The sequence below is a fragment of the Anolis sagrei genome, chromosome 6 (assembly GCF_037176765.1).
Source record: "Anolis sagrei isolate rAnoSag1 chromosome 6, rAnoSag1.mat, whole genome shotgun sequence".
NCBI classification, from domain to species: domain Eukaryota; kingdom Metazoa; phylum Chordata; class Lepidosauria; order Squamata; family Dactyloidae; genus Anolis; species Anolis sagrei.
Window position 1 is genome coordinate 109,153,487 of NC_090026.1, and position 232,389 is coordinate 109,385,875.

The window sequence follows — 232,389 nt, forward strand, 5'->3', positions numbered from 1 at the left end:
ATCTTGTAATGCTCCGTTGTGGCCATGCTGTTCCGAACCATTAAAAAGGGATCAAGTAGGCCATCCCTTTGTCAGTCCTCATCAGTTAAAGTATGCCAGGCCTTCCTTATATTGCAGCCTGAGTTTGGCTTAAAGGTAGTTATTTGCCATCTTTATTTAAATAGCTGTTTTGCTCTTCTGATACCTAATTTGTTTCAGGATCTTGTATTTCAAATCATTATCTTGCGTATTTCCTTTCCAGTTTCATAGCAATAGCTACCCTTTTTTACTTCAATAAAACATAACGTCAATTATTATTTGCCTAATTTTTGAGTCTGAGCGTTCTGGGATTATTCATACATTGGGAGGATTACTACAATAAACCCTATAAGACTCTTATGTATAGCTGTGCATCCTTCAAAAAGCCTTTATCATTTGGCAGCATGCATTTATTCCACTTGGGAAGTATGGGGCATCTTTCCCCCCAATTTTTTAAAATGTATTTTCATATTCAGTAAACTTCAGGCAAAAGTTTCTGAAGCAGATTGGGTTCCAAAAGAACAGCAAAACAAAAACCTCTGATGGATCCAAAGGAATACTGTGCCGTTAAACTGTAAGAATAAAAATGAAAGTGAAGAGCGTGCGAATATTAAATGACTCACCACCCTGACAAATAATATTTGCAAAGAAGTTCTGTAAAAAGCAGTTCACTTATTATTTTCCTATCATCTTCAGGAACATTTTCAACATCTTTTCATTATCTGATTTTGGCCGATACTGATTTAGATGAAACATACACAGTATTGTGAACACTCTAACACAGTGGTTCCCAACCTTTTTTTTGACCAGGGACCACTTGACCAGGGACCACTCTCCAATATTAACCCCAAAAGGATTACGAATCAGTTTTTGGTCCACTTTAGATCTGGTTTGGTTATTTGGGGTGCAGATTCAGAAAACTGCATTGGATAGACAACATCAGCTCTAGTTTCTGATACAGAACACATGCCATCCAGTAGTCGCCATCTGCTTGCCCTCATAAAAACATATTTAATCATCTAGAGCTAATTTGGTAGTAGCAATCTTTCATGGGTAGTCAGCCTCTCTTCTCTTGACATCCCTGTTGCCTTGGCACTATAAGAGGGTTTCGTGAGACCAGTCGCTCTTGTTGCCACATGGTTTTGAGGCACTGGTGTAGTAATGGTGAGGCCGTGGGCCATATTTTCATTCTTGTGGACCACTGGTTGTCCATGGACCACACATTGGGAACCAATGGTCTAACCTCTGATTTGAGGAGAAACCAGACGCATAATTCATTATTAGATCTTCCATTAAACTTTATACTAACTACATCAGGTTGGGAACTACTAGTCTAATGCAAGTCAGTCCACAAAATGAACCATCAAAACGATTTTATTTCCAGTGTTTTAAGCGGGTATGCACACAGGCATTACAGATTTGGATTCATTAAAGTCTTCATGCAGAATTATATTCTCAATAAAAGAAACCAGTTTCATCCAGGATCCACTATCTACATATCTATGTTACAACATTCATATCAAATCTGGTATCTGAGGAAAAGATACACATAGAGTATGTACATTTAAGTTACTTATTTTACAGAAAGATTAAAAATTCAAGTCACATAAAACTCAAAAAACTGTATTAAAACTGGAATATAAAACTCAAAAATCCAACTGGAATGCATAAGGAATGGAAGCTCTGTACCCACTCATGTTAAAATTTGTAAAATGTAATGAAATTTCTTACCAGTAAAATGCATTTTATATTAACATCTTCTAATTTAATAAGTATGGCACCCTAACAAACCAAATGACCTTTTTTTGATGAGGCACTTGTTAGTGACTAAACCCAAACGAACTTTTTTTCCTGCATACTAATACCAAACATCAGTCATAAAAACCCATGTATGTATTACACAGCATGTTGCATTAGATGCTTTGTTCAACATGTGTATGCAGCAATCAAATATACTTTTATTTAAAATAAATTTATTTATATATATTTATATTTTTTAAAATTTTTATATATCTCTATATATTTTAAACTCTGCCCTCCCACCCCACTATTCTGGCTGTATTAATGCACTTTAAGACCATCTTTTCAGTGCACACAGATGATTGAAAAAAACCTTTTCCAATAGCTGCAAAGTAACATGGTACAGGAAATCAAATATTGAACTGGGGACAGGTTAAATGAGAAGCTGCTTTTGAATTGTTATAGTGGACATTTATACCTCTGTTTCAAAGAAACTGGTAGAATCGAGATCTAACCACCTGGTTCCCAGATAATTTATGAGGATGGGCATCAATGGTTGGACTGAAGTTATTTCTGTTCATACTCTGGTAGCTTTCTCCATTGACATGGTCTAGCGGCTGGAGCTGCCCCGACACTGGGGCTCTAGAAACCAGAGTCAAACTACTACTAGAAGAAGAACCCCCTTCTTCTGCCCACATTTCTGCAGATGAAGACGGCTCTGACAAATCTGCTATTCTGTTAGTTTTCCCCCTTTTGGGATCTCCACTTTCACCCGTCTTAAGCTCAGTTGTGCTTGTCTGTAGACGCTCTTGTGCAAGCCAGCCTGAAATTGAAAGATCCTGTACTGGACATTTGGGCTTCAATCGGTCCACTGCGGAAATGTCTTTCTCCCTACTTGGGTTTTTCTCTTGAGCTTTCCAGGCATTCAGAACACTTATTTCAGCAAAATCTCTCTGGCCTCCTAGCGTATGCCTTCGCCTGATGTTCTTTCTTTTGGAAATCTCTGTAGAGTTCGATTTCTGATGACCTACTCCAAACATATCATCTGCAGATGACTTGAGACGCAGTTTTAACCTGTCTGTAATTTTGAGCCTCCACGTAGGTTCCTGCTTTTCAGGCTCACTTTTGGAGACAGCAGCTAAGCTGCCTGTTGATTTTCCTTTCTTCATTATGTCAAACATCTTTGTCACAGCCAAGGACTCCTTCTCACTCTTGGCATCTCCTGATCCCTCACTATCTGTCTTCTGCCTGGCTGACTTTCTCCGGGATAAAGTATCACATTCAATAAGTTTGTGTGAACTGAACAATCTGCGGCTGTCCAACTTTGGCGTCAAACTACCTTCCGTACAACTTACTTCGCTCTCTTCAGAGTTCCTCCGGCTGCCCTTGGACACATCTTGCCTCTTTCCCCTGAAGAGCCTCTCCACAGCAGAACTTGCAGCAAAAACAGAGAAGTCGCTCTCGCTATCGGTTTCCACAGGACGACCTTCACTGATCAATTCACTCCGCTCATCATCAGCTTCCTCTCCTTTACTCCCTGTCACCGACTCTGGTGTTAGCATGGTAGAATCTAAGCCTGTTAGGTATGTTGCAGAAGATATTGTTGAGTAATCTGAAGTGATGGAGTTGACATCAGCTTCTAAAAACTCACTGGCCAATTTCTTACAGGGAAATTTCTGAAGAGAAGCCTGTGAAGAACTGCTAAGAATTGTGCCAGAATCAGAAATAGTTTCTTCCATCTGGGAAGAGATATGTAAGACAGGTGACTTAATGCAGCCTTTTGGCGTACTGAGCCGAAAGCTGAGATTGGGAGATCTCACATATTTCTGGAGATAAGGTGTTGAAGGCTCCTCCGAGATCTGGCCCTCTTTCGCTGGCAATATTTCCTCCTTGGTTCCTGTGGGCGTTTTTTTATTGTTGTTCTCTTTTTCTTTCGGAACGGCTGCTCTCGGTTTTCTCCTTGCCGTCTCCTTCTCTGGGTCCTCTTTCTGTGCCTCCTCTTTTGCTGAACTGTCATGACAGTGCTCTGCCGACTCCTTCTTGTAAAACACACTATCCAACTCATCTTCAGAGCTACTGGGCTGAGGTTTCTCTTTTGGTTTCTTCCGCTTGCGACTGGCTGCCGCAAAGATGGAGGATTTGAGCAGTTCCTTACTATACTGATCCTTTCCAGATCCCCAAGAACCCTATTTGAAAGCAGAAAACAGAAGAAATACATCACGATCAGAAAATAAAAGAGTATGTTGTACATAATATTTTAAACAAGAGTTTTTTGACAAATCATTTGATGGACTTCTAGCAATAAAAATGGATTACAATCCCTGCCCCACAGCTATATATATGTCCTAGCACACTGATTCCTTAGTAGATCGATCAGTTCATCAATTGCAGTTTTATTCCCCTGCGTTTCCTGTATAAGCTTCCTAAACCAAACTTTAGGCCAATAGAGAATTAACTGAGGGGTCATAAGATTTTTTTTCTTTGGCAGTTCCTTTCCATATAATTTGATAAATCCAAGGTAAATCTGAAGAACCGAGACAATCATGATGATGCCTGATGCAAAGACCCACTAGACTATAGTAAATTTGGGGGCTTGGTCAAACATTGCCAGGATAGAAAGAAATTATCAGATAGAAATGACCAATCAAAGTTATTTCAGAAAGAGATATTTTATACAGGAATACAAGCTGTTTTTAATTAAAGTTCTGGTGCACAATATATTACACTAGTTCACTATTTGGGCCCCTTGGTGGTGCAGCAGGTTAAGCTGCTGAGCTGCTAAACTTGCTGACCTAAAGGTTGGCAGTTTGAATCTGGGGAGCAAGGTGGGCTCCTGCTATTAGCATCAGCTTCTACCAACCTAGCAGTTTAAAAACATGCAAATGTGAGTAGATCAATAGGTACCACTTCTGCGGGAAGATAACGGCGCTCCATGCAGTCCATGCTAACCACATGACCTTGGAAGTGTCTACTGACAACGCTGGCTCTTCAGCTTAGAAATGGAGATGAGCACCAATCCCCAGAGTCGGACATGTCTAGACTTAATGTCATTGGAAACCTTTACTTTCCAATGTCATTGGAAACCTTTACTTTTTTACCTTTACACTATTTATAGACTGCTCCTTCCCTTGTTATTTTAAACACTTCCTTGTTTTCCATTGTGTTTTAGTTAAATGCTGCTTTATAACCTTGTATATTTTGATTACATGTATTGGCCAGCTTGTTCTATATGATATAGTACTTTTTTGATGTTTCTATCCAAGGTCATAACAATACTCTGAATTCTGCCCTCACACTAAAAGCTAAGACAGATCTAGCCTCTAACATTACAGTTTTTAAAGTTGGGAGCTGCTTTGAGTCTCAATCCTGAGGAAAAAAGCCAAGTACAAATATAGAAATGAAAAAATAAAATAAAAATGGAACTAGCCTTCATTCGCTAAAATCATTTAAATAAAATAAAATAAAATCTACCAATATCTATAAGATTTATGCAAAGGATGCTTTTTCCGTCCTGAAAACCACTGTCTCCAGAACTACAGTTTAAAATACACAGACAAAACCAACTTTGTTCTAAACCTCAAAGAAACGCCAATCTGCTCCATTGACTTGAACATCTTAGACAATTATGATCTGGAAATAAATACACGTACCAAATACACATCTGACAACTTACTTTAGATTTTGCAGAGTCACTCGTAGTCGAATCTGTACAGAAGAAGGGAAATCAAAACACAGCACTTTAGACAACACTGCACTTTAGTCAACACTGCACTAAGTCTGCTTTTGCGCTTGACAATGCTGGACGCATGAAAGAGGACAAGCACAGAACAAAACGTGAGAGCAAACTAAGTAACAAAAAATTCAAATAATCAGAACAAAGTGGAGAGTAAGAAAGAGCTCACAAAGATGCAAGCTGCACCACAGAAAGCCACCGCCATGAAAGGATGTCGTGAGTTGTAGGCAGAATCAGCTCAATGACAGAAATGGCAAAGTAGCCATGTTCTTCTAAATAAAACAGAACAGAAACACTAATAATTATTCAATGTTCTAAGTACACAGCCCTGCAAAACCGCAGCTGAGAGACCTTTTCAGGAGTGTACTTTGTACACTCCTGCAAATAAAATGCACAATTTCATTTCTTTCATTTTTTTCAGAGCCTTTGGCTACCTTCTGAAACATTTTTAAAGTATTTTTTGTTTGTTTTGAGAACCACATTTGTAGGCTGTCAAACCGTTTGCATTGGGGTTGACATCTGAATGCCCCAGGTCAGCATTCAGACGCTCATCTGAGCTACATGTTTATGAAATTTTCATTTGTTACTAGCTAGATTTCCACAGCTATCAGTTTTGTACTTCATTCAAAAAGAAGCGCTATTATGAAATGAAAAATGGACACCATAGTTTTACTGTCTGGCAAAAAAAAGAACGACGACGGAGGTTATACAGTTATAAAGGGGATACGAGGGGGCTAAGCACAGTGACCAAAAGATGTTTTGCTTTGCCATTCTCCAACTCTCAGGGGGTTGCCCCCGCCTAAGAATTAATGAGCTGAGCCCCATGCCATGCCCCTTTTGACACATGGCTAATGACTAGGAAAAACTCGTGGACCATACCATGTTATTTCTCCTCAGGGTCTGCTTCAGAAATAACAAGAAACAGCAGAAACACTTTTAAAAAGTAGCACTGGTCTGTTCAAATACTCGTTAAAGGAAAAAAATGTACAGTACAGATCGTCTTAAGTCCTTTGTGCATTTACAAGAAACGGGGATTTCTGCAGACAAGGCAGCTACAATGTGGGCAACAGTCCTCTTTCTTCCTACAGTTCCAGCTGTCCATCAGTGACACCACAGAGTCCATTAGTGACATCACCGTGTGATAGACTCCTCCCACTTCTCCTGTTTCAACATCAGGATAGAGGGACTGTTTCAGTAAAATGCTGAAAAAGTCTTCAATGGACTAAAACACAAACTAGAGACAAAGGGATAACATCTGTGATAAACAACATGGTTGGTTAGTGGAACAGTACAACGATTGTGAGGAGGGAAAGTTGCCAAGAAACCTTTCGACAGTAGTGCTTTGCCAAATAATAATAAAGGGGGCAGTTATCAAACAGAAGAAAGTAAAATATATGCATAAATATACACAACATAACTTATTAAAACTTACTTGGGAAAAATATTGGTTAGTTGTCAAGTGAAGTGAATGTTAATAGCTTAATTTACTTTCTCAAGTTTGGGAAATATTGCATTCAAAACAGGTTTAGGTATTAAAGCTTTCCACCCTCCCATCAACCATTTACATGGAAGCAAGGATCCTGTCCACCCAATAGTATGAATTATTTGGATAATTATGGTTATTGATAACGACAGTCATACTCATGGGCTACACAATACATATTAGTTGGTTAAGAGAGCAACCCAACCTATATCATGGAAAATACCCAACCACTGTCATCCTTTGGACAAAACACCCAAGATCAGATAGCCATGGGAGGGAGAAAAGCATGTTAATAGCAAAGAAAAAGGAAACGAAAAGAAGATTATAATAAATTATTAGAAGAGAATTTTCTAGCCTACAGACTAACACCGCCCAGGCAAGTTACCTGATACGTCTCCAGGAGATACTCCCGTCCTTCCAATGTTGGTGAGTAAATGATCTATGTTTGGCACTGGCTGAGATTGTACTGTGTTTTCCTCCTGAACTGCTGTCTACAGTTAATAAACAAAGATCTCTTCATCATCGTGTCACAGATAGTGGCTTCATTATGATTAAACAGTACTTAGAAATCCACAGTTACCCATCAGAGAACCAGTTTCTCCATCTAATTTTTCCATATCACATTTAAGAATGAAAAGAATGTGTACAATGCAGAATACACTATTCTAGTGGAGAAACACACAACTAACTACATTTCAATTGCTATTTTGCCAATTATGTGGAGCAAAAAGTAACAAATAACCCTTGTGATGAACACTTAAAGAATACACACATTAGGAAAATGTGTGCTCGTCATAGAGAAAATTACTGCATTCCTAAACTATGTGGGTTGATAGAATCCAAATACTTAAGGATCAGTACTTACAAGGGGCTCTTCAGCATCATCTTCTGCGAAAAACCAGTCATGCTACAATTTAAAATAAAAAAAGTGAAAAATCCCAAGGAAATTAATTTTTTACAAGGTGGACACATCAAAGAAACAAAAGGAAGCAAGGAGTGAGCAGCTCAAGGAAGAAGGAGGAAAAGCTGGAAAAAGCTGGTCTAGCTGAAGCAAAAGGTCTGCTTGCGTAATTAACCTGGGAGGGTGAAATGAACTCACTTACTTTTTGGATAAGTGTTTCTACAATTTTGTATTGATCTGGCATATGTGTAACCATGTGCGTCATGTTATCTTCAGATGTTCTCACAAGAGTTGGACCAAATACGATTGCCAGGTTTCTTGGTTCCATCTGAGAAGCAAAGAAAACAAATGCGACTTCTTCATCTGAAGTTAGGTTACAGTGTTACTTACTTATACTTACCTACAGGGCCGTAGCCAGAAAAAAATTTCGGGGAGGGTTGACAATTTGGGGGGGGGGGGTGAAAATTTCGGGGAGGGTTGAAAATTGTGGGGGTGGGTGGGGTTGAAACCTGCCTCCTAGCTCACGCTGAAGCAAAGAGCACAGCAGGGGGCAGAGCAACCTTCAATAGCCCGCAGCTCCACCCCTGTCAACCACCTCCACCAAGTCTGGCCTCCTTAATGAGAGCATTCAACACACACCCCCAATTTGGTTGCTTCATTACATCGGCTATTGCTGCAAGTAATGACAGTGTGAATAAATTGTCAATATTTGCTTGAGATAGTGCTTACAGTACTGGAGGGACTCTTAATTTTTTGCATCTTATAGACTTAGCATGGGGATTTGGTTAACCAGTTAAAATTCATGAGTAAACCAGGTTTTTAAAAAAAATCTGAAACATTTCGGGGGGGGGGGTTGAACCCCTAAAACCACCCCCTCGTTACAGGCCTGCTTACCTACCCTCTCTAAAGTGCTCCTGACTGTGGCACAGCTTTCTCCGTGATTTACAGGAGACTATGCTGTCAAAGTTACATCACAACAATTTTCAGAACAACCTCTTCTACAGCTGACATGTGCATTAAGCTGAATCTTATAGACACAAATCATCAAGACAGAGATTGCCTTCTCCTGCTGACATTAACTCAGGCAAAACTATAGCAATGACAAATCTTGAACTTTCCCTCCAGCCTCCTCCCTCCCCCAAACAAAGTAGAGAGATTTAAATTACTGTATGTTTAAGTATAAGCTTAGTTTTTCAGCCCTTTTTTTAGGCTGGAAAAGCCCCCGTCAGCATATACTTGAGTCAAGGTGATCTATTATTTTACTTATTATTATTATTATTATTATTATTAAACTGTATTATTGTTGTTGTTATTACATTTATTTTTTTACTCTATCTATTATTGTTATTATTACATTTATTATTTTACTCTCATTATTACTGGAAGGATGCGTAAGCACATTTACACTGAAGGAGATTAGAATAATGGTTTAATCAGAGTTGGACAGTCTTATCTGAAATTACAGTTTTATGTAAATATTCATAAACATTTAACCTACTGATGCCTCAATTAATGTAATTTTATTGGTATCTATTTTTATTTTGAAATTTACCAGTAGCTGCTGCATTTCCTACCCACGGCTTATACTCGTCAATACATTTTCCCAGTTTTTGTGGCAAAATTGGGTGCCTCGGCTTATGTTTAGGTCGACTTATACTCGAGTATATACGGTAATTCCACAACGGATCTGAGGCACGCGGCTCCTTATTAGTGATTCTGGGAATTGTAGTCCAAATAACTTCTGGAAGCTCTACTTTCAAGGGATTATTCTACAACCCAAATCCTAAATTCACCACAAAAGTGTACAAGAACAGGGGTTTTTTTTTTTAAAAAAGGAAAGTACCCAAGTGCTCTCGGCTGTGCTTTATATTGAGAGCTACGTCGGTATCATCATGGCTCCAAAAGCAAAATCAAGCAAACAAACCTCCAAATCCAGTTACATAAATTATCTACCTTGTTCTTTTCTGAATTTTCTGCTACAGTCTTCAGGTGTGCAGAGAGAAATTTGAGTGTTTCATAATGATGTTCTGGTAAATCACGGATCTGAAACATAATTTTAGCACAGAGTTTAAAAATAGTCGGTACACATAAAAACTTGCATTAGATCAGGTATATATCCAAAATCAGCATACCAGCCTTTTCAGTGTTTTTAGTCGCTCCACGGGATCTTCTCTTCTATTGGCATCTATGAAATCTCCATATTTTTCTGATAAGAAAGATGATTTTATTGCAAAACATCAAAAAACAATAACAATAAATAGAGCAGCTAATACAGAACTAAGCATGAGCACTAGCACAAAAAGAGTAACATAATATTTATTTGTTTGTTTGTTTGTTTGCAATATTTATGTACCACTTTTCTCGCCCCTAGAGGGAAACAAAGCGGTTTACACAGAATACATATGCATATTAAAAGTGCTTCCCTATTCATTAAGGAACCAATGTTATCATATGATTGAGTCTATTTGTGCCTCTGCACGCTGACTATTAGAGAATGTTTCTATACCAAACAAAAAGCTACAAGCCAATGCAGCAATAACACAACATGATTTTTATGATGAAGTAGTATCATTTGAGTAACATTTGAAAACAGATAAAACTGTGTATTGTTGAAGGCTTTCATGGCTGGAATCACTGAGATGCTATTTCCCGGCTCTATAGGCATGTTCCAGAAGCATTCTCTCCTAATGTTTTGCCCACATCTATGGCAGGTATCCATCCTCAGAGGTTGTGATGGCTGTTGGAAACTACACAAGTGGGGTTTATATATCTGTGGACAATTTCAACATTAAGGAAGAAACCATGAATATGAACAAAATCTGGCTACCAGTATTAAAAAAAACTCTAAAATTATAACAGTAAATAAAGAGCAACATTCAAAAACAGGGGAACTCTTGACAATGAACAATCAGGGACAGCTAATCACCTTCTCTACAAAGGATTCCCTCAGGCAGTAAGAAGCTACATCTTGAAAACTGCAAGACTATTAAATGCTAATCAAGGTGGCCAATTGAAACATTCACACCTACTTCCAATAGACAAGAGTTCTTTCTCCCACCCTGGACATTCCACAAATATATAAATGTCGCAAATAAATAAATAATATATAAAACCTATTTTCCTAGTTTCCATCAGACCTCACAACCTCTAAGGATGCCTGCCATAGATGGAGGCAAAACGTCAGGAAAGAATGCTTCTGGACCGTGGCCATACAGCCTGGAAAACTTATAACAACCCAATTCTCAAGAGTGCATTTCAAAAGGGTGGAAACCCAAGCTGCTCTATTTATTGTTATTCCTTAAAACTGAGTGGGGTTTTAAGGAAGTATTGTACTCTTTTAGGGAAATGATGGCATTATGGATCACAGTTTGTGGTCAGCTGACGAAACCCTGCAGTATCTGTTTGGGACCCCAGAAGGCTTGGATTTATTCCCAGTGTTTGAGGTTCCCCATCCCTGAGCCTTCAACATAGCCTCCCCAAAACAACTGCTCTCCAGAATCACTTAGAGCAGGCATGGACAAACTTCAGACCTCTGAAGGTTTTGGTCTTCAACTCCCACAATTCCTAACAGCCTCAGGCCCTTTCTTTCCCCTCTCAGCCGCTTAAGCGCTTAAACAGCGGAAAAGGAAAGGGCCTGAGGTACTAAGTTTGCCCATGCCTGAGTTAGACTGTGATTTAGACATTCAACAGCATAACAGATAGAAGAAGTGGGACTATACTACAAATGTTTTTAAGAAATCAGCACAGATCTTATTTTAATGTAACTAACCACAGGCTATTTATTTATTTATTTTTATTTACTTCATTTCTACCCTGCCTTTCTCTACCCCAGAAGGGACTCAAGGTGGCTTACAAATCCGGCAAAATTCAATGCCACAATGCTATTTAAAAGGGGGGTGGGATGAGAATAAAACAACTCACCATTAGTGAAAAGAGGTTCTGGAAGTTTTCTGAAAAAGGATTTCAGCAAACTACTTATGACGTTTAAGTCTCGCCATTTCTAAGACATAAGAAAAGGAAATGCTTATTATCTCCCAGGTAGCAAGTCAATACTGTGAAACTAGAAATACAAAGGAAATCACTCACATCATCTTGAACATCGATATCAACCATTCCTTTGTTGAGTTCTTCTTGCATGTTTGAGATAGCAGCATTATTCCCAGGCACTCTATAAATACCTGTATATTCGAGGCCTCTTTCTTCAACTATTTTGCAGCAGATATCAACTATGAGTGGAATATACTGAAAAATCAAAGAAACAGGGACCATGCTAATTGCGCCTTGCAAAGAAGAATTCACCAAGCAAAACATTAACTGTGAGGTTTTTGGCTAATACCTTATTACTCTGAGCTGGAGGGCAATCATCTAGTCTAACTCCAAAGGTCCCAGCAGCAGATGGCTTCTTTTCAAAGGTTTTTCTCATGATATTGGGAATAGTTTTTCGCCAGGTACCTTTGTCTTTTGGTGGACTTGTCTCATCTTTTTCTGAAGGGAAATAAAAGAATTTGAATCAGTATTAGCACATTAGAAGCTTATCAAAGCAAGTCATTTTTAAAAGACATTTTAATTGAGGTTTGTAACAAACAATTCAATGAAAAAACCTACAACAACCCAATTCAATGAGTGATTTATGAAACAAATCATGCCTGAAATAAAAGGAAACATCAATATATTTGAGAGCAAAGACTAGGATTCAGTGACCATGTCTGAGCAGATAAGACGTGCCCATTTCCCACTATCAAAAACAAGAGGAGCTTCCCCATACCTGACTGTAGATAAAAAGGATTCCATTTGATCTAAGAACCATTGAAGTTCTAAGGTGAATCAAAATATTTGACCATATCTTTCTTTATTAATTGTCCAGATTGACTTTGGGGTAGATCTGAAGGGGTTAGTACTAGACTTGGGCCCAAATCATTGTTAAGGAAAAGATTTGTAGTTTTTGGAGGGCAATTATCGTTAAATTTCTGAAAGCAGAAAGGGGAAGACACAGACGAAAAGACCAGTGAAATGGATTCAAAGGGCCGATATTTTTCGAAAGGGTTAAGTCCACAAAATATCTGAGGCAGGGGGATTCGTAGCATCTTTTTCCCCCAGCAGAAGAAGCCTCCTCCGTTTTTCTTCTTGAAAAGTTACCTTCTCCTCCAGACACTGCCTCCCAGTGGCACTTGCATAGAGTGGTCATAGGGAGCATAAAGGAATTGAAGTTTTTCTCTCTATGTGTGTCTCAGCCAATAAAAGCCTGGCAGTGTCCATGCTCTGATTAGCCGAGAATGGACTACAATTATTGCAGTATGTCTTATTTTAAAAAATAATTCTAAAAAATCAGTAGTTTGGTGAATTGTTTTGAAACTTGGGAGTCTACAGCTGAGGTAGATTTCATGCAGATAGGTCTTAAAATGGCTGAGAATTGAGCCTTTAAAGTTTCCCATTAATGTCATATGTTCTGCTGTTGACGGTGGTTGGTGATGGAAAGGTTAATGTGAGTATTAGTTCTAGAGCAGTGGTTCTCAACCTGGGGTCCCCAGATGTTTTTTGCCTACAACTACCAGAAATCCCAGTCAGTTTACCAGCTGTTAGGATTTCTGGGAGTTGAAGGCCAAAAACATCTGGGAACCCCAGGTTGAGAACCACTGTTCTAGAGGATTTGGTAATCTGTAAGTGGGAGTTCATGGGTGAAAGCAATTAGGGGTGGAGGTGTGCAGGAGATGGGTTGCAACTGGGTGTTACTGGATTTAAGGAGCTAACCCTGAGACTGATCTTTGGGAGAAAAGTATTTGTTGTATTTTGGTGGTGGATGCTGCTGGTTTTTCCTCCAGGTCTGTTGGATTTTTGGTGTCCTGACCTGTCTCCTGTAATCTTGGAACCCTGGAACCTTCGGACTGGCTTTTGGCTACGGTATAGATTCCTGATCCCTGGACTTTGTTTATTGGACTCTTGGCATTTGACCACTGGACTGGACCCTTTGACTACGATTTAGCTTTTGCTATTAGTTTTTGTTTATTCTGTGGCAGAGTGCTATCTTTGTTTTATATTTTGTCTATTAAAACAGCCAGCAAGTAAGTGCTGTTTTAATTAAACTGTTTGATAAAACTCTGAGTTTGGTTAATCTCTACCTAAATAAGGCAGAGCCCTGGCAACGTGACAATTGTAGCCAATGGGCCAAATCTCTGCCAAATGAAAATGGAAACGCCCCTACCTTTTTGAGTACCTTTCTGGTAAATGAAATAAGCAGTCAGAGGAAAATTGACCCAAAAATTGAATACCTTTTGGGCTGAATGCACATGCTTAGTTAGTACTACTAATTATATGTTTACGTATAGGACAAATACCTTTACCAAGAAATTTTCTCTCAGATTCTTCCTTGGGAGAATGTGGACTCTGGGTTCGTGATTCCGTTTTATTGCCGAGTAAAGTCTGCCTTATACTGAGGCCCTGACGTGGCGGTTTGGGTGATGGTTCTGTTTTCCCACTTGAAGTGCTGTGTACAAAAAATCTTGTATTACCCAGAAGCAAGCGTTCCATTCATCAGGCTGAATTTAGTGTCACATGGTACTAAGGCTGCTTACCTCATCATGGTGCTATATTCTTTAATCCTCCGACTAATGAGGTCCCTGCTTGTGACACCTGTGTTCTGCAAAATAAATGGAGAACTATTTTGCAAACTTAGGAGAGAGTGAAATTGTATGGCAAACAATAGTTGTATTATGGTTTGTGCTAACATGTAAAATGATAAAATTAAGGAGAACAGAATTAGGTGTGTAAGTGAAATTCGGAAAGTACCATCAATTTTATTTCTTAAAAACACAATTTTGCCATCTGGACTGCCAATACGGCTTGGACACAGTTATAGGAAAACATACATTTATATATTTAACAGTATACAAAGTAACTCTCAACTGCCCTGGTTTTAGATTACAAGCTATTGAGGCACAGTTCTTACAAGCAACTGCCCTGTGAACTGCAGTGCTTCTTTGTCACGTTCTTACAACGTATCTTCCCTGGGAACAATAATAGTATTCCTACAGATAGAATAACTCCAAAACTAAATGAAGGAAATACTGTGACTAATGTCTGTCTCAAACCCTCCCACTACGCATGCTTACATAATGCCCACGATTTAATTCAGGGACATAGACATTTTCCAGGTTAATGTCAGAGAATGATAGCATCAGAAGAAGGCTTTAAAATAATCCATTAGGCACTGAAGCTAAGGAGTGCTAATCCTACGCAGATCCCAGATTGTTGTATACCATATACGATTACAATTTAAGACTGGAAAGATATTAGGATCCTGCCCTCTGCTCTTTTCGCAGGCAGACTGCAAGATTTCTACATTTTTAAATATTCAAATATCAACAATCAAGGCATTGTAAGATATGCTTAACGGTTCAAATTTATGGTTTTGGGCACTTTAGGTCCAATAAAACAGGATGCTTTAAACAAAACAAATTACCACATCTATAATTTAACAATCCAAGTAGCAAGATCCTTACATAGTGCAGCTCAAAGAAAGAGAAAACTGAAGAGCTAACTAAGGCTCCAAAGTGTTTGTTAAATAACTTAAAGCAATTCAAGAACTATTTAGTGCAATCCTATACCTGTTTCCTCCAAAATAAATCTCATGTTTAGTGGGACTTATACCCAAGGGAATGTATACAGGATTGCTTCACCAAACATAATAATAGCAGAAGCAAAAACAACAACAACAACATGGGACAAAGTGCAGGATGTGCGACTACTACATAGGACAACTAGTGGCTAAATATTCTCAAAGGCTTGACTGAAGAGCCATGTCTTCAAGTCCCTGCGAAAGGAGGACAGTGTGGGGGGCTGCCTAATTTCCCTGGGGAGCGAGTTCCAAAGCCAAGGGGCCACCACCAAGAAAGCTCTTTCCCTTGTCCCCACCAATCGCACTTGTGATGGTGGCAGAATTGAGAGGAGGACCTTCTCAGCAGATCTTAGTCTGTGCCGGTTCATACGGGGAGATGCAGTGACAAAGATAGGCAGGACCCAAGCTGTTTAGGGCTTTATAGGTGATAACTAGCACTTTGAAACTTATCGGCAGCCAATGGAGCTGCTTTAGTAGGGGCATTGTGTGCTCCCTATAGCTGACTGCAGGACTTTAGACCAATTGCAGTTTCCGAGCCATCTTTAAAGGCAGCCCCACATAGAGTGCATTACAGTAATCCAATCTTGATGTAACTAAGGCATGGGACATTGATTTTGTTCATATCTGAAAAAACCCTACTAGAAAAAAATTAAATTAAAACCTGTCAACTTCGGACTCATCTACATTGATCCTTTTCCCCGCAACAACCCCAGGATAAATTTTCCATACGGAACCGTTGTCAGCTCAGGCCTTCTCAACTCCCTGGTACTGCTGTGATTGGACAAGGATGAAGTACTAGAATATTTTAAGTGCAGCTAGTCTGCATAAAATGATATATACTAATACTACCAACTCCTAAGAAATAGAAGTAAGAACTGGTGGAATGAAAACTGCCATACCTTCTACCTATTACTTGTAGACATAGCTATATTCTTCCTAATAACTGATATAGTGTTCTCTTAGTGTTTATATAGAATTGCCAGTATGATGGGAAATTATATAGCTAAAAGTTGTGTCCCTCCAAAAGAATTAAAAAAATAAGTAGTAATTTAATTGTATCAAGTAACTCTCAATAAAATAAATTGAACTTCTTATACTGAATAAATTTATTATAATTAACAACAAAGAAAGTAGTTCAAGTAGTGGCTCAACTGCTGAACACCAATGAAGACAATGATTATAATGAATAATGATTGTTCTTAACAATGGCAGTATTAACAATGATGATGAAAGTATTATTTATGCTAATTTTCATGATTCTACACCTCCTTTTAGATTGAATGCTAGCATGGGAATTTAGATAACTCTGGGTCCAAATACAGCAAAAGTATAGAAAACACCATAGAATTAAAATTGAACAAGCACACAACCTCAGTGTTTAAATTGCTGTTTTCTTGTATAGCCCTAATCCAGGCCAGCATGTCATCTCTATCTTCAGCTTGAAACAGGCATTCGCAATCTGACGTGGTGAGCCGAAATACATGTTTCCTCTTTGTGTCGCTATATGAAATGTCTATTAAGCAAGCATTGATGCTGATGGGTTGCTCCTCCTCAGATGGTACCAATTGTTCTTTTTTATCTTTGTATAAGAACATGGAGCAACCTTTCAAAACAACATACATCTGTTTCCATGGCCGGATGCTCCCGCCAACTCTCTGGAAAATACAAATCTAGTATTACTATTTAGGAAAAGCAATGCTTTACATTTTAATGTACTTTACATTACATATGTTACAGAGAAAAGAGGAGGCAGGAAAGAAATTGTAACATGCTACTAGTCTTCTCATCAATACCTTCTGAAAAAGTTGAACAAAAATGGAGAGGGCCAGGAACATAAAGAATGCAGGGACAACAGTTCTCTCACACCAGGAGCGACTTGCAGTTTCTCAAGTCACTCCTGAGACAAAAAAGTGGAAATAAATCCAGGTGCTAAAACAACATAACCCTTAAATGGTAGTTTTTGCTTAAATATTGTTCTAACGAAATGTGGTATTTCTTTGTAGGTCTATGAAAGGGCCTATATTACTTTCACTTACATCATTTTTGTAGGTCTATGAAAGAGCCTATATTACTTTCACTTATACCATTTTTTCACTTATATCATTTTCAATCCCAAACATACAAGGTCTTTCCTACTAAATCACCATTGCTGGAAGACTGAATCTATCATGCAAAATGATCTGTATTTTATTAACTTCTGAAGGCATTCTGATTGCTAAGGATCAGAACATGGCAGCATATGTATGAAATCTGCAATCAAGTTTCAACTACGCCAGGAAATCTAGGCTCTAAATCAGGCATGGGCAAACTTTGGCCCTCCAGGCATTTTGGACTTCCACAAATCCTAACAACCTATCGACTGTTAGGAATTGTGAGAGTTGAAGTCCAAAATGCCTGGAGAGCCAATCTAGTAGTTGCTTTGGAAATATGAAAACGTTTTTTTCAAAAATTAAGTAAACATGGTGCTTTGCATCGTAATTCAAGTTAAAATCATCTGGAAAGGTTATTTCTCAAATTCAACATTGGAAGAGATAGGGATGGGCAGGAAGAGAAGGCTTAGGAAAAGTGTTTACTAGTCTCCTTGTCAATTAAAATCCACTACTTGAGTATTTTCTACTTAAAGGCTTCTGAGCCATAACAACAACAACCACAACCACAACAACTTTATTCTTGCACCCTGCCTCCATCTTCCTGAAGGGATTCGGGGTGGCTTACATGGGGACCAAGCCCAATATAAACAAAAGTTACAAGTAAAACAATTAGAAACATATAACAATAAAATATATATATAAAAAACAGTAAAACCAATAAAATGTAAGACATCATGAAACAAGTACCATTTGCATTTACTCTCAACTGCATGTTAGGAAGAGCAGTACCTTTCCCTTGTCTGTTACAAGCTGTCGAAAATGGAGCCATCCTACTTTGGAAGCATCACCAAAGATCTCTGAAGAAGAAGCTTTTCTGGACCCTGAGTTTTCCGAAGATGTTTGGCTATCTGGGGCCTAAAGAAAAAACCACACCAAGGCATTCTTAGCTTTAAAGAAGCAAAACATGTTCAACAACACTTCTATTTAAGTTCACCCTCTTTTTTCCCTGCACAGGTATAATGTAAGGGGCAAACATATACAGCTAACACCAGCTAAAAATACAACTGTAAGGTATCTTAAAGGTTCCTAGGGCCCTTCTACACAGTTCTATATCCCAGAATTTCAAGGCAGAAAATCCCACATTATCTGAGTGTGGATTCAGATAACCCAGTTCAAAGCAGATATTGTGGGATTTTCTGCCTTGATATTCTGGGATATAGGGCTATGTTGAAGGGCCCCTAGTCTCAGTATCCAGTCCCAAGTATTCACTCTACTCAAAGGGAAAAGAGGGATGACAGAAAACTGAGACTGCCACTGGAAGACTTGTCATATTTCTGTCTGGCCTTCCACAGCCACACATACTGAAGTTAGGCACGTTATTTTTCTGCATGGGAAATCCCTGAGCCCCACAGCTAGAATAATTTATGACCAAAAAGGCTAGGAGTACTGCTAATAGTAATCCAAGTCAATAATCTTTCCAAGCTTTGGCTATATCAGGCATGGACAAACTAAGGCCCAGGGGCCAGATGCAGCCCCTTGGGCCCTTACCTCAAGCCCTCCTTATTTATCTTGTCCTCTTGGCATAAGGACATGGTGGCCCACCGCATCCTTAGGCCAAAAAGAAGAGGGAGGAAGGCACACAGCAGCTGAGACCCTCTGGAGCACTCTCAGCCACTACCTGTCTCACCTTGGCATAATGCCAAGAGGACAGCCCAAGAATCGGGGCAGTTGCCACAAGTCTTGCCTTTCCCCCAGCATAAGGGTGGGGTAAGCAGTCCCGTCCTTATGACGGGAGAACAACCTGAGGATGACTCTTGCCCTGCCCTTTCCTGGCCTTCCCACCCAGCGTGTGGCCCCAAGACAAAAAAGTTTGCCAATGCCTGGGCTATATATGGTAACAGTGGTGGCAACACTAGTGACTCTAGTTGTATGCTACCTTACCATAAATCTCTATGGTATTTAGGAATAGAAGAATTTATTATTCATTTACTGCATTTATATACTGCTTTTTTCACCTTTCTGGGGACTCAAAGCAGTGTACATCAGGTAATGGCAAGATTAAATGTCAACATACATACAAAACAAAGCATAACAACTAAAACGATGACATATAACTGAAGCATTAAAATCATATTAAGCATAGAACATAAGCAAACATTGAGACAATTAAAACACAGAAATAAATACATCTTAATATTAACAAAATCACATGATCCAAAATTGTAATCCAAAGCCATTCCAATTGTCAATTGCACTTATTTCCTATTCATTTCTTGTACTGCATTACATACTGCCCGAAGGCTTAGCCTCATAGCCATGTCTTTACGTTCTTTCTAAAGGCCAGGAGGGAGGGTGCTGATCTAATTTCACTGGGGTGGGAGTTCCAGAGCTGAGGGGCCACTGCTGAGAAGGCCCTGTCTCTCGTCCTCACCAACCGCAACCTGCCAAGGAGGTGGGACTGAGAGAAGGACCTCTCCAGAAGATTAACGTCACTTGCAAAAGACTCTTAGGTTTTTTAAGGTTTTTCTCATCGACTGCTGATTTTTTAAAAATGCTATGCTTGTACCACAGGTTGTCTCTGTTTCTTTATCCTTTCTACTAAGCCATCGTTTCTGCTTCCCACAAACAGCATAAAGCAATTGCAGGAGTGAATGCCATAATCTCACATGCATTCCTTTCACTGAATTTCTGAAGGCAAAACACTTACTACCTAGTTTTTGATAAATATTGATGAATACATGGTTACTGACCTTGATTCCCTTTAAGCTGGATACATGTTTTATGGCCCTGTTGACACAAATAGATACTGCAGTTAACGTCTCCGAAGGCATCCTTGAATAAAGTGGGTGTTTGTGTATAGATATATATTTATATTTAAAATCTAACTTACACTTTTCCTTCTCTATAGTCATCCAATCCTTCATCATAAGACTTAGACCTTTCACTTTTTGTAGGAAATTGACCATCTACGATACTAGCCCTTATAGTCTCTGCAGTCAAAACAAATGTATATCCTTGTTAATCAATCAATTAATCAATCTATCCATCCATTGATAATAAGCTAAAGGTATTTGGAACTGTAAACGTACCATGGTCGTGTGACAGTTGACGTCGAATTAAAGGTACAAGAGAGGTAGGGCTAGGAGGAACTGTTGTAATGGTGGGCGCTCGTGAGGAAGATGCTGATATGACAGCAGAAGCTGGAATGTGGGCGATGTCATGGTCAGTACTCGGACTAGCTGGTTCATCTACAAGGAAACAATACAGCCAGTAGTAACACCTTAGTAAAACTACCACCACCACCATCAGTTGGCTACGAGTCAGGATAGTTGGGACTGATATAATGCCAAGACAGTACCAGAGATCGTTATGCTAATATGCGACAGACATCCCAGGACAGATGAGAAAACTCGTATTAAGATTATTTGCTCCATTTTTTAAAAAATAACCCTCATCCATTTGAAAGACACAGACTGTCAAACTCACTTTATTAGTGATATTACATTATAATAGCTAAAGCCTAATATTACTAGATGAATATTGAAGGGAATAGGAGATTACAAACTAGACACTGTGCTGAAACAAGAACATTGCAAGGTCTAAATTCTTCATGAAATATGCTTCTCAGAAGCCACTCTATATTTAAATAAAAAGCTGCCAGTAAATATAATCAACATTTAAACAAATCTCACATGGTTGAACTGTTGTCATGCATTCAAGCCTTGATTGAAATAAAATAAAATAAACTATGTACTTCAAGTTATATAGAAATGTCTAGACCAATAAATAATACAATATATATCAACACAATAAAATATATTTTCATAGAAGGTCAAGATCTATGCCAGGAGCACAAAATTAAAAATGTAGTAGTAGTAGTAGTAGTAGTACTAATACTATTACTACTACTACTACTAATAATAATAATAATGAATCTGCCTCTTCTTGCGGCTCAGTGCGGGGTACATAATTAAAACAAAGAGATAAAACATGCTTAAAATACAAATATATAGTACAAGTCAACAATACAGTTTATGCTACATCAACGTTTGCTGCTGCTACATACCAAGCATAGATTCCAGTAACAGCTGATAGAAATTATCACAGTCTGCACAGATCCAGCACCTATCTACTGCCATGAGGATCATCTTGCAGCACATGAAGAAGCCTAACGGTTTGGTAGAAATTGCCAGGATGCCAGGAAATAACATACAGCTTGAGCAAACTCTAGAACATTGAAACTTAACAGGGTAAATCTAACTCATCTTTCAATGTACAGGAGAAAACTGTACAGAAATCCAGACCATAATCATGCTGCACTGCGATAATTAATATGTATAGATCCTAGGTGCTAAGCATTTTAATATGCTGTGCTTCTGAAAGGCCCATTGATATATTCCAGCCTGCACAAACAGAGGTTTATTCTTTCCTTTGAATGAACGCATCTGCACGTACTGCATTGTGTTTTCAAAGAGTAATTGATGGCTTTGGTTTAAGGAGGCATGGCCTGCAGATTCAAGAATTGGTTTTACATGCCTTCTCACACACACACTTTTGGAACGAAGAGAAACATTTCCAAGATTAGACAAATGTAGAAATTCTATGATTACTTCTCTTTATGTTAAGGGTTACCAGTATAATCCGAGATGGTAGAATGTCTTATTTAGTAACACATACAATATGAGCTTTGCCAGATATTTTTTTAAATGAAAGTTCTTCCTAATATTTTAAAAGATAAATGATATAAAATATGCCAAAGGGACTATTTTATATTTATCTAACATTATTTTATAAATTCTGATTTTTTCATCTTTTTTTAGGTGGGGAAAAAAACAAAACACCACACAACTGAAAGCTTGTGTGTGTGTGTCTCATTCACACACACACACACACACACACACACACACACACGCTCTGTTCGTTTTGAGTGACATAATAACTCAAAAACCACTGGACTAATTGCCACCAAATTTGGCCACAAGACACTTACTAACCCAAGGAGTAACCATCACACAAAAAATTGATTTTGTCATTTGGGAGTTGTAGTTGTTGGGATTTATAGTTAACTTACAATCAAAGGGCATTCTGCACTCTACCAACAATGGAATTGAACATGGGCCTCCCATAACCAACAGAAAACACTAGAATGGTTTGGTGGGCATTGAGTTTTGGAGTTGTAGTTCACGTACATCCAGAGAGCACTGTGGACTCAAACAATGAAGGATCTAGACCAAGCTTGGTAAAAATACTCCATATGTCCAAACATGAACACAGATGGGGTTTGGGGAAAATAGACATTTGGGAGTTGTAGTTATTGGGATTTATAGTTTACCTACAATCAAAAAGCATTCTCAACCCCACCAACTATAGAATTATGCCGAATTTCCCACACAGAACCATGACCAAAAGAAAATACTGTGTTTTCTGGTGGCCTCTGGTGACACTTCTGACACCTCCTTTTATTCAAATTTGCTGAAGACTTTTGTCTATTGGCTATAGCTTTTTCTTTCCTTGAAATTTCCCATATTGAGCAGCCAGGATTAGCTCACAGAGAACCACTTTGAGCACTACTACTCTGGTTTATGTTCTCCATTTGCAGTAACAACTTTGCCTGCAGTTGTTTCCATGCCCTAAATTCTAACCAGGAAACAAAAATCTCTCCTCTCGTAACTGTGAATTGCAGTCATTTGGAGCAAATGCAATAGGTTGATATAGCATTTGCCTATGATACAACAAGATTTCCCAGAATAACTAACATTTACTCTCCAGAAAGAATAAGAACCAGCATCTATCAAGTAGGCTTGAATTAATTTCATACGAATAAAATATTAAAACAACCACTTTATACTGAGACATCTTCCTAAATGCTCCCTTCAATTATCCCTCGAAAGTCTGGCAATATATGCTCACACATGCATTCATGAACACTGCTCTCTTTTTTTAAACAGGAAGGCAAAGAGTAACAATCCTCACAAAATCAATGCGCTTGTACTGTCTGGCTGGCTGGTGGATGGTTCTGTCAGCTGATAGAGCCTTGAAAGAAAACACTGTCCATTTGTTCAAGACTCCAGCAATGAGCTTCACTGTGGCCGGTCTGTAAGGTGGTAAGTGAAGAACGGAAATGGAAGGAAGATACAGCAGCACGACTGAAATTAGAGTAAGGCCAGATAACAATGTATGCTGCAATGGAAAGCTGTGTTATTTGCACAGCATCCTCAAAGCCCACTAATAATAACAATGGCAAGCTTGCATCAACTCTCCAGTTTTTATTACATAATCAAATTGATTCAGCCTTACTTTTGCTCTAGTAATCCCGTTTCAATGGCACAGTAACATTCCAGTAAGCTGCATCCCAAAAGCAATAAAAACACAATTTCACATAGAAGAGTGTGTCAAATATTATATGAAGCACGAGGCAAACACAACAGACTGTTATTGTGTGGCTGAGTAAACGTACATATTAGGAGCCTCAGATGTCCATTCATAGCCAAGCTCTATAGTAGCATTAAATCCCAAAGTGAATTTATGGCTAATTATAGCCAGAATCCAATGAGCTATGCCTCAAAGACCTAAGGGGCCTTTGGTATTAAGTTTAAAATTTTGGAATGCACAAACCGGCAGATAGATAGATAGGTGGATAGAGAGAGAGAGAGAGAGAGAGAGAGAGAGAGAGAGAGAGAGAGAGAGAGATCTAAACTCCAATGAGGAAATTTGGGCTCAAAATGCCTTCCTCCCTCAGATTATACATGAATGAGGCCAACAGACAGTTAGTTTATAACATGATGTATTGAGATAAGCCAGAACAAACTGTGACTTTTCTTTGTGTGTTGCTTCAAGCACTGGCCCTTGAGCACTCTGATTTATTTATTTACTTACTTACTTCGGTATACCACTTTTCTCACACACTGTGTTTTCTCACACATATTTAACACAACGACATTTAAACATTAAAATGTGAAGTTAAAAACATATTAATGTTAAAATCACACAATCCAACAATCCTAGTCCAGGGCCGTTCCAAATATCAGTATCTATTGCACATAATCCTCTAATTGGTGGTCAGCCATGGACAACCAGTGCTGCAGAATTCAAAGAGGTACGAAAGGAGGGCAAAAGGGAGAAGCATGCCAAGAGGAAGGCATGTCAAGCCAACCCTGACCAAGACCGCTTTCCACTTGGAACCAATGCCCTCACTGTGGAAGAACATATGGATCAAGAATAGGGCTCCACAGTCACCTATGTATCTACCACCAAGATACTTGGAGGGCCATCATACTCAGACAACGAGGGATCACCTAAGTAAGTAAGCTTCAAAAAGCAATGTCCAGTTCAGAGGCAGCAATGAGCAGGTTGGTTCCTGAATCCATCAAATGAGATGAGAAATCGAAACATTCATGCCAAATCTCAAACAGGTTCATTCCCATAATGGAACACTGTGAGTTAGCATCACCTCCAGTAAGGGCTATTATGTCATATCTTTTGTCATTTATAAAACTGAAATATATCATATTTGGTGCTCATACAGCCCAACACTAAAGATGCTGAATCTAGAAACTAGAAACTGTGGTTTACAAAATAATGGGCCTAAATGCATTATCTTCCATGTTAACTTCCTCTCCTTGGCTTAGTGTTGTATCAGTATCAAAACAGAACATACTTTGGGAAGGGGGGGGGGTTCCTTCTAGCACCTTCTAACAGTCATAAATATATCCTTTGCCTATTGTAAAGTGAGATGTTCCAAGTGTGGATTAGAAAGCTCTAAGATACAATGAACTATTTGAAAGACTCTCTATATACATTTCCTGATTCCATGCAAATTTCCCTTTATAATCCTCAAATGATACCTCTATTGAAATCAAATATCTAATTCCAATATAGGATCATAGCCCCTCAACAGAAATATTACTATAGATAGAAAAAATATTTTTTCGATCTCAATTCCAATCTTAAATGCAAAAACATTGTTTTAGTAAAGATCTGACAGGTAAAAAAAACAACCAATTTCCTGTCCAACAGTAGCCTTGATACCACAACTGATACATGCCTGTTACGTAAGAGCCAAAGATGGATTTATGCTAAATGTGAAGGACGAGACGACATACAGCCCAGCTACTGAAGACCTTCTATGGAACTAAAGTTTTAGTGTCATATAGACTGTAATTCTTCCCTCATCATCATCACTTCAATATTTAGCTCAATGAACTGGCTAGATTGAAGTGTTAAATCATCCTGATTGACTAAATAAAAGGTCCCAACTAATTGGACTTCAGAGAAAATATTTTGAAGTACAGCATAATCTCCATGTTTTGGAGGGGAGGGGATTAATATCACCACCACCCCATGTTCAGCTGAATGTGAATTGTATCAAGCTTTATATTTTGACTGTACTGTACTTGGGCCAGAAGCATGCCATATAGTCACACTGGAAGATTCAGGTCCTATCTACACTGCCATATAATGAAGTTTCAGAATGCAGATAAACTGCATTGAACTAGATTGTATGACAGTGTAGACTCCTATAATCCGGTTCAATGCAGTTAATCTACATTCTGAAACTGCTTTAGATAGCAGTGTAGATTCAGCCCCAGAGAGGCCCACAAACATATTTGGGGTATATGGCAAGTTACGATATTATATTGCAAATGATTATACTGTCTCTGCCATTCTGACAGATGATGGGAATGACTTTTATGGTGCTTGTTACAACATACGTGTCGAAAAGGAGAGACTTGTCCCTTTTCCTTAAGTATTTTTTCTTTATATGCAGATTTATAATAAATCAACTGGCCCATTTAGTAAGAACTGACCATGGAACAACAGACTGGTTCAAGATTGGGAAAGGCATACGGCAAGGCTACATACCCAACCTTTTTAACTTGTATGCAGAACACATCATGCGATGTGCGGGGCTTGATGAATGCAAAGCTGGGATGAAAATTGCTGGAAGAAACATTAACAACCTCAGATATGCACATGACACCACTCTGATGGCCGAAAGCGAAGAGGAGCGGAGGAGCCTTCTAATCAAGGTGAAAGAAGAAAGCGCAAAAGGTGAATTGCAGCTAAACATAAAAAAAAACAAGATTATGGCAACAAGAATAGTTGACAACTGGAAAATAGAGGGAGAAAATGTGGAGGCCATGACAGACTTTGTATTTCTAGGTGCAAAGATTACTGCAGGTGCAGACTGTGGCCAGGAAATCAGAAGACACTTACTTCTTGGGAGGAGAGCAATGTCCAATCTCAAAAAAATAGTAAAGAGTAGAGACATCACACTGGCAACAAAGATCCGCATAGTCAAAGCCATGGTATTCCCTGTAGTAACCTACGGATTTGAGACCTGGACCTTAGGGAAGGCTGAGCGAAGGAAGATAGATGCTTTTGAAATGTGGTGTTGGAGGAAAGTTCTGAGAGTGCCTTGGACTGCGAAAAGATCTAACCAGTCCATCCTCCAGGAAATAAAGCCCGACTGCTCATTGGAGGGAAGGATACTAGAGACAAAGTTGAAGTACTTTGGCCACATCATGAGGAGACAGCAAAGCCTAGAGAAGACAATTACGCTGGGGAAAGTGGAAGGTAAAAGGAAGAGGGGCCGACCAAGGGCAAGATGGATGGATGGCATCCTTGACTGGATCTTGAAGGAGCTGGGGGTGGTGACGGCCGACAGAGAGCTCTGGCGTGGGCTGGTTTTGAGGTCACGAAGAGTCGGAGACGACTGAACGAATGAACAACAACAACAAATAAATCAACTAACTAAATATGTATGATTAAATTACTAATATTTCTTCAAACCAGATCACTTTTCCAATTAATAATGAACTCAACATAAGAATGAAAGTACACATACAGGTAGCCCCCAAGTTACAAACATCAGGCTTACAAACAACTCATAACAAGCCTATCTTTTCAAAATCCAATTCTCACAGGGACAGAAAGTGAGGTGAAATCTTGGGGACTGCTATAGATTCAACAATGGTTTCAAAAAAGCCATCATTTGAAGTATTTCTGCTTGAAAATAGGGAACCAATCTTCATGAACTTTGTACTAAGACTACGTTTTACGTTCAAAAATCACTTTTAATTTGGTGCTGTGCTGCTGAATTTTGGAAATCTCCCACCACACAGCAGATCTTCAGAGGGGGAAATTTCCTCTGAACCCTCATCCTTTGACTGAATGGTTGAGGTTCAAAGAACAATATTTTCATTCAGTGGGTTCACAGAGTATTTCTGCATCTCTTTTGCAAGCATCTTCCTCACCAATGTCACAAGGCAAATCACCACTAAAGCTGTCCAAAAGACAACAATATAAAAACAAAACGCACTGGGCATGCTCGCATGCTTGGATACACCTGGACCTAAACCAAAATAAATAGGCCAGGTCACACTGGGGCACATGAAATGCCATTAACATTCCTTCAATGGTGTGTTGAAAATGTCATTTGGGCCTCTTAGAAACAAAAACAAATTCTGTTTCAAACAATGTTAGACATTAGATTAAAATTAGTTTGAGATGACAACTGTAACGAAACCAACAATTAGCAATGACTCTGTGTCTTTCCTGTCTATTTAGATCTGACACAGATTTAGGATTTAGTGCTGACACACAATTTAGCTGGGGAAGGGAAAAGGAGAGCACCAAAAAGCTATTGTTACTGATGATAAGAGGCACCTGCCAGAAGTAGCTAATCATTTTGGAACTACACACAGGCATGTCACTGTTCCAGCTATGTACTACCCTTGAGAAATAAACACCTTTAAATACTTGGACACCACTAACTTATGTCTGTAACTGCCTCCACCTTGTGATAAATGTGTGACAGCAGATTTTTTCCCCACACACACATATATAGATTAACAGGGCAAAGGGAAATTAAAACATGTTGACTTATAAACCTTGCACTTCTGTACACTGAATATCAAATGATGACAGGAATGATGATCGGTCCCCAATCTGTTGAAAATACTGCAAATGGGCTACTGCCTCCCATTACACTGCAATAAGGGTCATGGGGGGGGGGGGGATGAGGAGGCATAGGGAAAACTAAAGTTGCTAGAAAGTGGCAATCATGGCTACAGGAGTTGCACTGCTGCAACTCCCCCTTCCAGTACCAAACCTGAAATGTGCAGAAGTTGAGTGTGAGTGTGTATACATGTGCAAGTGCACATGTGATGGCCACTGTCCTGATACATTTGTAGCATTTCTCTCTCTCTCTCTCTCTCTCTCTCTCTCTCACACACACACACACACACACACACACACATATATATATATACTAATTCATTCACTAGCACTGTAACAATGATATTAATGTATCTTTGGCCCATTACACTGCTTCTTCTTGCATCTCTCCAACAATTACATGACTTCACAAACCTATCACCAGCCACTGTCAGTTCTCTATACAAACAGGCTGCAGCACACCTCTATAGAGGATATATTCTTTGGAGACCAAATTACAACTGGAATTCGAGAGAAAGCTTTTATTACAACCATAGAAACACAGTACGTATGCCTAAGAATATTGGTGCCTCGATAAAAAATAATATTGCATCAATGCATTGAGGAAAAATGCATTCTGGTTCATTAAACACATTTCCTTGTCATTGCACCACCACTCTCACTTTTTAATTTATTCAGCATATTGCTATGACCTTCATTTCCTCCACAGAAGTCCATTTCTTATGTAACAAGCACTATCTCCTTTGCCTTACTTCTGAAGATGCAAGCTGACAAGCATTCTACTTCTACCCTATATTCCTTTAATCCCTATCTTCTTTATATCCTACCTGGTTTTCCTCTTTCTTTTTTCTCTTCTTACAAGCCATTATTCATATTCAGTTCCTTGGAGTTTAAAACAGCTTTACAAAAGACTGGTAACTAAAAAGCCAAATTAATGACAGTGGTGCATGCATGTATATCTTTAGTACATATACAGTTTGGGTATGCTTTATCTGAAATGTTTGGTACCAGAAGTGCTTTCGTTTGGAAAGCAAGATACCCTGCAAAAATAGGTATCTTGGAGATGGGACTAAAATTTAAATGTAAAACGCATGTATGTTCTATATGCATATATATAGCCTGAAGGTGATTTTATATAGTATTTCAATATTTTTGTACATGCAACAAAGTTTGTGTACCCTGGATCATCAGAAAGCAAAAGTGTCACTATCTCATCATCCATGTAGACATTTTGGAGCATTCCAGAATTCTGAATAAGGGCTGCTCAACCTACTCAATGTCTGCACATAAGCAAGGAGACTTCAACTGCACTTATTCACAGGTAAGAATGGATGAATGGTAACCAGGAGTACTCATAGAACCAATGGGAATTTTAGTAAACCGTTTCCAATAAATCTTTTCTCTTTAAGATTTATCACACTATAACACATACCTACTGTTTATCTAGAGAGAAATATGCAGTGAAAATAATACACAGAATATGAAACATATTTAATTAATTTCTAGCAAAAGTGACAGAAATAAGACTTTAATATACTTAATCACTAACAACTACATAAAGACATACTGAGGACATACAGAGTGAGCAATTTTAGCCCTAAAGATGTTTTGGAGCCTACAACTTCCATCAGCCTTCATAAGCAAGCAAAGGTTATAGGAAATCTAAGTGATTATGGGAATTGCAGTCCAAAGACATATAGAGGGTCAAAGAAATCCTAACCCCATTTTAAATTTTGTTAAATTTATGAGGTCCATTGCATGATTTAAAAAAAAAAACCTGAAATTTAGTATTATAGTAATATTTTGAGGCCTTAAACTATACCTAAATTATGCATATAAAACCTGAAATTTAGTATTATAGTAATATTTATGCACATAAATCTGACACAGTTACATGGGTGACAAATGATTCCTATAACCACTGAAGTGGAGCAGATGGCCCACATTTTCCCCATCTAATTGGCATCCCATAAAAAGGCAGTACTAGTTAGAATAACATGATCTGCAACCTGTTAGCCATCCACTTTTGCAATGGTCACTGCTGCAAGAAACAATGTTAGAAGGAAACAATCTCCACAAAACTGGTAGAGTATGCACAGCTTCTTTTATACAGTGGAGCTGAAATGGAAATTATGTTTTAAAATTGTACCTTCTTATATTATGTACACTAACTAGAATGTAATAGGTTAGTTACAAAATTATAAGCAAAAGTAGATCAAAACATATACTACGGAGGCACAGGCATAGAGACTACTGATTTAACTCACCTATGAATGGAATAGATGCCAAGGAATCACCAGGTGGGCTGGAACTAGAAGCTTTCCTTTCTTCTATTCTTTTTATATGGACTTCTCGACGTGCATCATTGGGTAGCCAACAAGTTGTTTCTGAGACAGGCTCCGGATCATTTACAGCTAAGATGTAGGACTGATGTCGCAAAAGTTGTGGTGTCTGATGGCCAGAAGGAGACTTTTCTCGCAAAACAACTGTTTCTGTCTCTTCATCTACAACATGTGATGGTCGAATTTCATCTTCTTTTTCAAAGTCTCGAACTTTTTGTCTGACAGAGACATCTAAACTAACCGAGGTAGTTAAGTGCTCACTCATCTGTGGGACAAATTTGGCAGAAGCTATGCAGGAAGCAGGAGAAAGAGTACTCTTGCTTAGGTCTACTTTGCGGTCTGGTACACTTTCTGCATGTATCCTGGATTGCTGATTGAACAAACTACTGTGGTGTACATCATTTACTGCTCTTTGGTTTCTGGTAGTAACACTATCCAGGCTCTGATTGAGGGGAAGAGACGGTTTTGCTGCATAGGGAATAGAAGTCTTCAGGGAGTTGCTTCTTGTGCTTCTAGCTGTTGAGTGAGATAATCTTTCCTGAACAATGGTTGCAGGCTTTGAAGTTCCACCAGCAGCTGGGAAATTTCTGACAGGTTGCAATGTTTTTCCATCTGGTGAAACCTTCTGGAAATGAGGGGCAGACCCTAAGGCCCTGTTACTTGTGAGTCTACCATCCGCATTATAAGCACCTGGAGCCCCAAAAAATTTTGAACCCCGAAAGGATAAATGAAATGCATGTAGCCGGTTTCTCTCATGAAAACCTCGTCGATCGTCTTGTTCAGTAAACCCTGTCCATTGGTAAGTCTTCTTTCTGTCTCTATTTGGATCGCCAACAAAGTTATCAGCATGAAGATTTTCTATTGTATCACCCTGTTTGCCTAAATAGTCCCAGGACCGTGTCCTATAATTTCGAGGACTGAGAGGTGGTGAAGTCAGAGCATCTTGTGAGGCACTCCTTGGCCACTCATTCAGCACTACATTGGGATCCTCAAGTCTTTCCTGGGATGCACTTTTCTGTCGGACCTGAATGTTCGGTGGAACCCTATCATGAGAAGTGCTTCTACGTCGTACCTGTGAACCAGTGCGATTTGGTACCATTTGATTATAATCAGTTGTATTCTGAGATGCCGCTCTTAAGCTATCTAACCTTTCTTGGATGGTCCTGCAGCCATACATTTGCAAACGTTTATTATCGACGTATTCCTTGTAGGTTTTGTAATTTTTCCAGTCTATATGTTGATGAGCATTTGGAGAACTGTAGTGATTAGTAGTAATAGAGGGAGAACCTACACTTCTAGTAGGGGATCTAGTAGTTGTGATCTCTTCTGGGTGCCTTCCAAAGCTTCCAGATTTGTTAGTTATTCCACTTGGATCTACTGGCCTTGTAAGTGGCGTCTGCGGAAGTACAATGGCAGTGGACATAGAAGAGGACGGTGAAGTGGTTCGTGCTTTTGTTTTTGGTGTGGCTTGTTCCTTGAAACCATAACTCACTTCCTCCATCCTGTGTGATGGACTAGTGTGATTTGTCCTACACAAAGAGAAGTCTACAGCCTTCTCAGAAGGCACAACAACAGTTTTTACAGTTTCATTGCAAACACAGACAGCTGTGTTAGATTTTGCAATATCTGTTGGAGATGGAGGCACTTGTATTTCCATTCTGTAGGCCTTTTCTGGTTGTGCTGATGTCCATACAGGCTTACTAGTTGTCTGTTTTCTCTGTGCAGAATCAGGAGATGCTTTCTCAATAGGTTGTGCCATGACAGTAGCTGGAGATGTTAACCGAGGATAACATATTGGTGGTGGTTCAGGTATGTTGCCAGCATTACCACTGTAGGCTTCATTGCCTTTCAGGTAGGCATCCTGGGAATATGCCTGTGAACAGAACATTTTAAAATAAATTAAATCACGAAAAATGTGAATGGTGCACCATGATGCAGTGAGATAATTCAGTGGACAGTACATTCTTTAAAGGATAAGTACCTTTCATATGAAACATATACAACAGACACTTTTTCCCCTAAGCATTCATGTTCAAGGAACAAGAAATAACAAATGCCTTCTATTATTACTCCTGGTGTATGAAAACATGCCATGGAAATCCTCCCCTGAGGATTAAGCATATTACTATAAATAAAATCAACAACAAATTCTATCAATTGCTGCAGATGATTAGGAAAGGGAGAGAGATTTGTGAGTGTAAATCACAAATCTTTCTTTCCCTACATATCTTCATGGCCAGTTTCAAATATTTCTTCTATCTGTGATTTTCTAATGCTGGAGGCTATGATTCTGCAGAAATCGACAGGTTAAATATGGTATCCTTTTAGTTACAGAAAAATGTAGTTCTTTTCCACATAAGGAAACAGATAGTGTATGTCGAAATGGCTGCATTCAATATGGATTGCTTTCCTGAAAGGCACAATTGCTGTATCTAAGATGAACAGACAGTGGCAATGTCTTTGTTGCCAGCCAACGCCCACCCTCCTTCCAAATAATCTTACATATTACTTATTCCATAAATTCTATACTATTGATGGTAGTACAGTTTTTTAAAATGCAAAGATACCATTGACATACATGGCTGGGCAGCTATTTATAGGTACCTTCATTAAACTGGAACACAGACAGTCATAAGCACAGTATCACTTCCCTGCTTTACAATTTCCATCCTATCTTGCTTTTTAAGGATCTTATTCCAAAGTAAAAAAAAATCTGTCTTAAAACCTCAATGCTTTTTTCTGCAGCAAGGCATGTCTCTAACCATCAGTAACTAACAGCATATTTGCAAGGTCTATCTAGAACATAATAAACATTTATATTATTTTATACTTTACCATTACTTCCTCTAGTTGTAATATTAACTTTTAAAAGCTGAGAACACACAGCTTAGTAATGCAGAAACCTTTCAATTATTGCACAAAAACACAGCTTAGGTGTGGTATCATATTACAGCATTTCCTGCTCAAATCATAACATGCTCCATTCAGACAAATCAACATGCCCTGCCTTAGCATTAGACGGGTTGTAAAAGCCCAAATGCAGCCATGAACATTACACTGAGAGCAAAGTATTGAAGATTAGGGCGAGGCACTAAAAACACACGGCTGCGATAAATATTACTGCGAGCATTGGTTATGTGCAAATAAAATATCAAAGCCAAACTGGAAAGAAATAAACCAAGTAACTAACAAAACACAGGCACACATTGAACAGGTAACAGGATCAATATTATGACTGAAATTCAGCTAACCAGCAGCTCTAGCTTGCTTCCAGCAACTTGCAGGCTTTTACAGTCCAGCATCTTGCAGATCTACCGAGAAACACATGCCTTACAAAATTGGAGAAATGGCTACAGTTCGTTTCTTACCAGGGCTGTAACATCCTTTGAAAACTGCAGCTGGCAGAAAACAGGAAAACATAGTAAAAGCTGCTTATGGATGTAAAGATAGCATTATGTTGTCATATTGATGCTGGATTCACAGGAAGCCAAAAATAAATCTACACCGATTCCTCTGGAAGGTACCAAGAGAGGTAAAGGGCAGTGGAGCATAAACAATAACTTCAGCCTCCTTGTGAGCATGTCTTTCTCCCGACTTTTACCTGCTTCTTGCATTTATTCCCTAGCCTTCCAGAAAAAGAAAATACTGTTGTGCTGTATTCCTTCAGAGCATCTTTCCTGCTGCAAACGGAGCCCTCTGGTTGTGCGACAAGGCGTCCCTTCTACTAGAGCAACATAACAGTCTTTCATCTCCCCTGAGCTGCTACCATCCCTGCTTCCAGATGACGAAACAAGGGTTTCATTATGCATTTAAAATCCGTGCACCCCTTCCCCACATGCATCGGAAGAGAGCCACAAGCTGTCAGCTGACTGCAGCTGCTTTCATACTCTACGACTGACATTAGAAGATGATTTCAGAATAATCTTCAGAGAAAAGCCGTCTTCCCATGTGATCATTTTCATTTGATGTATCCTTCCTTGTTTCTTCAGCACACTCAGGCTGTGCTTCAATTGCAAGGTGTATACTATACAGCTGCCTCATTTTTGCAGCCTCTCATGTTAGAAAATGGGAACCCTGCGTTTGTGTACTTTCCAGATTAGGAGGAGGTGAAGAGAAAAGGAGAAACACACACACACACTGAGATATGCCTATGAAAAAGCAAGCTGTAGCACACACTGAGGAAACAACATATTGGCTCTCATCCTGGAATATGCCAATACTGCCTCCTAGGTTCAACGAAAGCATATTCATAAATCTGCAGGCTTGCTTAAGGCAGCTTAAAAAGAGAAACCAAATTTCTGTCTAAAAAAGCACCCAAAGGTGACTATGAATAAGAGGAAACAAACCTATTATATATTAACAAAAAGTATAAACAATGAAAACTATCAAAATATTTTTATGACCAATATATGAAGGAATGTCCAATATTACTTCTGTTTATTTTATACCTATGTCAGTATGATCATCTGCCAACATATTTTTTTTTAAAAAAAGGGGGGGGGGGAGGTCTCTTCTAATCTTAAAAAAATCAAAGAGGCCCGAAAACATGGGGAAAATGCCCATCACATTTTTAGTTTTAATTTTATATTGCTGTCAAGGGACGGGGGCCTTCTAAAAACCTTCAGAACATTTCCTATCGTTCATGCACAGAATAAAAACTATACACAGTGCATTATTGTCTCTCAATAAGTCAACTCAATTCGCACTCAGTTGGTTGTGCCTGCTCTTACTGTAATCATGTGAGCCACCTTGGGTCCCACTTCAAGAGAAAGGTGGCATATACATCTAATAAAGAAATACATTTCATGGCGAACTAAGTACAGCCTGCTCCATATGGAACAAATCCATTGTTTGTATAAACCAGTGGTTCCCAACCCATGGGCCGCAAGACCTAAAATAAGGTCCGCAGCCGAGGGTGTGTACTATCGTTGCAGGAGAGCGAGAGAGAGAGAAAGAAAGGGAGAGAAGGAAAGAAGCCAGCACCAGTACCCTCGCTCACCCGTGGCTTCCCTGGTGTCATTGGAAGAGAGCGAGAGAGGAGCGGGAGAAAAGGAAGGAAGGAGGCCAGCGCCGTTCTCACGGCGGCTTTCCCAACGCCGCTGGGAGAGAGTGAGAGAGAGAAGAGAGTCCCCAAAGTTATTGTTGTTGTTATTGTTGTTAGCTCTTATTGCCATACATCAGTTGTAATTGGAAGCAGCCCTTTGTAAGACCCTGTTTAATCTCCCGTTGTTGTTTATACCCGTTAGGGAGTTTCTTGGGTCTCGCACTCTGCTTTTTGTATTTTTTTTCAACCTTAGCCTCCTCCCCTTCTTTTTTTTTTTTTACATAAGACTTAACAAAATCCACAGATAATAACACAGCCCAACAAAATTGCATTGGATAGACCACATCAGATCTATATTATTAAATATGGTTGTCTGTGGGCGAGCAGATGGCGACTACTGGATGGCATACATTCTATATCAGAAACTAGAACTGATATGGTCTATCCAATGCAATTTTATGAATAAGCACCCCAAGTAACCAAACTAAATCTAAAGTTGACCAAAAACTGATTCGTAACCCTTTTGGTATTAATGCTGGAGAATGATCCCTAGTCAAAGTGGTCCCTAGTCAAGTGGTCCCTGGTAAAAAAAGAAAAAAAGTTGGGAACCACTGATATAACCTAAAGATACAATCCAGTCATGTCCATACTGTCCCATGTACCCTACTATTATACGCTGTAGCTTCCTTCCCCTACCATCAACCTTCGTGCAAGCAGAAGAAAAGCATCCAAATAAACTTGAATGGGGACAAATTTTAAAATAAATCAATTCCCCCAAGCCAGAAGATTCACAAGATAATAAATGATCATGAACAAGTATAAATATTATATACCATGTTAAATAAGACCAGGTTCTTCATTACAGTGGGCAACAGAAACAATATCAGTTATTCTCTTTTCTTTTCAATTGTGAACTAAAGTCCTTAGCTATAATGGTTCTGTTCTATACTGAAGTTTTGACCCTCTCCCAATCAATTCCCAGAACTTACATTTCTGCCTATGAGCTAACGTTTTTTTTCAAAATGGAAAAAACTATCAGAGTTGACTATGAGGAGACATGTTTATTAAACAGCTCCAGGGCAATGAGCTACATCCTATATCTGGACCTGCCATGCTGTGTACATGTGGACAATTCAATTAATGTCCTGCTGCAATTATGTACACTTGCTTCAGGATGCAAAAGAAACGGAAGAGTGCAAACAGGCAACAAATACCCTAGTGATAACTTCCTCTGTTGTACAAAAATAACAGCCATATTTCTAGCTTTTTTCCAATTAGTTATAATATAGAGACTACTAATAGAAGTAGTATCTGAACAGAACCCAGTTAGAACTACCCTGAGGAATACGTTCTAAAGATGTAGTGCCTCAACTTAAGTCAACTGCATTCTTCTATCGTATTATCAGACAACATGCCTTATCAGTTGTCTGGCTGCTAGGATATGCCATTCTTTTCAGTCTACCCAAAGCATTCACAGAAAACTTCAGAGGAGAATGAGATGCAAATCTATGTCGTAATATAGGAAGCTACTTCTTTATACCACGGCCTCAATCAAACATAACTCTATCCAGAGGTTGGCATGATGACTAGATGGGAAATTTGACATGTTCCCCACCTCTGCTTCAGGTAGCACTAAACAATTTATATTACTTGTGAAAGCAGCACCAAAATAAAGTAGTTGGCTTTCACTATGGTTTACTAAAACAAGACAATTCCAAACTAGGCTTCACAAAATTGACTTGTTTTCAGTATAAAGAAAGAACATTACAAAAAGCAGTTTTTGTTTTACTCCTTTTATCTAAAACCGTTTGTACAGTCTGGCACAAAAAAAGTCAAAATTCTCCTATTGATCTAGAAGCTACAACCTTGTTGAGACATTAGTTCTCAGAACAACTTCAGAAAGACATCTACATTTCCACAGGAGGTGGTACTAATGCCACTGCATAAAATTGCATATAGGAACCAGGATTTAGTTCAATACAATTGCTGATGCTATCAAGAGAATCAAGGAATTTGCAAGCACTTCTATGCCACACACACTCCCTAACCTCACATGGCCTCAAATCTACTGTGGAGGGATCTGGAATCCTCAATCAGAGAATTTTATGTGATATCAAAGACTGGAGAAGAAGAGGAAACAGAAGGCATCTTGTTGAAAGGCATGCAAGTGCTGTTTGAGGAGAGAAATCTTTGATTGGGATCATGCAACAGTGCTTTTGTGCATCACATTCCCCTCCCATCCATACAGAATACCCCCAAAAGCCAGTCTTTAGAGATACCAACATACTATTATTCTGAATACCCAGTTATACACAATGTGAGCATGCATGAGCACTTATTATTATTATTATTATTATTATTATTATTATTATTATTAATAATAATAATAATAATAATAATAATAATAATAATTTGTTTCTATACTGCCCTATCTCCCCAAAGGGACTGAGGGAGGTTAACAACATGTAACAACAAAATGGATTTTGATATGATCCATGAATAAATTGAGAGTCCATTCTGTAGAGCAGTGGTTCCCAACCAGTGGTTTGTAAGAACTAAAATATGATCAGCAAAACATTTAAATTTTTTAAACTTTATTAATTTTAACAAATCCATTACTACATGGGCAGTGCCGGTGAGCAGGACGCCAGGTTGAGTGTGGTGTCATGTGTCAATGTACACACACGACCCAGCAACAGTCAGTCGCACACATTCTTTTGTATCACTTGCCTGTGCCAGTGATTCTGTTTTGCTGTTTAGTGATTCGACAGCTTGTTTTACTGATCATGAGTCCTCAATATTCAAGGTACAAAAAAGACAAAAAAATTGGCTTCAACCAAGAAAAGAATTTCTGGGATAAGATCTTGGACACTAAAAACAAATTAGTTACAAAGATTTACAGAAAATTGTTGGAATGGAAATTAGAAAATAAAGGAGAAAAGAATTATAAAAGAAGATGGAATGAAAATATTAGGAGAAACATCAGGCAGGAGGAATGGGAGAAAGTCTGGAGAGAAAAGTTAAAATACTGCTACGCCTCCGATTTAAAAGAGAATTGGTTGAAAACGGCACATCGCTGGTATATAACCCCCAAAAAAATTGGAAAAGGGAATAAAAACATCAGCACAGATTGCTGGAAATGCAAAGAAGAAGAAGGGACATACTTCCATACCTGGTGGACTTGTAAGAGGGCCAAAGAATATTGGAAAAAGGTACAAAAAGAACTGCAAGAAATCCTAAAAATCAATATACCATGGAAGGCAGAATTATTCTTACTGGGTATACATGAGTTAAAAATAGAGAAAAATACTGACAAAATTCTATTTCTGATGACAACTGCTGCAAGAATCTGCTATGCCAGGAGGTGGAAGCAAAGTGAGATACCGGATGACAACGAAAGATTAACAAAAATTCTGGAAATAAAAAACATGGATAGACTCACTTTCCTAATAGCAAGAAGCAAAGGGATCAATATGAAAGAAACACATTGGGAAGAAGTGACGGATTACTTCAGACAAAAAAATAAGAAGATTCTGACCTAGAGGAAGGAAAGGGAAACAGAGAAGGAAGATAAAGATAAAAGAAGTTGGGGAGAAGAGAACTAGAAATAAAAGCAAGAAAGAAGACTAGACCTCAAGAAAACCCTGGGAAGTCAACAATACTTTCTACTCTACATTTTAAATGGTGGTGGGATTTTATTCTATCCTCTATACTCTCAACTATCTCTTCGGTCTCCCTTGACCTACTTCTACTTTCCTTCTCAACTTTATCACCCATCACACTTTGTCGGGAGTCTTTGTATACTATCAAATTCTAAATTCACCCTTTTTATACTTCACACATTGTTTTTAAATGTAAATCAAAATTTAATAAAGATTATATAAAAAAAATGAGTCCTCAATATTCATATAATTTTGACTTATTTAATGATGATTGAAATGAATTTCAATTGTTATGAAAAAGACAATATAACTTTGCGCTTTCTTATGCTCTTTCTACAACTTATTTATGCGAACAAGGGTTTTCTACTTTGCTGGTAATTAAAAACAAGATCAGGAATCAATTGAAAGTAATTGATGATATGCGTGTAGCTTTGAGCAATATTCGCTCCAGGATTACCCAAATTATAAAGAAGACTGTAAGCTCAAAAATCACACTGATGTAAACCGAATGTAATTTTCAATTTAAAATGTTCTTTATATAATATACTAGTACTCTTAATTCATGTTACTAATAAGTTTAATGAATATGTTTATTTTTAGATTAACACGAGTTTATTATTCTTGAACCTTATAGTCCCTGCTAACAACAAAAAAATCAAAGTGGTCCCTGGTCAAAAAAGGACATCACTTTGGGAGCCAGATGCTGCTGGTAGCCAACATAAACACAATCTTCCCATGGAGGCATTCCAAGAGGTAGTAAGTGGTGCCACAACTAAGGGAGTAGAGGGGCCAAAGCTTCTTTTAGGTTCCTTCTGGACAGACTAAGCTCTTGTCTCTCACTACCCTACTCACAGAATGGGTTGGTTCCTTTTTTGTAAAAAAGGTTAAGGTACAGTGCTTTCATCAGCCCATGGATTTTTTGACATGCATTTCTACTAGTATATACAATATTTATTTCCTATGGAAGAGTAAGTATTTCCGTACATATCATGGTCACCTTCTCTCTGCTTGCTATGTCTTGCACATTCTTATACTGTAAAAACAAGAAGGTGCACACAGAAGCAGGGCACCTACTCCCAACATATGTAGGAGAGCTTCTCCTGCTTTGCCCATAAAATACAGTGCAACTTTTTAACAATGTCATTCTTGATTTATAAATTGTTGCAAAGAACTAAATCATCTCCTTAATTCCAGCAAGATGCAGATTAGAGTACCAATGTACACTGTGTTTGGTGGGAATAATTGACGTATTTTATTAGTTAAAACGAGCAAAGAGAAATCCGCTTCCCCAAACAACATAAAAGATACACAACAGGAGCCTCAGCCAAATCATATCAACACTAATTTTTGTTAACATTTAATAGAAAGATGATATAATGGTTTTAACAAGCCTAAAAATATATCAAACTAATGCCCCCAAAATTGATTTATTATGTCAATGCATTATGCTCCCTGCATTTCAATTTAGCCTTCTTCAAAGGTGACACATATTGAATTGCTAATAGTAAGCAATACGGTCGTTCCCTTAAAATATATATGATAATGTTTGCAGAAGGCTCTTCATATGCCTTTAGTTATTTTACCTGCTCAACAAAATCTCATAAAGCGAAAACAAATGCAGAATGACCAATTTGTTCAGAACAATTCTTGCACTATTAAGCATTTTAAAGTGTTGAATTTGTAGAGAAAAATTACCATGAGGACCATATGAAACATTCTCAGGCTGGCAAGAGGAGCAATTCACCATGACTGGATTCTATCCTGTGTGCCAGCTGACAAGGCAGGAATTCAAATTCATTTCAGTTGTGACCATTAGGACCCCTTCTCTGTCCCTAATGATTGGATCATCTGACCATTTTCTAACAACCTTTTCCTCACTAACCGGTTTTCTTTAACTCACTTTGACTGGGACTTATCCAAGCCTTCCTGCAGCACCATTCTCCAAGAATGAGAGTGCCCTCACTTATATAAAGCTATAATACAAGTCTGACCACCCTACAGCATCACATATATCTTACAGAGATTATAAGACCACATAACCGACACTTTACAATCTGTTGGACTTTCTGAATGCAAGCATACATTCCCTGGCCTTGGCTTCATCGTAACATTGAAAGATTAGTTCTTTTAACCACCTAGAAATCACCATCTTTGAATTTCTTTGAATCAAAGTTCTAAGACTGTAAGAAACAAATAATGTCACTGTATGTCTAATAAGTCTTAATAAGTAAAGGTGGCTGCATGGAGCGCTGTAACCTTCCCGCCGAAGCGGTACCTATTGATCTACTCACATTTGCATGTTTTCAAACCGCTACGTTGGCAGAAGCGGGGTTAAGAGCGGGAGCTCACCCCACTCCTCAGATTCAAACCACCAACCTTTTGGTCAGCAAGTTCAGCAGCTCAGCGGTTTAACCCGCTGCACCTCTGGGAGTCTTAATAGCCCTCCTTAAATCCAGAGAGTGCTCTCTGTGCTTCTCAGGGAAGGGAAAAGAAGGAGTCCTAGCAATCAAAGCAGAAAAGAACACAGACTCCTGCCTTGTCCAATTGGCATGCCGGATGCAACCCGGTTGTAATGGATAGTTATTCTGTGACATCTCAAGAATAATTCATATATTCTGCCTGTCAGAACAATTGTACTGTAAGTGATTATGCCTGAAACACTACTTCATTAAAAAGACTGCACACCAAGCTAACACTTTCTGCCCTAAATCTGAGAAAAAGTTCTCTTTTCTTATGGAACACCATTAAGTAACAGTTATATTAGCTTCCTATCATAATGCATAATGCATTGTCTATAATTTTACCAAACTCTAGTTTTTTTGTACAGTGTTACATTTTATGATGCTACTACCTGCACACCAGACTACAAAAAAAAGGTGTCGGTCTCTGATTTTCTTTTTTCCATATCATATTTACCTCCTTTTACAGCCTCATTACTACAGATCAAAAGCAACAATCACCTAAAACCCAAAAAACAGAAATAAGAACACCAGTAGCAGTACTATCCAAATTCTTATCCTGTTCGAGGGAGAGGCATGGAGCATTTTACTTTAGTGCATTCAGAAATAAAACTTACCAGTTGAAGAATGTCTTCATCTTTTGGCATAACACTAAGCTCCAACATGCTATCACTGTAAGGAAGGAAGACACATATTACTGTATTACTGTATTATCAGTTTGAAAAATGATTTTATTTCTGATTATTGCTTTTGACGGTCCTCTTGACCACACAACACTGAATACAGACAATTATTCCATACAGTTTGTATACATATACTTCTTCACTACAGCTAGATTTGCACTGCTCCTCTGTCAAAGTATGACATCTAAATTTTAGGGTGTTTTGTTTTTGTTTTTAAAAAAATAGTTGCATAGAGAGAAATTTCTTGTGTATAAAAAACTCTGTAGTTCAGTGTGATGTTTTAACATTTTGAAATGGGGTATCTTTGTCAATCCTTCTTTGCAAAATTGCTTCAAGCTCTGGACTAGATAGGGACCAATGGTGAAAGCATCTTGAAGACTCGGTATAGATCCACAATCAGATTTATGGCTAAGCTTCCACTGCAGCAGACTAATGACATTCAGGTCTTTGTTTCTAAATCTTGGATACAGATACTGAGTTATTATCTTTCTAGAAGCAAGGCCCCCTGAAAAGGAAAACATGCTCTTCTTAAAATTGTCCTGAATTTGGCTCTTTCCATCTTTCCCTTAATCTTTTCAGTTTCCTAGCCTGAATTTCATTGCACCAGCCTTTCATTTTTAAACCATTCACAGAGTAATATCAACAAATGCTAAATCCTTCTGCTACCTTTTTAATAACATTTTCTTAATACTAATAAAATGCAATGATTCACGGCATAAAATATGATTATATGGAAATGGCAGATTAAATATAATGAGATGCAGTCTCATGAATTGTTAGAGTTTGCAATATACAGCACTGATCAAACACACAACATGATTTTAATTTCACATCTGCTGCTCACTCAAAGTTGGCTGTGAGTCAAATGAGGCTGCAAAAAAAGATATTGGTAGAAAAAATATAGAGCAGGGCACTATTGATACTTTTGTTGGAAATGGGACAGTTCTGAAGGAAGAAGGGAAAGGACTATTTTTATAGCTTTACGTTAAAAACAGTGGATATGGCTCTTAATGAGACATGCCGCATAATCATAGGATGTCTACGCCCTACACCACTAGAGAAATTATACTGTTTAGCCGGTATTGCACCACCTGACATCTGTCGGGAAGTAGCAGCCTGTAATGAAAGGACCAAGGCATTGATATCGCCGGCCCACCCCCTGTTCAGACATCAGCCAGCAAGACAACCCCTTAAATCGAGAAATAGTTTTCTAAGATCTACAGAAATACTTGCAGGAACACCTCAGCAAGCGAGAGTCTAAAAGTGGCAGGTTAAAACCCAGAACCTCAATCAGTGGTTGATACCAAATGAGAAACTCCTCCGGGCACACAGAAGATTAGGCGACTTGGAAGCCACTACGAGATGCAGAGCTAACCTTAGGAAATGCAGTTACAAAGTGGAATCCACGACATGTGAGTGTTGAAAAGAGCAAACCGCATACAACTTACTATCCTGTAGTCTGTGCCCTGCCACATGCACATGGAGGACATCAGAGGCACTCCAAGTGGCCAGCTTCTGGCCGAAGGAAATTTAGTATAATGCAAAGTTTTCAACTTTGTTTGTGGTTTTTCTATACATTATAAATGTATTCTCAGTTCACTTCTGACACGATAAATAAATTAAAAAGTTATGGCTTATTGTTAAAAAATAAACACATTTTGCATCGGATTTCCCAACTATGGGGGTACTTAAAAATGATTCATCATTTTATATCAAGTGTTTTATAAAGTCCTGTATTTGTGAAAGTTTTTTTAAAAACATCTTGATTCTGTGATGTCAGATATGAACACTTCATCTACCCTCAACTATGGGGGTACTTAAAAATGATTCATCAAATGATTTATATCAAATGTTTTATAAAGTCCTGTATTTGTGAAAGTTTTTTTAAAAAACATCTTGACTCTGTGATGTCAGATATTAACACTTCATCTCTCTTGTGCAAAATTTAAAGTTATAGACTTATAAATCTTACCTGTTCTGAATTAAAGCAATTACTTGAGAATATGTCTTCCCTATAACACTTTCCCCATTCACTTTTATTATTCTGTCACCTACAAAAAGAAAAAGAGAGAGAAAAGGGTGGAATATTCAGACCACTGCTGTCTTGAATTGGGGAAGCTTCCACCTAGTTTAAACGTTTCCAAGAAAAAGAAAACAATGAATTCTTTCCCCATGATGACTACCGTGCTAGAGGTGAGATACAAGAGGATACACAAGAGACACCACCATGGATGAGATCCATAGCTTTGGGAGTCATTTAGTGCTCCAGATATCAGTATAATCTACAAACCCCACAATGAAAGAGAAAGAAACATTATTTTCTTGTATTTACCAAACAATATACAAAACTAGTTGCAAATTTAAAATTCCATAACATTTTCTTTTCAAAATACCCACCATTAAAAAATCTTAGCTAAACAAAACATATTCCTGTCACTCACAGAAAAAAAAAAAACCACTTTGATAGTTTTGCTCCACAAGCAGTTGGATCACTTAACATATAAAATAAGTAAAATTACCTGTGCTTAATCCAGCTTCAAAAGCAGGTCCTCCTTCTTTAACCTGTTTAACAAATATGGTATCCATTGGCTCCAATTTGTTTCTTGGCTTTCCTAAAAAGAAAGGTTATACATAAATCTTGTCAGTCATTCTAATCACTAAAAGGAAATGGTAATTTTGTACAATTAATTATGCATTAATCTCTGCATTAAATTCCAGAATCCAAATAATTTGAGTTCACCTGGAAATCAGCATTTAAATCTGTACTTTTTAGATGTTTTATGGATATATTGAAATGATTGAAATAGTTTCTATAAAAATGTGTTCTTACAGCTAAAGTACAAGAAACAGATGCTTGCTTATTGTGCTATTTTTCATAAAATATGTATTTTTCCTACATGCTTTTCTGAATCATTCAATAATCACCATATTTTGATAGCTGCTCCATAAAGAGTAGCATCACCTTGGCAATTCTTTAAAAGAAACTTTGCATATTTCATCCTACAGAACTAGTAGAAGAATATTCACCAGTATATGGTTTTAAAAGCCAGATTCTTTGGCAATATGAATGTACATCCAATGGTGTAGATTAACTATCAAAAGGATCTTTGATCCAAGCTAAGTCAGATTGATACCTTCTCAGCTTCGTCACCTCAAAGAAATGTTCATGACATCATTATTTCTCCCCTAAATCTGTTGTGAATCAATTTTACTGGGTGATCCCATGTTTTCTATTTTCTGATAAGATCTCTTCTATAGTACAAAACAAGGAAACAAAAACCACCACACTGAGTTTATCAATCTTTACAGGAAAAATGTGACTGATCAGCAACAGGATCCCCTTATCTGTGGGTTCATTTTCTGCATTGCTGTGTTTGTGGGCATCTCTCTGTCCTCCAGTGCAATTTCATAGTATGTTTGGGCCAGAAGATGATCATGCACCTTATTCTTATTGTAGAAGTGTCTGCTGGGGAAGCAATGGGAGGAAAGATAGGACCAGACTGATTTCCCTGCCCTCCTAAAGGGAGCATCTGAGGAGGATAGCTCAGGACTCCTCAGTCATGGGAAGTGGAAAGATAGGTCTTTGTAATATCTGCAGTTTCAGGAATGCATGGGAGAGGAATATCTTAGAACATATCCCCCACAGATACGCAGGTCTTACATTATTTTTATCTCATCTTTCTCCCTATACAAGATTCAAGATGATTTATAGAAATAATCGAAACAAAGGACAGTACAAACTAAATATAATTATAAACAAATGGCCACATAAAAACTGCACTAAATTATTATTATTAACAATATATTTATTTATATCCCGGTTTATCTCCCCAAAGGGGGCTCAAATTAAAAATAGTTTGAATGTATTTTAAATGTAATAAATCAGGTGAATGTGAAACACCTTCAATTTAACAACAACACCCTTTACGAGGGGCAAAAGCCTGCTTTTTAAAAATTTATTTATGCCAGCCAATGGAAGGAAATGAGAATGGGCTTTGGTGGGAAGTGAGAATCATGGTCTAGAACAGACATGAGCAAACTTCGACCCACCAGGTATTCTGGACTTCGGCTCCCAGAAATTCGATAGACTTTACCAACTGTTCGGAATTGTGGGAGTTGAATTCTTAACAGATGAATTCCTCAAAATTCCTGAGCTGTGTTGAATTTCTGGGAGCCAAAGTCCAGAATATCTGGTGAGCCCATGTTTTGCCCATGTCTGTTCTAGACTATGGTCTCCCTCCCACCCACCGATGGCCACTCCCATTTCCTTCCATTGGCTGGAGGGCCGAAATTTGCCCATACCTGGTCTAGAAGAAGCCACCAATAAGGCTCTCCTCTTCTCAATGAATACAAACATCATTATTTAGTTTCACAAAGTTACTCTATATTTATTTCAAAGATGGCAATGAGAAACAGGTGTAACTGAAGGAATTAATATACAAGATCAAAGAGATCCAAAATCTGTAATTTAGTCTTGCATTTTATAACAGTGTGTTATGATGATGATGATGATAATGATTTAAACCTCGATTTTTCTCTCCACAAAGGAGACTCTTACCAGCTTACATTAAAAGCATTTCAAAACAATTTAAAATCCAAAAATATACAAACATTAAAATAGAATAAAACATCAATTGGATTAATTAAACAGTTCAAACCCATAAAACCGATTACAAGGTATTCAAAGTAAAAGCAACATCTAGTATCTACAAATGTTGAAAACGTCAACTTTTCCTCCAAGGACCATAAAATAATGCACAGTTAATAGATTGCTCTGGCTTAACATTCTTATGGCTTTTTCTTTAAAATCCCATTGACAAAAGCTGACATTTTCTTCTTTCAGTACACATCTTTAACATCGCAAACATGCAATTCAATCCCCAACAACCAATGCTCATATATTGTATCTGGGTGTATTTCTATAGTTCTCAGTGGGAAGAAAGAAAATTAAAATCTGTATAAAAGAACTGTTGTATTGGCATTGCCAAGATGTGCCAGAAAACCTGCAGGGCTTCTTAACCCAAAGCTCTATACTAGAGTGAGGCACTAGCTAAATGGGTAGAGGAGACATGAAGTGATCTCAGTAATAAGTTATGAGTGGGGGAAGGGACATGCTGAGATCCACAAGACACACATAAAGATTACAGTTTGACAGCAAAGTCAAACCTGAAATTGTATAGGTTAAGGATGCCTTTTAAAATGATGTGTGTGTGCATGCATTCAAGTTCCTTGTCGATTTATGGCAATGATTAGTTCCTAGGCCCAGTCCCTAGGTTGCTAGATAGTACTATGTTCTGAACTTCATCCACTTCCCTGGCTCTATGATATGCTGTTTGCACTATCCCTTGTTCAGTCCTTTTATAGTTGGACACATCCATTTTGTAATCCTGGCCATTGGTATGTTGAATCCTTGCCTGATGGAGATACAATGCAGTTGGTTTTTTTTAAAAAAAATGTTTGTTTTAGCAGGATTTTTGTATATTATGATGCTTTTCTTTTTTGTTATTTTGTTTATTAAGTTAAATTAGGTAGTTTTCTATTGTCTAATGTGCTTGTTTTGATGTAATTTGTCTGTATGGTTTTCTTTTTGGCAACTGAATGTTTGCCTTATAAGTTGGAAACCGCCCTGAGTCCCTTCAGAAGATAGGGCAGTATACAAATAAAGATGATGGTGGTGGTGATGATGATGATGACTGAATCTGTGGATGTGAAGTGCTAAGTATACTGGCCAGTTTCTCCTGTCTTGATAAACTTTACATTTGAAACAGATGATCATACACCTGAAGCTAATTATCACACTGTTAAGACTCTTCACATCGGTAATCCTGTTCAAAAGTGCATCAATTTTTATTCTATCATGCATGCAAAATAACTTCTGAAGTATATCATTTTCTACAACACACTGAATTTTAGGCCTGAGAGAACTTTAATCTCTTCTTGACCCACCTTATGAAAAGTTAATCTGTATTTTATCCAGATGGTATAATCTCGACAATATAATCTCCAAATATGAAGTATCTTAAACACACACACACAAACCTGAATACAACTAAATGGACACAACTACAAAGAGACAAGAATGAAACTGTAGGGTGATTTTCATAAAATTAAGTATAGCAAATTTTTATTTCATTTTCTAATTTCTTTTTTAAGAAAACATCTGTCAAATTTGGAAATGCATTTTTCATACTGTGAAACTGCTTCTTCTTTCATGATGGCCCAGAGTCCAACATTCATCTCTATGCCTTTTGTTGCAAAGGTGATGTTCAAAAGGGTATGAACAGAAAAATGTATCTCCCCTCTCCAATATTTTTAATATATGAGAACTCAATCTACAGGCTACCAATGGAGGAATTACCAAAATATACTGAAAACTGTAAATAGGAAAAAAAGAGAGAAAAAGGGAAAAGCTCACTTAATTCTAGCCAGGGAAGAAAAAAGTTCCATAAGAGACTTATTAGGATATCCAGAAAGCTGTCCTGATACTTCACAATAAGCACAAAAATCTATCGTTAGGCATTTAACTTAATGAATTCATTGTGAAGAGAAGCAGGAAAAATGCATTCTGTAAAGAACTATTGGACTGGCGCATCAGGAAAGATGAGGCATCGCAGCTCCCATGGCATGAAAAGTGTTCGCCAAAAGAGGAGAAAAGAGGAAATTGAAATGATGGCGGTTGCTATGGACACCACTACACAAAATCAGAAGGCAAATGGGAAGGAACAGCGTAGCAGAATACCAAGCGGGAAGCGCCAAAAATATCTTGCAGGGATTAGATTCCCCACTACAGTCAACATGCTACTGGAGGAAGAAAGGATTTTCTCTTCCTACTTCAATGGAAAACTATATATTTCTCAAGTCATTAAACCAGCATTGATAATTATTCAGATGCATATAAGTGGCACCTGAAAAAATGCATCAAGGACTGAATAAATGTGTACGTCTGTATCACGCACACATATAAAATGACTTTTATTATAATTTCAGCTGAACATGACTATGAAAAATAATTATCCCTTGTCATTCTTCAAATGAGCAATCTAATAGATAATCCTTCTAAACTTGTAAACAAACAAAATCTTAGACAACCAACCCATTTTTAAGTGTCATAAAAGAAGATGCTTTGTCAATAATATGCAAATAGCTGAACATGATACAAACAAAAGCAGTCTCCTAAAAACACTTACTTCCAGGAAGTGTTCAAAACGCAAACACTAAAGGAAATTCAGATAACAATTTAGAATGCAACCATACTTTGATTAATTTTATGAAATATATACATATGTTAAACTTGGAAACAATATTTTTCAGTGTGTGAAGGGTTGTGGACAAATACTATGAGCATTTGTTCACTCACTGGTTTATGTATCAAACAGGGAAAGCAGAGTTCTCAATTATTCCAGTTATAGCTTGAATTCACAAGACTTTTATTTGCATGGCATTGCATTAGTTAAACTACAGAATAGATCATCAGAGCCTCAACTCTATTTGCTTCCCACACATGTCCTTTCCGCTAGTCATATTAAAATGTAATTAGGGTTATTCTGTCAGAAAGATACCCTGTTTAAAATAGAAAGCCTACCTGCCTTAAGCTAGTGACAGTATCTTTGGAGACAAGCAGGAAATTAAACATCAGAAGCTATGCTTCCAAAACACCAATTCCACGTTATTACATTTCTTTTTTAATACCAACAGCTAAGACAGTGACATCAAGTCCAATAGATTAAACCTCTTTAACTGATTTTAGCTATAGAGAGCTTTCAGATCAACACACCAATGAAACTAATAATTCAGAATAATACTATGTGGACAAAGCCAGTCAGGAAACTGGCCTGAAATAACTTCAATAAGGCTGAGGGCGTCTTTGTTTTTCAGTTTACCCCTGAGCCATGGGCCAACATATGCCAACTTAATGTCTCCTTTCACACTGAATGCACGGAAGGTGGTAGAATCACTGTACCAATGCCTATGATGTGTAATACACTGGATGAAGCTTAATAACTGAAATTTGGGGGGGGGGGGGGGGACAAGGATCCCTACTGGTGCTTATACCATTTGGGGTTAATTGGGGAAAGGTGTTACGAGAGATATATATATTCTTGGCAAAAAAATAATAATGAATTCAGGGTCCTAAAAACAATAATGGGTTATAAGTTCCAAAAGGATCCTTGCATACTCCAGGAATCAACAATAAACTCCAAATAAACTACTAAATCAGCTTTTGGAAATTTTAGATGCAACTGCCATCTCTTCTGGCATTATTGGTAATTTTAATCTATATTTTACCTATGTATATTTGTTATACATGTTTTAATAGTGTTCTGTTCCATTGTATTGTATCCCGCCTCGAGCCACAAGGAAACACAGGCAATAAATACATTATTATTATTATTATTATTTACATGTACACAACATCACAGCACACCTACACAGTAGGTTGTTGTTGTTGTTGTTAGGAAATACAAAGAGCAAGTGGCAAGTAAGTAAATGTAATTCATAATGCAACAAAATTAAACAAAACCTCTTAGTTTTACATATAAGTTGATGGAATCTGAGTTGGTGCTACCTATTAACGCATATTGAACAACTTAATGAAAATTTCAATTTAGCATGAAGCAGTTGTCGAAAGGGTGAAGATCATGCTAAGAATAATAAGGAAGAGATCAAAGGCAAAACTGTATTTCATTTTTTCAATGATTAAAATCTGCAGAATGACCACATTTGGAAAACTGGGTACAGCTCGGGATATTGTAACTAGCAAATGATAACGTAAGGAGGAAAGAGCAACCGATATAAACAAGTGTTATAAACACTCTTCTACATGGAAACTTACAAATTGGGCTGTTGGTTTGGGGGGGGGGGGGGATGAGTAAGAGGGGAACATAAAGGTCTCCAGCTCCAGTACGTCTTGGATGACACACAGTTCCTTGACTCATTTCAAAGCGGCTTCAGAGCAGGATACGGAGCCTTCATGGATGATCTCCATCTTAACACTGACAAGAGGTGTGTATCCCTGTTCGTGCTCAAAGACCTCTCACTCGCTTTTGATACCATTGATCATGGTATCCTTCTGGAACACCTCGAGAGTTAGGGAATTAGAAGCACTGTGTTGCAGTGATGCCAGTCATTAACTCTCTAAGGCAGGTTCCAAATGGTGGTGCTTGGGGCTAGCTTCTTCTCATGGAAGCCACTAGCTGTCAGCTCTGTATTATGTTAACTTTTGTTAAATCTGCTATTTGAGATTCACTTTGTATTGCCACTAGATGGCTCCTTTGCACATAATTTAAACCATAATACACTAGCAATTTCTCAGTAAGAAAATGGTGTGATGGCAATTATGGCTGATACATTAAATATATTAACTATACCTCACACCTATGTATAGACAGCCAAAATACCCTATAAGCACCAGATGTTTAGATCATGGGAACTAAGCAGGGTCAGCATTTAGTACTTGGATGGCCGGTTGCCAATGAATACCATTACTGTAGGCTTCATTTCAGGAGGATGAAACCGGCAAAAATACCCCTGAGTATTCCTTGCCAAAGAAAACCCTAGGAAATTAATGAGGTCACCATAGGTTGACAGGCAACTTGAAGGCACTTACATATGAGATCCAACAAAGTGAAGTAGACACTAAGGAACTCTGTATACTAGGTCTGTGCACGGATTCGCTATGGGTGTTTGTCTTCGGCTTGTTCAGTTGCTTTGGAAGCCTATAACGGCATGGGCTCCGCCACCATTTCAGGCCGCAACAAAACAGTGGCTGTCAAAAACCAGCTGCTCCCTGGAGTGCAGGGAGGGAGGCAGCCGCTAGAAGGAAAAGCGCAAGGGCAGGGAGGCACTACTCCAACACCTCCAAATCAAGAGAGAAGAAAGGGCTTTTTAAAGGAAGCCCACGATAGGATACCTATAGTTCGATCCCTCTTCCTTTGCTGGAAAATGGGATGCCTCCTTAAAATGCTTTAGAACATAAAACGACAGAAAGGGGAGCCTATGGAAAGCTTCCCCCCATTGCTACCGATGGGTCGGATAGAAAACAAATCTTTTTTTTCTTCCCACATTGAAAACAAATTTCTCTCCTCCAGAATTCATGTGGAAAAATGGATCGGGACCCCCAGTGAAATCTGGGACACTGAAACAGATCACTGTTTACCTGAATTGCACAAGTCTAGTGTATACAACTGTTCCTTGTCACTTTATTCTGCAGCAGTGTATCCCATTGCCACAAATTCATATATTCAAAAGTCTTCCTGCACTGGAAACAACAGCACCAGAAAAAGGGTGCATGTAATTATCTTCTGGGAATAGATCAAGTAATGATAACCAAATTGAGACTACTTTCCCTGATCTCCACTTAGCTCACTAAGTTCCCAAAATCACAGTACAAAAGTGTTGCTTTATTATTTGTAGCTAGGAACTTATTATTATTTCTACTTTGCATTCCAACCCCTTTGTTACTTTGTTCATCCTTTTCATTTCAACCTAAATTTAACAATACAGTAGAGTCTTGCTTATCCAACATAAACGAGCTGGCAGAACGTTGGATAAGCAAAAATGTTGGATAATAAGGAGGGATTAAGGAAAAGCCTATTAAACGTCAAATTACATTATGATTTTACAAATTTATTTATTTATTTATTTACTGTATTTGTATACCGCCTTTCTCAGCCTATCAGCGACTCACCAAAAACATAATATTTTACAACAAATCAACACAAAAAGCAGTTCAATACAGGGTAACGTTATGTAGTAATTGCTGTATTTATGAATTTAGCATCAAAACATCACAATGTATTGAAACAGCTGTGAATGTATTGAGGCAGAGTGCATTGGATAATACAGAACGTTGGATGAGCGAAGGTTGGATAAGCAAGACTCTACTGTACTTAAATTGTGATGAACCAACAACATTAATTTCCTCCTTTCTTGTCCTTCTAACTTTCTAATCTTTTGAATACACTGAATTTAGCCATTATTTGTTGTAAACCATTTTGAGTCCCCCCGGAGTGAGAAAAGCAAAAATATATAGAATATATATAGAAAATATATAGAAAAGTAAAAATATATAGAAAATAAAATAAAATAAAATAAATCCTGAGCACATAGGTTTTTCTCCCTTTCACCTGTCAATAATTTCTAGTCCTAATCCACAACCCTCTAATACAATACTTAGATATGGAAAGTGATCCTTCCTAAGAAATGCTTAGGCATAGCTTATATTTTACTATTATTTTTTCCAGCAAACTGCTAATGACAGGGGTATTTGAAACATAAGCTCAACCATCCCAGCATTTTAACCCATTTTTTAATTGTATCAGAAGTGGCTTGAGAAACAGCAAGTTGCTTCTGATGTGAGAGACCAGGTGAGAAAGACAAACAGTGAACATATCATATTGGCTTTATTCACAGCTCTCAGGTGCCATCCTCCTAACATCATGCCTTGTGTTGTTGTTAAACACTGTAATTTCCTGGTTTGAAATATAAACCTCACTAGCTCATGATGCTTGTAAGTAGCCAGAGGCAGGCAATGTGGAATTCTGCTCAGCTTCTGATTGTAATCTGATCCTCAAAAGAACTCCTTCTCTCTCTGGAAGTGGCAGGAATGCAGCTAGTCTGCCAGAGAATTGGGGAGTGTAATTTTCCCATGGCACCTGAGAATCCATGCAAGCAAATCAGGAAACCTGGAAGGGCCTTGATTCCCAGGGTTTGTGGCACATGAACCATAGCAGTGTTCGGTGAGGACGCAGGAAAGAGGGAAGACCTCCCTCCCACTTTTGCCATGTAAGCGGGAAAGGGGCAACAGAGAAGACGACTGGGTCAGACACTCACAGGACTTTCTGTGCTCCCAGGAATGTACTCGGGACCATGATGGGGTCTGAATTGTGCTTAAATTAAAGTACTCGACACAAGTACTGAAGTATAAGCCTAGAACTTTTAGTCAAAACATCTAACGAAAAAGTCTCAGTTGACTTATCCATGGGTAAATGTGAGTACTATGCCACAATTCTCAACAAAAAAAGAACCACCCCCTTAGAGTGGTGAAAGAAGGCAGTTTGTTCCATCACAAGAGAACTCTTTAAAAAGTGCCATCACTCCCTACTTTCCACTACGGCGTTGCTTCTGGCCTTTTGGAATGCCTTGTGGCTGGCAGCCTTAAAGTGCATAGCTGCTTTTATTTATTTACTTACTTACTTACTAACTTACGACATTTATATGCCACTCTTCTCACCCCGAAGGGGACTCAAAGCGGCTTAAAAGTAATAAGTAAATATAATATATTATTACCACAGTACAATATTAATATTATATATTACATTGTACTATAACATTATACTGTAATTATACATATAATATATGTAATATTATCCCTCTCTGAGGAATGAACCCCAATTAATTTTTTATTCAAAACCTTCCATCAACTTATACATGAAATTGACTTAGATACGAGTATATACAATAAGCTATTTACAGTATGGCAGGGATGTGGTGAAAACAATGATCTTCACATCTGTGTTGCCAAAGCACATGGGGTAGTCGTAGCAGTAAAACATAATAATCTTTTAATTATTACGTTTTACTTTTATTATATATATTTTTAGAATGTCCAAATTATTGTTCTTTCTTTAATTTTAAAATTCATTAAACAGATTTTCTTGTGTGCAAACCAGAGATTTTATGATATAGGGCAGGATATACATTTATTTTCATAAAGAACGTTTTGTGTGTCATATATGCCTTCAAAGTATCTGTCAACTTATGACAGCCCCGTGCATTTCAGGCAAGGAATATTCAGAGAGGATTTTACCGATTCCTTTGTCTGAGTTATAGATAATTCTGTTAAACTACAAAAAATATGGTACAGCTTAACTACGTTTAAAATATAACAGGGTATATTCTCCATCATATTTGCAATTTAGGAATGTTCAGCTACCCAGAGCCTTTAACTTGAATCTAAAGTGAGGGAGAGGGGATACTTTCTACATATTTTATTTGATTAAAAAAAAATAAAGAAATGACAAAGGTGCTTCATGAAACATGCTGAGAGAATCTGTCAGTTTTGGCTGTTGCCAAGGCAACAAGATGAATAGGATACCTAAAGGTCCTCCTTTGCATCTGTCACTGAACTTTGAAGTCCTGATACTTGAGCTAAAACACATTTCAGTCAAACGTTTGGACTTCATACCTCAAGTGACCCTAACATCATAATTTGCTCCTAGCCTACTTGATCACAACATGCAATTATGAGGGCTTTAGTAAGAATATTCACATTGTTTCTCCCTCTTATGGCCTTTTACATTGTTTTTAACTTCTGATGATATATTATGTGATCAACATACTTTTAATAGCTATGACTGGACTTACTACATACCTGAAATTTTTAAGACACTATGTGTAGAGTGGAAAGGTATGAAGTATTCTGAAGTTAGATCATAACAAGGTGGAGATCACAAGAAATCTTGAAGAAAATACAGTTGTCACTTTGCAGACATGTTTGCAGGTCTCCTTTTTGCAGATTTATTCATTTATGAATTTGTGGCTGCTGATTAACTAGCTGTACCTCAGAGAATTATAGAATCATTAAGTTGGAGGAGACCAAAAGGGCCATCCAACCTTCTGCCATTCCTTCTGCTGCTTCTCTGCATATCTATTACAGTCCTTGAAACAGTGCTAGTCCCATACTCTCTTGCCCAGCTTTCCACCAGAATTAAAAGGACACACATATCTGTGGGGGTAAGACTCTAAGTTCACAAAGTTCACATATAAGTCCATTTTGATGTGTGTACCATTGTTATGGCCCTTCAAAGAGTCTCCAACTTATAACAACCCTAAGGCAAACCTATCACAGGCTTTTCTTCTCAAGAGCAGGCTTGCCTTCCTCAGAAGCCAAAACACACTATTAAGTTAATCCAAGGTCACCCAGTGGGTTTCCATGAGCAGAGATTCAAACTTTGGCCTCCAAAGTTGTGGTTCAATGCTCAAGCCACTACATAACACTGCTTCCCATGTGAATATAAAAATAAATGGTTTGGATCAAGAGTGGTATTTCATAAAATTCTTCCATTTTGATGTCCTTCTTATCCCACATTGCCCATCTCATTTCACTCATTGTTTGAGCCTCAAGAGCAACAATTACTGGGAATAAGAAGTGGGGGGACAGAAGGCTAGGAGAAGAATTAGGAAAACCAGTTCCTCCTATCTAATTCCAGATTCAACAAATTATATGTTCAGATATTCTACACAACTGAATCTACCAATAAAAATCCTTGAAATTTAAAACATGTTCTAATATATCCATAAAACAGCAAAAGAACAGAGATTTTAGTGGTAGGAATGTGTCATTTTGGTTAGATTAATTAGTACAGTAGTCATTATGGTGTTTGTACTACTCAAAAGATAAAAGAACGAAAGAAAACACGTACCACTCTTATTTCCATTCTCTTCATCCTGTAAAAGAAAATCATAAACGTCCTAAGTCTTTGTTTAAAAATCAACCTCTTCAAAACATTCATGACCAAGCTTTTTAAAGCTTTTTACTACAAACTGTACAACTCAGCAACAAAGGGACTACATTCACAGGTAGTATTTGTTTCATTTTTTTTAAAGGCAAGCCTTTCTAGGAAATATCTCCAAGTAAATGTTACCAAAAAAAGAAATAAAGATCTTCTATTACTATAATTCTTCATTTTTCAGTATGTAGTATATAGCAGAGGAAAGCTTTTAAAAGCTGCCTTTTGGGGGGTTACAATTTTCTGAACCTCATTGCCCTCAAACCAAAAGGTCTACTGATAAAGCATGGTCAAAACAGACAATTTTTCCAAGAAGGGACACAAGAAGCTACCTTTTACTAAGCCAAGTCCACATAGAGTCTGTGTAGCTTACTAAGACGCATGAATTCTTTTTGTATGACTCCTTCGACTTTGGCACATATTGCTGGTTGGTTTTGAATCTGCATCTATTTATTCCCTATAAGTAATCCTATCAGTTAATCACCCCTCCCCCTAGCCTCCCTGTTCTGTTGAAGATACTAGTAGTTGATAGACATGCAATTTCTTGAATTTTCACTAGGAGACTTTTCTATAAAAAAAAAAAAACTGAGGGTGTGGTCCTATGTCTTGAAATGGTCAGTTTACAAACCCTTTTTGCATGTGCCCGGCCCCCCTTTTCTTCCCTTTCCTTTATTGGTAAGTTGGGCTTGTTGGACAAGGAGGCTGCAAAAAGGCTGAGCTTATGTTACTAGATAAATATTCTTCATTAAACTCAAGTGCATCTATATAATAAATGAGGTACTTTCTGAAGTTTAGTTCACTATGCACTCACCTTAAAAGAAAACTGAACAGCTGACTCTGGGGGATATACAATGAAATGCCGTAACGTGAAACCAAAGCCCTGTGATGTTCGTTGCAAAACTACCGTTTTGGGTCCAGGCCAAGAGAACGGTTCTTCATCCTCTGACAGGGATACAGCTTCACTTTGTTCTTTTCCATCTTTATTTTTGGACACCTAGTGAAAAGAAAAAGCTAGCTGAACCATGTTTTCCACATTATGTTTTCCACAATGCTATTGAAAATAATTTCATAAAAGCACAATGATCTGTGCAAAGGATTGTTTCAAATTCCCCGTCTCTGTTTCTACCAATCAATGAAACATTTATTGACTACAGACAAACGGATACATAATGAACCTAGTGAGCTGTTTTACTGTTCATCTAGTCCAGTAGTCCAACACTGGATTATGTCTGCTGTTTTCAACCTTTTCCCAGGCCTGCAGCTAGGGGTGGTGGGGGTGTTAATGCATTCAAATCCCCTCCCAAAAAAATTCAGGTTAAAAAAAACTGATTAACCAAATCCTCATGTTAAGTCTATGAGAAGCAAAAATAAGAGTTCCTCCAAAACTGCAAGCACTACAACCAAATTTTGATAATGTATTTATACTATCATTACCTACCTTTCCACCAGTTTACATTACAGTAGCAGCAATTGCTACCATAATGGAAACGACCACGTATTGATATCACAGATGTTTAATCAACAATTCAGACGTAAAGATGACGTAATAAACCAAAACTGACATCAAAATTGGACTCCCCAGGTTAAAGTCCATAAGAAAAACTTAAGTTTAAATACGATTTAAGATGTTTCCAGGTACATAACAACTGTTTATTTATTATTTATTTACTATATTTATATCCCGCCTTTCTCGGTCCCAAAGAGGACTCAAGGTGGCTTACAACACGGGTAATAATTCAATGCCTTAAATAATATACAATTAAATAAACATTTACATTAAAAATTTAAATTTAAATTTATATTTAATTTGTGATTGCTTTAGAACTTTAATATTTCCACAATTCTCACCTATTTTTGAATGACTAGATACCAAATTAAAGGTATTTTTGTGTAGTTTCTAAAAATGTAATAATATGTGTGGGCCATACATCTCGATTTTAGATATTCCAATTTAAAATGAAAAATATATGTATAAGGAATTTTTCAAAATGCTGTATCCCAGATTCTAGTTCATATTTTTACATTTTGTTGAACTGTTCAGTGTCATGACGAGAACACTTGAAGAACTAAAAGAATGTCCTCTATACAGCAGTGGGACTTCTTCCCAAGCTTGACATCTTCTATTAGCTGTTCTGAATGCTGAATTTGTAATAACCATACACATCCTAAGAAAGCTTCTGTCATCATCATTTAAGCTTAACAAAACATTACAAAAGAGTGGATATGGTCATTTTTGATAGTCTGCAACATGTTGACAGGGAGATGCATACAGAATCTGTGAAAGAATTTCAGAAGATCTTTGACACTTCAAGATCACTAGTGGAGTGTAGGGGTGTAGAAGTTAGGATTCCTCGCATCTGTTCAATACAGGCTTATAAAAACATCATCTAGCCCAGGCATGGACAAACATAGGCCCACGGGCCAGATGCAGCCCCTTGCGCTCTTGCCTATGGCCCCAGCCGACTGGCACAGCCTCGGCCGCAGCTGTCCCAGTCTCATGTGGCTGCACAGAGATCCCCTGACAGCTCTGAACAGCCATATGTCAAGCCCTCATCACAGGAGAACATGGCAGACCGGATATGCGAGGCTAAAGAGCCTCGCACCGTTGCATGTAAGCCCGCCTCTTCCTTGGAGATCATGGTGGGGTGCCATGTCCTCCTGTGAAGAGGAGCAACCTACAGGCACACATGGCTGCGCAGCCGAATGTCAGCCCTCCTCTTTGTGGGAGGATATGAATTCTCATGACAACCCCACACAGCTGCATGGACTCATCTTTCCAAACATTCCTAGCTTTCTATCCACTTTAAAAATGAAAAGGTGATTGAGAGCACCACACAACTGCTTAGGCCATCTCACCCACTAGTCAATCATTAGATTCACTCATAAAGGCATGTGCACTGGTATGGTTTTTCATACTCTACAACTATTGTGTACATTGGTAAGTGAAGGCATTTGTTTTGTATACTTTCCCTTTTGTTGCATCTTCTACTGGTATTTTGCTGTACTTTCAATGATGGGAACTCTGGCATTCCAAATCTTTTTTTTACCACAACCAGTAGAACACCCCTTATAGTACTTTTGGAATAACTTGTCAAGATTTTGTATCATCAAATATACATTTCCCGCATCCACAAGTATGCTCTCTCTGAGATTTTGATTCATTTTGTTCTATAAGTAACTGTCCTTTGGAGAAAAGGTACGCTATCAAATGTAAAAAAAAAACACACACACACAACCATCTTCTATCCTCATAACCTTTTTGCCTTTCTACTCCTGCCAATTCATTTCCCTTCAGGAATCTGGCAAAAATGCAAAAAAAAAAAATTGAAATGAAATGTAATGAAAGGCCTATTCGAAAGTGGCTTACAAACACCATATTCTATTACTAAAATAATACAAAATGAAAATAGAAAGGAAACCTGAATGCTAAATCAGAATGCTAAGGTTTTTTTTAATAAATAAAAAGCAGATAATGAAAATCCATTTCACTTGCCCAACTTCTAGTTTTGTAGAACTAATCCTTTGCTGTTAAAACCAACTTTCAAGTGACTTCTGTTGTTCATTCTTAGAGAGATATCCTCTCACACCCTGCAATTTTAGCACATCAATACAGCTCCTTCTGAACACTGAAGCAATCATTGAGCTACATGGGTAATACCCTATTCCTTTCCCAGATTTTTAAAGGTGAACTATCATCACATAGAAATATTCTCTGGACTCATGGGCTACAAATGATGTGAGGTGTTGATCTAGAAGACATCAGGTCTGCCATCCACTAGGCTGAAGATAATTATGGAAACAGAGAGGAATGGATCTATGTTGCTGGTCTGTGCTAGTTTCATACACAGATGCATTCTCTCATATTTCTACATATCTTTAATGAGCAAAATAACAAGACTGCATATTGCTCCCATAAAACATGTGTTACCATAAAATACACATGTGTGTATATTTTTTTCCAGCTGAGAGTTGCATCACAATGTCCTGTATATAAAAGTATACAATCCAAAGAATGCCTACTTTCTTATAAAACAATCTGTGAAGTTGGAAATCGGCTAGTTTCTTTGGCCATTAAAATCAAACATTTTTTCAACATTCGTAATGAAAAAGATGGCATTACTCTAAATGTCATTAAATCTGCATCCAAACCCATGCACCCATTCCTTGTATGAGTGTATAGATTTACAGCTTTATCCACTGTCTTGTTTTCATGACTTCTTCACCCTTTCTCCTTAAAGGTTCTAGTTCTTCTTCAAATATCTCTAGATAATTAAATATTCCTATATATTTATATTATCAGTACAAATATTAGCAGGCTCAAATGTTGTTTTTTACTGTTTTAAAATTCTATGCCTGTGTTTTATTTTTATAAATCAACATTTTAAATGTTCAAAAGACATGCTATGAATGGACCATGTAGATATTTTGTAAAGTATGAACAGTATTTATTTCATCTTGAATAGTTCTGCAGAAGAGCACCCTTCGTATTACCCTTCTAGCATGTACTTATGATCCTACCTTCCTTCTTTCACTTCCCATCCAAAAAGGAAAAGAAAAAGCATTCTATTTGAAGGAGCCTTTTAGATGCCTTTTCAAATATCTCTTATGATTCTATGAATTACATCATGACTGACAATACCTAACCATACAATTTAGCCTGGATTTATTCAGACACCTAACTACCCAAGATGTCTAGCAATCAAAAACTATTTAAGTCAAAAACAAAAAAGGGAACAGTCTTTTGGAATAAATGTTTCCACATGAATTATTTTGCTCAAGAGGCCTGAATGATCACATTCATGTTACAGTTTACCCAAGGCTGAATCTATTGAAAGGAACTGAATGTGAATTTTTTGCTGACTGTGGGCCCAATCCAACAACTATTCATATCACCTGAAAATTTACAATGCCCAAAAAATGGCAGTACAGTGGGATCTAGGCAAACACATTGAAACTGCTGTTTTAAAGACTCTATTTATTAAAATTGTGTAATATTCTAAAATATTCTTAAACTACTAGGATAAAATTATTATATCCACAGTTCCAAGGTCTACTGTCTCTACAACTTTTCAAAACATGTTAACTGGAGTGGTTCAGGACAAAGGTATACTTTTCTATACCGACACCGATGGGGACTCCAGAATTTATATTCTTTCCAACGGCACACCAATTACATGTGGCATGTTGTGCTAAGACACTTGCATTTAAATAGTAGAGAAATGTAGCGATGAAAAAGCAAGTCTGGAGTACACATCTGAAAAGAATACAAATTATTGCTAGCAGAATGGAAACAGCAGTGAGATCTGTAGGATCAGCACTATAATGCCAAAGGGCCAAAGGACTGTGAAAACATCACTGTTCAGTGATTCTACCTTGCCACTACTAGCCCAAGGCCAGAGAATGTTGGCTGGAGTCCCCCTCTCGCCTCTTCATCTGTTTGGGAAGTTTGGGAAAATGGATATTCAGGCACGAATCTTTTGTGAGGCCTTTCTTGAACACAATCGCCTCTTTGTGGTTCTGTACTAGGTATAGTAAAGAGTGACTGACTTCTGTGGAGATGCACTGCTTTCTTTTGTGTTTTCTAGCAGAAGAATTTAGTTTTCCTATACTGGAACCTCAAGTGAAGCAATATCCTTCTGGGATGTGTCATATCATTTGGTTAATTCTGTAATAATCTGATATATGTCTGGACTTTGAACTACTGTAGATGATGTGGGCACCTGGGAGAAATGGAAAAAAAAACCCGCCTTTTGATGATCCAGGTAAAGGAAAGAAAGTCTAGATATTTGAGGACCTATACCCTATTAGATCTTTACATATTTCTTTTTAATGCCAAACCAGCAAAAAGGATCTGATCTGGGATAATTATGTTGAACTGGTCTATATCACTGAAATTTGAGCAAATAAGATGGAGGGGGCTAAATGTTTCACAGTCATGATGGTAACCTGGATGATGAAGTGGGATTGCCATTGCCAGCTGTGATTTCATTACATTCACCAGGCATTCTTGTATAACAATCTACTGGATTAAAGTATCTGCATTTAGTGCTGGGATAGGATAGCAAATCTGTAGTTGAGCGAATCATATGCCTCCCTATGTCTCTACCTAAAGTGGCACACATAGTCTCTGATATGATGCTGAGAGTCCACAAATTTTATCTTCTTTGAACCCCACTCTTCTCCCTCCAGCAAATGCAACATATTGTCCAACTGCAGTGAGCTCCCAATATACACATATAGACATACAATGAGATTTAGAGGCATTCGTAACAGCTTGAGACTTATCTGTAGCTTCAAGTTCATTTATGACCCATTTATTTCTTGAAGGCGCTCAATCCTATCAGAATCAGGAACCTCACACAGAGCAGGAGCCTAGGTTTACACTTCCAGTTGACATCCATTGTCCCACTGACACCAAAAAGCACTGGAAGAAAATTCAGTTCTCAACTTTAAGATCAGATTTGAATCTAAGCCTAAAATAGGACTGAGAGTCCTTAACTTTGGGACTCCTAAACTGGAACAAGTCCACATAATCAGAGACTGATCAATTCTAAGCCAAACAACAGGGCCAACATCATACCATCAATGCTGACAGCAGACCTAAATGAGAATCCACAAAGAAATAAAACACTAGAGACTTTTATGTAAAAAAGAAGAACAAAAGTAGAAAGTAATAGAATTTGTAATCACCACCAAACTTGTCTTCACCATCAGAATCCACAGTACTCAAAAGCCCTTTGAATTAGCGGTTTCTCAACTCAAAATTGGTAAAGCCAGGAAAGTGTCCCTAGGATGGCAGTAAAAAGTGAAAGGACTACAACAAAGAAGACCTATTTGTATTACCCATTTCTGGGATATAATAGGAACTTCAATGTTCACCTGAGTATGTTTGAGAAAAGGCCACTCTCAGGGTATCTACTTACTTACAGCTTTAATCTTACAAATCAGCACCTTGAATTGGTCCTAAAGGGACCTAAAGGCAAAACTAGAACTTCAACGTCCAGTTCAGCCCCAATAGCATTTCAAGGACCAACTGAAACTTCCAAGAACTTTTCAGAGATATCTCAACATAAAGCACAAATCAACTATTAAATCTATGACAGATCACATGCATCTCTCCAAGAAAAAAGAGGTGATGAAATAATGACCTAATTTAGTGAAATGAACACCTATCTGATTTACTTCCTGGCATCCAGGAGCAGTATTGGATCACTATGTATCCTACACTGCAAACCATTACACTCCATAAAAACAGAGTGTACACTTAACTCCAAATGCACTTCTCCAGCCAACATTACTTTTGATTTATTTGAATTAAGTTGCAACTGGACATACAATGAAAGTAGTAACTCCCAATGAACACTGTGGAATGTTCTTCTGTTCAAGAATACATATAAGAGTGCTAACAATGAATAAACTACAGAAGACCCCATAGGGAACCAAATACAAGAGACAAGATAGAGGGAACCGTTCACAATCACAATTCTCTCTTGTGATCCTTGAAAAAAATGTGATTGTGATTTATATGTATTTTGTTTAGATTTTCATAAGCTATTTCAAACCTGATGGGGTTGCAGGGAGATACTTAAAATATCTTCTATATTTTGTATCAGAATAATTTTAGCAAAACTATTATCAGAGAAATTTATAGAAATATAAAAGCTCATCTATTCAAGCCTGAACAAAAAGGTAAATAAAACTTCTTTTAATCAGATCTTATGAGTTCACCACACACAAGGTGATTCTATTTATAAAAGTAAAAGCAAAAGCTAAACAATAACACAAGATGCATAACACGTTTAACCTACAGTACTTCTTTTTCAGTTTACGAGCAATTCCATTACACATTACCTTTCACATGCAGCACCTATTTAATTTGCACCTTTTTGCATTTACAGGTGCATAAATGAAAATGAAAGACACAGGATGCACTACTTGAGTTTCACATGCTGTTTCCCCAACAAACACAACATATAAAGCTTAAACAAATATTCCATACCAATTGGGATTCATCCCACAGTGTCTGCGTCTGTACTGCCATTAGTGGTGTGCAAACCAGCTGCAATGACAACAGCATTATACATAACCTCAAAACAAAAACGCCAGTCTCTTGCTTTCCTATGAATGAGAATCAAAAGAAACCTTAACCCCGAATAAGGTCTGATACTTCAATAAATAACTGTTTACTGCATCTTGTTTGTTCTATGGTCCAAGTGGCTTTATTCAAGATCCCTTCTAGTACAGCAATTTGAGAAAGGAAAAATGAGGAGTAGCCCAGTTCATACTCAAATTGTATGTAACACAAAGGTGGAGGAGGGTGCAAAAGTCAGCAAACGACTGAGAAGATTTTGATTTGTACAGACAAGAATGACTTGCTGGGAACACAGTTCTTGCATGCTTTCACTTGTGAACCGAACAGAAAATGATAGCCATGTCAAAACTATTTATGAATCAATGTGTAATTTCCTAAAGGTGTTCTCCTTTAGGAGTAGACTGTCATTTGCCTCACTTCTGGGCAAATCAATTTAGTTACACAATGAAACAACTCACAAAACTGTTTCACTATTCAAGATATTGTTTAAACTATAACCCACCCACCAAATTCTAGAAATATCACTGTTGAAGTTAATTTGCATTTTACACTAGTGAAGTAAAAAAAAAAAACAAGCAACTCATGCTTCTGCTTCTAATGTCCTGAAAGTAATTATTATAAAATTTGTACTAAGCCAATACAGTCTGGTCAAAGTGTAATATTCCCCTGTACTGTCAAGTTCATCAGTCCCCAAAAATAGGATTAGTTAGTCTAGAGAATTCTTAGTCTAGGTAGGTAAATCAAAGAAACTCCTCCAATGAAAAATGCCAGGTAGAAAGTGATATTATTTCAGTTATACAAAATGTACAAATAAAACTAAGAGAGAAATGGAGAATGGAGGACCACTTCCTTGTGAAGTACTCCCTGACTCTGGAAGTTCCTAGAAACAGGACGCTAGAACAGTTCACTCCCTGATGTCCTGCCATAGACCTTTTTATTGAAGGGGGCCTTTATGCAAGGGACTTCTGTTCCCATCTAATCAATGGGTTTTAACCCATGTTTTCTAATTTAGTTGTATTTGTTTGGGGTTTTAATTACATTTTATTCAATCTTATTTTGAGCTTGCTTGAATTCCAATTTTGAAAGAAAGTTTGGATGTATATGCAACAAATAAAGAAAGGATGACCACGATCCTGTTGGTTAATTCCAACTAAAGCCAATACATCCAATCAATTACTGAATGGCAACTCAATACACATATAAATCTAATTGATTCATAGTATATTCTAGTAATGACTAAAATAGCATCTAAGTCAATTAGCCTAACACGTATGTTTGTGTTTTGCTACTGTTTGAGTTATTATACTAATGTATACCCTCCTCCCCCCTCTCACCAGTACTGGTTTACAAAACATTAAAGCCAATACAGATTTAAATACATACCAAAACTGGGGGGGGGGGGGGGGGGGAGGGAGAATAAGAACTTAAAGAATATATAGAATTAAAACCATTTTTTAAAAAAGTGAAAGTCAAATGTATAAATCAACAACACAAAGCAACACTAAAAGCCCATAAAAGCCCAAAAGATTATTCCTTTCCTAGAACAGCCAAGTAGTTTTGGGGAAAAGGTGGGGTGCAGATAAAGTTACTGATTGATATCAGAATGTACTAATCTCCAAGTTGCCAAAGGAATTATTATGCCACGCAATATATAACCTCATGAGAAAAGCAGTTCAATACAATGCAATGCTCCACCCAGGTTCAAGTGAGAATCTGGCTCAGTTCTGCTATTAATCCTGACCACAGGGAAACAGAATTAAATGCAACTGGCGTATAAATCTAAGCTAAAAATGAGAGTAAAAAGACATCAGTTAGTGTTGTGATAAGTAAGCTGTCCAGAGATATACACAGTCTTGACTCTTTTCTCTAGCTGGGTACATACAGAGTCAAAGAAGGAAGTTGGAGAGAAAATGGAATGAATATGGCACATTTCCAAGCCTCTCAGGTATTTTGCACTTGGCAGGAAATACCCTGAACTGAAATGGAAAATATGCCAAAGTGTACTGTAATATAGCACAAAACTGCTATCCATATTTCCACATATGTAAAGAAGTAGCGGCTTCAAACCAAGTCTAACAAGAACTTATTCTGATCAAGGCAAGGTAAACTCTACTGATATCATATAAACTTTGGATAGAAGTTAACAGCTTAAATGTTAGGGATCAGAGTTTGAAATGTTCCTTATTTATTTATTTATTTGGGGCATTTGTATCCTCCTTCCTTCTCGACCTCTGAAGAGGGACTCAGGACAGCTACCAACCAGCACTATTCAGTGCCAACATAGAATAAAACATAGCATAAAATACAATTAGCATTAATTTGCCGGTTCAAATCGTCATCCTAAACAATCCATTGTAGTCCATTAAAAGCATTGTATTTCCCAGCAAGTCAATCTATTCTGCAAATGCTTGATCCCACATCCAAGGCGAATCTGATCTCATTGGGGAAGGAGTTACACAGCCAAGGAGCCACCACGGAGAAGGCCTTGTCTCGCATCCCCACCAAATGTGATGGTAGTGGAACCGAGAGCAAGGCCTCCCCAGATGATCTTAAGGTCCTTAGTGGTTCATAGAGGGAACAAACCACCAATGCCATAAATCCCCCATCATGAACCCTGTCCAAGAGGGTTGGTAGGGTTTCTATATGACACTTCCTTATTAAACAGCTGACCCTGCAAAGGTTTGGGAGGGTCCTCCAGTCCCTGTTTTTTTTTGGAAGGAAAAAAAGAATACTGAGTAGGACCCCAAAAATATCTGAAGTTGGGGAACTAGCTCCATCATCTTTATTTGGTATAGATAGCCTATAACATACTCTATTATAGTTCTATGCAGACCTGGACATTTGAGGGCATACCAAAAAATCCAACCGGGAGCTTCCTCAAGGCCTAGTTTACTCTAATACTCTGTTTCCTGGTAGAAAAGGCTGCACCCTTGCTAAAACCTTCTGCTTCTGTCCAGCCTGGGCCCTGGAGGAATACCAGGTTGATCTAAGAGTCCTGAAGTCTTATTGCCTAAACTGGGGCTGGAAGGGATGAATGGACCTAGTGTCAAACTGAAACAACTTTCTGTTGTCTCTTTTTTTTATTCATGGATGTCAACACCTTCTTTTTTATCTATGGCAGTGGTTCTCAACCTACCTAATGCCGTGACCCCTTAATACAGTCCCTCATGTTGTGGTGACCCCCAAACATAACATTGTTTTTGTTGCTACTTCATAACAGTCATTTTACTACTATTATAAATCATAATGTAAATATCAGATATGCAAGATGTGTTTTCATTCACTGAACCAAACTGGGCACAAATACCCAATGAACCCACATGTAAATGCTAGTGGGGTTGGGGGAGGATTGATTTTGTAATTTGGGAGTTGTAGTTCCTGGGATTTATAGTTCACCTCTAATCAAAGAGCATTCTGAACTTCACCAGTGATGGATTTGAACCTAATTTGCCACACAGAACTCCCATGACCAACGGAAAACACTGGAAGGGTTTGGTGGGTATTGACTTTGAGTTGGGGGATTATAGTTCACCTATATCCAAAGAGCACTGTGGACTCATGCAATGGTGGATCTGGACCAAACTTGGCATAAATACTCAATATGCGCAAATGTGAACACTGGTGGAGCCTGGGGATAATAGACCTTGACTTTTGGGACTTGTAGTTGCTGGGATTTATAGTTCATTACAATCAAAGGACATTCTGAACTTCACCAATGATAGAATTGGCTCAAACTTCCCACATGGAATCCCCATGACCATCAGAAAATACTGTGTTTTCTGATGGTCTTTGGCGACCCCTCTGACACCCCTTCGTGACCCCCTCAGGGGTCCCGACCCCCAGGTTGAGAAACACTGATCTATGGTCTGCACCAAAATCTCTGAACTCACAACACAACATAAACATCTTTAAAAGCGACATAGCTAAACTTCCTAGTGATGGTTATACAATTGTCTATATAAAATGATTCCTACAATTTTATAATTATGTCATGTTCAATGTAAAACAACTTCTTCAATCATCATCATAGGCTATCACTCGTAGCCACATATGATTGGCTTCCAAGGGTTGAATCTTGGCAGTGGGTCCATAAGTGACTGTAGAGATCCGAATGTTTTTTCACAATCCATTTCCAGATGCAAGGCGATCCTGACAAGGGTTTGCTTGATGCGCCTTTCTCTTGGCACATTTCTCCCTTTCACCTTCTATTCATGCCTGTGCACCAAAACCTCACCACACAACATAAAATCCTTAAAAAGGCACATAGCTAAACTTCTTAATTATGGTTACACATTTTTTCTATATAAAATAACTTCTCCAATTATATGAGACACTTCTTCAATTTAACCGAACAATTAAACCTACAATTAGCTCATTAACCTTATTTTAAGCAATAAGGCAAATCAAAGGTTCTCAGTTCTTTGAAAATGTGGCCAATGACTTTTCTCTAATCAACGTTGATGATTTATCCATTTCAGGACCTATTACCTGTTCCACTATCCTGTAAAGTCTGGCTAGTGGATATAACTGACAGGCTTTCTGAGATTTTGATGGGCACTAAAGACTAGGCTATTTCATTTGGCCTTTTTCAAAAATTAAAGGTGCCTACTCTGGCTGTTTTAAAGCCATTTTAATTGGCTGTTTTTAGAACTACTTGAAAAAGAGTTTTGAATGTTCTAAGTTACGTTTTAACTGGATTTATCCATTATGTGTTGCTTCAGTAGTGGATCAAGAGGTAATAAACAAGCACCTTAAGTGCATACATTAATATAAAATATAGCAATGCATAAATTGCTGCTGTTTGCATACAGGTTGGAAAAGGAGCTCTGTGTAGCTTCTGTTACCATATGAGAGAAGACGACTGGAAAGTCCTTTTCACTGGCTAGAGGTCACTTAAAGCAGAAGGGTCCCATAGTCTTGTCCTCAGAATCCACAGCCAGAAGTAACCCATAGGGGATAAAGATGGCAGCACTCAGTCAATAACTAAGTGTGGTAAACTAAGCATAATGAACCATAACATAATATGGTTGATAAAGTTAAGAAAATCTGTGATTTCTTTATTCTAAAACCAGGCCTGTCAGTAAGGGGATGTTTAACTGAAGTGGGAGGGGCACACGGTCAATGTTTTCAAACAGATGGTCTAGTATTTGACAAAAATGAAGTGTATCCTAGTCCATCTCACATGGGATACTGATGTCCTGTTGTTTAACAGAGATAAGAGATCAGAAGATCTACAAGTGGAAGAATGCACCAAAATGGATTCAGTGACATTCAGATTATAGCATGGTAGTGGCTACGCATAGAAACGTAACACAAGGATTGAAACCTTTTCAAAACAACCCAGAAAAAGCCAGAGATTTAGATTCTTCTCACAGATGTTGCTCCCCAAAAGCTGCATTGATGTTAATACTTTGATAATATGTCCATATAGACACACACCTCACTAATTTTTTAAAGGGGGAATACTACTTTAACTACATCTCATTTGGAAGTCTAGCCTAATACAGGTAACCTAGAAGCACACACGATAAAATAAATACTCAAAGGCTATAACCAACCATTCCAGACAATTATATTACATTACATTAGCCAGCATATGCTTATGGATAAATTGAGGACTTCAATACACCTTAGAGACTACAAGTACAAAAGGGGGAAAATCTAAAACATGGGTTAGCTTATTAAGAAGATGAAACAAAAATATCTAGTAAGGGGTCGGTCCAATCAGAAAAGGGACAAGGTGCCAGAAGGAAAAACTAGTGTTCAGGAAAGAAAATCAGCTGGATACCAAAACAGGAAAAATAAATAAGGTTGCATTTTGAAGTTATGTAGTGAGAATAAACGCCACTTTGGTAACAAAGAGGCAGTGTCCAGTAAGTTTGCGGGCCCCAATCCAAAAAGCATTTTTTTACCAAGGCTGATGTGTTTACATGGTTACTATATTCAAAGTGCCAAAAAAATCACAAACTTTACGAACTGAGAAGCTGCTAAATTCCCCAGTCATTTCTAATGCAAGACAAATGGGTTATTGGGGGGTATGGGGTAAATGACACAATAACAATAGCTGTGGAAGAAAAATGTGTATTTGAAATCCGGAGGGAATGCCGTATTATTTTAATATGCTAAACCGCAAAAATTATTATGAAAGCCTAATAAAAATACGGGTGTTTTCAAAAAGTTTAAAAATAAAGGTTGAGCATCCTTTATCAGGATACGTTTGTTTTCTGATAGTTCAACATACACAACCTTCATTTCATGTGAAAAATTATTAAAATATATAGCATAAAATTATGTCTAGGCTGCTCACATAAAAAACAATGATATTCCAAAAGCCCCCCAAAATCCAAAACACTTCATGTCCTAAGTATTTAAGGTAAGAGATATTCAGAGATATTCAGCCTGGCAGATTAATCTGCTAGGCAGATTAAATTAATAACACTATGTAACAAAATTTGGGGGGGGGGGGAATTGTTTCTGGTTTGAAAGTGTTATTTCCTGTTTAATTGTGAGTTACTTACTTTGGAAGTAATTGCTATACTCCAGAAACTTCGTTTTTGGGGGCTGCCACAAACTTTGTTGAATTGGCTGAGACTATATGAGATTTTCATTGAAAAACTATAGCAAAATGTGCTGCAGGATATCCCACAAAAACAAAGTTTTTGCAATTTAATAAATTGCAAATTCCATGTTTTTATGACAGAACCAATTAGGAAATGGTATTTATAACCTAGGAACAAAAATCGTGTTGCAGAGTACAAATATGCTTCAATACAAGCATTATCAGGTGCATTCAAACTACTCTGCTATTTATCTTAACAGTACTAAAAGTTGCAAAGACTATAAAACCAGTGGAGATTTTCCTCACTTCCTTTTTGTATTGTAGTGCAAGCAATTCCCATCCTTTTTGTAACACATTTGTTCTGAAATAGGATGGATCTCAATGAATTCAGCAAAATAATAATAATAATAATAATAATAATGTTTCTTACCCACCTCCCCACAGCACAAGGAGAGTCACATCTCTTAAAATAGCTGACAGTTTGCAACCTGAATAGACTTTTTCTGAATACAGACCCAAGTCATTCAAAATCATACTGTTTCAAAGTATCTAGGGAAAGAGCAAGCAATTCAATAGACCAACACAAACTAACAAATGAAACTGTATTCCTTATATCAACTCCAAATAACAGCACCTCGGTTAAAAGCTTTTGACCATAAAGCTCCTTTTTGCAAAATGTTTTATGCACTGCAATGCCCCCTCTCCTTTCTTTCTTAGCCTCTGTCTAGCTAGAATCTTTCATCATCCAGATGATGAAGCTGGGCTAAAGAAACACATACTTCTGATTTTGGACTGCAGTAGTATGTTTTCCAATCCAATAAAGATTTAGATGGTAAAGAATGGGATTCTACTTTATCAAATCCTAAAGTAGCCACATGTGTCTGCCTGCAACAGGCAAGATAAAAGGCAGCTGCCTCCAGAATTCCTTCCTGAACATTGTAAAGAGCAAAGCAGACAGAAAAGGTGAAAGCAGAGAGACATGTCTCACCAGCTTACATTTCCCAACTAATCTTTAACAACCCACATACAAAGCATAAACAGATCCTCATTACTGATTTGGGGGCAGTAATCATATCTTACAACAGACTCAAAAGACTACTACCCCTCTTAATCAGCAATAATAATGTTAGATGTACCAAAGGTACAATCCACTGTATTCAGAGTACTGAAGTGTGCTCATCCATTAATGCAGCATGCTGAATATTGTATATTAAGTGTCCTCTGGTGAAATATATCAGACAAATGAGATCAACTTATACATCCATGATAGAACAGCACTGATCAGATATGAAGGTCAAAACATTAAGCAGCACAAGTATTACTTTCCTTTTCCTCTGGTATTTAAAGATTTAAAATATGCCAACTCTGTATCATTACAAGAAAAGATTCCTCCACTTAAAACATTCTGCTTTATTTTTTTTCTCTGCTTCTCATGCCAGTGAGGCAGACCACATAAATACTGAATCACACAACAGTCCAAATTCAAATTAAGAGGGAGAATGGAAAGGAGAATAGTTCACTTCTTCACTGTGCAAGAATAGTGCCAACTCATTACCATACATGCTGAACCAAAATAATTAAAAATTGGTTATCCCTGTGTTTACCATCTTAAATTTATTGAAGAAAGAACAAGAAGAAACACTCAGAAGTTAATACATTTTGGTTTCTTTTGTTATAGGAATTTTGCGCAGAATGTTACAAAATTTTACAACATTAAGTAATGTTTTCTTTGGGAAAAGAGTATCACCAAACACCTATACTCTGAAACTTTGCTAAAGCAGTATTTCTGTCTTCAGACTACCAGACAGAAAAGTGTGCAGGAAAAGGCTGTACAGTTGGATTATAACATAATCTCAATTTGAGTCTGTCTTTTATAAAGTCACACCTGTTTTCAATGTTTACTTTTGTTAGTTGCTCAACCATATAACCCACAAACAAAGTTTATACATAGCAAGATCCACCCAAGTTTTACTCAGAATGTTCCATATAATCCAATGCACTCTTTTTTCCTGGGCGTATTATTCCCCCCCCCCCCTTTGGTTTCTGTTATCTCTGCATTGACCCAAGCATGTTATGTGACTGAATATACAAACTCAGAAAATGTGCAAATATAAAACTGCTAGAGGTCTAAACTAGGTCTACACAAAGTAGTGGTATATAGACTACTGCTCCACAAAACATTTCCAGGAGAGAAACACACAGTTGTAGCCAATGGATGGAAATGTGGTGCTGGTTCCTGGAAATTTGGAAGGAATATCCTGTTCGTCTTCACGCAAATAACACTTTTTGATCTTTCAATGGCCACAGTCCTTAAAATCACTCATTTCAGGAAGTCACCTGGCTTATTCAGTGTTCTGAAGATGTTCTTGTTGTTGTTAGTATCGACAGAGGATTCAAGCTTGAGTTGCTCTAGAACCCCTTTACTGATCTTTTTAACAGTCCATATTCCAGATAAATTATTCCTATCAATGGGTTGATATCAATGGGTTTTTCGGGCTATATGGCCATGTTCTAGAGGCATTCTCTCCTGACGTTTCAGTAAGGATGCTTGCCATAGATGCAGGTGAAACGTCAGGAGGGAATGCCTCTAGAACATGGCCATATAGCCCAAAAGAAACCTACAACAACCCAGTGATTCCGGCCATGAAAGCCTTCGACAATACGTTATTCCTATCAACTTTCCTCACTGTCCAGCCTTCATAACCATACAAAGAAAATGGAATTGCAACAGTATGGACAACTCTAGCATTAGTATTATTCACTGATCTATCTTGACACTTGAGAATCTTGTCTAGTTTCTCCATAACTGCCCTTCCAAGTTCGAGTCTTCTGATTTCATGACTGCAATCGCCATTTTGATGAATAAATGAGCCAATGTATGGAAAAGTTTGAACTATATATTGAAATGTCTTCATAATCTACTTTAAAGTTATGTAGATCATCTGTGGGCATTACTTTTGTTTTCTTGATGTTTAACTATAAACCTGTCTTTGTACTTTCTTCCTTAAATTTCTTCAATAATCATTCCAGGTCTTTTCTATTTTCTGTAAAACTGTATTTATTCCAAAATCACTGTAAAGAAAAAACTCTTTTGTTTTAGTTTTCCTTCCATATTGTCTGTAAATATACTAAATGCGGATATTAACATTCACCACACAATTAAATAATTTGCTGTGATCATTTAGGCACCTAGGAAGTCTGATTTATACCATATTAGAACCTAGAAATATATCAGATACTTATTTGCTTAGTTGCTTCAGCCTAGTTTAGGTTATTTCAATACTGGCATCAACAGGACAATTTTGCTTGAAGTTGGTGAAGCCCAGCTACCCACAACTGCAAATCTTTGGTTACCAATTGGTTCTTGGTAAGCTCCAATGCACTTCAGCAAACTCACCATGAACAATGTGATTTCTTGTCCCCTGTCCATAATAATTGATAGAATCATAGAATCAAAGAGTTGGAAGAGACCTCATGGGCCATCCAGTCCAACCCCCTGCCAAGAAGCAGGAATATTGCATTCAAATCACCCCTGACAGATGGCCATCCAGCCTCTGCTTAAAAGCTTCCAAAGAAGGAGCCTCCACCACACTCCGGGGCAAAGAGTTCCACTGCTGAACGGCTCTCACAGTCAGGAAGTTCTTCCTAATGTTCAGATGGAATCTCCTCTCTTGTAGTTTGAAGCCATTGTTCCGCGTCCTAGTCTCCAAGGAAGCAGAAAACAAGCTTGCTCCCTCCTCCCTGTGGCTTCCTCTCACATATTTATACATGGCTATCATATCTCCTCTCAGCCTTCTCTTCTTCAGGCTAAACATGCCCAGTTCCCGAAGCCGCTCCTCATAGGGCTTGTTCTCCAGACCCTTGATCATTTTAGTCGCCCTCCTCTGGACACATTCCAGCTTTTCAATATCTCTCTTGAACTGTGGCGCCCAGAATTGGACACAATATTCCAGATGTGGTCTAACCAAAGCAGAATAGAGGGGTAGCATTACTTCCTTAGATCTAGACACTATGCTCCTATTGATGCAGGCCAAAATCCCATTGGCTTTTTTTGCCGCCACATCACATTGTTGGCTCATGTTTAACTTGTTGTCCATGAGGACTCCAAGATCTTTTTCACACGTACTGCTCTCGAGCCAGGCGTCCCCCATTCTGTATCTTTGCATTTCATTTTTTCTGCCAAAGTGGAGTATCTTGCATTTGTCACTGTTGAACTTCATTTTGATCCTACTATTGTTATTCAGTATTTCCATGCCCTTCTTTAGGGTCCTATCTTTGACTTTCAAAGTGCAGAGTCACCTCAAAGCAAACCACATATACTCTGGGTCAGAATCAACGTCAACTTTAGCAATGTCAAGTTTGGGAACTATTTTTTTTTTAAAAAAAAAAAACAAGCTAGTAACTTTATCAAACTCAAAATATACTAATCTGGTTATCTCCTATCCTCATCTTGCCTATATGTTAACTTGTCTACATTTTTAATTCAATATATTTGAAAGCCAAATAGTTTCCATGCAATGTCAAACCCCTGCACCCAAACATGTATTTTGTTTATACAGTACATAAAATAGGTACAAACACAAGTATTTTGAAACATAGCTAAATAACATATATACTTTTAAGAATAAACATGCTTTTAAAGCAGACTGTTCCTTCTGCATCCTCTATTATTCTTGAACTGAACTGCCTCTTACTTTGCTGCATACTCTACTGCAGTCTATCATGTTATAGGTTTACAAAGGCATTTATTTAATTCAATCCATTTAACAGTTAAAGTACAATAACTACTGCAGAAAAGCAGTGTTAATACACAGCTTATTACAGTTTACTAAATTTTACAGCATAGAAGATGCAGTGGGAGAAGGGGAAAGGACAAGGGGTCAAGTTTGTGCATTTTGCATATTTCCCCCCTCTTTATAAACATCTAAATATAATGGACAAACCTGGCCACTCCAAGCACAATACAGGTTACATATAAAATTCCAGTTGTGGTTGATCATGCAGTCTAAAATCTTGAACTGGGCCATGACTGCCTATAGCGCAGGCTGCATCTCTCTTCTGACTCAGCTTTTGTTCCTGTAGTACTCGGTGAGCACCGTCAGCTATGCAGTGCCCAGATCCAGGAAAGCAGTCCTCTCCTCCCTCCCTCCCTCATCTGCCAAGTCAGCAAGACAGCAAACTGCGGAGTGGAGTGCACTTAGGCATAGGCCAGGAGTGCCAAATTCTTTTTTCACAAGAAAGGGAGAGGGGGAAATCCCCAAACATCCTGGGATCACTCACTATAGCAAGGCAGAGACTTCCTTGCTGTGTCTTTCCCTGGAAAATGTATTAAGTATACATGTAAGTAAGACAATTCCAAATAAACTTACTTGGTGCATATATGCATATATCAGGCATCCTCAAACTGTTTGAACCACCAACTTCCAGAAACCCTAGCCAGCTTGTTCGACCGTCAGGAATTCTGGGAGTTGGAGGCCCAAATAGCTGGAGGGCAGCATTTTGATGACGTCTGGCATATATGAAATCATACAAAGAATGCTTTTAAAGTTTTGGGTATTCAAATTTTCAGTACTGCCTAATTTAAAGGCATGAAATGCTTAAGCAGGTTTATTAATGAACTAGCTTGGGGACCTGGTGTTGCCTGGGTTATTAGAAAAAGTCATTTTTGTAATTGTACGAAATGCATAAAGTTGTGGGTGAACTGCAACTCACATCATGCCAGGTTAGCCCCGAGACTCCATCAGTGGTCAAAGTTGTTATGTTGGACAAGTTTGCTCTCTAGGTGCATCATCAGTGGGGTCTGTGCTGGTCATGGTGTTTCCAGATGTAGGTGAACTACAATGCCCAGAAATGAAGGTCAGTTCCCCTCAAACCCCACCAGTAGGTTAAGTTGGGCATGGTAGTTCTGTGTGCCGAGTCTGGTCCAAGTCTATTGTTGGTGGTGATCACAGTGTCTCCGGATGTAGGTGAACTAAAACTCCCAAACATGAAGGTCACCCCCCCCCCCCAAAAAAAAACAACCCTCCAGTATGTTCACTTTGTCATGGTGGTTATGTGTGCCAAAGTCGATCCAGGTCCAGTTCTGATCCAGTTCTGCTCTGTTTGTTATGCAGACAGAGTTGAAAAGAGTAGGAAAGGGTTAAGAAAGAGGCAGTGGGTGGGATCATGCAAATTCCAAACCAATGAAGATAGTAAGAAACCCTGGGGTGCCTGTTGTGAAGGAAAAACAGGAAATCTAAGAGGAAATTGTTCCCATATGAAAGTATTCACTTGGATGGGGGAAGTATGGAGGTCATTGCCAGGGTTTGGGCTACATGTTCATGGTGCTCACTATAATTTGAAATGTCATTGGAGTTGGTACATTTGGTGGCTCCTCAGCACTGTGGGTTATAGCGGTTTGTGGACACGGGAGCCTGTCTAAGTGACACCTCTGTCACATACACACATACAGATTTCCATTTTTATTATGTGTGTAGATGAGTGTTTCATCATTCTGGGGGCACAAAAAGTTAAAAGAGAGCTTTAATTTCAAATGGGACAGCTTCACTTTCTCATCACAACCCCCAGCTACAAATTGACTGTACTGACTATCTTGCAGAGTGGTTGTAATCATGACAACACAACGTATGGAAACCATTTGAACACACCAAAATACTGCATCACTCTCACTCACACACATTACATCACTCTGCTCTATTTCTGGTCATAGCTGTATGCAAAAGCTGGTGGGTAACTATTATAAGACTTTGTCACTGGTTATAGTCAAAAAGCTAAATCTGTAAGAGAACAAACATTGGGAACATTGTGGGATGTGAGAAAACTAAAGGTATTTCAACTGGTACAATTTTTCAGTGTAAGACAACTTTTAATAAACCTCTCATCACACTGACTATTTTTCGACAATCATGGACTAGAAATGCCTGCAGATATTGTTTAATAGTAAATACTGCCTCCAGAATTATAGGGACAGCAGTGGATTCAATTGCTATCCACATTTATATCTCCAAGCTCAACCACAAAGTTATGCATCAATATAAATAAAAATTCAGAAATCAAATTATAGTTTGAATTTAGAAAATAAAAAACTACCTGCAGCCAAAGTTATTGGTACCAACCATATTGATTAAAATGCATCATTACAATTGTTATATATGTTTAGAAAGTGATACTCAAAAGCACAAATTATCGTGTTCTTTTGAAGGAAAAGTATCCAATGGACATACTTATTTATTTACGCTATTTCTACCCTGCCCATATCAGGGTGGCGAACAAGTCGGCACAATTCGATGCCATATATAAAATTCATACATTAACAATAGTAAAAACATCTCAAAACATTTAAAAGCATAAAAACAGCGAACAAAAAAGTTTTAAAAACTATGTCTTTGTGTTCAATCCTCATCTGTCCCATCGTCTTAGCTCATTTTCCGATTCAAGTTTGTCTAAGTTATACTGAGGTTCCAAAGGCTTGCTCAAAAAGCCAAATTTTCAGTTTTTTTTAAAAGTCTTTGTAAAAAGAGTTTCTGCTACAGGGAAGAAAGGTTCTTAACAGTTATTAAATATGAATGCATGTGTGTAACTGGCCCAGAGTCTCCCAGAAAGGGTGCTAAATTTCTGAAAACTGGAGTTTAGACTGCACTGTGTTAATGTAGTAACTTCCCAAGCTTTCTTCCAGACAAACTGTGCTGCTCCTCCTTACCTTCAAACAGATATCCAACTGTATTTGTTATTGCCACAAAGTACACTTAATTCCTCCTTTCCTCTTAGAAAGAGAACGCCTATTTTTCACATAACTGCACAGCACATCAATGGTTTTACAGCAAGGTCACTGCCAGACATGGCCACTGCAGAAACCAAAAGGGAGGTGGAGGAGAGGGAAGATAGACAGATGCCTGCCAAACTCTTTCTAGGTAATTTTGTTTTGCTGAGATGCAGCATAAGCACTTTTAAGATGATTATGTGCCAATGAAATCAAGGAGAAAAGGCACAATTGACAATACTACTGTACCATTGTGAACTTCACTATATTCAAACCATCAATCTGCAACCCAAGGTAATGCAAGTCTTTGGCACTGGCTGCCAATCCATTCCTGGGCACAAATCAACGTGTTGGTTTTAGACCTACAAAGTCCTATAAGACTATCTGAAAACCTGTATCTCCCTATATAGGTCTGCTCAAGTTTTACGATCTTTGAGGAATGGCTTTCTCTTTATCAGACTCATGGGAAAATATCTTCTTAGTGGTTGCTTCTAGGTTTTGATACTTGCTCCCAAAGAATATGATTCATCTCTATTGTCTTGTCTTCAATGAGCAACGACCTTTTTTAAACAGGTCTTCAGCTTTGGTAGACCAGAGTGGAGCGATATGCAATTGGACAAGGGACTTTATCATGTAGTGCAGGCATGGGCAAACTTTGGCCCTCCAATTTTGCACTCAAACTCCCACAATTCCTAACAGCCTAACAGGTGTTAGGAATTGTGAGAGTTAAAGTTCAAAACACCTGGAGGACCGGTTTGCCCATACCTGATGTAGTGCATATTTTAAGTGTTCTGATTGTTGTAATTTTTAATATTTTTAGGGTAGTCATTTAATTGAATGTGCAGGTTTTTTTAAAAAAAATAGTACTTGATATTGTTTTAGGTGCTCTACTTCAATCTATGTTGTAAGCCACTTTGAGTCTCATTCAGAAGGAAAGAGGAATATAAATAAAAAGAAATTAATCAACATTGTTCCCACAAAAATACACCATTGTTGTAAAAGAAGAAACATATTTTCTCCCATTATTAGTGAGTGCCTAATTATGAAATCTGCAAAGGCTTTTATTGATACTGGATTGTTTTGTGTGATTCAGGCTGCAAGGATCAACACAGCACCATTCCAAAGTATATAAAATACAATTGGATACTTCAGTAAAACAACTACCCTGATTTTCCTAAGTTGTGTGGAACAGCAGCTCAGGAGTATTATTACTTCTCTCTGTTCTTTGTTATTATTATTAATAACATCTATTGTACTTTTGAATGTACAAAGTTCAAAAGTAGAAAAAATATCTTGCTGGAGCAGTATCGAGAGACAAAACAGAAAAAATAGCACAGCAATGGGACAAAGTGTGCTAGATGCAATGGTTAGCTAGAGGGTCTTAAAGTTGTAAGGAAGGTACGCACTATATATGTCTAGAGCAGTGTTTCTCAACCTTCCTAATGGTGCAACCCCTTCATACATTTCCTCACGTCGTGGTGACCCCCAACTATAACATTTTTGTTGCTACTTCATAACTGTCATTTTGCTACTGTTATGAATTGTAATATAAATATCTGATATGCAGGATGTATTTTCATTCACTTGACCAAATTTGGCACAAACACTCAATACACCCAAATTTGAATATTGGTGAGATTTGGAGAATTTTGTCAGTTGGGAGTTGTAGTTGCTGGGATTTATAGTTCTCCACAATCAGAGAGCATTCTGAACTCCACCAATGATGGAATTGAACCACAGAACTCCCATGACCAACAGAAAATACTGGAAGGATGTGGTGCGCATTGAGCTTGAGTTTTGGAGTTGTAGTTCTCCTACATCCAGGGAGTACTGTGGACTCAAACAATGATGGATCTGGATCAAACTTGGCACGAATATTCAATGTGCCCAAATGTGAACACTGGTGCAGTTTGAAGAAAATAGACCTTAACATTTGGGAATTGTAGTTGCTTCGATTAATAGTTCACCTATAATCAAAGAGCATTTTGAACCTCATCAATGATAGAATTGGTCCTAACATCTCACACAGAATCCTCATGATCAACAGAAAATACTGTGTTTTCTGATGGTCTTTGGAGACCCCTCTGACATCCTTTCACGACCCTCATGGGTCTAGAGAAACACTGGTCTAGAGAATATGTGTCTCCTATTCAAGGAATGGGAAGTCAGGAGGGAAGGCAAAGGGGAAGGGAAGAGAAGTGATAATCTCTTGTAGGCATCAAACTGTGGGTATCAGTCCCATGGATGTGAGGGTCAAATTGTAAGTTTAAAATAAATTTTCCTATCAACAACACTAATTTAAAAAAGTTTAAAACATTAAGATGGGAATTAAATATCACATTCCACATTAAAATATCCTTCTACAGCACATAATTAGTAGCCAAGATAAGAAGTTTCTAAATAAATGAGAACTCACAACTGCCCTACATTCACTTGGTTCTTCTAGATGAACTTTGTAAACACAATAAGAGGAAATGGCAGCTGTCTTCGCTTACTATTGATAAGTGGAATTGTTGCACCACTGTACTTGTGTCCAAATTGCCTGTCAACCTATGCCATTTCATACGATTTTCTTCAGCAAAGAACACTAACAAGTGGTTTTCGCAGCTCCTTTCTCTGAAATAGAACTTGATAGCAGTAGGTAATCATTGATGATCTCCTGTCCAAGTACTAACCAGAACTGACCCTGCTTAGCTTCTAGGATCAAACAGAATCTGGTGCCTTTAGGTTATGTAGGCTAACTTCCATTCTTCCCACCTTTTGATTAAGCAGACTTCAGACTTGGAGGATTTCCCTTGCTTTTTAGTAAAATCCTGATGTGCAGCAATTAAAGACAATTGCAACATAGCAAGTGAAGATGGGAAGATACTTGCTTCAAACTAAGAAACAAATGTGCCTCTGAAACATATTCGGTTTTTAAAAATGCTTTACAAGTAACAGAACTGAAACAACAAGCCATGTCACACAAAAATCAATTACTGTTCTCCCTGTTCTTCCTTCTCTCCCTACCTGCTAAGTTTTCTTCCATCTCACCAGCTAAATTCAGAAGGGGGTGTGTGGGAAAGAAGTCTTGGTACTTCCTGCTGTTAAACAGGGAGGAGTCAGTAACCCAAAGGACAAATCGCAGGTCTGCCATAGTTCCTGATCGACCTTGCACACACCCCTGTACTAAGTACCTTTGTAATGTTTACTGTGCTGACTACTCCAGCCTCAAGAGGAATGCAAATGTTGCCACAAGCTATCACTGCCAGTTATCTATAGCGCAGTCTGCAACACTATCCCAGAATAATAGATTAACTCCTTTTAAAGACCTCTGGATGCTGTAATGAAGTCAGGGATTGTTTGCTGCACTGGAAGTGCTTACAGGTTTCATCTGATCACCAGTATGCAAGAAAACAAATACACACAGCAGCCACTTGTTTTTCCTCTCCTTTTGTTTATTTTTACTTGCTTTCTGTGATTCAAGCCAATATGACAAAATACTAATAAAAATATAGCATTTTTAATCTACACATGCAGCTACTTCTAAAATTCTGAAAATGGAGTTAAAACTGTTTTTAACTACTATGCCATTGATCATTACTATTTCATGAATTTTGCCATGGCTGCAGAAGTGCAATCTGGATGCTTGGTTTACTTTTTACTCAGAATAATACCAACTAGCAGTGGACATGAGAATTCAAATCCTGGGTCACCAAAGATTCCCGTCCAAAGTCCAGTTAGTTCAATCAACTTCTAGGCATTATATATTATATAGCAATATCACCCAGTCTGCCACACCTTGTTAACAGTGGCATCTGATTCTAACTGCTGAATTTCCTATAGATGGCATTTTCTAGGAATAAGACGTTGCACAAGCATGGGTATACACAATTAAGGAAAAATTGCACCCCAAACTGAAGCAAGCAGCAAGTATACTAGGTAGATAATCATTCTGGATTATGGTCAGGTTTCAACTAACTAAAAATCCAAACCAGTCATGGCATTTCTTAGTTGGGTATCCAATGGTTTGTTCACAGGCTGTAATGATTGCCTTTGACATTTTCAATCGTAATGCTCTCTAGACCATCCTCTTGAAAATTGGATGCCCTGATAAATTTGTGAACATCCTGCAGCTCCTCCATGTCTTGAACAGTAATGGCTCCCAAAGCTGCCCATATAAGGTGGGATCAAGTATCAAACAGGGATGTGTTATTGCCCCAACCTTATTTTCCATCTTTATAGCTATGTTTCTACACCTTGTTGATGGGAAACTTCCCACAAGTGTGGAAATCATCTATTATGTCCTTTCGAAAAGGCCTTAAGACATGGCTGTTCGAGAAGGCATTTAATTAGTGCTATAATAGTGTGGTAAAGCTGACTGGAATGGAACAAGGAATATGAGATTGGTTATGATTCCACTATGAGACGAAGCGGATTTTTAGTGTAACTTTATAATTGTCGTATTGTTAATATGTTGTTCTGCGACTGCCTTTTTGTAATTTGCCTTTTTATGTATGTTGTACACCGCCATGAGTCGCCCTAAAGGGCTGAGAATGGCGGTTAACAAGTGCACCAAATAAATAAATAAATAAATTATAAATAAATTAGACAGATGGCAAGCTCTTTAACCTCAGCAGGCTGAAAGTCAAAGTCACAACAATGTCTGTTACAGAACTCTAATATTCTGATGACAATGCAGTTTGTGCTCATTCAGAGAAAGACCTACAGACCACTTTAAACACCTTTGCAGAAGTATATGCTTGGCCGTTCACTGAACATTGAGGAAACTAAAGTTCTCTACCAGGAGCACCAATCAAGGCCTCTGCAATGCCAGAAATAAAGCTTAATGGTTTAATGCTAGAAAATGTTAACCATTTCCACTATCTAGGTAATCACCTCTCCACAAAAGTCGACATCGACACAAAAATATAACACTGTCTGAGCTCTGCGAGTGCAGCATTTTTTTGAATGAAACAAAGAGTGTTTGAGAATTGAGACATTAACAGGGATAACAAGATGCTTGTTGATAAAGCTATTGTCCTTCCAACTCTGTTGTATGTCTGCAAAACATGGACCTTCTGCAAACATCACTCTCAACTTCAGAAAAGAATCCATCAGCATTGCCTCCAAAAAATCCTGCAAATTTCTTGGGAAGACAGGCAGACAAAATCTGTGTTCTGGAAGAAGCAAAGACCACCAGCAATGAAGCAATGATTCTCCACCACCAACTTTGCTGGACTGGCCTTGTTGTCATAATGCCCAATCACTGTTTCCCAAAGCAATTGTTTTATTCTAAGCTCAACATGGAAAACAGAATGATGGTAGACACGGATAGATTTTGAATTATGACAACGGACTTGGACTTGCATCTTTTAAATTGTCTTTTTAAACTTATGATCATGTTTTAATTAATGTTTAACTGTGTTTTTATTATTGCTGTTGGCATCTAATGGTTGCCGGTTGTGAGTCCCCTGCCGGGGATGAGAAGGACAGGATATACATGTCTGAAATAAAAAGACAACAAAAGAGATGGACTTACAGCTAACCTTAAAAATGTGGCATAGGTACAAAGAACTAGGAAGCCCTGCCCATCAAGTGCTCTAACTGGGGGTCAGCTGTTACTAACAGTGCTGTGGATTTTGAAGAGGCTTGAATGGAGGACGAAAGGGAGAAATGAGCCGAAGGGAAGATATGTTAAGCAAACTCTTATTGGGACTGCCTTCCATCTGGAAATTCATATCTGCCTTGCAAAAGACAATGCGGATCCAGAATAAGTCTCGATAGTTACTTAAAGACCTATTGCCAAGACTCTACCCTTGAAAGACAATCATACCTGCCCGTGAGTGATAGCCTATGATGATGATTTTGTACTGACAGATCCTGACAGTGCAACTTCTTTGCCCTAGTAATTGTGAAGGGACAAGTGAAGCGTGTCTAGCGCTGCTTTGACACCGAGCATTCATTTTGACATCTACAGGTGCTTAACTGTCAGCATCAAGTGGCACTACAAAATAATGACCTGCTTAACAGTCTGCCTTTCTCTGCTTCAAGCTGACACAATGGGTAAATTTCAATACAAAGTGTTTCCTTAGACGATATCTTGAAATTATTCCTATATAGCAAGACAAACAAATAGTTAGCATAAGTATTCTTGCTTGCATAGCTGTAGGTACATGAATGGGAATGAAATGGTATAACAATGTTGAATCCAAAAGAAACATTTTGCCAAAAGGTGACTATATCATCTTCATTGGAGAGAAAAACTGCATGGATTTTCAACCCTGATTCAATTTTATTACGTTCGTTCTTTCAGAGTTCATTCTTCAGAGAAAATGTTGCCCTGCATCTCAACAAAAGGAAAGTTGAGCAAATGCCTACAGTATGCTTTCATTCTCACACCATACCCTCTCAAAAGAAGACAAATTATAAAGAGGGCAAAGTATGTCTTCATGACATTATCAAAATACAAAGACTACATTCAACATCAGTGGTCCCAGGCAAACTAAGAGAAACCTACTCATGCCCTGTTGCTTTCCTTTGTGTATGCGTTCGAGTATTTTCTGAAGATTTCACAGAGTTTTCTTGGCAAAATTTGTCTGATGTGGCAGAGGGAAATTGTCATGGCCTTCTTCTGAGGCCGAGAGAGTATAACTTGTTCAACATCACCCAGTGGCTCTCGTGGCCAAGAAAAGACTCCAACTGTGGTCTCCCAAACTCCTAGTACAACACCCAAACCACAATAACATTCTGGCTCTCGAAGGTAATGGTTTTAATCTGTCTTGCCATTAACTGCAGTTTTACAGGTACACAAGATTTCCAGGAATGCAGACATTCTCCTGGAGTCATTCTGTCAACAAACCGAAAGACATCAAAAAGCCAATGCCTCATTAAAATGCCTGAATGGCATTTTCCATTCCAAACCTGGATTGTTTTGCATTAAATGTTGATAAGAACTTCAAGGTTTTGTTATTTACTTTCTGAACAACAAAAAATAGCCTTGAATACTACAGACAGTTCTATACAACAGGTTTCCATATCCTATTGTCCCTCAAATATATTTAGTTACAAAATATGGAGGATGGCAGACTTAGGGAAGACTACATTACATTACATTTGCAATTGAGAAATTTTCCAGTTACAGTTAGTCTTCCACATTTGTGGGTTGAAATTTTATGAGCTTTGATTATTCACAGATTTGGTTAATATGTTCTCTTTAACAATCTCTAGGCCTTCCAATGTGACTCTGTGAGCAACTTCTGTTGGACTACACAGCTGCGTGTGAGGATCTAAAATTTTGTTAAAAGGTGTTCTCTCATTTTAAAAATGTATTTCTTAAATTTGCGGTGGCGATCCATTTACGGATTCCCCCACCCCACGCAAACCACCATAAAAGTGGAAGATCTACTGTCTTTTCAACTGTAAGAAGGTGCCAAACATATAGTTCATTCATGGCATTATAGATTTTCCTTCCCCAAATTCTCTGGAAATAAGACTACTTTACAAAATGCTCCATATAATGTAGGACAAATTTATTTATCCATGTATTCATATCACTGTACAGTAGCTAAGCACTGCCACCCACCCAGAACAATGTCCAGGATGGGAGAAAGAAAGAATCCTTGTCTGCTAAATTCATAAATACAGTAATTACTACATAACATTACTGTGTATTGAACTGCTTTTTCTGTCAATTTGTTGTAAAGCATGATGTTTTAGGACTTAATTTGTAAAATAATAATATAATTTGATGCTTAATAGGCTTTTCCTTAATCCCTTCTTATTATCCAACATTCTGGCAGCCCATTTATGTTGGATAAGCGAGACTCTACTGTAAATATTACATACTCAATCATAAATTATGAACATACATTTAAAACCACTTTATGCCACAAATGAGCAAAAGTGAACTCGACTGTACCAACTAATATTCCAAAACTATTTCTTCAGTATAGCTTTGGTATTGTTTCCAGTCCTTACTTTCCAGTCCATACTAAACTTGGCACTAAGCAACTAAGCTCTAAAGCAAACATAAACCCTCTCCCTACAGTCTGTTTGCACCCAGGGAATGTGAATGTTACACCCAGGTCTGGAAAACCATGGCAAGAAATGCAGCAGGTAATAAGCAGTTGAGGGAGAGTGAACTCCAAACAACCAAGTGGAATACATAATTTACAAATCATGAGAGAGAAAGAGGGAGAGAGATCTAAAGTGCATCTGCATGAGCCTTTTATTGAAAGAGACATCAGATGACTAGTCCACAAATTGATGGCAATCATGTCAATTAACTACCAAATTGCTCTGCCACTGTTTGAACAGGAAGCCATCTTTGCTTTTTCTCCTGGCCCTCTCAAATTCAAATGTGCCCCAAGATCAAAGGGAAGCTGCTTTGCTTCTGTGACCTCTGAAACCAGGCAGATTCCGTTTTTCAAAATCATTCGCATATTCACAGCTGAGCAGCTTCAGAATTGTGGGTTAGCAGAAATCCCAGAAGAACAAAGCATTACAAAAATTCAGAGACAGTTTGTTACAGCTGCAAATCCTGCTTGCACAGGCAAGTAGGTCTCAACTGCATTTTTATTTAGAAACAATTGGAGTCGGACGATTACACACCAGGTTTTAAATAGTTCCAAAAGCAAAGTCTCTAATCTTACCCATTTCCAAACAGTAGTGGTGTCGATCTATTCTAGGTGATAGTCTGCAAAAGCTTAAGCTATAATAAATATGTTGGTCTTCAGTTGCACTCACATAGCTTACTTATATGATGCATTTGAACTTGTTATGAAGCAATGTTGTTCTTTAAAGCTCCTAGACTACAGAGCTGGCATACCTCTGATTCTGGATAGAGTTGTGTAGCTATATCTCTAGTATTGAGATTTTTTAAAAGAGTAACTACAACAACCTTTCTTAAAACAAACTCCTTGCATCTAAATCTTGAATATTATCAAGAATAGCCCTTTGAATTTTGTATCACCTTACTAAAACTGGTAATAGTGGTACACCGCACCTCAGCAATCTTTTTTTTCCCTAAATGAGCTTACAAATCATTCAGATTTGCTGAGGAGGAACAGCTCATTTATTTAAAATATTTTATCTCTCTCTTCAGCTGAGAAGGCTCCACAGAACATTACAGATTACAAAATAAGATATAGTCTCTATCTTTAGGTTTATTGTGGACAAAACAAAGATGGAGTTGAGAAACAGACAAGAGGAGAATGAAAAAAGAGCAAAACGTGGCAACCAGCTTTTCATAACAAAGATTTTACCACTACCCCTTATTAAATTGTGCTATTGCTGCATGGCAAAGGATTGGACTGGATGGACCGTGTGGTCTCTTCCAACTCTATGATTCCATGAAATTCAAATATGACATTTTCTCAAAAGTAGGAAACGTGGCCACACTAGGCCCCATCACCAACAATGTTTGATAAATCCCACTGACTGTAGTGTATATGAAAACCTCCACATGCAGAATAAAAGAATGCATGTTGTATGTAATAGGTTTTCAGTAGAAACAAAGTAGATCAAAGATTTTTGAAAAGTGAAAAAGATTAGAATTTGGGACAGTTAATTTTTATTACAATTCCCGAAATACCTCTATTTCTAAACATTTCTGAGCCCTATTGCTCCAATCACTTTCTAGCAAAGTGACATTAGTGTTCTAAACACCAATGTGTGTTTTTATTAGATCATTTTTAATCTGAGCATGGCTAGAGTTTTGTTGGTTTTTTTTTTCCTTTTTTGTTCCTGATTTAGAAAATCAGTCAAAAGCAGTCGCAGTCTCTCCCTTCTTTCTATTTCTCAACAAATCTGTCTCATCCAAACAGCTAGATGAACACCAGTTGGGAGAAATCCAATTAGGACTTCCTGCCTTCATCAGTGGAATGTGGGGGTTGTAAATCCATTTCCTCTTTTTAGCCCCCACCCCCCTCATGCCCTTAAAATACTCACTCTAGAGCACATTTTCAGGGACTGAAGGAGGAAAGGAAATGAGAGTCCTGCTTCAGAATCAGGGCCCCTGGAAACGTTTTTAAAGTTGGGAGCTCAATATTTCTCAGACAGATTATTAAGTTTTCCTACACACACATCCATTACAAAGCAAAGAAAACACTGAATGTATTGTGTTAAAATAAAAATGAATGGAAGCAGCGAACACTCTACCATCAATACAATGGCAAGATAATGAATGTTATAACACTGAATGAATTTTAAAAACACACACACACAATTGATATATCAAGCAAGAAAAACTATGTAAGATTATTAAGAGAATGCATTTATAAGGTGCCCTGTGACATCCACCCTTCCACTTGGCTACTTTAAAGGCAAAAGCTTTGGTGATACCTTAGAGCAAAATATAGGGCAGCATGCATAATACTCTCAAAAAATTGCAAAAACATGTATACCTACCAAGCTTGAAGTGTAGAGAATCAGATAAAAGGCACAATCAGAAAGAGGGAAAATTGCTTCTCCCAACCATTATCATTCAATCATCTTTAGACATGAAGACTCTTGCTAACACAATGTGTAGTTAGAAATCCCCTCTGTCAGTTTAATGTAGCTTAATCTGAAAGGCGTGCATAGGACAAACTGCAGGTAGTCTTTCTTTTATTTCTGTGTGGAGTCAATGACAATATCTGTCTCAATGTTACTTAGTGTTTGATCATTAAATACCCTTTAGATAAGAATTACTCAGGAGATACTCAACTAAATGACCATTTTGTGGGGAGATTCAGCCTAATCTGAGTGGGGGCCTTGAGTTTGGGTTCCAGAGTCTATGTGCAAAAGCTGAAATCCACTCATGAAACATTAGTTCCCATCCACTCTTTATGCTATGTTTTAACACAAAACCAGGACCCATCTCTGGTCAGACTACAATCAGCTCCCCATGCAGGTACATGAGGGAAGCCTCCCACAAGAATGGTAAAATGTCAAACATCTGAGCGTGCCCTGGACAACGTCCTTGCAGATGGTCAATTCTCTCACACAAGAAGCGACTTGCGGTTTCTAACATCACTCCTGATATGAAAAAAATGAATAAAGCTATAATGTTAAACATATTTACTAAACTGTAAGCCACACTGAGCTCAATTAAAATACAAACCTATACCCAACTGACAGAAATCTAGAGCTAGGGCAAAGCGGTCAATTTCCAGCCAACCACTTTTTAAATTCTTTGCATGTGTATTTTGTTAAGTGCCTGTATTTTTAAACAGACCCAAGAATCCAAACCACTAATTATGCATCACAAGTGAAGATCTTCAGATTCTTTACAAACCTTTCCAGTCTAATCATCAACACAATGTTGTTTTAGTTTAAATGTGGCTGGCTACAGTCTTTTTGGTTTGTGTTTTCTGAAAAAAGATTTCATTCATACTACTAACAAATACAGTACTAAAGTAAATACAGCTTAAAAGTTGCGAGTACAGGGAAGTCTTGGCTGCCATCGCAATATCCTCTGAGAGTATACTGCACCACAACTTTCTGTCCTATTTGGATTTGTGCTTTAGTCTCAAATTTTATAGAATTTTTTCAGACATGCATTTATAGTATTTGTGGTTGTTTGAATTATACCACATGCAAGATTTTTACCCTCATCAAGTTTCTCACATTACTCTCCTTGACTTCTGTCTTAAAGTCCATGTATGAAAATGCCTGTATGGCCCTACCAACGCTGCCACAAATAACAGTTTCAAACTTAGTGATTAGAAACAGATAAGCATCAGGTAAAACTCCCTGAAGGTGACCCTTCAACTTTCTATCTAGTCTCTAGTAACACACAAATACCTGGGAGTTACCCTGGACCGTTCTCTGACCTACAATATCAAGCAAAAAGTGGGTACCAGAAAGAACATCATACGAAAACCGACTGTCACAACCTGGGGATCACAACCAGATAGTGAATAATTTGCCCTTGCGCTTTGTTACTCTGCTGCTGAGTATGCATGCCCAGTGTGGAACACATCTCACCAACAGTGGATGTGGCTCTTAATGAGACATACTGCATTATCAAGAAGTGTCTGCACCCCACACCATTGAAGAAAGAACACTGTTTAGCTGGTATTGCACCACCTGACATCCTCCGGGAATAGCAACCAATAGTGAAAGGACCACAGTTACATCTCCGGCCCATCCCCTGTTCAGATATCAGCCAGCACGCTAATGACTTTAGTCAAGAAATAATTTTCTAAGATCTACAGAGACACTCAGCAAGCAAGAGTCCAAAAGTACCAGGCTAAAACCCAGAACCTCAACCAATGGCTCATACAAAATGAGAGACTCTCTCCTGGGCACACAGAAAACTGGGCAATTTGGAAGGCGCTGAACAGACTGCACTCTGACACCACAAGATGCAGAGCCAACCTTAAGAAATGAGGCTACAAAGTGGAGTCCACAACATGTGAGTGTGGAGAAGACCAAACCACAGACCATCTATTACAATGCAACCTGAGCCCTGCCACATGCACAATGGAGGACCTTCTTATAGCAACACCAGAGGCACTCCAAGTAGCCAGCTACTGGTCAAAGGGCATTTCATAGAATGACATGTTTGCAAACTTGGGCGGGGGGGGGGGGGGGTTATAACTGTTTGGTTCGCTCCTGATCCGATAAATAACCAAACTTCCTATATAACAGTCATGTGACCTGCCAATGGATTCCATCTAGCAAATGCATGTATGGAGTACAGACTCCTGCAAGTGCAATGGCTATAGGCACCAGATTTATAAATAGCTCAGTCTAGCAGAACAAATAAGCACTATCTCCAAGCAGTTCACCTTATTTGAACTGGACGGGCGTTGGTTCTTCCAGGCAAGTGGTTGGGACACTGTGGCCCTCGACTCCCATCAGCTGGTGACCAGCCAACTATGCGTGGCAGTGGGAACTGCAGCCCAATATCCCAAGCAATAGTTTCCTTCACCAATTATGCTGTCAATATTTCCACATGAGTCACGGATAAATGTGCTGGTGGTGGTAATAATAATAATAATAATAACAACAACAACTATATTTGTATACTGTAACTGCACCAAAGGGACTCTGGGCAGTGTTTTTGTGGAATCATTCGCAACACTGTTATAGATAAGGGAAATCTCTAGAACCTCAGTTGTTGTTAGACTACCAATTCCAATTAGCTTCAGCCAGTATTGCTGGTGGTCAGGAATGACAGTAATGTAATGATAATAATATTTATTTATTTGACCAGTCATATGACCATTTCAAAATAGAACACAAGTAAAAAAACAAGGCAAAAAGGTGAAGACAGCAGCTGACCTTCTATTTATAATCAGAATCTTATTTTCCTGGTTCTTCTTTCAGGAAATCTGCTCTTTTCTTAATAGCTTCCAGAATAAAAAGGCTTACTCTGATTATGTTGGATCTTTCCTGGCCTTGCAAGAGGGTAATGACAGAAAGGTATAAACTTAAAATCACAAATTCCTCCAATGACTAAGTGCAAGACACTGGCTTCTGTTTAGGAATCCTATAACATGTGAGCCAAACCTCCTTTCAATGACATATCCATTATGTTTCTGCTGTACTTCCATCCCGTAAAGAAAACAGGAAAGGGGGCTATACTGGAAACATCCTTTTTCTGCTAGTGGAGAAAAGGACAGAACAGGATATTTTTCTTGCCAGAACATTGGGGCTGATCATCTGCTATATTTGAGTAACATATTTTCTCGATTCTGTTTTCACATTCTTGTGAGATGTTGCTTTTTTTGTAAATGTGACTAATGATAGGTACTTTCAGAACACATCAAAACATATTTCTCATGAAGTGCATCTAGGGACAAGCCCAGCTATGCAAGCTAAGCAAGAGCTGCCCAGTTTTATTTCCATCACTTGCCTCACTGAATCTAAAGGAACATGCAAACTGAATAACAGCTATCCACGTTTGTATACCTTTTTGGAATCTTCTTTCAGGTGTCTTGTTTATCATCACAAACAGTTTTTTATGCTTATAATTGGAAAGGTAATTCCAATTTTGGAATTAAAAAACAACAGTGTGTTCCAGCAATATCTTTAACACCACTTAAGCCCTACACCTTCTACATGGTTTGGCAAAAACTTGATCAGAACAAGCTTACAAATACAAGGATTATTTTCTCATTTTTGATGTTTGTACACTGTAGAATTGATTTCTGATGCCATCCTCTACCCTATGATGTGAAGATAGGTTAAAACCCACTTAATATTCTGAAGTGTTACCAACGTTCCCATTACAAAAGCAAGAGTACCCTTGCATACTGGATGTAAATTAAAAGTGAAGATTTACAAAAACAAATATGCTGGATTTTTTGAAATGTTAATTTTGGAAGAAATGGGAAGCAATAAAATCCAGTTAAGTTCATCAAATGTTTATTTCACTTGATTTTGCTCCCGCAAGTGCAAACAGGAGGTATCTGCCAGCCAGAAGAGGTGAGGAATGGTGGGAGCTGAAGTCCAATATCTGGAGGGCCACATCAATCCTGCTCTCTGCCTTAATGAATAGGAGAGCACATTGGTTCCTGGATTGATTGCCCCGAATCTATTAGCTAATCTACAGAGAGGAGGAAGAGAGGAAAGGCTCAAACTGACAACAAATCAGCCACAAAGTTAGCCATCAAAGACAAAGGATTCATCACCCAGCCTCATACTATAAATCATGTGAAATGAACACCTACCACTTAATAGCTGCTGCCCTGAGTCCTATTCTCCCTTTCTCTTTAAATGTTTAGAACAACATACTCATGCTAGGAGCCCCCAGTGGCACAGCGAGTTAAACCACTGAGCTGTTGAACTTGCTGACCGAAAGGTTGGTGGTTTGAATCTGGGGAATGAGGTGAGCTCCAACTATTAGGCCCAGCTTTTGCCAATCTAGCAGTTTGAAACATGCAAATGTGAGTAGATCAATAGATACCGCTTCAGCAGGAAGGTAACGGGGCTCCATGCAGTCATGATGGCCACATGACCTAGGAGGTGTCTATGGACAATGCCGGCTCTTCGGCTTAGAAATGAAGATGAGCACCCCCCCCCCCCCTTCACCTACCCATGCTACATTGCATGTTATAAAAACAAGCACACAGATGGGTTTTAAACTTAGCTAAATGAACGAAACATAGAAAACATGAAGCAAACTCCCTTTACCTTATTTCCATGACTCGCCAATAGTGCTTTAGTAGTATATTGTAAACATTTATGAAGATAACTGGGTTAGTTAAGAGTATACAATTTACAGACAAAAAGCTGAGCACAGGTAGTATTTTGCAGTATTTGCTTACAGCCTTGTATAAAGGATAAGAGGTTAATTCTGGAAAACCACATCACTTAAGCTTCTATACAACTCGTCTGAGGGCTGATTGTTGAAGTTAGTTGAGCCTGTCAGCAAATTCAGCAAGATCTCCAATTACAACAATAGGCAGGTTAAGGCAGAAGGGCCTGCAGATCTGTAAGGGTTTTGATGGTTTGTTACTCATTGCTACATGTTTTGGTGGTAAAACTACAGACTTCGTTAATGTGGCCAAAGCACTGCCAAGTCTGGACTTAGGGAATAAATTTCAGTTGTTGTGTTCAGTATCTAATTTTTTTTAGTGAGTTGGTCATTTTATCCACACTTAAGTTGGCACAATGGTATATTTTTTGATAAATGTACATAAAATCCTGTTTCAAAGTGTAAAAAGTCAAACAAAATGGAAGGTATATGTGCTTATTACAGCAGCAACAAATGCAGCAAGCATTTTGCAAAGTAATGTAACAAACAGAAGATCAACCTCAGGACACCTGGAACCAAGTCAGGAATTCTGATTAATTTTCTGCTGTTGGCAAATGAATTAGTGCCATAGCTGTCATGAATCAGCAGGGTAAGAACATTTGGGTATTGATTTCTCTCACACACACAGGAAGTTATTAACTCCCACAATGCAAAGCCAAATCAAACTTTCTGAAAGGCATATGATATAGTCTCTTAGCATTTGAAGGCTTTCTCATAGAAGAAACACAACAGTATCTGAGGAGAATTATTGTAGTTTGGTTTTTCTTGTATCAGATTTTCAAATCCAAGGAACAATAAATGCTTCCATACCTCAATTCCAGAAAATATTGAAGTTCTAAACCACACGCTTTGCTCAATTAAATGGGCTAAAATTGGAACATCAGAGAGCACTGTCAAAGAAATTTACAGATCAGTTAAATCCCAAATTTTGAATCACTGTTCTGACATGAACTGATTTAACACCTTCATGCAAGACATTTTTCCTCAGTATTGACTCTAAAGTGTAGGAATAACACTAACCTACTTCACAGACTTTTAAGGCTTGTGCATATACAACATGTCAGTCTAAAATGTCAAGCAGCATGATTACAAAAAGACACGCAGATATTACGTTTGCCGTGTTCCCTTGTCATTATGTCATAACATGGTGACAAAAATCACTACGTACAACACTGTGACTTGACACCCACATACTTTTTGGTAGCAATAGATTTTGCATCTCCTACTGAACACGAGAGCATGGAACCATCAGACCACAGATTACTATTCTGAGTAGTATTGATACCACACCTTTTCTCTTACAAAAAGACTCAAAGCAGCCAACGTTAAAAACCATAACAATGTAAGAATCGCTTATACTCTAAACTAGCCGTCCCCTGCCACGTGTTTCTGTGGTCCAGTATGGGTTTATGTAAATATGTGTGTGTATATATTTGTGTATATGTGTATATATGTGGTTTTGTGTATGCACTGTAATGTATTTCTTTATTTTTTTGGCTTTTTAACTCTCTTCTGCTGTGTTTTTCAATGTTTTTATGAGTGATGGTCACTCGTTGGCCTGACAAGTGTATTGGGTCCAAATTTGGTGTCAATCTGCCCAGTGGTTTTTGAGTTCTGTTAATCCCACAAACGAACATTACATTTTTATTTATAGAGATGAAAAAAATGATTCTACAATCTTAGAACTATTATGATAAAGACTCTATGCCAAAGACTCTCTCATCCCACATGATACTGGCATGTAGAACCACTGGCATTTTATAGTAGAAATAGTTTCTGAGATGTTTGGTCCCAGGACATAAAGATATTCCCCTGTACTTTGCATCTCGAAGCAACCAGTGAAAATACAGTATGGCCCTCAAATTCATGGCAGATATGTCCCTGAACTTACTGTGGAAATATGAAACCACGGATAATAGTAAAACCTATTTAAAGGAACTACTTCCGGTGGAAGTTGACCATACAGTTACAGTAAGTGAAATCGTTGGTACTGGTTCCCATGGTTAGAGTGGTTGTACTGTATCATATGCCTTTGATTCCCAAAATGTAAGAGGCAGGCATTCTTTGTTAAATGATGTCTCGAAATTATCTGCAAGTGCTATAGGATACACTACAGTACAGCAGTAGTCCTCAAACTTTTTAAGCAGAGGGCCAATTCACAGTCCCTTGGACTGTTGGGGGGACCGAACTACAATTTAAAAAAAACATGAATTCCTATATACACTGCACATATCTTGTCTGTAGCGCAAAGAAACATGGAAGAACAACACAATATTTAGGATGAAGAACACTTTTAACCAACATAAACTCAGCAGTATTCATGGAAAGTGTGGGCTGCTTTTTGGCTGATGAGATAATCAAGTTGATCAGGACTGTTGTTATTGTGTGCTTTCAAGCTGGTTCAAATTTAGGGCGATCCTAAGTCTAAAGTTTAAGGCAGGGACCAGGTAAATGGCTTTGGAGGGCTGCATCCAGCCCACAGGCCTTAGTTTAAGAATCCCTGTGTACTGTATTGTCCTATATGTGTCTGGTTAAGGGTTTGAGATCTTCAGGGAAGATCCTTCCATCATCCTCACAGTCATGTTTAGTGGGTCATGATGGCAACAGAATTCCCTTCCGAAGAAAACTAAACTCCTTGTTTTTCCACTGTCAAGCAAAGATATTTCTTATTGAGAGGGTCTTTGACTGACGGGTATTGCATTTTGTTATTGAAAGTGCTTTTAAATTTATCTAAAGTCAATTGCATTTCAATAATGCAATGTATCAAACTGTTTTAAATTGTAACTTTGTAGCTTTTACTTGGATAGTTTTCATTAACCCTTTGAGAGCCAGTTTTGGAAGGAATATATTGAGCAAAACACAGTATAAACAGTCTTAATAGCATGGACTAGAATGGAAATTTGTTTTTCTAACAAAAAATGTGCAGTCATAACAAGTAAAGTTTCATGATCAACATTTGTCCGCTCAGGCACTCAGCAAAGTCTAAGAACATATACAGGTACTAACCTAGCCAGGGGAAAAATACAGCTCATATACAATATAATGGCTCACCACTAATCTCGACTCATAAAAGTTAAAACTAAATCCAGTATAAGATAAAGATAAAAGTCAAGTAGCATTGGAATAAGACCAGCCAGAAATGATACTGCAAACAACTTTCAAGGATGATTAAGAAAAGAGTCCCTTCACCTGATTCTAAAAAGACCAGAAAGAAGACCCAAGTGGCCCTCTCTGAGGATATATATAGTATTTCTATTCCGCCTTTCTCCGTGGCCAGACCCAAAGCTGTTTACAGCATATAAAACACACAGTATCAACAATAAAACATAAAATGCAAAAGTAAGAACATAATAACACATATACAATAAAAAACAACTTCCAACTTAATAGTCAACCTTCATTCCTCACTTACTGAGGACGCTTAAAAGAGAACCTATGAAAATGGCTGGCATCTAGGAAGTCATATGAGTGAGAAAATTAATCCTTTTAGGACTTTACAAGTCAAACACAGCATTTTAACAGTAGCTAGAAGAAGTTGGGGAACCTGTGCAGAGACTGTCAAGGCAGCAGCCAAAAGTGACTGCACCTACTGATGTATTTGGGTTCAGTTGAAATTTCTGAACAATTTTCCAAGGCACACAGAATCATAGAATCACAGAACACTTTATCTAGGATTTTCACATTGATCATTGTGAACATTGATCATTAAGGAGCACCCGGTGGCACAGTGGGTTAAACCCCTGTGCCAGCAGGACTGAAGACCGACAGGTCGCAGGTTCAAATCTGGGGAGAGGCGGATGAGCTCCCTCTATCAACTTCAGCTCCTCATGCGGGGACATGAGAGAAGCCTCCCACAAGGATGATAAAAACATCAAATCATCCGGGTGTCCCCTGGGCAATGTCCTTGCAGATGGCCAATTCTCTCACACCAGAAGCGACTTGCAGTTTCTCAAGTCGCTCCTGACAAAAACAAAAAACAAAAAAAAATGATCATTCGACCACACCCTTCAGACACTGGTTTAGAGCAAAGTCAGGCTAGTTGGTTCATTAAGAGAATGTAGAGGTAACACCCAACTGTAAAGCAACACTTCATCTCACCCTGTGGATTCACAAAGATATAAAATGGACTTGGCCTCTCCCACTAAACACATTCTGGCCGACCAAAGGCACGTCTAGACTGATGGGAAAGTCCCAGATTTTGTTATTATACTTTCTGATTATATGTGTATGTTTGTGTGGATGTATGTGATTCTAAGTCACATGTCGATTTGTGGCAACCCCATAATTTTCTTAGGTTTTTCTTATGCAAGAAATGCTCAGAGGTGGTTTTGCCAGTTCTTCTAAAACATGGCCTACTATCCCCGGGATTTGTTGGCAGATTCCCACCCAAATAGTCTAACCAGGGTTAACCCTACTTAGCTTTCAAGATCAAATGGGATGTGGCGCCTTTAGGGTATGTAGGCCTGCCTCTGATTTTATATTGGGTTAAAATAAACTGGCCTGGAAAACACTAGTGTACATTTACTTGAGGAAATGTCCCATTGAACTCAGTGGAATGGGATTCTAAATTAACACAGAGAGAGAGACCAGAGACTTGGTCCAAAAGCCTTGATTTGTTGAGATACTTAAAACAAGCCATCAAGGAAATATAATTAGCTTCACAAATCCAAGTAAAGAATGTACTTTGGCCTCTTCCATCAGCTAATGCAGAAGTAGCGTCAGGGCTCTTATTTGGTTTTAGTAAAATGTATTGCAGAAACTATGAGTCATTAGACAATTACTCAGTTTTAAAATAGCATTAAGATCACATGCGTATTGTCATAATTACAAATGGAAGTATTCATTTTTAATTTTTTTATTATGATATATCCAATCATTTAACAGGCTTTGCAATACATTGTTTCAAGTATCACTTTGCAATATTAATGCTTAATATATTCCTTGGATATGTATACCTTCCCACGCTTCCCCCCTTCCACCTGGACCAGCAATTCTGAAGGATGTCATTGATTTAACTGAGTGGAAAACCTGGTTCAAAGTTCTATACCTATCATTTCCATCTGTTTTGTCAATTAAAATAGACCATTTCCTATTCCAGTCTTGTTTTGTGCAAATATCCAGATACTTGTTTTTCCTTTGATTAATAAAATCATGTATTATGTATTCTGAGAGGTAAGACCACCAAGTTTCCACTCCAAATGTCGACTGACATATTCCATATTTGCTTCTTGACTGCGTTACTTTACTAATCAAAAGCTTGGTTCCATAATCATGTCTTTGTTCTCTTTCTAAAGGTCAGGAGGGAGGGTGCTGATGTAATCTCACTGGAGAGACAGTGCCAGAGCCAAGGCACCACCACTGAGAAGGCCCTGTCTCTCGTCCTCACCAACCACACTTGCAAAGCAGGTGGGACCAAGAGCAGGGCCTTCCCAGAAGATCTTAACCTCCTTGATGGTTCATTGAGGGAGATAAGTTCAAACAGGTAAGCTGGTCCAGAACCATTCATGGCTTTATAGGCTAAAGCCGGCAATTGTGCTCAGTAGCAGACTGGCAGTCAGTGGAGCTGGCGTAACAGGGGAGTTTTGCACTCCTTTTATGCCTCTCGGGTGACAAATCTGGCTGCTGCCCATTGGGCCATTTGAAGCTTCCAAACAGTCTTCAAAGCAACCCCACGTAGAGCATGGCCCAAAGGCAGTCAATGATAGCTTTCCACCAAAAAAACTGGCCCTCCTGCCCACTCTTTCCCCTCCCCCACCCTGCAAACTTCAGACCCCTCCAGTCCTCCCAATCCCTCCAAATTAACAAAGTGCAAATGCAGATCTTTAAATTGCACAATGCATGGGGGTTGAGGGGCTGCATGGATGTGCAAATCTAAAAGAGGTCCATAAAGTGCAAGGCAGGTCTTGGGTGAATTGTAACCTATGAGGAAAAGCCAGTTAACGTGCTAGCAAGTGACCAAGTCCTCTATTATCTTCTTGATTTTTCTGTAATAATTCTGAATTGTTTTGCAATCCTACCACATATGAGAGAATAAACCTATCTCCCCACATTTATACCAACATTTGTTGGAAGTGTTTCCCATTATATGTGCCAATTGCAGGGGGGTTCTATACCACTGGAGATTATTTTCTATTGGATTTCTTTGATCCTAATTTGTTTAATTTGCTGGATATTATTGATATAGGACCTTATTAATTTATCACTAAAATTTATTTCTTGTTTCCAACTCTCTATTAGGGTGGTATTTAGGTTGTAAGATAGGGTGGTTAGTTCCTTATACATTGTCCTGATAACTCCTTTCTCTTTCTCTACTTTCCTTTTAATTATTCTATCTAGTGGGGCATCTGTCACCTCTCTTCTTTTCATAGCCTAAGCTCTATTGGAAAGATCTAACCACACTATCTAGTTCCCATATCTGCATTTATCTTTTCCCAGTTTATTATTTCTCCATTAGGTTCCACAAGATCCCCTACCTTTTTATTCCCATTTTCTTTCAGGGCCCTTATTAGGTTCCTGAATGTCTTATCCTTGTTTACTTAAGTTTCTAATGGGAAAGGGTCTTTTTTTTTTTTTACTTGTAGTGTGTTTTGCCATTTCTTCCAAATCAGCAACATTGAAAAGCAGGGGCCAAACTTTAATTTTTGGGCATCTTTTTTGTCTATTCTCTCTCCCATATACGTCCCCCTTTAAATGGAAGTATTAGTTTACCTCGTTGCAGCTTCTAAAAGCTGTCACAGATCCTTGAGTTTACAGTATATTTTCCACAATCAATACAGAATGTACATTCCCATCTTAAAGATCCTACATATTGTACAAACTGTAGAATGCATTCAAAAGACCATTTCAAGATTCACTTCCAGCAATCTTACATTTTACAATTTACTAATGAGTTCCCAGCCATACAATCTAATTTGACATGGGAGAAAAAAGTCCACATCTTGGTCAATTTCTTGCTTGCCTGAGGTATTGTGTTTAATCAACCGGTCCAATACAGTGAGTCATCTCACTACTGTTATGTTGGAGGTGAAAGGGCCTCCTTTCTGTCCGATTGAGTGCAGGTGTGGTCCTGTTAATCCCTGGGTGTTCCATTACTAACAATAGGTAGAATCAAACCACTCATTCATCCATGAAAATATGTTAAGAGAATCTCCATAGTTGGATTACAGCACAGAATTATATGCAGATATAATTGTCATCACCTCTTACAGAAACATTTATAGCTCTGGAATACTTAGGATGCATTACTAATAAATGCAAAAGGATGTATGCTTTGATTCGGTGTGAAAGTTTTTCTAGTAGGCTTCAAAATAAAATGGAGGCCAAAAATAGACGGGGATAATTTCTTGATTTTTATATTCCCCATCTTTTTTTTTCTTTTTTCTTTTTTTTTTTTTTTGCTTTGCCACATTTTAGCTGCTACACAGGATGTTCCCCCAGGTTGACTGTTCACTTACACACATCTGATAGGGAAATGGTTCCTATAGGAATTTGCCAGATCCTCCAGGTGATTCTGTGGTATATGTACCCTAGAGCAGTGGTTCTCAACCTGGGGTTCCCAGATGTTTTTGGCCTACAACTCCCAGAAATCTCAGCCAGTTTGCCAGCTGTTAGGTCTTCTGGGAGTTGAAGGCCAAAAACATCTGGGGACCCCAGGTTGAGAACCACTGCCCTAGAGGTTAAGACAGAGTTGCACTGGAGGATCCAGCAAATTTCTAGAGAATACCTCTCAAGGACTCTCTAAGTCAGGATTCCTCAAACTTTTTAAACAAAGGGCCAGGTCATAGTCCCCAAAATTGTTGGAGGGTCGGATTATAATTTGAAAAAACCATGAATGATTTCCTATGCACACTGCACATATCTTATCTGTAGTGCAAAAAACACTTTAAAACAATACACTAATTAAAATGAAGAACAATTTTAACAAATATAAACTTATTAGTATTTCAGTGGGATGTGTGGGCCTGCTTTTGGCTGATGAGATAGGATTGTTGTTGTTGTATGCTTTCAAGTAGTTTCAGACTTAGGTTGACCCTGAACGAGGACCGGGTAAATGACCTTGGAGGGCTGCATCCGGCCCCCGAGCCTTAGTTTGAGGACCCCTGCTCTAAGTTGTACAATGCAACTTTTGGTATGCAACTCTTTGCAAAATGAGGTACTGTAACTGAATGGTGTGAATCACACTCCAGCCAAGAACATGTTCCCCACAGAAACAGGGGTTTTACTGTGTGACATACCTAAAGTTCAACTGTAACTCTAAAGAAGAGATGGATGAGAAATCTATTCTGGTTATTTTTAATGCTACTTTGCACCCAGAAAGCCAATTCAAGTGCCAAAAAAAATTATGTCAAAATATACAATTCTCTAAACCAGTAATTCCCAAACTTTGGCCCTCCAGATGTTTTGGACTTCAACTCCCAGAAATCCCAGCCATATTACCAGCTGTTAGGCATTATGGGAGATGGTCCAAAACACCTGGAGGACCAAAGGTTGGGTAAGCCAAATACACACCTCTCTGGAAAAGCAAGGCACATAAATTATATATTTGAGAAAAAGTATACCTAATACAACAGTTAATAGAAAGTACTTGGAGAGGGGAAATGTACACCAAATACTTCTGATGAAGAGATTTTCAAAAACTAAAAAGTATGGGGAAATAGGACGGAAGTGGAGATTTGACCATTTCTGAGAACACATTATTGGCACAAGTATATACTTACATTAAAGTGATAACAGCAGCAAGGTAGGCAAGATGTTGTTTTTTACAGTAAAAACCACATCTGGACACAGAATGCAAGCTACTTTCATTATACAAAAATCACAACCAAATAATTAAACTCTTTTGTGTCACATAATTGCTAAAATCAATGGGATCTTGCTTTGTGCATCCTTCAAATTATTATTCAAGACCAGGGCTGTGCAACTGTTAAGAGGCTGCACTGAAACACATACACCAGAGATCAAAAAAATAATAATCCTGAGTTCTCTCCTGCCTGGCCCTGCCCTAATCTACCCAGTCCAACAGGATGCATGTGGACATGGATCCCACATTCTATATCCTTGAGCTAGACCAGGAATTGACAAACTTTGGCCCTTCAGGTGTTTTGGACTTCAACTCCCACAATTCCCACAGTCAGTAGGCTGTTAGGAATTTTGGGAATTGAAGTCCAAAACACCTGGAGGGCTGAAGTTTGCCTATGCCTGAGCTACCCTTATCAATACGGACTTCTTCATATGAAATTCCACAAATGTCAGATGTACTTGTTCTAACAAAATGAGCTGGGACATGACTGCCCTTTTCTGGATAATATTGAAGAATAGTTGACATAGTGGATATGTTTACATCCTTTTGGTCAACTGCTTTTTAATAGTGTCCAGAAAAAAATAGTGCTCTTAACAAATCATTTTAATTGGAATACTTTCATTTAAGCATATTATAATTTGAAGTGAAATCAACCGAACCAGACAGGCTGAAACTGCAGCATAACTGAATTGTGTATTTAGCTGTAAATCAGCAACTACGCCAGTGGATACACAAAGCAAGTCCCAAAGCAAGTCCCTGCATAACTCTGAGCAAGGAGGACAAAGACATCTACTTGAAGTACCATTCTCAGCTCTGACTCTTCTGACGATCTAATACTTGAAATGGCCTGTCAGATTAGTTCCCACAGCATAAGTTCCTGAGACAGGGAGAAGGGAACATATGGCTCTCCAGATGTCAATCTGCAATTCTTGTCAAATGTATCCAGCAAAATCAATGGCAAAGGGTAGATTACGGGAGTTTTTAGTTCAGCAACATCTGGAGAACCAGGGACAATCATCTCTGCAAGAACTAACTTTAATAACTATTTTTTTTAAAAAAAATGGTAGAACAACAGCAGATCTTACAAACTTCACTTTCAGAAATCAGCACAATATTCTTATAAGCAAGTAGACTTCCAAAAAATCCAAAATCTTATATTTTGGAACACATGACAATTTAAATATGACATAACATTATCAATACACCAATAACATACAAAGCTTTTGGGATGAGGGGAGAATCCAAACTTTGCTTTCTGATTGTGTAACCAGTTGTACCGGTTTTTCCAATTTCTGAACAGGAAAAAGCTAAGAAGTAAAAACCCATAAACTGAAGTTTTACAGCTGATTTATTTATATATATTGATTTACTACTACTTTTGTATTATGGTCTCTTTTAAAATAAAAGCTATTTAACATTAGAAAAAGGATAAGAAAATGTCAATCACAATATTTTGATGAAGTTTCACAACGTATACTCCATCTTTTGACTGGGAATAGATAATCTCCCTCAGCAGTTATAATCTTGCAAATTTTTATATCTGTATGTAGTCTTCCTCTAACTCTCTCTTTAACAACTACTTCCAAATAACATACAGTACCATTTAGATGCAAGCAAACTATTTAGCTGGCAAGAGTGGTTCTCCATTCTCACAGGAAAATCCTCATCAGTGCACAAAATATCCACAAATGGTCCCCTGCAAAGCAGGCTGACCTGGATTGACACACCAATTCCATTTACTAGATTAGCATCCAATCTGGGGGGAGCCAACAGGAAGACACAAGGGAGGTGAATGCATAGAAAGCTCAATGATCCTTGACCCCTTACAAAGGTGCTGCTTCAGTTTTAGTTAGGTTTTGTGAAGCCCTTTCACAGCCTGGTACAGGCAGTAATGAACAAGATAGGTTCTGTAGGTTTGACGTAAGTTGAATTTGTATACAAGTTGGAACAGGTACATGTTTAAGTGTAACTCCAGCCACACACACACACATATATATATGCGCTTTGGATAGCATAGAAAAAGGCAAAAAACCCTCTGGTATCTGTTTTGCTGTTTATGTCCCCGTGCAGAAGATCTGACCTCACTTTCTGTCCCTGTGATAATCAGATTTTGAAAAAAAAATGACTTGTTGTGGAAACAAGGATTGTAAGCAAACTTCAGTGGAGACACCTTTTTCCCATGGTAATCCTCCCAGGAGTGAATTTCCCTTCCTAGGGGGAGATTTCTCTCACTTCCTGTTATCTCACTCCCATTCTTAGCTCTGAGTCATTTGTAAGTCGGATGCTTGTAAATTGGGGGCTGCCTGTACTTGTCTTTTCTGATACTCACTGTGATGGGCCTTGAACACAACTCCCTATAATTGTGAACTGCTCACAAACAGAACCATGCATTTTCAATTTAGCCAACAGACACAAAAAATTAAGTCAGAAGTAAAAGCTTTTTTTTTTTTCAGACAATGCACTACTATATTCAGTATCATGAACACCTAGGACCTGGAGATGCCACTTTTTTCAACTAAACTCTCAGAATACTTGCAAAAACATGACCATGCTGATTGGGGAACTTTGTGAGCTAAGACACAAAAATAATAGTGTCCCATGAGGAAGATGAAAAAGAGGAATAGATTATCATACACCTGTCCAAAGTACACTATACTTCAATGTTAAACGTGGAAACTGACTTTCCTTTCCACGTGGACATATGAAATTGCTTTAAACCAAGTCAAGGTATCAGTCCACCCGGTTGAAAACTAACAGCGTTCACTGCAAGAGGTTCTTTGGGTTTCAGTCAGGTTTCTATCCTCACCTGGATATCTTTGGTGGTCGTGCAACCAAATACTAATATTGCCCAACCTACTTTAGCTTCCAAAATCAGACAAGATGGGACGTGCTCAGGGTGATATGCTAGAAACTCAGATGCTTTCACTCTCTCTGCTTTTAACCTCAAGGAAATATCTGAAAGATTTTGCTTCCACTTTTAAACTCTTGCTGAACTCACTTCCAAGTTATTTATTACACTGATAGCCAGCCTTTCTGCCTCAGAAATGTCAGCCAAGAAATTCGTATTAAAAACACAAATGCAAAACATGAAAGCAGAAAAAAGATTGACCAAAAATGAAACAAAATTCCCCTCAGTAAAAATTCAGCTGAATGCTTAAGTCGCATCCAGGGGGAAAAAGCTTTTTGTGCATCACAAAAAGGACAACTTGTCAGAAAGCTCAAAATTCAGAAAGCTGGTTCTGGAAGAATATAATGTATTACAGACACAATGCAATACCTGGTTATGAACAAATCTGAATATATTTCAGGTAATAACTGCAAATTGCGGTTCCTGAGTTCCTATACTTGTGCTTCCCATTCTTCAGCCAAAGCACTAATTTGTTTACTTCACTGGATATACAAGCAATTAAAAAAAAAAAACCCTTGGTTTGCATAGGTTTCCAAATAGCTTTTACAGAATAATAATTCCATGAAATCCTCTAGCACTATATTAAAAACTTTAACTCTACGTGTTTACTTGTGAAAAACATTCCTACTAAAGTCAGCAAGGATTACTTCTGAACAAACATGCTAACAATGCACCAATAGGTCCATAACTGAAGACATCTGTTTAATACGGGCATCATATATTCTTAAGGCAAAGACCAATTCTAATGCTACCACAGTAAAAGTAAAGGTCAGTGCATTATAACACCATTACCATAAGAGAAGTCATTTGCAGTCATCAAGAAAGCAAAAGATCCAACAGAAATCTGTAAATACATCCATACCATAGCCGAACAGCAGAAGCTGTTAGCCCCAGCTTCTGCCAACCTAGCAGTTCAAAAACATGCAAATGTAAGTAGATCAATAGGTACCGTTCAGACAGGAAGGTAACAGCGATCCATGCAGTCATGCCGGCCACATGATCTTGTAGGTGTCTACAGACAATGCCAGCTCTTCGCCTTAAAGAGAAGCACCAACTTCCGGAGTCGGACACGACTGGACTTAATGTCAGAGGACAACGTTTACCTACCAAGAAATACTGATGAATACAATCTATTCAATGATCTTTAGCTCAATTGTGTTAGTTCAAATTAAGTGACTGTGTGAGAATTAAGTGTGAGAATTTTATCTCAAATGTTATTTGCATTTCCTTAAGGCTGCAAACAACCTGAAGACACACAACAACAAAAGACATATGATACAATCAACAGGAGATAAAAGCAGCACAAAAGTAGAAGATGGACTGCTGAAATTAGAACAGGAAACATTTCAGAATAACTTAGTTGTCTATTACACGTTAAAGCATATACGTTTTGAAATTGGAAGAACCCCAGTTTCCATTTTTCAAATAAAAATGGTTTATACCTCAGGAAGACATGATGGACTAAGACTTCTAAGTTCCAATCCACATTCTGCCACAGAAACCTACAGGATGATCAGGGCAAGTCACACTCTCCCACCTGAGAGGAAAGCAATAGCAAACTCCTTCTGGACAAACTCTACCAGGAAAACCCGGTAATGGGGTCACCTTAAGGTCACCAAAAGTTGAAAACAGCTTGAAATCACACAGCAAACAAACAGCATAATTCCTATCTCATGCCATTGCTTTTACCAGTAGTAACTAACTACCATGAAACCGAGTTTAAAGAGAAGCATAAAACATACAAATTTTGGAAATTGGCAATGAAGTCAAAACAAAATGGAGAATTAAATTCATAAATGAAGCTTGTTAGGTTGCCCCATAGTGTATTGCAAGATTTCCACACTCTGATGAAGCTGCCTTATACAAATAAAAACAAATGACACATTAAATTTGTCCAGGATTATACTGAAACTACTTGCTTTGGGCATGTTCTCTTACACAAATGTACATGTAAATTCAGTGAATAATTGCAGAGGCATTCTCTATTTTGTACAGAAAGTACTTTCCACTGATCAGTAGTTGAGCAGAAACATATGGAGAAGGTGACAAGAAATTAATATTCTGTGTGCTGTTGAAGTCTTTCATGGCCAGAATCACTGGGTTGCTGTAAGTTTTCCGGGCTTTATGGCCATGTTCCAGAAGCATTCTCTCCTAACATTTCACCCACATCTATGGCAGGTATCCTCAGAGGTTGTGAGGTCTGTTGGAAACTAGGCGAGGGGGATTTATATATCTGTGGAATGTCCAGGTGGGTAATAAAACTCTTATCTGTTAACACCTCCCAATAAAGGATTCCCCCTGGCAGGAAGTAGCCAGGCTTTGAAGCTGCAAGGCCATTAAATGCTAATCAGCATGGCCAATTGCACCATTAACACTTGCCTCAAACAGACAAGAGTTCTTTCTCCCACCCTGGACATTCCACAAATATATAAACCCCACTCACCTAGTTTCCAATAGACCTCACAACCTCTGAGGATGCCTGCCATAAACTGGGCGAAATGTCAGGAGAAAATGCTTCTGGAACATGGCCATACAGCCCGGAAAACTCACAGCAACCCACTGATTAATATTCTTTTTTCACTTTAAATATTTCAGAACCTCGATGATTATTTTTCCAAGAAAATTGGCTGCACGTGGATCACAGTTTTGCATGCACTTCTTTCCCAACTTCCCTTATTGCTATGGAATAAAACAGATTAGTAGTAGATCCAATATTTTAAATATCCATAGCATCTCACATTCCCTTCACAGATGGGAACATGGAAAATGCCATATAAGCCGATGGACAGCTTTGCACTTCAAAAAGCATATGTTCAGATGTAAGCACATCAGCCTCCTAAACCACATTCTCACATACAACAAAGAACATTAAGATGTAACAACAGTTGCTCAATTTATATTACATGCTACCTAACTGTCAAACGATGGTTTGGCAATCAAAAATATTTTCTTGGAGTGATAGGATCTTCACACTCATGCAACTTCTGTACACCCTTATGCTGTTTCAAACATAAAACAGCAACACAGGTAAACAGAGTCCACTGTTGAAACCAAGATTAGAAGATAAATTCAAGGGTGTATCCATATTACATAGTTATAACACTTTGACACGACTGCAACTGCTGTGGAATTCTGGGGTTTTTAGTTTGGCATGTGGCTTAAAACTGTCTGCTAGAGCGCATCCCTGGAATACAGTGAATTATAACTATCTCCTCAAACAACAAATCCAAGGATTCTGCAGGAATGGTATCAAACTAATTTTAAATGTGCAGTGTGGATATATCCTAGAGTTAAGCAACAAATGTACTTCCAATGGTTCACACATAAATACCAAATCACAGAGAGAGGAAGAAAGGAAGAAGGAACGCCCAAAAGGAATAAACAAGGCTATGGTGTTTGGTCACCAGGAAGTGTACCATCTGAAGGGCACCATCATGAATCTCATACAAGAACTTAAGAAGGAAAAAAAATGAATTTTTATACTTTCCAATAAAGATGTCATTCAATAAATGCTTGGCACACCCTCTTGACAATGAGCACCTTCTCCAGAGTATAGCAGTGCTAACATTAATTAACTTGCACACTGGGTTTCTATAGTGCTCATCTCTTCAACCTGTGGCCCTCCAGGTGTTTGGAATTCAGTTCCAGAATTCCTGACCATTGAACAAGCTGGCTAGGGCTTCTGGAGGGTCGCAGTTGAAGAGGTCTACCAATACATTATAAATGCCATGTTCTAGGCATCAACCAGCCAGGCTTTGAAGCTGCAAGGTCATTAAATGCTTATCAAGGTGGGCAAGTTACAACATTCACACTTGCCTCAAGCAGATAAGAGTTCTTTCTTCCACCCTGGACATTCCACAGATATATAAACCTCACTTACCTAGATTCCATCAGACCTCACAACCTCGGAGGTTGGCCCCTTCCACACAGCCATATAATCCCGAATATCAAGGCAAAAAATCCCAAAATATCTGCTTTGAACTGGGATATCTGAGTCCATACTGCCATATATCCCAGTTCAAAGCAGAAAATGTGGAATTTTATTCAGCTGTGTCGAAGGGGCCGCTGCCCGCCATAGATGTGGGTGAAACGTTAGGAGAGAATGGTTCTGGAAAATGGCCATACAGCCCAGAAAATTCACAGTGTAGTTAAAACTACACTGGCCTAGAAGCGCTGAATTCACTCTTCTTAAATCCAGATACTGCTAAAGGAAGCTACATTACTTTAATAATTGATATACCTTTCCAAATAAAAGCAAGTCCACCATATTGAAGCTCACACTGAAGAACTGAACTTTTGGCCTGTATCAATAGGAGTCTAGTGTCTAGATCCAGGGAAGCCATGCTACCCCTCTATTCTGCCTTGGTTAGACCACACTTGGAATATCATGTCCAATTCTGGGCACCACAATTGAAGAGAGATATTGACAAGCTGGAATGTGTCCAGAGGAGGGCAACTAAAATGATCAAGGGTCTGGAGAACAAGCCCTATGAGGAGCGGCTTAAAGAGCTGGGCATGTTTAGCCTGAAAACAAGAAGGCTGAGAGGAGACATCATAGCTATGTATAAATATGTGAAAGGAAGTCATAGGGAGGAGGGAGTCAACTTGTTTTCTGCTGCCCTGGAGACAAGGATGCGGAACAATGGCTTCAAATTACAAGAAAGGAGATTCCATTTGAACATTAGGAAGAACTTCCTGACTGTGAGAGCTGTTCAGCAGTGGAACTTTCTGCCCCGGAGCGTGGTAGAGGCTCCTTCTTTGGAAGCTTTTAAACAGAGGCTGGATGGCCATCTGTCAGGGGTGCTTTGAATGCAATTTTCCTGCTTCTTGGCAGGGGGTTGGACTGGATAGCCCATGAGGACTCTTCCAACTCTATGATTCTACGATTAACTCGACAACCATACATGCAGGAAGAAGGATGTAGTGCTCAATTTTGGACAGAAAATAAAGTACACAGAAGAAAAGACAATGTGTACTAACTATGCAGTTTAAAAGAATTAGATATGAAAGCCGAATTAGATATCAAGCCGAATCAACCATCCTGCTAATCTGCTGTTCACCATCTCCCCTCCAACAATATTAGCCTAATTTTTGAGATTTTAAATAAGATTTTAAGAATGTGTTAGTAATTATGTGGATTATGTTATGTGTTGTTTATTTACATTGTTTTATTATTTATTGAGTTGTTTTTTATTTGTTTATATATTACAGTTGGCATTGAATGTTTGCCATTGTGTATTTTGTTGTACGCCATCCTGAATCCCTTCGAGGAGATAGGGCGGGCTATAAATAAAGTTTAATTAATTCAGAATGGGGGAAAAAATCTGTTTTATTGGGGGGGGATGAAAGTATTTCTAGAGATTTGAAAACTTGCATGGTGTTTCACGAAGAAGAGCTAGTTCAGTGTCATGATATCATCTCCCTTATTTGTATGCTTCATCTGCAAAGGATTCATTATGGTTTACCAAGCTTATGATAGGCAGATTATATGAACAGCACCTAGCACACTTCTGCCACACATTTCGAAACTATTACCAAATAGCTGTCAGTCTTTGTTTATCTTCATTAACTTTCAACAATAATCTCCTTCCACATAGCAAAGCTATACTCTCTCCTTAACAACCTTTCTGAAAAATGCATATAGGTTACGAAGGCATAAACATATCCCCAGTACAAATTCTCCACCACAGTTCTTTACTAGGACTAACCCAGTTATGCTGGGATCTCAGAAGGCACTCTTAATACAGGACTGATCTTTCAACACCATAATACCACGTGGCACTGTTATATCAAAGCACCAGGGTAACCCAAGGACAGGACAGTAGATTAAAGTATACCCTCTTAAACCAACACTATTTCTAAAAAAACTATTAAATTCTGCTTCTCAAAAGGTATATTTGCCATAATTGAACTACAACACCTTTGCCTATATATGAAGAAAACGTGCACATAGTGTGTAAGAGAGAATATAATACAACAACGTCACAAGCTTACGTGCAGGAGATGATAAAACTTTCTCATACCATATGCTCGGCATAAACACAAGCACAGTACACCAGCATGCCTTGAGTCCATGGGAAATCCTCATAAAAAAATTTTTCGACTACCAGGAGTCAGTATGTAATGCCGAGTAAACACACAGGACTGACTGAGATTTAAAGCTATTAGTACTATTAATATGGAGCCTGGGATAAAAGGTTGAAACAGGGGCCTTTCTAAGGACAGCCTATTAGTCTGAACAACCAGGCGGTGCTGCCGTAAAGCATTAAAACACATACAACTTTCCTAAACTAAAGATATACATACACACGCACACAGGAATTTCCCAGAAGCAATTGTGGGTGGGAGATAAAAAGGAGGGGGAAAAAGGACAGCTCTACAGATCTGAGCAGCCCGAATGTGGTCTCTTCCAAATCTACGGTTCTAGGACGGGAATGGGCAAACTTGGGCCCTCCAAGTGTTTTGGACTTCAACTCCCGGCTGTTAGGGATTGTGGAAGTTGAAGCTCAAAACACCTGGAGGGCTCAAGTTTGTCCATGTCTGTTCTAGGAACTTCCTAGGCACAACTGTGGGTGAGTGGGAGAAATACAATATATAAAAGCCCTACATATCTGAAGGCCCTTCCACACAGCCATATAACCCAGAATATCAAGACAGAAAATCCCACAGTATCTGCTTTGAACTGGTTTATCTGAGTTCACACTCTCAGTTCAAAGCAGATAATGTGGGATTTTATTCAGCTGTGTGGAAGGGGCTTCAGCAGCCTGAATGTGAAGTGTTTAAAACACACAGAAGTTTTCCAAACATTGTATTTTCCTGCATAGCTGGGATTTGGACTGGATGGTCCTTGGGGTATCTTCCTAACTATTCTAGGACCTTTCCAGAAAACAACTATGAGTGACTGGAAAAGAAAAACATAAAGAAAGGAGGGGAGGTTCCGTATATAAAGGCCCTACAGACCTGTGAAGCCTGAATGTGCAGTGTTTAAAGCAACTAGAGACATAAGAGTGTTTTGATAATGCTTTCCTGTATGGCAGCAGGAGGGACTGGATGGACTTTGTGGTCTCTTCCTATGGTTCTAGGACTTGTGTGGGCAAACTTGGGCCCTCCGGGTGTTTTGGACTTTGACTCCCGCAATTCCTAACATCATCGGGCCTTTAGTTTTCCCCCTTAGCCACTTAAGCAGAAAAGAAAGGAGGAAGGGGCCTGAGACTGTTAGGAATGGTGGGAGTCAAAGTCCAAAACACCTGGAGGGCCCAAGTTTGCCCACGGCAGTCCTAGAACCATAGGAAGAAACCACAAAGTCCATCTAGTCCCTCTCTCTGCCATACAGGAAAGCATTATCAAAACACTCTTATGTCTCTAGTTGCTTTAAACACTGCACATTTAGGCTGCACAGTCCTAGATTCATTGGAAGAGACCACTAAGAGTTTAAGAGGTTGAGGGGGAAAGGAAAGGGCTTGAGGCTGTTAGGAATGGTGGGAGTCAAAGTCCAAAACACCTGGAGGGCCCAAGTTTGCCCATGCCAAAACCATTGGAAGAGACCACTAAGTATTGAGTGGCTGAGGGGAAAAAGGAAAGGGCCTGGGGTTGTTAGGAATTGTGGGAATCAAAGTCCAAAACACTTGGGAGGGCCCAAATTTGCCAATGCCAGTCCTGGAATCATTGGAAGAGACCACTAAGGGCTTAAGCGGCTGAGGGGGGAAAGGAAAGGGCCTGAGGCTGTTGGGAATTGTGGGAGTTGAAGTCAAGAACCACTGGAAGAGACCACTAAGGGTTTGAGTGGCTGAGGGGGGAAAGGAAAGGGCCTGAGGCAGGCATGTAGCTGGAGGGGGAGGGGGGCTTCATTATTTAAACTGTTATGTTTATTTATATCATGATCTGATCACCATAATATATCCCATATGCATGGGGATATTGGGATAACAATACAAAAGATTTGCTAGGGTAGATCCTCAGCCCCCCCCCCCCCATCAAAATCCTGGCAATGGGCCTGGCCTGAGGCTGTTAGGAATTGTGGCAATCAAAATAGATAACCATTGGAAGAGACCACTAAGGGCTTGAATGGCTGAGGGTGAAAAGGAAAGGGCCTAAGGCTGTTAGGAATGGTGGGAGTCAAAGTCCAAAATACCTAGATGGCCCAAGTTTGCACGTGCTAGTCCTACAACCATTGGAAGAGGCCACTAAGAGTGCAAGAGGCTGAGGGAGGAAAGAAAAGGGCCTCTGTTAGGAATTGTGGGAGTCGAAGTTGAGAACCATTGGAAGAGAGCACTAAGGGCTTGAGCCACTGAGGGAGGAAAGAAAAGGGCCTGAGGCTGTTAGGAATGGTGGGAATCGAAGTTGAGAACCATTGGAAGAGACCACTAAGGGCTAGAGTGGCTGAGTGGGAAAAGGAAGGGACCTGAGGCTGTTAGGAATGGTGGGAATCAAAGTCCAAAGCACCTGGAGGGCCCAAGTTTGCCCAAGCCTGTCCTAGAACCATAGGAAGACACCACTAAGGGCTTAAGTAACTGAGGGGGGAAAGGAGAAGGCCTGAGGCTGTTAGGAATTGTGGAAATAGAAGTCCAAAACACCTGGAGGGCCCAAGTTTGCCCACGCCAGGCCTAGAACCATAGGAAGAGACCACTAAGGGCTTAAGGGGCTGAGGGGGAAAAGGAAAGAGCCTGAGGCTGCTAGGAATGGTGGGAGTCAAGAATTCAAAACACCTGGAGGGCCCAAGTTGGCCCAGGCCTGTTTTAGGACCTTCCCAGGAACAACTGAGGGCAGATGGGAGAGAAAAACAGACAGGAAAGGAGGTTTCATTATGTATACCAAAGCCCTAGAGACCTGAGCACTGGGAGCTGCTGGAAGTGGCTTGTAAAGAGAGGGAAATATGTGTGTGTGTAGACCCACAAGGGAGGGGGAAACAGAGCAGTGTCTTTTTCAGAAACCCCTCATAGGACAGGCAGCACCGCCCTCCTTCTCCCTATTAGATCAATGGGACAAAGGGAAGTGGGGAGAGGAGAAAGAAAGGCAGACTTTGGGAGCCGTGGGGAGGGTTGCAAGGCGTCGTTTGGGTCTGGTGCAGGAACAAAACAAGTTAATTTCAACGCTGTGGCCAACAATCCCCAGGAAAGGCAGAGTCTGGGGAGGAGTTGTGTGCCTCCTTTTTGTGTATTCCTTCTTCTCCTTCTGCATCCAGTGGGAAGGGAGGAAGCCAAGGAGCAAACTTTCCTTTTCTTCTTCTGCTCCACTTCTTCTAATATTGTTCCCTTTCCCCTTCCACACAAGCACCTTTTTCCTTCCTCCATCCTTTTCCCTTTCTCCTGCCTTTCAAAGGCTGTGAAATCAACGGACTCAACAAACCCAATGGTTGGAAGCAAAGAAGCCAAAGAGAGGGGAAGAGGCAACAGGGATGGGGCGGCCATTAGCGCCATTCCCAACCCCAGAAGCCCTTCTTTTCGGGCCTCTTTTCAACCCACAAAAGGCACTTTCCCCACTCCAGGCCGGGCTCAGCAGATACCCTGGCTTCTTAAGAAGCTTTTCCCCTCCTCCTTTCCCCTTCCTTACCTGGCTCAAGCTCCTGGCGAGGGCTTCTCTCCCATCTCCCCCTTCTGCCCAACGGGTCGCCATTATTTCCTTCCCCGATGGCTACAAAGGGCGAGGAGCCACTCCGACGGGGTCCACATTGGAGGAGGGGGAAAAGGGGGGAAACAGGGGGGAAGACGGCTCCCAAAAGTATCCCTCCAGCAACACAAAGCCCCTCAAAACATCCCAAGTGGGGGGTTCTCTCTGAAGTATGCCGAAGACAGAAAAACAAGTGATCCACCAAGTTGGAAATTATACAGAAAGTATAATGGGTTTCCCGTTTCCAACAAGAAGAGAGGATTGAAAGCCCCAAAAACATCCAAGCTGAGATATATATTGAGATTAGATGGCCTTCTCTTCGTGGGGAAAAACAAAACAAGCACCCAAGACTATGTACATACACACACAAATCCCAGCCCAAGCGCCACAATGGAGATCTTATTTGCTTTGCTTTGCTTTTCTTGGAGGGATTACTTCCACTAAGTTATGTCCGAAGGGGGGACGAGTCTTCCATCAAAGCAGCCCTCCAAAAAAAGAAGGGAAAGGAATGCCTCCAAACAAACATCCACCAAGTTGAAGAAGTAAGTCGAAAGATAATATCTCTCTGTGTGTGTGTTTGTATTATAATATCCTCCTCGTCTTCCAAGCAGCGCAGGAATCCCGGCCACAATGGGTTTGCAGATCTGTCTTCTTTTTCTATCTTGGAAGAGATAGAAAGGCTCTTCTTTGACTTTTCAAACAGGGCGGGAAGGAAAGCAGGATCCCGCCGGAGTTTGTCCCCAGCCAGGCTCGGAGTCGTCCCCCTTCATCGCTCCGGAGAAAGGGAGGAAAAAGAGGGATGTGTCAATGGCTCCAAGAGAGAGGGAGAGAGAGAGAGAGAAAAGGAGGAGAAGCTGCTCCTGCTCTCTCCTCCTCCTCCTCCGCGCCTCCTGCTGTTGCCTTTGCCGCCTCCCGCCCCTCGTTAAGCTAATGGCATTGGCTCCTCGTCATCTTCCTCCTCCTCCTCCTCTTTCTCTTCCCTTACAATGCAAACCCAGGCAGGAGAAGGGAAGTCCTTTTGCCACTACAGCTCCCTCCTCCTCCTCCTCGTCACGCACAGGAAAAGTCTAAGAAGAAAGGGAAAAAGTTAGCGTGGAAATTGGAAGGAGAGGAGCAACAGGAAAACACACCCTCTCCTGGCTCCAAAGTGTAATTTCCCCCTTTGCACAAAATGCATCTATAGCAGTGTTTCTCATCTTTTCTAATGCCGCGACCCCTCAGTCCAGTTCCTCATGTGATGGTGACCCCATAACATAAGTTAATCAGTATGTAAATATCTGATAGGCAGGATGTGTTTTCATTCATTGGACCAAATTTGGCACAAATCTTCGATAGGCCCTAGTGCAGTGATGGGCAACCTTTTGAGCTTGGTGTGTCAAAATTTGCCAAAAAACCTGAGCATAATTTGGGTGGGGTGTCAACTTCGAGAGAAAAAAACCATAATTTTGCAATATTTATAGTTTAAATAAGAAAAATGTATATTCCATGCTGAGTTATGGAGTGAACAATGCTCAAACGTGCAGATGTTAAATTTGTAGAGCCTCTTACAAATTTAAGGATGGAATTAGATTGCCTCTTTTAAGGTGCATGTGGCCGCATGTCATCAAAAATAGCCATGTGTGTCAGTGCTGACACGCGTGTCATAGGTTCACCGTCACGGCCCTAGTGGGTTATTTCCCCCTTTGCACAAAATGCATCTATAGCAGTGTTTCTCAACCTTTCTAATGCCGCGACCCCTCAATCCAGTTCCTCATGTTGTGGTGACCCCACAACATGAGGAACTGTTATTAATCAGAATGTAAATATCTGATAGGCAGGATGTGTTTTCATTCATTGGACCAAATTTGGCACAAATCTTCGATAGGACCTGGTGGGGTTGGGGGGGGGGGGGATTTGGTTTTGTCATTGGGCAGTTGTAACTGCTGGGATTTATAGTTAGTTCACCTACAGTCAAAGAACATTCTGAACTCCACCAACAGAACTCCCATGAGAAACAGAAAATACTGGAAGATTTTGGTGGGTTTTGGAGTTTTGGAGTTGTAATTCACCTGCATCCAGAGAGCACTGTGGACTCAAACAATGATGGATCTTGACCAAACTTGGCATGAGTACTCAATATGCCCAAATGTGAACAGTGGTGGAGTTTGGGGAAAATAGTTCTTGACATTTGGGAATTGTAGTTGCTGGGATTTATAGTTCACCTGCAATCAAAGAGCATTCTAAACTCCACCAATAATGGAATTGAACCAAACCTGGCACACAGAACTCCCATGACCAACAAAAATACTAGGAAGGTTTGGTGGGCATTGACCTTGAGTTTTGGAGTTGTAGTTCACCTACATCTAGAGAGCATTGTGGACTGAAACAACGATGGATCTGGACCAAACTCTATACAAATACTCAATATGCCCAAATGTGCACACTGCTGGAGTTTGGGGAAAATAGAATCTTGACATTCAGGAGTTGTAGTTGCTGGTATTTATAGTTCATCTACAATCACAGAGCATTTTGAATCCCACCAACGATAGAATTGGGCCAAACCTCCCACACAGAACCCCCATGTGGGCCACAGCAACGCGTGGCAGGGGACGGCTAGTAATCTATATAAATAAAAATGTAATGTTCATTTGTGGGATTAACATAACTCAAAAACCACTGGACGAATTGATACCAAATTTGGGCACAATACGCCTAACAACTGAATGATTGATCATCACTCAAAAAAAATGATTTTGTCATTTGGGAGTTGCAGTTGCTGGGATTTATAGTTCACCTACAATCAAAGGGCATTTTGAACACCACTAACGATGGAATTGAACCAAACTTGGCATACGGGACTTCCAAGACCAACAGAAAAGAGTAGAAGGGTTTGGTCGCCATTGACCTTGAGTTTGGGAGTTGTAGTTCACCTACATCCAGAGAGCACTTTGGACTCAAACAATGATGGATCTGGACCAAACTTGGCACAAATATTCTATTTTTTAATTTATTTTTGTCGTGTCAGGTGCTACTTGAGAAACTGCAAGTCGCTTCCATATGCCCAAATATGAACACAGATGGAGTTTGGGGGAAATAGACCCTGACATTTGGGAGTTCTAGTTACTGGAATGTAACTACACCTACAGTCAAAGAGCATTCCGAACCCCACCAACGACAGAATGGGGCAAACTTCCCACACAGAACCCCCATGACCAGCAGAAAATACTTAAGGCCATCCAGTCCAACTCCCTTCACCAGGGCAAGAAAACATAATCAAAGCCCTCCTGACAAAGAGCCATCCAGCCATAGATAAAGATAGATATATATGATTCACAGAGAGAGAGAGATAGTATCATAGATTTGAAAGGGACTCCTAAAGAAGAACAATTATATGCTGCATGTTCCAGAGTAAGCTAACCAGACAATCTCCACGTCAGCACTGACAAAAAGACAGCAAGAAATACTGTTTACCCACAAGCATAAAGACATTACATATATTAGAAACCAACACTTTCTCATTACTTTATTGTCCAGATCACCAAACTGAGCCACAGCAAAACGTGGCAGGGGACGGCTAATAATAATAATAATAATAATAATAATAATAATAGAAAATTAAATGGCGGAAATACAATCAAGGCTATCAACACCTGGGCCATCCCCGTCATTAGATACACTGCAGGGATTGTGAACTGGACACAAGCAGAGCTGGGTGATCTGGACAGAAAAACAAGAAAACAGATGACAATCCACTACTCATGACACCCGCGTAGTGATGTCGACAGACTTTACCTGCCCAGAAAATCAGGAGGCAGAGAGAGGGCTTCTGCAAGTGAAACAAATAGTAGAAGAAGAGAAAAATGCCCTGGCAGATTATGTGAAAGGCAGTCAAGAACCAACATTGAGGGAAGTCAATAGTAGTAAACTGCTTAAAGTGCAAAAGACAAAGAGTAAATACCGTAAAAACACAATCCAGAGCAGAAGAGAAAATTGGCAAAAGAAGGCACTCCATGGACAGTTTCTGGCAAAAATTGAGAGTCAAATTGACAAAGAAAAAACATGGCTGTGGTTCACAAATGGAACTCTGAAAAAGGAGATTGAGGGCCTGATTCTGGCATCCCAAGAACAAGCCATTTGAACCAATGCCATCAAAGCCAGAATTGAAAAGTCAACAACAGATCCCAAATATAGACTCTGCAAGGAAGCAGATCAAACAATAGATCACATCCTCAGCTGCTGCAAGAAGATCGCGCAAACAGACTACAAGCAGAGGAATAACACCATTGCTCAGATGATTCATTGGAACCTGTGCCACAAATATCATCTGCCTGCGACAAAGAACTGGTGGGATCACAAGCTGGAAAAAGTTATAGACATTAAACACGTCAAGCTACTCTGGGACTTCCAGATTCAGACAGACAGAGTTTTGGAGCACAACACTCCTGACCTCACGATCATGTTAAAAAACAAAGTATGGATTGATGTTGATTCCCAGGTGACAGCAGGATTGAAGAGAAACCACTGGAAAAGATGGCACGATATGAGGATTTAAAGATCGAACTGCAAAGACTCTGGCACAAGCCAGTCAAAGTGGTCCCAGTGGTGATTAGCACACTGGGTACAGTGCCTAGAGACCTTGGCCTCCACTTAAACACAATTGGCGCTGACAAAATTACCATCTGTCAGCTGCAAAACGCCATCCTACTCAGATCTGCATGCATTATTCGCCGATACATCACACAGTCCTAGACACTTGGGAAGTGTCCAATGTGTGATCAAATACAACAGCAGCGGAGTGACCTTGTTTGCTGTGTAATAATCTTTTTGAGTTTCAAATTATTATTATTATTATTATTATTATTATTGAGCAATTTTCTGGCATTGCATATTTCTGCCAATTCTGTAACTGTTTATTTGTATTTGGATTCCGTAGCCCACTTGTCAATGGATGTCCAGAATCAGCAGCATCCACCGCGGCCCTTTTTATCCTGGGTGACGACCGAGCCAGTATAGACTTCGTTTTGGTTTGTTTCTCCATAGTGCTAATGGGTTAGGTGCTCTTAGTTCCACTCCTCCTTCGAGACCTCTCTGGCTTGGTTAGACTTCTGGTAGTTACACTACCTCCAGCATAGCTCTCAGCGTCCTTGGAGCAGTTAAGCCCCCCACCATGACAAGGTGGAACCCATTGGAGGGGGGGGGGTATACTAGGTGACAGCCATACCAGGTAACAGCTGAATTAATGAAAAACAACAGGAAAAACTCAGCAATTATCAGGATCTCTAAATCAGGATTTTTTACCATTCTGTGGAGATTTCTCTTATGTCCTTGCATGGGAAGCTAAAGTTGACAGACTGGAGCTTACCCCACTCCCCGGATTTGAACCACGGTCAGAAGTGTAGCCAGCACAAGAATTTAACACATTGTGCCACTGGGGACTCCTATATATCCAACTAAAATATAATAACTAACACAACTATATAGTAAAGTCTCTCTTATCCAACATAAACGGGCTGGCAGAACGTTGGATAAGCGAAAATGTTGGATAATAAGGAGGGATTACGGAAAAGTCTATTAAACATCAAATTACGTTATGGTTTTACAAATTAAGCACCAAAAAATCTTGTTTTGCAACAAATCATAAGAAAAAGCAGTTAAATATACGGTAACATTATGTAGTAATTACTGTATTTACGACTTTAGCACCAAAACATTGCAGTGTATTGAAACAACTGTGGATCCGAGTGGGAGGCACACTGCATTGGATAATACAGAACATTGGATGAGCGAAGGTTGGATAAGCGAGACTGTTGTATTTAGGACAGTCACATAAGTAAATTCACACTATTAAACATGTTGTACATTGCCTGATTTTGACTTCTTAATTTCTGCTCCATACAGACACACACACACACACACACACACACACAATCCTTAAAGGAGGCTCCATTACATTACGAGGCTGCCTCAGGCCATCCCAGTTCGGGCCAGCTGCACCCAATGTCTGGGCCTGGCTGCCAGCTGGATGTTGCATGGTTGCTGCCCTTGGGGTTTGTTTGTGTGTGTAAAGGAATAAAAAATAAGAATGTATGCTTTTCGCCAGCAGCTTCCACCTTCCGGAGGCGAAGGTGGAAGGTAGGAAGGGAGACAAAGCACACACACCCTTCCATTGTTTGCTTAGGCACCAACATGCACCTCATGAATCAGCTTCCAAGCCGGAGGGAAACCGGGCACTCAAGGCTGATGATTATACAGTACTAAACTGCCCCCAATTAAAGTAAAGCGTGGCAATAATGCTCCTCCGCCACACCATAGAAACGCAAAGAAATGCTTTTATTTCCTGGCTTCATTTTTTTAAATAGTATTTTTATTCAGAACACACAGAAATAGGAACCGGGGGGGAGGGGGGGGAAGAGTTACAGAATGCAAGAACAGCATGTCCCCATAAAAACAAACACAAAATAGTTTCTCTTGATATATAAAACTAGACAGGAACACTAAACAGAACTATATCTAAAACAATCATCCTAACCTATACAAACCCACACAAATACATGCTAAACATATAACAGGGGCAAGTCGACAAACCTTACAATCTTTGGCTGTTGATTTTAATTTATTTTCTATTAAAAAGTACACAAATACAGGAGAGTCTCATTTCTCCAACTTTCGATCATCCAACGTTCTGCATTATCCAACACAGTCTTCCTCCCACCCAGATCCACAGCTGTTTCAGTACATTGCGATATTTTGGTGCTAAATTCATAAATATAGTAATCACTACGTAACGTTACCACATATTGAACAGCTTTTTCTGTTGATTTGTTGTAAAACATGATGTTTTGGTGCTTAATTTGTAAAATCATAACATATTTTAATGTTTAATAGGCTTTTCCTTAATCCCTCCTTATTATCCACCATTTTCGCTTATCCAACCTTCTGCCGACCCATTTGTTAGATATGTGAGACTCTATTGTAGAAAAAGACAGACATATAGAAACAGACACAGGTGGGAAAGGTTTACAGAAAGCCAGAACAATATCCCCCCATAAAAAAGCATGGTTTTTCTTGATATGTAAAACTAAACAACAACTAACAGAACTACCATAAATCTAAAACTATCCTTCTACCTCACATATACAAACTCACACTATTAAATGCACACTAAACATAAAACAACAAGCCTCACACTTGTTGCCTGTTGATTTTTACGTATTTTCTGTTCCCTTCAAATATCACTATATATTAACGCTTCAACTTTTAACACGATAAATGAGCCCCAGACTTTCTCAAAATTAGTCAAGGGTTCCTCCGCCGTCAGTTTGTCCATCTCAGCTAATTCACACATCTTCTTAAGCCATTCTTATTGCATTGGGATAGTTGGCTCGTTCCATCTCCGGGCATAGACGATTCTTACAACAGTAATCATATACAGTAATAATCTTCCATGTTTACTCTCTAGGCTTTATTTTTTATCTCTTGACCAAGATGTAAAGTGGCTCAAACATTTTTGTAGCACCTTACGCTACAAAGGAAAGTAACGAAATAGGCCTCAGGGAACATTCTCACCCCAAACGGCCATCCTCAGGCCAACAGTGAAAGTGGGAAAACCTTGAACAAGGCCCATCTACACTGACCATTCAATATTGTACAAAGCTAGCTTTGAACTGTGACAGCCAGACAACAAACTCACACAAGAAGCACATGAAATAATGTCTTTAATTAACAACAGGGCCCTGTGGTTTTTGTAATTCCCATCCATGCTTAAAACTGATTCCAGGAATTCCTTTGTAAGCCTCTGCACAGCAAAACCACTTTCTTCAATACCGGTTTGAAACTGCATTAAATGGTCAATGTAGATGGGATTCACCCTCTCTCAATTCCCTCCTCTATCCCTCACTCAAGAACTACAAAAGAGCCTTTGGGGGTTTTTTTTGGCCAAGCTTTCCAAAAACTTTTAAAACTGTTATGAATCCAAAGTATGTGGACACAAGGGGTGCATCTATATTATCGAATGAATACAGTTTTACATCACTTTGCCATGGTTCAATGCTATGGAGTCCTAGGGTTTGCAGTTTGGTGAGGTAACAGCACTGTTTAGCAGAGAAATCTTAAAGACCTTGTAAAACTACAACATGATTTCATAGCATTATTATTATTATTATTATTATTATTATATTTCACTTTTATCTCTTCACCGAGACACAAAGTGGCTCAAGCACTTTTTAAAATTCAACTTAAAATCCATAACAGAAAAATATTAAAATAGAACTAAATGTACAAGTCAATTAAAATAACTGAAAACACTTGAACATTGTAGAAGTAATCAAAAACCCTACAGCACCCCCCCCCCCCCTTGCCTTGATCTGGAAAACATTCTTCTTTAAAAGGCTTCCTGAATAAAAAGGACTTTGGCAATTAAAGTGGTATTCAACTGAATTAATTCTACAGTTGAGATGCACCAAAACTTAACTGGAACTAAACATCACACAAAAAAAATCTCTTTTGGTATTTTTATCTCTCCACATTTGCAGGTTTTACCTTTACAGATTTAATTTAAAATGTTATCTTTCTATGAATGTCTAGATCAGTGGTTCCCAATCTTTTTTTGACCAGGGACCACTTTGACCACTCTCCAACATGAGTTCCCAAAGGGTTACGAATCAGTTTTTGGTCAACTTTAGATTCAATTTGGTTATTTGGGGTGCTGATTCGGAAAATTGCATTGGACAGACCACATCAGCTCTAGTTTCCGATACAGAACAGATACCATGAGCAGCGACACGGGAAGGAGTGGCAGGTAGCATGAAAGGAGCAGAAATAAAATAAAATAAAATAAAGATGAAGGAGCCTCACGGACCAGATTTTTGTCCTCACAGCCAACTGGTAGTCCGTGTCCACACGTTAAGAAGCATTGGTTTAAATCCCCCAGTGTGAATCCATGGTCAACTTCCTCCAGTCATGCTGTAAGGCCTAGAGATTTCTAGAGAGAATACCACTTGAGGAATTTCGTGCTCCTCCAGTGCAAATCTCTGGTTAACTTCAGCACAAGCTGACCATACAGTCATGCTGGAAGACATAGAAATTCCTAGAGAGGTGTTCTCCTGGGTTTATAAAAAGTAATTGCTTTATTTGTGGTTTTTAATAGAACTCTGGAGAACAGGATTCCCACACAAATCTCCACTGGTTTCTCTTTCCAAGAGAGGCAAAAGGGCCCTCTGAACAAATCTTGCCAAGAAAATTTGGTGATAGTTTCACCTTGGGGTTGCTATAAGATGTAAATTACTTGAAGGCACAACAACAAAACTGCAGAAATTATCAGGCAAGTTTGAATGGCTCATCTTTCTGCAGAAGATGAAATGTTTGTACGGCATCCCAGCTGTGTGGGTTATTGCATTTAACAAACAGAAAAGGGCCTTGAGCTCTCCATACCAGCACTGGCATTGTTTGACTATGCAAAGATTGTTATGTACAAGATAAAATGTGCTTTTTAATCGAGAGATTAAAGCACTGGGCACAATGTGCAGTATCCATAAAAAGAATATATTAATGATTAATTAGCCACTCTGCACCAGTACGGTGTCAATATGCTACAGGCTTTGAATTAAAAAGCTACAAGCTGCGCACCAGAAGTGCAATCAGCAATCACATAATAATGATAGAGTCTCTCAAATGACACTAGTGAACAAGAAGCAAGTTAATAAACTATTTTCAGCACAATTGCCTACTTGTTAAAAAGAAACACATCTGGATGTTTTCACCACTTATGAATTATTGACTCGTGAAGGTCAGTATTCTCTAAATGATGATTGCAGGTGCTGTTTTTAACTACTCCAATCATAGCTGAATTTTTTGGAGGGTGGAAGATCAGTAACACAAAGGTGGGCAAAAATAGGTAGGTGGAAACTTACTGAGGCATACAACTTGTAAATGTGTTATTAAATAGTGATAGTACTTGGCCTCACTGGCTTCTGGATTCTAGGGCTGATAACCCCCCCCCCCCCCAAAAAAAAAAAGGAACCCAGCTTTGGAAACAACATTATATTAAACAGTAAAGATACGTATCAATGTACTACAGTGGAAATAAACAGTTAAAATCACCAGAATCTTCAAAACCGAGATATTGTTCTCGAAAGTCTTTCGTTTAGCCCCATAACCCCCTGAGAAATTGTAAAGCTAAGGGACAGTAATGGTCTCATCTACAGTCAGCTTCCAAGTTGAATTATGATTTGAACTCAAACTATTCCACTCTGTTCAACACACAAACCCACACACTATGCCTTCAAAAGTTTTAACTGTTACAAAAGCTAAGGCGTGGCTGATATAAAACTGAGGAGTGATGCTAGCCATGCCCTTTACTCCGGATTGCATCAGGAATCTTTCACACCAGATATGACACACAAAGTATTTTTCATTACCTTTCTTGTTATGCAAAGTAAAAACTTAATAACACTGTACACCTGTTGTAAAAAAAAGTCTCTGAATTTCAGGGACTTGCCAAGTGCATTTTTCTCCTATACACAAAAAGCTGTCCCAAGAAATTTAATTGATCTTTGTCATAGGGATACAATTCTCAACATATTGGGACAAAAATTGTCCCATTCCATTGCTGCTCTATTACTTGTATATATTATCGTTAGCGATTGTCCTGCTTCTTGGCAGGGGGTTTGACTGGATGGCCCACAAGGTCTCTTCCAACTCTATGATTCTATCTACTCCTACTTGCTAACTGGAGTATACTTTAGCCACCTTACCCATGTTTTGATGTTTCTCAACCACATGTGTCACAGTTTTCATCTATGAAATATTGGAGGGATGAAGTCTCCAAACCACAAAGCAGTTCATTTCTATGGAGTGGAAGCAGTAGAAGACTCCTGCTCTAAGGAAAACCCTCTACTTCTGTGGACTTCCAGATTTGGCAACTCTCTATTTGGGATCAATTTTCTTTCCAGGCAGAGTTGGATAGAGTCAAGTAAACTCAAATTAGCCTTATTGGACAAATTCTAGCTCTATGATACCTATCCCTGAGTCATGATCCACCATGTGCATGTGTATTGCATGGATAATAATATCGTTTGTGGTTCCATATCAACAAAATTTCAAATCCTAAATTCTGAAGTAGAAGGCCACACTGTTTCACCTATTTTGTTCTTTCAACATATCCACTAGAAACTACTATTCCTTCCAAATACAAGATTCTCACAGAAGTGCCTTAGGACTGTTATGACCTCTGTCTTCTTCACCTCAGTTTTGCTTGTTAACACTGAAATCTAACTTTGCATTGCATTCTGCCATCTGCAGGAGCAGAAAGTATTCATTCTGATTTCCTTTGAATTCTTTGGCAGTCACCACTTCCTTTCAGCAGTCAAGAGATCGTAAGATTCTTGATAAAAACCAGATAACAAATAATTACACACTGGTGTTGTTGGACTCATGATAATGTGCTTTTCATTCAGCATGGCTTTTTTTCTTGCTATAAATCTTACTATTTATTTCCTTGCTTGAGAGAGAGGGGGGGAAAAACAAGGCGGTAACATGTTTATTTCCAATTAACATCATCGCAAACACTCATTTTAGACCAAGATTCTGAGGTTTGTTTTTGTAATTCACTGAAGGCAGGGTGCAAATATATAAATCAATAACAATGTTTTAGAAATTAAAATTTTCTAATCCAAAATTGTAAAATCTAACAAAAAGCAAACAGGTCACAGTGTTTTTGCAATTTAAATATACTTTCAAGCCAACTACACTTCAAAATAATCAAATATAAGAAAAAACAAACAGATCCCAACATCTTTGCAATTTAAATACACTTTCAAGCCAACAATTTCTAGCCAAGTCTTGAAATACGATTTCAATTAAACCAATATGTGGATTTTAACTTCCCTGCTGCCATAATTTATTTGGTTTTAAGATTTCTAGGCTTCAAATGTCACATTTCTCTTCACATATCCTGAGCTGGGTAACAAGTGGTCTTCCAGATATTGTTGTTCTACAATTCCCATCATTCCTCATTGTTGACCAAGTGTGATGGCACACCCGTACCTTTGAGAAAAACTATAATGTCTGGCTTTACTCGGGGGCTATCTGTATACCTTCTGTTAACATTGAGACCCTTAACACACAGAGGCACTTTAGATGCAAAGATAACCAAAATGAGTTTAGATGAATAAAGGGTTAACTCCACCCAGAACTATTATAAGATAACTTAAAACAATACATTACAAAAGACACTTTTGCTGGCTGCGGTCATCTCTCTGGAGTCTTCTGCCTCTAGTGCAAAGCAATGGTTTACAAGCTGGTGCTTATAAGTGGCCTCAATATTCTTTCTTGTGAAGCTTAAGTTGGTCAAAAGCTTCTGTTGTCACTGGGACGGATGATATAAGAATACTGCTGAATGCAGGCGCTAATGATGCCTGTTTTTGGATTGCTTGGGCCTAGAGTTACCAGACAATACCCAAGCCTCTGTTCTCTGCAACTCTTCTGCGGAAAAAGGTGGAGTCTAGCAAGAGAACTCTATACAGGCAAATGGAATAGACCAACTAAGGCTGGTCTCTGGGGGGTTTTATGCTCCACCCAAAAACTAATACAAAAGGAAGATATCTACAGTACACTATTGGGAAAACCTATGAACAGAAGCAGAGGAGAGGAAAAGGCAGAGCTAAGACTTCACAGCCAAGGCTGATGAAGTTGTAACTAACCTCTTCCTCATCCTAAAACCATGTTTCTAAGAAGCTTTCCCCACAGCCCTTCCCTTCTTGGAGATTTCTTGCTCTCCTAGTTCTAGGTTTCTTTCCCCACCCTTTCCATGACTTGCTTTTTTTAAACTCTCCCAATATTCTTCTCTCTTGTGTTTATACTCCATTAATCTCTTTTTCCTTCTTCTTTTTCAAAAATATTTTTCTCCATTAAGGGTCTGCTACTTCCTTGCTTATGCTGTTAATATGCTTTCAAATCATTTCCAAATTATGGTAAACCTAAAGCTGTCATGGTGGTTTCTTGGCAGGATTCATTCAGCGGGGATTTGTCATTACCTTCCTCTGGGGCTGAGAGAGAGTAACATATCAAAGGTTAATGAATGAATTTCCAAGAATGATTGACATTTGAACTCATAGACTGTATTCCAATATATACCACACTGGTGCACACTTGCTTATACTACAAAATACTTAAGATTTATCGCAACATGACAAAGGAAGCACCAGTGAGTCTTACTTCCAAGGAAACAAATGCATGCTAGAGCTGGTTGCTATACAACAGGAATGGGAACTGTACAGCTCTTCTGATTGCTTATGATTGCTAAGTATATAAAAACTTGCTGTCTAACAATATGTGGAAGGCCAGACAATTCCCATCCATGCTTTGGGGCATTAACCCCCATTCAAAAATTGCTGTTGTTTGGTGCCACCAAGAGACATTTCCAATTAAAGGTGTTTTCTTGGCAAAATTTGTTCATAGGCAATTTGCTTTTCCTTTGTTCTGAGGCTAAGAAAGTACAACTTACCCAAAGTTACCCAGTGGGTTTCCATGACTAAGCGGGGATTTGTGCCCTGGTCCTCAGAATCATAGTCTAACACACAAAGCTAGCTGGTATTGCCCCCCCCCCTTCCCAGATGTGTGATGTGAGAGAAATAAGGTTGAGCACTGTAAATGCTATCCACTACATGACTATCAGCCTCCTCCCTGTAGAATCAAATCAAAGAAAAGCTTCATGAAACCACCACTCCTCTTAACGTTTCCCCAGCAACAGCAAAAGTATTCCTCTGGGAAGCTAAATCAGGAAACCCCCCACGAGGGTCTGCTTCCAGGGGCAAACCAAGAATAGGCAACTTGATCAAAGGGTAACCTGGCAAAATGGCACTACCTAGAAGAATCCTCCACCTTGTGTGACTGTGGAGCAGAACAAACAACTCCTCATCTGTATGTTTATCCGCAATGCCCTGTCTGAAGTACAGAGGAAGAATTGTTTAAAGCTACAGACAATGCAGTCACTGTTGCCCGTTTTTGGTCAAAATATTAAGTCACTTGTGCTCCTTCTAGTTTTATCAGTTGTATACTTATTTATGCAATTCTTTTAATATGGAATAAATAAATCTCCAGCAAAGGATCACCGCCTTGTCGGGGCGCTGGAGCTTGAGCACCTCAATGATGTCATGAGCGAAACCGTGAAGGGACACCCAAGACGGGACGGTTGTGGCAGAGAGGTCAGACCAAGCGTGATCCCTGGGGAAGGCAATGGCAAACCACTCCAGTATCCTTACCAAGAAAACTAAATGGACCAGTACAACCAGAGATATGTCGGTATGCCATTGGAAGATGGGACTCCCAGGTCGGAAGATGGCCAAAATGCTACTGGGGAGGAGCAGAGGATAAGTTCAACTAGCCCCAGATGTGATGACGCAGCTAGCTCAAAGCCGAAAGGAAGGCTAGCGGCCGACAGTACTGGAGGTGAACGACGAATCCGATGCTCTAAAGATCAACACACCATAGGAACCTGGAATGTAAGATCTATGAGCCAGGGCAAACTGGATGTTGTTATTGGTGAGATGTCAAGACTAAAGATAGACATTCTGGGGGTCAGCGAACTGAAATGGACTGGAATGGGCCACTTCACATCAGATGACCACCAGATCTACTACTGTGGACAAGAGGAACATAGAAGAAATGGAGTAGCCTTCATAATTAATAAGAAATTCACTAAAGCGGTGCTTGGATACAACCCAAAAAATGACAGAATGATCTCAATTAGAGTGCAAGGAAAACCTTTCAACATTACAGTGATCCAAATATACGCCCCAACCACAGCTGCTGAAGAAGCAGAAGTAGATCAGTTCTATGAGGATCTGCAGGACCTACTGGATAATACACCAAAAAGAGACATTATTTTCATTACAGGAGACTGGAATGCCAAGGTGGGAAGTCGAATGACAACTGGGATCACAGGCAAGCATGGTCTGGGAGAACAAAATGAAGCAGGACGCAGGCTGATAGAATTTTGCCAGGAAAACTCGCTGTGTATAACGAACACTCTCTTCCAACAACCTAAAAGACGGCTTTATACATGGACCTCACCAGATGGTCAACACCGAAATCAGATCGACTACATCCTTTGCAACCAAAGGTGGCGGACATCCATCCAGTCGGTGAAAACAAGACCTGGGGCTGACTGTAGCTCAGATCACGAACTTCTTATTGCTCAATTTAGAATAAAACTAAAGAGATCAGGGAAAATACACAGACCAGTTAGATATGATCTCACTAACATTCCTAGCGAATATACAGTGGAAGTGAAGAACAGATTTGAAGGACTAGATTTAGTAAACAGAGTCCCAGAAGAACTATGGACAGAAGTCCGCGACATTGTTAAGGAGACGGCAACAAAGTACGTCCCAAAGAAAAAGAAAACCAAGAAGGCAAAATGGTTGTCTGCTGAGACACTGGAAGTAGCCCAAGAAAGGAGGAAAGCAAAAGGAAACAGTGATAAGGGGAGATATGCCCAGTTAAATGTGCAATTCCAGAGGTTAGCCAGAAGAGATAAGGAACTATTTTAAATAAGCAATGCATGGAAGCGGAAGAAGACAACAGAATAGGAAGGACAAAAGACCTCTTCCAGAAAATTAGAAACATTGGAGGTAAATTTCAGGCAAAAATTGGTGTGATAAGAAGCAAAGATGGCAGGGACCTAACAGAAGCTGAAGAGATCAAGAGAAGGTGGCGAGACTATACAGAAGATCTGTATAGGAAGGATAATAATATTGAGGATAGTTATGACGGTGTGGTGAATGAATTAGAACCAGACATCCTGAGGAGTGAAGTTGAATGGGCCTTAAGAAGCATTGCTAACAACAAGGCAGCAGGAGACGACGGGATCCCAGCTGAACTGTTTAAAATCTTAAAAGATGATGCTGTCAAGGTGATGCATGCCATTTGCCAGCAAATATGGAAAACACAAGAATGGCCATCAGACTGGAAAAAATCAACTTATATCCCCATACCAAAAAAGGGAAATGCGAAAGACTGCTCCAACTTCCGTACAGTGGCCCTTATTTCTCATGCCAGTAAGGTAATGCTCAAGATCCTGCAAGGAAGACTCCAGCAATACATGGAACGAGAGTTGCCAGATGTTCAAGCTGGGTTTAGAAAAGGCAGAGGAATGAGAGAGCAGATTGCCAATATCCGCTGGATAATGGAGAAAGGCAGGGAGTTTCAGAAAAACATCTACTTCTGCTTCATTGACTATTCTAAAGCCTTTGACTGCGTGGATCACAATAAATTGTGGCAAGTTCTTGGTGGGATGGGCATCCCAAGCCACCTTGTCTCTCTCCTGAGGAATCTGTACAAGGACCAAGTAGCAACAGTCAGAACTTACCACGGAACAACAGACTTGTTCAAGATTGGGAAAGGCGTACGGCAAGGCTGCATACTCTCACCCAACCTTTTTAACTTGTATGCAGAACACATCATGCGATGTGCGGGCCTGGATGAATGCAAAGCTGGGGTGAAAATTGCTGGAAGAAATATTAACAACCTCAGATATGCAGATGACACCACTCTGATGGCTGAAAGCGAGGAGGAGCTGAGGAGCCTTCTAATCAAGGTGAAAGAAGAAAGCGCAAAAGCCGGGTTGCAGCTAAACGTCAAAAAAACCAAGATTATGGCAACAAGAATGATTGACAACTGGAAAATAGAGGGAGAAACCGTGGAAGCCGTGACAGACTTTGTATTTCTAGGTGCAAAGATTACTGCAGATGCAGACTGTAGCCAGGAAATCAGAAGACGCTTACTTCTTGGGAGGAGAGCAATGTCCAGTCTCGATAAAATAGTGAAGAGTAGAGACATCAGACTGGCAACAAAGATCCGCCTAGTCAAAGCCATGGTATTCCCTGTAGTCACCTACGGATGTGAGAGCTGGACCTTAGGGAAGGCTGAGCGAAGGAAGATCGATGCTTTTGAGCTGTGGTGTTGGAGGAAAGTGCTGAGAGTGCCTTGGACTGCGAGAAGATCCAACCAGTCCATCCTCCAGGAAATAAAGCCCGACTGCTCACTGGAGGGAAAGATACTGGAGACAAAGTTGAAGTACTTTGGCCACATCATGAGGAGACAGGAAAGCCTAGAGAAGACAATTATGCTGGGGAAAGTGGAAGGCAAAAGGAAGAGGGGCCGACCAAGGGCAAGATGGATGGATGGCATCCTTGAAGTGACTGGACTGACCTTGAGGGAGCTGGGGGTGGTAACAGCTGACAGGGAGCTCTGGCGTGGGCTGGTCCATGAGGTCACGAAGAGTCGGAGACGACTGAACGAATGAACAACAACAACACAAATAAATAAGTCAAATAATTACACCATGCCAGCTTTCAATGTGGTTTACTTCCATGTAAACATGTATAAGACAGACTGCTCAGAGGAAAGGAGGAAGAAATTTACAATTTACTGGTACTGGTTACACCATCTGTAAATAGAATCTTGAGCCAATTGATTACAAATTCTAAGTGATTTAAATGGAACCATGATTTCACGCAGTGGCATTATCTAATTACTTCTTATGTTTGGGAGAGACAATACACTTAAAATCAATCTAAGTGCATCAGGAGCATTCAGATGTGCTCATCAGACAGCTGCTACTGATATACTATATGTCACAATAAGGCAATTTAGAATCAAGATTAATGATATTGAGTTGACAATCAATGTTCTTTCTGAAACACTGAGGGCCCATTTGATATGTAGCCCTGATAGCTGTTAAGTAATATTTCCTCTTTCTCTGGCCAATTGCTATTCCGCTTGTTGCATTTTCAGACAAAACATGAGAAATATCTTATTAAGGCATCAGCATAGAAAACAGATTGTCTGAAACAATTTGAAATTCACCTCTCTGACGTATCTCCCAAGTTGATAATTTCCTTCATCTGAAGAACAGGAATGTTCATTACACCCATAACTAATCGCATGTTGCCATAAGGAGCTTCCTCCATGATTGGTTAAAATGGTTGTATATGTTTATTTTCCGGAAGTGACTATGTATCAAGTGGAGATATATAGTAAGAATGTTTAAAGCAGTGGTTCTCAACCTGGGGTCCCCAGATGTTTTTTGCCTTCAACTCCCAGAAATCCTAACAGCTGGTAGACTGGATGGGATTTCTGGGAGTTGTAGGCCAAAAATATCTGGGGACCCCAGGTTGAGAACCACTGGTTTAAAGGATCTTTTAAAATCATAATTCTTTATTCTGGGTAATATTGCTGCCAGTACATAAACATATTAACTTCTCATTGAAACAAGTTGGCCCTCCATATTTACAGGTTTCACTTTTTGTGGTTTTTATTATTCACAGATTTAAATAATACAATTCTCTCTAGGAATTTGTAGTTCCTCCATCATGACTCCACTGGGCATTTATCACAGAGTTTTGTTAGTAAATAGGATCTTGAACCAATTGATTCCTAAGGAGAACACATCTCTGGCATTTGTCAGTTCACCAGTCTGACTCAGGGTGGATGAAGACAGGCCTTTATCCCAGGAGAATCCGCGTTTTAAAAATGCAGTTCTTCCCGGGGGCCTGTTCACATGCACCCCAGAAAGCATGCACTTTCTGGGGTGGGTGTCCAAATTCTCTTGTGGGACCGGCCCGCAAGAACATCTGGAGGCCCTACCCCCCTCCCCTGAAGCTCCCAGACCCCTTTAAAAAGTAAAATTATCCAGCCTCCAGTACACTCTTGGAACAGCTCTCCCAGTGCATAGAAATGACGCACCGGGAGAGCAGGGGAGCGATTTTCCTCTCCTCCCCCCCCCTCCCCGCTCTACTGGCACATCATTTCTACACACCAGGAGAGCTGCTCCAAGAGTGTACTGGAGGCCAGGTAAGTTTTCTTTACTTTTCAAAGGGGCTTGGGGGCTTTGGAGGCGGTGTGGGTATTCCCACAATTTAGTCAGGAAAACTCTGGGAATAGTGTTTGGACTGCAATCCAGACACCAGAAATAGTGGAGTGCAGTCCAGATCCCATGCCTTCCAAGAAGGTGAAGAATAAATCTGCTATCTAATTAATTCGCTACAAACCAGGGTTTTCCTGGTTTGTAGCAAATTAATTTGGGACTGTCCAGGACGTTGTCTGGACAGCCCCTTCTTTATTGCAGGAATTACCGCAAGAAAGGTACTGTCTGGACAGGTCCTCTGTGATCAATCTCTAGTGGAAGATGATCATGGGAATCACACTGGAGGATCCAGTAATTCCTAGGGAGATGTTCTCTCAGGTTAAAAAAGAAGTTTTTTTATTCATGGTTTCCCCACTTTTGTGAGTGTCCTGTGCCTCTAATCCCAGCAAATGTGGAGTTCTATTTGTATATTCAACATGCTGACTTAATTTTTAGCTTCAGTCCCCTTCTTGAAATACATAATCGTACTTAATGCTGTCACAACATAACCTTAGAAATGTGTAAAGTTGTTCCACAATATACGGTAGTGATATATGAGCTCTAGGAAAGAGTAAGGGAGGTGATCCAAAGGGGAGCTGATGATGTCCAAAACTAGAAATAACAGCAGCAACAACAACTTATTAATCATGCTAGGATTCTGTTACCTATCTAATGCTGTTGAATTCAGGATGTCTGAAGCAAACATGGATTAGTCAACTGGAGAATCAACTGATCTTTTCACTTCCCTGAGGCATCAAATGTGAAGGTCTGTTTCAGGGCCCTTTGGATGAAGAGTGCATTATCTTTCTGCATCTGTTAAATGTGTCTCTGAGTTCCAGAAAGGCTAAGGGCCTCCTACTCACTCTTTCCTGCCAAAATCTACAACTGCCTACACTTTTCCTATTAAAGCTGCTTGTTTCCTATGACAACGCCTGCAAGTACGTTTTGTGAATATAAAATCACACTACAATACTAGATAATGACATTTAGATGGAGTGTTAAAGCGAGCATTTTCATTTGATGTGAAATAATATCACGAGTACATTCCATATCTTAAAGTGCATTTTGCCACTTCTAGTATTTTTATAACTGTTTTGTCACAAGGTTTTGTATCTCTTTCAAGTGTCACAAGGGACCTCATGTTAACATTGTGACTGCTGTGACTACAGTGAATGTACTGAAAGAAGAACTTATCTCTTGTTGGTGTGAATTGGGAGCATAGTTTTTAAAAAATCAAAATCAAATAAATATTTTATATCTCCTTTTAATTTCAACTTATGTTGGTTTGTGAATTTTAAGAACAAAAGACATAAGATCCAGTAGCAACTTCAAAACTAAATATGGGTGGGAAGGCAGTATGTGTTTTCATGAACTCGAGATGATCTACTGTATCTCATGAAGTGATTTCCTTTATGTAATGTTATGCTAGAACAGACTTCTGTTATGTCAGAACAGACTGAAATGACTACTATGAAACTGGGTTGTTGTGCGTTTTCCGGGCTGTATAGCCATGTTCCAGAACCAGGAAAGTCTAGGCCAAGTCATATTTTGATCAATTCTTTGGCATGTCATGTTCACTTTCTTTTTGAGACAAGGTACAGAAGCATTCCCCAGTGTGATACCCTCCAGATATATACAACTACAATTCCTATCATCCATTAGCCAGCCACTGATGAGAGGATACTGAAAGATGTAGTCTAATACATTTTGGAAGGCACCAGGTTTGGAAAGGCTGCTTTGTCCTGAAGTGACTGGTTCAGATTTCCATTACTTGATGGCATAATCATCACAGCTGGCTCACAAATGCATATTCACACTTAATTTCTAATTAATTTATTTTTCTGTGCTTGATTATTCACTACTGAATGTGTGGGCTGATATTCTTGAAAAGTACTGTTATTGTTGAGATGTTACTGTGGTTTTATGTGTGTGTATGCAGAAGTACGACCTAGTCACTTCAGTGGAACTTGATCGCAAGCAAGTAAATGCAGCATATGATTGCAACTTTATACTGTATCTGCACATACAGAGGCACTGAAGGTTTGAAATTCTGAGGTTTTCTTTGTCCATTACTCCTGCCAGCATGTTAGTAATATGTTTGATCAGTATTGGAAATATGCTAGAGATGTTCTTTGTGGTGGCTTCGCATTTCATAGATGAAAACCAGGGCCCATGTCCACAAGCAACGTAAGGTCAGGGTGGCAAAAGTTATCAATGTGGAAAGACAGAGAAGCTAGGGAGAAGCTGCAGTAATGTTTTTTTTCCTGAGTCTACAGGGAAGGGCAAAATTCTGCCCCTTCCTCTCCTTCCCAAGTCTGAGTGCAAACTACATCTTACTTGGAACACAACTTGGATCAATTAGAATAAGCAAAAAGGAAAAGGAGAAAATGGAGAAAGAGATGAGAAGGGGCATTTTAAAGGCATCTGAAAAATGGGATGACAGAATATTATTTCAGGCTCTTGGTTTCTGGAACTCCCTCACAAAGGAATCCAGAACCTCTTGTCCTTCAATCAGGCAACAATGTTTTATTTAGACAGGCGTTGGGCTTTGAAGGAGACTTATTTGCTAAAGTTTTCATATGGCAGTTGTATATTTTTACTGGTGTTCTAAAAATTGTGAGCTGCCATGAGTCCCAAATATGGGAAAAATGGAAACTATAAGCAAATAAATAGTATTGAATCTGTATACACGAGGTAGGGATTCCAATGATACAAGGAACAGGTTACCCCCAAAAGGTATAGTGAGGTTTCCCCCCTGCTGAGACAGTGAGTTGCTGGGGATATAAGAGTGGGAAAATTTCTGTCTATAGTGTCTGCCGCTGAATAGCACTGTGAAGCAATGGATATGGATATGTGATACAAACTATTTAAAAGTTTTATTTAATCTAATAGAGATTCTGGAAAAACAAAAACAAATTTTCTCTTTATGAACAACCCAACATATTTTCCAGACATCTCTGCGTGAAGCAGAGCAACAGCAAAAGTTATTTCTAAAAATGCCTCTGAGAGATGTCACTTGGAAACAGGTTGCAGTGGGAAACATTTGGACTCCTGGCCAGCTCAATGAATTTAAGTAGATTGCTGATGAGATGCAGCTGTAGGGTGGAGGCCCTGCTAGAAGCTCCAGCTTTGAATGCCAAATGTAATGAAAGAAGTATGACTTCCAGCTGATTGTTGACTTTAATGTGACAAGAGGTTTTGCAATGTGAACATTTCAGAGACCTTTAAACTGGACTCTGTGTGTATTGGGGAGGAGAAATTAAAAATATAACATTGGTAGTTAGGAGGAAATAATCTGATTAGATGACAATCAAGAGACATAACAAGCCATCGCCTATGAAATGCAGACCTGAATTGCAAAAGAATGGTCATAGGGACATGAGAAGAGATTGTGGAGAAAATGAATGCCAAGTACTGGAGATGGTTTCCAATGGTGAGTTCAGCTATAATGAGAACTATTTAGTTATCATGTCAGAAGCAAGTTGAGGGTACAGTTAAAATGCATTTAAAAACAGAGTTTTTAAAAACTTGGTATTACGCTAAATGTCCTTTGACCAGTAGCTGGCCACTTGGGAGTGCCTCTGGTGTCACTGTGAGAAGGTCCTCCATTGTGCATGTGGCAGGGCTCAGGTTGCATTGTAGTAGGTAGTCTGTAGTTGGCTCTTCTCCACACTAAAATGTCATCTCCGCATCTCCTGGTGCCAGCGCCCAGTCTGTTCAGCGCCTTCCAGATCACCCAATCTTCTGTGTGCCCAGGACAGATTTTATCATTCAGATGAGGAAGAACTGTTTTAAAAACATTTCCAACAGATGTCCATCCACTATCACTTTATAAACCTCCAGAAAAGGAGACTACATGAAACTCGTTTGTTGAACAACTCTTGCTGTCGGGATTTTCTTTCTAATATTTAGGTGGAGTCACTGGAGCAACAGAAAAACAGCCTCCCCTATCTTCAATATGACATCTCCTCAATATTACATCCTTTTTAAAGCTGAAGTCATGAGGAAGAACTGACTTCAGCTTATAAAAGGATGTAATATTGAGGAGATATCATATTGACGATAGAGGAGGTTGTTTTTCTGCTGCTCCAGTGACTCCACCTAAACATTAGAAAGAAAATCCTGACAGCCAGAGCTGTTCAACAAAGGAGTTTCATGGAGTCTCCTTTTCTGGAGGTTCTAAAGTGATGGTGGATGGACATCTGTTGGAAGTGATTTGACTGTGTGTTTTTGCACATGTTGATGGCATGGGCTTGATCCACCTCCTTTTTCTCATCTGGATGAATGCAGGGGAAAAGTATGGCAGCAGTGTTCTGCATACACAGTGGACTAGTCAGAATCAGACCCAATCCAGCTGCCCACACTGCCCCCAAACTGCAGAAGACTCTGGAGTTGCAGAGAAACTCTGGAGTATCCCCCAACTTTTTCTGAAGAAGGCCAAAGCCAAATTAACCCAGTATAACTTGCAATACTCACTGGAAGTGGACAAATGTAAAGACAGTCGGAGCCTGTCAACCAGTGTTTGAGTAACTTGTGTGATACATAATAATAATAATAATAATAATAATAATAATAATAATAATAATAATAGTAATAATGTTTATTTGTATCTTATCCCATCTCCTCGAGGGGATTTACAGCAGCTAACAACAGTGTAACAGTGCAAGCAATAAACACTAATAAGACTGTGTTGTCAAAGGCTTTCATAGCTGGAATCACTGGGTTGTTGTGAGATTTCCGGGCTGTATGGCCAGTAATAAGACTAACAATCAATTTAACATTATATAAACAAAAATTAACAATACAAAATCAAAATGAAAGTGAAATAAGACATATTAAATTGACACAAAAACTATCCTCCAAGAATAAGGTGTGATTATGTTATATAAAAGCAATTAAAACATCCCAGCCACTGCTCTAGTTAATAAGACCAATAAAATTCAGTTAAAAATTAATCCCATTTGCTTACATAACACCTTCTTATTGTACACATTTAATTTAGGGTGACAGAACCTCAAAACAAACAATGCAAGCCCAACTCATGTCTCATGAAAGGAATCTCAACTCAGGGGAGTGTCATACAAATTCGCTCAAAGATAATTTGACATTTGAGCTGTAATGCTACACCAATTTGCCCAGAATGTGATCTGTAAATGCACTCCTCAGGGATTCTACAGCAGTCCATCAAGTATTTTTAAGCTGTGTTGGCGTTAGGTCTGATCAACAAAGTTCACCCCAGAACACCTCAGAAGCTCATTATTATAGAGTGGCAGCTTTGTTAAGATTCCAAGATGAGCTAATTTCTTCTCAATAGTGTACAGCCAGATTCAATTAAATATTACAATAACTTTTGGGGTTTTTTTCTGCAGTCTGTCTGCTTCTTGGCTAATCCTTGCTAGCCAAAGAAGCAATTTCCTGATTTGCTTTTTAAAATGTTGCCATTTTGGAGAAAGTGACTTGGGAAGTTCAGTGCCTTTAGGTTTCCATAGCAGGTGCGTAATGTGCTGTGACCCACAGTAGCCTGTGTACCATGAGGCCGTCTCTGATTCCTTTTGTGTCTTCAGATTATTTCCACCAGGTTGCTATCAATCGACGTGAAGCATTTCCTCTCGCAGAACACACAGTGCTGCAGCTTGATCAGCAAGCATCAGATTAGCATTTCAACCTTTCCCCAAGGGATGAACCCTTTTGCAGCTGTAGGTTTGGCGGTCGCTGTTTAGAACCGGCTCTGAAGAAGGAGTATTATTTCATTACAGAAGAAACCAGAAATGGTGATTGAAAGGAGCATTGACATCATCTCACTCTCCTGCCCTCCTTTCTGACCCAGGCCCAATCACTCCAAGGCTGCTCAAGGGAGAAAAGGAGTCGGGTGAGGTAAACGCTCCTTTCTCTCTCTTCTCTAGTGCTTTGTCTTGTCTCATTGAAATGAGCCAAGCTATGGATTCCCCACCGTTTCCCCTGGGAAATTAGTTCACAGTCTAGTAGTCCTTCCTGTCAGGAATCTTTCCCCCCAGATATGCAGCCGCTGATACATTTTTCCTTTGTCCATATTCATCTCATTATGCCAGCTCAGCCTTCCTGGTCATGCATCCTGAACCATTCCTATCTCTCTTTTTCTGATTGCTTTGGTGTTTATCAATTACATTTGCTGCACAGAAGGGAGCGACATGGGGGACAGATGAACAAAATAAGTGAGTTCTTTGTTAGGGGAGAGCTCTTTGCTACCAGGTTCCAAATGAGATTGGAAAACAAACACCCAAACCATTTTCTATTCATTCAGTCCAAGGTTTCATTAGTACAGCCAAATATCACTTCTTGCCACTTCAGGGCTCAGGTTAATGATCAGGGCCAGTCCAACATATTATGCCGCCTCAAGTGCAAAACAAATGCACTCTCAGTTGCCAGAATGTTTGGTATTGATATTTGCAACGTGCAATAGCTAGGTTCTGTTAATTTATAGCAATAAAGCACCAGATTGTTTAACTGTAACTGTGGTTCTGTGGATCATCTGTGCCATCACACAAAAGGGTTTTTGCATCTGCATTGTCCCTGTTAAAATTTGGTGTATTTTTTCATGTCAGGAGCAACTTGAGAACTGCAAGTTGCGCCTGGTGTGAGATAATTGGTTATCTGCAAATATGTTGCCCACGGGACACCCAGATGTTCTGATGTTTTACCATCCTTGTAGGAGGCTTCTCTCATGTCCCTGCATGGGGAGCTGGAGTGGATAGAAGGAGCTCATCCACGCTCTCCTCGGATTCAAACCTTCACCCTGCCGGTTTTCAGTCCTGCCAGCTCAAGGGTTCAACCCATTGTGCCACCAGGGGCTCCATTTGGTGTATTAAATACAGTTGAATACACCCATGCATCAACAACACACTATCCATGAAAATTAAAATATTCATTTTAATATTAATTAAGAATCATTGTTACAATAGTGGAATTCAATACAATTTTGCAGGAACAGGTAATGGTAGTTTGTCAGTAACACATCAACATATATTTTCACTCAAAACCTACCAATTTTGGGACAGGAGCCCCCGGTGGCGCAGTGGGTTAAACCAGTGGTTCTCAACCTGTGGGTCCCCGGGTGTTTCGGCCTACAACTCCTAGAAATCTCAGCCAGTTTACCAGCTGTTAGTATTTTCTGGGAGTCAGGCCTGTAGCCAGGATTTCGATTCGGGGGGGGGGGGGGGCTGAGTTTTTTTGGGGGGGGTTCAGGGGGGCTGAGTTTCGGGGGGGGGGCTGAGTCTGAGTGAAAGAGGGTCTACCCTAGCAAACCTTTTGTATCATTACCCCAATACCCCCATGCATATGGGATATATTGAGTATGGTGATCAGATCATGATATGAATAAACATAACAGTTTAAATAATGCACCAGTAAGGCCTTTTCGCGAACCACCATGAGAATTTCGGGGGGGGGGGGGGGCTGAAGCCCCTCAAGCCCCCCCCCCCCCCCCCAGCTACATGCCTGCTGGGAGTTGAAGGCCAAAACATCTGGGGACCCACAGGGTGAGAACTACTGGGTTAAATCCTTATGCCGGCAGGACTGCTGACTGAAAGGGCAGCGGTTTGAATCTGAGGTGTGGAGTGAGCTCCCATTTGTCAGCTCCAGCTTCCCATGTGGGGACATGAGAGAAGCCTTCCACAGGATGGTAAAACATCCGGCCGTCCCCTGGGCAACATCCTTGCAGGCAGCCAATTTTCTCCCACCAGAAGTGACTTGCAATTTCTCAAGTTGCTCCTAACACAAAAGAAAAATGTGGACATTTAAAATTCACATACTTCATTTAGGTGGCCATACCCCAAGGGGAACCATAGCCAAAAAAAGTTACTCTTTCTGATTTCTGTCCTATAAACTTAGCTCTATATGAAATGTACTCTCTGTCAATCACCAATGGACTGGTTATAGGCATAATCTGAATACAATTTGCCCATCTTTTTCTGGCTTTAATAATCATTCCAGAAACAATGAGTTCCTTTTGTCTCAGGATAAGTTTGGAGAGATTCCATATTATGTGACAGATACTGGGAGTTCATGAATAAATTTAGCTAGAGTTAGCTATCTTAAACTATTTTGTGACAATACCATGACTATCATCTTTAAGTCTGTTCAGGAAACACGTTTTTAGATTTGACTTCATTGTTGTCTACCTTGAAGTTCTTTCTGACTTATGGCAACCCTAAGGTCATAAAGGGTTTTTTGGGTTGAGAGTGTATAATTTGCCCAAAGTCACCCATTGGGTGCCCAACGCAGAATGAGAAATTGAACCTTCCTTTCCAGAGGAATTGTCCAATGCTCGACCCATAATCTTTTGGAAAGGCATGAACTTTTTAGAGATCATAACCTTTTTGGAAAATAGGAATCTCCATAGCCTTTTGGAGGCATTACCCTTTTGGAGAGTGTAAATGCCAACGAGTGTAAATGCCAACTAGTTGGAATAATAATAATCATTTGTAAAGTATGATCTTTCTGAGTGGTACCATATATATCCACTAGCATTCATCCAAGGCAAATTACGTAGACTTCTCAGTTGTTAGACTGATATATCTGGTTATCTTCCTGAACTGTTAGGAACAAAAATATCCCAATGCACAAAATATATTGCAGATCTTCAGAAGTGTTATTTCAGTTGCCCAAAAACATCTACTCTCCCATAAAATGTATTGCTTTTAAATATTGCTCTCAGGAGATCAAAATAGTATTCGTTAAAAGTAACATTATTTACTTACAAACTTCATATCAGCATACAGGTACATTTCTTTTTGGTTGAGCGTTTAAACAGTAAGTTCTCTAAAGCATTCTGTATTAGTGTCTTCTTTGTTGCATACAGCCCTAGCTTCTTCTTACCTAGCAGTTCAAAAACAGCAATGTGAGTAGATAAATAGGTACCACTTTGCTGTGCAGGTAAAAAGCACTTCTGATAAACATGCCAGCAATTTGATCAGCAAGGTGTCCATTGTCAACAGGCTCCTTGGTGTGGAAAAACAGAAAAACAGCACCTTCCCATGGCCGAGTCAAGCACAGCTTCCAGATGCCAGAGATGAAAAAAGAGAGAAGTCCTGCCTCTGTTTATGTACTGTCTGTTTTTGCTGTCAGTTGTATAATGACATTGAATGTTTGCCATACATGTACCCTGTAATTCACTGAGTCCCCTCGGGGAGATAGAGCGGAATATAAATAAAGTATATTATTATTATTATTATTATTATTATTATTATTATTATTATTGACTAACACTCTCTCCAGTCTACTAAATTACCGAACACTGACAATTCAAGACTGACTACTCAGTGCTGCATACTAACCCTGCTGACTTCATAAACTGTACTGACTGACTTCTAGACTGTACTGCTTCTGAGGCAAACTGACTTCTAAAATGAAGTCTCAATCCGAATAGTCCCAGATCTGGTCACATGGTCTGCAGTCCCTCCTACAACCTCACACTATGTAAAGTTAAGGAAAAACTACATACTAAATCATATACATACAATAAAGTAAGCAATTACAATTATATACATAACAAATCACTAGTATAGGAGGCTTGTAGAAGGTTGCTATTTTCAACAAAAATATGTTTCCAAAAACCCATAGAAGAAAGCAGCCACCATTTTAAGATGTTGGCTCCTGTGGAAACTGACACTGGGTATTTAAAGGGGGATAATATTTTCATGTCTGGATATCCTAAGTATATCTTTTTTATGATGTGTGCGCACTTTCCCTCATGAGAAGGACAATATGAGAATGGCTGGATTTAGGCTTATGTGCCGCTTGTTTTGAAGGAGGCTCATCTGCTTGTCTATTGTTATTATTATTATTTATAAAATATATGAAAAAAGGAAAAGACATATATAAAGAGAAAGATTTTTAACAAGACATTATACAGCAATCAAATGCAAATCATATAATAGCTATTAATAACTGTACAATTATCACCTTTTTAACAAACTCATACCCCTCTTACCCCCCACCCATGACCCCACTACTCAAGCTCATCTTCTTGTCGATAGGCAAAGTCTTCAGATAAAAGGAAAAAGACCCATCATTACCCAGAATGAGGCTAGGACTTCAAGTAAGCGATGCTGGGACAGAAATGACACATGAGTTCCCTCGGGGATATAGGGTAGGTTATAAATAAAGTATTACTATTCTGTGGCAGTTTATTCATTCTTCTCTCTTGGTTGTGTGTGTCATGCTGCCTAACTTATTTCCCTTACCTACCAGACTGTTCTCGTGTGGTTACAAATGCCCATAATCAGCTAGCCACCCAAACATTTCTCAACATTTGTGTGTGGAATGGGGCAGAGGGTCTTTTTACCCATTGTATCTGGGAGCAAAATGTCTTGGTTGTCCATACCCTTCTTTGTTAACAGATCTGTATTTTACACTCAGGGAACAAAACATTTAGGCATGCTGGTAAGTACAAGGAGTTCTTTGCTGTGTGTTCAGCAAGCCAACAAACCTCTCCATTCTGCTCAATCTGGAAACAAACCAGAAGTCCCATTTTCAAAAATAATGAAAATTAAATATCTATCTGCGTTCTTTCCTTGGTCTGTTAAGCTGGCAAGAAATCCGATAGCTGTTCTGTAGTCCAGTTCCATGGAACACGCAAGGTTGGGAGGCACCAACATTTCAACTCTCTGCCTCTTTGATTACAGAAAGGGATGGTCACACATCAGACCCAAATGTTTCCCTCCCACAGGTACAAGTCATTGCCTTATTTTGTCTCTTTGTTGTCCTTGGATTAGGTTAAAAACAGAGCTTGGAATCAGTGGCAGCATCTCCCCTGAAATAGTCTCAACTCTGTGTCTAGCTCTCTTCCAAGTTCAGACTTTATAACTGTAACTTGGAGCAGACTCTATCATATTGACACAGGGTCAACCTGCTGCTATAGATGAACTAATTAAGAAAGTAGGTTTAAAGATAGACTTTTGGTGTTCGTTATAAGTTTTTAATTCTTGACCAATAATTCTCAACCTGTGGGTCTCCAGGTGTTTTGGCCTTCAACTCCCAGAAATCCTAACAATTGGTAAATTGGCCGGGATTTCTGGGAGCTGTAGGCCAAAACACCTGGGTTGAGAACTACTGTTCTGGACTATGTGAATGAAATCAATTTCCAGTTATTTAATAAACAGTATATAACATTTTATATGCATATGTTTATATGCATTTTTCTGGACTGGAGGTCCATAGATTTCACTTGATTTTCAATCACACCTCCTTCACCACCAGTTAAAACCCATTATTAAAGTCTTTGGTAGCAAGAATTTAATAATTTCTGTAATACTGCACAGCACTGAATACTTTCTGAGATTCAGTGAGGCATGACCCCTAGAACAGCCTTTCTGAACATAGCTGATGCCTTGGGCTATAAAGCCTATTTTCTCCAGCTAGCTGGCTAGCAGTGATGAGATTTGTAGTCCAATATACCTTTAGGGCACCAGCTGGGGAAGATGAAGCTAGTGTGTTGGTGTAGATTCTGGGTGATCAGGTGAAGTTCTCACTGAACCATGGTGTTCATTTTTCATTGCTTACCTTGAGAGCAGAAAATAATCTCAGCTGCCTTGAGACCTCCTTACAGGCAAAATGGATACAAGGATAAATGTGGATTGACAGCTGAATTATACAGTAAGCCCCTCACATTCACTGGGGTTTAAGGGTATAGGACCACAGTCAAAATGAAAAGCCATAAATTAAAAATACCCTTTTGTATCTGAAATAATACACCACTAGGAATTTCTAGGACCCCTAGCACAAGTCTATGGTTAACTTCTAGTGGAAGATGACCATAAACTTGCACTGGAAGGGACCTAGAGAGAATATGCAAGAATAATCAAATCTGCAAAAGCCAAACCTGTAAAATTGAGTGGCTGACTATATTGGTTGTATAGTATGATCAAGAATATTAATGGAGATAGGGGAATAAAAGGGAAGATTCCTTATAGAGAATCACTCCATCTAGCCCATTGTATTCACAGTGGCCTCCCATCCAAGAACAAATCTAGGTTGATACTGCTTAACAGTCAAAAATCAGATGAGCTTGAATATGTTCAGGGAAGCGTAACAGTCTGTGGCACAAACATCTCTTAGTGGAAACCATAAACCTTTCGAAGCTACTTTCAGCTCAATAGTTCAGATGTTCCCATTTAAAACACAGTCACTAATCTGGTTATATGCATAGCTGTTTGAGGCTGTGTTTATTTTGACATCATCATGCACCAGTTTCCAGATAGTTTTGGGATTAGACCAACTGAAGGATGAATGAGCTGAATTAATTGCACAAAGTGATCAATCCAAAATGTTGATGTCACCTTGCTACACACAACAGTTCTGCTTTAATCTTTTGGAGGCAGGGTGTGGAAGGATGCCAATGATAGAAAGCAAAGGAGGAAAACAGGGAAATATGGATGACAGCCAGAGAAACATGTTGTCCATAGCAGTTTATGAAGAACATCCTCTTGCCTTATATAATCTACCAGATGTTATTGCACTGGATGTTTCTTCTTCATCCCCCGCCCCCAGTTTAGTCACGGGGTACAATCACAACTGAACAACAACCTTACTTCTCCGGTCATGAACTATTTAGTGGGTCATAGAAAGCCATTATTAAAATACTTCAAGAAGAGGAGAATGTGGAACAATTATGATTTTAAACCAATGCCACTTCTAATGGAGTTACTACACTTTATTATTTTTTTTGCTTATTAAAAATACTATTTTTTCCAATACATGTAACGCTACGAACAAAAAAGAAAAACAGAAGAAGCCTACAAGCAAACAGATAAAAGGCTCTTGAATCATTATAAAAAGCAAAGGCAGTCCAAGTTGGTGATAAGAAAAGTTCCAGTTTCCGAATCAGAGGAATATTTTTACTGAGCCAACAAAAATGTCATTGTTATTTTTGAGAAGCCTTCTGTATTCTCCAGAGCTCTTCATCAGGCTAGATGGTAAACAAATAAGGGAGGAAAAGGCTAGAAGTGGAATATGGCAAGAGGCAGCAGATGCTCAAATTAGGCTCCATTGAATCTCACAACGCATTCCAAAGAAATCAGAAAGTTATACAACATTTTGCAATAATGAAGACAGCCATCCAAACCTATTTCATTATAGATTGGTGTGGGGACTTCTGGTTTTTCAGATGTAGCTTGACCTCATCTCTCGTTAACCCCAGCATAGCAAACGGGCAAGGGTGATGAGTATGCAATCTGTAAAGGGTCAACAGGATACTCTATAGCAGTGGTCTCAACCTGTGGGTCCCTAGATATTTTGACCTTCAACTCCCAGAAATCCTAACAGCTGGTAAACTGGCTGGGATTTCTGGGAGTTGTAGGCCAAAACACCTGGGGACCCACAGGTTGAGAACCATTGCTCTATTGCCTGAAAATAGACTGGATTTCCACTCATCCCACCACTTCTCAAACTCTCAAAACAGCTGAAAATCTGCCCAAAAAGGAACTGGAAGTAACATGATTGTATTGATTCATTATTTGACAATTTATTCGATTGACCTATTCTAGTTGGGATTCACCAATCAGATTCCAACTCAAATGCTTTTAACATGGAATGAAAGAGGTCTTAGAAGGCATTCAAATGAATCTCTGTTAGGTACTGTGATGGGTCCATGTGGTGTAATGGTTTGAGGATTGGAACCAGATTCTGGAGACAAGGGTTCAAATTTCTGCTCAGCCACTGGATGACCTTGGGCAACACGCTTTTTCAGCTTCAGAGAAAGGGAAAGGCACATGAATACATCTTGGCAAGAGAACTGTGATAGGTTCATCATAGGGTTGATGTAAGTTGGAAATGACTTGAAGCCACACACCAACAAGATGTGATACCTTCAGATTTCATCTAGAATTGACTAGAGGACTGGTGAGATGAAGGAGCGAATAAACATGTTTTAAACAAGGAAACTCTCCTGTTATCTGGACCAGTCACTGTAGTTATCCAAAATAGGTAGACTGTGTACATTTTACCAAGTCCAGTAAGAGAAATTCAGAAATATTCATATTTGTCTCAAAGTAGTCTTATGAACTTACTAGCTGTACCCGCCACGCATCGCTGTGGCCAACCTTCCCTATCTCTTTCTCTTCTTTCTCTCCTTTCTTCCCTTTTTTCCCTTCTCACCTTCCTTTCTTCTCTTCTTCTTTCCTTCCCCCCCCCCCAACTTCTCTTTCCCTCCTTTCTTCCTTCTCTACCTATTCTCGGACTGCAACTCCCAGCAGTCCTCCTGATCGATCTATGTACATACCTACCTATGTGTAATCTATCTTTCTGAAGGATGGCTGGGAGTTGCAGTCCAGGAATAGGAAATTGAAAATATGCAGGAATTGGGATGCTCTCAAAGAAATCCAAGGAGAAGAAAGCTTGCAGCCTGGAAGCAGTGCATTTGGATCATCCTCCCTCTCCCCTAAGGGCCTGGTCTAGGGGATGCTGGGAGCTGTAGTGCAGAAGAGTGTGGATATGCTATTTTATTTGCCAGGGGGAGTTCTTTCTACGCATGCACTATAGCATCTTTTTACTTTTTTGGCTTTTTAAGCTTCTTCTGCTGTGTTTTTCAGAGTGATGTACACTTGCTGGCCTGATTGACACCAAATTTGGTGTCAATTCCCCCAGTGGTTTTTGAGTTATGTTAATCCCACAAATAAACATTACATTTTTATTTATAAAGATTTCAACTTGTCCCTGAATAGATATCCACATGATTACCCTATTACTGTCTTTAATCATCAGTCTAAGCAAAGACAAAACTGGCCATCTATTTAAAATGTTAGATATATATTTATTTGTTTACTCTGGCCAATTCGTTTGGAAACAAAAGTTTTGAAGAACTGTCATATTTCAAGAGCAGCTATTCTCCTGAATTATACAACGGCCTGAATTACAGAACAATAATTCCTTCCAACCAATAAAAATATGCATGTGTGCATAAACATTCAGTAGTGAGAGCAATTAATAAAATAATTATAGTAAGTTTATGACTACTGTAGGTCATTTGATTAATAAGAAAACAATGTATAAGCCACAGTACTGGTGCACAGGAAATGTTTAGATCTGCCTACAGGAAATGTTTACAGCATATTTCCCTCAAAGCCCTTGTTTATACTGTAACAGTTTCTATGGGATGTGCAAATCTTTGCTGAAAAGTGTGTGTGTGTGTGTGTAGATCATAAGCAATCTGTAATACAGCAATGCCTTCTTGCTGTTTTGTAGTAAGGAAACTACCACCTAACAACAATAGACCCCATGCTGTTCAGAAAAAAAGCCACTTGCATTAGATTTTTCATTTTGTTTTTCCCACTGGCTTCCTTCAGGAAGTTATTGAGAGCGGTTTGTATATAGCACATAATGACCTTATTCAAATCAGTTCAAAAGGTAAATGAGGCAAAATTATCTTGCAGATGGTGGAAAAGAAAACAGGAAGCTTCCCAATTCGGCAATATTTAGGATGCTTTCCTTGCTGTTTTGTTTTGCCATAAATTATCTCCCATCTTTACAGCAAGATATATTTTCGTCATAACTTGAAACAAACATTTTCTGGAGTACAGCTTTTAAAGTCCCAAGCCAGCAGGGCCACTGGTTCTACAATCCAAATAAACAACTCTTCTGATTTTTCTCTATCCCTTGGCCATTTATTAATTGCTCTTGAAAAACAAGATTAAAGGGACGATTATAATGTTTAAGAAAAAAAGTCTTCCTAGCAAATTAGTGCTTCTCGAACGTTGGGAAGAACTTCCTAATGGTGAGAGCTGTTCAGTAATTGAACTCTCTGCCCTGGAGTGTGGTGGAGGCTCCTTCTTTGGAGGCTTTTAAACAGAGGCTGTCGAAGGGGCTTTGTCGGGGATGCTTTGAATGCGATTTTCCTGCTTCTTGGAAGGGGGTTGGATTGGATGGTCCACAAGGTCTCTTCCAATTCTATGATTCTAGTATGCATGATATATTTTATTTATGAAAATATGCATTCTTGGAAACGTTTGAATTTTAAGTGTGTCGAATCTATGATGTTATACACTCATGAAAGGTGAGCATGAGGAGCCCAAACTGAGCTGGTATTGTGTTTATTCCCAATTAAAGTGATTCTAATTTATACAATTGAAAATGTCCACCATGATCTCCACTTCAATGATTAAGTTAAATGCTGGCAAAGATTTGTTAAGGTTCAGCATTGCAGTAACAGAGTCCTCTATAATTTTGCATGGACAGATAACAATAACTTTTCAAAAACATACCAAGGGATATATTCATTTGTGATGTATCAATTTTGGAGCATTTAAAATTAATATACCAAGTTAACTGAAAGATTCTAAAAGCTGTTGATTATGGAAAGTTTTTTCCAAGCTTTATGGTGAATTATAATTACTGATGTAAGAATAAAAATATGATTCTATGATATGATTCTATGATTTATGCCTACCCAAAAGCAAGCTGTACTATAATCGATCGGATTTACTCCCGATTAAGCAGCGGGTGAAACTGCTGAGCTGCTTTATTTGCTGACCAAAAGGTTGGTGGTTTGAATCTGAGGAGCAAGGTGAGCTCCCACTGTTAGCCCCAGCTTCTGCCAACCTCGCAGTTCAAAAACATGCAAATGTGAGTAGATCAATAAGTACGGCTTCTGCGGGAGGTTAACGGCACTCCATGCAGTTGTGCCGACCACATGATCTTGGAGGTGTCTACAGACAACGCCAGCTCTTTGGCTTAGAAATGGAGATGAGCACCATCCCCCAGTCGGACTCAATTAGACTTAATGTCAGGGGAAACCTTTACCTTTTTAAAGTTGACTGTAGCCTGACAATGTTGAAAACATGGAGAAAGGCTATTTACTATGAATAGGCCATTCTGAAAAATCAAAATAATTTTAATACCTAAATAAGCTTACAGTAGTTTTTCAAGGAAATTCTGTAACTCAATGGTAGGCAATATAGGTAGTATCCTGTCATTTTAATGTTCATTCCAGCTTCCAACCTGCAAGGAACAGTAATCCAAACGACAGCATTTTTCATTATAACATTGGGGCTGCAATGTTATAATGTTACCTAGGCAATTGAGTTTGCACACCAGAGAGGGGGAGATACACCAATGGCCTCTGTCCACTGACACAATCCTGCTACTTAAGCATTGTTTTAAAATGTATTATTAGAAGTTGTCACTTTATGCCACCTTCCAGATGTTGCCAAAGAGATACTGGTGGCATCAAGTAGACTTGGTCGATAGGATGACATTTACAGGCCATACATTAGCCATTTCTAATGTATCTCCAGAACTTGGAAGAGTTGTATTGTCAAAGGCTTTCATGGCCTGAATCACTGGGTTGTTGTAATTTTTTCGGGCTATATGACCATGTTGCAGAAGCATTCTCTCCTGAGAATGCTTCTGAAACATGGCCATACAGCCTGTGAAACTTACAACAACTCAACTTGGAAAAGTTATTTCTTGAACTGCAAGGCTAGCGTGGATAGTGAAGGATGTGGGAAACATAATCCCAAAAGTAATTTATCCAAGCTTTTCAGCCTTTTGTTAATTATGAAGTTTGCTCTGAATCTCTATATTAGCTTTTGTATATCTTCCATAGACTAAAGCAGGGACTATGGTTGCTATCTTCTATTGTACTATACACTAGTTTAATAGTCTACAGATTCTAAGATAAGAGGATGCAAATCTGATGAGTAATTAAACAGAAGCCAGCCTCAGATTGTGAAGTGTGGCTTCCTAGAGAAACACCATCACTTGTTTCAGGAAAGCATAAGTAGAAGCAAAGAATGGACAGAAGAAAAACAGGGGCAGCTTAGACTTGGACTGGGGACACCTAGGCTCAAATCTCAGCTTACAGTATACAGAAAGCCTTCGACAATACAGACTATACAGAATGCTGGACCAGGAAGATCAGGGTTTAATTCCTCACTCAAATGGCTGATCTTCACTAGTCAGCCCATTTTACTTCATGGGCTTGATGTGGGTGTAAATGGGATCACAGAAGGACCATTTACAATAAGCTCTTTGTTTCTCTAGCAGTATTAAATTTTATACCAAGTGATGAAGGTCTGAAGAATGTAGAAATCAGTGCACTCTTAATTATATTTCATGTAATCTGTTGACAATCTGTTTCAAGGATCCAGTCAGTGAGTGAAAGAGAAAAGTCTTGAATGGAAAAATAAAAACAGGTGGATGGCTTCCTTGGGTGAGATCATACTTTCTGGGAATTGCCTCTTCTGAGGTGGGCAGACTGAACAATTAATTAGCTGAACAAAAAATAGTGCTTCAAAGGTGGCAGTATGAAGCTCATTGGGTGCTTTGGAATAGTCAGTCTTTGCCAGCCTAACCTACCTCATAGGGCTTTAAAGAAATACCAAAATGAAGGCATTGGAATATATTTAGAACAGCTAGAGGCAACAAATTGCACTATCAGGATGCATCAAGTCGTGCAAAGATCCCACAAAACTTTGGGAAGGATTTGGACAACAATGCTGTTGTACTCTCAGTTCACAAAGGTGCTTGTTATGTGGGTCCATGGGATAAAGAAACAACCTTCTGTGTTTTTAACGTAACTATTCGAAAAAAATAAGGACTTCTCTGTCTTCCTCTTGCTCCTAGAATGTTAAACCTAGAGTGTTCATAAATGGGAGTGAAGCCACTATAACAAAATCTGAGGAAGTCCTTCTTGGGAAGAGGATGTCAGTTAATTAGTCCAGGCAGGATGAGATGGATGTCAACTGAATTGTTCTTCCGGAGATGTTTCGAGTGGGCAATCCAGTCTTCCAGTTCAAGCCAACCGCTTCCATTTTAGACTCTGTATTTGGCTTTCCCGTGGTTATTGATAACACATATGTGCTGAAACAATATAAGTTTCATATCACCAATTATGAAATGCAAATAACAGTATTTACACAACCACATTATGCACTACAATCATAGAAGTTGTGCTGACTTGTGTAAATCCCCACAACTGACAACATAGATTACTTGGGAGTGCTGAAAAAAAGGACTTCAACAAATATGTGTTGCTGTGCAGCAGGTTTAACCACTGAGCTGCTGAACTTGCTGACCAAAAGGTTGGCGGTTCAAAACTGGGAAGTGGGGTGGGCTCCCACTGTTAGACCCAGCTTCTGCCAACCTAGCAGTCTGAAAACATGAAAATTTGAGAAGATCAATAGGTACCGCTTCTGTGGGAAGGTAACGGCGCTGCATGCAGTCATGCCAGCCACATGACCTTGGAGACGTCTATGGACAACGCCAGCTCTTTGGCTTAGAAATTGAGATGAGCACCACCCTCTAGAGTCGGACACAACTAGACTTAATGTCAAGGGAAACCTTTATCTTTACCTTATAATGAGACAGGCCACTAGTTTGTACAGCTCAGCATTGTCCACACTGACTGACTGACTGGCATGAACTCTATAGTGTTTCAGACGCAAGTCTTTTTTAGCTCGACTTGGAGAGGCAAGGGATGGAGCTCGAGGCCTTTAACATACAAACTATAAGTCTAAGTTACACCCTTTCTCCTCCCCTTCTACTGTGATTCTGATTCAAAACCACCACCTTCAAAGGCAATGGGCCGCAGTTACTGAAGCAGTTTAGCAAAAGAGACATAGTTGAACTGTCAGAGTTAAATGGAACGTTTGGAAACATTACTTTTGGAATAAAATCCCCACAACTTTCTACTCAGCTTGGCCAGTGGCCACACTGACTGATTCTGGTAGTTCCAAAGAAGCAAATTTTCTAGGGTCTGAGCACATCATACACCTAATGAAAGGCTGTATGTATGCACTTGCACACATGCTTATGCAACTCCAGATTGAAAAACATAGCAGAGAAACCATGGAAATTATTATGGTAACAAACACTAAGCAAAAACAAAACTGAGACTAGTTGGGTTATCATGTCACATATTTATAAAACAAATTTCTTTGGCATTCAAAGGATGGGCATCACTTACATTAAGATCTCTGAAGTACTCATTGTAGTCTAAGGCATAGCCCACCACAAACAAATTTGGAATTTCAAATCCATAATCTGGAACAAAAAAACAAGGAAGGAATTGGGTTGCTGTAGGTTTTTTTGGGCTATATGGCCATGTTCTAGAGGCATTCTCTCCTGACGTTTCGCCTGCATCTATGGCAAGCATCCTCAGAGGTAGTGAGGTCTGTTGGAACTAGGAAAAAGGGTTTATATATCTGTGGAATGACCAGGGTAAGGAAGGAATTAATTGAGCTGGAAAAGTACGCATAGCAAAATCCCAGTGATTGCTAATTCAGGACTCTTAGATGGGAACATTTCATTACGGCTAAAGAAGAGTGTGTCAGCTCCAAAATTAGATAATCTGAAATCAGGGAGTTCTGGTTGACTTTGCATATACTATGGGGAAGGGAATCTAGTCTTCACTCACTCTGTAACTCATACTCAAACACAACTTGGAGGAGTGAGCATCTCTAAGGAGTTTTTCGACACCTTTAAACAACCAACTTGGACAGTATCAGACTATATTGCGGATTTTGCACTTGGTTGCAAGATAACACCCAATTGGACAATGTTTCTTTCTAAAGCTGCAACACTGTCTAGTCCTCTTGAGCAAAATGCTGACACCATATATTTTTCATTACAATTGTGCATTGTATATTGAAATTGTGCAACAGAGTCTAGACATTAACAAGTGTTACATAATGTTGCGATTCTTCACGAGGGTTCTGCATTGTTCTTGTAGCGTATCTCTCCATGCAGATCTTTGACTACAGAAAGGCGATGTCAGATAGCAGCCAGAACTATAGTTCTCACATACATCGCTACAAATACAACAATTGACATTAATAAACCAACTTCAACACACCTTAAAATGACCATGTGGACATGTATTAATTAATTCCAGATGTTTCCCTTAAACAGCGCTAAGACAACTGAGGCACAAAGGGAGGGACTGGCTATAAAGGGAGCATTCTTATCTAGGTGGCACTTTGATTGCTTAAATGCCATTCTTAGCATCTCTTTTGAACAACACCCTTGTAACTAGACCTGTTGCATCTTGCCTGTTGACCAAAAGCATGACAATAGAACATTTTAGTTACTTCCTAGTCAGGAAATGAAGAGAATCCGCACAAGAGCACTTACAGTCAGGTTTGTACCCATCAGGTTGAGATGTCCTCTTCAGCAGCAAACTATCATTAAATAAAGAACAAAATGTTTTGGTGGTTTGAAGAAAAACTGGACTTGTTCAAATAATTCATTTTCTTGGCTTCATTAAATGTATATTTTTGCACTCTTTCCTACTGACTCCATTCAGGCCTATGACAGGTTGAGTCCAGAGTTAATGAAATGTTGCCCAGAATCATCTAGCTAGCATAGCCAAGAGAAATTGAATTGTTGCCGATGTGTGAGGCCGTTCTGAGTCCCCCTCAGGGTCAAGAAAGGCAGGATACAAATATGGCAAATAAATAAATAAATACCTTTCTGGGAGTTAGAGTTCAAAAAAGTAATTTTTAAATTAATTGTGGCCCAGCAACAACTTATTGGGGCTTACCAGGTACCTCAGAACAGACAAAGCTATCTTCACTGATATATACGCTCCATCTAGTCCAGGACTGTCTACTCTGTCAGTACGTCTTAGACCCTTTCCAGACAGCTGAATAAAACCCCACATTATCTGCTTTGAACTGGAATATATGGCAATGTGGACTCAGATAACCCAGTTCAAAGCAGATATTGTGGGGTTTTCTCCCATGATATTCTGGGCTATATGGCTGTGTGGAAGGGCCCTAAGGTAAAGAAAACTATTTCCCAAGATCTTCTACCTCATTCAATTTAACCAGAGGGGCCCAGGCTCAAATCTAAAACCATAGTTTGCCAAGAATGTCTTGTATACTTTACTATATGTAGCAATGATCCTGACTTAAGGAGGATCTTCCTTTCCTAAATAATCACATGGTAGCATGCTGAACATCTAATATAGCAGTGGTTCTGAACCTGGGGTCCCCAGATGTTTCTGGCCTACAACTCCCAGAAATCCCAGCCAGTTTACCAGCTGTTATGATTTCTGGGAGTTGAAGGCCAAAAACATCTGGGGACTCCAGGTTGAGAACCACTGTAATATAGGGATGAGGAACTTTGGGCCCTCCAGAGGTTTTGGCTTGCAATTCACATAAATTATAGCCAGTACAGTCACAGGTAAAGAATGGCAGAATTATAAAAAGTCTAGAGGGGCAATTTTCTATCTCTTTTAATGTAAGGGTGGAACTACATAACTCATTTTTCTGTAATACCTGGATCCCCCAATATAGACCCTCTATTAATACAAAAAGTAAGCTTTTCTGAGTTCTGCTAATGAAATCCTTTCAACTGAAGGATCTAAGTTTTGAAAGTGAATACAAATAATATTCCTAATCCTCTTTTCATATTCCTTTCCCAAATACTACACACTCACCTTGCTACTTTAACCATTCTAGGCTCACATTTTTCTATATTATTTAGGAGGGCTCTCATTGTCCTTCCAGTTCCGATGATATCCTTTGTAAAGCATAAGAAGAAAAATGAACAAGGAAATGGCAAAGTTCTATAACTTCAACATCATTCCATTATTCTAATCTCTTTGGGAAATGGTTGCTTCCATTCCCCTTTTCAATATCAGTTAAAAAAACAACAAAATAGTGTTATATTTACTAGAGCACAGAAAAGAAGGTTTGTTATTTGAACTATAAATAGAAAACACTTCCCTTCCATTGAAATTAATTTCAACCCCAGCTTTTTTTAAAAAAAGCTTCAAAATCGGCTTTGTGGAGATATTTAGTCTACACTTATAAGATAACACAAAATATGTATCTATATAAACCTGTTCTTGTGGCTAGAGATTTGAGTAGTCACTGCATAAGACTAAGACTCTGTAGCCAGGTAACTTTTCCAACAACAATAACTAACAACAACAACCACAACAACAACGATGATGATGATAGGGACTTACCTCCACAATTAACACGTTCTGAAACAAAATAAATTTAAAAGAAAAAGGAGAGAAAGGAGAGAAATGAATGTAATTAGACAACACAATAGATGTGTAGCAAAGAAATACAACAGTTGTCTGTGAGCCCCTTAATTCTAAGACTTACCTACTTTCCTAGTGAGTTGTGGGATGCGAAAGAAAGTCCTGGTTCTAGGTAGTTGTAAGTACAATTCTGTCTGGGAAATAGGAAAGTTACAGAAAAAGGGAAGAGTTTCTTGGTTCTACTTGATCATCTGAAGTTCCCAGCCAGACTTGTATTCACTATGTGATGAGATGTGTCCTTCTTATAAGAGATAGTAAGTGAGTGGTTTTCCTTTCCTAATTTCACATATAAGAGCCAAGCCTTTGATGTTGCATTTCCACTTTTAAACTGATCAAAAATATTCTATAGTTTCAAAATATTACTGAAACTTTATTTTGAGGGCATGCATTTAATTCCTTATCACTTTCTCATTTATAACTTCTTCATGGACTGGAGACTTCTCAATGTGACAAACATCTCTTAAAGCAGTGGTTCTCAACCTGTGGGTCCCCAGATGTTTTGGCCTACAGCTCCCAGAAATCCCAGCCAGTTTACCAGCTGTTAGGATTTCTGGGAGTTGAAGGCCAAAACATCTGGGGACCCACAGGTTGAGAACCACTGTCTTAAAGGTAATTCCTAGTTGACTTTAATCTTGGTCTTAACACAAATGCAAGTGTACACACAGAGTTGGAACTAGCCCATCAGCTGTGTTGCAGAAGACAGCCACCTTGCTTCCTTTCCTTTCTGTTTGCGATTTTCCTTCCTTGCTACTTACCGGACCGAGTCCTGGTTCTGCCACCGGGACATGGCCCACTGAGTAGCGAGTGAGCAAGGAAGGGTGGGTGGGTGAGCGAGCAAGGGATGGCCACAAAGGCAGAAGCAACGGTAGAAGCAGGAGCCTGGCCATCTCTTCCAGGCTCCTGCTCCTGCCTCTGCTTCTGGCTTTTGCGGCCCTCCCTCCCTCGCTTACCCACCCACCCGTCCTCCCTTGCTTGCTCACTGGGCCGAGCCCCGATTCTGCTACTGAGCGAGGGAGGAAGGGTGAGCGAGCGAGGGAGAGAGGGCCGCATAGAGGTGGCCAGGGTCCTGCTTCTGCCACTGATGCTGCTCTTGCCGCCCTCACTAGCTCACCCACCTGTCCTCCCTTGCTTGCTCACTCACCGGGCCGGGTCCCAGCAGCAGAACCAGGACTCGGCCTGGGGAGTAGCAAGGTGAGTGAGTGAGTGAGTGAGCGAGTGAGTGAGCGAGCGAGCGAGCGAGCGAGAAGGGTGGCAAAGGTGGCAGTGGCTGCAGAAGCAGGAGCCTGGCTGTTTCTTCCAGGCTCCTGCTTCTGCCGCCGCCTTCCTTCACTTGCTCACTCACCAGAATGGATTGCAGCGGCAGAAACAGGACTTGGCCTGGTGAGTGAGTGAGTGATGGAGGAAAGGGTGAGGGAGCAAGCAAGGGAGGGCAGGGAGGGTGGCAAAGGCGGCGGCGGCTGATAATACAGAGTGTCGGATAAGTGGAAGTCGGATAACCAGGGAGGCCCTTCTCTTGATCCCGCCTGCCTCACAGGCATGCCTGGCGGGGACGAGGGATAGGGCCTTCTCGGTGGTGGCCCCCCGGCTGTGGAACACCCTCCCTGTAGACATCAGACAGGCGCCCTCTCTTATGACATTCCGCAAGAGCCTAAAGACGTGGTTGTTTGAGAAGGCGTTTGACTAAGTGCTACAACAAATTGGCAATGATGAGTGGAACGGAATATGGATAACGAGATTGGATTGTGATTCTATGATGAGACGTCGCGAATGATTTAGTGTAATGGTATTATTAATAGTGATGTTGTTATTGTTGTTTATGATATTGCTTTCATTGTAAATTGTCTTTTTATATGTTGTACACCGCTGTGAGTCGCCCTAGGGCTGAGAACGGTGGTCAACAAATGCAGTAAATAAATAAATAAATAAATAAATAAATAAATATTGTATATAGCGTCTCTACTTCACGGATTTTCACTTTTCGTAGGTCGTCCTGGAATGTAACACCCATGATAAGTGAGGGAACACTGTATTTGTCTTATACTAAGTCAGACTAGTGGGCTATCTAGCTTAGCGCTGTTCATACCTACAATCTTTTCTGATGGGAGAAACCTGATCTGTAAATAGCTAAGACTATTCAAGCCACAAGGCAACACCTTTGCAAATTATATTAACAAATGGTAGCAGGTTAGCTAATAAAACCTTTTAAGAGACGCAGTATGCTTTATGGGTGGCAAGAGTAAGTCCCACAGAAATCCCTTCTGCTGATCAACAATAACATTTACTTCAGCTTTCTTTCCAATGGAAAATAACTCAGCTAATAATAAGCTCATGTGAAACTGGTAGAGCTTGAAAATTTACTTTTTTTGGACTACAAATAATATAATCCTCCAGTCTCACTTTTCCAAACTCTAGGTGTTGGTGATAACAGCAACAACTTTATTCTTATATCCCACCACCATCTCCTCAAAGGGACTCAGGGTGGCTTACAGGCGGCACAAAGTGCTTAAAAACAAACATAAAAGTGAACACAACATAAAAAACAATAAAATAAAACACATGTGCATATAAAAACATCAATTAAGACCCTTTCCCCATTTTTCTTTTGCAATGTTTAGAAACTACAGCAATATTTCTATGTAGTCTTTCTTGGTTGTACTGTAATAAATGTAATAATATAGTATGTTCCTGTTGTAGAGTTATGTAATTATTATATAAAGAAGCTTGATTATCTTGTTTTAAAAAGCTTTGCAACAGATTGCTTTTGTTAACTTTGATGCAAACATCGTTCCAAGCCTTCTGTTTAACTTTAACCTCATCAACAGCTGACATTATTTGGGCTTCCTGGTACCCTGAAGGCCACTACTCCAGAAAGCCTTGTAAAATGAGATTGTTGTCCCATTTCAGAACTTGGAAAAATTAGGTTTTTAACAATATAATGTCTGGAATGCCTAGTAAGCATGATCAGTGAGCATGATATCTTGTGTAGTATGGGAGCAATAGTCCAAAAACCCTAACTTCTCTAAGCTATGCCCAGTCTTGCAAACAATTCATTTGTGAAAGGCTTTCTGGTATGACAACAAATTGTTCTTCATTGGAAGGAGAACAAAAAAGGGCAAAGGGAGCAAATTTTAAATGTGTGAATATTATGTCCATATAATAATAATAATAATAATAATAATAATAATAAATTTATTTGTACCCCGCTACCATCTCCCCAAGGGACTCGGTGCGGCTTACATGAAGCCAAGCCCACAAGACATCAGCAAAAACAACAACAACAATAATACAAAACAATGAAATAAAACTCAAACAAAAATAGGCAGTAAACATCAACAATAACACAATAGCATTTAAAAATATGGCTGGGCCAAATGTAATGATTAAAATTTAAAAAATAATGCTGAGCAAGACCAGGTGAAATATAACTAGGATAGAATTTCGGAAAAGAATGGGGTGAACAGTCATTCTTAGATCACTAATAAAGTGCATTGAGGGACATATTGCTGGGAGTTTCCTTATTCTGGGAAGGCACACTGGAACAACCATGTTTTCAGGCTCCTCCTAAAGACTGCCAGAGTTGGGGCATGCCTGATGTCCTTGGGGAGTGAGTTCCAGAGTCGAGGGGCCACCACCCAAGGTAAAGAGATTCTCCTGACATTGAGTCTAGTCGTGTCTGACTCTGGGGGGTGGTGTTCATCTCCATTTCTACGCCAAAGAACTGCCATTGTCCATAGACACCTCCAAGGTCATGTGGCTGGCATGGCTGCATGGAGCACCATTACCTTCTCATCGAAGCGGTACCTATTGATCTATTCACATTTGCATGTTTTCGACCTGCTAGGTTGGCAGAAGCTGGGGCTAGCGGCGGGAGTTCACCCCGCTTCCCATATTCGAACCGCCAACCTTTCGGCCAGCACGTTCAGAAGCTCAGCACTTTAACCCACTGTGCCATGGGGCTCCATTTATGTCCCAAACAAACTTAAATGAAATCATGACTGTTTTTCATATACCTGTGTAATAATGAAGCTGGGAAGCATTACAAACCATGACTGCAGGATTTATTAGTTAGATTTTGGCTATGCATTTTCCATGAAAAATGGCCAAGAGAACAAAACAACAATAAATCCCACAATGGGGGGAAAAAATAAAAAGTAACTTGACAGTAACTTGATATGAATCTCAAATGTGAAGAGATAATTTTTTTTTAAAAAAAACTCAGCCGGTTGAAACAGAATTATATTAAAGGTGCAATTTTTTTTAAAATCGCAGCTACAGAGAAGAACAAATCAGCAATGAAAGCAAAATGTCTGTCTAAACAAAACATTTGGCCCACTAACAATTCTAGAGTTGTGCTCAGGAAGCTGCATAGCATGTTTAATTTGTATGCCTCACTACAACAAACCTGCCCATTTTTCTTTGTTTGGAGGACATGAACATGCTTTCACTCATTGGACTGTGTTCAATTTAGAAATCCACAGACAAAAAATATCCTCAAAGCTCAAATAACACCAAATGCAAGCAGCATCATGAACTTCAACAAACCTTTTATGAATGAAGAATATTGAAATTATTTTTTTAAATTAAGAAGAAAAGAAGAAACAAACACAGAGAAAGTTATGAATGGAACAGGGGAACAACTATCACTCTTTTCTCTGTCTGCTCTTAACATCTGGAATATTCTATCTGACCATGTAGGTTTTCACTTTACTGTTAATTTGCTTTACTGGTAAGGGATGGAATCCAGATTTTGTTGTTGTTGTTGTCGTTGTTCATTTGTTCAGCCGTTTCTGACTCTTCGTGACCTCATGGACCAGCCCACGCCAGAGCTCCCTGTCAGCCATCACCACCCCAGCTCCTTCAAGGAATCCAGATTTAGTAAACCATAAATGTAAATGGAGTTTAAGTTACTGATCCTATTGACTTCAATGTCTCTCCTTTTATTCATAATTAAATCTAAACTTTTCAATGGTGCAGAGCCAGACTAAACTGAATTTAGGTCCTTTTGAAGTAAATGGGACATATTGATCATGACTAAATCAAGTTCCATGCTTTATCACCTGCGTGAAGTGCTTTAAGCTCTAATTTAGTTGTGGACGGATATATAAATATTGTAAATAAAGATAGTTACTGTCAATGATATGCTCAAATAGATCCTCCATTTATTAACAGTATCTCTTTATGTTTATGCTTGGAGGCATTATCGTTGTTGGAGCATGTAAAAATCAGATGGTGAGAGTATTAACTGAAAAATGCAAAGCTGAGTGGTTGAGCCATGACTGAGAGGCTACCTGAGCCTGGGAGTTTTGGCAACAGTTACATCTTTAGGTTTTATGGGCAGGAGCTTCCCAAAACAAGTTAGCATATTTTCTACTTCTTAGCTGCTGGAAGGAGATCCCTCACATGGACACCTAAGGAACATCTGAATCTCTCTCAAAGGACATTGTGTGAGTCAATGCAACTGTTCACATGACTGTATATCTGTTGCTCTGCATAACTAAGAGTAAACAGCTTATTCTTTACTTATCACCTACATTACATACCTTTACTTTAGCAAGACAATGTGTGGATTGGCAAAGACGTGAGCTACGCATGATTTACATTCCGCCGCAATCTTTGTATCTGTGGCAGAAAAGTATCCATGCTAATTATATCTGTTGAAGGTAGGCAGGTAAACTGTCAGCTGCATGCCTGTAATCCAGCTAGTCAAGAAGAGTTCAATGTGGAAGAAAGAATTTCAACAGAGAATTCCTTCAGCCACAGGAACAGAAATCTGAAGCTGCCAAAATCCTTTTTCATGGGCAACTGCACAAAGCAGCAGCAGAGTTTGGGTTCTTCCCAAAAATCCTGACAAGGCTCTTTGTTGGGGTTTAAGACTGGATACTTCTGTTCACAAATAAGATGCATGGTATTCAGAACATGATTGGTGTATTTTTACTATGCTTTTCAGGTTCAGAGGTCTAGGGTTGTTAAGAGTTAATCATCTTTGCATATTTATAGTCAGGAATTGACTGATATGCAGGATGTATTCTCATTCACTGGACCAAGTTTGGCACAAATACCCGATATGCCCAAATTTGAATACTGGTGTGGTTTGGGGGGGGGGGGTTGAGTTTATCATTTGGGAGTTGCAATTCCTGGGATTTATAGCATTCTGAACTTCACCATCGATGGAATTGAACCAAACTTGGCACACAGGACTCCCATGACCAACAGAAAATACTGGAAGGGTTTGGTGAGCATTGACCTTGAGTTTTGGAGTTGTGGTTCACCTACATTCAGAGAGCACTGTGGACTCAAGCAATGATGGATCTGGACCAAATGTGACCCGGATACTCAATATGCCCAAACATGAAAACTGGTGGAGTTTGGAGGAAAACAGACTTGACATTCTGGAGTTGTAGTTGCTGAGATCTACAGGTCACTTACAGCCAAAGAGCATTCTGAAGCCCACCAATGATAGAATTGGGCCAAGCTTCCCAACAGAAAATACTGTGTTTTCTTATGGTCTTTGATGACCCCTCTGACACCTCTCCTGACCCCCCCCCCGGGTCCCGACCCCCAGGTTGAGAAACACTGTTCTACGGGTTTCCTATCCCTGATGTAAACGCTAGCAATTTACCATTAAAAGCTTTGTTGATGTAGCAGTAGATACATTTACTAACTGGTGACAACATGGTAAGCCAACGAAAGCTTTTTTAAAAAAATCTCCTTATGCAGTCAGTTTTTAGGGTTTGTTTTGCAAGTACTCCAAAAATAGCCTTTCAATTCCAAAAAAAAGGTGACACGGGTAGTTAATACATGGCTTTCTGATTCTTAATATATCTCAAAAGGTGGCAGTAAGCCTCTTTTAGAAAACGAAAATGAAAAGGATTTTTCTGAAACATATCAAGCTTTATCTAATCCTGTCAACTGGGATTATTTAAATAATCTGTGAGCAAAGAGGAAAATAATCATGTACTGTTTATAACCACTTCTGTTGCTGACAAATTTCTGAAAGGTCGCTTGCATTTAACACCGAGGATATTTATAACAAAATTGGTACATTTACATAACCTTTGTGAGGACATCCATGATGTCATCAGTTAGAAAAGGAGGCCGATTCTAAGAGGACACTGGCAGGAAACTGCTAATTCATCTTTGCAAAGAAATTGGCATAGCGGGCAATAGAAATGGACAGTTCGGTCTATTTCTAGTTTGGGATTTTTTTTGTCTGTGTTCTTTCCTAAGAATATTCTGTGCCATTTCTGCTTGCGTTTGCAGATTCTGATTTTTTAAAAATCTATAGTGAAAATTATACTTAAATGTATAACTTAGTGTTACACAGTATGATCTTAGAAGTTTTTAATAATAAAAAGTAATAGCAACTCCAAGCATCAAAAAAGCTGACTGCCATTGAGACTACCATTCCCTTCTTCGAAATAATATTAATATATTATATATTACATGATATATTACCATATATACACACACACACATACACTATATATATATATTAATATAATATATATCATAATATATTATTATGAATATAAATTACCATCTGTCAGCTGCAAAAGGTTATGCATACATTAGGATATGCATACATTATTCGCCAATACATCACTCACTCCTAGACACTTGGGAAGTGTCTGATGTGTGATCCAATACAACAGCTAGCATAATGATCTTGTTTGCTATGTACTAATCTTGTTGTGTTTCAAATAATAATAATAATAATAATAATATAATAAGTGTTTTTAAGGTTTGATATGTTTTTAATGATTATTTTAATACATTTATTTATTTTTATGAATGTATGTTAACATGGCCTTGAATCGGTGTATATGTATGTATGTATGTAAGCCACCTTGAATTCCCTATGGGTTGAGAAAGGCGGGGTACAAATAGGGCAAATAAATAAATGAATGAATAATAAAACTTTATATACCCTGTACCATCTCCAGGAAGGGATTCGGGGCGGCTTTCAAAAGCACTTAGTAGTGCAACAAAATATACAAAATACAAAAAAGTACATGAATATATATAAACAATAACAATGTAAATTTACATAAACAAATGATACATAAAATATCATATAAACCCCCTACTGATTAAAAAAAATCAGTAAAATGCAGCAGTAGCTGCAGATGTAAAGTAAACTGTATTCCATATCAGTCACATAAAGTGCCAGAGTGAGACAATTCGCTTGGTCCTCGCTTTTTAAAATCTGAAATTCTAACCATGGTCTTAAAATGGTGGTCACGAGGGAACCATTTCTCTACTTCCTCCCATTACACTCTAAACACATGATTAGAAGCTTTTGCTTGTATTTTAGGACATAACTGTCTGCAAACAAAAAAACAACAAAAACATAATAATGTTTAAAGAGAGCCTTCAGATCTACTTGTAACACTATAAGAATTGAAAAGATTGAAAAGCCGATTTTGGACCACAGCTTTCAGAGTCCCTCAGCCAGTACAACCCATAGGAACTGTAACTTTTTCCAATTGTGATTCAGAGAAGCACAACATTTCAAAGTAATTTGAATCTAGAGTAGAACTACATTCTTATTTGTACGTTAAAAAACAAGGACATGCAGATCAAATTGATTTTCTTCAAAATTCCTAAAACTATCCCAAGCAATCTGATTAGCCTGCAGGATCAATTAAAATAAAGACACTTTTTGTTGTGTTATTGATCTCTAGAACTCAGTATTGCCAATTTTAATAAGTAGTGGCTAACCCGATCTCAGGTAGAGTCTTCCTGCCTCTTCTAACTAGTTTCCAAAACTAAATTTGCAACCTAATGCTCACAGAGTATGTGCTCTTCTACAGCCTGGTAAGTGACTTGTTCAGCCTCCATATCTTGTACTGTTGCCACCTTTGATTTTAATCAGGAAGGGAACATTTTAGTTAGAGCAAGTAAATTATATCGTTTTTAATCATTCTGCAAACCAATCAGTTGAAGGGAACAAAACAAAAACCGAAATAATTTTGTGAGGAAATGTTTTAAGCATGTCTCTTTTCTCCCTTTCCTCCCTCCTCCTCCTCCTCCTCGTCTTGCCTTTTACACTTATTGGGAATGGAGAGAGAGTTGGGGAGTACTCCTTTAACTGAAGTGTAAATGCTGGAGGAAAGGGGGGGCGGCGGCGTAAGAGTGTCGGATAAGATGGAATGTCAGATATGCGAAAGTCGGATAAGCAAGACTACTGTAATGTAAAAAAATCAGAGATGTTGGTAACAAGGACATTTATTAACATGTAATAACTGGTCAAAGGGCATGCACTTAATTAACTAAATTTTTAATCAGTTCCATTCCAAGGAATAACACAAGATAATTGCTCTTACAGTGGAAATTAATTTTAATATCCTGTTCAATTTTTTTTCCTGAGGCTTGCTCTTACGATTCTTTCCCACACAGATCATCTGCCTAATGAAATAGGTCTTTCTTCTTCAAGCAATGTTTTATATCACTAGGTTTGGATTAAAGAAAGAATTTTGTCCCTGAACAAATCTCTGTTTGTTACAAACGAGTAAGTTCAAATAAAGTATCTGTCTGTGGGGAATCTCATATGCTTTCCGGGCTAACAAATGCTTTGAATGAAATATTAATCATGACTGCTTAAAAATAGTGGCAAGTTCCATGATTTAACTTTGTCAAGATCAATGTAGCAATTTTTAGAGCCAAAAAGTACAATTGCTACATTCAAATACCATGATAAACCGCAGTTTATCACACAGGAGCAAATATGGGCAAATCTTGATCTCTCAAACTCCTCATTCCCCAGTTCTCCTCCAACACAGATCTGAGAAGGGTCTTGAAAGTTTTTGTTTCCATATTTAAAAAATTAACTGTGGTTTGACTTGTTTGAATGTCTAAACAGCTTGCAGTTATTCTTAATTATAATTTTTTTTAAATCATGAAGAGTTATTGTCCCAACACACCAGTAGTACTATGCTGAGTTAATGATTACTTATGGTTGTAAGCTCCTTTGAATGGTCTAAATCAGTGGTTCTCAACCTGTGGGTTGCAAGATGTTTTGGCCTTCAACTCCCAGAAATGCTAACAGCTGGTAAACTGATAAACCACTTGAGATTCCTGGGAGTTGTGGGCCAAAACACCTGGGGACCCACAGACTGAGAACCACACGTCTAAATACTCTAAAGCAGTAGTTCTCAACCTGTGGTTCCCCAAATGTTTTGGCCTACAATTCCCAGAAATCCCAGCCAGTTTACCGGCTGTTAGGGTTTCTGGGAGTTGAAGGCCAAAACATCTGGGGACCCACAGGGAGAGAACCACTTCTCTAAAGGCACCGGATCCTGCCTCATTTTGGGAACTTAGGTGAGTCAGCCCTGTTTACTTCTTGGATGGGAGACCACCAACAAAGATCAGGTGATATAGGCTATATTTCTGAGAAAGGAATGAGACAAAGTCACCTCAAAGTAAAAACCTATAAAATTTGTGCGGTTGCCGTAAGTCAATAGGCACATGACCAAACTCGCACACTTTTTTAAACCATTGCTCTCTCTCTCTCTCTCTCTCTCTCTCTCTATATATATATATATATAAGTGTCAAAAAAGTACTTTTGTGATTACAATTCCAGAGTGTTAATTCTGGCTGGGAGATTTAATAGAATCATAGAATAATAGAGTTGGAAGAGACCAGATGGGCCATCTAGTCCAGCTCCTTGTCATGCAGGAAAAGCCCGATTTAGTAGACTGCGGTCCAAAAAAGTAACATTCCCAAGACCGACTGAGTGATTGATTTGAAAATGATTTCGTTTTGTGGTTGGTTATATGATTAGCATTCTTTAAAAACAAATATCTGGAACCATATATTTAACCAATGGCATCTTGGGTTTCCAAAGTGATACCAACATAATATTATTTAAAAGTTTACAAACCTTTCCAGACAGCTTTGAAAAGTCATCCCCTCCTATGATTTGTGTATCTTGCATGGATTGATCATTCTGGAAAATAAAAATATGCAACATTGTATTTTCATATAGGAAATGGGAAAATCTGCCTTGATGTTTAGTAGAAGTATATCTTATTGTTTTTAATTTAAGTTTGGCAACTTTACATTTTTCTTTAAAAATGCAATGTTTGTCATTTCATGAATGAAAATAAGAGTATTCCTGATTTAATTATATATAGATTTCAATAACATTAAAACTATCTGAATTCATATTTAGCCATAATCTAAAACCCATCAATAAGGCATCTAGGGATTAACCTCAGCAGAACATAATTCCAAGGAATACATTTAAACTGTGTTGAGATCAGTCTAAGTTCCTATCCCTTTTGAGCTTCAATGCATGCAAATGCAGACCGGTTTGCTAAATGTATGTTATTTCTCCTTTATGTAATAAATAAGACTTTCAAGTGTTTAACTTGAGTGGATAGTGACCACACTTTCAAGTTTATGAAGATCACCAATGATTAAAATTACAACACAGGCCCACAACTTACATTAATATTATGGAACCTTACAGATTACAGGGTAATATCACTTAGAATCAAACTTTAATGAGATAGCCTTAATGGCCTCCCACTCAAAAGTTCAGCTGTTCCCAGAGAAGTTGGGCTATGACTTATATGACCTCCAGTCAACCAAGTCAATGGTCATACTGGCTAGGGATGATAGGAGATTGTCTGGAACCAGCTTTTGATGGGCTTCTTCATATTGAGCAAAACAGTTTACTAAATATTATGTAGTAAGTTTATCATTCAATATTTTTTTCTAGTGAAGTCACCGTGCCACAGAAAATTCTGCCACTATAGCACTTTTTTCAGGTACAGTAGAATTTGGGTGCAAAAGAAGTTCTGCACACCTTTCTGTGAAAACTTCATGTCGTTTGGAAAATTTGCTTCTTTTTTTTTTGCATTACAACCCTTGGAATCCCATAGCTGGGATAGCCTGTGGTCATACTGGTAACATTTCCAATCAACATCAAACAACAGTTGGTAAACAATGGATATGACAAAGAAAAATTGTCTGGGGTTCCCACTAGAGCAGAACCTACTGAATCAGTTCTTGAATGTTGAGTTAACATTTAAGTAAATTTAATTCATTCAGTAGTTCCCTTTTAGGTGGGACTAAGAATAGGATTTAGACCAGTTGTTCTCAACCTGTGAGTTCCCAGATGTTTTTACCTTTAGCTCCCAGAAATCCCAACAGCTGGCAAACTGGCTGGGATTTCTGAGAGTTGTAGGCCAAAACACCTGGGGACCCACAGGTTGAGAACCACTGATTTAGACCACAAAATAATTTCCTTGAGCATGAGGAAAACGGAACATCTGCTAGAACTCACTGCATTATCCAAAACAAAACATAAATACAGTTTGAATTTCTCTTAGAAAAAAGTTATTGGGGGGAAAACACAAAAGTAAGAGTCTTCCTTATCTAGGCTTTTTTTTTTTTTTTGAAGGAATTCTCCACATGGGCATATTTATGAAAAGGGCTTTGTTTGTTTTTTTAATGAAAAAACCCATTGAATGACTTTGTGGCACATTTCCTTTGCATTTTAGCTACTGGCTTCAGGAGCAACTTTGTTCCTGGCAAAGAACTGGAAAAATGAATCCAAGAGTCTTTTCAAAGCAGAGTTATACTAGCCAATAAGAAAAGTTAAGGATTGTATAGCTGTGAGCTGGCTGCTACTGGGGAAACTGCTATGTAATTCCCTTTTTATATGTTGTTTTATGTAAATTTGCTGGGTAAATTTACATTGTTTTTTTGTTGTATTTGGATACTGTTGCACTACTGAGTGGTTTTTGTGAGCCAACACGAGTCCCTTCGGGGAGATAGTGGTGGGATACAAATAAAGTTTATTATTATTATTATTATTATTATTATTATTATTAATTACTGTCAGTTGGCCAACTTTCAAGCACTTAGGTATAATGATTCAAGATCTATCACAATTTTCCACTACAAATTAAAGAAATTGCAATCTCTTAAATTTATCATCAAAACGTCAGAGAACAGACAGCAGATCTATGAAGTCTGACCTTCTAAGACATATGGTACCAGGCGATGCCATGTAAGGTCAGATGCCCTCTTGGTTTCAATACTGGAGCTCTACATGGTCAGCTGAATTAACAAGTCAATAGGAATGCACTAAGACATACATAACTCAAATATCAAATGTCTACCCTAGCCTGTCTTTGGGAGAAGCTTTTGGATAGATTACCCCATTCCTTCTGTCATTTGACCAAAGACTGTCTTGGTCCACTGCTTCTCAAACTTATTTTCCCTGAACTGGTACTAGTCTACAAGTCGTGGTGGTCTGCTTGCCTGCAAGGAGTTTACAGGAAGGAAATATGCAGTTGTGGACAATGGGCACAACTATGTTATCAGTCTATGGTCCAGTTTCTATATCAGACAGCTAACGATGGACTGCTTGAAACCAAACACTCTGTCGCTGAACCTTTGCATTAATAAACAGGTTTCTTTTCACATGTGAGGCCTCTCTCTGACCACAGCTGAAGTCATTTGAGGAGTTCAATTTTTTGCTCTCAGACATATGATTGGCTGGGATGCAGGGCAGGGTTTTCTAAGTTGTGGTAATGGGCTGTGGATGCCTATCCTGTAAGTAGAGCAACCTTTACCTCTTCATGGCTTTTATGTGAGTTCTAAAAATGAGTGGTATTGATCTGAGGGGTATCTGTTGCCTACGATTTTTATAGCTTTGTTTCAGTCCTTTTAAAAAGCACAGGGATGGGATATATTGTAAGTATTGTCATATAAGATATTCATATGAACATGCTTTGTCTATTGTAGGGGTCCTCAAACTTTTTAAACAGGTCACAGTCCCTCAAACTGTTGGAGGGCTGGATTATAATTTGAAAAAAAACAACCATGAATTAATTCCTATGCACACTGCATATATCTTATTTGTAGCGCAAAAAACACTAAAACAATACAATAATTAAAATGAAAAACAATTTTAACAAATATAAACTTATTAGTATTTCAATGGGAAACGTGGGCCTGCTTTAGGCTGATGAGATAAGCTTGATATTGTTGTTGTTGTGTGCTTTCAAGTTCTTTCAGACTTAGGTTGACCCTGAGCGAGGGCCAGGTAAATGACCTTGGAGGGCCGTATCCAGCCTCCGGGCCTTAGTTGGGGACCCCTGGTCTATTGCTTCAAAAGGACTCATTAAAGGTGTGATGAAACCTTCTGACCATTGCTTCTTCCACGTTGATGGGCCAACAACCTACAGAGAAACTCCTTTACCAAAGACTGTTATCTAGCATTTGATTGAGTCTCTGCAGTGCTTTACAGAAATAGTCACACACTCACTTTACTTTTCACACATTTGTTGTGTTTCAAATTGGAACTGAAATGTATTTAACTGGCACTGTTACTGTCTGCTGTACATAAGACACTCAACCCTATGAAGATGCAAAATACTTTGATTGTGATGCAAAAGTTAGCTTGGCTTTTGCAAGGCAAGGTGGAGACATTCCTGAATAGCAGCCTTAGAAAACACCTATCCACCTCACCCTACCATTAGATTAGGTAGTCAGAAAAATGTGTTAGGAACTGAACTCTACCAGATGAAATAAACTGGGGTGGAGGAGTGTGTAAAAATGGCTCTTGGTCTGCTGACCGGTTCTTGGAATGATCTGCAATGATCAGCACAGACTTTCAAAGGTCCATGTAAACAACAATAGAACTCTTTCCTTACCTGGCACCTATACCAGTGAAATGATGAAAATAATGAGTAAAAAGTGTAGAAGGAATGTATGTATGGGAGATTGGGAGCTCTTTCTGGTATTACTACAAATTCTTAGGCTCACAATGCTTCATTTCTTGTATATGTCTCTTGCATCAAATTTGGGAATCTTGGAAGTTTTAACAAATAACAAGAAATCAATCATTTCATACCAGAATTGCAACGTTGGAAGAGACCACATAGCCAATCAAATTTAATCTCTTTCTCAGCAGATGAATTTCAGCTAGAGTAGTGGTTTTCAACCTGTGGGTCCCTAGATGTTTTGGCCTTCAGCTTCCAGAAATCCAAACAGTTGGTAAACTGGCTGGGATTTCTGTGAGTTGTAAGCCAAAACACCTGGGGACCCACAGGTCAAGAACCAATGAGCTAGAGCATCCTCAGGAGGTGCCTGTTAACCCCCTTTTTGAAGATGTCCAGAAACAGAGATCCACACAACTTCTCTAGATCATTGTTTCCATTGCTAAACAGCTTTCGCCATCAAAATGCTCCTTCCAATGTTCAATTGAAATATACCTTCCTGTAACATAAAACTACTGGAGCTCATCCTATTCTGTGTGACAGCAGAAAACAAGCAGCCTACTCTCTGTGACATCGCTTTTGATATTTTAAGAATGCAATCACATCACCTCCTCAGTCTTCTCTTCACTAGGCTGAATGTGCACACCACCCAACAACTGTAACAAAATAACACTTCAGACCTGACATTTACCCTTGGTAATGGTCAAAGCATCTAACTTACTCTACTGAACTGGACATTTAATCTTAACTTGGTACTGTAATCTAAATCCTTCCTAACAATGAAAGGCTGAAACTATAGGCTGCTGTTTGATGAGGAGATTCCACCTGAACATTAGGAAGAACTTCCTGACTGTGAGAGTAGTTCAGCAGTGGAACTCTCTGTCCTGGAGTGTGGTGGAGGCTCCTTCTTTGGAGGCTTTTAAGCAGAGACTGGATGGCCGGCCATCTGTTGGAGGTGCTTTGATTGTTATTTTCCTGCTTCTTGGCAGGGGGTTGGACTGGATGGATCATGAGGTCTCTTCCAACTCCATGATTCTATAATGAGGAAGTTATCTGAACATTTATTTGATCTCATTAGTCTATAGCCCTGTATCTGCTTGCTCCAGTTTTAGTCCTTGATCTAGGTAAGTTTTGGACAAACATCACAGGCAATAAGACTAAAGCCTTGTAAAGTTTACTGTTGTGTGTGTATGTGCCTTCAAGTCACCTGTCAACTTATAATAGATATAAAATATTCCATACTTTGACACGAGTTTTCAGAATAAGTAGAATGTAAAAAAAAAAAAACACTTTGAGGGTGGGAATTGTATACGTGTTAATTTACTGCACCTCCCATGATTCCTCACTATTGGCTATGGTGGCTAGGTCTCCAAAAGATATCTGTAGACCATACAAAAGAGATGAGTAATAGAAAAACCTTGCATTATATTCCTAAATCCACTGTTGGATAATATTAGGATTACACCCAATATTATTGTTATTGGCCAAAATGTGAATTTTGGGCTTCTGTCCCCTCCAATGAACATTCTCTTTGCTTTGCATGTGTACAACACGCTTTTTTACAGTCACCTTCTCAACCCTTCCATAACAACAGCAACTTTTGCATTGCCAGTTCTTTCAGTATTAGATCATGTCTTTAGGACTGGGTGGGGCAGCCTTTTACTATACTTTTCCTACTTTTGTGGGAGACCAGCAAGATCTTGAATCCATGTGCAATATACTGGGTGGTCTTGAGAAACAAAGAGACCTCATCTTACTGATGTGAACATTGCACAAAGAAACACACATCTGTCAGTTTGCAGTAGCTGTGCAAAAAATGGAATCTTTTAAAACTGTTCTAGCAGAACAAAGGCTACCTTAATTATGGCACAGACACAACTGTAATAAATTTCTGACCCTAGCTCATTAAACTGTTGACAGTCCTTTTCTGTACATCCATTTTCCTATCATCTAAAGTGTTATAGGTCTTTTCAAAGGAGGTCTGTTGATCTAGTGCTCATAGGAAAAACCCATGGGAATTTTGGCAGAAAAATATCCAGCAGATGTAGATGCTGGGTGTGTGCAGACAATTCTTCCATTATAGTCTTGTTTCATTCAGATTCTGAATTACCGTATATACTTGAGTATAAGCTGACCCAAATATAAGCCAAGGCACCTAATTTTACCAAAAAAACCTGGGAAAATGTATTGACTCGAGTATAAGCCGAGGGTGGGAAATGCAGCAACTACTGGTAAGTTTCAAAATAAAAATAGATAGCAATAAAATTACATTAATTGAGGCATCAGTAGGTTAAATGTTTTTGAATATTTACATAAAACTGTAATTCAAGATAACACTGTCCAACTCTGATTAAACCATTATTCTAACCTTCTTCAATGTAAATATGCTTACATATCCTTCCAATAATAATGAATAGAGTAAAACAACAACAACAATAGTGTAAAATAATAAATGTAATAATAACAATACAGTAAAATAATAAATGTAACAATAACAATAATAGAGTAAAATAATAAATGAAAAAATAACAACAATAATGAAATAATAAATGTAATAATAACAACAAAGTAAAATAATAAATAATCCTGACTCGAGTATAAGCTGGGGGAGACCTTTTCAGCTTAAAAAAAGGACTGAAAAACTAGGCTTATACTCGAGTATATACAGTATATTATTTTTTAAAGTAATGTATTAAGTGTGAATAATTATTTCTTCAGATGTCAACTCGTTGCTTTGAAAGTACAGTAATGGATCATCAACATTTTTTTTCAATTAGTTATTATGGTTATTATTATAGTTACTAATATTAAGGTAAAGGTTTTCCCCTGACATTAAATCCAGTCGTGTCCGACTCTGGGGGGTGTCTGTAGACACCTCCAAGGTCATGTCGCCACCATGACTGCATGGAGCGCAGTTATCTTCCCGCCGGAGCAGTACCTATTGATCTACGCACATTTGCATCTTTTCAAACTGTGAGGTTGGCAGAAGCTGGGGCTGACAGCGGAAGCTCACACCGCTCCCTGGATTTGAACCTGCGACCTTTCGGTCAACAAGTTTAGCAGCTCAGAGGTTTAACCCTCTGCGCCACCGGGGGCTCCAATATTATTATTTAGAAGAATACAACTAAAATAAGAAAATGACCCAATGGCATTTTGGAATTTCCCCCTCAAATATTTTTGAGTCATGGTTGACTGAATCCATGCAGAACTTGTGGATACGAAGAGCCAACTGTACTCTATCTGATATTTATCTTGATCATTCCTGTTTCGTTTTCCCTTTTTTTTGTTTATGTGTCCTTCCAAGTGATAAGCATGCAAGTAAGGTGCAAATATTGTATTGTCTATAATTCCCTGAAGATTCTTCAGTGCTGTTTCTTCAGATATACTATTTATTTATTTGCTATATCTATCTCCCGCCCTTCTTACCCCGAAAAGGACTCAAAGCAGCCTAACAAGCAGGCAACAATTTGATGCCGCATAACATACATACAATAAAATAAACATATACATTTAAAACCAAAAAGTTAAAAACATAGCAACATTAAAATCAATTATTAAAACCACGCAGTCTAAAATCACAATCCAATGGTGTTCTAGTCGTCATTGCACTATTCTGTATTCATTTATTGCACTGAAAATTACTGTCCAAAAGCTTGGTCCCATAACCATGTTTTTACTTTCTTCCTGAAGGTGAGGAGGGAGCTAATTTTGCTGGGGTCAGAGTTCCATAGATGAGGGGTCACCACTGAGAAGGCGCCGTGTCTCGTCCACACCAACCACACCTGTGAATGAGGTTAGAGCGATAACAGGGCCACCCCAGAAGATCTTGAACTCCGAGGGAGATCATAGAGGGACATACATTTGGACAGATAAGCTATATCTATATCTAAAAATGTACTACATCGAAAAATGCATGGAAAACTGTATTACACCATCATATTAATCTGTCCACTCCAGCCTTTCCCCAACATTTTTGGCTAAAACTCTCATAGATACTAGTTAACATGATAAGAGAACAGACATCATGGGTTGACGTTTGGAAACATCTAGACGGCAGCATGTTGTGAAAGAGTGCTGCTCTCCATGGCCCTTATCATCACCTTCTAACTCGTAATGCCAAGGACTAAAGCTGGCAATGTCTCCATCATTCTATAAGACTCAATATATTCAAGGTTTATTTAAATGAGAATGACTTTGAAGGGTGTACTCTCCAGTTATACTGTGACTCACATTTTGCCTTCTAGTCACCAGCAGAAAATCAATTACAGCATGCCCTTCTTCCCACCTACTCCTTGTGAAAAATCCATAATCTTATCCTCTATATTTGCCTTAGAAGTGTTTGATTGAAATGAGTACACATTTTCATTTATTTTTAGCATGTTGGGAAGAATTTATCACCAATTCCGGATGTACACTTTATGGACATGGAATTTGTATTCTTGTCATTCTTACAACAGGAAATCACTTTTTCTTGTATTTGTTACTAAGAAGAGATTCTAAGAATGGGAATGCATCGTGATTAATAGGTGTTTGCAAAGGAAGCAGTCTTCTTTATATGGAAAGTTTTGCTGGAAGACTGAGAGCTTAACAATGAAAGTGCAACTTTCAGGATGCCTGCCGGAATCCTAATTTTAGTAGCAATACCAAGGAGTTTAGTCATTTGGCTGAGCTGTGACATTTAGACGGTCTTATCCATTCGTAGACACTTTAATTAATCAAGGAATTAAGCAGCATGGTGCACTCCAATCTTGTTTGTGCTGCTGATTTTATGACTGCCTCAAGATTTCAATTATATATGGCTAAATGGTATTTTAACACTGTTGTTGTTGTTGTTGTTCAGATAACTATGTAAGATGGCTAAAGCAGGAACTGAGTCTTTCATCTGATATTTTCGAAAGTGCATAACACACTTATGTTTCGGCATGAACCCAATGTGACGTGTGGCAGAGCTATCTGGATTAATTTGGGGAGGGGGGAATGCAACATTCTCCTTTATATTTAAAGATCCATGCATTAAACATTTGAAGAGGAGCTGCAATGAACTGAAACATATCCATTTGAGAGAAACAACTAGGATCTGTCAAAATAATGAGGAGGTATGTTTAGCCCAATGAGACAGGATTGTTGTTCATTCGTTCATTTCCGACTCTTCGTGACTTCATGGACCAGCCCACTCCAGAGCTCCCTGTCGGTCGTCACCTCCCCCAGCTCCTTCAAGGTCAATCCAGTCATTTCAAGGATACCATCTATCCATCTTGCCCTTGGTCGGCCCCTCTTCCTTTTTCCTTCCTTTCCTCCCAGCATAATTGTCTTCACTAAGCTTTCCTTTCTTGTCATGATGTGGCCAAATACTTCATCTTGGCCTCTACTATTCTTCCCCCCAATGAGCAGTCAGGCTTTATTTCTTGAAGTATGGACTGGTTGGATCTTCTTGCAGTCCAAGGCACTCTCAGACCTTCCTTCAGCACCACAGTTCAAATGCAAAGGATCACCGCCTTGTTGTGGTGCTGGAGCTTGAGCACCTCAATGATGCCCGTGAAGGGCCACCCAGGACGGGACAGGACGGTTGTGGCAGAGAGGTCAGACCAAGCATGATCCCTGGGGAAGGCAATGGCAAACCACCCCAGTATTCTTGCCAAGAAAACTAAATGGACCAGTACAACCAGAGAGACAGGATTATGGGACCAATTTGCTAACTGTTGGCCTTCTTAGTCTGAATAGGGTTTTGTTTCTATTGAGAAGCACACATGACTTCTGACCAATTATGACTTTTAGAAATGGATCACTGAATCTATCTTTTTTTAAAGGGAAGAGGAAATAGCATCTGGAGGTTGGTTTCAATTGCATTTAAAATATTTTTACTCTTAACTGTATTCATTTTTATTTGTGGTCATTGACAGCTGTCTTGAGAAGGCAGACACGCAGAAACAGAATTAAATAAATAAAAAGAATTCTGATGGATTACACTATGTAACATGAGTTATAAATGTCATTTCCTAATTGGTTATATCATAAAAACATGGAAAAGGTTTATTAAGGTGCAAAAACTTTGTTTTTGCAGCACATCCTGCAGCATATTTTACTATAGCTTTTCCTTGACTATTTCATAGAGTCTCAACCAATTAAGCATAGTTTGTGGGAAGTACAAAAACAAAGTTTCTGGAGTATAACAACTACTTTCAAAGTACGGTATATACTTGTGTATAAGCCTAGTTTTTAGCCCCTTTTTTAGGGTGAAAAAGTTCCCCTCAGCTTATACTTGAGTCAAGGTTATTTATTATTTTACATTATTATTATTATTATTATTATTTATTATTATTTCACTGTCACAAAAACATAGTATGTCACAGCAAACGAGATCTATATGCTGGATTTCGTATCATAAAAATCACAAGTCGAACACTTCCCAAGTGTCTAGGACTGTATGATTTATTATTATTATTATTATTATTATTGTTACATTTACCATTTTGTTCTATTATTATTACATTATTTTACTTTATTATTGCTGTTATTATTATATTTATTATTTTGCTCTATTATTGTTATTATCACATTTATTATTTTACTTTATTTATTATGGTTAGGTAAAGGTAAAGTTCCCCCTGACATTAAGTCTAGTTGTGTTTGACTCTGGGGGTGGTGCTCATCTCCATTTCTAAGCCAAAGAGACAGCGTTGTTCATAGACACCTCCAAGGTCATGTGGCTGGCATGACTGCATGGAGTGTTGTCACATTTCCGCAGAAGAGGTACCTATTAACCCACTCACATTTGCATGTTTTCGAACTGATGGGTTGGCAGAAGCTGGGCCTAACAGCGGGAGCTCCCCCCACTCCCTGGATTTGAACCACCAACTGGCCACATGACCTTGGAGGTGTCCAAGGACAATGCTGGCTCTTCGGATTAGAAATGGAGATGGGCACCACCCCTCAGTCAGACATGACTAGCCTTCATGTCAGGGGAAACGTTTATCTTTACCTTACAGTATTTTAAACCCGCTGTTAAACAGAGTGGGCTATATTTGCAATAATTGCTTCATTAAAATCACCCTAAGTTGTTCTATGGAAGAAAAATCCTTATTTGGAGAAAAAAAACTATTTATCTATGTACCTCATCTTTCTTCCAACAAACTCACAGTTGTATGCATAGTTCATCCCCTCTATACTTTATCCTCACAGCAACTTTTATAGGACATCACACTGAGAGCTACTGAGTGGCTCCAACCCATTTAGTTTCATGTCTCCCCAAGGACTCAAATCTGGATGTTACAAGCTCACTTTAAACATGTTAACTGTTTTCATCTTTTTATGGTTTAATAAATTAGTTTTTGGTGAATCACCCTTTTCCACCGTAATTATTTTGCAGGTTTAAAATTTTAAAGAAACCTTATAGGATTCCTATGAATATATATCTGTGAATATTTACCTTGGCTTCTGTAAAAGGAAAACACTGTTGTATTTGTAGAAATGAACTTTAGTGACATAGGATTTCTGGACAGATGTACATTTGACACTGTTGCTTAAATCCAACTGCCAGTCTTAACTAGCATAGACTTAATGTATCAAATGAAACTTACATAAATATTGATTTAGAAGTCCATAATAAATTTAGTGGATATACTTATTTATTATTTATTATTATTTATTTACTATATTTATATCCCCCCCTTTTTCATCCTGAAGGGGACTCAGAGCGGCCTTACAATTGGCAGCAATCTGATGCTATATCAACAGGTAATATAATAAACATATACATTAAGACAAAAAATTAAAAGCAATACTTGGGAGTAGCAATTATATTAGGCCCAAATAATGTTTTGAACAACACAAAGAAAAATTGTCTGAAACTATGTTTTTAAAGTATTAGTATTTTTACTTTTTGATCTTTACTTCACATTGAATCTCAAATACTTCTACTACAACTTTCCTCTCAACTGTATAAATTGAAATGTCTGATTTCTATCTCTTGTGTTTCTTAATGAGACTGCAAACCTCAAAAGCACTTTATATAACTTATCTCCACAGAACTCCTCTTGAGTAAATTTAAATTACCGTATGTGCTCTAAATCTTATAATCCACCAGTTTTCAGAGAAAACAAAATGTAAAAATGGCCTTACAAAAATTCAAGCAAACTAGTATAAAGATAAAGAACCAGCTAGGGAATCTAATATGTATTGTCTCTCTAGGACAGCTGCTTGTTTAATTAATTAATAACGTTATTATAGAATTATGTCAGTGCTGAAATTCCAATTTAAATCAATCACTTTTAATTTAAAAATAAATCTAATTTGTTGACTATTTTATAGAAAGTTATCTGAAAACTTAATTGTTTTAAATCATCAAATTTATCAACAAAACACACATGGAGAACACATTTTGGCGCATATGTTTAATAAAGGCCTGACTGATATTCTGCAGCTTTTAAGTCACAAGTGGAAACTATTTCCATACTTTATTCTGAGCGACTACAGTTCAACGCCCTTGCAGATGGTCCCTAAATTACACTGTAGAAGACTATTGGGCAAGAGCAACTGCAACAGTGAGATGTTTTCTAATGACGAGTCCTTTCAGAATCCAGAAACAATGCAATATATTGTGTTTCTCCACTCTGCTGTAGATTAACCTTCCACCCGTGGCGTCACTGTGTGAGCAGTGTAAGCTGGGAGGGAGGACAGAAGAAAGACTGTACTGAATGCCGTTCAACCACTAGCAGGGATGATTTAACCTCCAAATTTAATTACATGAATGAAAAAGGAGGATGAGTGGGATTATCTGCTGGCTAGAACAGCTTAGTAACCCTGTGCTGTGAACCATGCACATCTGATGAATCCAAACTCCCTGCAAAGTAACAGCTTTCTCAGATTTCGACCAATAAAAACATCTGTCTAGACTACAGAAAATACTTAAGAGAGCCTGACGTCTTCCTCATATTTATGAACATATTTTTTCACTTGGTGATAGTTCTATTTACAACACAATGTGCTTCTACTTAGAGCTGTCAATCAAATTTATTAGGTTTACTTATAATATCAGAGAAAAGAGAGCCTTAGGTAGTCTGCAGGATACTGCGGTGTACCTATGGCATTAGGCCCTGGGCATTTATTTATTTGATTTATATCTACTTTTCTCCCAGAACTAAAACTGACTTGTAACATGATTTTAAAAAACTAGTGCAGGTAAAAACACAATTAAGTGATAATGTTGAAACATAATTTAATCAATTACAATACTAACACTACTGAATCAAAATAATAACATTGAATCAATTACAATATTAATACTGCTGAATCAAAACAACAACAACAACAACTTTATTTTTGTATCCCGCCACCATCTCCCCGAAGGGACTCGGGGCGGCTTACATGAGGACCAAGCCCAATCAGACAGAGTTAAAATATAAAACAATAAAAACACATATACAACATCATAAAACATAATTAAAACATTATTCATTATTCATCACACAACAACCAGTAACCAAGCATAATGGACATCTCTGAGCTAAGGGGCCAGGGAAAGGCTTGTGCAATACAACTGTCAGAACAGGGCTACTGGCAAAGTACAAGAGGCAGATAATAAGATAAGGCTGGAGGGCAATTTTAAAAACATTTCAACAAGGACAGCAAGCATCTTCAGTAGCCAAGACAGTCATCCAAATCCTGCCTAAATTGGAAGGTCTTTGGATGGATCTACACTGTAGAATAAATACAGTTAGACACCATTTTAACTGCCATGGAAACATGGGAGTTAGCATTTTATATGTTCTTCAGCTTTTCCTGCCAAAGAGTGCTAGTGCCTCACTAAACTACAACTCATTTGAATTCATAGCACTGAGCCATAGCAGTTAAAGTGATATCACTTTATCTCCTAAAACAGTGGTTCTTAACCTGTGGTCAATGGACCACCAGTGGTCCCCAAGAACTAAAATATGGCCTGTGGCCTCACCATTACTACACTGTTGCAACAAGAGCAACTGGTCTCGTGAAATTCTCTTACAGTGCTGAGGCAATGGAGGTGTCAGGAGGGGAAAGGTTGACTACCCACAAAAGGTGCAACATGCCTGACGGCTGCTTCTCCTTCTCCTCCCTCCCCAAATAGAGCCATTACATATGGTGCCTGGAAGTGGGGACACCTTGGTGCCTTCATTTTTAGGCCTTTCCTGGTGTTATTTGGGGTGCTGATTCAGAAAATTGTATCGGATAGACCGCATTGGCTCTAGATTATTAAATATAGTTTTCTACGGGCAAGCAGATGGTGACTACTGGATGGCATATGATCTGTATCAGAAACTAGAGCTGATGTGGTCTATCCAATGCAGTTTTCTGAATCAGCACCCCAAATAACCAAACTGAATATAAAGTTGCCAAAAAACTGATTCGTAACCCTTTTGGTACTAATGTTGGAGAGTGGTCCCTGATTTAAAAAAGATTGGGAACCACTGTATTAGAAGAAAGATACATGGGGCTGGAAGAAGCAGCCAGCAAGACCTTTTCTCACATCTCCATCAATAATAATAATAATAATAATGATAATGATAATGATAATGATAATGATAATGATAATAATAATAATAATAATAATAATTTGTATCTGGCTCTTATCTTTGTAGCTGAGACACAAAGTGTCTCACACACAACTTCTAGGGATTGTGGATCCTAAGTAAACACTCAAATTCGGTGCTTCTGTCACCAGTGACAAACAGAGCATTTCTTCCAAGATGACATCCGTTGGTTCATAAATATGCTAATCTAGGGCAGCCATTTGTAAATATCTGCATATAGCAGTCAAGATAAGGAAACCACTTTGTGTATAGACTATTTTGTCTTCAGGAACCGCTGCGGATGTAGAAAATATATGTCTTTATGTCCATTTGAGATGCAATTTTGTGAGTTAACATTAGTATTGTTTGGAAGCAATTTGGGACACAGCACTCAGAACAAGAGATCATGTCTTGGGAAATGTCCACTTTCCAGGAATGTGTATTTTACAAACAGCAGGCCCAGTGTTGCTTTAACTCCACAAATAATTTCTTAGCAATAAAAAGTCAGTGGAAAAACAAAGTAATCCCACAATTATGCTCTCAAGAGCATACACACCCTTTCCAGCGATGCGATATTCCATCCAAAGTGTCATCTTTTACAGTTTGACCCTGAATTCCCTCTGCAGAAACACAATTCTTACAACGCTATGCACATTCAGGGGTATTTACATTCCTATCCCACTTTTCTCCTTTGTGGTATAGGTTAGGCTGATATTCTGCTTGTAGGTTTCCCAGAGGTATCTGGTAGGTCACTGTTGGTTGGAGTAGGTTAGATGTTTTGGCCTATCAGATGATTTCATCTATAATTCTTATCAGTTTACTACACATTATCAACGACAAAGTGTTCTTCCAGCAGTCACCAGCCAATCCCTCTGCAATGCCAGAAATATAGCTTAATGGTGCAACATTAGAAAATGTTGACCATTTCTGCTACCTTGGCACCCACCTCTCCACAAAAGTCAACACTGACACTGAAATACAACACCGCCTGAGCTCTGTGAGTGCACCATTTTTCAGAATTAAGCAGAGAGTGTTTGAGGCCCGGGACATCCATAGGGAGACCAAGGTGCTTGTTTACAAAGCTATTGTTCTCCCAATCCTGCTATACGCCTGCGAAACATGGACTACCTACAGACATCACACTCAACTCCTGGAACGATTCCATCAGTGTTGCCTCCAAAAAAACCCTGCAAATCTCTTGGGAAGACAGGTGGACAATGTCAGTGTGCTAGAAGAAGCAAAGACCACCAACACTAAAGCAATGCTCCTACACCATAAATTCAGCTGGACCGGCCACATTGTCCGAATGCCCGATCACCGTCTCCCAAAGCAGTTACTATACTCCCAACTCAAGAACAGGAAACATAATGTTGGTGGACAGGAAAAGAGATTTAATGATGGGCTTAAATCTTTAAATCTTAAAAACTGTGGCATAGACACCAAGAAATGGGAAGCCATAGCCCTTGAGCACTCTAACTGGAGGTCAGCTGTGACCAGCAGTGCTATAGAATTTGAAGAGGCACGAATGGAGGGCAAAAGGGAGAAACAAACCAACCCAGACCGGGACCACTTTCTATCTGGAAACCAATGTCCTCACTCTGGGAGAACTTGGGATCAAGAATAGGACTCCACAGCCACCTACGGACCCACCGCCACGACACTATACTTGGAGGACCATCATCCTCAGGCTACGAGGGATCGCCTAAGTAAGTAAGTAAGTAAGATCAATGACAAAGGAGTGTGGAGTTTAAATGCAAAGAACCTTTTGGGCTACAAATCCCAGATCTACTATTTGCCCAAAAAGGCATTTTTAAGAACCTAAAAAGCACAAGTTTTTATTTTTGGAAAATCCAGTATGGTTCTGCTAATGAAGATAAATGTAACTACCAAATAAGAAAGGGCATTTCTTCCATAAGGTACATGTCTAAGACCAGAGAAAGCTCTACCTTCTGACCACTGTTTAAGGTCCTTCATAAGCAGAGGCAGAACATTACCAGGCCCCACAAAACAAGGATAACAAGAACCATGTTCAATCCTAAGTACCTCTTGAGGATGTGGCACTGGAAAGGACATGGAATAGGATGTGTTACGCTAAGAGATTCTGTTGTACTGTTGACACATTCTTGAATAACAAAACCGTCTCTTTCTGGCTTATGCCTTGCAAGGCAGGGCACCCACTCTGAACTATTTTAAGAAACAAGGCTTATGAGATGCCAGTGAAGGATGTCATCGAATTCCTTGAGGAAATTACAGTGCTCCTGGGCTTGCTCCAATTAGTGATCTCCCTTTTCCAGAGCTAAATGAAAGGAAATGCTTTCTAAGCAGTATTGTTAGTAAGGGAACTAGGAAATAAGATAATATTTATGGCCCATCAATATGATTCAAAGCCTCCACCAGGTCTTGTATTACCAATGGGATGGCTGGTATTTGTTCTGGAGGATGGAATACAATACAAACAGGGCTGGGCATAGTTTAAAAATGTAATCAAAAGTCTACACAAATGCCAAGGAATGCTGCATTCAGAGGCCCATCTTTAGGTAACCTTTATCCTGCTTTTTACTAAGCACTCTCTCCCTGATGGGATTCCAAAGAACTTTGTATTCAATATCTGAGAACATCTGTAAACATTACAAACCACACAGCTTAGGAGCTTACTTTCTTGTTGTCGTCGTGTGCTATTAAGTCTTTTCTAACATATGGTGATCCAAAGGCAACCCTATCATGAGGATTTATTGGCAAGATTTGTTCAGAGGGGTTTTTACTTTTTCTGAAGCTGAGAGTCTAACTTGCCTCAGGTCACTCAGTTGTCTTCCATGGCTGAGCAAGAATTCGAGTCTTGGTTTCCGGAGCCATTTTCCAATACAGTGCTCAGACTTCCACACCATGCTGGATCTATACTTTCTGCCCTTAAAGTGAAGATCAAGCCTAACTGGTGCAAAGAATAAAACTTTGTTGTAAAAATAATACATATGAATAAGTCATTAGAAATTCTCTGCACAGCAAAATTGGAATCCATTTGTACCCTTAAAATTATCAGAGAACCAACATCCTATTATTTAAAGCCACTTCAGCCTTGTCTTACTTTTCTTAAACTTATGTAAGCAAGATGAACAAAAATGAATCACTGTAGTGCTCATTTTTAAATAGAATGTACAAACTGTTCAGATGGCTCTACTCTTATGTGTGTTGATTTGCACCTCTACCACATTATTGCCATACGTGAAAGCTATGTATAGGATAAATTTTATATAAAATACCTCACCTGCTCCCTGGCAGTATATCCTCCTCCCCTTCTTCCCACAGTGCTATGAATGTTATCAAGGAACAGGAACATTATTTCCTCGCTTTCAAATATACAGTCAGCCCTCCATATCCACAGGTTCTGCACTCATGAATTAAAAATAAATCCAAAAAGCAAATCTTAATTTTGCCACATGTTGAGAACTACACTTTTTTCGTGTCAGAACAACTTGAGAAACTGAAAGTCACCTCTGGTACGAGAGAACTGGCAGTCTGCAAGGATGCTGACCAGGGACACCCAGATGTTTTACCATCCTGTGGAAGGCTTCTCTTATGTTCCCGCATAAGAAGTTGGAGCTGACAGACGGCAGCTCAGCTCGCACACCCTGCTGCAGCCCCCCCCCCCCACCGCAATCATTTCACAGGTCTTCAGGTACTCTCTGGAACTCATTTGAGCTGTTCACTACTTTTTTACACCTATATACATTTGTACCCCATCCTTCTCACCCCCAAGGGGGGACTCAGGGCAGCTTCACAACAAGCACCCATTCAAGTGCTAAACACAGTCATAAAATATATTTAAATCAGTTAAATATATATAAATATAAATACAAAACAGTTAAAATATAATGAGACTTGTGCATCCACAGATTTTGGCTTTCACGGCAGGGGGTGGTCGTAGTGCCTGGAACCAAACTGTAGAGGAGATGGAGAGTCCACTATCTACCAGGTCACCCAAGTATGGGATTTATCCCAGTTTAATTATAATGTATCTTTTTTAACATGTGTGTTTGTCCTGCTCCAGTAAATACGTCTCCTGTGAATGATCCTGGGCTTTAACATCATATCTACTGCTGGATATAAAGCAAATACTCTATCACAAAGTTAAGACCCATTCCAAAGACCTTACACATTGTATGCAAATACTGGTATGTTTGTGTCCATGTGTACATACCAAAACTTCGAAACATTAACGTACTTTTCCAAACGGCAACTCCTAGAATTCTCCAACTAATAGTCTTGTGCCCTTGTACAGAATCACAATCCATTTCTGTTTGTTTCATTCGTAAGGTCCCGTTTTCATTTTTGAATGCCTCTCCTGAAAACGAGTGCCTTTTTGAATGAGCTTTTTTGTCCGAGGTTTGAAAAAAATATTTTCAGCCCATTGGCAGCAATGGGCGGGTTTCCCACCCTTCCCCTGTTTTAGTGCTAGTTCTTGGCACTTGGCTGCAGGCCCTGGCGCTTTAGGCCTGTCCGCCACACTTGGAAAGAGTGCGTGTGTGGTGAGCAGACCCAATGTACCTGTGTCTGCCAAGCGCCAAAAATCAGCTGACCGAACAGTTACCATTCCCACTTTCCTTTCCTTTCACTGATATTTCCATATTAGAGGGAGGTGTACCGTTTGGTGCCTTCCAAATGAACAAAACGGTATGAAAACACGAATTAAACAGGTGAAGCGGTAACCGGGCCCATGAATATCAACTAATCTGCAACTGGGAGATGTAATCCATGAAAAATAATGTCCTACTCTGGTTATGTATGCAATCACAAGCTTCTGAGTAATTGACAACTTGGGGGAGAGCATCTTCTGAATAACTAAACTGGAGTCCCTTTGCTTTGCTTTCACTATCTTATTTCAGACACTCTTAGAACCAAAACCACCTGCCAGTTCATTCAGTAGTGTCACACATATTGTCATGTGTGTAAACATTTCAGCAAGCTTCCAATTAAAACTTAAAGAGGCCCAATTCAAAATTCCTTAAGTTAAAATTGCCCTCTTTAGCTTTTCTCCTAATGCTTAAACCAAAAAATGGCTTCTACCAAAAAACAGAAGAGAAAAAGAAGATATTTTGCCAAGTATTGCTTGCCAAAGTTTGAAGTAGAGAGCCAAATTCTGTGTTAACTGCTTTCTCATAGCTGGCCCTCCCATCCATTTAAAAACTCATCTTAAATTAGTGCAAACATTAGCTCTGAGGGTTACGGGAATTCATCCCACAAGGCAGGCGCCAATCTGTAATTAATCTATGACCACATGCTGCGAAAGAAGACAACACAAATCATCACTTCAGCCACAGATATTAAAGGATAGAGAACTGAATGCTTAACCTCAACTTCTTCCAAAGTAACGCTTTTACCAACTGAATTGATGGAGATTTCCTAATAGGACAAGGGAAAAAATAAATGGGTATGTTTTCATCAGGGAGAATCACAAATTTTAATTTTCCTATGAATTGGGCAAAGATGCTGGCAAAATGAGAGAAGAATGGAGCCCGGATGCACTACGACTGACCAGCCTAACAGACACTTAGTTTTCTCTACCACAGTGCATAACAGGAAATGAGTTCTCATAGGCTGCATTTTCAGAGCATTGTTGCTCACTGGCTTTTAATGCAGTCATTTGAACTGACAAATGTTCTTTGGGCCCACAAAGCATGCACTTGCCCCATTATAAATGCACACTAAAACTTTCAGAAATTAACAACTGAATATCCAGTAGTAATCAAGGGTCCCTTTGGAATATTACTATACACAGAACCAAAATGGTCTCAACCTAAGAAGCAATTAGTGCTTCCACTTCCCCATCATAACAGAGGTTTAGAAAAAACAGTCAGAAGCAAATCTTCACAGTCCAAGCCTATTGATAAGCTTCCTTCAACTCTGGGGCCCCCCAGATGGCATAGATGTGTCCTTTCTCTGCAGGTTATTGGGCTTTAGTCCAACATATATGAAGAGTATTAGCTTGGAGAAGGCTGCAAGAAATGTTGACTACTGAAGTGAGCAAGAACGCAATGTGGGGCAGAGACCCAGAGACGTAGTTGAAGAAAGAGGGGAAAAGGTAGAAAGCAGGATGAGATACTGAAACGTAGGAACTAGACAAATTCCTGCTTGGAATTACAACTTCTAGTATACTCCAACCAGCATGGCCAATTCTGCCAAAGCTCAAAAGAATTCCAAGTAGATGAGAGAGAGGTGTTAAGAAAAGACACTCAAAGAAAGGAAGAAAGCGGAGCCCAGGAAAAATAAAAACTCAGGCAAGTCCTGGGAACTGAAGAAATATGGGCCAGAAGGAAAAGTGAATCCCTTTGTATCTGTAGTAATCTAGTTTCCAGAAGCAGAGCCTGATAAACAGTAAGTTACCTCAACTCTGTGAGTTTCCCCAAAAGCCAATTTGTATCTAATTTACAATATAACTATAACTTTATCAGATTACATTATACAGTGAACTTTTTAGTTATGTTTACAGTTAGAGATGTGTGGTTTTATAAAATGGTGGAGGGGGTATACCACAGGGTCTAAGGATGGTTTTGTGTTGCTGTGATTCAGGGTTTTTGAAAAATAATATTGAGAAATGAGGGAAGTAAACAGTAAACTTTTAAACCCTGAAAACCAGTGTTGATGGGTACTTTTCAACTGGTGCTGCCTGAGGATATGGCCAGAATCCTTGAAGAGCTACCACATGTATTCTAGATCCTTGCCCTTCTTGGCTGATCAAACAGGCCAGAAGGGACTGGCAGAGTGGGTTAAGGTGGTGGTCAATGCCTCACTGGAAAAAGGCAAAGTACCAACTTGTTTAAAAGGAGGCAGTTGCGAGACCTATATTTAAAAAGCCATCCCCGAACCCCTCTATAATGGACAACTATTGGCCAGTGTCCAACCTTTCATTTCTGGAGCGTGTGGTGCCTCCAAACTCCAGGGATTTCTGGATGAAACTGATTATCTAGATCAGTGGTTCTCAACCTGTGGGTCCCCAGGTGTTTTGGCCTACGACTCCCAGAAATCCTAACAGCTGGTAAACTGGCTGGGATTTCTGGGAGTTGTAGGCCAAAAACATCTGGGGACCCCAGGTTGAGAACCACTGATCTAGATCCATTTCAATCTGGTTTCACACCTGGCTATGGAACAGGGACAGCTTTGGTCGTCTTGCTGGATGGCCTAGGAAGAAAGCTATAAAGGGGGAGTGTGTCCCTATTGGTTCTCCTGGATCTCTAAGCGACTTTCAATACCATTGACCATGGTATCCTTCTGGGTCATCTCACCAGGATGGGACTGGAAGGCACTGTTTTAAAGTGGCTCAGATTCTTCCTGGAGGGCAGTACTCAGAAGGTGGTCCTGGGGGACTCCTGACTGAACCACCAGCCCTTATCCTGTGAGGTTCCTCAGTATTCCATTTTGTCCCCCATGCTGTTTAACATATACATGAAACTGCTGGGAGAGGTCATTCAAAGTTTTGGAGTATATGCGGATGACACCCAGCTCTACTGCTTCTTTCCACCTAAAGCTAAGTAAGCTGTCCTGACCCTAAACCAGTGCCTGTCATCAGTAATGGACTAGATGAGGGCAAATTGAAACTTAATCCAGACAAGACAGAGGTATTCCTGGTCAGTTGGAAGGCAGACCAGGAAATAGGGATTCAGCCTGTGCTAGATGGAGGGAATAGAAATTCAGCTTGTGGTGGATGAAGACACAGGTTCGCAGTTTGAGGGTCCTCCTGGACTTGGCATTGAACCTAGAGTCCCAGGTATTGGAAGTGGCCAGGAGGGCCCTTGCACAATTAAAACATATGCATCAACTGCACCCGTTCCTTGAGAAGCCAGATCTGGCTACGGTGATACACACCTCAGTTACATCCTGTCTGGATTACTGTAACACACTCTACATGGGGCTGCCTCTAAAGAGTGATCAGCTGGTCCAAAGAGCTGCAGCCAGATTGCTCACTGGGGCTGGCTATAGGGAGTGGACAACACCCCTCTGTTGCAGCAGCTCCACTGGATGACAGTCTGTTTCCGGGCACAATTCAAAGTGCTGATTATGACATTTAAAGTCCTAGACAGTTCAGGTCCAGGCTATTTGGCTGAATGCATCCCCTTGTATGGACCTGCTCAAGCCCTGAGATCTTCCAAAGAGGCCCTTCTCTTGGTCCCACCTCCATCTCAAGCACGGTTGGTGGGAATAAGAGAGAGGGCCCTTTTGGTAGTTGCCCCTCAACTCTAGAATTCCTTGCTCAGGAAAACTAATATGGCCCCTCCCCGCTGTCCTTCCGGTGGCAGGTATTTAAAGAAGAAGGTTCTTAAGATCAATTCAGGGGGTGGTGTGGCTTTTCACTCTGAATTTGTTTTAATGGCTTTTAACTGGGATTTTTTAAATACTGCTTATATTTAATTCTGTTCTAATGTTTGTATATTTGTATATTTTAATGTTTTTATGTTAAGCCACTTTGAGTCCCCTTTGGGAGAGTTAAAGCGGGATATAAATAAATATAATAATAATAATAATAATAATAATAATAATAATAATAATAGCGTCACTGTACTGTAGCAAATTGCTTTTTAAAAGTACATTCCCATGCTCTGATTAGAGCTTTACATTTACAATGTATGTTTTAAAAACAAACCACAATTCACCCAAATCTTAACTACATAATGAATGACACCAGATTCCCAGATTGCAGCAAACAGATTGCAGCAAACACAAGGACAGTATTGTACATTTGCAATGTTTTGAAGGACTGGGTCTTCTGTTTGTGACAACCACTGAAAATGAAAGATTAGAAAATAAATTGTAAAGAGCAGAAAAAAAGCAAAAGCAAATATATAATGTCAATTGCTTGTGTGTACATATCAATGAAATCATTGTCTTTGGGGGTTGTTGTTCAGGGTGAGGGAAAGGGTCACATTTTTTAAATTAGTTATGTTCTGCATACCATAAATGATTTTGATGATTTTCAAAGGATTAAGAAAGCGAGCACTAAGTCAAGACACAATCTTTTATACATCACATGATTCAGACACTAGCAAAACAACTTTCTTTCAATGATTTCTTATAATACAGGCACATAAGAAGAGTTGTTTTCTTGATAATAAGTGTAGAAAATGTTAACTTTGAAGCCTGAGATTCATATACTCATCAGTCATGACTAAGAATATTGGAAGCCAATGGACAGGAGATATGAAGTATTTCAATTAAACTATCGTATATACTCGTGTATAAGCCAACCCGAATATAAGCTGAGGCACCTAATTTTACCACATAAAACTAGGAAAATGTATTGACTCGAGTATAAGACGAGAGTGGGAAATGCAGCAGCTACTGGTAAATTTCAAAAATAAAAATAGATATCAATAAAATTACATTAATTGAGGCATCAGTAGGTTAAATGTTTTTGAATATTTACATAAACTGTAATTTAAGATAAGTCTGTCCATCTCTGATTAAACCATTATTCTAACCTTCTTCAATGTAAATGTGCTTACGTATCCTTCCAATAATAATAAAGAGAGTAAAATAATAAACGTAATAAACATAATAATAGAGTAAAATAATTGAAATGTAGTAATAACAGTAATAACAGAGTAAAATAATAAATGTAATAATAAGAATAGAGTACAATAATGTAAATGTAATAACAATAATAGAGTAAAATAATGGAAATGTAATAATAACAATAATAGAGTAAAATAATAAATGTAATAACAGTAACAGAGTAAAACAATAAATGAAATAATGACAACAATAACAATAACAACAATAGAGTAAAATAATGAATACCTGACTTGAGTATAAGCCAAGGGAGGCTTTTTCAACCTTAAAAAGCAGCTGAAAAATTAAACTTATACTCGCGTATATATGGTACATCTGTTCTATGCAACAGATAACTTTCAAAAATTTCAGTCCCATGAAGCAAGTTGTAAAATGATGTTCTCTATGGCTCTTTGATTTGTTAGCATTGTCTTTATTTAAGGATCCGTCCTTGGCTAGTCACAGACCATGGTTGTGTTTGAACAACCTTTTAGGGGCTAAATGAGTCAAGTATAAAGACTAGAAAGTTGCTACTGGGAGTCAAAGTACTCAGTCAACGGAAAGTAGCATAAGATGTTTGACAGGACCTTATTGATTGATCAGAAGTTGCAGCTTTTGAAGGGGAACCAAGGCAGCTTAACTTGTGCAACAGCAGACAACAGCCCACAGAAGTACACCAGCTGAATTTTCCAGTTTATGAGCTTTCAGTTGCACTGTGAGTATGGGCAACAATTCCTAGAATCCCCTCTCCCCCAGAAACAGGTTTAAGCTCCACAGATCAACAGAAAAACACTCAAGTCTGGTGCTGGGGAGAACACCATGGCTTGCCCCCCTAGGGGTGAGAAAAGCGGAATATAAATACTGTAAATAAATAAAAAAATAAAATCATAGTCCCATCCTGCAAGTATCAGTTCAATTCCCTTCTGGTGTCATCAAAGTAATATGTTTAGCTACATGTTGTGTGAAAAAAGTAATTCCTTTTGTCTGTTTTTATCTTCCACCATGAATTATTAAGTCAGAAAGTCTAACATACATGCAATGTCAAATTGCCTGTAGAACAGAGCACTTGATAAGAAGCTAAATATGTATATGTCTATGAAATTAACTTTATTGAATCAGTCGTAAGGATTAAATTCAGAAGCTTCTGTTATGCTTTCATTTATTTTGTCTGCAGTGAACAAACCTTTTAGCTGTGAGTGCTGAGCATGATGCAAGAAAAGACATCAGAATCTCACCAGTGCTTAAAAGACTTGGACACTGTTCTTGGAGACAAACAGTTGGAGAAAGAAAAAAGCACAGCTAGGTAAAGTGAACAGAAAGCAGCAGGATTCCCTTAAGGAAGAGAGAAACAGGAAATGGTTAGTAAAGGCAAGCATGAGGGGAGAAAAACACTATTATCTGGGAAGCATATTAGAGAGAGAGAAAAAAATATCAAAAGAGAATGGAAAAACACAGATATATGAAAGAACAAAAAAGTAAGAAATATACAACCTTGTAATTTAGGGCACTGCTACTGAAAAGTGATGGTTCTTGGACAATGCTAATCCATAAGCTATGGGATGCCAGGCTAGAGTTTCCAAGAAGGAAAGAAACCAATGTAGCCAATGGGCACAAATATGGTCCCTGTTCCATTGGGAAAAAACCTTCCCAGTCCTCCATATTAGATACCTTAAGAAGCATGAATCTAAACCATTAGGCTAGTACAGACAGTCCTCAAATTACGAACAAGATAGATTCTGTAGGTTTGTTCTTAAGTTGAATTTTTATGTAAGTCGAAACAGCTACATTCTTAAATGCAAATTTTAGACACTCCCCCCCCCCCCGTCTGTCTGTCTGTCTGTCTATCTATCTATCTATCTATCTAAAAGTTTTGGATAGTATAGGGAAGGGTTAACACTCCCGTAGGGTTTGCTTTGAGGTCTGTGCCCCTTTTCAGAAGATTTCCTCTCACTTTATGTCCCTGTGGTCATTGGATTTTGAAAAATGTCGTTTGTTGTGGAAACAAGGATTGGTGAGAAAGCTTCAGTTGAGACACCTTCCAAGGGGCAGATTTTTCTCACTTCCTGTTGTTTCACTCCTGTTCTTAACTATGAGTCATTTGTAAGTTGGATGTTTGTAACTTGGGGACTGCCTGTACTAGGATTAGTTATAATTGTATAATATCAGTACAGAACATAATATCAGATCCACATCTTATGGTTTCACTTCTTATTAAGTTTCACTTCTTATTAAGACAGCTATACACACAGTATGGCCCCTGATATATTTCAAGATTCCCGTGGATACCTGAAGCCAGGGATAATAGTGAACCCTATATTCTGACTACACCTGGATTGGAAGCATATCACTAGAGCAGTGGTTCGCAACCTGTGGGTCCGTAGGAGTTTTCGCCTACAACTCAGAATTCCCAGTCAGTTTACCAGCTGTTAGGATTTCTGGAAGTTGAAGGCCAAAACATCTGGGGACCCACAGATTGAGAACCTCTGCATTAGAGGATGCTGAGAGGTGCAGACATGGTTTTTGGAGTGTGGTTAACTGAAATTATGGATACAGAACAGTGGTTCTCAACTTGTGTGTCCCAGATGTTTTGGCCTTCAACTCTCAGAAGCTGCTAAACTGGCTGGGAATTCTGAGAGTTTGTGAGAGTTAGTAAATGTGTATAAGCAGAATAAGTAGAAGCTTTACCACAGTATTTAAAGCAAGATATATCCTGCAACATAATAAAATGTCATTCAGGCTTGTAGAACAAGTAACAGTATCTTTACTTTAGTTCAAAGATTCAAACATGGTAACAATATATTCATCGGTCTCTCTGAATTCAGGCAAGGAACAAAGGAATAAAATAGCCCCTTTAAATAGTCTTTGAAATAAGCCTCATGCCATAAAATGATCAGTCCTTAAGATAGTTGGCAGCCAGTACTTTCTCTTCACTGTCCAAAGTGAGAACAAAAGGCAAAATGACAGTTAGAACCATGGGTCTCAGCAGCCAGCCAGAGGAAGCAGCCAATCAGAACCCTGACCCCTGGCACACTCAGCCAGTCGGCTGCTGACACCTCTTTCTCCAGTTAACCCACCATATAATGGTGTCCTTTTTAAATCTTCACAGAGTTGTAGGCGAAAACACCTGGGGACCTACAGGTTGAGAACCACTAATACAGAATATGTGGATAATGGGATCATACCGTAATGCATGCAAATTGTGAAGCAAGATAACAAAACAAAACAAAACAAAGTTGAACAATGAGAGGGGCTATCAAAATTGCTCTTTGCCACAGGCGCCATATGATCTTTAGCTAGCCCTTTAGCAGGAGAAAGACACAGATATCCTTGATCACGAATGCTTTGCACTCTTATTCCTGATATTATAGTTATTAATGTAACATTCAATAAGTTTATGTTCGCCTTGCAACCTCATGTGTAGTTGTGGCATTCAAACAGCATTTGTTGCTGTATTCAATTAAACAGTGTGTTAAAAATAAGTTCATTACTTACACGATAACTTTTCAGCCTGACAAAATCAACTTTCATGGAGATGAACCGTTCCGAATTTCTACTGAGATTCTTAATATGCTCCACAAGGTCAGCACAGAATTTGTAGCCACCTTTAAGCACACAGAGAACCACAATGTCATTGTATCCAACGTCTTGCATGATATCTTTGGCCAAACGTTCTATCCTAAAGCAAAAAAAATAAGGATAAACATATGGTAAGACATGGATTTTTCACTGCAAGCATATCCTGCGATATGATCAAACATCATGCATGGCCTAAATCTAAAAATATATTAATCATGATTCCACTATGTTGTACATACCATGCTATTTATTCATGACTAGAATATGGCTGGAGAAGTGTACTTAAATGCATATCCCATTCAGAGTAATGAGGTAAAAACAGATGATGTCTGCATTTGGATAAGCACCAGGATATAAATTCTGCTACAGCTGGTTAGGGATAAATCTCACTTTTTCTATGTATGACATGCCTATAGCAGGACTGGATTTTCTTATGTATTTTTCTTTTGTTCCTCCAGCCAAGAGACTGGTATCTGTGTGAGAAAGGTGACCATTCAGACAGCTGAATAACATCACCTCCAAATATATACAAAGTGGCAGCTTTTCAGAGGGTAGGCAGAAAACACGCGAAAAACAAATATGTTGATTATCATTAAGGGAGTATAGCAATAACATACGCTGTTGCTTTTCTATAGAAAAGAGGTGCTGAATGTTCTTTAACACCTTCTCTTTTCAGTCTTCACCACTGAGCATTACAAGAAGCACCCTGAAGAATTTCTTGTGGCATTTAGGCCCTTTGACTTTTCCCACATTCAAAACACCTCTCAGATTAAGCATTTAAAGTTGATTCTGTCTGACAACTCATCAGTATATACTCCCTTGCCACTAGAAATAAAGGCATACTTTGGCAGGCTTTCTTAAAATTATCATTAAATAGTAAGTCTAAAAGGATAAAATATAGAGAAGTGCACACTGTCTGCATTTATTTTTAAAGATACTGAGTGTAGTGCCACCCTCCACATTTTGATACTAAAACTGATGTTGTGGTCTTGGGGATACCACTTTCTCTGCTGAGTATTGCAGCTTAAATAAATTATTTGAAAATAGACCTTCCTCTTAAGCATTCGAGGAGAAATAGGAATGCTTGTCAGAAACATGAAAAATTAGGTATTTTTAATTACAAAAATGTGAGTCAAGCACTGAAAGGGTTAAATGGATGCAATGACTTAGCAAAAGCTGCAGTTCAGTCTAAGCATGTGTGCCTGTAGCTTAGTAGCCATCACTCTGAGGTAGCCCTCTGTGTGAGAGATCTCTGTGGGAGAAGGGTCCTAGTATGAGAAGGCCTCAGTGTTAGTTCGCCTCAGTCTTAGAGAGCCCGCAATATGAGAAGGCCTCGGTGTGAGGTAGGCCTCAGTGTTAGTAGGCCTTGGTGTGAATAGGCCTGTTGTGAGAAGCCCCAGGTTGAAGGCCATCATGTGTAAAGGCTACGGTGTGTAAAAAGCTACTGCGTAAAGCTCCTTTGTAACTTTGGTGTGAGAAGAGGCTCTGTGATAGCAAAGTTGTTTATCTGCATGGAAGATAAACATGGAAACAAAGAAGGAAGTGTAAAGAACTTTGTTTGTGTTATGGAAAACTTGTTCTTGTAAATAGTGCAACCATATTTTGCTATAAAGAAAAGACTCCTATGGAAGAGATCACATTGGTCTCTATGTTTTTGTTCTTTTCATCACTTTGTGCTACTGATGCTGCATCACATTGCTGCTAATAATTTACTCTGCTGTACATTTAAGAAGAGGGTCTTTTGTTAATAAGCTCACTTGCCCAACAATGCTGTAATTTAGCAAATAGGCCAGTATTTTAAAGATGACTAGGTTAATCCTTGCTGTCAAACCCAAAACATTTCTTGCATTGCAGAAAGTAAAACATTTCACTTCTCTGTGTGTGTGTGTGTTACTCACAGATCCCCACCTGTCAACAATGATCCCATGTGGTATGAGCACATAGTCAAGATCTCCATAGTAGTGCTGTGGATATGTAAACAGATCCAAACTATATCCTGGCCAATCATCTGAAATCTGAAAAACAGACAAAAGATTATTAGAAAACTTAATAGTGTAAGCACAGCCATATGGTAACTTCCAAAGGCCTGGAGACCACCAAGAGTCGGAATCTGGCTCAATGGAGGCTCCACAGTAGATCTTCCACAGTAACACCCCTCCCTAAAAACCCTGTGTTTCCTAGAAGTATAGAAGTCTGTGCTACTTCAAGCAGAGATCACACTGGCAATTCCTTGTGCTTGTTAAGGGAATCCCCATTGTCCTCTCTGATGGGAGACAGCAGGGACTCCTTGTTCTGTTGTCAGGTGCAACATGATAAACAAGAGACATGTCTCAAGATGTTCAAAAGGTGGTTTATCTATTAGCTGCAAAGCCTATGCAATTCACCCTATGGGTGCTATTAGTGTCCTCTTCAGGGGGCTCCTCAGAATCAAAACTGCAGAAATATCTGAGCATGAGCTCCAAAACCATTTATTGGGTGAATTTGGGGTTACTAGCTCAGAAATTTCTGAAATTCTGATCCTAAAGAGTCCCCTGAAGAAGGCTGTAATGCACAACTCAAATCATATTGAGCTTTTTAATGAACTAACCGTATTTTGAGCATTTTGGTATGAGTCCTGTTTCTCCTGTGGATTACATAAGATGCTCTCCAGTCTTTGCTTCTTTCATTGTTAGATGGTATTTCCAGGGCTTGGTGGGGAAAGATAAGTGATCCCACTGCTCAAAGAGGTGTCTATTGAAAGATTTTCACTGTGGAGGGGAACACAACCTGGCTCCTAGTTGAAGTGATGGCTATAAAAGCTTCATGTAGTAAATTCTGTTAGGTATTAATGACACCAGAAGTACGACCATGGCCCAAAAATCATGGTTTGACACTATTCTGTCCATGAGTGTTCAAGAGTGCTGGGACTTTGGCTTAGCTTCCCAAACTGGTTCTCTACCACGAACTTAATGGGATGTACAGATCCAACAAAGGGCTTCTATCTTGAAGGTGTTCTCTTACAGTTGTCTTGCTCACATTTACGCCTTCATTCTGGGCTAAAGACTGCAAGTGGACCAGGAGATTACACTGGGATCACATTCAGCTTCCTGGTTTTTTTTGAATTATCATCACTGACAGGGAACACTACTTTTGGCCTTCAGGCATTAGCAAGTGTTCTTTCTAAACATAGGCTAAAGAAATGCAGGAACATTCAGTCTTGGCTGAGTTTCTGTTGAACTGCTTTCATTAAAAGATGCTAGAAGGCATTGTGTCACGTTCATCTGGGCAAAAGTTCAAAGGTCAGGATGCTAGTCTCCAAAATTGCATGACATGGGGAAAGAGTCTACAAGTGCATAAAGGCCAGTTTTCTATTGTATTTCGGAGAAAAGAAGTCAAACCCAAGCTAGTAATACTTATACGTTGTTTTTTTTTCCGTGTCAGGAGCAACTTGAGAAACTGCAAATTGTTTCTGGCGTGAGAGAATTGGCCATCTGCAAGGACCTTGCCTAGGGGACGCCTGGATGTTTTACCATCCTGTGGGAGGCTTATCTCATGGCCCTGTATAGGGAGCTGGAGCTGACAGACAGGGGCTCACCCCGCTTCCTGGATTCCAACTGCCAACATTTCAGTCCGCAATCCTGCCAGCACAAGGGTTTGACCCATTGCGCCACCGAGGGCTCGTTATACCGGGTTCAAGTAGTTCAGCCACAAATCAAATTACTGCAGAAATTAAGAGAAGTATATATCCATACTACATACTTAATTCTCCATGAAAGGTATACAGTACTGAGTCCACAGAAGTAATGGCAACAGCAATATTCCAAATACAATGTATTTCAAATCCGCTATACTAGCTGGAACATAAACCAAGTATAATAATGAAGCAACTCATAACAGGGAGAATCATGCTTGCCATAGATTTCAATGGGAGTAAGTCTGAGCCATTGTGGTGTAGAGATTTGAGTATTGGACTATGATTCTGGAGACCAGCGTTCAAATCCCCAATCAGCCATGGAACCCAATGGGTGGTCTTGGGCAAGTCTCAATCCCTTAGTCTCACAGGAAGGCAAATGCAATTCTCATCTGAATAAATCTTTCCAAGAGAACCCTGCAACAGGCCCGCTTATTGTTGTCATACGTTGGATATAATTTGATGGCACTCAACAACAACAATTTTGAAGTCTAACCCAGAATTATCAACAGTGTCCTCAAAAGAATTATACTCCTATACTTTTTATTTCAAATCCTGCTCTGATTGAATATTCATAGCGGTTCTTGAAAAATCAGGAATAAGGAAAATATCAATCTAAACAGGTAAAATAATAGAATCCTAGAGTTGGATGAGACCTTGTGGGCCATTCAGTCCAACCCCCTGACAAGGAGCAGGAAAATCGCATTCAAAGCACCCCCAACAGATGGCCATTCAGCCTCTGTTTAAAAGCCTCCGAAGGAGGAGACTCCACCACTCTCCAGGGCAGAGAGTTCCATTGCTGAACAGCTCTCAACATTAGGAAGTTCTTCCTAATGTTCAGGTGGAATCTCCTCACCTATAGATAGAACAGCTGAGGAACAACAAGGGTAAATGTTTTCTTCACACATCCATAGCACACAGGTGGGTGGCTATTTTCCAGAATAGGTTGAGAATTTCACATTGTAAAGATGAGGAAACATGTCAGAAGTTGTCTGCTCCACCACATTTCAGATTTCAGTATTTGTGGGTATTTGTGTGTGCTAATTCTCCCCAATGTTTAAAACCTTGCTTTTAGATACACCAAGCAGCAAACTGAAGAAGCAATGCCTTGCATCTCAATAGGATTTGCTATATTATTGTTGCATACTATAACTATGACAATACTTGCAAGTCAGACATATTCTTATTTGGAAAAAAACCTTTTTTGCATTTGTATAATAAGTCAATTAAGCTGTTTACAGCAACAATCAAATAATCTGCAGAATCAATATGTTGTCTGAATAATCAGGTGCATAAAGACAAATGGTGTGCAATCTGGAATGGTATGAACCGTACAGAAAGAATGGCACCTCCCCACACACCTTTCTTCTACCAAAATAGGGCTCCAGGGCCATTCCAACCTCAGAAAATATGATGCCTTAACTTGCTTCTGAAGGTGTAAACTGTATCAGAACCTGGGAAGCAGACTAGCCATAAAATTACAGAGTGATATAACTCTCTTAAGCAGCGGGTTCTCAATGTCACAACAGTTAATTACTTAATACTGCTAACTTACTGCATACTACTATGTTATTTAATACTATCAACTTACTTAATATTACTAAGTTTGTTATGTAATCTATGATAACTGTGTTTTCATAACCAGGAGGAGAGAGGTGATTGTGGAATATTCTATTTCATGTGTCAAAATAGCCAGACTGAGGGCCCTTCCAGACAAGCTCTATATCACAGGATCTGATCCCAGGGTTTCTCCTTTAAACTGGATTATATGAGTCCCCACTGCCAGATAATCCGGGGAAAACAGAAAACCTGGGATCAGATCTTGGGTTATAGGGCCTATCTGGAAGGGCCCTGACATTGGGGATTGAGAACACTCAATAAAATCCCACATTTTCTGCTTTGAACTAGAATATATGGCAGTGTGGACTCAGATAACCCAGTTCAAAGCAGATATTGTGGGATTTTTGCCTTGATATTCTGGGTTATATGGCTGTGTGGAAGGGACCTGAGAGAGACACCTTTGCTGCTCAAACAGAGGGTACAGGAAACCTTAATGAGCCATCTCTATGAGGATTCTCCAGCCATCTAATTGTTGGGACTATAACTCTCAATATCCCCTATTAATACTTTGTTAACTGGGGATGACAGAAATTCAGGTTTAGCAATGGCTGCATAACCACATCTCTCTCACCTTACTTCTGGCCTACATTTTTCCTCTCTTATAAATATGATATCTGGAATGTGATGTCCTCCTGAAAATAACGTGTTAAGTAGCACAGAAAAACAGGGTGCAAATTCAAAACAGTTACAAAGGACAATCACACACTGAAGTTCCTTCTGACAAAACATGCTTAGCATTGTGTGACTCTCTTGAGTAATTGTTTTGATGGATTTTCCCCATAGCTATTGCTCTTAGATGTTTTTATCTAGTGTTAAATTTATATTAAGCATTATGTTTGTATAGGTCATTTAAGTTTTCATTGTTAATTATTTTGTCTGTTACTAAGTTTAAAGTTGGGTTGCTTTATATAGCTTGATGTGGTCTGTCCTGCTGTAATTTAGCAATATATAATATTAATATTGTACTATGGTAATATTGTATTTTCATTTTACTTGTAAGCCGCTCTGAGTCCCCTTTGGGGTGAGAAGGGCGGCATATAAATGCCGTAAATAAATAAAGAAATTGTTTGTACGTTTTCCCCCTTTTTGGGATTTAATGTTTACCATACACGTTGGAAACTGCCCTGAGTCCTTTCGGAGAGATAAGGTGGTCTACAGATCAAGTTTTGCGTGTCATCCTTACGCAAAACTTGATTTGCCATGTTATGCCAATAAAGGCTTATTGTATTGTATTGTTGAATACTGAGGTTGCATAATCATTTCTCAGGTGGAAAGGGATTGCAAAAAAAAAAAATCTTGGTTGGAAAGGGATTACAAATGGACTCCCCCTCCCCAATTTAAAACTACATTGGAGCTCGACTGCTTCAGAACTGAAATCAAGTTTTGTTGTTGTTGTTGTTTTCAATGGTTCAATAGATTTTTTTTTGTTTGAATAAGTATGCTTAAGACTGCAATGTCAAACATTCTTGTATAAAATGATTTTATTATTTCAACAAGGTTGCTCCTATCATGAGGCAGAATGGGGCAGGCAGGAGCTTCAAGCCAGCATACTTCTGGAAATGGGAAGTGATGACAAGATGTTGGAGCTGCATATGCCATATGGTTTGCTGTGTGCACCTGGAAGCTATCCCACAAATCTAAGAAACTATAAATGTGGTTAATTTCTTAAATGAATAGGATATCATCTTGTCCTTTGCCTTCAGGAGCAAAACTACTTGGGCTGGCTCAAGCTCCAGGCATTTATTCTTTTTGTAGCAGGTACCGGTAGATCAGTGTTTCCCAACCTTTTTTGTCCAAGGACCACATTGACCAGGGACCACTCTCCAACATTACTACCAAAAGGGTTATGAATCAGTTTTTGGTCAACTTTAGATTCGGTTTGGTTATTTGGGGTGCTGATTCGGATGGATGGATGGTATCCTTGAAGTGACTAGCTTTACTTTGAAGGAGCTGGGGGTGGTGACAGCCGACAGGGAGCTCTGGCGTGGGCTGGTCCATGAGGTCACAAAGAATTGGAAGCAACTGAACGAATAAACAACAAGATTCAGAAAATTGCATTGGATAGGCCACATCAGCTCTAGTTTCTGATATAGAACATATGCTGTCCAGTAGTCACCATCTGCTCACCAACAGAAAAACATATTTAATAATGTAGAAATGATATGGTATTAGTAATCTTTTGTGGGTAGTCAGCCTCTCCCTTCTCAACATCCCTGTTACCTCGGCACTATAAGAAAGTTTTGTGAGACCAGTCGCTCTCGTTGCCATGTGGTTTCAAGGCAACGGTGTACTAATGGTGAGGCCGTAGACCATATTTTCGTTCTAGTGGACCACTGGTGGTCCCTGGACCATAGGTTGGGAATCATTGCATTATATAGAGGTGGGAATCACATGGCCCTCCAGACAGCCCCAAATAAAAATAAAGTAAAAAGTGCATTTTTAAAAAGACTATTGATTTCCACTTCTGCATTTTAGAACACATCTATCTGCGAATAAATCCTATTGAAAATCCATGCAATTTATGAGTAAGTAGGCAATGAACCACTCTGAGCAGAAATGAGATGATGCAATCACTTAATTCAGTCCTTGTGCAGGTCAAATCAGAACAAAAGCCCCATCTAGTTGAATGAGGCTGGCTTTCTACGTGCATATAATTATTACTTAGCACTTATTACTGCTTACCACACAGTTCGAGCCATGACTATTGTAAAATAAGTCTCACTGAATTCAACACTATTTACTCACAGTTCTCTCTGGGATGATTACAGACTTTCAATTCATTCATATGTACAGGTGTTCTTAAAAAAAAACAAAGTGCAGATTTCGGCATTAGTGTCTTGAGAATTCTGTATTCAAAGTGTCAGCAATCCACAACAGTGATTAGACTGTAGAAGGATGGGTGCTTCGTTTTGTAATTCGTGCATACAAAATGTGATTGGGGATGGCATTTAATTATGTTGTATGATGTACAGTGTTATTATATTCTATCTATTCTATTCAAATTATGTTTGAAAAAATTCCAAAAGCAAATCTTGAATGAGCCATTTTATCTAAGGAATACTATTTTATTACATCATTGTATACACATGGGCCTTAGAACCAAATTCTAACAGATACCACTGGATTGCTTTGAGTTTTCCAGGCTGTATAGACATGTTCCATAAGCATTCTCTCCTGACGTTTCACCCACATCTATGGCAAGTATTTTCAGCGGTTGAGGGGTCAGTTGGAAGCTAGGTAAGTGAGATTTATTTATCTGTACAATGTCCAGGGTGGGAGAAAGAACTCTTATCTGCTTGAGGCAAGTATGCATGTTGCAATGCTAATCAAGGTGACCAACTGCAATATTCACATTTGCCTCAAGCAGACAAGAGTTCTTTCTCCCATCCTGGACATTCCACAGATATATAAACCTCACTTGTCTAGTTTCCACATACCTCAACACCTCTGAGGATGCCTGTCATAGATGTGGGCAAAACATCAGGAAAGAATAATTCTGGAACATGGCCATACAACCCAGGAAAACTCACAACAACCCAATGATTCTGCCATGAAAGCCTTTGACCACACACAGATACCACTGTATATTTTAACACTTTATAATTCTTGATTTTTGTGTGTATTTTCCCTTGCATTTCTCTCCAAAAATGAATATAAGTCTTAAAGAATCCAATAGCTGATAGTATAGCAAAATTACAAGAGATACCTTAAAATACAGCTTGAAACTCGGTGCTTTGACAATGCGAGCAGTGAATTGCTGTGCAAGAGAAAACTTGACATAACATTTTAATTTAAGCTGGAATAATAATAATAATAATAACTTCACCTTCAAACATCTTGCATGAAACTGTAATTTAAGATGGAATCCGTTACTCCGATGAAATTATTTTAACATCTATTCTTAAATATAAATGTATTTACTTAGCCTTCAAATACCTTACATCAGTGGTTCTCAACCTGTGGTCCCCAGATGTTTTGGCCTAACAGGTGGTAAATTGGCTGGGATTTCTGGTGGCCCTTCCACATAGCCCTATATCCCAGAATATCAAGGCAGAAAATCCCACAATATCTGCTTTGAACTGGGTTATCTGAGTCCACACTCAGATAATTTGGGATTTCCTGCCTTGATATTCTGGATAAAGGGCTGTGTGGAAGAGTCCTGGGAGTTTTAGGCCAAAACACCTGGGGGCCCACAGGTTGAGAACCTCTGCCTTACATGAAACTGTAATTTAAGGTGAAACCCATAACTGATGGAATTATTATAACATTTATTCTTTAATATGAATGTATATGTGTTAGCCGCCTTGAATCCCCATGGAGAGAAATGTGGGATATAAATAAAGATGATAACAACAACAACAACAACAACAACAACAACAACTGATTCTGGCAGTCCAAGAACATGCCATTAGAACAAATGCCATCAAAGCCAGAATTGAAAAGTCGACAACAGATCCCAAATGTAGACTCTGCAAGGAAGCAGGTGAAACAATAGATCACATCATCAGCTGCTGCAAGAAGATCGCGCAGACAGACTACAAGCAGAGGCATAACACTGTTGCTCAGATTATTCATTGGAACTTGTGCCACAAATACCATCTGCCGGCCACAAAGAACTGGTGGGATCACAAGCCAGAAAAAGTTACAGAAAATGAACACGTCAAACTCCTCTGGGACTTCCGAATTCAGACAGAGTTTTGGAGCACAATACTCCTGACCTCACAATCGTGTTAAAAAACAAAGTATGGATTGTCGATGTTGCAATCCCAGTGACAGCAGGATTGAAGAGAAACAACTGGAAAAGCTGGCACAGTATGAGGATTTAAAGTTAGAACTGCAAAGACTCTGGCACAAGCCAGTCAAGGTGGTCCCAGTGGTGATCAGCACACTGGGTGCAGTGCCTAATCACCTTGGCCTGCACTTAAACACAATCAGCACTGACACAATTACCATCTGCCAGCTGCAGAAGGCCACCTTACTGGGATCTGCACACATTATTAGCCGATACATCACACAGTCCTAGACACTTGGGAAGTGTCCGACGTGTGATCCAATGCAACAGCCAGCAGAGTGATCTTGTCTGCCATTGACTTGTCTTGTTGTGTTTCAAATAACAACAACAACAACAACAACAATTTCAAATAGTCACCATAGCTACCATTAGCTGTTAAAGCAGGCAGGGGGTAACTTGGTCCCTCCAGGTGTTTTGGATCTCATCTCCCACCATTCCTAAGAGCCTTGGGCCCTTTAAGAGGCTGAGTGGGAAACGTATGGGGCCTGAGGATGTTAGGAATTGTAGGAGTCCAAAACACTTGGAGGGCCCAAGTTTGCCCATGTCTAACCTACACAGAACACCCTTCTCTCTTCCCTTGCAGATATTTTGCACAAGCTTCCAATGCATCTGTGCCAGCTGTTAGGAATGGTGGGAGCTGAAGTCCAAAACATTGGAGGGCTTGTTTGCCCAGGCCTGACCTACACAGTACACCCTTCTCTGTTCTCTTGCAGAGAGTTTGCACAATGCTTCTGTGCCGGCCAGGCCTGTAGCCAGGATTTTGTTTTGGGGGGAGCTGAGTTTGATTGGGGGGGGGGGGGGCTGAGTGAAAGAGGGTCTACCCTAGCAAACCTTTTGTATCGTTACCCCAATACCCCCATGCATATGGGATATATTGAGCATGGTGATCAGATCATGATATGAATAAACATAACAGTTTAAATAATGTACCAGTAAGGCCTCCTCGTGGACCAACATGAGAATTTGGGGGGGGGGGGGGCTGAAGCCCCTCAAGCCCCCCCCTCCCCCGGCTACGTGCTTGGTGCCAGCTATTAGGAATTGTGGGAGTTGAAGTCCAAAACACATGGAGGGCCCAAGTTTGACCATGCCTGTGTTAAAGGGCACATGTATTTTGGGGGACAGACTGTATAGATGTAATCAAAGTATTTATATTGTTTAGTCAACAGTGTGAGTTGGGGGGGGGGGGAGGACAATGACAAAATAACAGCCTCATGTGGGTGCATCTATACTGTAGCCAACTGTTAGGAACTGTGGGAGCTGAAGTCCAAAACACATGTAGGCCCAAAGGTTGGGAACCACTGTTGTAGAAATGGCCTCACAACCTCTGGGGATGCCTGCCATAGATGTGGGAGAAACGTCAGGAGAGAATGCTTCTGGAACATGGACATACAGCCTGGAAAGCTCACAGCAACCCAACAACTCATAGTTTTGTAACAGCTAAAGCAGTGGTTCTCAATCTGTGGTCCCCAGGTGTTTTGGCTTACAACTCCCAGAAATCCCAGCTGTTAGGATTTCTGGGAGTTGAAGGCCCAAACATCTGGAGACCCACAGGTTGAGAACCACTGAGCTAAAGTGTTGTTGAACTGCATTCATTTAGCAGCATGACGCACAGAGTGGGAGTGGGGTGAGGAGTAAAAGGGAAATAACAATAGCCTCCTATGGGTGCATCTACACTGTTGAATTAATGCAGTTTGACACCACTTTAGCTGCCATGGCTCAATGCTATGGAATCCTGGGAGCAGCAACTTCCAGAATCTCTCCCTCGCTAGTGTGGACGAGGATTATATAACCCACGTTGCAAGTTACTTTCTGAAGCTTTGGGTGAGCTCTGAAGACACACAACGTGGCGGGCAGAGGATGCCTCGGCTGCACCAGCAGGAAAGAGAGAGAGAGTTCTGCCTGGCCCAAGGGCAGCACTCACTGACTGTGTGTTTGGAAGCAAAGGGAGGGAGGAGGTTTTGAATTTACCACGACCCCTCGGCCACGGCTGCGTCGCGGCGCCTCTGCTGGGTTGGGGGCCTCGCCGATGCTTTGCCCGGCCATCTTCGGCGAAGGGAGCCTCGAGGAGAAAGGAAGAAGGGGAGAAAGGAAGGAAAGAAAGAAGAGGGAGAAGTGAAAAGATTAGGAGGGAAAGCGAGGGAAAGCGCTCAGCCTGGCCTTCTGCGCCTCTTTGCTGCGAGGAGGCGGGCTTAGGCGCCAGCCTCCAGACCCAGAGTGGAAAAGGAGGAGGAGGAAGGAAGGAAGGAAGGAAGGAGAAAGCGAAGGAGAAGCAAAGGAGGCGGCGCCTGCCTCGAGTTGGAGGGAAGGAGAAGGAGGGAAGGGAGGGAGGCAGGGGAAGGGGAAGGGAAGGAAGGAAGGTGGGAAGGGGAAGGATGGGAAAGGAAGGAAGGGGAGAGGGGGATGGAAGGGAAAGGGAAGGAAAGAGGTGAGAGAAGGAAGGAAAGGAAGGAAGAAGAAGGGAAAGGAAGGAAGGGGAGAGGGGGGTGGAAAGTAGGTAGGAAGAAAGGAAGGAAGGGGAGGACAAAGGGAGGGGAAGGAAGGAAGGTGGGAAGGGGAAGGATGGGAAAGGAAAGAAGGGGAGAGTTGGATGGAAAGTGTTAAGGAAGGAAGGGGAAGAGGAAGGAAAGGGAGCGGAAGGAAGGAAGGGAGAAAAGAAAGGAAGATGGGAAGGAAGGAGATGAGGGAAGGGAAAGGATGAGGAGGGGAAGGAAGGAAGGATGAGAAGGGAAGGAAGGATGAGAAGGGAAGGAAGGAATGAAGAAGGGAAAAGGAAGAAGGGAGGGAAGGGAAAGGAAGGAAGGGGAAGAGGAAGGAAGGAAGGGAGAAGAGAAAGGGAGATGGGAAAGAAGGAGATGAGTGAAGGGAGGGAGGGAAGGGAAAGTATGAGAAGGGGAAGGAAGGAAGGATGAGAAGGGAAGGAAGGAATGAAGGAGGGAAGGGAAGAGGAAGGAGGGAGGGAAGGGAAGGGAAAGGAAGGAAGCGGAGAGGGGGAAGCAAGGAGGGGAAGGAAGGGAAAGGAAGGAAGGTGGGTAGGAAGTTAAGGAAGGAGGTGAGGGAAGGAAGGGGAAGGAGGGAAGGGGGGCACATGGGAAGAAAGAAGAGGAAGGAAGGAAAGAAAAGGAAGGCAAGGAAAGGTGCCTCCATGCCAGACATGGACCAACTTCAGCTTTCCCTCTAGGTGTTTTGGACTCCAATTTGTTCATTTTGGCATCTGCTCCTTCCTTAGTTGAGAGATGTCTTAGTTGCATCCCATTTAGATTTAGATCCTGCACCTCTTTCTCAACTCAGAAAGGGGTCTTTTAACCACAGCTACTTCCTCTGTTGAGAGAGACACAGGCAGCCTGGTTATATGGAGCCATATCACTTTCTTGGCTTAGGAGACTCCCTCTTTGGACCTGTTAGCAAAGTGTGTAGTGGATTACTGTAAGTTTTCCAGGCAGTATGGCCATGTTCCAGATGTACTTTCTCCTGACGTTTCGCCCACATCTATCGCAGCCATCCTCAGAGGTTGAAAGGTCTGTTGGAAACTTGGACAAGTGGGGTTTATATATCTGTCTTGTTACAGGCAGAAATACAGAGAAGTCTGGTGCAGAACTTCAAGAACCGAGAATAACAGCTCAGTAAAGGCTGTTCTGAACACTGATTTGCCATCGTGTCAGAAGCAAATTGAGGATACAGTTGTAATGTATTTAAAAGTGCAAACAAAGTAAAAAGCTTGGCACTTGGGAGTGCCTCTGGTGTTTCTGCAAGAAGGTCCTCCATTGTGTATGTGGCAGGACTCAGGCTGCATTGTAATAGGTGGTCTGTGGTTTGCTCTTGTCCACACTCGCATGTTGTGGACTCCACTTGGTGGCCCCATTTCTTAAGGTTGGTTCTGCATCTCAAGGTGTCAGAGCGCAGTCCTTGAAGTGACTGGCTTGACCTTGAAGGAGCTGAGGATGGTGACGGCCGACAGGGAGCTCTGGCGTGGGCTGTTTCATGAGGTCACGAAGAGTCAGAAGCGACTGAACAAATGAACAACAACAATGACTTCTAGAAAGAAGGCAGGTAGAAAAACACCTTGAGTTACATAGATCTAGGAAACAGTTTGAAAACAAGGCAAGAAAGCATTAGGGAGTCCTGTAACAAAGTTGGGTAACTTTCTTTTGTCTATCCATCCCTTTATATGAGGTGTATACCCGCAACAATAAAAGTGGGTTTGTTACCTTTTTGAACCATACCAGAACATCCAGCATATTTTATTTCCTGTTTCCTACTACAAGCTCGAATATAACACTGGTTAAGCTGCACTCCGCAATAGATACCATATGTACCTTTAATGAGTTCTAGGTGAACTGATAATAAGGTAGGCTAAGAATCTCAGGTGGTTTTATGTGGTTATTATGCGAGTCAATATATGCCAAGCAGCAACAAGAGTCATATCGCCCCATAAAATTAACTTGGCATTTGTTCTTGGTAGTCCCTTGGTTCTAATAAAAGGAAGAATTCTAATGAAAATCAGTTGTGTTTATTCACCTTTGTTCCCTTTGCTATACCAAAAGGGTGTATGAGTTGGCAATTCTGATCGCTGGCTGTTCTTTTACATACAAATATAGATGGAGCGACATTCTTAAGATTCCCTAAAATGTATTTTGTCAAACTTCCTGGAGAGTGAAAGCACGGAATGTTTTCCTTGTGTCTGTAGCTCAAATGGTTTTCATTATACCATTTCCCCCCTCCTATATAATCAGCAGTACCGATGACCAGGGTTGTCAGGTGTCTTCCTGAAAAATAAGGGACATGGGGGAGGGGGGGCTTGTGGGCCAGGGACTTCAATGGACAGGACTTCTGCCCCTCCCCCCCCCAACTCCTCCTTAGCAATTGACATCTCTGTCCCCTCCTTGCCTTCAGGTCAAATACCAAGGAGGAGGCCGAGGTCCCAGAACATCCCAGGCAATCATCCCCTGGAATGTGGGATATTTTCCCGCAATAAGGGACTGCCCTTTAAGATCTAGTAAGCCTGGCAAGCCTGGTGATGACCTTCATGAAAAAGTACACTTCTGTTTTAAGTGGAAAGAGATAGGACTGCTTTATGTTTGATTTGAGAGACACTTCCATGAACATCAAACAGGAAGAAGTGCCTTGTTCTCTTTCGGTGTTCAAGAAGACTGGGGGCTCTTCCACACAGCCCTATATCCCAGAATATCAAGGCAGAAATTCCGAGTGTGGACTCAGATAACCCAGTTCAAAGCAGATATTGTGTGATTTCCTGCCTTGATATTCCGGGATATAGGATTGTGTGGAAGGGCCCTGGAAAGTCTAGGTGAACAGTACATACAATCAAAATGCCAAATGTACCTGGAACAGAATCAGCTTCCTGAAAAACACTCCCATACCTTTCAGCAATGAGTGCATACAACAGCCTGGTCTCACATGATACACTCTAGATTTATTGGACTGTAATTCCCATAGATCATGAAACTGAATTGCCAATAAAAGTGGTGCCAGTCTGCATTAATTCTACACCTTTAGAGGCATTTTTGACACATGCATCCAGCTTTTCTTTCCCTGAAGAAAAAACTGGGGAAAGTATATATATGCCTTACCAATATCCCAACAGAGGGGGAGGCAGGCATTTGACTAGGTACACAAGGGGATTTCATCTTCCCTTCATAATGTTCAAATTGATTGAAGAGCCTGGTTGGATGAAACCATTCAATGATGTCCTCTGAACACACAAGAGAAATGTCCTCCAGAGGTCATTTTGGTACAATTTAGAGTATTTTGACCCCTGATGGTCACAAAGAGTCCTAGTAGTGTCTGTGGACCCTTCCACACAGACCAATATCCCAGAACATCAAGGCAGAAAATCCCACAATATCTGCTTTGAACTGGGTCATCTGAGGGCCCTTCCACACAGCCCTATATCCCAGAATATCAAGGCAGAAAATCCTATCTGAGTGTGGACTCAGATAACCCAATTCAAAGCAGATATTCTGGGATTTCCTGCCTTAATATTTTGGGATACAGGGCTGTGTGGAAGGACCCTGAGTCCACTCAGATAATGTGGGATTTTCTGCCTTGATATTCTGGGATATAGGGCTGTGTGGAAGGACCCAAAGACCCAATGAGTTGCACTTGTCCACCATCACTTTAAATGTCACTAAACAATAATGAAAAGAAGGAATCTTAGGGCAGAAAATCCCATATCATCTGCTTTCAACTGGGTTATCTGAGTCAACACTCAGAAAATGTGGGATTTCCTGCCCTGATATTCTAGGATATAGGGCTGTGTAGAAGGGCCTTTAGCCACACACTGCTGTTTCAAGTCACTGCCATTATAAGAACTCAAATCCTTTTCTTTCTGATCTATTAGCTTGTGTTATCCAGGAGGTCTACGAAAGTGGTATGCAGAGGTCATTTCACACTGTAATATAATCCAGAATATCAAGGCAAATAATCCACACTATCTGCTTTGAATGGGATTATCTGAGTAAACTGCCATATAATCAAAGCAGATAATCTGCATTTTATAAAGCTCTGTAGAAGGGGCCAGTGTTGCTATGCCATGTGCAGATTTCAGCATCATAACAGGAACGTTATCATGATTAGATTTTTATTGCCAAGAATGAGGAAGGATCTTTATGAATTGTTTTGACTTTTGAACCCAAATCATTCTGTTGGCACTGAGTTCTATTGACTATCTCAGTGGGTGGAGGATGTCATTTGTTATGTGCTGAGATTTTATTTTATTTTCTTGTCAGGAGCAACTTGAGAAACTGTCTAGATGGTGAAATATCTTGGGCTGGCCCTGGGTATACAACATATAGCACAAGTTTATGCATATTTAACAGAAAAGTCAGCCTTACTGGATTCAAGTAGAGTTGCACAGAACTACAGTATTACACTTTGATCATGTACAGAATTACTCAGTTCAGTAAAATGAGTAGACCTGGAATCAGAATTTAGAGCCCTAAATGTATCTGTTCTGTCTTTTCTAATCTTGAATTCATTTGTCAGTTCACATCTATAAGAAACGGAGTGGAAATAATAGTGAATGCCACAAAAAGTGGTTTTATATTAGGATTAAGAAAATGGCAGAATATGCTCAGATTCTGTTTTTACTTCTTGTGCACTGTATTCAATTGATGTTTGATACAAACATTTGAAACTAGAGGAATGGCATGTAGTGCTCCTGTGTTAGATTTGCCATGTATTTACTTCATTCAGTTTTATCTTTTTGCAGGAAGATTATAATTCCTAGCTTTTGCTGAATATGAATGAAGATATAGAATGTAAATACTAAATCACAGGCAGAAACATTAAGCTTTAAGGTAATTACCAATGTATTTTTATTAACTATTTTGCAAATCATTCCCACCCTGTTAAAATTTACACATCTATGTGAATTATGATTATTCATGATGACACATGTTCAAAAAGTAACAGAAACTTTAGACTGCTACATAGTATATAGCAATTAGAACAACCTGGGAAAAATAAACTATTTATTTGAAAAAATAAATAATACATATTTTAAAACAACCGCAGTGTAAAATTTGATAGTACCCTAAGAGATTTGGTAAAAATTAAATATTTTCTACATTTGAATATATAAGTATCTTCTCTTTCCATACTGAAAGTAAGTGTCCATATCTCACTATTTTTTCTAATGATGTCCTCATTTGTTTGCAATATAAATCACTTTGTGTTTTTCAATTGTCTGAATATCATGTTCCAACTGTTTCATTTCTGTCTCCAATCGCTCCTTGTGGAGCTTCTTTGGTAATGTGTCGATCTCCACTGAAAGGCTTTGGAACGCTTGATGCACTTCTTCCCAGTTCCTTTTGAGGCCCTGTTTCAAAAATATGAAAAGATAAATTAATTTGCAACGTTATATGAACAATCACAGGGGCTGTGGTGGTACAGCGGGTTAAATCGCTAAGCTGCAGAACTTGCTGACCAGAAGGTTGGCAGTTTGAATCTGCGGGACAAGGTGAGCTCCCATTGTTAGCCCCAGCTTCTGCCAACCTAGCAGTTCGAAAACATGAGTAGATCAATAGGTATTGCTTTGGCGGGAAGGTAACGGCACTCCATGCAGTCATGCTGGCCACATGACCTAGGAGGCATCTATGGACAACACCGGCTCTTTAGCTTAGAAATGGAGATGAGCACCACCTCCCAGAGCTGGACCCAACTAGACTTAATTTATTTATTATGTATTTACTGTATTTATATACCGCCTTTCTCACCTATGGAGGGACTCAAGGTGTTTTACAGCATATTGATGGCAAAAATTCAATGCTAACATACAGTAACAGATAGAAATCATAATAAGTAATTACTACATATAACTTTGACTTAAAATCATTAAAACCATTAAATGTAAGACATAAACAAAATGTAAACATTCAGACAAAGCATTAAAATTATCCTAGTATAAATATTAAAATCACATAATAAAAAAAATGTACACCATAGCCATTCAGATTGTCATCGCACATGTTCCTTAATTGATGTCAAGGGGAAACTGTTACCTTTACTATGGACAATCATAAAGGCTATAATCTTTCACTCAGGATATAATCTATGTACTCAGAACTAACTTTACATTCATAAAGTTCAAACTGGTTTACTTCTGAGTAGACACATACAGGACTGTTGACTACATAACTTCAAATAGACTTCCCTTACAGGAAAGCCCATTGAACTCCAATGGGAATTACTTCAGAGTAAAACAAAAGGTATTACACAATAGCATCTCCCTTATACTATTCAGAACAGCATAACTGCACTTTCCCCATACTATTTGTACAATAATAATTTTAAAAAGCAGAAGGCCAAGGGTTATTTTAAAAATGGGTCCAAAATTATAAACATTTGGGTACTTATAGTCTCTATCTACTGTGGATACAGTAGATATGGAATCTACTTTTCAAAATGAACTTCTATCACTCATCTGTTTGCAATTCGAAGAGCATGCTCAGTCATACATAGGTAAAAACTATTCTATAGCTCCATCTAGTGAAAAACTACTTCCCCCAACTGTGAGCTTTTAATAAACCCAGCAACTTTTGCCTGTATAAACTCTTGTTTGTTCTTTTATTTATTTATTTATTATTATTTATTTACTTTGCTTATATACCGCTGTATCTCAAGCCCGAAGGCGACTCACAGCGGTTCACAAACAGTAAAAACAGTACAAACAGCAGTGGTTCCATACAACCACTGAGACCTTTTCACACTGCAATCAACCCAAATACCTGCAGAAGACTTTCTCTCTCCTCATCAGAAAGTCTTTTCATAGCTCTTTGCCTGAGGGTTTCCTTGACATAGGCATCATACTCTTCTTGAGCTCTTCTTGCTTCTTCAGTTCGCTTAGTAACATACTTTGGAGTAACGCCATAATCCTACAAAAAAGTGCAATAAAAACATTCATCATCGGAAAAAAAGACCCATATATAATGCAGATGTTTACATCAAGTAGCATGAAATTACACCAAAAATATTAAACTCTTTGTATTTCTTTGAATATTTAGCAGAGAATTCCTGATCCAAATGTCCATTCTTACACAGCCAAAGCTACATCTGAGAAAAATAGCAGCAGTCCTGAGAAATCTAAGGATGTTCAAGGGCAAAAGCATTCCACTTCAGAAGAAACATAAAAACTTGCATCTCTACAGTTATACTAAAATGATTTAGACTGCAGTCCTATGAACAGTAGCCAAAGTATGGTATTTTGAACAGAGTTAAGACTTCTGAAAAATACATATTTGCCTGCACCGCACAACGTTTTAAGAATACTTTATGTAAAAATATTCTCATTGCTATCAACTACTTCTATTTTGGAAAAAGGGAAACAAGGAATTTGGAGATAGAAACTTCTAATTTGAAGTGTCTTCAACAAAAAATAAATTTTGTCCATTCAGTTCATTTCTTACTTGGGAAACTAATGCAATGAAATACAGCACAATCCTGTGCATGCTTACTTAGACGTCAGTTGTACTGGTTCCAATGATACTTAGTGGTTTAAAATAATAATAATAATAATAATAATAATAATAATAAATAAATAAATAAAACTTTATTTATACCCCACTACCATCTCCCCAAGGGACTCGGTGCGGCTTACATGAGGCCGAGCCCACAATACATCAATAATAAAAACAATAACAACAAGTACTACAAAACAATAAAAAAACTTATAACAGAAAATAAGCAATAAACATTAACAGTAACACAACGACTTTTAAAAACCTATGGCTGGGCCAAATGTAATAATTAAAATTTAAAAATAATGCTGAGCATGAACAGGTGAAATCTATTGTTACATGTTGTTTTAGTTGTGTAAGGCATTTTATATTGTGAGTCATTGAATTTTGCCATTTGCTTTGTTGTGAACTGCTTTGAGTCCCCCTAGGAACCAGCAGGTTCCCAGGTGTTTTGGCCTTCAACTTCCAGAAATCCTAACAGCTGGTAAACTGGCTGCGATTTCTGGGAGTTGTAGGCCAAAACACCTGGGGACCCACAGATTGAGAACCACTGCCCTAGGGGTTGAGAAAAGTGGCATATTAAATAAATAAATAAGTTCCATATGGAAGCATTACATCCAGACTGGATTACTGGAATTCACTCTACGTGGGGCTGTCTTTGAAGATGGCCCAGAAACTGCAACTGGTGCAAAGGTTGGCAGCCAGGTTGCTAACTGGAGCTAATTATAGGGAGCAGACAACACCCCTATTAAAACAGCTCCACTGGTTGCCGATGAGTTTCCGGACCTAATTCAAAGTGCGGGTTATCCCCTTCAAAACCTTAAATAGTTCAGGTCATTCCTACCTTGGCGACCGCATTTTCCCCTATGAACCGGCATGGACCCTAAGATCTACCGGGGAGGCCCTCTTCTCGCTCCTACTACTGTCACATGCACAAGAGAGAGGCTCTTCTCAGTGGTCCCCCCCGGCTCTGGAACTCCCTCTCCAGGGAGATTAGGCTACATCTACTCTGTCCACCTTCCACAGGGATCTCAAAATCTGGATGTTTCAGTGTGCGTTTGATAATGGTTAGGCCATTGTCTATGATTGCTCAGTCCAAACTGACAATCACAGTGGACCCAGCACTTAACTTCAGCCCCAGCACTCTTTGCACAATCCCATGCCCAACCCTCTCCAATTTCTAATATTGCCCAGTCTGGTTACTGATGTTTGTTTTGATTCATTTTAATGGTTGTTTTAAAAATATTTTTATTGTATATTACTTAGAAACACACAGTCTTCAAAATTAGCAATCAAAATACCAATATTTTCCCCAATCCCACCACCACCACAACCCCATCCCCTGCCCCCACCCAGGAACAGTTAACTCTTTGTTTACAATTATTCAATCATTTAACTCCGTATATTTATCTTTCCCCTTTATTCTGTAAATGAGACCCTTCTATTTTGCCTCCCATGTCCTTCTGATTTGGCCCGTCCTAAAGTAACTGTTCCTTTTGCTGATGTTCTGCTGTTTTTAATGGTTTAATTAGACTGGTATATGTGTATTATGTTTTTAAATGTGTTTTTAGTTCGTAAACTGTCTGCTGGGCTTGGTCTCGCTTGTAAGCCACCCCGAGTCCCTTCAGGGAGATGGTGGCAGGATATAAAAATAAAGTTGTTGTTATTGTTATCATCATCATCATCATCATCATTTCTCAGTAGACATACATACATAGGAGCTTATGATTTATTTAGATTTGTGTTAGGGCATATATATATACATTTGCACACACACACCAATTCAATTGCTTTTACAACTACTGCTGCATACCTTTTTCTTGAGAAATTTGGGAAGAAGTCCTGATGTTTCAAGGGCAAATTTGTCTCCTTGCCGTCTGTCCACACAGATTTGTCGAGGTTTCTTAGCCACTCCCATGATCACATTAGCTGCATTGCTACTTATAAAGTTCTTGGTACACTGAACTCCCATAATTGGTTGGTCTGTTGCTTTGGGCACAGTTGCTTCAATTGCTTTCAGACTAAGTTTTTTCCCTGTTGGTTTTTCAATAAAATAAAAAATTACACAAACAAAAAATTAGAAATATTCCATTATTTTGTAATGTCTCAAAAACCCACAAATCAATTGAAATGTATAAATCTCTGTTAATATCTAAGCCCTTGTGTATCTTGTACTTTACCTTTGGCCCCTTCCTTTTCCCTACTGTTGCTTGATATTCTAGCCTTAGACGACATGACCACATACATCAGAGGAAGAAAGACTTCTGGGAGCTTGAAGTGTAATAAGTGTGTCATAAGAGAGAGGTGACATCTCCTTGGCCTGCTGTAGCCTACTTCATAAATGAATCGAATAAGGCTGTTGCTATAAACCATCTAGACTAGAAAGACAGTGTTTAGCACTGGCTAAGACACTTCGATGTAGCTCAAAAAGTAAGTTCCAGTATCCCATTATTTAAAAGGGGAATCAACGCAATGTTGAAAATTCTATACTGAAACACACAAAATGTATATATTTTTAAAAAATATGGGCAGAGAGTGGGTGTGGGTATAATGTCATAATGTTGAAGAAATGGTTCAAAATTAAATACGGTATCTGCAGCCACCAATAATGGATCTGATGATCGATCCTAATGCTTCTGGGCCATTTCTGTTATTGTAGTGGGGTTTGCCACATTCCCTTTTCCAATGAAAGCAATAGTTCTTTTTAACACTACATACATTTGTAAACATATTCAATAAGAGGTTTGATTCTGAGCCATTTATTGTATTATGGGCTGGCTGTAGGAATTCAGAGAGCCAGCAAGGTGTTGGACTAGGACTCTGAGAAATCGGGATTTTAATATCAGCTTGGCCACGGAAACCCACTGGGTGACCTTGGGTAAATCATACCCTCAATCTCAGAAGCAAGCAATGGCAAACCCAAAACAACCCCATGGCAGATTTGCCTTGTGGCCACTGTAAATAACTAATAATAGCCTTACCTGTCTCAGTTTATATCACATTCTGGACCCTTATGTTCACATCTTTGGACACAAGAAATACATTACTCCTTGGAAGCAAGACTGTACAGGTCCTGTGATTGCAGGCTAAGTACTGAAACAAGGAATTCTCCATCCTTGCTTCTTCTTTTTTTAATGGACACCTAAAATCTTCCTTCCTTATCAGGCTCTGGGAATTCAGCCTGAGAAAGATTTTGACAAGGGAAATCCCTTTCTTTTCTTTCTGCTGGGGGGAGTAGAGCAGGGTTTTGACTGATTTGTTCATAGTTACTTTGTTATACTATTCATTTTTATTGTGTGTTTGACAATTATTTTCACACCATTTGTTGTTATCCTCTTGCTCTAAACATGCACTAGAAAGAGGGTATATAAATGCTGTACATTAGGTAAATAAGCAAATATGAAAGAAAAATATCTCCAAAGCTTGTTATTCTGAAAACATACTTTTTGGTAACTTTGGTTCCTTTGAATGTTTCTTAAGGAAGTCTTTGGGAGAGGGCACCTGGACTCTTGCTGGTCCAATGGTTTTCCATGCTGCTTTACTTTCTTCTATTGTACGTTTCACATGTGGTTTAAATGTTGATATATATCTTTAGTAAAGGGAAAATACATAAATAAAATGAAATAGAAGTTATAAATTACTTTTCCTCCACATAGTATTGTGCCAAACTGTCTTAATTCTAAAAATAAAAATTTAATATGAAATATTCTGGATGATCGCTATACAGTAGTTTTGAACTTGTTTGTGTCTGAAAACAATATTATGTGTTGTACATTGCATTCAATCAGAGAAGCATAAAATGTGCAAAAAGAAGGCAGTGCTATGCCAAACTTTAACACTGAATTTGATTTGTAGTGGAATTTCTCCCTCAGCTCACAATGACTGTGTAGTTTTAGCCAGGAAGTGAGAAAGATACAACATTTGTCTGAGGCAGTTAAATTAAATTTCAGTATTGATTTGCCTTTTCTTCAAAAGGATGCTTTCACTGTGTAATTGTGCTTTTAGTAGTTCACCAATCAAAGAAATCTAGGCTAAACTGATATTATTGGGAGCATTGTCTTAGAATTTTGCAGCACTATAATTCCGTGACTGTTTGTCAGCTACAGTGATGTGTCTGTAAAAGTATATGAAATGTGGAATATTAAAATGATTTTAAAAATCAAGAGATGATTCAAGCATTAGAAAGCCTAAAAGAAAGAGAAGCAAAATCTCAAAATGATACTGAAACACAGTGAAATATTAAAATGCCACTTGCATTTTAGTAAGGTGTTTGGTAGGGGCCATAATAGGAAAACAGTACCCGCATTTCGGAAAGTGACCTTTTTGGACTGCAAATCCCAGAATCCACAACCTAGGATGCCTACTACGCTAGCTGAAAGATTCTGGCAGTCCAGAAAGTATCATTTGTGCTCATGAATGTTTTACAGGCAATACAAGAAAAGAAAAAAACCCAACAACAACTGAGCAGAGCTATTGCTTTACCTCTTCTGATGCTAACTGCCCATCTGTCCAACATAATGATCAACTGAGTTGTAACAGCAAGTAACTATCTGTCCTTTGTTACTCTGTGAAGCAGATAGGAATACGGAGGAAAAGAGGCTGCTCCATTTCCATCATTAACAGCAAGAGCTTGTGGGACATCCCACTTGGAAGGCAACTTTTTCTGGACATCCCCAGGCTGTGCTCACCCCGTGACAGAACAATTTAGGAAGGGGGACATGTTAAGAGGGCCATGCCAGGCACTATTATTTTTATATATAAGGGAAATAAATGGGGCAGGTCTATAAAAAGGTAGTACTCTGCTGGCCCAGTTAAACTGTTTGTATTTATGGCGTGCATTTATAAGTGGTTTCAGAGTAAAAAAAACATGTAGGGTATCCTGATGCATTATCAGAGCTGTGCTACGTTTTGAGCTACAACAGGCCATAAGGATTCCTACAGTAAAAAGAGTAACTATTCCAAGTTCTGTGCTAAGAAAGATATTTTAATTCTATGGCATTAAGTGTATAGAGGTTGCAGCTTTCCTTTTAATTTTGTCCAGTTGGTCCGTAAAACTGATTTTTGGACAGTGAGCATCACAATATTCCATAAATTTATTCAAAGCTTCAATAGCTGAAGTGATGAATAAATCAGTTCTCTGCGTTTTTCCAAAATACAAAGACTAAGAATGCTGACATGATGAAAGTCAGACAGTATCTTGCACCAAAAGAAGTCATGTCACAGAAGGTTCTGTATTCATTTTTTCGCTCATACAAAAACTATTGTCAACCTAGGAAATATCATTTACTGGCAAGTGTAGAGCTTTGTTAAATGATTCCCATGGAAAAATATTCTTATCCCATACCTAGGTGCCTTCACGGGCTTATTCACAATCTTAGGCAGAAGATTGTAAATGCTTTCATCCACGCACAGTGCCGCCATCTTTGTGCTGACAAGCTCTGCAAATGATGTAGTATAAATTGCTCAGATTATTAAACGAAAGCCTGTCATTTTCTCTCACATGGAGACCCCATTCTGTGCTTCCCCTCTGTCATTCTCCATACATATCACACACACTGTCTGCTTTCTCTTCTTTCATTTACATTCCTTTCTTTCACGCTTTCATCCTTTTGCCATTTTCTATGCCAATTCTTCAAGCTTTATATTCTCTTTTAAAATCCCTTATCTGTAACAACCTGTTCTGTGGATCTATATGGATGACCTTACTGTTGGAAAATACTGTTCCCTTCAAACATATGCATATGACATATATATAACCACTTTTAAAGAAGTAATTGTATTGGCCTGCTATATTGAGGAATATATTTCCATACTTCTGTGTCTGGTGGGAATGCTTAAGTAACACTTACTATACAAGCTGGGCTTGGAACAGGCTGGCTTGTCTGTGGCTGGATCTACACTGCCATATAATGAAGTTTGAAATTGCATTAAATGAATAGTGTAGACTCATATAATGCAGTTTCAGGCTGCATTATATGACAGTATAGATCCAGCCTGTATTGTCTTGCCAAGGGGTAAGGTCCATATTGCCCCCATGTTAGGTAAGTAAGTATATGTATATGTATAAGTAAAGTCAGGTCCCATCTACACAGCTTATTTAGGGCAGTTCAAAGCTAGCTTTAAGCTGCACCAGCCAGACAAAAAAGCTGTTGTTTTTAACTTTGAATATGTTTAAATTGATTTTAACTGTGATTAAAAATGTTTATATTTAATTCTGTTTTAATGTTTGCACATTTGTATATTTTAAGTTGTATGCTAATGTTTTTATGATATGCTGCTTTGAGTCTCCTTTGGGAGAGATAAAGCACGATATAAATAAATATAATAATAATAACTCCCACAAAAGTGTGCAAAAGAAAGCCCTTAATGCACATAAATGCGCTGTGGTTTGTGCAATCATCATCCAAGCTTCCAACTAGTTCCAGGATTTCCTATGTCATCATCTGCACAATGAAACCACAAATACTGATTTGAACTGCATTAAATGGTCAATGTAGATGGGACCACAGCTAACTTAATACGGCCCAAAGATGAAGAAAGGCCATAACTCAGCAATAAATGTACAAATTGTACTGATCAGCAGGTCCAGGTCCAGTCTCCATTTAAAGGGATTTCTTTAGGCCAGAGACACTTGTCACACAACACTGTTTAATCATAAACTGTATAAATAATAATAATAATAATAATAATACATTTTATCTCCCCAAGGGGATTCAGGGCAGATTCTAATGACAAAAAGGCAAACATTCATTTCCTGATAAACTATAAATACAAATACAAAATCGGCCATCCAAGACCTAGGGCCCTTCCATACAATCATATAACCCAGAATATCAAGGTGGAAAATCAAAATGCTTTGAGCTGGGTTATCTGAGTCCACACTATCATACATTCCAGTTCAAAGCAGTTAATGTGGCACTTTATTTAGCTGCGTGGAAGGGGCCATTGACCAATATAGACCAAAATATACCTGTGTAGACCAAATGTAAACCCACATATATACCAAATTATAACATACAACCCAAAATTAATTAAATTATATCTAGTATAAATTCCACTTTAACTGCTATGGCTACCTCCTTTAGAATGATGGGGTTTGTAGTTTAGTGGGGACCAAGATCCTCCCTAAACTACAAACTCCATCATTCCAAAGGAGACAGCCATAGTAGTTAAAGAGAAATAACAACACTTCAACAGTATAGTTGTGAGATAATCTTTGTTTTAGGGCCTTTCCACACAGCCCTATATCCCAGAATATCAAAGCAGAAAATCCCACAATATCTGCTGTGTCCACATTCAGATAATGTGGGATTTTCTGCCTTGATATTCTGGGATAGAAACATTTTTTTAAAGTGTTCCGACATTACGATTCAAGGAAATAATATGGGAATCAAATGTTTAAAAGTTTAACCTACATATTAAGGTAATTACCCTTGAATTTTAACAGGAAGGGGGCAAAAGATAGCAGTGGAAGGGCCCTGTGACACTTAGAAGCCACTGTTGGCCCAAACTGGACAAATATGAGTCAAGAAGGCCAGTGCTTCATATACTGAATCAGATGGATTAGTGGTTAGAGGCCTGGGCCAACTTGGGCCCTCCAGGTGTTTTGGACTTCAACTCCCACAATTCCTAACAGCTTAAGCGGCTGAGGGGGAAAAGGAAGGGGCTTGAGGCTGTCAGGAATTGTGGGAATTGGAGTCCAACACACCTGGAGGGCCCAGGTTGGCCCAGGCCTGGTGTAGATATTCCCAACACAAGGCCTTAAAGCAGGTATAGGCAAACTTCGTCCCTCCAGGTGTTTTGGACTACAACTCCCACAATTCCTAACAGCCTACCGGCTGTTAGGAATTGTGGGAGTTGTAGTCCAAAACACCTGGAGGGACGAAGTTTGCCCATGCCTGCCTTAAAGTAAGAGGGGAATAGGGAGGAATGGGAAGGCAAACCAGCCTTAAATCCTTGGAGAACATACGTGATTGCTTCACAGTCGACACGCGTAACGTCTGAACCCACCCACGCGGGGTTTCTCTCTATTTTGCCTCCTCCTCTCTTTCCCTTTCCCTTCGCCTCTTCCTGGCTTCTTCCCTCGCCTCGTCCTCTTCTGCTCTCATTCGAACGGAGGCTGCTGCTTACAATAAGCACTGTTTGGTTGCCCTTGGATACAATCGCTTAGGAACGTGTATCCACAGAACGGGGGAGCGCCCTTGTGACGTCATTTCCGGAAGCTAGGCGAAACAATGAGGCGAGGAAGGGCGGAAAACAGGAAAAGGACATAGTGCGCAGGCGCGGGTCGGACACTGCCTGAGAGAGGGAGAGAGAGCGCACGCGCAAAGACTAGCGTGACGTCGTCGGGGAGGTTTGCGCATGCGTTGAATTTCTATGTGTGGACTTATATGGCTTAGTAATGGCGGAAAGAGCGAGGGATATGTTCATCCTTTCTTCTTCTGTCAACTGAGAACAATTACAGTTGTGAGCAGGGCTTGGCCTCATTTCTTTTGGAGGAAAGAGGCTGTGTGGGTTCAGAGACTGGGAGGGTGTCCATACTGTAGAATTAATGCAGTTTGACACCACTTTAACTATTTGGGTATCAGCCAGCACGTCAACGACTTAAATCTAGACATAGTTTTCTAAGATCTACAGAGACACTCGCTGGAACACCTCAGCAAGCGAGAGTCCAAAAGTGGCAGGCTCAAACCCAGCACCTCAACCAATGGCTGATACCAAATGAGAGACTCCCCCCTGGGCACAAAGAGAACTGGGCAACTTGGAAGGTGCTGAACATACTGCGCTCTGGCATCACGAGATGCAGGGCCAACCTTCAGAAATGGGGCCACAAAGTGGAATCCTCGACATTTGAGTGTGGAGAAGAGCAAACCACTGACTACCTGCTGCAATGCAGCCTGAGCCCTGCCAAATGCACAATGGAGGACCTTCTTGCGGCAACACCGGAGGCACTCCCAAGTGGCCAGATACTGGTCAAAGGACATTTAACCAACTACCAAACTCACAAGTTTTGTATTTTTCTGTTTGTTTGCTTTGTTCTGTTAGAAATGTAATATAATGGACTGGTTGCTCTGACACGACAAATAAACCATTTTAACTGCAATGGTTCAATGTTTAAGGAACCATGGGAGTTGTAGTTTAACAAGGTCTTCAGCCTTCTCTACCAAACAGTGCTAGTGCCTCACCAAATTACAGTAACCCAGGATTGCCTAGCATTGAGTGGTGTCAAACTGCATTAATTTGTACATGAGTCATGGGCAAACTTAGGCCTTACAGGTGTTTTGGACTTCAACTCCCACAATTCCTAACATCCTCACTCACTCCCCTTCCTTAAGTGGCTGAGGGGGGAAAAGGAAAGGGCTTAAGGCTGTTTGTAATTGTGGGAATTGAAGTCCAAACCACCTGGAGGACTCTAGTATGCCCATGCCTGGTGTAGATGCATCCCAGGAAGGGAGAATTTGGGTCTCTGGGTTGTTGTAGATTTTTTTGGGCTATATGGCCATGTTCTAGAGGCATTTAATCACCTCTCAACAAAAGATTGCTCCAGGCACTGCCATGCAATCAAATGCTAATCAAGGTGGTCAGTTGAAACATTCACACCTAGCTCCAGCAGACAAGAGTCCTTTGTCTCACCCTGGTCATTCCACAGATATATAAACCTTTTTCCTTGTTCCAACAGACCTCACTACCTCTGAGGATGCTTGCCATAGATGCAGGTGAAACGTCAGGAAAAATGCCTCTAGAACATGGCCATATAGCCCGAAAAAAAACCTACAACAACCCAGTGATTCCAGCCATGAAAGCCTTCGACAATACAATTTGGGTCTCCTTTTCTGTTCCTAGCTGTGGATTGTGGGAGCTGTTGTGCACAAAAGTAACTTTCCAAAGTAATGAGATAACACAGAATTACTATGAGAGGATAACCTCCATTTTTATTTTTGGACTACATTTCCCATCATGCAGCATAGCCAGCAGGGAATGGTAGATTAAAATAGTGAACAGGGCACACAGCGAAACAAACAAACTGGTGGCACCTCAAAGCTTAAGGCCTTCTCCACATATTGAACTACAACTCCCATCACTCGAACCAGCATCACAAATCAAGATTATGAGAGTTGTGGCTCAACAGCAATAGCATCCCTCCCTGTGTCTTAAAGATTGGGAAACTCAACTTTTTGGACTAAAAACCATGAACTGTGAGTTCCAAAGATCCAGAACCATAAACTATAAACTGGGTTTTAAGGTGCAGCTTGTGGCTTTTCTACACAAATCTCAGATCTATTAAGGGAAATAATAAATGATTACAGGAGCTGGGCATGTTTAGCCTGAAGAAGAGAAGGCTGAGAGGAAATATGATAGCCATGTATAAATATGTGAGAGGAAGTCACAGGGAGGAGGGAGAAAGCTTGTTTTCTGCTTCCTTGGAGACTAGGACTCGGAACATTGACTTCAAACTACAAGAAAGGAGATGCCATCTGAACATTAGGAAGAACTTCCTGACTGTGAAGCAGTTCAGCAGTGGAACTCTCTGCCCCGGAGTGTGGTGGAAGCTCCATCTTTGGAAGCTTTTAAACAGATGCTGGATGGCCATCTGTCAGGGGTGCTTTGAATGCAATATTCCTGCTTCTTGGCAGGGAGTTGGACTGTATGACCCTTGAGGTCTCTTCCAACTCTATGATTCTATGACAGTAGGCTCTCGGTTAACAAACTGAGCTAGCAAAAGAATATTAAAAATGTAAATTAAATTACAGTAAAACACGTTTAGTTAACATTGTCTTAGTTTGCTTTTAATTGCTGCAATTCAATATTAATATGAACTCTGTTTATAGAATGATACCGTATGGGGTGGAGTATTGGGCGTATTTTAATACAGTAGAGTCTCACTTATCCAACATAAACGGGCCAGCAAAATGTTGGATAAGCAAAAATGTTGAATAATAAGGAGAGTTTAAGGAAAAGCCGAATAAATGTCAAATTACGTTATGATTTTACAAATTAAGTACCAAACCATCATGTTTTACAACAAATCGACAGAAAAAGCAGTTCAATACATGGTAACGTTATGTAATAATTACTGTATTTACAAATTTAGCACCAAAACATCACAATGTATTGAAACAACTGTGGATCCAGGCAGGAGGCTGACTGTGTTGGATAAAGCAGAACGTTGGATGAGTGAAGATTGGATAAGCGAGACTCTGCTGTAGCAACTCTCAAGCAACCAGAAACCATTTTATCTGGCATCTACCAATCTCCATTTGTTGCTTAATAGTGTGCAGTGTTTGTTTTTATAGTTAATGATGATTTCCCTGAACAAACAGAGTGAAGCCACTGTCCTGACAACACGTGCGCTTTTAATCATTGCCTGGGAGCCCTCTTGACCCTGTGCTCCTTTATTCCCTTTGGAAAGCATTTGCTCATGTGGCAGTCACCTCACTCTGATCTTTTTTCTTCTATTCAATCTAGATTAATTTTGTAAGAGACAAACGTGATTCCTGTGCACAAGTGCTTCACAAATATTATTTGGATGTTTTTTCAACACCTGCCTTGAAGATATCTGGATAGAACTAAATTGCTGCTGTAACGGTAAGTTGTGGGTGCCTTTATTCTGTGCTTGATTTCCAAGGGTACAAAATGTGTTTACAGTAGACGTTAGGCAGGATTTGTTTATAACTGTTTCCCAACCTGGCGTCTTCCAGGTACATTGAATTACAGTCACCATTATCCTCAGCCAACATGGGCAAGTTGGCTGGGACTCATTGAGGTTATAGTCCGGCATGCCTGAAAAGCATATGGTTGAGGGAGACAGTTAGATAAATAAATGTGCTCAAACTTCCTTAGTCTTTGGAAGTTTTCCACCTGCCATTCTGGTGGAAGCTCAATATTTGTGTTATTAAGTTATTATTATTATTATTATTATTATTATTATTATTATTATTATTATTTAATGTTATCCTATGATTAATCAATGGCTGTATTATATCGATGTTTCTATTGAAGCAGTTAGGGAGGACTGAATTAGTGATGTTAGAAGCCACTATGCATTTTTTAAAAATTATTGAAAAATGTTACCTTTCTAGAATCAGTGCCGTTATTGAGTGTTGGCAGTTTTAAAGCCATTCAGTTTGTACTGCTATTTAAAGGTTAAACTGTGCAAAATAGAGAAAATAAACTGTAAGAATTTATATAAGGCACAGTGGTTAATTTTTGTGTAAAGGTAAAGGTTTCACCTTCACATTAAGTCTAGTTGTATCCAACTCTGGTGGTTGGCGCTCATCTCCATTTCTAAGCCAAAGAGCCAGTGTTGTCCTTAGAAGCCTCCAAGGTCATGTGGCCTGCATGACTGCATGGAACGCTGTTACCTTCCCACAGAAGCAGTACCTATTGATCTACTCACATTTGCATGTTTTCAAACTGCTAGGTTGGCAGAAGCTGGGGCTAACAGTGGAAACTCACCCCACTCCCAAGATTTGAACCACTGGCCTTTTGGTCAGCAAGTTCAGCAGGTCAGCGGTTGAACCCACTGTATCACTGGGGGGCTCAATTTTTGTGTACGTAACTATTTTTCAATAGTTTCAACAGACACAACTTTAAAGATGAAACTTTACTTTCATTTCAACATTCGCAGAAGATGACATTTAATGCAATTATAACCTCATTTGTTGGAATGGACTTGATATTATCAAAAGCTCAGAAAAATAAGAAATCCTGTGAAAAACATGTCCCCATGCAAGAGGAAAGGAGCAGTCAAAACACTTTTGTGTTTTAAATATCAAGTAGCTAAGATATAAAGTATTTTACTGCAGCTAACTGCCTTTTTTCTTCTCTTGTTTGAAGGATTTCTATTTCTTGTGAAGTCAGTGAGAGGAGAAAAACATGTTTCATATGGTTTGGAATTATCATCTGAAACTACTGACTGACACCATGGTTTCTGATGCATATTTCAAGTTGTTGTTTTCAAGGAGCTTTGTGCCTTCATGGAGGCCAAGGATGTCAGTTCATTCTCTTCTTAGAAACAAGAACATTGTCCTTATGGGACCTCCCGGTGCTGGAAAAACAACAGTAGGAAAGATAATAGGGAAGAAACTGGATGCTCGTTTCATAGATGTCGATGATGACGTTCTTGAAACAACCTGGAATATGAGCGTGGCAGAAAAATTGAAGGAAGTTGGCAGTGAGCAATTTTTAGAAGAGGAAGGAAAAGCTCTGTTAAATCTTTCGGCATCTGAAAGTGTAGTCTCCCTTTCTGGATCTAACCCAATGAATGCTGTTGGTATGGAGCATGTGAAGAAAAGTGGGATTGTAGTGTACTTGGATGTGCCCTCAACTCACATAAAGGATCGGCTGCAATTAATGAAAGTCGATCGCATTGTAGGGCAGGGTCCTGGAACCTCAATGAATGACATTCTTGAGTTTAGGAAGCAGTTTTACAGGAAGTGGCACGACATCCGTGTTCTTTGTGAAGATGGAATTACAGCAGAGGCTGTAGCTGACAAAGTACTCCATGCAGTTAAGCGGTACCAAGATTCAGAATCAGAAGGCTTCATTTCAACCAGGAGTTTACAAGGTAGTACAAAATCTAAGCAAAATAATTCTACCAAATATTTTAGCGATGCTGTGATTGAGGGCCTGGCACCTGATGGTGGACTCTTCGTTCCTGAGATGGGACTTCCAGTATTCACCCCTGGAGAATGGCAAAATTTATTAGGGGCAACCTATGCTGAAAGAGCTCAGGTAATATTGGAAAGATGCATACATCCAGCTGATATTCCTGCTTCCCAGTTGTGGAAAATGGTTGAGACTGCATATGGACAAAATTTTACGTGTCCTAAAATTGCACCCGTTAGGCATCTGACTGGCAATCAGTTTCTTCTGGAGCTGTTTCATGGACCAACAGCTTCATTTAAGGATTTGGCGTTGCAGTTGATGCCTCATTTGTTTGCATACTGCATCCCTAAAAGCTGCAATTATTTGATCCTGGTAGCTACTTCAGGTGACACAGGAAGTGCTGTCCTAGATGGTTTTAGTCGGCTTAAGGAGACCGATAAGCAACGGATTGCTGTGGTCACTTTCTTTCCTCAGGATGGAGTTAGTGAGATACAGAAATTGCAGATGATTGGCTGCCAGGAAGCAAATACAAAAGCAGTAGGCGTTGAATCTGATTTTGATTTCTGCCAATCTTCTATCAAGAAAATATTCACCAATTCATCTTACACTGGGTACCTCACAATGGAATATGGGACGACCCTAAGTGCAGCGAACTCTATAAACTGGGCACGCTTGCTTCCTCAAGTAGTTTATCATGCTTCTGCCTACCTGAACCTTGTTGAGCAAGGTACAATTTCTTTTGGGAGCCCAGTGGATGTCTGTATTCCCACAGGAAACTTTGGCAATGTATTAGCAGCTATGTATGCAAAAACAATGGGAATTCCTATACGAAAATGCATCTGTGCCTCTAATCAAAACAATGTCTTGACTGAGTTTATAAAGACAGGCTTGTACAACTTGAAGGGGAGGCGACTAATGCAGAGTCTGTCACCAGCAGTAGACATTTTGAAGTCTTCCAACCTTGAACGACATTTGCACTGGATTGCTAATGGAGATGGACATCTGGTGACACAATTGTTTAACTGCTTGGAAAATCAGCAGTACTTCCAATTGCAGCAAAATCTCCTTGAAAAGCTTCAGCAGGACTTGATGGCTGACTGGTGCTCTGAAGAAGACTGCCTGGCTGCCATTCATTCTGTGTTCAGTACTACAGGATATATTATGGACACACATACAGCCATTGCGAAAGTAGTTGCAGATCGTCTGCAAGATAAAACATGTCCGGTGATCATTAGTTCAACTGCTCATTATTCCAAATTTGCACCTGCTATTCTACAAGCGCTGAGGATTGATGAAATAAAACAGACACCATTGAGCCAGCTTCACTTGTTAAACTCTTATAAACCTTTGCCTCCAATCCATAAGGGCTTAATAGAGGCACTGAAAAAGAATGAAACACAGAACTATGAGGTCTGTACTGCAGACACGGATGCTCTTACGAAACACATTGAAGCCTTAATACAAAATCACTTCATGAGAGTTTTCTAGCAGAAAGCATACTTGGCATTTGTTCTTTTTTTAAATTTTTTTTAACCCCAACCAAATGTCTGTGGCAATAAATGTTAGTCAGTGGTGTTGGGTGTAATGAATTTTATTTCACAATGTTTATATGAACACTGAGTATGTGGTAGGAAACAAAATGAGTATTAATGAACAATAGTGTCATAAAGGCAAGGTAGTTTATGTTTGTACAAAAATGAAACTAGGATGAAAATGTCTGCTTTGGTTTTCCTTTGAATATTGGATTATGAGTCTGGGAGACCAGAGATCAAATCTCCACTTGGTCATGAGAACCAACTGGGTGATCTTGGACAAGTCACATACTCTCACCTCAAAAAAGGCCAACTCAACTTTGCTTCTGAACAAGAAAACACAATGACAGACTTGCCTTAGGGTCACTGTAAGTAAAAAAATTAAAGTACTCAGCGTCAAGTATGTTATCTGTACATTTTCTTTTATAAGTCAAACAGCAAGTTCAGATTATTGATAAATGTGAGATCCCATTCATGGATTACCCATTGTCACATCTAGTTGAACCTTAAGTACTTCAGAAGTCTTAGCAAAAGATAAGAAAAGGTACTTGTGTAACATATTTGCAAAAGGGTGAATAAAGTTTCACTTTGTCTACTAAAAGGAGTGACATCTGTGATACATCTAGATCGGTACACATTTAGTTGGCTTTCCTTTGGATGCCCAGTAGATTGGAAGAACATGAAAGCCATCTAAAAGGGAAATAT

General features: G+C 39.2%; 4 protein-coding genes across 16 annotated transcripts; 1 reads left to right on the forward strand and 3 right to left on the reverse strand.

The window, feature by feature from the left end:
* Positions 1-1,376: 1,376 nt before the first annotated feature.
* Positions 1,377-117,161, reverse strand: ARHGAP21 (Rho GTPase activating protein 21). 11 transcript variants are annotated; one of them, XM_060782411.2, is made up of 25 exons: positions 116,133-117,161; positions 58,048-58,230; positions 57,150-57,174; positions 45,246-45,338; positions 44,699-44,777; positions 42,661-42,715; positions 34,247-34,276; positions 30,804-32,751; positions 20,667-20,825; positions 20,468-20,567; positions 20,328-20,364; positions 18,367-18,492; positions 16,858-17,142; positions 14,445-14,509; positions 14,208-14,356; positions 12,212-12,360; positions 11,962-12,117; positions 11,797-11,875; positions 10,008-10,081; positions 9,829-9,918; positions 8,078-8,203; positions 7,840-7,881; positions 7,360-7,465; positions 5,432-5,463; positions 1,377-3,944 (listed from the first exon to the last, which is right to left on the reverse strand). In XM_060782411.2, the coding sequence occupies exons 1-25, from the start codon at positions 116,193-116,195 to the stop codon at positions 2,244-2,246; spliced, it is 5,952 nt and encodes a 1,983-aa protein (XP_060638394.2). In that variant the 5' UTR covers positions 116,196-117,161; the 3' UTR covers positions 1,377-2,243. The 11 variants fall into 11 exon arrangements, with proteins under 11 accessions (XP_060638394.2, XP_060638398.2, XP_060638392.2 ...); XM_060782415.2 differs by lacking the exon at positions 116,133-117,161 and adding an exon at positions 112,607-112,627; XM_060782409.2 differs by lacking the exon at positions 116,133-117,161 and adding an exon at positions 76,831-76,951 and having other exon boundaries at positions 14,214-14,356.
* A 30,584-nt stretch (positions 117,162-147,745) lies between these two features.
* On the reverse strand, positions 147,746-208,878 carry PRTFDC1 (phosphoribosyl transferase domain containing 1). 2 transcript variants are annotated; one of them, XM_060782419.2, is made up of 9 exons: positions 208,542-208,868; positions 198,400-198,506; positions 196,408-196,591; positions 168,982-169,047; positions 158,018-158,035; positions 157,484-157,566; positions 156,175-156,221; positions 155,009-155,085; positions 147,746-153,903 (listed from the first exon to the last, which is right to left on the reverse strand). In XM_060782419.2, exons 1-9 carry the CDS (start codon positions 208,614-208,616, stop codon positions 153,856-153,858), a joined length of 705 nt encoding a protein of 234 aa, XP_060638402.2. In that variant the 5' UTR covers positions 208,617-208,868; the 3' UTR covers positions 147,746-153,855. The 2 variants fall into 2 exon arrangements, with proteins under 2 accessions (XP_060638402.2, XP_060638403.2); XM_060782420.2 differs by lacking the exon at positions 168,982-169,047 and having other exon boundaries at positions 208,542-208,878.
* Positions 208,879-213,887: 5,009 nt separating this feature from the next.
* On the reverse strand, positions 213,888-224,603 carry ENKUR (enkurin, TRPC channel interacting protein). Its single transcript, XM_060782421.2, has 6 exons — positions 224,514-224,603; positions 221,889-221,982; positions 219,988-220,133; positions 218,358-218,578; positions 215,816-215,962; positions 213,888-214,407 (listed from the first exon to the last, which is right to left on the reverse strand). The coding sequence occupies exons 2-6, from the start codon at positions 221,963-221,965 to the stop codon at positions 214,234-214,236; spliced, it is 765 nt and encodes a 254-aa protein (XP_060638404.1). The 5' UTR covers positions 221,966-221,982; positions 224,514-224,603; the 3' UTR covers positions 213,888-214,233.
* A 237-nt stretch (positions 224,604-224,840) lies between these two features.
* On the forward strand, positions 224,841-232,084 carry THNSL1 (threonine synthase like 1). Of its 2 annotated transcripts, XM_067470338.1 has the most exons (3): positions 224,841-224,897; positions 228,011-228,130; positions 229,382-232,084. In XM_067470338.1, the coding sequence occupies exon 3, from the start codon at positions 229,421-229,423 to the stop codon at positions 231,638-231,640; it is 2,220 nt and encodes a 739-aa protein (XP_067326439.1). In that variant the 5' UTR covers positions 224,841-224,897; positions 228,011-228,130; positions 229,382-229,420; the 3' UTR covers positions 231,641-232,084. The 2 variants fall into 2 exon arrangements, with proteins under 2 accessions (XP_067326439.1, XP_060638405.2); XM_060782422.2 differs by lacking the exon at positions 224,841-224,897 and having other exon boundaries at positions 227,988-228,130.
* The last annotated feature ends 305 nt before the right edge of the window (positions 232,085-232,389 follow it).

What these genes read in the sequence shown, in the direction of transcription:
- ARHGAP21 (XM_060782408.2), bottom strand. Translation starts at nt 76,914, where the DNA reads ATGGCCCAGTTCAAGATTTTAGACTGCATGATCAACCACAACTGGAAT. An exon ending in AGAGAATGGAAATAAGAGTG is followed by an intron (nt 45,339 to 57,149) that starts GTACGTGTTTTC and finishes CTTTCTTTTTAG; the next exon opens with GAAAGCCAAGAAACAAATTG. An exon ending in CTCCAGCTCAGAGTAATAAG is followed by an intron (nt 12,118 to 12,211) that starts GTATTAGCCAAA and finishes TTGATTTTTCAG; the next exon opens with TATATTCCACTCATAGTTGA.
- PRTFDC1 (XM_060782419.2), bottom strand. Translation starts at nt 208,616, where the DNA reads ATGGCCGGGCAAAGCATCGGCGAGGCCCCCAACCCAGCAGAGGCGCCG. An exon ending in GCCGTGGCCGAGGGGTCGTG is followed by an intron (nt 198,507 to 208,541) that starts GTAAATTCAAAA and finishes TCTGTTTTTCAG; the next exon opens with ATTTCAGATGATTGGCCAGG. An exon ending in TCAGGCTGAAAAGTTATCGT is followed by an intron (nt 169,048 to 196,407) that starts GTAAGTAATGAA and finishes TTTATTTTCCAG; the next exon opens with AATGATCAATCCATGCAAGA.
- ENKUR (XM_060782421.2), bottom strand. Translation starts at nt 221,965, where the DNA reads ATGGCGGCACTGTGCGTGGATGAAAGCATTTACAATCTTCTGCCTAAG. An exon ending in GGAACCAAAGTTACCAAAAA is followed by an intron (nt 218,579 to 219,987) that starts GTATGTTTTCAG and finishes AAAAACCAACAG; the next exon opens with GGAAAAAACTTAGTCTGAAA. An exon ending in CCAAATTTCTCAAGAAAAAG is followed by an intron (nt 215,963 to 218,357) that starts GTATGCAGCAGT and finishes ACTTTTTTGTAG; the next exon opens with GATTATGGCGTTACTCCAAA.
- THNSL1 (XM_067470338.1), top strand. Translation starts at nt 229,421, where the DNA reads ATGTTTCATATGGTTTGGAATTATCATCTGAAACTACTGACTGACACC.